This window comes from Molossus molossus, unplaced genomic scaffold (assembly GCF_014108415.1).
Source record: "Molossus molossus isolate mMolMol1 unplaced genomic scaffold, mMolMol1.p scaffold_m16_p_20, whole genome shotgun sequence".
Taxonomy (NCBI): Eukaryota; Metazoa; Chordata; class Mammalia; order Chiroptera; family Molossidae; genus Molossus; species Molossus molossus.
Window position 1 is genome coordinate 21,421,385 of NW_023425356.1, and position 248,009 is coordinate 21,669,393.

At 40.0% G+C, this 248,009-nt stretch overlaps 4 protein-coding genes, 2 long non-coding RNA genes, 1 other non-coding gene and 2 pseudogenes across 16 annotated transcripts; 6 read left to right on the top strand and 3 right to left on the bottom strand.

Annotated features, from left to right (window-relative positions):
- Nucleotides 1-7,655: 7,655 nt before the first annotated feature.
- Nucleotides 7,656-28,379, bottom strand: LOC118637996. Of its 2 annotated transcripts, XR_004960994.1 has the most exons (4): nucleotides 28,324-28,379; nucleotides 28,045-28,156; nucleotides 10,680-10,847; nucleotides 7,656-8,031 (listed from the first exon to the last, which is right to left on the bottom strand). It is a non-coding gene; the product is annotated as an uncharacterized LOC118637996 (long non-coding RNA). The 2 variants fall into 2 exon arrangements; XR_004960995.1 differs by lacking the exon at nucleotides 10,680-10,847.
- A 182-nt stretch (nucleotides 28,380-28,561) lies between these two features.
- On the top strand, nucleotides 28,562-101,523 carry ARNT (aryl hydrocarbon receptor nuclear translocator). Of its 9 annotated transcripts, none has more exons than XM_036272198.1 (22): nucleotides 28,562-28,716; nucleotides 58,714-58,825; nucleotides 62,443-62,487; nucleotides 66,379-66,423; nucleotides 69,483-69,527; nucleotides 72,105-72,318; nucleotides 75,517-75,730; nucleotides 77,168-77,270; nucleotides 79,695-79,760; nucleotides 80,144-80,229; nucleotides 83,306-83,382; nucleotides 84,298-84,432; nucleotides 87,418-87,492; nucleotides 91,326-91,477; nucleotides 94,366-94,476; nucleotides 94,633-94,705; nucleotides 94,854-94,977; nucleotides 95,169-95,271; nucleotides 95,655-95,802; nucleotides 97,786-97,948; nucleotides 98,353-98,519; nucleotides 99,407-101,522. In XM_036272198.1, exons 1-22 carry the CDS (start codon nucleotides 28,692-28,694, stop codon nucleotides 99,494-99,496), a joined length of 2,373 nt encoding a protein of 790 aa, XP_036128091.1. In that variant the 5' UTR covers nucleotides 28,562-28,691; the 3' UTR covers nucleotides 99,497-101,522. The 9 variants fall into 9 exon arrangements, with proteins under 9 accessions (XP_036128091.1, XP_036128092.1, XP_036128089.1 ...); XM_036272199.1 differs by lacking the exon at nucleotides 28,562-28,716 and adding an exon at nucleotides 53,176-53,217; XM_036272196.1 differs by lacking the exon at nucleotides 28,562-28,716 and adding an exon at nucleotides 53,868-53,892.
- Nucleotides 77,460-78,046, bottom strand: LOC118637587 (annotated as a pseudogene).
- Nucleotides 101,524-103,091: 1,568 nt separating the features above from the next.
- On the top strand, nucleotides 103,092-115,888 carry CTSK (cathepsin K). Its single transcript, XM_036272581.1, has 8 exons — nucleotides 103,092-103,192; nucleotides 104,649-104,772; nucleotides 105,256-105,378; nucleotides 105,464-105,619; nucleotides 106,899-107,117; nucleotides 111,574-111,739; nucleotides 112,147-112,252; nucleotides 115,206-115,888. The coding sequence occupies exons 2-8, from the start codon at nucleotides 104,650-104,652 to the stop codon at nucleotides 115,303-115,305; spliced, it is 993 nt and encodes a 330-aa protein (XP_036128474.1). The 5' UTR covers nucleotides 103,092-103,192; nucleotide 104,649; the 3' UTR covers nucleotides 115,306-115,888.
- On the top strand, nucleotides 111,753-111,859 carry LOC118638094. The gene has a single exon (XR_004961051.1). It is a non-coding gene; the product is annotated as a U6 spliceosomal RNA (small nuclear RNA).
- Nucleotides 115,889-129,854: 13,966 nt separating the features above from the next.
- LOC118636938 lies at nucleotides 129,855-134,245 on the top strand. The gene is made up of 4 exons (XR_004960858.1): nucleotides 129,855-129,941; nucleotides 130,949-131,201; nucleotides 133,380-133,471; nucleotides 134,168-134,245. It is a non-coding gene; the product is annotated as an uncharacterized LOC118636938 (long non-coding RNA).
- A 14,400-nt stretch (nucleotides 134,246-148,645) lies between these two features.
- On the top strand, nucleotides 148,646-173,847 carry LOC118637207 (cathepsin S-like). Its single transcript, XM_036272408.1, has 8 exons — nucleotides 148,646-148,768; nucleotides 150,135-150,255; nucleotides 153,164-153,286; nucleotides 154,477-154,626; nucleotides 157,255-157,482; nucleotides 158,487-158,652; nucleotides 160,431-160,533; nucleotides 173,418-173,847. The coding sequence occupies exons 1-8, from the start codon at nucleotides 148,743-148,745 to the stop codon at nucleotides 173,515-173,517; spliced, it is 1,017 nt and encodes a 338-aa protein (XP_036128301.1). The 5' UTR covers nucleotides 148,646-148,742; the 3' UTR covers nucleotides 173,518-173,847.
- A 43,432-nt stretch (nucleotides 173,848-217,279) lies between these two features.
- On the bottom strand, nucleotides 217,280-222,157 carry LOC118637691 (annotated as a pseudogene).
- A 1,052-nt stretch (nucleotides 222,158-223,209) lies between these two features.
- LOC118637209 (cathepsin S-like) lies at nucleotides 223,210-242,316 on the top strand. The gene is made up of 8 exons (XM_036272409.1): nucleotides 223,210-223,287; nucleotides 224,467-224,587; nucleotides 226,960-227,082; nucleotides 228,511-228,660; nucleotides 231,035-231,262; nucleotides 232,261-232,426; nucleotides 234,208-234,310; nucleotides 242,130-242,316. Exons 1-8 carry the CDS (start codon nucleotides 223,262-223,264, stop codon nucleotides 242,227-242,229), a joined length of 1,017 nt encoding a protein of 338 aa, XP_036128302.1. The 5' UTR covers nucleotides 223,210-223,261; the 3' UTR covers nucleotides 242,230-242,316.
- The last annotated feature ends 5,693 nt before the right edge of the window (nucleotides 242,317-248,009 follow it).

Below are 248,009 nucleotides of genomic sequence, written 5' to 3' on the forward strand. Positions count from 1 at the left end.
AACACAACCTCTCAGTTCATGGGATGACGCTCAATCTACTGAGCCACATCAGCTGGGTGGGTTCTGCCTTTATATGTTTATGATTTTTCTCAACCCCATCTTTCTGCTATGTTGATTTTATACATAGGCTGGCTTCCCTGTGGTAGCAAGAATGGTTCCAGTAAATCCAGACTTCACATATTCCCTCTTCATGTTATCTCCTCCTCCCCAATTCCAAAGGAAGAAAGAACACTTTTATATCAGTCAGGATTCCTATTTGCAAGCAACAGAAACAGTTTCCCTTACTTAAGCAGAAAAGGTATTTATTATAAAGAGATCAGGTAGTTTCCAGAATCAAGTAGAAGAACTGGTCTTACAAAACAGGCAGAAACCAAGAGGAGCGAGGCATTGGGAACCACAGCCAAGGGCAGCACAGAAAAGTCTGGTTAGGGCACCGCTGGCTTTGGACACTACCACCATCGCACACTGCTGTTGCTGAGCACTGCTGTTACTGTCATTGGATACCACTGCCTCTGCCATGCCCGAATTATAAATTGTGTCATCTTTGTGTCACTCAGTATTCTGGTTCCTGGCTGGAGCATCTGACTGGTCAAGGCTGAGTCACGCATCAGCACCTTAGCCACCATAGGATAAAAGAGGGAATATTTGGTTTCTCTAGACTTCTGTAGTGGAAATGATTCTGTCTCTTATAGACTCACATACAGGATGATTTCCCTTGAATAGTAAAGGATTTTGGATGTTGGGCAGACAAAAAATGACATCTATGTTTTGGTCTTGGCTGCAATATGCTGTTTATAAGAAACTCACCTAAAATTTAACGGCATGGAAAGATTGAAAGGAAAAGGTATTTAAAAAGTATACTAGGTCTGGCCAGTGTGGCTCAGTGGTTGAGCATCAACTGATGCACCAAGAAGTCACCAGTTAGATTCCCGGTCACAGTACATGCCCAGGTTGTGGGCCCAGTCCCCAGTGGGGGCATGCAGGAGGCAGCCAATTGATGTTCTCTCTCATCAATGTTTCTATTTCTCTCTCCCTCTCCCTTCCTTTCTCTCTAAAAATCAATAAAAAAGAAAGAAAAGTAAAAAAAAAAAAAAATAGAATAGGGTGGGGGGATTTCCCATAACAGTTATCAAGGTTTATTACAGAGCTATAGTATTTTTGACAGTGGGTTATATCTGCAGCATAGATAATAGACCATTTGAACAGACTAGCAAGCCCAGAAACAAATCGCACATTTTGGGAAACTTGAATTATAACAGAATGGGCATTACTGATCATAGGAAAATAATGGACTATTCAATAAGTGATGCTGGGAAATAGATACCCATTTAAAAATCTGCATCTATAGTTATATGCCAAAAGCAAACTAAAAAGTTTATATATGGAAATATAGAGTGTTTTTATGATCTCAGGATAAGAAAAGATCTCTTAAACAAGACACAAATGGTAAAACATATATTAAAAAGATTGCTAAATTTGACTTTCCAGTTAAGAACTTCTGAACACCACATAAACTATAAGTCAAATTACAAATAATATACTTGGAGAAGATATTTGCCATACATTATTTTTTTTATCCTCACCTGAGGACATTTTTCTATATTTTGTTCAGATAGTGTGGGAGGGAGAGAGAGAGAGAGAGAGAGAGAGAGAGAGAGAGAGAGAGAGAGAGAGAAGCATCGATGTGAAAGGGATGCATCGAGTGGTTGCCACCCCCACGACCCAACCAGGGCCGGGGACAAACTGCAACCGAGGTACGTGCCCTTAGTGGGAACTGAACCCAGGTCTCTCTTCTCTCTGAATCCCAGGCCGACGCTCTAACTACTGAGCAAACCCAACCAGGGCGCCATAGATTTTTAAACAAAGGATTAGTATCCAAATTATATTTAAAAAACCCCTAAAAAACAGAACAAAAAACAAACAAAAAAATCCTCATCCAACTTAATAAGAAATAGACAAATAACTCAATAGGAAAATTAGCAAAACACATGAACTGGCTGGCCCTGGCTGGGTAGTTCAGTTGGTTGGAGCATTGTTCCAATACACCAAGGTTGCAGGTTCAATCCCTGGTCAGGGTATACACAAAAATGAACCAATGAATGCATAAATAAGTGGAACAACAAATTAATGTTTCTCTCTTTCTCTCTCAAATCAAGAAATAAAATTTTTTTTTGCCCAGCTGTTGTGGCTCAGTCCCATGGACTGAAAGATCCTGGTTTGATATCCTGTCAGGGCACATGCCCGGGCTGTGGGCTCAATCCCCAGTAGGGGCTTGCAGGAGGCAGCTGATCGATGTATCTCACATCAATGTTTCTATCTTTCTCTCCCTTCTTCTCTAAAAAATTAATAAAAACATATTAAAATAAATAAATAATTTTAAAAGTCTGGTAAAAAGCTTTGGCAAAGATATAATTCATCTGAAGCTCCTATATACTGCCTTTCAGCAGTATCAAAGTATACTTTTGATAAAATCCCCTGTGGAAAACCATTTAGCATTACCTGGTAAAGGTAAAGGTGAATGTACATATATTCTCCATAGCCCAACAATTTCATTCCTGTATATATACAAAAGAATGCTATTGCAGCACTGTATGCAGTACAAGCAAAAACCAAACAACTCAAATGACCACTGCCTGGAGAATTTTTATATAAATTGTGACATAGTCCACAATCAAATATTGTAAGCACTAAAAAAAAAATGAATGAGTGAATTAGAGTTGCATCCAATAACATTGGTGAATCTTGGAAACTTTAAGTAAAAAAGCAAATTACAGAAGATTGCATACATTATTATTTTTATAAATCTCAAAACAGGCACATCTAAACAACATATTATTTAAAGGTGCACATATTTATTATAAATCTGTTTCTGAAAAAGTAAAGGAGTGAAAAAGAAAGTTACAGCATCCAGCCAGTGTGGCTCAGTGGATTAAGCATCATCCCATGGACTGAGAGATCCTGGTTCGATTCCCAGTCAGGGCACATGCCTGCGTCAATCCCCAGTGAAGGTATGCAGGTGGAAGCTGATCTTATGTTTCTATCTCTCTCTTCCTTCCTCTCCCTCTCTAAAAAAAAGTTAATAAAAAAAAAAAGGGAAAGTTTATGACAATGGTCACTTTGTGGGAGGGAGGCAAAAAGGTGATATAAAGGAGCCCTGGCCGGTTTGGCTCAGTGGTTAGAGCGTCGGCCTGCGGTCCAGAGAGACCCGGGTTCGGTTCCCGCTAAGGGCACGTACTTCGGTTGCAGTTTGTCCCCGGCCCTGGTTGGTCGTGCGGGTGGCAGCCACTCGATGTGTCCCTTCACGTCGATGTTTCTCTCTCTCTCTCCCTTCCTCTCTCTCCCTCCCACTCTATCTGTACAAAAAATGGAAAAGTATCCTCGGGTGAGGATAAAAAAAAAAAAAAAAAAAAAAGGTGATATAAAGGAAAGAGCACACAGATAGATGCAGTGTTAATGGTAGTGGTATAATTCTTTGTTTGTTTGTTTTGTTAATCCTCACCCAAGGATATCTTTCCATTTATCTTCAGATAGAGTGGAGGGAGATAGATTAGATAGATAGATAGATAAATAGATAGATAAACATAGATGTGTTCACAGCAGTTCATTTATTATGTTTCATAACTTACATATGTTACATATCTACTTTTGAATTATTAAATATTATACATTTAAAAAAATTAGGTTTAGCCTTGGCCAGTTTGGCTCAGCGGTTGGAGCATTGGCCTGCGGACCAGAGAGTCCTGGGTTCGGTTCCCTCTAGGGGCACATACCATTAAAAAAAAAAAAAATAGTTAATTAATTAATTTAAAAAATTAGGTTTGTGGGAGGCAGGGTAAAGAACAGTTTTTCTGCACTACAAACATATTATCAGGCATCAGAAAGTCCTTTGGGATACAGTATTCATTGGCTCCAGAGATCAGTTTGTGAAGGGGGGTGTCCTCTGAAGAGCTGAAGAGGGAAGAAGCTTAAGGAGAGCTCATTAGAGACTCCTGCTGCCCATGCATTAGAGTAGACAGCCCAAAAATAAATCTTCCCTTCCCCAGCCAATTAATCTACGACAATAGAGGCAAGACTATACAATGTGGTAAAGACAGTCTCTTCAATAAGTAGTGTTGATAAAACTGGAAAGATATATGCAAAATATGAAATTGAACCACATTTTTTATATAATATACATGAATAAACTCAAATGTTAGACCTGAAATCGTAAGACTCCTAAGAAAACATAGGCAGCAAACTCTAGACATTGCTCTTTTAAAAAATTTTTCTTTTTTATTGATTTTAGAGAGAGAAGAAGTGAGAGGGAGAGACAGAAACATCAATGAGAGAGAACATCGATTGGCCACCTCCTGCATGCCCCCACTGGGGACTGGGCCCACAACCTGGGCATGTGCCCTGACCAGAAATCAAACTGGCAACTTCTTTTTTTTTGGTATGTGCCCCTGGCGGGAACCGAACCCGGGACTCTCTAGTCTGCAGGCCGATACTCCAACCACTGAGTCAAACTGGACAGGCTGGACATTGCTCTTAATACTTTTTGTTGTTTTTTATCCCTCACCTGAGGACATTTTTGCATTTATCTTTAGATAGAGCGGGAGGGAGAGAGGGAAGAAGAGAGAGAAAGAAACATTGATGTGAGAGAGACACATCAAGTGTTTGCCACCCATACAACCCCAACCGGGGCCAGGGACAAACTGCAACCAAGGTACATGCCCTTAGCAGGAACTGAACCGGGGACTCTCTGGTCCACAGGTCAACACTCTAACTGCTGAGCCAAACCAACCAAGGCAATATCTTTTTGGATATAGCTCCTGGAGCAAAGGAAACAAACAAACAAATAAACAAATGGGACTACATCAAATTAAAAGTTTTTGCACAGTGAAAGAAACCATCAACAAAGCAAAAAGCCACCTACTGAATGGAAGATATTTGCAAATGATACATCTGATAAAGGGTTAATATCCAAAATATATAAAGAACTCATACAACTTAACACCAAAAACCCAAATAGTACAATTAAAAAATGGGCCCCAAGGAGAAACATCTGTAATAAAATAAAAAAAAATTTTTTTTAAATAAATAAATAAAATAAAAATCGGCCCTGGCCAGTTTGGCTCAGCGGTTGAGCGTCGGCCTGCGGACCAGAGAGTCCCAGGTTCGGTTCCTACTAGGAGCATGTACCACAAAAAAATAAATAAATAAAATAAAATATCAATAAAATATATATTAAAAAAAAAAAAAAAAAGGTCAGGCCCTGGCCAGTTTGGCTCAGCAGCTGAGCATTGGCCTGTGGACCAGAGAGTCTCAGGTTTGGTTGCTAGGGGCACATACCACAAAAAAAAAAAAAAAAAAAAAAAGGTCAGAAGACCTGATAGACATTTCTCCCAAGAGGACATACAGATGGTCAATAGACAAATGAAAAAACTCTCAAGGTGACTAATCATCAAGGAAGTGCTAATTAAAAAACCAATGAGATATCTCACACTTGTCAGAATGAATATCAATAAAGCAATGAATAACAAGTGTTGGTGAAGATGTAGAGAAAAGGGAACTGGCATACAATGTTAGAGGGATTATAAATTGGTGCAGCCACCATGGAAAACAGTATAGAGATTACTAAAAAAATAAAAAAATAGCCCAGCTGGTGTGGCTCAGTGGATTGAGCAACATCCCATGCACTGAGAGGTTGTCAATTTGACTTCTGGTCAGGGCACATGCCCATGTTAGAGGCTTGATGCCCAGTATCAGGTGTGCAGGAGGCAGCTGATCGATGTTTCTATTTCTCTTTCCCTTCCTCTCTATCTAAAATATCCATAAAAATATATTGAAAAATTAATAAATGAACTGTCATACAATCCAGCAATTCCACTTCTGGGTATTTATCTGAAGAAATCCAAAACACTAAATCGAAAAGGTATATGCACCCCAATGTTCATTGCACCATTATTAGCAATAGCCAAGATATGGAAGCAACCTAGATGTCCATCAGTAGATAAATAGTTAAAGCAGATGTGCCCTGGCCGGCTTGGCTCAATGTTTAGAGTGTCAGCCTGTGGACTAAAGAGTCTCCGGTTTAATTCTTGGTCAAGGGCACATACCTGGATTGCAGATTCAATCCCCAGTGTGGGAGGCAATCAATCGATGTGTCTCTCTCACATCAATGTTTCTTTCTTTTACCCCCTCCCTCCCTCCCTTTCACTCTCTCTAAAAATCAATGGATTAACAACAACAACACATATATATATATGTATATATATATGTGTGTGTGTGTGTGTGTATATATGTATATATATGTGTGTGTGTATATATATGTATATATATATATATATAAAATGGAATATAATTGAGCAATAAAAAAGAATAAAATCTTGCCATTTGTGACAGTATGGATGGATGAATGGATGGACCTAGAGGGTATTATACTAAGTAAAATAAGTCAGACAGAGAAAGAGTACCATATGATCTCACTTATATGTGGAATCTGAAAAAATAAAATAAATTAATAAACAAAACAGAAATAGACCCCTAGATATAAAGAACAAACCAATGGTTGCCAAAGGGCAGGGGTGGGAGAATGGGAATCAAAAAAACAAACAAAAACGGTAGGACACATAATCATATTTTTAAAAAGTTGGGACATATTTTCAGCTTTGCTTCCAAAATCCTTTTTGATGTATTTTATGGGCTTTTGGCCACAGCAATCTATTAGCCAAAGTCTTCACTAGAATAGTCCACTCTAACTCCCCCCAAACTGATATAATGGAGCTTATTATCCTATAATTATAATTTGTATTACAAAGCCAAGTTTCCCTAATTTACTAGCTTATACTCATCTACCCCCAAATGAGCTTTCAGAGCTATGCAAACCCTACACACATGAGGAATAGATGATGTATCACTTCTGAGGAATTCTGGGAGAGTACCTAAAATTTTTTTTAAAAACAATAACAACAGTTGTTGTAGTGAGTTGGACTTTAGGCTTTCCAATTATAATCTGCATTGATTTTTTGCCCCCATATGTGTGTGTCTAATTCATCTTCTCCAGGGCAGATCCCCACTAAGCTTCCTGCAGCTTTTTCCATCAGGCTAATATCCAGACTTCCAGGATATCCTACCTCATGATTGGTAGGGAGCTAGGCAGGGCTTATCTACATAAGAATAATTTAAGTTATTTTAAAACAGAGGTATTTGAAGATCAAACCAATACTGATAGCCATCAATTGTCCTGAGATGAGAAAAGTCCTTTCATTTCCTGGACAAAAGAAATGTTTTTTTTTTTTTTATTTTTATTTTTTAATCCTCATCCGAGGACATTTTTCCATTTTTTGTACTGACAGAGAGAGAGGGAGAGAGAGGAAGAGAGAGAGAGGAAAACATCGATGTGAAAGGGACACATCGAGTGGCTGCCACCCGCACGACCAACCAGGGCCGGGGACAAACTGCAACCAAGGTACATGCCCTTAGCGGGAACCGAACCCAGGTCTCTCCGGACCGCAGGCGGACGCTCTAACCGCTGAGCCAAACCGGCCAGGGCAAGAAATGTTTTTGATTGCTAAAACTCTTTGTGAGGAAAAATAATTCCTGCGAGAAATTAGAAAAATGAAATATTGTATCAAATTAAACTTTTTATTATTGCATAATCAGAAATTGGTAGCATCATTGCCATACACACACAAATGTTTTGTGGTCTACTAGCACTCACTCATTGGCCCCAGAGATTAGTGTGTGTGTGTGTGTGTGTGTGTGTGTGTGGAGGGGTCCTTTGAAGAGCCACAGAGCTTTAGGGAGAGCTCATTAGAAAATTCTGCTTGTCCGTGCAATTCTTGATTTTGGAAAGGTAAAGGGCATTATTTCCAGATAAATCAACCTCCAATAACAATGATTTAATGGCAAGAATGAAATTAACATATTAACATGGTGGTTAATAAAATGGATTCTGCAGCCAATTCCTCTGGATTTGGATCCTGGCTCTAACAAAGCTTGGTGATCCCGAGCAAGTTATTTATCCTTTCTGAGTCTTGGTTTCCTCATCTGTAAAATGAAGATAACATATAACAGTCCTATAAGGTAGATGTTGAGATTAAATAAATAAATGCGTGTAGAACACATAGAACAGTGCCTGGCACATACCATCTGCTATGCAAGTATTTTGCTCCTTAGGTTTACTATGTTCCTCATTTCTTTCACCTTTTCTCTTGCTATGGAGCATCTGAAAGTCAATGCTGCTCGAATTTTTCATTTAGTGAAGTTCTGGAGCACACTCTTTATATGTCACAGTTATGCAGTATTGAAAGTGTCTAACATCAACAGCAAAGGGAAACTAAGAAGACCTGGAGCCCATAATTCAAAGCACTGACAACTACTCTGGATTTCAATGTATTATATGACTTGAAGAAAGGGTTTCAATTTGAGCTTAGGCTGTGTGTTCTTCCAGCCATCTGTTTTACTTCTAACTAGAAATTTTCCTGGTGAAAAATTCACCCTAAGGCAGACAGTCTGGGTTCCTGGGTCTGGTTAGAGTCAGAGGAGATATAAGATATGAACAACACGTAGCCTGTGAGACAAAGTGTTCTTTGACTCACCTCCTCTGAGCTTACTCAGACCTGAGTACTAGGATATGGGACATCAAGAAATACTTCTTCTTTTTTTAAAAACAAATTTTCTTTATTAATTTTAGAGAGAGAGAGAATGAGAGAGAGACATCAATGAGAGAGGACATCGATTGGCCACCTCCTGCGTGCCCCTCACTGGGGATTTGGTCCACAACCTGGGCATGTGCCCTGACTGGGAATCGAACCAGCGACCTCTTGGTGTATGGGTTGATGCTCAACCACTGAGCCACAGCAGCTGGGCAAGAGAGATACTTCTTTATAATGGCTCTTGTCACTTTATTTTACCTACAGACTTGTGTGGTTTGAGAAATACAGATTACAAACAGGTCTCCCTCTATTACTATTTGAACTCTATCAACTTTAAATTTATTTTTAATGCGCCCTGGCCGGTTTGGTTCAGTGGTTAGAGCATTGGCCTGAGGTCCAGAGAGACCCGGGTTCGGCTCCTGCTAAGGGCATGTATTTCGGTTGCAGTTTGTCCCCGGCCCTGATTGGGTCGTGTGGGTGGCAGCCACTCGATGTGTCTCTTTCACGTTGATGTTTCTCTTTCTCTCTCTTCCTCCCACTCTATCTGAACAAAAAATGAAAAAAATGTCCTTGGGTGAGGATAAAAATAAATAAATAAATTAATTAATTAATTTATTTATTTTTAATGCATCATTTACCATTTAATAAGTGAGGCACAAAATCTAGGCCCTGGGGACAGAAGAAATAGTGATGGAGACAATAAAGCATGGGACCTTTCTGGGAAATTCTGCTTAATTCAGTATGGTGGAACTCACAATACATGAAAGGTATAAAATCACAGAATCTCATACTTGGAAGGAACCATTAAAAGTCATCTTGTTGTATCAGCCTTCTGATCATTTCTTTTTTTTTTTTTTTGATCATTTCTAAAAAGGCCCTGTTTGCCCTGGCTGGTTTGCCTCAGTGGTTAGAGCGTTGGCCTGCAAACCAGAAAGACCTGGGTTTGGTTCCCACTAAGGGCACGTACCTTGGTTGTGGTTCATCCCCAGCCCAACGTGTGGGTGACAGCTAGTCAATGGGTCTCTCTCACATTGATGCCCCCCCGCCCCTGCTCTATCTGAAGACAAATGCAAAAATGTCCTCGGGTGACAATAAAAAAAAGGTTCCGCTTTAACTTTTTCTCTTTTTTTTTATCCTCACCCGAGGACATTTTTTTCCATTTTTTGTTCAGATAGAGTGGGAGGGAGAGAGAGAGAGAGAAACATCGATGTGAAAGGGACACATCAAGTGGTTGCCACCCACATGACCCAACCAGGGCCAGGGACAAACTGCAACCGAGGTACATTCCCTTAGCGGAAACCGAACCCGGGTCTCTCTGGACTGCAGGCTGACGCTCTAACCACTGAGCAAAACCGGCCAGGGCAGCTTTAAGATTTTTTTGAGTGATTTTCTCAGTTGCCTTCATGGGCTAGGTAGTGGCTATTTCCTAAGGTCCATGTTTTAAAATATTCTTTATATTGAGCCAAATCTGCCTCCTTAGTACTGCTCTACTTTTAACTTAGGACCATATAGAGTAACACATTATCTTTCCATACACAGATTTTAAAGATCTGAATATAGCTATCAAGTATTTGTTGATTTATTTCTTTAATCATTTTATCATTTCTCAGAGGATATAGTCTTTCTATCACTCAAGTCTTTTTCCACTGAAGAGAGCCTAGTATGTCTACATCCTTTAAAAATAATTTTTGTATTGATTTTTAGAGAGAAAGGAAGGGCAAGGGAGAGAGATAGAGACATCAATGAGAAAGAACATCAATTGGCCACCTTCTGCATTCCTCTCATTGGGGTTTGGGCCCACAACTTGGGCACATGCCCTGACAGGGAATTGAACCAGTGACCTCTTGGTGCATGGGTTGACCTTTAACCAGTGAGCCACACCTGTCAGGCTGTCTATATCCTTTTTTAAATGTGGTGCCCAGCTCTCTTTTGTGGCACCTTGCAGGTGATTGGCTGCTTCAGGATGAAGTTGAATATCTCTTTCCCAGCCACTGGCTGCCAGAAACACATTGAAGTAGATGATGAATACAAATTTGGTACCTTTTATGAGAAGCGTATGGCCACAGAAATTGCTGCTGATGCTCTCGGTGAAGAATGGAAGATTTATGTGGTTTGAATTAGTGGTGAGAACAACAAACAAGGTTTTCCCAGGAAGCAGGGTGTCTTGACCCATGACCATGTTACTTGCTCCTTGTAGACCAAGAAGAACTAGAGAAAAAGCACAAATCTGTTTGGTAGTTGTACCGTTAATGCCAATCTCAATATTCTCAACTTGGTCATTGCAAAAAAAAAAGGAGGAAAAGATATTCCTGGTCTTACTGTGCCTTGTCAACTGGGACCCAAAGAGCTAGCAGAATTTGCAAACTTCAATCTCTTAAGAAGATGATGACAGCCAATATGTTGTGAGAAAGCCCCTAAACAAAGAAGGTAAGAAAGCGAGGACCAAAGATCCAAAATTCAGCGTCCTGTTACTCCATGTGTCCTATAATACAAATGTTAGCGGATTGCTCTGCAGCAGTTCTCAACCTGTGGGTCGCAACCCCTTTGGAGTCGAAGGACCCTTTCACAGGGGTCGCCTAAGACAACAGTAGTAAAATTACAGTTATGAAGTAGCCATGAGAATAATTTTATGGTTGGGGGGTCACCACAACATGAGGAGCTGTATTAAAGGGTTGCGGCATTAAGAAGGTCAAGAACCACTGCAAGTCTAAAGAAACAGTGTACTAAGAAAAATAAGAAAAAGTCAGCAGGATATGCTAAACTTTTGGCTAAGAAAATGAAGGAGGCCAAAGAAAAATGCCAGGAACAGCCTGGCTGGTTTGGCTCAGCGGTTAGAGTGTCGGCCTGCGGTCCAGAGAGACCCGGGTTCGGTTCCCGCTAAGGGCATGTACCTCGGTTGCAGTTTGTTTCCGGCCCTGGTTGGGGTCATGTGGGTGGCAACCACTCGATGTGTCCCTTTCACATGGATGTTTCTCTCTCTCTCTCTCCCACTCTATCTGAACAAAAAATGGAAACATGTCCTCGGGTGAGGATAAAAGAAAAAAGAAAAATGCCAGGAACAGACTGCCAAGAGACGTAGGCTGTTCTCTCTGAGAGCTTCTACCTCTCAGTCTGAGTTCAGTCAAAAATGAGATTTTCTAGGAGTAACAAATAAATAAGAACAGACTACAAAGAACATAAATAAACAAATAAAATGTGGTGCCCAATACAGAATATAAGATCCATGCAAACTCAAGATTATTCATCTTGATATACTTTTATTGCTTGAGATAAGCACATAATGAACCTAGAAAGTCAGGGTAAAGAATTTGAAATTTAGCCCAGCCGGTGTGGCTCAGTGGTTGAGCGTCAACTCATGCACAAAGAGGTCACTGATTCAATTCCCGGTTAGGGCACATGCTCTGGTTGTGGGCCTGATCCCCAGTGGGGGGCATGCAGGTGGCTGCTAATCTGTGTTCTCTCTTATCGATGTTTCTATCTCTGTCTCCCTCTCCCTTCCTCTCTCTCTAAAAATCAATAAAGGAAAAAATATTAAAAAACAAACAAACAGCCCTGGCCGGTTTGGCTCAGCGGTTAGAGCGTCGGCCTGCGGTACAGAGACCTGGGTTCAGTTCCCGCTAAGGGCACGTACCTCGGTTGCAGTTTGTCCCCGGCCCTGGTTGGTCGTGCGGGTGGCAACCACTCGATGTGTCCCTTCACATCGATGTTTCTCTCTCTCTCTTCCTCTCTCTCCCTCCTGGTCTGTCTGAACAAAAAATGCAAAAATGTCCTCGGGTGAGGATAAAAACAAACAAACAAACAAACAAACAAAAAAAGGAATTTGAATTTTATTCTTCTAGGACCAGGAGAACCACAGAAGAATTTTGAATAGACAAATGCCTTGAGAGCAGGGGCTGTATCTTACTATGTATCCCATTGACTTTAACTGGAATGTAAGCTCTAAGTGTTGTCTGTTACATTCATAGCATAGCTTCAGGGCCTAGGCAGGGCTGGTATACTTACATGAATGAATGAATTTATATCAGAGCCTGGCACATTATGCATACACAACTTATGCTTGTTGAATGAAAGAAGGTAAATAAATAAGGTAAGTAAGCCATACTTTAGGATGATAACTGATAACAGTATGTAAAAGGTTCTGGAGACAGGAAATAACAGATATCATAGGTTGGAAAATAATGAGAAGGGCTTGTAGCAGTGTCAACAAGAGCTAACAAGAGTGTAAACGAAGATAACTGAGTGTGTAACAAAAAGGAAGGAATGGATGTGAAGCTGCGAAAGAGGATTTGACAAGATTTATAAATTAAATGGACATATAGTGGGAGGAAGAAGGAAGTGATAAAGAAAATTCTGGGGCTAAGGCAAGAGAAGGGGGACAGAAAAGTAGTCTCCCTTAGCAATGTAAATACTGCAACAAAAAATTACATTCCTTTAACTCTAATCTCCCAACCTTGATACATACACAAGGTCAAGAGAAAGCTAAAGCCTAAAAAAAGGGAGAGATGAAATCCTAAGTTTCAAGAGGTGATCCTACTTGATTATATCCTAGAGAAAATACGTCTCTGTAGGACAAATATAAAAATAGTTTATTGTATTGATGATAAAATATCTATTACATATAGTAATTAAGTTATTTATGATAAATTATATATGGATGCATGAAGGGAGGAAAAAAGGAGAAAAAAAAAAGAAAATTCTGGGGCTTATATTTGGATGACTGAAAGAAAAATTCTGTCATTCATAGAGTTATTTATTTTAGGAAGAGCAGGTATTTAAAGGGACAATGATGACTTCAGTTTGGGGTAGGTTGAGTTTAAAGGTGTGGCTTGCTCAGAAGGTAGCAATATGGGACTGAAGGTTAAGAGTAAAGAAGAGCAAGGTTTTTAGCACTCAGAGTCACCCAAGGATAGGACATTTGAAATCATAGGGAGTAGCTGAGATGGCCAAAGGAGAATTAGAAACAAGGAAATGTCTGCATTTGTGGTGGAGGAAAGAGGTCAAAGAAATACAGATGGAATAGTTACGAGTAGGAAAACCTGAAGAGTGTAGAGTCATGAAATTGAAGAGATGAGAGTATTTCAAGGAGGGGGTTTGCCAACAGCCTCAAATACTACAGACTAATAGTATTTGACAAAACCTTCTATATCTGGAAATTGAAAACATCAAGTCATCTTGATTCTCCTACTCCTTTTACTTATTCAAACTTCTCACTCATAGATGCCAAATTCTAATAGACTAATTTTGCTCCTGTTAGGCTGATATCTTTCCTCCCTCCCCTTCAAAATGTAAAATACATTCTTTTAAAAATATAGATACATTTTTTTCTTTATTAATTTTAGAGAGAGAGGAAGGGAGAGTCAGAGAGAAATAGAAACATCGATGAGAGAGAACATCGATTGGTTACCTCCTGCATGCCCCCCGCTGGGGTCTGACCCACAACCTGGGCATATGCCCTGACTGGGAATCAAACTGGTGACCTCTTGGTGCATGGGTCGATGCTCAACCATTGAGCCACACCGGCCGGGCTAAAATACATTCTTATTGAAAGAAGAAAAAAAAAGAAAAAAGCTGATGTTGTTTTGGTTCCAAGTATGCCATGTATATTCTTGACTTTTATTTTCATATGTAGGAATCAGGTCTAGGTTTTACAAGACTTGAAGTTTATACAAGTTGAGGGGCTCTATTTAAGAAAAAGAGTGCTAGATTTTGAATACAAAACCAAATTAAAAGTTTTACCTTAGTATGGCAAAAAAAAAAAAAAAAAATCACAAAAATTATTGGAGCCTTAGATTGTTTCCTTTCTTCCAAGACCTCTTGGGCTTAATAGCCTTTCTTTTTTTTTTTTTTTTTTTTTTTATCCTCACCTGAGGACATTTTTCCGTTTTTTGTTCAGATGGAGTGGGAGGGAGAGAGAGAGAGAGAAACATCGATGTGAAAGGGACACATCGAGTGGTTGCCACCCACACGACCCAACCAGGGCCGGGGACAAACTGCAACCGAGGTACATGCCCTTAGTGGGAACCGAACCCGGGTCTCTCTGGACCGCAGGCTAACGCTCTAACCACTGAGCCAAACTGGCCAGGGCTTAATAGCCTTTCTTGACAGATACAAATGACAGATAAAATAGTAGATCCAAAATTTGTTTTCCAAAGAAAAGACCTCTGCTAGAATTTTTTTAGTAGCTCTGAAGGTTGCTGCTTTGTTTGAGATGAATAGTAGCCCTGCTCAGGACTAGAGTAGGGGAACGGAGGTTGGACATCAATCTATAAGTTTATGTAAAAATTTGTTCTGCTAAAGTAGGAAATGGAATAACAGCATTTACAAATCAGCAGCAAAGTCAGTTCCTCTTTTACGTAACCCTTCCCAGAAAGATTGATCACCCCTTCCTTTCCTTGTGTTCTCTTCCCAAATTACGTTTTTTCCATCTGCAGTGTTTTATGTTTCTTAAACAAAACAAAGAAACTTAAAAAAAAAAAAAAGACCCAACGTTTCTCTCCTGGCCATAAGTTTAGTTTGAAGGGAGAGGTGATGATGAAGAAATACAATAATAAAGCTCTCTTACTATATGTAATCTTCAAATCAAAGACATCCTATAGCTAATAGGACCAATAGAAGCCCCCTGCTGCCCCCTCCCCCAGCCACTTGCTTCAAGACAAGACTATGCCTAAGACATCCCCTCTCAGATGAAAGTTTCACTTTCCCCCTAACGAAAACGCTAAAAACAAAAAGTTCTTTATTTCTCTCAGGCATTTCCCTAGCATTTCCCAAGCTTGTAGAAATGTGCTATTAAACCTAGAAGAATTGTTGGAATTATTCTGGTAAAAACTTCACCAGGAAGGCAATATGGGTAATTATTTACCTTTTGAGAGAATGACATTCAAGGCTCGCTATCTGTAGAGCAGTCTCCTCCTACTCAAGTACATCTCTTGGCAGACTCTTCTCTTCTCCTCAACCCTCTCTTACAGAGTAGAGTGTTTGGTAGCTCTCTCCCTTCCCCACTCCCACACTGAGAGGCTTCATGAATAGTTCAACTAAAACAGGATCAAGTTTCAGACACTCCCATAGTGAGTGAGAAAATGATCCCACTAGATTAAATTGGAGCCTAGATCAGTAGAAGAATATTTCCACAACTCTGCCAGGGCTGGGGCAGCCAAGGTTAATAGCTCCAGTGATACCTTCTAAGTAGGATCACATGAGTGATACAAGATGGGTTAATAGCCAGCTTTGTGGTCTTTTCAGCTGTTCTTTGGATTGGCAGCATCACTTGGAAAATTGTTAGAAATGCACATTCTTGGAGCCTCATCCTAACTTTAATGAATCAGAAGATTGGACATGTTGGCATCAGTGTTTTAACTATTTCCTCCAGGTGACTGTGATATATGCTCAACTTTAAGAACTACTTGTCAACAAGATCAGTGAAGTTCTAAACTTTCTTTTTCCTCAAAAAGAATTTACTTAGGACATATGAATTAGAAAAGTCAAAACAATTTCATTTAGCTTTATATATTATGTATGTTCATATATACCTTGAATGCAAAATTTACTACTGTTTCTTCTAAGGTTGTATTTGGTTCATTAAAAATACTTCTGCCCTGGCTGGTTGCTCAGTGGTTAGAGCGCTGGTCTGCAGACTGAAGGGTCCTGGGTTTATTTCCGGTCAAGGGCACATGCCTGGGTTGCAGGTTTGATTCCTGGCCCCAGTCAGGGTCATATGGGAGGCAGCCAATTGATGTGTCTCTCTCACATCAATGTTTCTCTTTTCTCTCTCTTCCACCCCCTCCCTCCTTCCCTTCCACTCTCTCTAAAAATCAGTGGAAAAATATTCTTGGATGAGGATTAACAAAAAAGAAATAAATTTAGCCCTGGCCGGTTTGGCTCAGCGGTTAGAGCGTCAGCCTGCGGTCCAGAGAGACCCGGGTTCGGTTCCCGCTAAGGGCACGTACTTCGGTTGCAGTTTGTCCCCGGCCCTGGTTGGGTCGTGTGGGTGGCGGACAGTCGATGTGTCCCTTTCATGTCGATGTTTCTCTCTCTCTCTTCCTCTCTCTCCCTCCTGCTCTGTCTGAATTAAAAAAAATGGAAAAATGTCCTCGGTGAGGATAAAAAAAAAAAAAGAAATAAATTTAAAAAATAATAAAATAAAATCAATGGAAAATATTCTCGAGTGAGAACCAAAAACAAAAAACTTCTATAAGATGTGTTATGTGTGTGTGTAATTCATAAATATACAGAATATTTCTGGAGGGACAAACTCCAGACCTTCAAGATGAGAAATTGGGTGGCTTATATTGTACCACGTGCATATTATCTACTTAGAATTTCTTTTATCAAAGATAAAATATCAAAGTATCATACCTTAAAGAAGTAACCTTTCTTTCTTTCTTTCTTTCTTTTTTTCTTTCTTTCTTTCTTTCTTTCTTTCTTTCTTTCTTTCTTTCTTTCTTTCTTTCTTTCTTTCTTTCTTTCTTTCTTTCTTCTTTCTTTCTTCTTACTCCTCACCCGAGGATATTTTTTCATTGATTTTCGAATTCCAGAGTGGGGGGGCAGGGAGAAATATTGTATGAGAGAGACACATCAATTGGTTGCCTCCTGCATGACCCTGACCAGGACTGGGGATTGAACCACAACCGAGGCACATGGCCTTGACTGGAATTGAACCCGCAACCCTTATATCTGCAGTCCAACACTCTTTCTGAGACAAACCCACTAGGGTGGATGTGCTATATTTAATACATATTTACTGAATGCTTACTATGGGTCAATCACAATGCTAGATACAGGGGACAGATTAGAGAATAAGGTATAATCCCAGCCCTCAAACTTTTATTTTCTGAAATAACACTAAATATTGTAATTAAAAAATATTTTCAGTTTTCAAATTTATTTTGCTCTTGATCACATGAAATTGTGTGGAAGAGTTAAGGGAAGGTGAGGGTAGTATCTCTTTCTTTCTAGGGTAGGAAAAACTAAAGCCTGATACAAAACCAGGCTTTGGGCTCATTATAATAGTTACCATTTATTTAGTGATGGACCTTAATATAAAATTATATATTTTGTTTTTTATAATTATAAATGTAATATAAAGTCAGATCACATTCAAACATTACAGAAATACATGGCAACAGATAGAAATATTCTATTAATCCCACTCTCCAGAGATACACTATTAATAGTTTGATGGATTTCTCCAGCTTAAATTTTTTTTTTAATTTACTTATTTTTTTTTTTATCCTCACCCAAGGACTTTTTTGCATTTATCTTCAGATAAAGTGGGAGGGAGAGAGCGGGGGAAGAAAGAGAGAGAAACATTGATGTGAGAGAGACACACAGAGTGGTTGCCACCCACATGACCCCAACTAGGGCCAGAGACAAAATGCAACTGAGGTACATGCCCTTAGTGGGAACCGAACCCACGACTCTCCAGTCCGCAGGACGATGCTCTAACCGCTGAGCCAAACTGGCCAGGGCTCCAGCTTAAATTTTTAATTTAATTTTTATTTATTGATTGATTTGAGAAAGAGAGAGAAACATCAATTTGGTTGTTCCACTTATTTATGCATTCATTGGTTTCTTATATGTGCCCTGACCAGGGATCAAACCTGCAACCTTGGCGTATTGGGAGGATGCTCTAACCAACTGAACTACCTGACCAGAGCCATTATTTTTAATATTTATTATTATAATTATTATTTGTAAAATAATACTTATTGTATGTTTTTTTCATTTAACAGTACATTTTGGACATCTTTCCATTTTAATAGTATAGATCCACTTACTTTTTTAAAAAATGGCTGCTGAATACTCAGTACTTCATTATACAGATACCCCATGGTCCATTTTCTCTATTAGTGATTTGGGTTGTTTCAAATTTTTCTTATTGTACCAATGGATGTCATTGTATACATTTTCTGAGCACTTGTGGAAATGTTTTTGTGGGCTCAATTCCTCAAAATAGTAAAATATAAATGTTGGATTGTAGAATGTAAATATTTAGAATTTTAATAGGTATTGCCATCTTACACACTAAAAAAGTTAAAGATTTATACTCCTTTCAAATAGGTTTGAGAGTACCTGTTTTTTCACAGTGTCACCAATATAGGTTACTTTCAATCTCTGAAATATTTGTCCAGCTAATAGGCAAAAAATAATATCTCAGTTAAAAAATCCTGCATTTCCTTGATTACTATGGTTTTTGAATTATTTTTTTATTGTTTGTACATCTTTTGCAGATTTCCTGTACCTATTCTTTCCATTCTTTAATTGAGCTATTCCTCTTTTACTTATTGACATATATGTATACATGTAACTTTTTGTGATACATGTTGTTCCCAGTTCCTATCATCTGCCACTCCCACACTTTTGAATTGGCTGTCTGTCAACATCAGCCTTCCGAATTCAACCTGTCTTCTCAGCCCAATAACCTTCTTCTGGCCGGCCTTTTGTTTCTCTGACCAGTTTCATCCCCTTGCACACACTTTTATTTATTTATTTTTCTTTATTGATTTTTAGAGAAAGAGGAAGGGAGAGGGAGAGAGAGAGAGAAACATCCATGAGAGAGAACATCGATTGGCCGCCTCCTGCCTGACCCCCACTGGAGAACTGGTCCACAACCTGGGCATGTGCCCTGACTGGGAATTGAACTGGCAACCTCTTGGTGCATGGGTCGATGCTCAGCCACTGAGCCACACCGGCTGGGCTAACACACTTATAAATTGTGCTTCTTCTGCAGCTCTAGAATCTTCCATCACCAAGATACTGATCTCATTTGTCAATCAGGTCTCCAATTCTGGGTAAACTGCTCTGTTTACTCTCTTTCCTCAGGCTTCTCTGTCAGTATTGGCAGAGAAAGTAGTAACAACTCTCCATAGTTTCATGAAAATTTATGCCTTCTTACTTCGGGTTCTCAGAGCATTTGACAATCTTTTTATTCATGCTTTTTTATTCATACACTTCCCAACCAATTGCCTGAAGCTATAGGGCTACCCTCATCACCATCTCTACCTCTTACTTTCAGTGGAAGTTTCTCCTATTATTTCTCTTTGAGAATCAAAGCCATTGCACAAGAGTTGTCAACTTCTCTTCTTCCATTTTAAAATGTCTGTATTTATTCAGTAAAAGGGTGCCTTGGTTTTTCTGAGGGTAATACTTCCACACACAGCCCTATCCTATCTCCTTGTCTAACCTAGGACCACTTTTACTTCTTTTCTTGGGCACATATATTTTCTTGCATTTTTATTTTTATTTTCTTTTTTTCTTTATTGATTTTATAGAGAGAGGGAGAGTGAGAGTGAGATAGAAACATTGATGTTAGAGAATATCGACTGGCTGCTTCCTGCATGCCCCCCACTGGGGATCAGGCCCACAACCTGGGCATGTGCCCTGGCTGGGAATCACACCAGCGACCTCTTGGTGTATGGGTTGACACTCAACCACTGAGCCACACTGGCCGGGCTTATTTTTATTTTATTTTGTTATTAAAACTTTTTTGTTGTTGTTAATCCTCATCCAAGGATCTTTTTTTCCATTGAATTTTAGAGAGAGTGGAAGGGAATGAGGGGGAGAAAAAAGAGAGAGAGAGAGGAAAACACTGATGTGAGAGAGACACACTGCATGCTTCCCACATGCACCCCAACCAGGGCCAGGGTGCCCTTGACCATGAATCGAACTCAAAACCCTCTGGTCTGTGGGCTGACACTTAATCACTCAGCCATACTGGCCAGGGATTTCTTGCATTTTTAATTTGCCCTTTTCCACATGCTCAGTCCATAGACATATTTTTTTCTATTCCTATCTCCACCCTTACCCTCACCCTAGCTACCATTTTATTACTTTCTCTTCATTGCCATATTTCTTAAAGAACTGTGTATGCTAACTACGGGCTTCTAGTTACTCAATGTCCATTCACTTCTCACTCACTGGAACTATGGTTTCTACTCTCTTTACTCTCCTTAAATTTGCTTATTCTCTTCTCTGAACACATAGTGCTGTTGCCTCAACTCTTTTATCTTGAAACTCCTTTGGCTTATACTCTCCTGCTCTTTCCAGGTTGCCTCTTCCTTCTTCCATAATCTGAAACAAGTATTTTTTGAGGTGTCATTTTTCTTATTTCCTTTAACTTTGCTGCAGTCATTCTCTGCAACCACTAGTTTCTTCTCTCTTTTTAAATTTAATTTAATTTAAAAAATTTTGTTATAGTTGTTTCTCCTCCCCTCCCCCATTGACACCCTTCTCCCAATTCTACCACCCTGCCCAGCATTGTTGTCTATGTCCATGGTTACACATACATGCATATAAGTTCTGTGGTTTATCTCATCCCTCCCTCCTCCCCATCCCCCTCTTCTGAGGTTTGTCAGTCTGTAACCTACTTCTATGTCTCTGGGTTTATTTTGTTCATCAGCTTGTTTTGTTCATTATATTCAACAAATAAGTAAGATCTTGTGATATTTGTCTTTCTCTGATCGGCTTACTTTGCTTAGGATAATACTCTCTAGGTCCCTCCATGTCATCTCAAAGGATAAGAGATCTTTCTTTCTTACAGCTGCATAGTGTTCCATTGTGTATATGTACCAGAGCTTTTTATCCATTCATCTACTGATGGACATTTGGGCTGTTTCCAGATCTTAGTGATTGTAATTAGTGCTGCTATGAACATAGGGGTACATATATTCTTTCTGATTGGTGTTTCAGGTTTCTTAGAATATGGCCCTAGAAGTGGGATCACTGGGTCAAATGGCAATTTGATTTTTAATTTTTTGAGGTAACACTATATTGTTTTCCATAGTGGCTGCACCAGTCTGCATTCCCACCAGCAGTGTACTAGAGACCCCTTTTCTCCACACTCTTGTTTGATGATTTGCTAATGGCAGCCATTCTGGCAGGTATCTGGAGTGATACCTGCTAGTTGTTTTAATTTGCAGCTCATTGATGATTAGTGATGTTGAGCATTTTTTTCATATGTCTCTTGGCCATTTGTATGTCCTATTTGGATGGGTGTCTATTTAGGTCCTCTGCCCATTTTTAAATTGGATGCTTTGTCTTCCTTTCATTGAGTTGTATGGCTACTCTATATAATTTGGAAATTAACCCCTTATCTGATGTATTGTTGGCAATTAAGCTCTCCCATATAGTAGGTTCCCTTTCCATTTCGATGCTTGTTTCTTTTGCTGTGCAGAAGCTTTTTAGTTTGATGTAGTCCCATGTGTTCAGTTTTTCCTTTGTTTCTCTTGCCTTTGACATTGTATCAGTGAAAATTCTGCTGCGTGTGATGTTTGAAATTTTGTTGCCTACATTTTCTTCTATGATTTTTATGGATTTACAAGTCACATTTAAGTTTTTTATCCATTTTGAGTTTATTCTAGTGTATGGTGTAAGTTGGTAGTCTAGTTTCATTTTTTTGCAGGTAGCTGGCTAATTTTCCCAACACCATTTATCGAAGAGGCTGTCTTTTTTTTTTTAATCCTCACCCGAGGACATTTTTTCCATATTTTATTCAGATAGAGTGGGAGGAAGAGAGAAAGAGGAGAGAGAGAGAGAGAGAGAGAAAGAGAGAGAGAGAGAGAGAAACATCGACGTGAAAGGGACACATCGAGTGGTTGCCACCTGCATGACCCAACCAGAGCCGGAGACAAACTGCAACCAAGGTACGTGCCCTTAGCAGGAACCGAACTCGGGTCTCTCTGGACCACAGGTCAATGCTCTAACCGCTGAGCCAAACCGACCAGGGCTGAAGAGGCTGTCTTTACTCCACTGTATGATCTTGCCACCTTTGTCAAATATTAAAAAAAAATTTTTTTTCTTTATTGATTTTAGAGAGAGAGGAAGGGAGAGGGAGAGATAGAAACACCAGTGAGAGAGAACATCAATTGGCCACCTCCTACATGCCCCTCACTGGGAATTGAGCCCACAACCTGGGCATGTGTCCTGACCAGGGAATCACACTGGCGACCTCTTGGTGCATGGGTTGATGCTCAACCATTGAGCCATACCAGCCAGGCACCTTTGTTAAATATTAATTGAGCATAATGACTTGGGTAAATTTCTGGTTTCTCCAACCACTAGTCTCTTACAGTTGATGCACAGTTTAGGTCTAGGTCCCAACCTCTCTCTTGATTTTATATGCTTAATAAGCGTTTTTACTTGGCTGTCCCACCAACCAATCCATCAGCTGAACTTTGACTGAACAAGTTTGAACTTCCAGTTAGCACCCATCTTTGTTATTGATATCATCCAAAAGTCTTCTTTGATATCACAGCTTTCTTTTATTCCATATATAATTACATGGTAGGCGTTGCTGGTATTGTCACAATAGCATTTATAGCAGTCACTTCCCTTTCAGTTTCATTGACCTGTATCAAGTCCTTGAAATTCATCCACTGAATTTCTGCAGTAGCTGTTACTCAAGTGGTTTTCCTGCTTCTAGTCTTTCATCTCCCCCAAATAACCTGGATCAGTGTTCCTTAAAATTTTAACTGCCAGGAATAGGGTTTCCAGATGAAAGATGAATAATTTTTGTATAACTATGTCCTATAAAATATTTGGAACATACTTTTATGAAAAATTATTTGTTTGTCTGAAGTTCAAATTGATTGTCAACCTGTATTTTATTCATTGAATTGGGCAACTCTAGCTGGAGACACTTAATAAAACCGGTGTAGCCCTGGTCGGTTTGGCTCAGCGGTTAGAGCGTCAGCCTGCGGTCCAGAGAGACCCGGGTTCGGTTCCCGCTAAGGGCACGTACCTCGGTTGCAGTTTGTCCCGGGCCCTGGTTGGTTGTGTGGGTGGCGGCCACTAGATGTGTCCCTTTTACGTCAATGTTTCTCTCTCTCTCTCTCTCTCTCCTCCTCTCTCTCCCTCCCACTCTATCTGAACAAAAAATAGAAAAAAATGTCCTTGGGTGAGGATAAAAAAAATAAAACCGGTGTATCTGCAGACCACCATTTTAGGTAATTAAAAAACCTGGCTTACCACAATGATTAAGGTAACAGAAAAACTTGTAATAGTTTAAAAATTAATAGTAGTAATATTAATTGTTTAATACTGATAAGCTGAAAACGTGCACTAGGTCAGTTTTCACAACAACTTAATTTTTATTTCTACTAAAATTAGAAAATCTGAATTACAATGAGTCTGTCAGATACTGCAATGAGTGTTTGATGGCTATGTCGTACCTCTTTATCCCCAGGGAATACGTTCCAAGACCCCCAGTGATGCCTGAAACCATGGATAGTACCAAACTCTATATATACTATGCTTTTCCTATAACACATACCTATGATAAAGTTTAATTTATAAATTAGGTAAGTAAGAATTACGAACAATAACTAATAATAAAATAGAAAAATTATCACAAGACATTGTAATAAAAGTTATGTGAATGTGGTCTCTCTCAAGATATCTTATTGTACTATACTCACCCTTCTAGTGTTGATATGAGATACACAATGCCTATGTGATGGGATGGAGTGAGGTGGGATTTTTTCATTTCATATTTTTAGGTCGTTTGATTACTGGTAACTGAAACTGTGAAAAGTGAAACCGCAGGTAAGGGGAGACTACTGCATTTGGATCTGTCATGGATCTAGTATTGTGGAGAGATTCTAATAGAAGACAGCTTTCAGCAGCTTGTCAGACCCTAAGTAGAATAGTATGTAGCAAACTCCAAAGTTGAATGTTTCATTCAGCTTGGGAGAGAGTAGGAGTTGTATTCAGTTGTATGGGTTACATTCAGCTCTGAAAAGCATTTTTCCCCATTCAGTTTGGATGTGGTTTAAAATATATTTAATAATGTGTCATTCAGCCCTGGTCAGTTTGGTTCAGCGATTAGAGCATTGGCCCATGGACCGGAGAGTCCCGGGTTCGGTTCCCGCTAAGGGCATGTGCCTCAGTTGCAGTTTGTCCCCGGCTCTGTTTGGGGTTGTGTGGGTGGCAACCACTCAATGTGTCTCTCTCACATAGATGTTTCTCTCTCTCTCTCTTCCCCACTCTCTCCCTCTCACTCTGTCTGAAGATAAATGCAAAAATGTCCTCAGTGAGAATAAAAAAATAATGTCATTCATATTTTTCTGATGAAGAAAAAAATGATTATGTATTGGGAAATAGTAAGGCATTCCTATAACAGTCTGGTTTTCTTAGAAAATCCTGATACTTTGTTTTTAAGATTAAAAATCATGTCATTTAGAACTATGCCATAAGTTCAGGTTACTAAACATAATGAATATATTGCTTAGATAAGCCATTTGGCAAGTTTATTTGAAAACATAATTTTTAAGTATTATCTTCATAGTTAAGAAGGATTTTTACTCCAGCCCTTATTACAAAGTTGTGAGAGCATCTTCTCCATTACTGGCCTCTATACTTCATTGTGAAAAAAGTAGTCTTCTAACATTTGTTTATTTTTTCTCAAAGATTATGCTTATTGGCTGCTACTTTACATTTACAGTTTGTACTGTTTTGTTCTATGTTGAGTCAGAATCAGGAAAAATATTGTTTTTAAAAATTAAAAAAGTTTTTCTTTTTTATTAATTTTAGAGAGAGAGGAAGGGAGACGGAGAGAAAAATAGAAACATCAATGAGAGACAACATCTATTGGTTGCCTCTTGCATGGCCCCACACTGGGGATTTAGTCCACAACCTGAGCATGTACCCTGACCGGCGACCTCTTGGTGTATGGGTCGACACTCAACCACTGAGCCACACCGGCTGGGCAGGAAAAATATTTGTTTGACTACCAGCTGTTCTCTGTATAAAACAGAAAATGGACTGACATTTTATTGATTGTAGAAATAATGTGCTTTGTACAGCCAAAGTTACAACTCCATCAGCTTTGATTCCAAGATACCTTTTTCAGATTTTCTCATACCTCACAAAATAATTCTTTTTTTAAATGATTTTTTTTTCTAAATGAAACTGTCTTTTTCTGTAACTTGAATTTCTATTTTATGTAGTTTTATTTTTTGGCTAATTCTCACCCGAGGACATTTTTCCATTGATATTTATTTATTTATTTATCCTCGCCTGAGGACATTTTTCCATTTTTTGTTCATATAGAGTGGGAGGGAGAGAGAGGAAGAGAGAGAGAGAGAAACATCAACATGAAAGGGACACATTGAGTGGTTGCCACCTGCACGACCCATCCAGGGCCGGGGACAAACAGCAACCGAGATACGTGCCCTTAGAGAGAACCGAACCTGGGTCTCTCTGGACCGCAGGCTGATGCTCTAACTGCTGAGCCAAACCGGCCAGGGCTTCCAATTGATTTTTAGATAGAGTGGAAGTGAGGGAGGGAGAAAGAGAGAGAGAGGGGGAGAGAGAGAGCGAGAGAGAGGGAAAGAGAAGGAGGAAGAGAGAAACATTGATGTGAGAGAGACAAAAGACACATTGATTAATTGTCTCCTGCAGGGCCCCGAACCTGCAACCTAGGTACATGCCCTTGACTGGAAATCGACTTGTAACTTGAATTTTTAAATAATAAATCAAATAGGAAGTTTCTGGGCATTTTTTAAATTATGCATTACATATATGCTCTGAAATGATTCATAGTGTGTACACCAGTGGTATCCACTTGTAAGGTAAGTGCATGTGTTAGCAGGTACAGGGCTGATATTGCCTTTTCATATTGTATACTATGATTATTTCTGTGATACTTAATTAGGGATTTTTGCCAATAACTTGTTAGACTTTCTTTAAGCAAAACATTTGTTATTAACTTTGTAACTAATTGTACAAGTATTTCTGAAACAAAATAACTTTCACCAATTTTTTAATTGAGGGATGTAACTTGGATCTTTTCATCTACAAATTCATCCATTTTTTTTTTGTAATCCTCACCCGAGGACACTTTTTCATTTTTTGTTCAGATAGAGTGGGAGGAAGAGAGAGAGAGAAACATCGATGTGAAAGGGACACATAGAGTGGTTGCCACCCACACGACCCAACCAGGGCCGGTGACAAACTACAACCGAGGCACGTGCCCTTAGCGGGAACTGAACCCGGGTCTCTCTGGACCGCAGGCCGATGCTCTAACCGCTGAGCCAAACCAGCCAGGGCCAAATTCATCCATTTTGTATTGGAAAACATTATTTTGCATTTACTCTGGAAGAATACATTTTACTTGGCAGCAAGGTTATCACATGTGGTTCAAAAATTACTTGAAAGCTTTGATGGCTTTCCAACTAACTGTTTGAAAAAATATCCTAACAGTTACGGGTAATGGGTAAGAGACAAAAGGATTGGTGGCCCAATAAAATCCAATTTTTAGGTATTCATAGTTGTATTTCCTATTTATTTTGCTGCTTAGATGAACTCACCATATTTAAAGACACATAATAATTCACATCCTATATCTGCACTGCAGTCTTGTTTAATGGTTAGCTACCTTTACTACATAACTTTGAATTGAAGTACTTATTACTTTTTTCCCCTAGTTCTTTTGCTTCCATGTGCTTCTGAGTGGATAATTTTTCTCTTTTTGGTGAACTGGAAATACAACACAAGAAAATGGTAAAAAAGAAAATTTTATTTTTCACCCGGCCGGTGTGGCTCAGTGGATTGTGGTTCAGTGGATTGAGCATTCTCCCATGGACTGAGAGGTCCCAGTTAGATTCCTGGTCAGGAATGCCTGGGTTGCTGGCTCTACTTCCAATAGGGGGCATTCAGGGGGCAGCTGATCTATGTTTCTCTCTCTCTAAAAAAATCAATAAAACATATTTTAAAAAAACCCAGAAAATTTACCCTGGCTGGTTTGGCTCAGCCGTTAGAGTGTTGGCCCACGGACCAAAGAATCGGGGATTCAAGTTGAGTCAAGGGCCAGTACCTTGGTTGCGGTTTGGTCCCCTGACCTGGTCGGAGTCCTGCCGGAGGCAACCAATGAAGACACATTGATGTTTCTCTCTCTATCCCCCTTCCACTCTATCTGAAGATAAATGGAAAAATATCCTAAGGTGAGGATTAAAAAAAAAAAAAAAAGAATGCAGAGATGCTCAATAGCATAATGGGATTTTGTTAAAACTCTAATTAAATTTACATTAAACAGTTTATAAAAGATATGTGAGAAGGTACAACCTCGTAGTGCTAAAACACAGGGATGGGTGGGACGTGTTCCCAGAGTCACACTCCTTTGGTTCACCTCCCACACCTCTACTTCCTAGCTGGGTGTCTCTTGCTTAACTGCTTTGCTTCTGTTTCATTATCTGCAAAATGGATATAACAGTAATAGAATCTACCTCACAAAGTTTTGTTGTGAGGATTAAGTGAATAAATACATACAAGAAGTTTTAGACAGTGTCTGGCCCAAAGTGCTCAATGCTTACTATTATTAGAAAATAAATCTGTGCTGTCCTCACCTTACTAAAAACCTGTCACTATATCCCTATCTTTGACCAGAGGAAGTTACCCTACACAGCCAAAATACCTTCTTGCCTTCTGTTTTTGACTGTCGGTAGCCCAGATCCTCTTGCACTACGAGTTCCATAGCAGGCATTCGAAAATTAGTTATTGAAATTTTTCCCCCAGGGACAAAGGTCCTTAAAAGAGGAAAAAATATAAAAAGTATTACAAACCACTATGTGAAGTTTAGGCATTAGAGCACCTAAAGAGGATTTTAGAAAAACAATCGTTTGCAGAGTGGCTAACCCGGCCAAGCGAAGCTTTTTAGTAAAATTGTTTTCCACTGACGTCTCTCATCACTGACCTCTGAAGCTCAGGAGGTGGGATTAACGAGACAGCTGACTTCTTCCTTGCCCTCCCTCTTCCACTGGACCGGCTGGTTCAGTGCACAGCCCTGTCTGTGTTCGATTTGGCGTTTCCATTGGTCAGTTTCCCCAAGGAGGCTGACCGCGCGTATGACCCCGCCCCCATATAGGCGGGGTCTCTCAGCCTTGGGTCTGGAGACGGTGGGGGTTGTTGAGGCCGCCATCTTGGATTTCGCGGTAGCGGTGGCGGCTGTAGGGCGCCGCGTCTGGGGAGTGGCTCTCCCCTCCCGCTCCCCACCGCCCCGTTCGGTGGCGGCGGCTCCTCCCACTAGGGGGGGGTGGTGGGACGGCGGTGGCACCTACGGCTATGGCGGCAACAACTGCTAATCCCGGTGAGGAGACGGAGGACTGGGGCTCTTCTAAAGGAGGAGGGGCTGAAGGGGTTGGCAACTGAGGTGGACCCAGGGTTGACCGGCCGTAGTTGGAGATGAGGGCGCCGGGGCGCCGAGGGGGTCTAGGGGTGAGGGGACTGACCTAGGGAAGGGGCTCGACCCTGGGGACCTGGAGAGACCAGAGTTGGAGGGGGTGGCAGCGGGCGGGAGTTGGGGGTTCCGTGCCTAGGCTTCTTTTGGAGCTGGTGGCGTTCTGGTGTTCGATATGGTCCTCTTTCAGCCCTCTGCCCACTGGAGCTGCTTGACGCCGAATAACTGGGCAGAGTAGCTCGGTTTACTTTAAAAGTAGCTTGGACTCAAACTCTGGACCACGTTGCTGTTTATATGAGGTGGTAATTCCAAAAGTTTAAACGTTTAGATTTTAATTTAAATTAAAAAAATATTTGAATATATTCTCACAGTTTCTCTAGGCTGTATCTCCCCCCCCCCACCCCCCGAGCTGTCCTTTGAAATTTGCGTTTTTGTTTTAAGGGGTGCCTCTTAGTGTCTTTGACTGTTGAGGGCGGAGGTTTGTGAAATGGTTGAGATTCAGGGCAGATCTTAACAAACAGCAAGCATCCAGAAACCCACGTTTAAATACTGTTAGGTGTGGATCGAAGCATTTCCAGTATCTAAAGAAAAGTTTAGTGAAGTGCCATTTCTCAATGAACATCTATACAAAAGGGGGAGATTAGATATTAAAAAAAAAATCTAGCCAGTCATGTCTAAGAGACGGAGCGAGGTGTAGTGCATCAGGTGTAGACAGATAGGTCTCCAAATTTCTAGTCCTAGTTCTCTTTCCACTGTATTACAGTAATTTACCCATAGGAAGTATTTCATTTTAGGGGTCCTAGTTTACCTTGCTTACCTTGGCCATTCTCTTGCAAAATAAAATCCTTTAGAAATCCCTTTTAATGGACTTTTTTTCCCTAAGAGGTGGGGATGAATTTCTTGAAAATGTATGGGGGAAGGGATTCAGTGCTGTTCCCACGTTGCGATATAACTTGGATTTTTTTCGTGTCTCTAAAGTCAGTATTATTTTGCAATATCCAGGTTTTGCTATTACAGTTGAATCACTCTGAAATTTACTGTCTTTCTTACCATGTTTCTGGGAACAGAGCTATTTAAAGAAGTTAATTTGTCACATGTCAATATCATATTTTTAAATCTTTTAAGTTTTTTTTTTTTAGAGGAAAAGGAGATAAAATTCCATTGCAGGAAGTGCTGAGTGATGGAATCAAATAGGAGAGGTTCCATTATTATGGCCTTGTAGTAAAATAACCTAATTCCTAACTGGAGAGTAAATAACCAAGATATTAAACTGATAACACATTGCTAAATACTTATATAACCCTAGTCAAGTTGCAAAGCATTTCTGTTATTAAGAGGTGGCCTGGGTAAATAAACAAGGTTAGTGCATATGTCAGAAGCTTTTTTTCCAGTAGTGTGGGTGGGGTTGCTTTATTTTGTTGTGTGTGTGTGTGTGTGTGTGTGTATGTGTGTGTATTTTAAACAATAGTAACTAGAATGACAATCTCTTGACCACATTTTCATTAGCTGATTAATATCAGCTTAAGTCTGAAAATAGAAAATACTGTTTATTTGTGCTGAATCCTTGCTAACGAAACAGTTGATTTTGTTTCTTGTCCTTTGGCAATCTACTTCTGCAATTTAGATTTCTTTTTGATGTTGAAACATTCTTCCAACTCTTCCAAGTTACTGATTCCATGTTCAACACATTATAATTAAATTAGAAAATGTATTTTCTTTCTTAATTTCTTTTGCCACTTTATATCATAAGATCATAGATGCATTGTGGACTTTTAGTAGCTTGTTGCATTTTGGGAAATAAAGACCATGAATGGAGGGCCACAGGATGGAAATATACTGTGCTCAGTGAAAAAAAAAGTTGATGGTTTTCAGGTTAGACTTCTTTGTTACATGGTAAAACCTTTTCTAAGAGCCATTTTAGGGACTAGCCACATCACACCTATTTCTCTGAGTTTTTTCTACTTTGATTTTTTGTTGGTGGTTATTTCCCTACGGTTCATGTTAGTTTTATCTTTACATATTGTCTGCAGAGGGTTTTTGTAATAATTATCTAACTGTTCTCTCTAAGCTTCATTAAGTTAATCCTTAGCATTAATAACAGTGTTGATCATTTTAATTGTACTTAGAGTATGATTTAGGGACTGTTAGTAGCCCACAGGGGACCTGGTTTCTTTACATTTTTACTGTCTTAACTTGATGCTGGATCAAGAGAGAGTAAGAAATGTTTTATACTCTGCTCTCTGAGTTATGCTTAAGTAATAGTTCTAATATGATAATAGCTTAATTGATAGTTCATTATATTCTATTATTTTATTTTTTTTCCATTTTTTGTTCAGGTAGAGCGGGAGGGAGAGAGAGGAACAGAGAGAGAGAGAGAAACATCGATGTGAAAGGAACACATTGAGTGGCTGCCACCCGCATGACCGACCAGGGCCGGGGACAAACTGCAACCGAGGTACGCGCCCTTAGCGGGAACCGAACCTGGGTCTCTCAGGACCGCAGGCCGACGCTCTAACCGCTGAGCCAAACCGGCCAGGGCTATTCTATTATTTTTTACTAACTCTACTTGCCATTGGCAAATAGGAGTGAGTAGGTTGGTGGTCCATGAAGTCATAGGCTATATCTTTCTAGTCAGTAGAATTTTTGAGGAACACTTCTAAAATTGCATGTGTGATTTGTAATGCATTGGTTAAGGTGCTGTGCTGGTAGGGAAGAGAGTAGGTATTTAATTTACATTCAGTATTCAAACCGAAGATGTGAATGAGTTTGTAGGTTTTCCTCCCTTAATTCTGGTATTCTCTCTCTCTCTCTCTTTTAATCCTCACCCAAAGATATTTTTCCATTTATCTTCAGATAGAGTGGGAGGGATGGAGAAAGAGAGCGAGAGAGAGAAACATCGATGTGAATGAGACACATTGATTGGTTGCCACCTGCATGACCCCAACTGGGGCCAGGGACAAACCTCAACCGGACCTAGGACTCTTTGATCCATGGGCCTATGCTCTAACCACTTAGCAAACTGGCCAGGGCAATTCTGGTGTTCTCTTTAGCAGAGATCTCTTTTTGTGCTATTTAGGCACCATTTATTGTGAAAGGAAAATATAGTAGAAAGCAAAGGAAGGAATACTATTTGGGTTTGTAAAGCTGACATGTCCTTTCCACATAATTTTCGCCTATATAAATTATAGGTCTTTTTTTTTGTTAATCTTCATCTGAGGATATTTTTCTGTTTTTTAGAGAGAGAGGAAGGGAGGGAGGGAATTAGAGAACCATCGATGTGAGAGTCTTAAAAGCATCAATTAACAAAATTTTGCCCACTGCCTTTTTTCAGGTAGAGGAAAATAGAAATGTATGCAGTGTAAAATTAAGGTGCCAAGATACTTTTTTTTTTTTTATCCTCACCCGAGGATATTTTTCCATTTTTTGTACAGATAGAGTGGGAGGGAGAGAGAGAGAGAAACATCGACGTGAAGGGACACATCGAGTGGCTGCCACCCACACGACCAACCAGGGCCGGGGACAAACTGCAACCGAGGTACATGCCCTTAGCGGGAACCGAACCCGGGTCTCTCCGGACCGCAGGCCGACGCTCTAACCGCTGAGCCAAACAGGCCAGGGCCAAGATACTTTTTTATTCTATTGCTAAACACTTTTTAAAAAGTGTTTATATTTTACTAATTTAACAATTGACATATAATTAACATTTTTGAAAAAGAACCTTAATCTGCATACTTTTTATGCTATTAGAGTTGTGGCATCAACCTGTATCTTCTCCATTTTCTTGGAAATTAAGAATAAATACTTCTGCTTTCTTGGAACTCTGGTTTTCTTGTTTTGAAATAGTGGTCTCTCAGCCCAGTGTTTTGAATTCCAGTCCTACCCCTCTACTCAGTCCAACAGATGAGACTAATATGTTGTCTTATAGTCATTTTGTGAATGTTTTTTGTGATTCTCTGCTATAGATGACTGTCTTCTAAGGCAATAACAATAGGAATTTCCACAGTAGTTGATTTTCAAAAAACTAAATTGCAACACTCAAGGAAACAAAACACTTTTAAAAATTATTTTATTTAGGCCATGACATTTTGGAGGTTTTCATTCCAAAACTAGTAAAATTTGAACTAAGCTTTCTTATATCTCATCTCTGTAAAAGACATCTTTAGTTGAATAGTCTTTTTTTATTAATTTTTAAAAAATCCTCACCTGAGGATATTTTCTATTAATTATTATTATTATTTTTAGATAGAGTGGAAGGGAGGGCAGGGTAGAGAGAGAAACATCGACATGAGAGAGACACATCTATTGGTTGCCTCCCACACAACCCTGACTGGGAACCTGCAACCTAGGTACATGCCCTTGACCGGGGATTGAACCCGTGACCCTTCAGTCAGCTGGCCGATGCTCTAGCTGCTGAGCGAAACTGGCCAGGGCTGAATAATCTTTAACATACTATTTTTTTATGTGCTCACCAATATTTTCTTCATATCTGTTTCCCTTAACTTTTCTTTGTCTTTCTTGATGAGCAAAGTTTTGTATTCTATGTTTTTATCTGGTTATCACATCTATTTTGCATAAAAAAATATTTTTAATAAACTCTTTGTTAAAAATTTTTTTTTTCTTTATTGATTTTAGAGAGAGAGGAAGTGCGAGGGAGAGAGAGATAGAAACATCGATGAGAGAGATTGATTGGCTACCTCCTGCATGCCCACCACTAGGGATCGGGCCCACCACCTGGGCATGTGTCCTGACCGGGAATCGAAATGGCGACTTCTTGGGTCGATGCTCAACCACTAAGCCACACCAGCCGGACATAAAAAAGTATTTTTAAACATAAAAAATTTAAAACATATAAAATAAATATTTAAAATATATTTAAACGTTTAAATATCTATATGTTTAAAGTTATTTATTTATTTAGATAGAGTGGAAAGAAGGGAAGGGAGAGAGAAACATCGATGTGAGAGAGACACATCAGTTGGTTGCCTCTTGAAAGACTTTCACCTGGGCTGTGGACCAAACTTGCAACTGAGGTACATGCCCTTGACCAGAATTGAACCTGTGACCCTTCAGTCTGCTGGCCGATGCTCTAACCGCTGAACCAAACTGGCCAGGGCTGTTTAAAGCTATTTTATTTTTTTTAAATATGGTTTTATTGATTTTTTTTTTTTTTTTTAGTGAGAGAGGAAGGATGAGAGAGAGAAACATCCATGTGAGAGAGAAACATCGATCAGCTGCCTCCCGCACTCTCCCTACCGGGGATCGAGCTCGCAACCCAGGCATGTGCCTTGACCAGGAATTGAACTGGTCCATGGGGTGACGCTTAATCCACTGAGCACACTGGACTGGCTGTTTAAAGTTATTTTAATCATAATTATCCATGCATATAACTAATGACTTTATTTTACATGATTTGTTATAAAAACAGCAGTCCTCTACTCCCTTCTGTCAGTTCCTTCCCAAACTGGATACAACCATTTTTGTATCTTTTTAAAAAAATACATGTTTTTATTGATTTTAGAGAGAGAGGAAGGGAGAGAGAGATATATAAACATTGATGAGAAAGAAACATTGATCGACTGCTTCCTGCATGGCCCCTACTGGGGATTTGAGCTCGCAACCTGGCCATGTGCCCTGACAGGGAATCGAACCAGCAACCTCCTTTTGAATGGGATGACACTCAACCAACTGAGCCACACTGGCTGGGCCATTGTTTTATTTATATATATATATATATATATTTTCTTTATTGATTTAGAGAAAGGAAGGGAAGGGAGAGAGAGAGAGAAACATTGATGAGAGAGAACATAAATTGGCCACCTCCTGCATGCCCCCCCCCACTGGAGATTTTGCCCACAACCTGGGCATGTGCCCTGACTGGGAATCAAACCGGTGACCTTTTGGTGCATGGGTTGGTGCTCAACCACTGAGCCACACCGACTGGCTGTTACATCTTTTGACCAAACTTTTTGCTTAAATAAAAGGTCCCTGAAGTAAAAGACTTGAGTTTTCAAATTGAAAGGACCAGATCAGTGAATGAAAACAGCCACATCAGTGCACATAATCATGAAATTGCAGCATCAGATGCAAAGAGCATCCGACAAGCTCCAGAGAGAAAAAACAATTGATCAGCTCTAAAGAATCAAGAATCATCTTGGTTTTGCTTCTCAATGGTCACATGGGAAAGTAGAAGACAATGAAACAATGCCTTCAAGAAAGATACTTTCTTTTTTTTTTATCCTCCTGTGAGGACATTTTTCCATTTTTTGTTCAGATAGAGTAGGAGGGAGAGAGAGAGAGAGAAACATTGATGTGAAAGACACATCGAGTGGCTGCCACCTGCACAACCCAACCAGGGCCAGGGACAAACTGCAACTGAGGTACATGCCCTTAGCGGGAACCAAACCCGGGTCTCTCTGGACTGCAGGGCAACACTTTAACCGCTGAGCCAAACCGGCCAGGGCAAGAAAGATATTTTCATACATACATCCGAGGTCTCACTTACACTCTTTTTCAGGCACTCATTAGAAGATGTGCTTCACCAGTAGGAGAGAGTAAACCAAGAAAGAAGAAACAGTACAGGAAAGAGGCAGTACCTTAGGAGAAAACTGAAGCATCCATTTTGCATCCATTGTACTTAGTTTCCCAGTTTTCAGTTTGGACCCTGACTTTCAACTTTGCTTGGTGTTCTGCAGACTGGAGGACCTCTAGTTTACATTCTCCAAGAATAAATCAGTCTTTTGACAAGGTGGAGGAGGGTACTTTTTCTGCTAAAAGGAACCAGGGAGAGGATCTGGGAATCCACCTGCTGCTTAAACATGTTTAACCAATCCTTTTAATTTTGGCTTTTATTCATCCTGCTCACACCCTTACTCCCATCGTCAGTCACCAGTTTCTGAGACTTCGGGGCATTTCAACATGTAAATTAGGTTTGGTTTTCTGCTTTTTTTCCTTGTTGGCTTAGGAGTGAGTTCTTGTGGGACTACCAAGGCAGTGGTTCCCAGTTTGTTCTTTTCTTCCCCCCATTTTTCTATCCATGTGGTTTTATATCGTGTGTAAAATTGTTCTTTATGTATTTTTGGGGGAAGTAAAGGTAGATATATACATTTAACCCACCATTTTTATTTATAAATTGCATAGTTTATAATTTTAAAGGTCCTTTTCCTTTTTATCCTACTATCATGTTAATTTAGGCCATTAACACCTCATTTGATTAGTCTAATTCATTGCCCTGCATCTATCAGTTCAGATTTTAAATCTGTCAGATTAATCTTTTAAAAGACATTTTCTTCTTGTCACTCTGGCTTACTGGTATATTTTGTCTTTCAGTTATTGAATCAGATCTAAGATTTTATTTTGACATTCAAAGCCTTCTCACAGTTAGGTAGTACTTGACATCTTATTTTTTTCTCCCAAATATAGACTCTGTGCTCTGTATAGGCCTGTTTCCCTACTGCTCTTCATAGCTATTTTCATACCCTTTAGGATTTGCTCATATCTGTTTGTCTATGTGGAGTGCCTCCTTTACTTCTTTTAAGACTCTACTTGACCTACCTTTTTGAAACTTCCTGCCTGCCTTGTTTCCTTTGGGTTTTCCTTCTTATTGTGGACCTTTTCTGTGCTAGGGACTATGCCAGACCTTAATTTAAGCTATATCATAGTCCTCTTGTTTTCTAAATTCTTCTAAAGCTTAGATCCTATGTAAACCTATTACTAAAAGTGCGAACTTTATTTTTTATGGGAAAATTTTGCTTTTTCTTAGGAAAGTTATATTAGCTATTCAAAATTTACAGGATGAAATAGAAAAATATGCCTATAAAATTAGTACAAATTTGAAGGATTGCCAGAACCCAGTGCTGGTGGGGGTATGGACAGTGTGATACTGTCGAGGTTCTTAATTGGTATTACCTTCTTGGAGGATAATGAGCAAAGTTTTAGATGTGCTTCCTTAGACCCAGCCAGTCATTCAGAAGTTAGTTAGAATGGAAGTACTACTGGCCCTGTGCATAAAGATACAAGAGGATATTCATTGAAACATTTATGATGGTGATAGTTTAACTTTTCATCAATACTGTGGTGGGCAAAAGTAGGTTTACAGTTGTTTGTATGGAAAATATACAATAATTAATAAAAATACAAGAATAAACTGTTTTACATACAACTGTGAATCTAATTTTGCCCACCTTTTTATTTACGTGTGTACTGTGAAGTACTGTATAGCTATTAAAAAGAATGAATCGACTCTGTATTTACTGATGTGGTATACCTTTTAAGATATACTGTTATATGGAAAAAATAAAATGTTTGGAACAAATATAATATCTCTTCCCCTTTTAATGTAAAAATTACCAAAACCCTGTAATATATCATATATAGAAAAAGGATGGAAAGGACTAATATCAAATGTTAACAGCATCCCAGCCTGTATGGCTCAGTGGTTGAGTGTTGACCCATGCACCAAGAGGTTGTGGGTTCGATTCCCACTCAGGGCACATGCCCAGGTTGTGGGCCACATCCCCAGTGGGGGGCAGGCAGGAGGTGGCTAGTCAGTGTTCTTTCTCATTGATGTTTCTATCTATCTCTCCCACTCCCTTCTCTTTCTGAAATCAATAAAGAAAAAAAAATGTTGCCCTGGCTGGTTTGACCCAGCAGTTAGAGTGTTGGCCTGCGGTCCAGAGAGACCCGGGTTCGGTTCCTGCTAAGGCCATGTACCTCGGTTGCAGTTTGTCCCTGGCCCTGGTTGGTCATGCGAGTGGCAGCCATTCTATGTGTCCCTTTCACGTTGATGTTTCTTTCTCTCTCTCCCTCCCACTTTACCTGAACCAAAAATGGAAAAATGTCCTTGAGTGAGGATTAAAAAAAAAAAAAAAATGTTAACAGTAGTTAACCCATGGGGGAAAGTGGGATTTGGGTGTGTACGTGTAAAGGATTTTACTTTTGACTGTTAGCTTCTGTATTGTTTGAATATTTTTAGAAATTTCTACATTTGATTTTCTGTATATCCATATTACATTTTAATATTTTACGTTTGTAATTAAAAATTAATAATGGCAAGCCCTGGCTGATATGGCACAGTGGTTAGAGCATCGGCCCTCAGACCAAAGGGTCTCAGGTTTAATTCCCAGTCAAGAGCATTTACCTGGGTTGCAGGTTCAATCCCCAGCCCCAATTGGGGTCGTGTGGGTGGCAGCCAATCAGTGTGTCTCTCTCACATCCATGTTTCTCTCTCTCTCTCCCCCCCTCCCTTCCTTCTACTCTATCTTTACAAAAAAAGAACAAATCAATAGAAAAACATCCTTGGGTGAGGATTAACAAAAAATTTAATAATGGCAAAATCAGCATTTTGGTGGTTGATATATTTTTACTAAGCTACCGTTTAAGGAGTACTTACAGTATGTCAGGCACTATGCTAAGCACTTTTCACATACAGTATCTAATGTAATCTGCAAAGGTAGGTACCATTATTTCATCTTACAAATAAACTCAGAGTGACAAGTTATTTGCCCAAGGACATACAATTTCTAAGTGGTATAACCCTAGGATTGGAATCCTGATTTATCTAACTTTAGAGTTATCTGTGTTCTCTCAGATTTTCAGTGTGTGCCACACACATACATTTTCTTTCTTTTTTTAAAAATTGGGATCATGCCTTTTTCTGATTATAAAAGTAATATATGCTTAATGTAATATGGATATACAGAATATCAGATGTTGAAGTCTCTGAATGCCATTCCAGAGATAAATCACTGTTAATAGTTTATTGTGTAACATTTGCTCACTCCATTCTAGCCAGGATATCATCTATACTATTTCTAGAAATTAATAGGCTTGCTCACACCTTCTGACCTTTGTTCTTTTTCTAGAATGCATTTCCCCGAAATGCCTTCATGGTTTATTACCTTACCTCATTCTGATCTTTCCTTTATTAAGTGTTATCTTTTCAGTGAGGTCTTTCTTTACTATCTAAAATTGCTACCCTCCTACCAGTAAACCTTTATGTACTTCTTTTTTTAAAAATTTTTTCTTTATTGATTTTTAGAGAAGAAGGGAGGGGGAGAGAGAGATAGAAACATCAGTGAGAGAGAACATCAATTGGCTGCCTCCTGCATGCCCCCCACCGGGAATTTGGCCTACAACCTGGGCATGTGCCCTGACTGGGAATCGAACTGGCGACCTCTTGGTTCATGGGTCGACGTTCAGCCACTGAGCCACACTGGCTGGGCCCTTTATGCACTTCTGATTTAATTTCCTCTAGTTTATTTTTATCACTATATAACATATTATTAGGTTGAACCATATGAAATGACCAAATATGAATAATTTTTACCTATATAATATCAGTTTCATATTGTCAACCCAATTTATATTTTTTTTTTTATCCTCACCCGAGGACATTTTTCCATTTTTTGTACAGATAGAGTGGAAGGGAGAGAGAGGAAGAGAGAGAGAGAGAGAGAGAAACATCGAGGTGAAAGGGACACATCGAGTGGCTGCCACCCGCACGACCAACCAGGGCCGGGGACAAACTGCAACCGAAGTACATGCCCTTAGCGGGAACCGAACCTGGGTCTCTCCGGACCGCAGGCCGACGCTCTAACCACTGAGCCAAACCGGCCAGGGCCCAATTTATATTTTAATCATTTCTCTTGTTTATCTCTTTCCCAGTAACATGTAAAATTCATAAGCTTAAGTTTTTTATTTTTTTTTTATTTTTTATTCTCACCAGAGGACATTTTTTCATTTTTTGTTCAGATAGAGTGGGAGGGAGAGAGAGGTAGAGAGAGAGAAACATCGATGTGAAAGGGACACATCGAGTGGCTGCCTCCTGCACGACCCAACCAGGGCTGGGGACAAACTGCAACCGAGGTACATGCCCCTAGCAGGAACTGAGCCCAGGTCTCTCTGGACCGTAGGTTGACGCTCTAACGGCTAAGCCAAGCCGGTCAGGGCGATAAGCTTAAGCTTTTTATCTGTTCTGTTTATTGCTTTATTTCTAGGGCCTGAAACAGTGCCTGGCATATAGTAGTCATGCAATAAATATTAAATAAATTATTCTAGGCTTTTGTTATGCATATGGATTTTAAAAAGGATTAATTTAATATACTTTTTAATATCTTATTTTTTTATAATCATATGGTAGATAAATTTATAATTCAATGATACAGATGGACCTCAAAAGTATTATATATTAAAACATTTTTATTGTGGCGAAATACACACAACACAGAATTTGCCATTTTAACCTTTTGTTTTTGTTTTTGTTAATCCTCTCCCAACGATGTTTTTTCCATTGATTTTTAGAGAGAATGGAAGAGAGGGAGGGGAAGAGAGAGAGAGAGAGAAACATTGATGTGAGAGAGACACATTGATTGGTTGCCTCCCACATGTGCCTTGACTGGAGCTGATGATTGAACCTGCAACCCAGGTATGTGCCCTTGAGTGAGAATCAAATGTATGGCCCTTTGGTGCTTGGGTCGATGCTCAAATCACTGAACAACACTGCCCAGGGCAACCCTTTTTTTTTCCATTTTTAGTTCAGATAGAGTGGGAAGGACAGAGAGAGTGGGAGGGAGGGAGAGAGAGAGAGAGAGAGAAACATTGATGTGAAAGAGACACATCGCGTGGGCTGCTTCCCGAACGACCCAACCAGGGCTGGGGACAAACTGCAACTGTGGTACGTGCCCTTAGTAGGAACCGAACCCAGGTTTCTCTGGACTGCAGATCGGCTGAGCCAAACCAGCCAGGGCCAACCCTTTTTTTAAAATCCTCACCCGAGGACATGCTTATTGATCCTAGAGAGAGGGGAAGGGAGAGAAACATTGATTAGTTGCCTTCTGTACACACCCTGACCTGGGATCGAACCCAAAACCTAGGTATGTGCCCTGATTTGGAATTGAACTAGCATCCTTTTAGTGTATGGAACGATGCTCCAACCAAGTAAACCACACTGGCCAGGGCACTATTTTAACCATTTTTAAGTATACTGTTCATTGGCATTAGTATATTTACATTGTTGTGCTCTATCCCTCTCTGGAACTTTTTTCATATTGCAAAACTGAAACTCTGTACCCATTTAACAATAACTCCCTGTTCTTCAATCCCTTTAACCCCTAGCATCCACCATTCTATACTGTGTTTGAATTTGACTATTTAGGTACCTTATATAATTGGAATTATATAGTATTTGTCCATTTGTGACTGGCTTATTTAACTTAGCATAGAATCTCCTAAGTTAATTCATATTATAGCATATTGCAGAATTTCCTGCTTTTTAAAGGTTGAATAGAATAGTATTCCATTGGTTGTATGCCACACTTTTTTATCTGTTCATCTCAATGGGCACTTATGTTGCTTCCACCTCTTGAATATTGTGAATATGCTGCTGTGAACATGTACAAGTATCTCTTTGAGATCCTGCTTTTGTTTTTTAAAAATTACTGATTTTGTTTTTGTTTTTTGTTTTTTTGGAGAGGAAGGGAAATAGAAATAGAAACATTGATGTGAAAGGGGAACATCAATCGCCTGTCTCCTGCATGCCCCTACTGGGCATTGAGCCTGCAACCTGGGCACATACGTGCCTTGACTGGGAATTGAACCCATGGGACGACACTCAATCCACTGAACCATACCAGCTGGGCTAAAAATTATTGATTGATTTGAGAGAGAGAGAGAGATTTGTTGTTCCACTTATTTATGCATTCAATGTTTGATTCTTGTATGTGCCCTGACCAGGATCAAACCTGAAACCTTGGCATATTGGGAGGATGCTCTAACCAACTGAGCTACCCAGCCGGGGCTGATACCCTGCTGTGTAGAAACTTTTTAGTTTGATGTAGACCCATTTGTTTATTTTTGTCTTTACTTCTCTTGCCTTTGGGGTCAAATTCATAAAATGTTCTCTATGACCAAGGTCCATAAGTTTAGTACCTATGTTTTCTTCTATATAATTTATTTCAGAGCTTATATATAGGTCTTTGATCCATTTTGAATTAATTTTTGTACATGGGGACAAACTGTAATCTAGTTTCATTCTTTTGCACGTGGCTTCCCAGTTTTCCCAGCACCATTTATTTATTTATTTATTTATTTTTTCTTTTCTTTTCTTTTTAAAATGTTTTTATTGATTTTTTTTTAAAAAAAATCTTTATTGTTGAATGTAGAATATATTACAGATGTTCCACATTTTTCCCCCATTGGCCACCTCCTCCCCACTCCCGCCCCCCTCCCGCCTTTTCCCATACTATTGTGTATTACTTAACGAGCGGTATGGGGCTATCTGAGACTACATGCTGCTCGTTTGAAAAAAATTAGGAAAAACCTGAAGCAGGATCCAAGACAGGCTAATCCTATGGTTAAGCAAGTGGTAACAGCTTGGGTGGGCCTAAAAGTTGGGTGGGGTGGGGTGGGGTGGGGCGGGGCCTCAGGGAGTCACCAGGGCGGGGCTACCAGTGTGAGCCAGGTTGCTGGAGTCCCAGATATGGCGGCTATCTGCCACCCCAGGGAAGGGCAAAGGCCTCTGACAGCATGTTTGTCCCGGAGAAAGCCCCCCTCTAGCCCTCGCACCAATGCCAAACAGCTCAGTTCTCCCCTATATGTCTCAGGCACCTCTTGAGCTGCCTCCCCTCCAAGCTTAGAGGGAGTGAGTCCAATAAGTTCAGGCGCAGACCCTTTAAGAGGAGTTGCCTGGGGCTCCAGCCACCTCAGCTTCCCTGAGCCTCAGTTCCCGCTGGTTTTCCAGCCAGAAGTGATGGGGACTTCTCTTCCTGGCACTGCAACCCTGAGCAGGGTGCCTGGTATGGGACGGGGACCCCTCAGTCCTCAGGGAGGACCTTCCCAGCCGAGGTGTCCTCCTGATTTTTATTCACCACACGTGGGTGTGGGACCAGCCCGTCCGCCTCCACCCCTCCACCCCTCCACCCCTCCACCCCTCCACCCCTCCTACCAGTCTCGATGTGGCTGCTCCTTTAATTCCATAGTTGTAGGACTTCCATTCAGCTTGATTTCAGGCGGTTTTGAAGGATGGTTATTCTGTAGTTTATGTTTTAACTTTGATGTGGTTGTGGGAGGACGCGATACCGCGTTTACCTACGCCGCCATCTTGACCGGAAGTCTGATTTCCATTCTTCTTTGCAAATTCAGACTTTCATCTCCTCCCCTTTTATGTTTTTGTTGTCATAAATTATCCCTGTTTTTGCTGTTGGTTTGTTGGTGATCTTACTCATAGTTTTGTGACCTTTTGTTCTTTGTTTCCATAGAATAATCCCCTTCAGTATTTTCTGCAATGGTGTTCTTCTGGTGATAAATTCTCTCAACTTCTGTATGTCTGGAAAAGTCTTTATTTCTCCTTCATATTTAAAGGATAACTTTGCATCTTTCTGAGTATTTTCAGAACTGCAACTTTTTTTTAACTCATCTTTATTGTTAATGTATTACAGATGTCCCCCCATTTTTTCCCCATTGACCCCCTCTTTCCCAATCCTGTCCCCTTCCTGCCTTCCCCACACTATTGTCAGTGTCCATTGGTTATGCATATATGCATAGAAATTCTTTGGTTTATCTCATCCCCTCTACCTCCCCCTTTCCCTTTAAGGTTCATTAGTCTAATGAACAATTTGTACTTCTTAATTCTTTCATCTTTTCACCCATCCCCCCCAGCCCCTGCCAGTCTGGCAAGCAACAAAAAGTTCTCTGTATCTATGAGTCTGTTTCTGTTCTGCTTGCTCATTTTGTTTGTAGATTTAATTGTTGAAAGATATGTATTAATTGCCATTTTATTGTTTATATTTTTGTTTTTCTCCTTCAAGAAGACCCTTCAAGATTTCACATAATATTGGTTTGGTGGTGATGAACTTCTTTAGCTTTTTCTTGTCTGGGAAACTCCTGATATGCGCATCAATTCTAAATGACAGCTTTGCAGGATAGAGTAATCTAGGTTATAGGTACTTGCTTTTCATCATTTTGAATATCTCTTGCCACTCCTTTCTGGCCTGCAAAGTTTCTTTTGAGAAATCAGCTGATAGTCTTCTTTTTTTTTTTCCCTCACCCAAGGACATTTTCCCATTTTTTGTTCAGATAGAGTGGGAGGGAGAGAGAGAGAGAGAAACATTGATGTGAAAGGGACACATCGAGTGGTTGCCACCCGCACGACCCAACCACGGCCGGGGACAAACTGCAACCGAGGTATGTGCCCTTAGCGGGAACCGAACCCGGGACTCTCTGGACTGCAGGCCTACACTCTAACCACTGAGCCAAACTGGCCAGGCTCAGCTGACAATCTTATGGGAGCTCCTTTGAAGGTAACAAACTGCTTTTCTCTTGCTGCTTTTAAGATTCTTTGTTTGTCTTGAACCTTTTGCATTTTGATGATGTGTCTTGGTGTGGACCTCTTTGGGTTCATCTTATTTGGGGGTCTCTGTGCTTCCTGGACTTGTATGTCTGTTTCCTTCACCAAGTTAAGGAAGTTTACTGTCATTATTTTTTCAAATAGGTTTTCAATTTCGTGTTCCCTCTCTTCTTCTGGCATCCCCATGATGCTAATGTTGGCATGTTTGAAGTTGTCCCAGAGGCTCCTTACTATCCTCATTTCTTTGGATTCTTTTTTCTTTTTGCTGTTCTGATTGGGTGTGTTTTGCTTCCTTATATTCCAAATCGATGGTTTGCTTCTTGGCTTTACATACTCTACTATTGATTCTCTGTAAATTATTTTTTATTTCAGTTAGTGCATCCTTCATTTCTGACTGGTCCCTTTTTTATGTTGTTGAAGTTGTCATTAAGTTCCTTGAACATCCTTATGACCAGTGTTTTGAACTCTGCATCTGATTGATTGCTTATCTCCATTTTGTTGAGTTCTTTTCCTAGAGTTTTGTTCTGTTCTTTCATTTGGGACATGTTTCTCTGTCTCCTCATTTTAGCTGCTTCCCTGTGATTGTTTCTGTGTATTAGGTAGAGTTGCTATGTCTCCTAGGCTTCGTAGGGTGGCCTTTTGTTATAGGTGTCCTGAAGGATCCAGTGGCACAGCCTCCCTAATCACCTCTAGTGTGGACTGTACACCCTTCTGTGGTAATTGGAGTCTTTATTGCTGTTGGCACATCAGAGAGGGATTTACTCAGGCTGATCAGCTGCAAGGACTGGCTGTGCCCATGACCACTGGCCTGAGACTGCCTTGGAGAATTAGCTGTGTAGGGGCCTACCACACAGAGCAAGACTTATTTCACAAGGGTTCTGGTACCCACTGAGTTCATTCCTTGAGTGTGTCATTTGTGGAGGTGGTTGGGTGTTGGTGTTTCAGTGTGGTCTGAAGCTGTCCACTGGGTGTGCTGGCTCTGGGGCAAGGTCAGTCACTGCCTGTGTTCTACCTGCGGCTTCTCAGCATAAGCTACAAAGTGATCTGCTGATGGCTGCTGGTTGTGCTGGGCTTGGAGTGCCTCGGCAAAACCAAGTTGTGAACCAAGGCTGGCTGCTTCTAGTGCCAGGTATGGGGCCACTTAACAAGAAGTATGGGGCTGGCTGAGACCAGATGCTGCTTTTTTTTGAGAGATTTTAGGAAAATCTAAAGCAGGAGCCAAGACAGGCTAATCCTATGGTAAAGCCATTGAAAACAGTTTAGGTGGGCTCAAAAGTTGGGTGGGGCAGGGCCCTAGGGCATCATCAGGGCAGGACAAACAGTGTGAACCAGGTTGCTGGTGTCCCAGATACGGTAGCCCTCTGCCTCCTCTGGGAAGGGCTCACCAAAGGAACAACGGCCTCCCACAGCAGATCTGTCCAGGGGAAAGCTGCCCCTCCAGCTCTCGCCCCAGGGCCAAACAACTCAGTTCTCCCCCATGTGTCTCTGATGCCTTTCAAGCTGCCTCCCCCAGTTTGAAGCCTGGAGGGTATGAGTCTGAGTAAGTCTGTGCATGGACCCCTTAAGAGGAACTGCCTGGGGTTCCAGCAGTCTCAGCCTCAGCCTCAGCTCCAGCTGGTTTTTACAGCCAGAAGTTATGGAGATTCTCTTCCTGGTACTGGAACCCTGAGCTGGGCTACTGGTGTGGCATGGGGCCCCCTCACTCCTCAGAGAGCACCTACACAGCTGAGGTATCCCTCCTGATTGTTATCTGCCACACGTGGATGTGGGACCAGCCTATCAGTGCCTCCGCCCCTCCTACCAATCTTGATGTGGCTTCTTTAATTTCAGTTATAGGACTTCATTCAGCTCTGTGTCAGGTGGTTCTGAATGATGATTGTTCTGTAGTTTAGTTGTAATTTTGATGTGGCTGTGGGAGGAGGTCCTATGCCACCATCTTGACCGGAGGTCCCAAAACTTTTTATTTTCATGAAGTTCAATATATGATTTTGGTGCCAAGTCTAAGAACTGTTTGCCTTGTGCTAGATCCTGAAAGTTTTCTTTCTTTCTTTTTTTTTTTTTTAAGTCCTTACCCAAGGATAATTTTTCACTGATTTTTAGAGTGGGAGGGAGGAAGGGAGAGAGAGAGAAAGAGAGAGAGAGAAAGAGAAACATGATGTGAGAGACACATTAATTGGTTGCCTCCCACATGAACCTGACTGGGGCCAGGGATCAAATCTGCAACCAAGGTATGTGTTGTTGACCAAGAATCAAATCTGTGACTCCTCAGTCCATGAGTTGATGCTGTAATTGCTGAGACAAACTGGCCAGGACATCTCCTATGTTATATCTAAAAGTCACATACGTTTCTGTGGTTCATTTTTATTACTTTCTGCATAAGGGGTAAAGCTTGGGTTGATTAAATTCATTATTTTGTCTACAGAGGTCCAGTTGCTCTAATGCCTTTTGTTGAAAAGGCTATTCTTTCATTGAATTGCTTTTGCACTTCTGTCGTAAATTATTCTGGTGTATTTGTGTGGGTCTGTTTCTGGGTTTCAGCGATCTGTGTGTCTGTCCCTCTACCATGACCACACAGTCTTGATTACTGTAGCTATACAGCCTTGAAATTGGGAAAATTGATTCCTCCCATTTTTCCTTGTCAAAATTATTTTAACTATTATAGCCCCTTTACCTTTTCATATACCTTTTGAATAGTCTTGTTTATATCTACAAAAACATTTTGGTAGAATTTTGATAGGAATTGCATTAAACTTGTATATCAATTTGAAGAGAATAGACATTTTTACTACGTTGAGTAAACATTTACTTTCAATTAATGAACATGGTATGTCTTTCTTTCTTTCTGTTTTTTTGGTACATGCCCCTAGCGGGAACCAAACCCGGGATTCTCTGGTCCGCAGGCCGACGCGCCAACTGCTGAGCCAAACTGGCCAGGGCTGTCTTTCCATATATATAGATCTTCTTTGATTTCCTTCAAGAGTGTAGTGTAGTTTTCAGCATACAGGTCCTATGCATGTTTGTTAGATTTACACTTAGTTTTCTCTTTTTAATCATTATAAATAGTTTTCTACTTTAATTTTGGTGTCCATGTAGTAATTGCTAGTATATTTATCCTGTTTGTATTTTGATTTTTGTATATTTATCTTGTATCCTGCAGCTGTGCTGAATTATTCTAGGAGGGTTTTTTTTTGGTTTGTTTGTTTTTTTGTTTTGTAGATCCCTTAGGATTTTCTCCAAAGATACTCATGTCATCTGCAAATGGGGACATTTTAATTTCTTCCCTTTTGATCTATATGCCTTTTTCTTTTCTTTTGTTTTCTTTTCTTGCATTTTTGTACTGGGAGGGATATCTTGGCTGCTGAGGTCTCTCCTGAGGAGTGAGGGGGTCTCAGCCCCACACCAGACTTCCCAACCCAGGGTTCCAGTGCTAAGAAGAGAAGTCCACATAACTTCTAGCTGTAGAAATCAGCAGGGATTGTAGCTGAAGGAGAGGGAGGGCTGCTTGAGTCCCAGGCAGTTCCTCTTAAAGGGCCCATGCAAAGACTTACTCAGACTCACTCACTCAGAGCTTTGGCTCTGGGGCAGTAGCTTGGAAGGCACCAAGGACATATGGGAAGAACTGAACTGACTGAACTGTCTGGCATCAGGAAAAGGGCTGGGGGGGCGGGCATCTTTCTACCAGATAGACGTGCTGGCAGAGGCCGTTGTTCTTTTTCTTTCCTCTTTCAAAATATGTTTTTATTGATTTTTGAGAGAGACAGAGATAGATAGAAACACTGATGTGAGAGAGAAACATTGGTTGACTGCCCCCTGCATGCTCCTCACTGGGGACTGCGTCCACAACCTGGGCATGTGCACTGACTGGGAGTCCAGCTGGGACCTCTCAGTCCATGGAACAATCAATGCTCAATCCACTGAGCCACACCGGCTGGGCCATTGTTCCTTTTCTGAGCTCTTTCCCCACAGAGCTGGCTGGCCACTTCATATCTGAGACTCTGTCAACCTATCACTCATTGTTTGCCCCACCCTAGTAATTCCCTGAGATCCTGCCCCACCCATCTTTCAGACCCACTTAGCTGTTTCCAGTTTTTCAGTGGCTTTTCCATATGAATGGCATGTCTTGGTTCATGCTTCAGACTTTCCTAAAATCTCTCAAACAAGCATCTGGCTTCAGCGAGCCCCATACCTCTCTCTAAATTGCCCCAGGCCTGGCACTAGTGGTAGCCAGCCTTGGTTTATGGCTTGGCCTCTCCTAGGCTCCTCCAAGTCCATCCTAAGTAGCAGTCCTCTGCAGATCATTTTATAGCTCATGCCATAACATAACCCCAGCATAACACAGGCAGTGGCTGACCTTGGCCTGCACCTTCTAAGAGGCCCCAGAGCCAACACACCCAGTGGACAGCTTCAGTCCATATTGAAACAGCAACCAACCACCTCCACAAGTGATACACTCAAGGGGTGGACTCAGCAGGCACCAGAGCCTTGCTGAAGTAAGTCCTGAGCTGAGGGGTGGGCCTCTGCACAGCTGATTCTTTTTTTTTATCCTCACTTGAGGACATTTTTTCATTTTTTGTTCAGATAGAGTGGGAGGGGGGGAGAGAGAGAGAAACATTGATGTGAAAGGGACACATCGAGTGGCTGCCACCCACACAACCCAACCAGGGCCGGGGACAAACTAACCGAGGCACATACCCTTAGCAGGAACTGAACCCGGGTCTCTGGACTGCAGGCCGACGCTCTAACCGCTGAGCCAAACTGGACAGGGCTGATTCTTCATGGTGGTTACACCCAGTCCTTGCAGTTGATTGACCTGGTGGGAGTACATCTGTCTCATTGATGTGCCAACAGCAGTCAAGGCTCAACTACAATAGGAGGGTGTACACCTGGAGTGCCCAGCTCAGGTGAATGGGGAGGCTGTGCCATTGGACCCTACAGGACACCTACTACATTAGGCTACTCTACCAAGCCCAGGAGATGGCAGCAGCTCTAATATGTAGAAACAAATGCAGGGAGGCTGCCAAAATGAAGAGACAAAGAAACATGTGCCAAATGAAAGAACAGAACAAAACTCCAAAAAAAGAATTAAACAAAATGGAGACAAGCAGTCTATTAGAGGCAGAGTTCAAAACACTGGTTATAAGGATGATCAATGAACTTAGGGGAAGAATAGATGAACTTAAAATTTTAACAGCATAAAAAAAAGGACATGGAAACAATAAAAAAGAACCAGTCATAAATGAAGGCTATACTAACCAAATGGAAGAATAATTTACAGGGAATCAACAGCACAATAGATGAAGCTGAGAATCAAAACAGGGATTTGGAATATAAGGAAGCATAAAACACCCAATCAGAACAGCAAAAAGAAAAAGAATCCAGAAAAATAAGAATAGTATAAGGATCCTCTGGGACAGCTTGAAGCATACCAACATTAGCATCATGGGAGTGCTGGAAGAAGAAAAGAGTGAGCAAGAAATCTGAAAAAGTGATGATGGAAAATTATCTAGATTATCTAGCCTGGTGAAGGAGAAAGACATATAAGTCCAGGAAGTGCAAAGAATTCCAAACAAGATGAACCCACACCAAGACACATTATAATTAAAATGTAAAAGGTTAAATTCAAAGAATCATAAAAGCAGCAAGAGAAAAGCAGTTAGTTACAAGGGATCTCCCACAAGATTGTAAAAAACAAGTGTTGGTAAGAATGTGGAGAATAGGGAACCCTTGTGCAGTTTGGTGGGGCTGTAAGTTAATGTGGCCTATAAGTATGGAGGTGTGTCTCAAAATATTAAAAATAGAACTACCGTATTAGCCAGCAGTTTTATTTGTGTGTATTTATCCAGTGAAATCCAAAACTCTAATTTGAAAAAATACATGTACCTTTATGTTTATTGCAGCGTTATTTACAATAGTCAAGATGTGGAAGCAACCTAGGTGTCCACTGATAGACAAATGGATAGAGAAGATATGGTATATACATACAGTGGAATATTAGCCGTAAAAAATGAAACCTTGTCGTGTGCAACAACATGATGGACCTAGAGCAGCAATTTTCAACCAGTGTGCCACAAGGATTTTTAAAACATGCAATACTATTTATTTAGGGTCACTGACCTTTTTTCCCTTAGATTGTCAAATTAAAGAACGATAACAGTCAATATAACAATAGCTGTCTGATGTGAATGAACCAAAATTATACCTATATTTTTGTCAGATTGGCAAAAAATATATATATATATTTTTGGTGTGCTGCAGAATTGTAATAATTAGTTTTTGTGTGCCACGAAATGAAAAAGGTTGAAAATTGCTGAGCTAGAGGGTATTATGTCAAGTGAAATAAGTCAAGAGAGAGACAGATGTCATATTTCACAAATATCTGGAATAAAAAAAACAAAACAAACAAAACAGAAACAAACTAAAAGATACAGAGAACAAATTGATGGCCAGCCCCCAAATGGGAGAGAGCTTAGGGGGGGATGAGTGAAAAGGATTAAAATACAAATCGCCAGTTATAAAAACAGTCAAGAGGATGTGAAGTATAGCATAGGGAATATAGTTGATAAATTGTAATAACTATAGAGTATCAGATGGGTACTAGATTTATTGGGATGCTTACTTTGTAAGGTATATAAATGTGTAACCACTGTGTTGTACACCTGCAACTATTACATTGTATGTCAGTTATAATCGAAAAAATAAATAAAAAATAGAATGCCTTTAGGGGCAAGAGTGCAAAAAGGGAACCTATTAGGAAGGTACTGCAGTCTTTCCACTTGGCGTACTTTATAATTTTCTCTTTGGCCCTGTGGGGGACTTCCCTCACTGCTGCCCCGCCCACCCCCCCATAATTTTTGATATTAAAACTCAGACTATGTTAAATCTTCAAAAAAATAATTAGATGTAGTACTTTTTTTTTTGGCAGCTTCTTTTATCAAGTTGAAGACATGTCCCTTTCTCACTGTTTTTCTGAGTTTTTATTAGGAATGGGTGTTGAGTTTTATCAAATGCTTTTGTGCATAGGTTGATATGATTGTGTCATTTTACTTCTTTATCCTATTAATATGGTGAATTGTGTTGATTGATTTTAAAATATTGAATCAGTTTACTTCCCTAAAAGATATCACACTTGATTATATTATACAATTCTTTTGCATATAGCTAGGTTCTATTTGCTAATATTTGGTAAGAATTTTTGTATCTGTTTTCGTGAGGAATATTGATCTGTAGTTTTTTTCATTGTCTTTGTCTGGTTCTGGTATCAGGGTAATATTAGCTTCATAAGATGAATTGATAAGTATCCCCTTCCTTAAGAAGTTTCTGGAGGAGATTGTGTAGAATTGGTATTAATTATTCTTTAAATGTTTAGTGGAATTCTCCAGTGAAATTATCAGGGCCAAGAGATTTCTTTTTTGAGAGGTTTTAAGTTATGAATTTAATTTCCTAATAGTTATCTGTTTTGTATTGGGTTAGTTGTTTTAGTTTGTGTTTTTTCAAAGAACTGGTTCATTTTGTCTAAGGTGTTCAATTTATGTGTAAGTTATTCTTAGTATTTCCAGTTATCTCTGATTTTTTTAGGGTTTGTAGTAATTTTTCTGTTTTCATTCCTGGTATTGGTAGTTTGTCTTTTTTATTTTCTTGCTAAAAGTTCATCAGTTTTATTGATCTGTTTAAAGAACCAGTTCTTGCCCTGGCCGGTTTGGCTCGTCGGTTAGAGCGTCGGCCTGCAGTCCAGAGAGACCCGGGTTCGGTTTCCGCTAAGGGCACATACCTCAGTTGCAGTTTGTCCCCAGCCCTGGTTGGGTCATGCGGGTGGCAGCCACTTAATGTGTACCTTTTAGGTCGATGTTTCTCTCTCTCTCTCTCCCCCCCTCCCTCCCATTCTATCTGAACAAAAAATGAAAAAAAATGTCCTCAGGTGAGGATAAACAAACAAACAAAATAAATAAAGAACCAGTTCTGTATTGTTTTATATTTTCAAATTAATTGACTTAGGTTCTTTATTATTTCCTTCCTTTTGCTTGCTTTGTATTTATTTTGTGCTTTTTCTAGGTTCTTGAGGTGGAAGCTTAGATGATTGACTTGACTTTTCCTCTTTTCCAGTGTAAGCATTTTAGTGGTATAAAATTTCTCTGAGTACAGCTTTTGCTGTGTGCTACAAATTTTGCTAACTTGTATTTCCATTTTTATTTTAGTTGAGTATATTTTTACTTCCTTTGAGACTTCCTCTTCATTTGATTTTTTAGAAGTGTGTTGTTTAGTGTCCAGCTGTATGGAGATTTTCCTTTTATTTTTCTGTTACTGGTATCTAGTTTGATTCCATTGTAGTTGGAGAATACAGTCTTTTAAACTTGTTGATGTTTGTTTAATGGTTTAAAATATGGTCTATCTTGGTATATGTTCTGGGGACACTTGAAAAGAATGTGTATCTTGTTGGGTGGAGTGTTTCTATAAATGTTAATTATATATTGTTAATAATGTTGAGATCTTCTGTATCTTTGCTGATCATCTCTCTTGATTGTTCTGTCAATTTTTGAGAGGCTTGTTGAAATTTCCAACTAGAATTATTATTATTATTTTTTAATCCTCACCTGAGAATAGTTTTTCATTTCTCTTTAGATAGAGTAAGAGACAGAGAGACAGAGAGACAGAGAGAGAAACAGAAACATCAATGTGAGAAAGACATATCGACAGGCTGCCTCCCTAATGACCCTGACCAAGGCCAGGGACCGAACTGCAACTGAGGTACATGCCCTTGACCAGAATCAAATCCGAGACTCTTTGGTCCTCAGGCCAATGCTCTAACTGCTGAGCCAAACTGGCCAGGGCTCCAACTATAATTATTTTCTTCTTTCTGTTCTGTTAGTTTTTAAAAAAAATTTTTAATTAAAACAAATTTTTTGTTGTTGTTAATCCTCACCCAAGAATATTTTTTCATTGATTTTAGATGGAGTGGAAGAGAGGGAAGGAGGGAGGGAGGGAGAAAGAGAAAGAAAAACATTGATGTGAGACACATCGATTGGTTGTCTCCCACACAACCCAGACCAGCGCCAGGGATTGAACTTGCAACCCAGGTATGTGGCCTGTAACCCTTCAGTCCACAGGCGGATGCTCCAGCCGCTGAGCCAAATCAGCCAGGGCATGTTCTATCAGTTTTATATAACTATTTTTACAGTTCTTTGTGTTCGGTGCATATATGCCAGGTGTCTTATTGGTGGATTGACTCTTTATTATATAATGTCCTGCTTTGTCTCTGGCAATTTTATTTGCTCTGGATATTGGTTTATCTGGTTATTATTAATATAGCCACTTTTGCTTTCCTTTGATAAATGTTTACATGATATATCTTTTAAAAAATTTTTTTCTTTATTGATTTTAGAGAGAGAGGGGAAAGGAGAGGGAGAGAGATAGAGACATTGATGAGAGAGAACACTGTTTGGCCACCTCCTGCATGTCCCTCACTGGGGATCAGGCCTACAACCTGGACATATGCTTTGACCGGAAATCGAACTGGTGACCTTTTGGTGCATGGGTTGACGCTCAGTCACTGAGCCACACCAGCTGGGCTACATGATATATCTTTTTCCATTCTTTTTGTTTTGTTAATCATCATCTGAGGATATTTTTTCCATTGATTTTTTTTTTTTTTAAAGGAGGGAGGAGGAGGAGGAGGTGAGAGCAAGAGAGAACGAAACATCAATTGGTTGCCTCCGGTATGTGCCCCAACCAGAACCAGGGATCAAACCCAGGTATGTGCATTTGACCAGGAATCGAACCTTCAACCCTTCCATGTGCAGGCTGACGCTCTAACCACAGAGCATCACCAGCCAGGGCTTTTCCCCCATTCTTTTCCTTAAACTTGACTCTACTGTTATGTTTGAAGCAAGTTTCTTGTAGACAGCATATGGTTGGGTTATGTTTTTTAATTTGCTCTGCCTTTCTCTCTGTTGTAGATTGGCGTTTCAACCATATACATTTAATAAAATTATTTAGGTAATTAACATTTAATAAAATTACTGTTATGTTTGGGCTTAAGTTTTTGTTTTCTGTTTGTTTTGGTCTTTGTTTCTGTTTGTTTTTTAACCGTCAACCAAGGATATTTTTCCATTTTTTTGTTCAGATAGAGTGGGAGGGAGAGAGAGAAAGACATCGATGTGGAGACACATTCACTGGTTGCCTCCTGCACGACTTCAACAATGGCCTGGGTCGAACTGCAACCGAGGTACATGCCCTTGACTGGAATCTAACCTGCGACTCATTGGTCTGCAGGCTGACACTCTAACCACTCAGCCAAACCGACCAGGGCTCAGTTTTCTTTTTTCTGCATTCATCTAGATTATTTGAGCATTTTTCAGAATTTCATTTTGAATTATCTATAATATTTGTTAGGGTATCTCCTTGTATAGCTTTCTTTGTAATTGCTGTAGTGGCCATTGCACTATATATACATAACTTGTCACAGTCTGTTGGTGTTTTCATTTTACCAGTGTGAGTAAACTGTTGAAATCTTTCTACATCCATTTACCCTCCTCATTTATAATTTCATTGTCTTAAGTATTTTCTTTATATGCATTTAGAAAGATCAGCATTGTAGTTTTTGTTTCAACTATCAAACGTAATTGAGAAAACTCAAACGGGAAAGGAAATCCTATTGATTTTATCCATATTTTTGCATACTGTGTTCCTCTTTCTTTATGTTCCCAAATTCCTTCTTTTATAATTAATTTCCTTTCTGTTTAGAGAACTTGGTTTACCTATTCTTTTTAGTATAGGTCTGGTGACAAATTTTTCATAGTGTTTAATCACCAGAGAATGTGGATTTCCCTTTAATTCTGAAGGGAAATCAGAACTTTAGTTTCAGAACTTAAAAAATATTGGGCCATTCATTTTCTTTTGGCCTCCATACTTTCTGATGAAAAATCGGTTGCCATTTGAATTATTTTTCCTCTATAAGTAAGGTATCATTTTTCTGTAGCTATCTAAAAAGTTTTCTTTGTCTTTAGTTTTTAGAAGTTTAATTGTAATGTGTATTGGAATGGATTTCTTTTGCTTTATCCATTTGAGGTTTACTCAACTTCTTGAATCAGTAGATTACATCTGTTACCAAATTTGGGAAGTTTCAGATGTTATTTTTTCAGCCTTGCCTTTTTCCTCCTCTCTTTCCAGGACTCCAATGACATTCAAATATTAGATCTTTTGTTATAGTAACACAGATCCCTGATACTCTGTTAAATATCTTTCCCACTTATATTTTTTCCCATCTATTTTCTTTCTGTTCAGAATGGGTAATATTTAGTGTTCTGTCTTCCATTTCACTGATTGTTTCCTTTGTCCCTCAATTCTGCTGTTAAGCCCATCCACTTTTTTATTTTATTTTTTTAGTTCTAAAATTTCTATTTAATTCTTTATATTTCCTAATTTTTTGTTGAGACTGTTTCTTTGCTGAGGATTTCTATTTTTTCATTTGTTTCAATTGTGGTAGTTAGTGTTGAAGCTTTTTATGATGACTGCTTTTAAAATCTTTGTCAAAAAAATAAATAAATAAAAATAAAATCTTTGTCCAATACTTCTAACATCTGTGTCATGTTGTTGGCCTCTACTGGTTATTCTTTTTCATTCAATTTGCGATCATCCTGGTTCTTGGTATAATACGTGATTTAAAAAAAAATTGAATCCTGGATATTTTTGTGTTAATGTCATTTGATATTGGATCTCATTTAAACCTGTTTTAGCTGGCTTTCACTGACAACACATTGAGGGTGGGGGGGTGGGGAATGCTGCCTTGTTATCTCGAGGTGGAAATAGAATTCCAGGTTCCCCGCTAAATCTTTGTTGACACCTCAAGATGGAGGCTTCTTGTTACGGCTGGATGGGGATGGGAGTTAACATCTCCTCACATGGTCTCTACTGACACTGTGTAGGACAGGTTTTCATTTCTGACCAGTGGAAATGAAAGTTTCAAGACCCTGCTTGGCTTCTGACACCATCCCAGAAGGGGTTATGGGGTACCTTGTTACAGCCTCACAAGGATGGAGGTTTTACCTCTCCACTCAACCTTTGCTGGCAGGGTGCAACTGAGGTCACAATTTTCCTGTGGTGTTCAGCTGGGGTAGAGTAGTAGTTGTCTAAGAATTTTCTGTCTTGGTATGTTTCTGATTTCCTGGTCCTCTGGCCAGAAAGAGCAGGCTTTAAAGGGGGGTACGTTTAGTGTGTACCCCTTTATGTTGCCAGGTTGCTGACTTTTCGGCCCCACATCTGGGATAGATGAGGCAAAAAGAAAATCCAGGGGAATTCATCACCATAACATTCCTCAAGTCCCATGGCCCTTAGCTTATCTGCCTTCAGAGTATTCTTGTGTTTGTTTTATATATAATGTTCACACTTTTAGTTGTATTTAGCAAGATGAATAGTGAAAAGTATATCTATTCCATTGTCCCAGAAGCATAAATAAGTATGTGACATTTAATAAGAAAATTTTGTAAAATAAATTGAAGGGGAATGGAGGACTGTCCTATTTGTTAATTAAAAAGGCAATTTAAAGCTGTTGTAATAGAAAGTGCTGAGTATTGACAGAGGAGCAGGAAAACATTTGATACAGAATAAAAGTGTAGAAAGAGATCAATTATCCATAGACACTTAAAATGTAAAAGGAGTCATTTCAGAAAGGTGAGGAAAGGATGGACTTTTACGCAAATGATGTTAGAATAATTAGCTATCCATTTAGAAGAAAGAAGAGACCTATTTTATGCTAGGTAGGCATATGGTAATAAATTCCAGATGTATTAAAAATCTAGCCCTGGCCGGTTTGGCTCAGCGGTTAGAGCGTCGGCCTGCGGTCCAGAGAGACCCGGGTTCGGTTCCTCGGTTGCAGTTTGTCCCCAGCCCTGGTTGGTCATGTGGGTGGCAGCCACTTGATGTGTCCCTTTCACGTTGATGTTTCTCTCTCTCTCCCTCCCACTCTATCTGAACAAAAAATGGAAAAATGTTCTCGGGTGAGGATAAAAAAAAGAAATCTAAATGTGGCCCTGGCTGGTGTAGCTTAGTTGGTTGGAGTGTTGTTTCGTGCATCAGACGGTCGCAGGTTCAGTTCCCAGTCAGGACACGTACCTAGGTTGTGGGTTCGATCCCTGGTTAGGGCACATGTGGTTGATGCATGTGTCTCTCACATTGATGCTTCTCTGTCTCTCTTTGTCCCTTCTTCCCTCTCTAAAATTGATTTAAAAAATCTAAATGTGAAAAACAAAAGTGTAAGAAAATATATATGGAAATAATCTGGAGGTTGGGGAGCTTTCCTAAGCAAGACAACAATCCAGGAATTATTTAGGGAAACATTATAAATTTAACATAAAAATGCAAAAATTGTGCAGTTATTTGTAATATATAATAGACAAAGGACTCAATAACTTTTATAAACTGATAGGTCCTATACATTTATTAGAAAAAGTCCCTATTCAGCATAGAAGTATTAAAGATATGAAGAGTCAACGCACTGATTTCAGATGACTAATAAATTTAAAAACAACATAATGCAAATAAAAACAAATAATGTATTTTTTATTGACTTTATTAGGGTGACATTGGTTATTAAAACTATAGGTTTCAGATATAATAATGTACTATTTTTATTTGCCAGATTTGATAAAATTTAAAAGTATGATATCCGTGCTGATGAGGGAAGTAAGTATTCTTTTATCCTGTTAGTGGGAGCATAAATTGTAGCAGCCTTTTTGAAATGTAATTTAGCAGTATCCATCAAAAATTTAAATGCTTATATACTTGGACACAGTGAATTCCATCTCTAGGAGTATATTCTAAAATAGCAAAAGAAAATTTAAAGTTGTATACATAAATGTCCTTGGAACATTATTTATAATAGTTTAAAAAAGTAAAAAACTTATCATACTAAATAGAGTAACATAGTATATTTATATAATTGAAATAGTAAAAAAGGTATATATGTGTGTGAACAATCATGTATATGAATATCAGTGATGTATACAGAAATGACAAAAGCAAGTTGCAGATCAGGATTCCATTTTTTATTGAAAGATGCGCCTTTTAAAAATTTTTTAATCCTCACCCAAGAATATTTTTTTCCATTGATTTCTAGAGAGAGTGGAGGGGGAAGAGAGAGAGAAACATTGATGAGAGAGACACTTCAATTGGTTGCCTCCAGCATGTGCCCTGACCTGGGTTGGGGAGTGAACTTGCAACCTAGGTGTGTGCCCTTGACTGGGAATCAAACCTGCAACCCTTCAGTGTGAGGGCCGATGCGCTAACCACTGAGAACACCAGCCAGAGCCAAACTACTGTGATTTAAAAAGTATGTTTTATTGATTTTTTAGAGAGGAAGGGAGAGAAAGATAGAAACATTGATGTGAGGGAGAAACATCAATTGACTGCCTCCTGCATGCCCCACCTGGGGATCGAGCCTGCAACCTGGGCATGTACCGGGACTAGGAATCGAACCGGGACTTCTCAGTTCATGGGATGACACTCGATCCACTGAGCCACACAGATTGGGCAAGAACCATTTTTTTAAAATGTGTATTTCTGTTATTTACTGACAGAAATGACATCAGATGTATCATCACTGGGTCCAGCCATTGCCTCTGGAAACCCTGGGCCTGGGATTCAAGGTGGAGGAGCTGTTGTCCAGAGGCCTATTAAACGGCGACCAGGGTAAGTTTAGGATATATTGTGTCTGTCTCTCCTAATAACCAGCCTGACTGACTTAGTTACTGAACCCTCTTGGCAATTCCTAACCCTCTTTACTTCAACTGATTACGTACTACACTGCTCTCAAATAGTTCTTTTTAGTTCCTGGATATTTTATTTATTTATTTTTTCAATATAGGATTGATGCTTTTGTCTGAGTTTCTTATAAGCAGTTTTTTAAAACCAAAAATTTCTGCAACTTAAAGGACTATGACTAGTGCTGAAAATACATTGCTGTTTCATTAAGCTTTGTGTCTGCATTCTCAAAATCTTATTGGTAGGCTTTTTACTTTAATGAATTTAGAGAATGCTGAATCGTAGAATATTTCTTCAAGTTATTGATATGTTGTTTGATTTGGAATGCAGAGTCCATTCATTTCCAAAGTATTTATGAAATGCATGATCAGCATAAGGCATTGTGCTGATTGCTAGTAGGATATGAAGATAAATAAGACATAGCCCTTGTATTTAAGTTGCTTATGTTCTGAGAGGGATCATCATTACACACATAAGTATAATACAAGATAGAATATGCCAAGTTTGCTAAGAAAGAAACAAATAACAGTGCTGTGTGTTTCACAGTGTGGCAATACTATAACTGGTTGGTAAAGATTGGGAAAGACTTCAGAAAGGTTGCTTTAGAAAGGCCTAGAAGCATGGATAGTATTTTTATCCATTTTTTTGCATTAAAATTTTCCTTCTTTTTTTTTTATCCTCACCCGAGGACATTTTTCCATTTTTTATTTAGATAGAGTGGGAGGGAGAGAAAGGAAGAGAGAAAGAGAGAGAAACATCGACGTGAAAGGGACACATCGAGTGGCTGCCACCTGCGTGACCAACCAGGGCCGGGGACAACTGCAACTGAAGTACGCGCCCTTAGCGGGAACCGAACCTGGGTCTCTCTGGACCACAGGCCAATGCTCCAACCGCTGAACCAAACTGGCCAAGGCTCCGTTTTTCTTTTTAAAAATTATGTAGTTAATATTGTAGCTAGTTTTTAAGTTTTACCCCACCAATAGTAATGCAAGAGTGATCCCAGGATTAAGATGATACTGTGAGTAACATATTAAGACTTGCTATGTCTCCAAGGACTTTATATATTTTAACTTATTTACTGAGGCATAAGGTGAATAAATAAGTTACCCAAGATTCTAAAGTAAGTGGAAGATTTGTGATGTGAACCTTGGGAGGTTAGCTTTAGAGTCCACTTTCTTAAACACAGTATTATGGCTATATATAATCACAAGCAGAAACAATATAAATATCAAAATTAGGGGTCTGGTTAAGTTATAGTATATTTAAAAATGGAATACTGCACAACTGTTAGAAGTGACAAATATGTATCAGTGCAGAAAAGTGTTCACAGCGTATTGAGAGAAGAGGTTACAGTATATGTAATATACCTTGCTATCAGAAATATGTATAACGTGTGCATAGCCAAAATACTGAAAGAATACTCTCAATTATGGGTTTATGGGAGACTTGTTTTCTTTTGTTTTTCATTGTTTCCAAATATTTGAAATGAATGTGTGTATAATCAGAAAACTATATTAAAAAGAAGTAATACAGCTCTGGCCAGTTTTGCTAAGCGGTTAGAGCGTTGGCCTGCGGTCCAGAGAGACCCAGGTTTGGTTCCCGCTAAGGCATGTACCTCAGTTGCAGTTTGTCCCCGGCCCTGGTTGGGTCGTGTGGGTGGCAGCCACTCGATGTGTCGCTTTCACGTTGATGTTTCTCTCTCTTTCTCTCCCTCCCACTCTATCTGAACAAAAAATGGAAAAATGTCCTCGGGTGAGGATAAAAAAAATAAATAAATAAGAAAAAAAAAGGAGTAATACACATTCTTTTTAAGAAAGATCGGAAAGTACAGAAAGTTAGAATAATAAAATAGCAATAATACTACTGCCCAAAGTCATCTCTAATTAGTTTTGTAGTGTAATTCCTTTATTCTTTATATGTAGGTCTTTTTAATAGTTATGTAATTATATAGTTGTTTTTTAAATATGTTTTTATTGATTTTTTAGAGAGAGGAAGGGAGAGAGAGAGAGAAACATCAATGCGAGAGAGATACATGGATTTGCTATCTCCTGCATGCCCCCTACTGGGGATCGAGCCCAGGCATGTGCCCTGACTGGGAATCGAATTGAGACCTCTCATTTCATGGGATGATGTTCAATCCATTGAACCACACCAGCTAGGTGTAATTATATAGTTTTATATAGCCTGGTCTTTTCACCCAATTGTATATAGTAACCTCTTTTTTTCATATTGTTCCATGTTCTTTGTACACATATTTTTTAATAGTTACGTAAAGGAATGTACTTAGTTCCTATTTTGAGACGTAAGCAGTTTTGAAGATTGTGCTGTTAAATGCAATGTTCAATGAATATCTTTTTACATATATTTTTTCTCTACTTCAAGTTATTTCTTCAGGATAGATTTAGAAATGTAGTTATTGGGTAGATTTTGACAGGTATTTGGGGACTGCAGGGAGGAAGAGGAACAAATATTTTCAGGATTGAAGCTGCATACATATATACTCATCTAGAGGCCCATAATAAGTTTGTCACACTAGTATAGATGCCAAGAGATCACTGGGGGAAGGTGGTAATGTGAGTAATGCCTAAGTTGAATACAGTACAGAGATTAATAGGAGATTGAAAGTCACCTCTGCTTTTGGTGCTTTCATTGAACAACAGTAGCATATTGGTTATGTTCCTCACTCAGCACTTTCTCATTTTCCTTTGTTCGATATTTGTGTATACAAAGAGTCCCTTGAAGGCAAGTCTCTTTTTTTCACCTTATCTAGCATAGTGTCCTGAGTGTAGCATACATTACATGTGTATTAGAAAAATGAAGAGAAAAGAAGTATTGAACAACCTTCTGATGTCTTAAATTGCTTTCTTATGTCAATATCATTGCTTTGAAAGATGTTTCAGAAAGCTGGTAACACAGCTTAGAGTAGACTATAGAAATGAAAAGTGGACTTGAGTTATTCACATAAATTTCTTGTTTTTTTTTTTTTTTTTAATCCTCACCTGAGGATGTTTTTCCATTACATTTTAGTCAGAGTATAAAGTGAAAGAGAGGGAGGGAGGGAGGGAGGGAGAGAGAGAGAAACATTGATGTGAGAGAGATACATTGACTGTTTGCCTCCTGGGCTGGGGATCGAACCTGAAGTCCGGTAAGTGCCCTTGACCAGAATCAAACCTGCAACCGTTTGGTCTATGGGTCAACGCTCTAACCACTGAGTCAAACCAGTCAGGGCTGTTTGTTTTGTTTTTGAGTAGGTTTCTGTTCCTTTTGTAGAGGTTGTACTCTGATGTAAAATTTTGGCAAAGGTGGACTGCTACCCTGGGAAAATAATAAGGTAGTTGTAGGTAGCTTTTTTCGATTGCTCAGTTTCTTTGTTCAATATGGTACAATGAGGAAGAGGTGTCATAGCTGTGTTTGACTTCTGAGTACTTCCCCTTTCCTTCTTCCATTTGGGTGGGTGTTCAAGTAGCTTGTAGGTTGAGAATTTTTAATTTCTTATGTTCTATATTATCAGTAAGCTTACACTATTTATTATTGGCTTTCCCTAGGTTGGATTTTGATGATGACGGAGAAGGGAACAGTAAATTTTTGAGGTAAGATTTTGAAAAACTTTCTCTAGATTTCTGATATTAAAAATTACTTCAGCCCTGGCTGGTGTGGCTCAGAGGTTAGAATGTTGGCCTGATCACCGAAGGGTCACGGGTTTGATTCCCGGTCAAGGGCACGTACCTGGGTTGCAGGTTCTATCCCCGGCAGGCGCATAGGGGGGGGGGGGGGGAGCAACCAATCGATGTCTTTTACATCAATGTCTGTCTGTCTTTCTTTCTCCTTTCCCTCTCCCTCCCTCCCTCTCTTCTCCTCCCTCCCTCTCTCCTTACCTTCTTCCCTCCCTCCCTTCCACTCTCTCTAACATTAAAAAAAAAAAAATCAATGGAAAAAATATCGTCCTTGGGTGAAGATTAAAAAAAAATGTATTGATGGTTAAATAAAGAAATTTTGTGATACATCTCTCAGACATACTGACCTACTTAATAAGACTAATTGTGACAGTCTATTTTTATGATTGGCTGAAAGGACAAATGCACCTTTTAAATTATTTTTATTTTTAAAAAATTGTTTTTATTGATTAAAAAAAATTTTTTTCTTTATCTATTTTAGAGGGAGAGGGAGAGAGAGAAACATAGATGAGAGAACATCAATTGGCTGCCTCTTGCATGCCCCCCAATGGGGACCAGGCCCACAACCTGGGCATGTGCCCTGACTGGGAATCCAACCAGTGACCCCTTGGTACATGGGTCGACGTTCAACCACTGAGCCACACTGGTCAGGCTTTTATTAATTTTCTTTTCAAAGAGAAAGGAAGGGAGAGAGAGATAGAAACATCGATGTGAGAAACATTAATTGGCTGCCTTCTGAACACCCCCTACTGGGGATTGAACCCACAACCTGGGCATGTGCCCTGACTGGAAATTGAACCAGGACCCCTCAGTCCTTGGGGTGACACTCAATACACTGAGCCACACTAGCTGGGTCAAATGCATCTTTTTAGATTTGCATATACAGTTGATTTGAACAACATGGATTTAAGGGCACCAACTCCCATGCAGTCAAAAATCATGTATAACTTTTTTTTTAAATCCTTACCTGAGGATATTTCTCTATTTATATTCAGATAGAGTGGGAGGGAGGGAGAGAGAGGGAGAGAGAAACATCTATGAGAGAGAGACACATTGACTGACTGCATCCTGCGCAAACCCTACCAGGGCTGGGGATGAATCGCAACCCAGGTATGTGCCCTTGACCGGAATAGAATCCACGATTCATTGGTCCATGGGCTGATGCTCTAACTGCTGAACCAAACCAGTCAAGGCCATGTATAACTTTTGACTCCCCCAAAACTGAAGTCATTCCTTGGTATTCTTGGGTGATTGGTTCCAGGACTCCCCAAAGATACCAAAATTCATGGTTGCTCAAGTTCCTTACATAAAATGGTATAGAGCAAGGCATTCTGTCAGCCTTTTGCTGTGGATTCCAAACCAGGGAGCTAAAATGCTTTTTAATCTGTGGTTGGTTGAATCCGGTGATGTGAAACTCAGAGATATAAAGGGTCAACTCTTTATTCATTGAAAGAAATACACATATAAGTGGACCCACACAGTTCAAACCTGTAGTGTTCAAGTGTCAACTGTAGTGTTACAGGAGAAATCAGTGTGCCAGATTTCCCCATAGCTCAAGGGAGTGAGATTTTTGGGGTACCACTGAAATAAGCATTTCAGAAGCTCCCACAGGAGAATAAGATATGGTAAAAGACTTATTTGTGTGGAGTTACATTCTGGGTTGCAACGTCCTACCTTAGTCTAGTCTTGGAAAAGGGGCAGCTGTGGATTCAGCAGAGCTAGAAGCAGGGCCAGTGTCCAGAGTTTCCTTTCCATATTACAGCCAGGTCCAGTACATCATTAGTCCCTTAGTTCATTGTATGAAGTCCACATGGCTGTGGGCCATGTGGGCAAATGCAGGGGAATGTTCATCCTGTAACCAGAGAGCCAGGAGCTCAGGCAAGCAAGAGAGGGAACCAAGAGAGTGAACTTTCTTTGTTCAGAAGTTTAAATATTCTGGTTTTGTGCCCTTGGAGTAGCCACACCTATTCTGGCCACTGACTTTTTCCCAAATGTGACTGACAGGTAAGCATTTTCCCATGTCGCTCAGACCTTATTGGACATGTGTCTAAACTGCTTTTGTCTAGTCCCTGCCCCCATCAATTGCAGGGAATAGGCCTGCAGAGTGTTAACTTGAAGCTTTCTGGCAAAGCCACATAAATATTGTCTAAGGGGAAGGGTTCTGAAGGTCTGAAGTAAAAGGGAGATGTATTTTCACTACATACAACTTTGCACTGTTTAAAAATTTGCAACAAAATATATTACTTTGTGAACAAAACTAATAAATCAAATCTGGGCACTCACATAATAAAATAATTTTAAAAATAGGGCTCCTTTATTTATTTCTCAAATAGTTGTTACTCTGCAATGCAGACTCTAGTTATACTATATGAAGAACTCCTACAACACAATAACATCAACAATGCAAATAAATGATCAAAGAATGGGCAAAGGACTTGAATGGACATTTCTCCAAAGAAAATATGCAAATGGCCAACAAGCATACAAAAAGATGTTTAACACCACTAATCATTGGATAATTGCAAATTGAGACTACAATGAGGTAACACCTCATGCCCGTTAGGATGGCCACCATAAAAAAAATAATAATAATAACATGTTTTCTAGGACGTGGGGTAACTGAAACTCTTGTGCACTGGTGGTAAGAATGTAAAGTGGTGCAAAAGTTTTCCACTATGGAAAACAGTATGGAGGTTCCTAAAAAAATTAAAAACAGAATTACCATACGATTCAGCAGTCCCACTTCTGGTTTATAAATCCACAAGAATTTCCAAAGCAGGATCTTGGAGTGATATGTGCAAGTATCATGTTCATTGCCCTACTTTTCATAATAGCCAAGAGGTGGAACCAACCCATATATCCATTGACAGATTAATAGATAAAGAAAATGTGGTAGATACATCCAATGGACTATTCTGCCTTGAAAAAAGAAGGAAATTCTGTCACTACCACATGGATGAACATTGAGGATATTATATTAAGTGAAATAAGCAAAATAAGACAAAAAGACAAATACAGTTGACCCTTAAACAACTAACTCAGAGGTTGGGGTGCTGACCACTGGCACAAAAATTTTTTTTTGATATAAGTCAGCCCTTTTATATGTGGAATCCTAGCTGTGGTTTGAAAATAACAGTTGACCCGTGAGCAACACAGGTGTGAACTGCATGGATTCACTTAAACTGCATAAATGTGGATCCACACAGTTTACACCTGTGTTGCTCACGGGTCAGCAGTACTGTATGATTCTACTTATATGCGGCATCCAAAGTAGTCAACATCAGAAAAGCAGAAAGTAAAATGATGGTTGCCAGGAGCTGGAGGTGGTGTGGGGGATTGAAAGGAAAGACGGTGTTCAGTAGGTGTAGTTTCAGATTTGAAAGATGAAAAAGTTCTAGAGATCTTTTGTGCAACAGTGTAAATATAGTAAATACTGTACACTTAAAAATGTTTAAGATGGTAAGTTTTATTTTACGTGTTTCTTAACATAACTAAAAACAAAAAACCCGAAACTATCCCTAACCTTAGAGTGGTGTTGACAGTGTAGTCAGTTGTACCCTCATGATATTATCTTTTTTTTTTCTCAGTGCCTGGTACATAAGGGTAAAGGAGACATCAGAAACTTGAGCACTCGTAATGAGTTTTTAAAGTTCTATGGGATACTGTTATTATCTCTGTGGATTTATGGTGCTTTTTCTATTTTTTTTTTTTTCTCTGTTAAATATCTTTACTTCTATTTGTATTTCAGAGTGAAATGGATATAAGAAGTGTAATGCTTTGGACTAATCTTTTTTTTTTCTTCTTCAGGTGTGATGATGATCAGATGTCTAATGATAAGGAACGGTTTGCCAGGTAATGTAGTAGAACATCTTGGTCCATGTTGTAGGACTAGGCAATTCAAGCATACTGAGTTTTAATTTTATTTCAGTGAGAGATAATTTCTCTCTCCAATCTCTTTTCTGTTCTGAAAGCTGACTAACTTAGTATTATAATAATTATCATTTATGTTCAGGTAACATGACTTTAAACTAATGGTATATTTTACACTTTTTTTTTTAATGTATATGATAGTTATGCAGTGTGTTTGCTGGGTGTCCATAGGAACACAAACCGTATGGATTTCTTGATTGAAGTTATTATTAAATGGATCTACAAAATAAAATGGTTTTATTCTATTTTATTTTTTATCTTCACATGAAGGTATTTTTTCATTGATATTTAGAGAGAGGAAGGGGGAGAGAGGGAAACATGAGTGTGAGAGAGAAACATTGACTGGTTGCCTCCTAGGCGCCCCAGCAGATCAAACCCTCAAGCTAGTTATGTGCCCTGACTCAGAACTGACAACTTTTTGGTGTACGGGACAATGCTCCAACCAACTGAGCCATCTGGCCAGGGTGTTTTTGTTCTTTTAAAAATGGCCACAGAAACAATTTTTGTGGAGATAGGTTTTGATTGAAATAAATTTATTTAAATAATTCATCAAGATAAAAAACGCTTTGCTTTTTATTAAACAATAAATCCCTTTTTTAAAAAAAATCCTCACCTGAGGACATTTTTTCCTATTTATCTTCAGATAGAGTGGGAGAGAGGGGGAGAGAGAAGAGAGAGAGAAACATTGTTGTGAGAGAGACACATTGACCGGCTGCCTCCTGCACGACCCTGACCAGGGCCAGGGACTGAACCGAAATTGAGGTACGTGCCTTTGACTGGAATTGAACCCACAACTCTTTGGTCTGTGGACCGACGCTCTAACTGCTGAGCCAAACTGACCAGGGCTCTTCTCAACTCAGATATTGGTTTTATTTTTAGAAAGCTTATTCTTTATGTTATTAAGTAGTAAATTGTTTTTTAAAGATTGAGTTTATAGCTACCTCAGAAAAATGAATAATTCAAAATCTAGTGCTTAACTGCACACTTTTAGTTCTTAATTTATTGATGCTGCTGCTGCTCTGGGGACCATAGTTTGAGAACCACTGATGTAGAGAGCTAAGAAATATCAGTCAGAATAGTTTAAAACTTCTCTGAAGCAGTGCGATGCCATCATAGGCTTTGAGTGAGAGGATACTATATAAAATGCATACAGGATTTTTCTATAGAAGCAGTGTATAGGATTGATAGAAGAGAGACAGTGGTCAGGGAGGTAGCTAGGAGGTTGTTGAAATAATAAGTCAGCTATAAAATCAGGAGGACCAGGGATAGAGTGGTACCAATGGCAATAGGAGAGGAGCGAATTTAAGAGGATTTTGAATTTGTTTATCAGAATAGATACTTGTAAACACTTTAGGATTCAAACCATCTCTAAAATGAGAAGTTAATCATAGATATTTGGGAAATAGTTTTTTAAGCTGCATTAGAAAGTCAAGCCATCAAATAGTAGTAGTGGTGTAAGTTCACAGTCTCTTGACTGAAATTCCAAAGAGCTATGAAGACATGACCTGAACTATTTTAATCTTATATGCTCTGCTTAATGTGAATATTTATGCATTTATATATTTCATTCAGAAATATTAGAATGAATAAGGGATTATGGATTTGTAGTAGTAGGAAGCAGTAGGAATATTAGATAGTTTAATGTTCAAATAATACAACTTATTCCTCTAAGATATGATATGTTAATCTAGTTCACCTCACATATCGTTGGGAATTTAGTAGTCTTCAAAAGCTGACAATGTATGAATTTTCTAAATTAAAAAAAAAAAAAGATTTGTAGTTTAAAGAACTATAATAACCCAATGAACATGAAACTTGAAGCTACATAATATCACTCAGTTCTCTTTCTCTGCTCATTAGTATATATAAATGTTCACATACATAAAAGTTCTCATAGTAACTATGTATTTTGAGGTCTCTTTTTTCCTGCTGGCTCTTGTTTAGAAACTTTGTCATATATCAGTAAAATTGTGCTTGTCATTTTTAAAAGCTTGTTTATATGTTATACATTACTTAGATGTTTTATTTGAGGCTTCTTAATCTATTTGTGTGTGTTTTTAAAATGGAATTGATTACTGATATACTGGCCTACCAACACCTTGGTGTTTCTTCAGTTGCCACCAATCCTTACAGTATTTTCAGTTTTCCACACAAATTTAGTATAAATTCTTTGTAGCCCCCTCCAGGGAAGGGAGAGTTGGTGCTGGGGATCCAGCATTGTGTGGCTTTATTGCAGAGAAGCAGGGGAGTGACTGAACAGGAATTGACTACTTCAGGATCAAATCAGTGACAGGGGAAATGCCAGAAGCCTAGCTCTTAGTTTGACTTAAATAATCTTCCAATAAAACCTGGTTTGTGAGTATATGTGTGTGTGCCTGTGTGTTACAGAGAAATTGTATTTGTGATTGCTTATTTGACATTCTTACTATGATTTCCTCTTTGATTATTTCGATAGCATTTTCTTTCCAGATTGGGAGCAATGTGTGAAATAATATTCCCTTGTTTGGTTCTTTTTCAAGCTGTATATACTTGGTTTCTATAGAGATGAATTGGCAGAATGCTTTCTGTGTTTGGATTATGTTAATTTATAATAAATATTGGCCTTGCTTTTGTATTGACCTTTGTCCTGTAAGTTACTTTTTCTTTATTCTAATAGATGGCTTTGTAGAGTTACAGGCAAGGTTCCTATCCATATTTCCATTTTTTCCTCTGTTCTCTGAATCTATTTTGTTCTATTTCCTTTCCCCTCCCCTCCCCTTCCCTCCCGTCCCCTCCCCTTCCCTCCCGTCCCCTCCCCTTCCCTCCCGTCCCCTCCCTTTCCCTCCCCTCCCCTCCCCTCCCCTTCCCTCCTGTCCCCTCTCTTTCTCATAGTTACTATGTATTTTGAGGTCCCTTTCCTTTCTCCTCCTCCTTCCTTCTTCCATTCCTTTCTTCTTTCTTTTTATTCAAATTTTAGCTTAGCTCATTAATTCTATTTTTAGGTCTGATGATGAGCAGAGCTCTGCGGATAAAGAGAGACTCGCCAGGTAGGAGAAAAGTATCTTTTAGCATGATGATGCAGATAATGCTGCTTTTTCTATCCTTTTTCTTACTCTTCTCTTTTCTTCTCCTTTCTCTTTGTGTTTTTCCTTATCTGTGGCAGGAAGGAATAAGATTTTTTAGAAGTTTGTGTGTAATAGGAACTTTGGCTTTCCCTATCAGAAAGTGATTGGTGAGTTGAGGGAACTTTACTTAGGAATTTAAAAAATTGCTATTAGTTTTATAATTTTCTCTTTTCCTCTTTATCTCAGCATGAAGTTTCAGAACACAAAGCTTTTAGAAACAATGCAGCTGTACCAGTTGGTGCTTTAGTAGGAAAATACTCTTTTTTTTTTTAATCCTCACCCAAGGATATTTTTTAATTTATCTTCAGATAGAGCCAGAGGGAGAGAGGAAGGAAGAGAGAGAGAAACATCCATGTGAGAGAGACACATCGAGTGGTTGCCTCTTGCATGACCCCAACCAGGGCTGGGGACAAACCACAATCAAGGTATGTGCCCTTGAGTGGAATCGAACCCACGACTCACTGGTCCATGGGCCAATGCTCTAACTGCTGATCCAAACTGGCCAGAGCCAAATACTCTTTTATTAGAAAATTAATAAGTATGCCTGTGTTTGCAATTAGCTCGTGGCCTCTAGGCCTCAGCATTTATTTCACATCTCTCTGGAAAGCTCACCCTTATTTTCCTGTGTAGATTTACAACCTAGATTACTATGTCACAGCAGCACTGGTGTTGCTCTGGTGATTGAATCTTTTGTGGTTTCCCAGAAAAATTTCAGCAGACTTGATGTGGCTATTTAAAAGGTCAACCTTCTGGTCCTGGCCAGTTTTGTTCAGTGGTTAGAGTGTCGGCCTGTGGATAAGAGAGTCCTGGGTTCAGTTCCCACTAAGGGCATGTACCTCGGTTGCAGTTCATCCCTGGCCCCAGTTGGAGTCGTGTGGGTGGCAGCCAGTTGATGTGTCTCTCTCTCATTGATGTTTTTCTCCCTCTCTCCCTCCCTCCCGCTCTATCTGAAGATAAATGCAGAAATGTTCTCGGGTGAGGATTAAATAAATAAATAAATAAATAAAAAGTCAACCTTCTGGACTACAGTGTCAGAAATCTGTCAGATACTAGGAAGATATGTGCTTTAAGTTTGAGAGTAGAATTTTATGTTTCTCAGACAAAATAACTATATGTGGACCTCTGTGGTAAGACCTTTTCTCTATTTTTCTGTTTTCTGGTCTCTGCGATTTGGGATGATTCAGTAGGAGATAATCCATTGATCCCAACATCTTTTTTACTACTTTCCCCTCCTTTTATCTGTCATTACCTCTCTCAGCTGGGTCACAAGCTTATTTTGCTGCCGTTTCAATTCATGCCTCCTACTAACTCTTTCACCCTTCCAAAAACTGATTTGGCATGGTGTGGTGGGAAGAGCATTCATTGCATTTATTGGTATGAAGGCAGCTCTTGGAAAAGTCACCTACTTAAACTGCTTGACTTTAGTTTGCTCTTCTCATAAAAAAAGAGTTATGTTAGCTCTATTTTTTTTTTTTCTTTTTGCTTTGACAAAGAACTTTTGTTCAAACAGAATCCTTACATAGTAATAGAGGTAAATAAAATAGAAGTAAGCAAAGCTGCCCAGGTAGCAGAAATGCAGTATGTTGTTTGGTTCTCTCTGAGACATCTCCTGGAAGTACTAGGGAAATATTGGGCTTTTCAGAAATCCAATTTGAAAGTATTGGATTATTGTTTTTAACAATGATATCATTCTATCTTGATTTTGAGGATGTCAATATTAGAGATGTGTTCTCTTTACCCTGATGGAATACAAAATGTCTGTATACAGGCCTTTTCATCCTCCTCCCTACTCCACTCCTACTCTCTAATTCACTTTGTCCTAAATTGGGGACCCCATAAGGAACCTCTAGTAGATGGTGTCTTACAATCTCTTGAGCTCAGTGCACTAGCACCACCCCCAAGATAGAGAAGGGAGGACTTTGTGCATTAGTGGGACAAATAAAACTTCACAATCTTTTAATTCTGTCTTCTAGTGTTGAGAATAAGAGGGAAGCTTAGAACAAACATTTTATAGGCCAGCGGTATTTATACTATCAATTCCTTTATCAGCTTTTGAGCAACATACTTGTGTTAGAAAAAATTGGTCATTTTATGTTTTTAGTTTTTAAATAGTTGAATCAGTAAACACACAGTCAGCCAAGCTGAGATTATTTTTCTCTCCGGAACTTAAGTGACTAAAGTCAACATTTTTTTAAGACTGTCAGTTCTTAAAATGTTTTTTGTCCTGAGGGAGTGGTAATTTACATAGAAGATGAAGTTTTCAGGAAATAAAATTGCTGGTATCTGCTTATTCTCTGTCCCCTTGTTAGTTTCTATTCCATGCTTGCTTTGCATGAGGAGGTTGGCAAACCTTATTGTAACTTCTGAGACTTAAAGCATCCCTGACACTAAATAGCACATTTCGTCAGCAGCTCACTTGGTATCCATGTTACTTTCCCTGCTCCCAAATGTTCATATGTGACCACCTGGATGGGATTTCTCCTTTCTCTTTCTATGCAGGGAAAATCATAGTGAAATTGAACGACGGCGACGGAACAAGATGACAGCCTACATCACAGAACTGTCAGACATGGTACCCACCTGTAGTGCCCTGGCTCGAAAACCAGACAAGCTAACCATCTTACGCATGGCAGTTTCTCACATGAAATCCTTGCGAGGAACTGGCAACACATCCACCGATGGCACCTATAAACCATCTTTCCTCACTGATCAGGTCTCTGGGATGTACAACTATGAGAGAGTCTAGAGTCTCTAGTGTTGAAAGTTTTGATCTTTTTGGAGTAGATGACCATAATCCTGAATAGAGTGTGTCATAGCAGAGCTGAATTGGTAGATAGTTTAAAGGACAAGACTTCAGCTCTTAAGGAAGAATTGAGACCATGGGAAAGTTGAGTTTTGATTTCTGGCTATAACACTTATTAGCATTGGAAGTGAGAAATAGAGAAGACTTGTGAAAACTATTTAGCAAGCCTATAGGTATTTTAGAACTTCACTCATAAATACAGCCTATAAGGTAGAAAAAGAACAATGGAATCACTGGGAGAAGTGATGACTATGTCTATGTAACCAGTTCTCTTCCTTGGCTTTAGGGTTATAGAAAATGGAAGAAATTTCTTTCTTATTCCTGAAGCAGCTTCCAGTTTTAGTGATAAAAGAAGTCTAACAAGGAGTCGTCATTGCTTAGTGATTTGTTGTTACATTTGATGCGTTGTGAAAAGAATTGAGAAGGCGCCCTGGCCAGTTTGGCTCAGCGGTTAGAGCGTCCGCCTGCGGTCCGGAGAGACCCAGGTTCGGTTCCCGCTAAGGGCACGTACCTCGGTTGCAGTTTGTCCCCGGCCCTGGTTGGTCGTGCGGGTGGCAGCCACTCGATGTGTCCCTTTCACATCGATGTTTCCCCTCTCTCTCTTCTTCTCTCTCCCTCCCACTCTATCTGTACAAAAAATGGAAAAATGTCCTCAGGTGAGGATAAAAAAAAAGAATTGAGAAGGCAAAAACATTTCTAGCCTTTTGTGAACTCAGTCTGAATATGAATATGTGAGTGGCAGGATACATACATAAGTGAAAAAGATAAGAAAATGCATACAGAAAAGAAATGCATTTTAAAAAATATAATGATTTATATGGGACTAGATATAGTAGATATGTACTAGAGGGATTGCTGAAGTGAATAAAATGACCAGGCCTGCCCTGGCCGGTTTGGCTCAGCGGTTAGAGCGTCGGCCTGCGGTCCCGAGAGACCCGGGTTCGGTTCCCGCTAAGGGCACGTACCTCGGTTGCAGTTTGTCCCCGGCCCTGGTCGGTTGTGCGGGTGGCAGCCACTCGATGTGTCCCTTCACGTCGATGTTTCTCTCTCTCTCTCTTCCTCTCTCTCCCTCCCACTCTATCTGAACAAAAAATGTCCTCAGGTGAGGATAAAAAAAAAAAAATAAAAAAAATAAATAAATAAAATGACCAGGCCTGAGTGAAGATGGTCAGCAAAGACTTCTAAGAGTAAGGAAGCCATTTCTGCTTTGATTATTAAAAATAACACAGGCCTGCCCTGGCCGGTTTGGCTCAGCAATTGGAGCCTGCGGTCCAGAGAGACCTGGGTTCGGTTCCTGCTAAGGACATGTACCTCGTTTGCAGTTTGTCCCCGGCCCTGGTTGGGTCATGCGGGTGGCAACCACTCGATGTGTCCCTTTCACGTTGATGTTTCTTTCTCTATCTCTCTTCCTCTCTCTCCTTCCCACTCTGTCTGAACAAAAAACAAAAAAAATGTCCTCGGGTGAGGATAACAAAAAAATAACACAGGATTACTGCAGAAAATTTTGGAAAATCCAGGAAGTATAAGGAAGAAAAAAACTGACCTATAATGTCACTGTTATTCAAAGCATTTAAAGGAAGGAATATGATTTGGAAGAAAGCAATAAGAAGAATTCTTCAAAAAGGATAATCTATATGAAAGCACATATAGGACAGATTTTATATATATGTACATTGAAATAGTTAATCAGTTTGTTCTAACAGTATTCATACAAATATTGATTTACCATACTCCAGTTATGTACTTTTTGTGGGCTAACTAGGTGCTTTGTGCTGTGAGAGATATAAAGAATGATAACAGCCCTGACCGGTGTGGTTCCGTGGTTAGAATGTCAGCTCACACACTGAAGGGTCACAAGTTTGATTTCTGGTCATGGGCACATACCTGGGTTGCGGGTTCAATCGTTGGCCCCAGTAGGGATGCATGCAGGAGGCAACCAATTGATGTGTCTCTGTCTCTGTCTCTCTGTCCCCCCACCCCCTTCCACTCTGTCTAAAAATGAGTGGGAAAGAAATATCCTCAGGTGATGGTTAACAACAACAACAAAAAGAATGATAAGAGATTGTCCCTGATAGAGATACACATGTAAATAAATAAATCATAATATAAACAAGAAGCAGCTCTATGATACAGGTGCAGTAATAAGTCCTGTAGAAGTACAAATACGCAAAATAGAATAAGTAAATAGTGTTGTAAATTTTGGGAATAATGTAACTTGAGCAATGTGAAAACAAAGGCTAGTGAGAATGAATGGGTTATTAAAGGAAATCAAGTAGTTTATCATGCCTTGGGAGATGATAATAGAAAAGTAGCCTGGGATCTGGTGATGGAATATTTAGGTGTTACGTTAAATAATTTAAATTATAATTTTTAAGCAGTGGGGAGCCATCACTTAAGACTTGAACAAAGGAAAGGGAGCCTGAAGCAGAGAAGGAACATTTAGAAAGGAAACAAAGGTTGGAGTGTGATGGCATAGAAGCTAGGGGAAAATAAAATTTAAAGACCCAGGAAAAGGGACTTGAATTGGCAATTAGAAGGATTTGATTGGCAGTAAGTAATCTCCTGAAAACACACACACACGCACACGCTATGGTTTAGAGTGAAGATTACAGTGGGACTGAGGAATGAAAGATAAGAGGCTAGAGGCAGTGAATATACCATTATTCTTAGTATATAATCTTGGCACTGAAAAAGATGAGTTGGGCAAAGTTGAGGGAAGATTTGTGTAGAATTGAGAAAAGTTTATCCTATTTATAGACCTGAGGGGCAAGAGAGAGAAAACAGGAATATTTGTAAGAAAGATTCAAAAAGAGAGGGTGAGATAAAGAACTCAGTCAGTAATAAGCCTTTTTATTCCCCATCTTGAGTCCTGAGGTAGAGGGTGAGGTTGGATAGTGACATAGACACATTGAGGAAATACTATTGGGAAAGAATATCTTGTCAGTGTTATTACATTTAGGGTGCAAAGCTGTGGCTGTGGATCAGGCAGGAGCCAGCAGTTGCTTATGGAGAGATACTTATGGCCAGAAGTGTCTTACTTCTTCCCATGAATAATAATAATTGTTTTTTCAGAATTCAGTATTAACTTTATTTTTCTTCCTTGGACAGGAACTGAAACATTTGATCCTGGAGGCAGCAGATGGTTTTCTGTTTATTGTGTCATGTGAGACAGGACGGGTGGTATATGTCTCTGACTCAGTGACCCCTGTTTTGAACCAGCCGCAGTCTGAATGGTTTGGTAGCACACTCTATGATCAGGTGCATCCAGATGATGTGGATAAACTTCGTGAGCAGCTTTCCACTTCGGAAAATGCCCTGACAGGTATGAGATATGTAGATGGAAAATGAATGGAAGTCCTTTCTTTTTTTTTTTCTCAGACAAAATGTTTTAGCTCTTAAATTTGTATGTTGAATTTGGCAAGGCTTCTAGAATTTTCTCCTTTAATTAATATCATCAATTCTTTGTTGTTGTTTTTTAATTCCTCACCTGAGAATACTTTTTACAAATTTATCATCAGATAGAGTGGGATGGAGGGAGGGAGGGAGGGAGGGAGGGAGGGAGAAAGAGAGAGAGAGAGAGAGAGAAACATCAGTGTGATAGAGCCACATCGACTGGTTGCCTCCCACACGACCTGACCAGGGATGGGGATGAACCACAACTGAGGTACGTGCCCTTGACCAGAATTGAACCCGTGACTCATTGGTCTGTGGGCCATTGCTCTAACTGCTGAGCCAAACCTGCCCCAGCAATATCATCAATTCTTTTTATTCACATACAGAAACTATACTTTGTAGCTAACTCATCCTTAGAAACTGTTTCATTAGTGACAATGCTCATTAAAAGTTTATTTTAATCTTAATATATTGTAAAATAGAAAAACCAAACCTACAATACATTTTTTTTCCATTCTAAAAGAACTAAATTATCCATGTTTGTCTCATTTGTATGGGTAATTTACCTGGTATTTTTTCTATCCCCTTGTGCTTACTTTGTACTAGATTCCGTGATAATAGATTTTTACCTTAGAGGGTAGTTATCAGTCAGTGTATAAGGTCTTTTGTTTTTGTTTTTGTACTATTTTTCTGTCTTTTTTGGTTTGGTTACTGCCCCCCGCCCATTTTAATGCAATTCAGTCCTTTTGCCAGAATTTTGTTAAAGGAAACAAGTCACATCTGCTTCTAAGCAACTCTGGAAAAATTTTTAAAGTGGAAGCAGATCAAAACTGGTAATTAAAATAAGACCATTGTGGTTATAGTAATGTTGGTATTCAGTTATTCCCTCTTTTATGTTTTTAATGGATTTTATTTTTCTATTATTTTTTTCCCACCGTTGGTCTCTGTATGTTAAAGGAGGAAAAATTTTGGCTTGACACAGATACATGTTTCTATTACTAATAAAATTGTTTTTAAACTAATGACATTTACTCTGTGTGTGTGTGCGTGTGCATGCATACATATAAAAATAATTAGACCCAAGAATATAGCTTCACCTCTTGCTTGCCAACACTACTTTCCACTTCTACCTTCCCTTGCACAAGGTTATTTCCTGTGCTACTTTTGAACTTAAGAATAAGATTTAGTGATGGGAATTGAGGTATTTTAAGCCTGAAAAAAATCCATGCCCTCCTTGGCCTATTCTGTTATAAGCAAGAAGATTGGAGAGCATGAGTAGGTTACTTACTTGTTGCTTTCAGTGTCTCTCCCCCTCTTCTCCACATACAAGAATGTACTCCAGGCTGCTCTTCACATTCTTCTTCAGGGCGTATCCTTGATCTGAAGACTGGAACAGTGAAAAAGGAAGGTCAACAGTCTTCTATGAGGATGTGTATGGGCTCAAGGAGATCATTTATTTGTCGTATGAGGTGAGTGTCAAGCTGAAGATTGTGATTTGACATAGTAAAAATTAAGAGCTGAGGGTTTGATTTTGAGCCAGAAGAGTTAAATTCTTAAATGCAAGCTCCAGTTGGATTAAATTTAACTTGCTTTAAAAAAAAAATTTTTTTTTATTAATTAATTTTTTTTTCCTGCTTTTACTTTTATTAGTCTTTATTTTATGCTGAATTTATTTCCGGGCATAAGTTTTGTTTCTTCAGTTTCTTCTGGGATATCTTTTTTTTCTGTGCAACCTCCTCTTCTGGTTTAGGAACAATTAGCTCTTTCTCAGTAAGGATCATCTCAGTGAGGCAGGGAGAGCTCATGTATGGGTTAATCTGCCCATGAGCTCCTTAAGTTCTACAGCGCATTTTGGGAGCTTTGTTTACCTGGATGTGCTCAATGACCAGAGAATCTACATCTAAACCCTTAAGTTTAGCATCGCTTTCTGCGTTTTTAAGCATGTGCAGCAAAAACTCAGCACTCTTTTTGGGCCACTGACCATGTGTTCAGCCCCACTGTTTTGCCTGGGCACACCTACCAGCTCCACCATTGTAATGACGGAAAGGCACACTTTGCTTCTGTAAAGTGACATCCTTCAGATACTTGGTGGCTTTTCAAATATGCATACCTTTGATGGCCTGGGCAGTTTCCCGAGTGTTCTTAAAGTGAACATGAAGATTTGAACCTTTTGACTTGCATGATTTTGTGGGGTTTTCTGGGTCAAGTGAATAGCGAACCATTTTCAGAGGTTACCTCTGGCCGCTTTCGGGAAAAGGAATTATTAATTTATTTAATTTTGTTACAGATGTTTCTCCTTTTTTCTCACAGACACCCTTCTCCCTATCACCCCCGCCCCCAGGCATTGTTGTTTATGTCCATTGGTTTTGCATACGTGCATATAAGTTCTTTGGTTTATCTCATTCCTCCCCTGCCCACCTTCCTCCTCTGAGGTTTGTCAGTCTGAACATACTCCTTTCTATGTCTCTGGGTCTGTTTTGTTCATCAGCTAGATTAAATTTAACTTTCAAGACCCACATGGGTTGTAACATACAATAAAGTGTCTGATAAGGGAACTAACATTTACTAAATCCTTCCTATGCCAGACATTATGATAGGTGCATTATGTCTGTCATCTCATTTCCCACAACTGTCCTACAGGGCAGAATTCATGGTTACCATTTTGCTGAGAAAAAGCAGACTCAAAGAAATTAACTTCCCAGGATTGCATAGATAATGTCTGATACAGGATTTTATTTTACTCCATGGTAATTGGACTTCAAAACCTATATTTTCTTAGTACATCATGAGACAACATCCATGTATTCCCATCATTTCTGCTGTGTTTTTTTTGTTTTCTTTTTTTTTCTGGTAGAAATTTGAGACTTTCATATGTCTTTTAGTTAGTATTTAGTGTTTATAAATTTTATACTGTACATTTTAGGATTCTGAAGAAAAGGATGGTGGTACTTGCTATATAGGTAGAAAAGACCTCTTAAAGTCACAAAATAATTTCAGGTTGTATAATGGAAATTGACTACTTTGTACTGAGAATATGCTTATTAGAAGTGATGAGTAGGATATTAAGAAAGGTTTCCTAGGAAAGTGGCAAAATTGAATTGTGGCTCTGGTTTAAAGTAGCTTAGACCCAGACTACTGGATTTGCCACTTACTATCTTCTGAGACTCTGAGCAGGTTAAATGACTACTTTGTATTTTTATTTTATTATCTAATATTGGGAGTTATATGAATATCAACTTCATAAAGTTTTTATGAGGATTTGATGAATAAATATACATAAAGATGCTTAGAATAGTGCATGACACATACTCTATGTAAGTTTTATCTATTATTTGAAATAAGGGAAGGAAAGTAGAGAGGATGGGAGAGAGTGTCCTAATATGTGGATATAGCTAATGGAAAGACATAAGCAGGAGCAAGATAAATAATAACACAATGCAGCAAGTAGATTGGGTTGCGGCACAGAGTCGGCAAACCACAACTCTTTATTTATAGATAAAGCTTTATTGGAACAGTGCCATGCCATTTGTTTACATATTGTCTATGGTTGCTTTCATGCTATAATGGCAGAGTTGACTAGTTGCAACAGATTGTATGGCTCACAAAGCTGAAAATAATAACTATATGGTCCTTTACAAAAAAAGGTATACTGACCCCTAAAATAGAGAATCTCTGCATTTGAAGAACATGCAGAAAATTTCAAATTCAAATTCTAGGACAGTTACAGATTTTTAAATACCATACCTGACTTCTTTACACTTCCTTGATAGGAGCATTGTTAACAATTTTCTGTGTCTGGTTGTGTCTAGAACCTATTGTCCGGCTTTTAACGGCTGAAAAATTGTTTGATAATGCAGCTTAATTGTTTTTAACCTCTCTGTTCATTGAAACAGGTGTGGCAATAGCTCTGTGGACCCAGTTTCCATGAATAGACTGAGTTTTGTGAGGAACAGATGCAGGTGAGATTCTAAACTGAGAAACCAAAGGGTAGCCAATACCTGTAGAGATCATCACTTCTTCAACAGTGTTACCGTAGTACTTCCTTTAGCAGCCCTCACCCTCGTCCCTCACTTCCTGGCAATGTTTTCCTGAAATTTTAAAGCTTCTTTTAATTATCCTATTTAAGGAAATTGCCCTGCCACTTTATCTGCTTTCTGCTGCAGTACCTTAAGTTGCTTTACTTTGGCAAGGGTCAACACCAATATGAGGGTCACTTTTGGGAGGGAAAGAGCCCAATATAGTTATTCTTTTTTCTCAAGAACCTAAAGTTAAAGGTTCTAAATCAGCATTATCTTTAAATGTTATGAGTAGGGTTTTCTCCTCACACCTGTAATTCTTCCAGGAATGGGCTTGGCTCTGTGAAGGATGGGGAACCTCACTTCGTGGTGGTCCACTGCACAGGCTACATCAAAGCCTGGCCCCCAGCAGGTAGGAAAATTGGATAGTGATTTTTCTCTTGGTGCAGCAGTTTCCGCGGAGTCCAAGAAAGTTAGCTAACATTTACCATGTTCCTGGTAATGTGAAATGTACTTTGGTTTAGATTGTAAGAAAATAGGACAGAAGAACTTAACTCCTTTCCTTCCCTTATGGATTTATATTCCAGTTGTTGAAATGATTACTCAGACTTGAAAATGACTCATTGTTGGCAGTCTCACAGAATGTAGTTTTTAAATGTGCAAATTCATAATAATATATGCTGAATACATATGTTCTAAGTATTAGTGTGTAAAAAAAGTTGGCCTTGAATACAGTTAATTTGGGAAAGCTTTCTAAATTAGGAGCAATATTTTGCCCTGGCTGGGTGGCTCAGTTGGATGGAACATCATTTCATACACCAAAAGGCTGTGGGTTCGATTCCCAGTCAGAGCATGTACCTGCGTTTCAGGTTTAATTCCAGGTAGGGGTACATACAGGAGGCAACCAATCAGTGTTACTCACATTGATGTTACTGTCTCTCTCCTCTTTTCTCTTTAAAATCAATAAAAATATATCCTCAGGTAAGGATAAAAATAAATAAATAAATAAAGAGCAGGATTTTGAGGGAGAAGGGAGAAATGGCTTGATTGTAGTAACTTTTAAAAGGAATATTTTTTGCCAAGGCTTTAGATCAGGATGTGAGCAGATTAGCTTTACTAGAACTTGAAGTCATACAGGGACTGTGAGAAAGGTGGTTATGTAGGGACCGTCCTTTTAAACTGGCCTTTCAGAATATCCATATCTTAGCAACTTTGTTACTTCCCTGTTGGATGAATATGATTTGGAAGAGGGTGTTGTAGGGAGACAGAAATTAAGAAAAGAGAGGCAAGGTGGTATATTTTGGTAAGAGATTAAACTTCAGATTTGGAAAAACCTGGGTTTGATTCTGGCATTATTATTTACTAGCAGTATAACCTTGGGTAAATTGCTTGACCTTTGTAAAAACATTAGTTTTCTCATCTGTAATTTGGAGATAATATATCCAATATAGAGTTATTGTGCCAATTAGATTTAATTTAATGCCTGACATATGGTAGACATATAATAAATGGTAGTTAAATATAATTAATTTTAAATAGTAATGGCATTTGAACTTTAGGTATGTGCCCTGACCAGGAATTGAACCTGAAACCTTTTGGTGTATGAGATGATATTCTAACCAACTGAGCCACCTGGCCAGGGCCCTTTATTGTTTTTTTATTTATTTTTATTTTTTCTTTTATTGTTTTAAAAAAATTTTTTTTAGTCCTGGTTGGTGTGGTTCAATGGTTAGAGCACCAACCTAAGCACCAAAAGGTCGAGGGATCAATTCCCAGTCAGGGCACATACCTAGGTAATGGGGTTTTTTGTTTGTTTGTTTTTAATTTTTTTTTTTATCCTCACCTGAGGACATTTTTCCATTTTTTGTTCAGATAGCGTGGGAAGGAGAGAGAGAGAGAGAGTAACATCGACATGAAAAGGACACATTGAGTGGCTGCCTCCCGCACGACCCAACCAGGGCCGGGGACAAACTGCAACCGAGGTACGTGTCCTTAGCAGGAACCAAACCCGGATCTCTCTGGACTGCAGGCCGATGCTCTAACTGCTGAGCCAAACCGGCCAGGGCTAGGTTGTGGGTTTGATCCTCGGTTGGGGCAAGTGCAAGAAGCAACTGATCGATGTTTCTCACATCAGTGTTTCTCTCTCTCTTTCTCTTTCTCTCCCCTCCCCGCCTCCCTTGCACTCTCTCTAAAAATCAGTGGAAAAAATGTCCTCAGGTGAGGATTAATGAAATAAATAAATAAATAAATAAATAAATAAATAAATAAAATTTTTAATTTTTATTTATTCCAAGCACCTTAAAAAATTTTTGTTTATTTGTTTTTTATTGATTAATTTTTGTTACAGATGTTTCTCCTTTTCCCCCCACTGATTCCCCCTTCCCCCCCCCCTGCCCCTTCCCCAGATTGTTGTCCATGTCCACTGTTCATGCATACATGTGTATAAGTTCTGTGGTTCATCCCTCCCCCTCCTCCCCACTCCTTAGGGGATTGTCAGTCTGTACCCCGCTTCCGCGTCTCTGGGACTACCCCATTCCTCAAACTGTTATGTTCATTATATTCCACAAATAAGTGAGATCATATGAAACTTGTCTTTCTCTGTTTGGCTTGTTTCACTTAGGATGATACTTTCAAGGTCCCTCCATGTAGTCTCAAAGGATAAGAGATCTTTCTTTCTTACCGCTGCGTAGTACTCCATTGTGTATATGTACCACAGCTTTTTGATCCATTCGTCTAAGCACCTTTTTCCTTTAAATTTGTTAAATCTTTTATTTCCTTTTTAAAAAATGATAGTTGCCACACAGTATTATATTAGTTTCAGTGTATAACCTAAAGATGTGACATATACCTTACGAAGTGATCACCATGATAGGTCTAGTAACCATATGTCACTATATAAAGTTATTACAATATTATTGTCTATATTCCTTATGCTGTACATTATATCCCTATGACTTATTTATTTTATAACTGGGAATTTGTACCTCTTAATCCTTTCACCTTTTTTGTTTATCCCTATATCCCCCTTCCCTCTGGCAGCCATCAGTTTGTTTTCTCTATCTATGAGTACCTGTACCTTTATTCTTATCTTTTGGCATTCTTTTTTTTTTTTTAAATCCTCACCCAAGGCTGTTTTTTCATTTTTGTTCAGATAGAGTGGGAGGGAGAGAGAGAGAAAAACATCAACGTGAGAGGGCACACACAAGGGACACATTGACTGGTTGCCTCCTGCACGACTCCAACCAGAGCCAGGGATGAACCGCAATTGAGGTATGTGCCCTTGACTGGAATCGAACCCGCAACTCATTGATCCATGGGCCAATGCCCTAACCACTGAGCCAAACTGGCCAGGGCTCTTTTGGCATTCTTTATTGTTTTATACCTAGCCTCTTCATACCTAAATGCATTTTAAATCTTTACTTACCTGATTTTGAAGGCAGTTGAGTTTGAGATCCCCATTAAATCTTTTAACTTCCACCTTCCTAAAGGTGTCTCCCTCCCAGATGATGACCCAGAGGCTGGCCAGGGAAGCAAGTTTTGTCTAGTGGCCATTGGCAGACTGCAGGCAAGTATGAATTTTCCATGTCTATGTCATCCATTTTCAATGAGAAGTAATCTCCTTCAGGACTTGTTCATGTTATTTTTCTTTTACTCTCTGAATACAAATAAGCAATTCTATAAAAATTCACATATTTGGAGGAATATGGCATTAAAAGTTAATGTTGGCTCCCCTTGGATTTAACAGAAGCTGACGAGGATGAGAGAGGAAAGGAGATCTTTTCCTCTTATTTTTCATATATTCAGCTTTGCAATGCTGAATTTTCGATTTTCAACTAATTTCTTTTGCCTGTACACAAAAGAAGAGATTTTTTTCATTTATTATTACATAACTAACAAGAGAGAAGTGGAATTATTTCAATTCTTCTCATACAAATAGATAAGTTTTACCCAACCAGTGTGGCTCAGTGGATTGAGCATCATCCTGAGGATTGGGAGGTCCCAGTTCGATTCCCTGTCAGGGCACATGTCTGAGTTATGGGCTTGGTCCCCAGTGGGGGGTATGCAAGAGGCAGCCGGTCAGTGTTTTTCTCACATTGATGTTTCTCTCTCTCTGTCTAGAAAATCAATAAAAACATATTTTTTTAAAAAAAAATAGTTAAGTTTCTTAGTTACTTGGGCCTATAATTTTCCAATATGAATAATGAACACAGCCTAGCTAAGTGAAGGTAGGTGAGTTTTGGGTTGAATGAATTTTTGTCTTTTTTTACAAAGTTGGTAAAGTGTACATGTATGGGAGTGGGGCTAGGCCTTATGCCCTCTCTGATTGTGATTGTCATTTTTTCCTCCCTGGATAAGGTGTGAAAGTTTTGAAATTTCTAAAACTGGGAGCCTCATGTCTATGTAAATGACCATGAGCTGGTAAGAAATACATCTGTAAAGAATGGTGTAATTTTATCTTATTTTGTCTTTTTACTTTCAGGTAACTAGTTCTCCCAACTGTACAGACATGAGTAGTATTTGTCAGCCAACAGAGTTTATCTCTCGACACAACATTGAGGGAATCTTCACTTTTGTGGATCACCGCTGTGTGGCTACTGTTGGCTACCAACCACAGGTGAGGAGCTGGAGCTATTACACCCCTGACACTTTGGCCTCGTTGAGATTATTTTCCCTTGGTCTTGTTGAGATTATTCAATGATGTAATTCCAGAGATGGTCAGACATATTAGCCCCTAGCTCAGAGCTAAATTTATTCTGTCAGCTAAATTTATTCTCACTAGTCTGTTCTCATGTGGTCAACTAATTTTCAACAAAGGTGCTAAGAGAATTCAGTGGGGAAAAGAAATCTTTCAAACAAATTGTGATGGAACTATTGGATATCCATATGCCACAAACAATCCAACAAAAACCTTAGACTCTTATAAAACTTATAGAAATAGGAGAAAAATCTTTGGATCTTGAGTTAGACAAGATTTCTTACATGGCACTAAAATTATGATTTACAAAAGAAACATTGATAAATTGGATTTCATCAAATTTAAAATTTGCCCTCTTGAAGGGACATCATTAAGAAAATGAAGGCCCTTGCCAGGTAGTTCAGTTGGTTGGAGCTTTGTCCCAATATGCCAAGGTTGTGGATTTGATCCCCAGTCAGGGCACATACAAGAATCAACCAATGAATGCATAAATAAGTGGAAAAACAAATTTATGTTTTATCCACCCCCTTTTTTTCTACTTTCCTCTCACTTTCTACAATCAGTAAAAAAAGAAAATGAAAAGACCAACCACAAACTTAAAGAAAATTTTGGAAGTTATATGTCTGAAAAAGGATTTGTGTTCAGAATATGTAAAGGAATCTTACAACTCATTAAGACAGCCAGTAAAAAAAGGGCACAAGATTTGAATAGACATTTCCTTAATGGAGAAATATGACTGGCACATGAAAAGCTGTTTATCATTGTTAGTCATTAGGAAAGTGCAAATTAAAAACACAGAGAACCTGGCTGGTGTGGCTCAGTGGATTAAGCATTGTCCCATGGATCGAGAAGTCTTGGTTTGATTCTTGGTCAGGGCACATGCCCAGGTTTCTGGCTCAATCCCCAGTAGGGAGCATGTAGGAGGCAGCTGATTGATGTTTCTCTCTCTCATCCATGTTTCTATCACTTTCTTCTTCCCCCTCTCTCTAAAAAATTAATAAAAACATATTTAAAATAATTAAATAAATAAATGAAAATAAAAATAAAAACAGTGAGATACCACTGTATGCCAGCTAGAATAGCTATAATCAGGAAGTGCTACCTCAATTTTAAAAATTAAAATTTTTTTAATCCTCACCCGAGGATATTTTTCTATTTATCTTCAGATAGAATGGGAGGGAGAGAAAAGGAGAGGGTCATCAATGTGGTTGCCTCCCACATGACCCTGACCAGGGCCAGGGATGAACTGTAACCAAGGTACGTACCTTTCACTGGAATTGAACCCACGACTTGTTCCACGGGCCGACGCTCTATTGCTGAGCCAAACCGGCCAGGGCAAAAATTAAATTTAATTAAAAATATTTTTTTAGAATTATTGGCAAGAATGTGCGGAATCATCATACATTGTTGGCAGATATGTAAAATGGTATAACCACTTCAGAAAAACATTTTGGCAGTTTCTTAAAAAGTTAAACATAGATTTATCCCACAACCTAGCAATTCCACTCCTAGGTATTTACCCAAGAGAATTGAACACATGGTTTCACACAGATATTCATAGATGTATTATTCATAATAGCCAAAAAGTGAAACAATTTAAATATCTATTAACTAGTGAATGAATACTCAAAACTGTGGTATATTCATGTTAGAATACTGCTGAACAATAAAAAGGAATATACTGTTGATACATGCAATAACATAGACGAACTTCAAAAATACGTTTTAAAAAAGAAGCCAAGCCTTAGCTGGTTTTGCTCAGCAGTTGGAGCATCAGCCTGTGGATCAGAGAGTCCTGGGTTCGGTTCCTGCTAGGGGCACGTACCAAAAAAAAAAAGAAAAGAAAAGAAAAGAAAGAAACCAGGCTCTGGTGCTCAGTGGTTAGAGCGTTGGCCCATGGGTTCAATTCCAGCCAAGGGCACGTACCTCAGTTGCAGTTCGTCCCCAGCCCTGGTTGGGGTTGTGCAGGTGGCAACCAGTCAATGTGTGTCTCTCACATCGATGTTTCTCTCTCTCCCTCTCCTACTCTGTCTGAAAATAAATGTAAATATCCTTGGTGAGGACTGAAAATAAAAAGAAGAAGCCAGACATAAAAGACTACATACTGTATGATTTCATTTATATGAAATGTCTAGAAAAGGCAAAACTAAAGAAGCAGAAAGCATATTAGTGGTTGGCTAAGAAATTGGGAACAGGGGTTGACTAAATGGGCACAAGGGAACTTTTTTTTTACGTATTTTTTTCAACGTATTTTTGAAGTTTGTCTATGTTATTTCATGTATCAATAGTATATTCCTTTTTATTGTTCAGTATTCTAACATGGATATACCACAGTTTGAGTATTCATTCAATAGATCATCAGCCCTGGCCAGTTTGGCTCAGCGGTTAGAGCGTCGGCCTGTGGTCCGGAGAGACCCGGGTTCGGTTCCCGCTAAGGGTACGTACTTCGGTTGCAGTTTGTCCCCGGCCCTGGTCGGTCGTGCGGGTGGCAGTCACTCGATGTGTCCCTTCATGTCGATGTTTCTCTCTCACTTTCCCTTCCTCTCTCTCCCTCCCACTCTATCTGTACAAAAAATGGAAAAATATCCTCGGGTGAGGATAAAAAAAAAATAGATCATCAAATTGTACACTTAAAATGAGTGAGTTATATATATAAATCAACCTCAAATCTAAAAAATGCAGTTATAATAAACATACAGAGTTCTGGGAATAAAAATGTTCTTCTAGAGGCCAGTTATTTAGCAGGTTTCATCTTTTGTTTCTTTCATTTTTTTTCCCCCCTCTATACTTATCTATAATTCTAGGATGAAGACAGGAGAAATAAAATTCAAGTCCCCTGCTAATAGGCCAGGAAAATTAGATACTCATTAAAGTGTTGATATCACTCTTCTTTTCCCCTTGTAGGAACTCTTAGGAAAGAATATTGTAGAATTCTGTCATCCTGAAGACCAGCAGCTTCTAAGAGACAGCTTCCAACAGGTAACTTCTTTTTCTGGTTTGGGTCTGAGTAATATTTTTATCTGATATCTATTATCACATTCATTCCACAAATACTTATTGACTACTAGTTAATTAAGTATTGTAGGAGGCTACAATTTTACATTCTTTAGTACTTAACCTGTATTTTTTTTTTTTTTAATCCTCATCTAAGGATATTTTTTCTATGGATTTTTAGAGAGAGTGGAAGGGAAGGGAAGAGGGAGAAGCATTGATTGGTTGCCTCCTCAGCTTGCTGCCACCCTTTGGTGTGAGGGCTGAGCCACACCAGCAGGGCTTAACATATATATATTTTTTACATATATGTATATATTTAATTAATTAATTAATTAACATATATATATATATATCAATCAATGAGAGAGAACATTAATTGGCTACCTTCTGCATGTCCCCCACTGGGGATTTGACCCACAACCTCGTGCCCTGACCAGGAATTGAACCGGCAACCTCTTGGTGCATGGGTCAACGCTCAACCACTGAGCCACATCAGCCGGGCTTACTACTATATATATATATATATATATATATATATATATATAATTTTTTTTTATCCTCACCTGAGGACATTTTTCCATTTTTGTTCGGACAGAGTGGGAGGGAGAGAGAGGAAGAGAGAGAGAGAGAAACATCGATGTGAAAGGGACACATTGAGTGGCTTCCTCCCATAAGACCCCAACCAGGGCCGGGGATGAATTGCAACTGAGGTGCATGCCCTTGACTGGAATCGAACCCGTGACTCATGGGTTTGCGGGCCGACACTCTAACTGCTGAGCCAAACCAGCCAGGGCTTAACTTATATTTTTAAGGAACAAACTGTGAATAATATCCAAGGTATTTAATTTGTTTGGCTTTGGCTACTCATTGTCTTGAATCTAACTAGCATCAAAGGTTCTGTCCTTAAAGTATTTAAAATATTCTAGGCTTTACTGAACTGTGGATAGTGTTAGAAAAATTTATTTTACAGTTCTTTTATAGATAAATGAGAGTTGACTCTTAATTGTAACCTGACACTTTAATTATAATTTTCAGACCCTGTGTCCTGAAAATATCTGGTGAATTTGGTAGCAGTTCTTACTTTATATTAGACTAGTAGTTAATTTTCTTCTTTATGCCTCAATAGTATCCTCACTGATACAGTGAGTATAATAATAGTACGTAAATTCAGAGGGTTGTTGGGAAGAGTAAATAAGATAATTCAATAAAGCGCATAGCCCAACTTCTATAGGAAATCAGACAATGGCCAGTAAAAAGTATCTGTCTCCTGAGTCCTAAGCATTACCAGTTCCATTCACTCAGTTGCAGCTCACAGAAGGATCACATTTTATGTATGTGTAGTCTCAGAAAAACTAGTCTGACTTTTGTGGAAATCATTCAAAGCTAAGGATGAACTTACAGCAGTGTGGGACGTTATTGTACAGTGTATTTTAAATCCATGAAATTTGTAATTCTGATGCTTTTGGCCACAGAGTATCATTTTATCACTTCTGGAAAATGATTGTTTCAAAACAGCTTTAATGGCCCACATATCTATATACTCCATAATCTTAAGGTTATTATTCTGAGATCAGTTGTTGTTATGATTTTAGAGTACATAAGTAAAGGTGCCTTTTTGTCTGGTCTACAGCTGCTTGCTTAGTTGCTACTTTCCAGATTTTGATGTTTCTTAAGTCTAGATGGATTTATATTTCTTTTCAGTGCATTAATTTAGTTATTATTTTTAATGAAGCTTGCTCCCCCACCCCCATTTTGTTTACTTCACTGCTTTATTTCACACTTGATTTGTAAAAGTTTTAGATATTTATTTATTTATTTATTTATTTAATCTTACTCTTTACCTAAGGATATTTTTTCCACTGATTTTTTTTTTTTTTAGAGATAGTGGAAGGGAGGAAGGAAGGGGAAGAAAGAGAGGGAAAGAGAAACATTGATGTGAGAAATACTTCCGTTGGTTACCTCCTGCATGCGCCCTGACTAGGGCCAGGGATTGAACCTGTAACCTGGGTGTGTGCCCATGGCCAGGACCCTTCCATGCTTGGGATGACACTAGCCACTGAGTCATACTGGCCAGGGTAACATATATTTATTATTATTATTTTTGTTGTACAGATAGAGTGGGAGGGAGAGAGAGAGAGAGAGAGAGAGAGAGAGAGAGAGAGAGAGAGAGAGAGAGAAACATCGACGTGAAGGGACACATCGAGTGGCTGCCACCCGCATGACCAACCAGGGCCAGGGACAAACTGCAACCGAAGTACGTGCCCTTAGCGGGAACCGAACCTGGGTCTCTCCGGACCGCAGGCCGACGCTCTAACCGCTGAGCCAAACCGGCCAGGGCTATTTATTATTTTTTAAAAATAATTTTTCTTTATTGATTTTAGAGAGAGGAAGGGAGACGGAGAGAGATAGAGACATGGATAAGAGAGAACATCGATTGGCCGCCTCCTGCATGCCCCCCACCGGGGATCAGGCCCACAACCCGGGTATGTGCCCTGACCAGGAATTAAATCAGCAACCTGTTGGTGCATGGGTTGATGCTTAACCACAGAACCACACCAGCTGGGTGGTGACATATATTCAAAACATGCCATTTTATTATTGCTAAGTTAAATATGTCCCATTTTCTGTTATAATTATTTCTTAGTCAGTTTGTAACATCAGCAGTTACTGCTGTACTCATCAGCCTAAACATCTTATCACTTTTTCTTTTCTTTCTTTTTTTTTATTCTCACCCAACGATATTTTTCCATTTATCTTTAGACAGAGTAGGAGGGAGGGAGGGAGGGAGAGAGGGAGAGAGAGAGAAGCATTGACACGAGAGAGACACATTGACTGATTGCCTCCCACGCGACCCCAACCAGGGATGAACTGCAACTGAGGTACATGCCCTTGGCCGGAATTGAACCCAGGTCTCATTGGTCTGCGGGCAGACCAGCCAAGGCATCAGTTTTTCTTAAAAAAACAAAAGTGTAGATGTTTTGAAGTGCTGGCTTGTACATCATTGGAATGTGTACAGCAATAAGCTGGTTTTCAAACCCAGTACTTAGTTTGTGTACAAATGTAATTATGTCTGTTTTATATATATTATACAGTGAGTACATTTAAGTTTTAAAGGCTGCTTACTATTGTTAAATGCAAATATTTATATTTCTTTTTTTATCATGTTTAATAAATGTTGATGTTCTTGAAAGAAAAGCATAAAGCCCCAGTGATTGACATACAGAAATAAACATTAGCTACTATAATATTACCTTTTTTTTTGTTAGAGAAGGAGGGTCAAAAGATTATTGCTTATTAGACTAGAAATTTAAAAAATCTAAAATTAGTTTCTTTTGAAAAACTAAAGCAAAATAGACTAAAGGCAATTTAGTTTAATTTATCGAAACCTCCATGGGTGCTGTGAGAACAGAAATTCTTAGGTTTGGGGGGAAAGCTAGGATTAAGGAGCAACACTTATGTGTCATTAAACTTATAAATTTCTAGTATAAACTTGTAAAGCTAGATCATCATTATTTTTAAGGGGCTGTCCAAGGGAAGTTGGGTTAACAGTCTTATCTCTCTGGGAAATAATTGTTAATTTCTTTTAGACTTTGACTATAGAGGTCAGAAAGCTTGGGACTCGGGGAAGAAACATGATAAATATATCTCCTAAGTGTCACTTAGTTTTCATTCCTCGTTTTGTTAGTAAAATCGAAAGAGACTGATACTTTAAGGACAGTGACACAAGAATCTAAGGATTGTAGGGTGGAAATTTTATTTTTTAATTTTCTAAAGATAATTTTTTGTGGGTATCACTGATAGCATGAAAACTTTTTCAGGTGGTGAAATTAAAAGGCCAGGTGCTGTCTGTCATGTTCCGGTTCCGGTCTAAGAACCGAGAATGGCTCTGGATGAGAACCAGTTCCTTTACTTTCCAGAACCCTTACTCTGATGAAATTGAGTACATCATCTGTACCAACACCAATGTGAAGTATGTACCATAAAAGCCTTTTCCAATGTTGGTATTTCTCCTGGGCCAAGTCTACTTCCTTCCTTCTTTTCTAGTAGTAAATACTATTAGTTTGGAGTTCTTCATCTTCCAACATCTTAAAATTTGGGTAGTTCATCCATATAGAATATTTTAACAAATAGTTTAGAGACTAGGTTCTGAGATGTGAAGGGTTTGTATTTCAATTTTATGTTTCAATCCTCTAGAAAGGATTTTGTTTTATATACCAGTTTATTGCTCTAGTCTGGCAAAGTTTTTCTCTGTAGATGTCTGAAGATTCTTTCTATAAAAGGCCAGATAATAAATATTTTAAAGGCTTTGTGGAGTGTACAGTTGCTACTACTCACCTGTGCTGTTATAACATAAAAATAATCCTAGACAAATAAAGTGAACAAAGATATCTATGTTCCAACAAAGTTATATTTACAAAAACAGGCAATTGAATGGATTTGGCCAATGGACCGTAGTTTGCTTTAGAGTATGGCTCCATCTACTCTTTTGTTAGTCTCTGTTCCTCTCTGTATTCTTTGATTTCTTTCTTTTTCAGCTTTGTGAAAACAAAAAACAGTTTTATTGAGATAGATTTCATATGCCATACAGTTTACCCATTTAAAGTGTACATATTTTGAAAATGTGTCACAGGGTTGTGCAACTATTACAGTCTGTTTTCATTCCCCCTAAAAGAAATCCTGTACTCATTGCCACCACCCTCCAGGCCCCTATTCAACAACTAATCTGTCTATAAATTTACCTATTCTAGCTAGACATTTCATGTAAGTGGAATCATACAATATATGGTTCCTTTGTGGCCTCTTTCTTTTAGTATAATGCTTTAAGGGTCATTCATGTTATAGCATGTATCTGTGCTTCATTTCTTTTTATTGCCAAATAATACTCTTTTGTATTACTATACCACATTTTGTTTATTCATTCAGTAGTTGATAGACATTAAGGTGTTTCTACTTCTAGGCTATTAAGAATGCTGCTGTGAACATTTGTGTACTAGTTTATGTGGGGATATTTTTATTCTCTTGAGTATATACCTAGGAGTGGAATTGCTGGGTCTCATGGTAACTCTTGTGTTTAATCTTTTGAGGAACTGCCAACCGTTTTCCAAAGCTGCTTACCATTTTACATTCCTGTCAGCAATGTATGAGGATTCCAGTTTCTCCACATTCTTGCTGTTTTGTTTTTTTTTGTACCTATCCTAGCAGGTGTAAAATTACTTATTTTTTATTTAATCTCTGTGTAGAATTGACTTTGAATCCACCTCTTGAAAATCTGATTTTATAAATAATTAATAGTATAGATAACACCTGGTGATGACATTGAGTCTGTGTCCTCTAGTTCAATTTTTAGGGCTTGTCAAGTTTAATTCTCTGTTAATTAACTTAGTATAACAGAGTGGATTTAGAAATTTTTATTATCTTAGGACTCAGGTATATATGGTCATGGTCATTGTAGAGTTTTGTTTATTTTTTTCATCTTTATATAACAACAATTGTTTTGTGTTTTTATTTTGTTTAAATTTTGAAGTCTTTTAAAGAACTTTTTTCTGGAAATAATGGATTTTTTTTTTTTTTTTCTATCCTCACCTGAGGATATTTTTGCATTTATCTTCAGATAGAGTGGGAGGGAGAGAGAGGAAGAGAGAGAGAGAGAGAGAAACATCGATGCGAAAGAGACACATTGAGTGGCTGCCACCCGCACAACCAACCACGGCCGGGGACAAACTGCAACCGAGGTACATGCCCTTAGTGGGAACTGAACCCGGGTCTCTCTGGACCGCAGGCTGACGCTCTAACCGCTGAGCCAAACTGGCCAGGGCAATAATGGCTTTTTTACATAGAGTTTTTTTACATTTTTACATAGAGTTTTTTCCACCACAATTAATTTTAATTAATTATAAATATTTAAAATATATATATATATATTTTTTATCCTCACCCGAAGACATTTTTCCAATTTTTGTTCAGATTAGAGTGGGAAGAAGAGAGAGAGAGAAACATTGACGTGAGAGGGACATATCAAGTGGCTGCTTCCCACACAACCCAACCAGGGCTGGGCACAAACTGCAACCGAGGTACGTGCCCTTAGCGTGCCCTTAGCGGGAACTGAACCCGGGTCTCTCTGGATGGCAGGCCAACACTCTAACCGCTGAGCCAAACCGGCCAGGCCAAAATAAATATTTTTTATAGAAAATTTAGAAAGTATTGAAAACTATAAGAGAAAGAATAAAATTTCACTATCCAGAAATAGTCTTTTTTTGTTGTTGATCTTCACTCAAGGATGTTTTTTCCATTAATTTTTCTAGATAGAGTGGAAGGGAGGGAAGAGAGAGAGAGAAAGAAGCAGAGAAAACAATATGAGAGACATATTGATTGGTTGCCTCCTGCACGAACCCCAACCAGGGCCAGGGATTGAACTTGCAACCCTTCGGTCCGACGCTCCAACTGCTGAGCCAAACCAGCCAGGGCCAGAAATAGTCTTTTCAATGTTTCAGTAATTTCAGTTCTTTACTTAAGCTTTTTACAACCACAATGTGTGTGTGTGTGTGTATGTGTGTGTATATACACACATATATATATACATACACACATGCACAGCCACACAACTAGTTACTGAATGCCTAGGAAGAGTTAGAACCGAAACAGGATGAACCCTTATGCCATGGGACATAGTTTCTCTTTATACCTGTTGTCCATGATGTGAAGAATTTGTTGAATCTAAGGTCCTAGGTTACCTTTAGCACTGTACTTGAAAGAGGATTCTTTATTAGGGATCACCCCACCTACTGGTGAATATATAGACCTGTATGTACAAACAGATACATTTTTTTTCTTTATTTTACCTACTCTTCATTGTCCCAGGAACTCCAGCCAGGAACCACGGCCTACACTTTCCAACACAATCCAGAGGCCACAGCTAGGTCCCACAGCTAATTTATCCCTGGAGATGGGCTCAGGGCAGCTGGCATCCAGGTGAGAAATGGGAGAATCATTTATTGAGCAGTGACTAGCCCAGGGCTGTCTGCCATCCCATTATTTTTTATTTGTTTATTTTTAAAAGTCTTTTCCCCATATTCTTTTAAAAAATATATTTTTTCTATTTCTCTCCTTATTGGCCTTAACATATAGGCAGCAGCAACAGCAAACAGAATTGGATGTGGTACCAGGAAGAGATGGACTGGCCAGCTACAATCATTCCCAGGTAAGTGTGTCTTTGAAGAGGGATGGTGAGTATATTCTTAAAAAAATGTCTCCTAGTGCCAGTTAGACTATACATGTATATATGAATTTTAGGGTTAAGAATTGTCATGTTAACCTTTCATGGTTATTTTTATCATTGTATTCCACAGGTTTCTGTTCAGCCTGTGACAACCACAGGGCCAGACCACAACAAGCCCCTTGAGAAGTCAGATGGTCTGTTTGCCCAGGATAGAGATCCAAGATTTTCAGAAATCTATTCCAACATCAATGCAGGTGTGTTTCTTACTCATTCTCCTTTTAAATTTATATTTTGATCACTTAATGATGGGCCTGCTGCTGTCCAATCAGTAGTCCTCCAATATATTTCCACTTAATCGTAATACCTCATGAGTAAATAGGAACTTGCTGAACTAATATACTACAGCCCCTTGACTGGCCCTTCCCCCACTCCTTTTGGTCTGCAGATCAGAGTAAAGGCATCTCTTCCAGCACTGTCCCTGCCACCCAACAGCTATTCTCCCAGGGCAACACATTCCCTCCTACCCCCCGGCCGGCAGAGAATTTCAGGTGAGCCCCATATGTGTGTGCTGCTTGAAGGGCAACCGACCGATTCAGTTGCTGAATCCAAGTTTTATTCTTCCCTAGCTTTCTCTGGTTATTTCAGACCAAGCAGTGGAACTTGTAAGGCCTAGGATGAGGCGAGCTGCTTTTCTTCCTCCTGTTTCTTTGCACCTTGCCTGTTGCCATGTTCTAGGTTCCATCTCTTTGTGTCCTGGTTAGTGTATGACTGTCAGTCTCTCTGGTCTTTTCCATATTCTGTTACCAAGTTTTCCTTAACCCCATCAAAGTCAAGGGAATCTAAGGATAGCACTAGATTGTCCTGTGATTCCTAGATTCTGTGATAAACCCATTCTTTTAATTCTTTACCTTAATTATTTATTCACACCTAGAAATAGTGGTCTGGCCCCTCCTGTAACCATCGTCCAGCCATCAGCTTCTGCAGGGCAGATGTTGGCCCAGATTTCCCGCCACTCCAACCCCACCCAGGGAGCAGCCCCAACTTGGACCCCTAGTACCCGCCCAGGCTTCTCTGCCCAGGTAAAGTTTCTCATTTGTCTGTCCCCTGTGTATTGTTTTTTTGTTCGGTTAGTTGGGTTTTTTTCTATATGTAAAGTTAACTGTTGTTTATCTTATGCTCCTTTTCGTCAACTCCCACCACCTACCTTCCGATTTTTATCTTTGTTGAGCACAACTAGATAATTAACAACTATGGATAATCCAAAAATCTCAGAGCCTATGGTATTTACATATTCATTTTAAATCAGAATTGCTCCCATAAAACATCTTGAACAGATATGATTTTCTGATGTGTTTTGAAGTAAATTTTTTTTTTTTTTTTTTATCCTCACCCGAGGACATTTTTCCATTTTTTGTTCAGGTAGAGTGGGGGGGAGAGAGAGGAACAGAGAGAGAGAGAGAGAGAAACATCGACGTGAAAGGGACACATCGAATGGCTGCCACCCGCACAACCGACCAGGGCTGCGGACAAACTGCAACCGAGGTACGCGCCCCCAGCGGGAACCGAACCCGGGTCTCTCAGGACCGCAGGCCGACGCTCTAACCGCTGAGCCAAACTGGCCAGGGCTTTTTTTTTTTATCATCCTCACCTGAGGACATTTTTCCATTTTTTGTTCAGGTAGAGTGGGAGGGAGAGAGGAACAGAGAGAGAGAGAAACATTGATGTGAAAGGGACACATCGAGTGGCTGCCACCGCACAACCAACCAGGGCCGGGGACAAACTGCAACCGAGGTACGCGCCCTTAGCGGGAACTGAATCCGGGTCTCTCCGGACTGCAGGCTGATGCTCTAACTGCTGAGCCAAACCGGCCAGGGCTGAAGTAAATTCTTAAGGCTTTTCCACTTTGGTTAGGATTACAAAATATAGGAACAAAGGAGAAAATTAATTATGATGTCTATATACAAAAAAAGAACTGTTGGAAAGTCCTTATATATTATATGTGTATATATAATCTGTTAAGCGTAAAGCTAATATTTTTTCATACATTAATATATACTTATAACATAGTCATATATAATGTGCACTATATAACATGTGATATATATTAATAATAATAAATAATAATATTTTAAACTAAAAAAGTCAAAATCCAAAGTAGGCTCCAGAATTGTTATATGTATTGTAATCTCAATTGTATTAAAAAATGCATAGGAAAATAAAAACTAGAAAGAAATTATCCATCATGGGTCTTTGGTGGTAGAATTACAAATAATTTTTTTTTTTTTTTTTTAATTAATTAATTAATTTATTTTTTTAATCCTCACCCGAGGACAATTTTCCATTCTTTGTTCAGGTAGAGTGGGAGGGAGAGAGAGGAACAGAGAGAGAGAGAGAAACATCGATGTGAAAGGGACACATCGAGTGGCCGCCACCCGCACAACCGACCAGGGCCGGGGACAAACTGCAACCGAGGTACATGCCCTTAGCGGGAACCGAACCCGGGTCTCTCAGGACCGCAGGCCGACGCTCCAACCGCTGAGCCAAACCGGCCAGGGCGAATTACAAATAATTTTTAAAAAATGTTCCTTTACTTTGCAAATATTCCACAGTGCATTGCATTATTATTATGGTGAGAAAAATGCTACTTACTAAAAAAAAAATAGAAATCATTAGGAACAAATGAATGCAATATAGATTGAAAAATAAAATGATGCGAAGTGTTTTTTATATATGTATGCTATATTGTATTAATGCCTCAATTTTTATATAACTTTATAATTTATAAAATGCTTGTATTTAAATTATTTTCATTAAATTCTCACAACTCTAAATGTATACTTTTGTTAATTTCATAGTTCTTTTCTTTTTGCACTTTTTCACAACTGCCTAAATAGTATCAAGGGAGAATGGGGCTTAATTGGGAGGAATACACAGTAGGAAATTGCTGAGCTTGGCTCAAAAGAATCCAGTGATTGACAAGAGAGAGTTGACTCTCATAGGAATGATATGTGCAGTAATCTTAATGTTCCATTTATTGTCCTCAATTCCTTTCTCTCTTTTAGCAGGTGTCCACCCAGGCTTCAGCCAAGACTCGTTCTTCCCAATTTGGTGTGGTCAACTTTCAGACTCCATCGTCCTTTAGCCCCATGTCCCTCCCTGGAGCTTCCACTGCATCACCTGGTGCTGCTGCTTACCCTACTCTCGCCAGTCGTGGATCCAGCTTTGGTGAGTTCAGACCATGGGTTAAAGGAAAATCACAGCACTAAAGAGAAAGGATTTGGTAGTTAAAATGGTTTGCTGTGCACTGAACTAATTATGAGGAAATGCAAGGTATTTGGTATTTTGAACCTACCCACATGAAAAAGACTTTCATACATATAACAAAAAGCATATAAACTATTATGGAATTAATAATATGCAAATTTAATCTAAAATGAGCAAAGGACTCTTTGGAACAGCTTTCTAGAGAAGAAAAATAATTTGGGTTGGGCTTTGAAATAGAAGAGACCTTGATTGGAAGAGAGAAGGGCAGAAGGTTTCTAGGTAAAATTAATGACTTACATGTAGTTATGTGCTAGATTTTCCTCTCCAGTGGAATTAGTAGATTGAAGTTTATTCTTCCTCGCTAGCTCCTGAGACTGGACAGACTGCAGGACAATTCCAGACACGGACAGCAGAGGGTGTGGGAGTCTGGCCACAGTGGCAGGGCCAGCAGCCTCATCATCGTTCAAGTTCTAATGAGCAACATGTTCAACAGCCATCAGCACAGCAACCTGGCCAGCCTGAAGTCTTCCAGGTGAGAGACTAGAAAATCAGAAACTGGGAGAGAATGGGTCAGGGAGGAGAGATAGAGAAGGAAGCATGCATGTAGGGTCTCAGTGAGAGGAGACAGTAGGGACATGTAAAGATAATTGTCTTTAATAGGAAAGATTGTGAATTTAGTGTGATGTACAGCCTTTAAATACAACACCATGCAAAGATGTCAAAGAAAGTAATTATAGCCCTTTCAAGGAGAAGCACATCCCCACTTCACAGAGGTTGCGTATAAACATACTGATTATAGTTATAAAGGTCTGTTTACATAGTCCTGAGGGGACTGCAAGACTAAAGGAATAATCAGGACAAAGGAAGAGCTAGTTTACTTATTTATTTTAATATGTTTTTATTGATTTTTTAGAGAGAGATAGAAACATTGATTGGTTGCCTCCTGCGTGCCCCCTACTGGGGATCGAGCCAGCAACCTGGGCATGTGCCCTGACTGGGAATCAAACCAGCCATCCCAGTCCATGGGATGACGCCCAATCAACTGAGCCACATCAAACACAGGTTGAAAGAAGGCAAAACAGGTTTTGGTAGAAAACAAAGAAGATAAGAGCTACTTCATTATATACTAAAGAGGGTTATATGACATATAGCAAGCAGATTTTTTCCCCCCTTTTGAAAATACTGAGGACTAGAAAAGAGGGAAACATGTAACTGTAAGGGGAAGACAGAGAAAGGACTAGGAAAAATGGGTGTCATCTAATTTAGTCAGAGTTACTGGGACTAAGGAAGACTAAGAGAACTCAGCACAGCAGAAACTTTTTAGGGCCAGGAATGATGGTTCAGGGGAATGTTGGGAAGGGAGCTTGATAAATGTAAGGGATCAAGGTGTGTGACCCAAACTTATTTTTCTCTCATTAGGAGATGCTGTCCATGCTGGGAGACCAGAGCAACAGCTACAACAATGAAGAATTTCCTGACCTAACTATGTTTCCCTCCTTTTCAGAATAGAACTGTTGGGGTGAGGATAAAGGGGTGGGGGAGAAAAACTGCCATTTGTTTTAAAAAAACAAATCTTTTTATAAACAATAAAAATTCCTCTCCCCTCCCTTCCCTCACCCCTAATGTATACCCCCTTTCACTTCTGGTCTTTCCCTTGCCCTCCTCCTGCTTTTCTGACACAATTTATAGACAAGATGGAGAGAATCCTCAAGGCTTTGGGGACCCTTTGAAAAATTGAGGCTGGGTGAGGTTAAAAATGCCTTTCCTTATAGCTCCTGACCAGAAATTTGTACAGAGTGATTGTGATTTGTCATGGGGCAGGTTAGAGAACCTGACATCCACTATTTGCCTTGTACTATTACTTGTTTTGGAAAAGAAATTCTGAATAAGGTGTGGGAAAGGAGAAAGGGTCTTGTGTTAAAAATGCCTTTCCTTATAGCTCCTGACCAGAAATTTGTACAGAGTGATTGTGATTTGTCACGGGGCAGGTTAGAGAACCTGACATCCACTATTTGCCTTGTACTATTGCTTGTTTTTGGAAAGAAATTTTAAAGAAGATGTGGGAAAGGAGTAAGGTCCTCATGTTTGAGGACCATGAAACATGGTAGGTATATATGGGGCTTTAGTAAGTGAGAATGTGTTCTTTCTGCTGCCTGTGAACAGTTCCTCTGGAAAGAAACGTGAGTGAGGAAGTGAGAAAGGAGAGTGTGAGTGAGTGAGTGTGTGTTTCTGTATGTTTCTGTGTTTATTTTTTTCTCCCTATTAGGGAGTTATGCAAAATTTGTCCCAGATTTTATCTTTGTCTTTCTCTGTGTTTTTCAAAGAGTCCTAAGGCGTTAAATCTTCCAGGTATTTTCTACTTAGTATTGCAGCCAAAGAGTATTTAAATAAATGTCTTTGCTGTACTTACATCTGTGCCCAGCCAATATGCAGCTGTAAGCAAATATATAACATCTTCTGTTGATATGGTTGGTCTCTCATCAGACATTTAATGGTAAAGCGGGGTCATTCCTGCTTCTGGTGCTCTCACCTTATATGGAAGATCTGCAAACATTACAGAAATAGGCTGGCAGGATAAACACTTTCAGAAACCCCATACTTGGCCATAAGGATAATGCTGCATTTTTCTGTCAGAATTACATATCTGTGTTCTGTGGAGGTTATTTCTGCATGGAAACTCAACTTCTTGGATTAGCAGTCCCAGTGAAAACCCTCACTGGTGGAGTTTAAACCAAATGCCAAGCCTTGTTGCAAAGTAGCCTCTTTCATCCATTTTCAAAGAAACTGAGATTTAGGTCTCTCTAGGTCTATAGCTCTTTCCTCTTTGCTCCCTGTCCAGCCTTAAGATGGGATTTTGCTTTGTAGTGCAAAATGTAATCAATCCATGTGATAGATGGGACCTGGACTCCCATCCCAACAGGGTCACTTAGTAATTAACTATAGCCATATAAATGTGGATACAGGTTACTATCACTCTTTACCTTCCTCAGGTAACAGCCATGTGTACCAGCCTTTTTTTTTTTTTTCAATTGGCTCAGGCCAGTATTGTAAGTGCAAGACTGAATTAATAAGACATTTTAAATGTAGCCATAGGGGACTGAGGAACACAGATGGCCTTGGAGTGGCTGAAAGAATGTCATTACGGGGTTTCCCTCCCTTTTGTCTCCAGTCTAGTGCCAGATAGTGGAGTGGAAAAGGAGACAGTTTATTTTTTTATTCTATGTGCACACATACAGTATACATATATATTTATATCACAATTTAAGAAACCAAAAAGTTGAGTTTCCAATGAAATCGTTTTTTAATAATCGCCTGTTTTTTAATGTGATCAGGACTATAATATTGTATAGTTATTATAGGGTTTTTGTGGAGGGGAGGGAGAAGATACTCTGGGGGTTTTGTTTCTGCTTTTCCTTCAGGGTTTTATTTTTGATTGTTTTGTTTTTTCTTGTTGGCCATTTCTGTACTGCTGGCGTCTGTGCTGAGCCTTACGGTGGCATAAATAATGACATGTAGCAGGTATTTTAAAACAAAATATTTTTCCTTTTGTAAACTTTGTGTTGTGTCATCTTGATTGCGGCTTCATCATTCCTTCACAGCTCATAAACTACAACCCTCCACAACTGAATCCATAGCTTTAGCTCCAAATATACAAACACAAAGCACAACATATCTGTAATTTCAGAAATGGGAAATCATAGGGCTCTGATCACTCAGCATTCCTTGGTTGTCCTCCTGATCCTGAATCATTCCAAGTGAACTCAACAGGGACATCTGACCATGGTGTGGGGTTGGGGATTGCCCAAGTCCTTTTGAGAGGGGAGAATTGGGACTGGAGACAGTTGGACACATCTGGATTCCTTTCCCCAGTATGTCCCCCTCTTCTGGATGGAAAGGAATTAGGGATGGGAAATTTAAACTATTCAGGCCTGGACCTGGTTTTCCTCTAGGTTCACCTGCAAATCTGAAAATGCATAGGCATAAACCTTGAGAGTCTATGTATGTAATCTAGCCAGAATCTGAATCTATATCCCATGTATTATTCTTTCTGTTTCAAGGACCCTCTTTTCCTCTTCCTCCACATCTGTTTATGGAAGAATATGGAGTTCAGGAGTGTGGCTTAGGGACTAAACTAGACTCATGATCTGTCACATGCTTGGATATTGGGGGAAGTATGTGGAGCAGCTCATATGACTGGCCCTGGGTTGGGGATTTTAGTAATTGAGACAGATAGTGTTCATCAGGCGGGATGAGACAGTGTTCATCCCACCATCAGAGTTTTAGCAACAAAGAAGTCACATGTGAGTTTGTCAGTGCCTTGGCATTGATTCATGTGCTGTCATAAATTAACAAGAATACTGTTTTTTGGGGGTTTTTTTGGGACATTTTTTCATTTTTTGTTCAGATAGAGTAGAGAGAAAGAAACATCGACGTGAAAGGGACACAACAAGTGGTTGCCACCCGACCCAACCAGGGCTGGGGACAAACTGCAATCGAGGCACATGCCCTTAGCAGGAACCGAACCTGGGTCTCTGGACCGCAGGCCGACGCTCTACCACTGAGCCAAACCAGCCAGGGCTGTTTTTGGTTATTTTTAGAACTAGTTTCATCTGGACTTTCTGGGCATACCCTTCTTCAGCAAAACTATGTTAGGCTGGGAGAGATTCCTGTGCAGGGAAGCAGTGACAACGGTTAGCCAACAAGCTTATAAAAAATACACTCTCTTCCAGCCTCTTGTGTTTAGTCCCTCATCTCTGATGTATCAGACACAAATTCAAAAACAAGATTTAAAGTTGGAGAGATGGGTAACAGGAAAATATATAATTCTCCAATGTGATAAGTAATAAGGGTGAGAGAGATCAGGACTGTGTGCCTATGTCCACCAAAGAAGGTAAGTCCCATCTTGAGTAATGTGTATTGAGGTCTATTTTCACTCTCAAAGACAGTGAAAAAGCAGCTCTCCACCCTGGCTCACACACTCCACATGCATACAGAGACTGCAGATTCGCTGCCTCCTTCCCTCCTCCCTAATCCCCCTTCTTAGCATTTCTCTCCCCACCTCCCTCCCATATCCAAATTTTCCAGCCAACAGCTGGAGCTGACTTCCGCAGTTCTGATGGAATAAATCCAGCACTCCCAGTCATCCGCCCACACTAGCCACACTTCCCCTGCGGAAACAAGCCCAGAGAACAGAACCATCGGCAGGTAACATTTTCAACTTCCTAGCTCTTTTGGCTTTTCATTCCTGCCAATTCTACATTTCAGGGGTATTAGGGATGTAGTGACTTGAGGATCAAAATGAACTTTGTAGGTCATGTGCATGAAAACAATATGGCCTTTTTAGGTCATTTCCTGATCAAAATCTGTCTGGAAATCTTTAGGATTACTTCTATGATTTGTATGTATACATGGTTGTCAGTAAAAAGAAAAATAGGAATCCTTTGCCCATGTCTCACTTAAAAAGTGGCCTCTGGGTATTTTTCTGATTTGGCCAAAGGTACCAAAAGAGTTAACTTATAGTGGGAGGTGGAGTGATGCAGGGAGGTGGTAGTACTTCCTGATCTGAGACATCTGAAAGCCCTTAACACCCCACACATTAAATGTCCTACTGTATATTTGCCAGTTTGCAAAGATTACATAAAAAATAGACTATAAATTCAAAAATTATGCAACCAGTGTGACTTGCTACAGACTGAAAATTGTTCTTAAAATGGAGGACACGTAATTATGCCACTGCAAGGAGTGAAGCTAGAGCAAACCCCTGAAAAGCAAAAGCTGTGTATTTAATGATCATGGAACATTGCTTTTCTGTCTTACACTCTTTTAGCAAACTTTGGTTCTGAGGCTTTTTGTCCTGTGAGGCAGTCACAGAGGTTTTTGTTGTTAGTAAAATAAGCATATCTTCCAGCCCACCGCAGCTGGGGAGGGAGCAGGAAGAGAAAGTAAACAATGAAATATTTTCTCATACTTAGAAAAGAGGAAATACTGTCAACTTTTTCCTTGTCCTCTCCTGGCAAGGTCTGGAAATATATCAGAATTTAGGCATGGAAAAGATGAATGCCTTGAAGAAATGATCAGGAAGCAAAATGTAGCAGGAAGCCTTTCCTCTTGTGTGTTCTCCAACCACCATGTTCCACCCTGCACTTACCTGTTAACCTTGCCCATCCCTTCCAAGTCTGCTGGAGACAGTGGAGGAGACAAGTGCTGAGCACATGCTGATTATCCATTTTCTACCGTTTCTGGTTGTCAGTGCAAAGTGTGTGTGTGTGTTGAATCTCCCTATGTGAAAATACTTGGAAGCAGAAGTATCTGAACAGATGCCTCCTGACCAACACTGTTTGGTTTATCATGTGGACATCACCTTCGGTTGTGGGTCTACCTTCTTCACAAAGCCTAGTTTTCCTTTGCCTCATAATCCATAGGAAGGGGTTCTTAACTTCATATTCATGAACTCCCCAGAATTATTGTGTGTGCATGCTTTTTTCTGGTGAGAGCGATTATATAGTGGCTTGCAAATTATTAGTAGCTTCTCAAAGGAGTCTATGACCCCTAAAGGTTAAGAACCACCTGTCTGGGAATATGGCTCCAGGGGTTTCCTCCTCCTAAGCCAGGCTGGTTCTTGGCAAATAGAAGAGTCTCCCCTAATTATTCCCTTCCTCAGCATGTGGTGGCTCAAGGTTCTACTGTTGCTGCCCACGGTGAGCTTTGCGCTCTACCCTGAGGAGCTACTGGACACCCAATGGGAGCTATGGAAGAAGACCTACAGGAAGCAGTATAACAGCAAGGTGCCTGGTGGCCTGGAGGGGAGCATGGTGGGGGGCCTGAAACCTGAGCCCTCCGGTTATAGCTTCCAGACTCCCTTGTATCCAAGTACTTGAACCACTCCAACCAAGCAACCCTGCCCTGTTCCCTAACTGTTAACAGAGTTTTAATTTCTACTCCTCAAGTCACCCTCCATCAAGTCCCATCCTTACTTTCCTGTTTATCTGTCTTATATTTTTCTGTTGGAAGACTTCTCAGATTAATGCTATTAATCCACAAGCAACTTTCCTGTATGTCCCTCCAGATCTTTGCATCATATTATTTGAATTTGTTTTTATATATTTCTTTTTGCATGCTGTTAATAATCCCATGGTCATTCCCCAAACTAGATTGTATACCCTCTATTATTGTAAGTCTTATTTCTTCTCCTAAAAACCTCCACAATATCGTATATGTAACTTTGCACACAGGACAGCCTGTGCCAGTACTGACTGTGCTCTATTTAGGTGGATGAAATCTCTCGGCGTTTAATTTGGGAAAAAAACCTGAAGCATATTTCCATCCATAATCTTGAGGCCTCTCTTGGTGTCCACACATATGAACTGGCAATGAACCACTTGGGGGACATGGTGAGTTGAGCCTCAGCTCCTGGCCCACCTGCCCTGTTTGCCTTAGTTCCCTGCTAATGCTTGGCCTCTTTCTTCTTTGTCCCAGACCAGTGAAGAGGTGATTCAGAAGATGACTGGACTCAAAGTACCCTCATCCCATTCCCGCAGTAATGATACCCTTTATATCCCAGACTGGGAAGGCAAAACCCCGAACTCCATTGATTATCGAAAGAAGGGATATGTTACTCCTGTCAAAAATCAGGTACCTCCTGTCTCCTGGGAATGGATGTAAGATAGCATGACTGTTTCCTTTTGCTGTTTCTTTGTTTGTAAGATAGGAAGGCACTAGGAAGAAGGGGCAAGGAATTAAAGTTCCCTCTCCCCATGCGAATAGCCTATTCCATCATTTAACTCATCTCCCATTTTTGTACAGTTAGGTTGTTTCTGAGATTTCCTTTTTATAAATAGTGTTGTTGTAAGCACCCATGCACATATATTTTTGTATCCACGTACAAATACTTATGCAAAATAAATTCTGAAATTAAAATTGATAAGTCCTTTTCAAAAAAGTTTTTACTATCTTACGTTCTTATCAGCACGAGAAGGTCCGTTTTCCCACAACCTTAACAATGTTGATTGTATCAACCAGATGAACAACTGATTTAACATTGATTAGAGATTCAAGATGACTAAGACCTGTGTCCCAAGAAATCCTTAATCTTAAGAAATAGAAAGAAAGCCCTGGCCAGTGTGGCTCAGTTGGTGGAGCGTTGTCCCATGCACCAAAAGGTCACAGTCAGGGCTCATGCCCAGGTTGCAGGTTTGATTCCCTGTTGGGGCATTTGGGAGGCAACCAATTGATGTTTCTCTCTCTCTCTCCTTTTCTCCTGTCCTCTCTCTCTAGAATCAATGAAAAACATCCCCAAATGAGGATTACAAATAATAATAACAAGAAATTAAAAATAGAAAAGTCAGGCCCAGCTGGTGTGGCTCGGTGGTTGAGCATCAACCCATGCACCAAGCAGTCGCTGGTTCAATTCCTGGTCAGGGCACATGCCCAGGTTGTGAGCCCAATCCCTAGTGGGGGGCATGCAGGAAGCCAGTCGATGTTCTCTCTCATGGATGTTTCTGTCTCTCTCTCCCTCTCCCTTCCTCTCTCTAAAATAAAAACTAAAAAAAATTACCGCCTATCTTATCAAATACTATTAATAGCTACCATTTTTTATTATCCATATTTTACAGATAAGGAAATGGAGGCACAGAGAGGCTTAGTAACTTACTCATGGTCACATATTGAAGGGGTTGCAAAGCCTGTAATCTGCTATACTATAACCAATGAAACAGTAGTAACAAAATTTATTAATAGCAACAGTAGCAATAGAAGAATGCAACAAATGTTAAATGAAGGGAAATAGGAAGACTTCACAGCAAAGAGGACATGTGTGATTTATAAAATTTATGGAATCTCATCAGACAGGTAGAGGTAAAACCCAAAAAGTGTGCATAGCAATGACTGATAGTTTGTCTGTTATGACTCTCAGGGTCAATGTGGTTCCTGTTGGGCCTTTAGCTCTGTGGGTGCCCTGGAGGGCCAGCTTAAGAAGAAAACTGGTAAACTCTTAAATCTGAGTCCCCAGAACCTGGTGGATTGTGTGTCTGAGAATGATGGCTGCGGAGGGGGCTACATGACCAATGCCTTCCAGTATGTGCAGAAGAACAGGGGCATTGACTCTGAAGATGCCTACCCATATGTGGGCCAGGTGAGGCTGCCCCACACAGGTGTACAGCTCTGTAATGGAGCCTCCCGCCCCAGCATGATATTTTGTACTGGAAACAATTCCAGAAATCTTGTTTCCTGTTACTTTATTCTGCTTCATTGATGGGATAATTGCCAACAGAAGGCCAAGAAGATTCCCACAATCTGGGGGAATTTGGGGAGCTTAGGCTACTACAGATCTTGTCTGCTTCTCTTCCTGGGGGGATAAACAAACAAACAGAGGATAAGTTATTCCATAGATCTCTGAGAAGGTTCTATAACCCTCTGCTCAACTCCCACTCACATCACAAATCTAATTTCATGGATTATGTGGCTTTATTTTGTATGATCTTGGTGTGTGTTTGGGGAATGTTTAAGCAAATTATGTAACATGCTAACATGTATAAAATGAGAGAAAAGCGAAGTTGCTTCATATTTGTTGTACTTTTAGAGGTCAACTCACTTCCTCCTAAAAGATTGTTTAGCAATAGAAAGCAGATCTTTCTTATCTAAAATGAAGAAGATCTGAGGGCTTTATGTATATGTGGAGTTGATAGATAATATAATATGGGGTCTTTGCAACAGGAGCCTTTGAAGAAGGGATAGTGATGGCTACTATGTGCTAAGTCATGTGCTTAGTGCATTTTCTCACTTAATCCTCTTACCAGCCCTGTAAGGTAGATGTAGCCTCACGTTGTGAGTAAGGAAATTAACACTTGAGGTAAAACAGCATACTTTCTAGCCTGTGTGGCTCAGTGGTTGAGCATTGACCCATGCACCCAGAGATCGCTGGTTTGGTTCCCAGTCAGAGTGCATGCCTGGGGTTGCCAGCTTGATCCCCTAGGGAGGCACGTAGGAGGCAGCCAATCAGTGTTGATGTTTCTCTCTCATCAATGTTTCTCCCTTTTTCTCTCTCTAAAATCCATTTTAAAAAACCCCAACATTTAAAACAGCATACTCAAATTCATACCACTAGTCACGTAGCAGAGCCAACACTTATCTACCAGATCTGTTTATCTGCTGCAAACATTGCCAGGCAGGCATATCTGCTATGCTCTTGTGCAACAACTGTCTAAGTCTTAGGTTATGTGCATCTTCAACTTTACTAGATAGATAATATCAAATATTTTACCAAAGTATTTGGAAAAAATTATACTCCCACATTCAGTATACAAGAGATCCCAGTGCCCAGCTGGTATGGCTCAGTGGACTGAGCATCGTCTCGTGGACTGAACATCGTCTTGTGCACTGAGAGGTCACCATTTCGATTCCCGGTCAGGGCACATGCCCGGGTTACAGGCTTGATCCCCAGTAGGGAATATGCAGGAGGCAGCCAATCGATGTTTCTTTCTCACTGTTGTTTCTATCTCTTTCTTTCTTCCTTTCTATATAAAAATCAATACATAAATATTTTTTTATAAAGAAAGAAATCTCATTGACTCACATCTTTTTTAAAAATTTAATTATTTTTCGCCCTGGCCGGTTTGGCTCAGCGGTTGGAGCTTCGGCCTGCGGTACAGAGAGACCCGGGTTTGGTTCCCGCTAAGGGCATGTACCTCGGTTGCAGTTTGTCCCTGGTCCTGGTTGGTCGTGCGGGTGGCAGCCACTCGATGTGTCCCTTTCACATCAATGTTTCTTTCTCTCTTTCTCTTCCTCTCTCTCCCTTCTGCTCTATCTGAACAAAAAATGGAAAAATGTCCTCAAGTGAGGATAAAAAAAAAAAAAAATTAATTATTTTTCAATTACAGTTGACATTCAGTCTTGATGTGGCTGCTTCTTTATATCCTTAGTTATAGGAGTTCTGTTTATCTAGTTAGTCTTCAGGTGGTTCTCAAGGGTGGTGGTTCTATAATTTAGTTGTCATCTTGATGTGGTAGTGGGAAGAGGTGAGCAGTGTTTACCTACTTCACCATCTAGACTGGAAGTGTCACATCTTCATCAATGTGTTATGTGGCCATCTGCATTTCCTCTTCAATGAATTGACTGTTTATTTCTCTTGCCCATTTTAATTAGGTTAGTATCTTTTTCTTACTGATATTTAGGGATTTCAAAAAGATATTTGGATCCTAATACTCTGTGTTGTAGGTTGATGTTTGTCTTTTCACTGTCTTTATATCTTTCAATCCAGAAAAGTTCTTAATTTCGATGTAGTATAGTTATTAAGTTTTCCTTTGCAGTTTTTTTCTTAAACAAAAAAAATCCAATAGCAATGAATTTTATTCATTCATGTTTAGTCATCTGAAATTATGTCTGCTGCAATAAAATGCTCATTAATGTAAAGGACTTAAATCAATTTCACTCAACAACCTACATAGTAGTCATTCCAAAACATCCTCACAACACTGGCCAGATCAAAACAGTATTTATTTTATGAATGCCACCCCATTATTATTCTATTTTATGGGTTTTTAGCTGTCAGGTATGCACAGCAGAGAAATTGAATGTGGTACTTGGAAAAATACAATTTTTAGAACTGCTGGTTCCCAAGTTCATTGGGGGCTGCTTCTGTAGTAGAGCTGCCTAACAATTAGCTTTTTAACTCTGAATACATCTGACCAATTAGTGAGATGACCTTAATTTAGTAAAATATTCTTTTTTAAGTTGTCAAATACCCCTTTGACAATTTTTGTTGTCAGGTATTATAAAAAAATTAAACAAACCACCCTGGCCAGTTTGGCTCAGTGGTTAGAGTGTCAGCCTGCAGTCCAGAGAGAACCGGGTTTGGTTACTGCCAAGGGCGTGTACCTCGGTTGCAGTTTGTCCCCGGCCTTGATTGGGTCGTGCAGGTGGCAGCCACTCGATGTGTCCCTTTCACGTTGATGTTTCTCTCTCTCTCTCTCTTCCTCTCTCTCCCTCCCACTCTATCTGTACAAAATATGGAAAAATGTCCTCGGGTGAGGATTAAAAACAAAATTTAAATAAACCCCAATAGTATGTGCAAAAAAAAAACCAGATTTATGTTTATGATTTTTTAAATATTAATTAATCCAGGAAGCCAATTTAAAGGTTTATGTAACTTAACTATATTAAAGACAAATAAATTCAATACTATCAGAACTAACAGTTGATCACTCATCCATGAACAGCTTGCATCATTTATTCAATACTTTCTTAACCACTTTGTTGAGAGACAGTTGAACTATCAGCTCAGAGACACTGAATCATTTCAATGAAAGTTACATACAGGATGGGGCAAAAGTAAATTTACAGTTGTTTGTAGACAAAAATTAATAAATGGTAATACAAGAATAAACTGTATCACATACTCAAAAGTGTAAACCTATGTTTGTCATAACCTGTAATATTCAAACCCTGTTTTGCACTAGAAGGAGCATTTGACTTCTAATTTCTCTTCTTCCACCCCCTTCAAATGATCCCTTCAGCATTTTAGAGGAATGTGGAATGATTTTGGTTTTATAATCAATTATAATGAGAATTAGCTATATAAAACACCTGTTCCATTTGTAACATTCTGAATCTTGGTCAACTATTATTTTGTATCTTATTTACAGTTTTTAAAAGCAGTTGTTGTCTAAAATGGAAGTAACTTCTCATATGTGAACATATAGATAAAAAGGAAGAGATTTTATAGGACAGCCACCAGATAGCACAGTAATTCGAGTTCATTCCAGCCATAATGCAGGTTATTCTGACTTTAAAGTATCATTGCATGACATCTTTTCAAATCCATTCCCAAGATATATTATTTTACTTATAGATTTGTGCAATTTTTGATACTAGGAGGCAGCAAGGGTTTGGAGCATATGTCAGAGAACAAAGGAATCTTGAGAAGTTATAATGACAGGATATCATGTAATCTTAAAAAATCGTGTCAGATGCCACAATTATGGACTATAATGGCCACCCAAGTCAAGATGGTGTACTCTTTTTGGCAATTCATTTATCCTACAGATGACCCCTTCAAAACCCAAAAGTTATAACTACAGGAAAAGAGTATCTAAATATTAACCCTAATGCCAGCCTTCCTAGGCTCACACATACTACAGGGCCAGAAGATAGGTGCTTTAAAAAAAATTCTTATTGCCCTGGCTGGCTTGGCTCAGCGGTTGGAGCGTAGGCCTGCGGACCAGAGAGTCCTGGGTTCGGTTCCCGCTAGGGGCACGTACCAAAAAAAAAAAAAAAAAAAATTATTATTTCAGAAATCTTTCTCTATACTGAGGTAATAAAAATATTCTTTCTTTCCCCCTTTTGTAAGTTTTACAGTGTTTGCTTTCACATTTAAAACCACCTGAAACTGATTGTATGGTGTGAGGTAGTCACTTTTCATGTTCTTTTTTACAGCCGTCCAAAACGGTGAGGAGAGAACAGACTTCTCTAGAGACCAGTCACTGCCCCTGTTAGTTCACTGACATCGTTAACAACATTGGTAGAGTTTCTCACTCACCAAATCATTGCCTGTTGCTTTGTCCTAATCCTATTTCAACCTTTCTCACCCCCAGGATGAAAGTTGTATGTACAACCCAACAGGCAAGGCAGCTAAGTGCAGAGGATACAAAGAGATCCCCGAGGGGAATGAGAAAGCCCTGAAGCGGGCAGTGGCCCGAGTGGGCCCCATCTCCGTGGCCATCGATGCAAGCCTGACCTCCTTTCAGTTTTACAGCAAAGGTACGGAGCTGTTGTGCTCGCTTGGGCAGTACATACACTAAAATTGGAACGATACAGAGAACATTAGTATGGCCCCTGCGCAAGGATGACACGCAAATTCGTGAAGTGTTCCACTTTTTTTTTTTTTTTTTTTTAAAAGGTAAGGAGCTGTTCCTATAGAGCACAATCACCTGACTCTTATGATGTGGGCTTGGCGGCTTCCCAAAGGGCACTGCGCGTTTTCAGTACTTCATTTCCATGTTCAGACCATCTGCTAGAGAGAAAGGAACTGCTGCCGCAGCACAGAGCGTCTCTGCGGTGGGCCCTGCTGACTGGGACAGGATGCTGCAGAGGGCTGCCTGGCGTGGGAGACCCCACAGGGTGCCCCTGCATTACAGAAAGCTTTACCTTGATTGAATGTTTCCTAGGTGTGTATTACGATGAAAACTGCAATAGTGATAATCTGAACCATGCGGTTTTGGCAGTGGGATATGGGAACCAGAAGGGAAAAAAGCACTGGATAATTAAAAACAGGTAATGATGGGAACGCTAAGTTCGTAAGTCATCACCCTCTTAACACTCACATTGAACTCCATCTTCCTTTCTCTCTCTCAAATCAAGAGACAGTTGTCTCAGACTTTCAGTTCTATGTTCCAGAGGCTATTAATTCTAATATTTAGTGGCCAGACACTAGTGCCCAGTATGTATGGGGCAGCTGCTCCCTGTGTAAGGTGCTTAGTCACAAATGAGCGGGATGTCCGCCTCCAGTGACTTCACCGCCCCCCAAAGACACCTAGCTAACCAGAACATAAAGCAGCACCAAGAACCAGCAAGACTTTTGGAATTATATATTTTTTCTTTCTTTTTCCTATAATGTGAACAGTTTCTTAGAGAAGTTTCCATCACTGGTCTGTCTATAAGCAGTAGGGAACAATGTAAACGTTCAATACCCCTGAGTGCAGCTTTTTGACCTTCTAGACACACTTAGGGCAGACGTATATGAGAACTGGCCAAAGATTTTGAAGTCTGTGAAGAGAAATGCTTTTCAAAAAGTAGATATGCATAACAACAATAATTAATGTCTCCTTCCCTGTTATTGGGAACAAATAAAACTACAGGGTAACATGGCTCCCTTGAGACTTTGGGGTAAACAGATTTATGAGAATTATTACTTTTCAATTCCTCATTGGTCAACACCAGCCTGGCAACAGCACTGGTTAAATTTTCTTTCTTTTTTCAATTTATTTATTTATTTATTTTAATCCTCACCTGAGGACAGTTTTTTTCCATTTTTGTTCAGATAGAGTGGGAGAGAGGGATGGAGGGAGGGGGAGACAGAGAGAGAGAGAGAGAGAAACATCGACGTGAAAGGGGCACATCGAGTGGCTGCCACCCGCACGACCAACCAGGGCCGGGGACAAACTGCAACTGAGGTACTGCCCTTAGCGGGAACCAAATGCGGGTCTCTCTGGACAACAGGCTGACGCTCTAACCGCTGAGCCAAACTGGCCAGGGCCTTTCCTATTTTTAAGTCTAATCCTCATAGGAGGACATTTTTCCATTTTTGTTCAAATAGAGTGAGAGGGAGACAGAGAGAAACATCAATGTCACATCAACTGGTTGCCTCCCACATGACCCAACCAGGGCCGGGGATGAATTGCAACCAAAGTACATGCTCTTGACTGGAACCGAACCCATGCCTCATTGGTCCAAGGGCCAACGCTCTAACCGCTGAGACAAACCGGCCAGGGCAAATTTTCTGTCCTTGGTGCATTCCACGGAGCAAGAGTCTCTGTTAAGTTCACAGGCCAAGGTAATAGTGTAACCAAGTTGGTCTGCTTGCTGGAGGGCTGTCAGGATAGAATGTGAAGTTGGGAGTTGCTTCAAACATGAAGCAGCTTTTTATGTCACAGTCCAACCGAGCACCTTCCTAAGGAGGTGTTTCTTTTTCCAATGATCCTATTCTGTGTTTTCCCCTTCTTTTTTTTTATCCTCACCTGAGGACATTTTTCCATTTTTTGTTCAGGTAGAGTGGGAGGGAGAGAGAAGAACAGAGAGAGAGAGAGAGAGAGAAACATCGATGTGAAAGGGACACATCGAGTGGCTGCCACCCGCACAACGGACCAGGGCCGGGGACAAACTGCAACCGAGGTACGCGCCCTTAGCGGGAACCGAACCCGGGTCTCTCAGGACCGCAGGTCGATGCTCCAACCGCTGAACCAAACCGGCCAGGGCTGTTTTCCCCTTCTTAACTCCCAGCCCAGTACTTACTAAGTCCTTTCTTGATCAAGTGCATCCAAGAGAGCTGGAGGGAAATAATGGACACATCCAGGCAGGGTCAGGATCACTGGAGAGCTTTGCAGAAAGGAACACGGATAGGGTACAGGTCCTAAGTAAAATGTATTGGATAATTGAAGAATTTACCGGTTGGGGAAAAAGGACAGAAAACTCATGAAAACAATTTAGGAAGATACCTAGACCAATATATTCTCCCCTCCCCCTCCCCTCCCCTCCCCCTTTTCCTTCTCCCTCTCTTCTTCCCTCCGTTTAGTCTTCCATTCTCTCCACTTGTTTCCTCAGCAATCTCGTTCATTCTCATAGGTTCATTCATTTCTCCTACAGTTTTTATTCCCAAACCCAAAACACCAACTTCAGCCTCTCTTCCTTTTTTCTTATGCTCTAGACTCACATTTTCAAGGTTACTCTTCCTAAAACACAAATCGGATTACATCCCTCTCCCAATCAGAAACCTTCAGTGTCTCCTCCACTGTGACGGATCACAGAGTCCAAATCTTTAGCCTGGCAGTAAAAATAACTCAGCCTGACCTCCATCTCCCTTGCCAGACATACTTTTCATTACACCCTACTTTTCGGCCACAAGATCTTTTTATTTATTTTTTATCCTCACCTGAGAACATTTTTGCATTTATCTTCAGATAGAGTAGGAGGGAGAGAGGGAGAAAGAGAGAGAGAAATATCGATATGAGAGAGACACATTGAGTGGTTGCCACCCACACAAACCCAGCCAGGGATGGCGACAAACTGCAACCGAAGTATGTGCCTTTAGCGGCAACTGAACCCGGGACTCTCTGGTCCACAGGCCAACGATATAACCGTTGAGCCACACCGGCCAGGGCTTGGCCACAAGATCTTAACACATGTCTTATGCTTTCCTGCCTCTGTTACTCATTTCACACTCCTCTACTGGCATCTCATCTCCAAAGATCCCAGTACTATTCAGTCTTTGGGCTCAGCTCAAATGCTAACTCTTACGTAAAGTCTTTTTTGTTCCTCTTAATCAGAAGCAATCTCTCCTACCTTTGAGACCTGTAGTATTATGCCTTCCATTTCTCTACTTTAAACTCTTTAAAGGTAAAAACTGTGTTATACATTTTGTATGCCATTAGTTTCCGGCACAATACTTAGTAAGAGTTTTGATGAATAAATAACTGAGGGTACTAAGTATTTTTCTTGATTGGTCCTACAGCTGGGGAGAAAACTGGGGAAACAAAGGCTATATCCTCATGGCTCGGAATAAGAACAACGCTTGTGGCATTGCCAACCTGGCCAGCTTCCCCAAGATGTGACTTCAGCCAGCCAACCCTATCCTGCTCTTCCATTCCTTCCGTGGTGGCGCAACGATGAGTACTGTGGAAGGGAGTTGGTGTGCCTTTCTTGAAGCAGATGTAGTGATACAGAGATTGTGTGTTCAGTCTCCCCATTCGTTTGTACTTCAGGCAACACTGCTACTACTTTCCTTCTCTCCACCCATGGCCTTTATTTTTCACTGTGGCCACAGTAGGAGTGTCCCTAACAGGTGTGCATTCTTAGGCTAAGAGATGTGACCACAGCCTAGCCTGACCAGGTTGTTTGGGGCTGATGCTGTGCAAATAATTACAAGCTTGAACTCTTCAGATAGGCTCAATTCTCATTCATAGGGCCTGGTTAGCTTTGACCACTCTAGGGGATTAAGGAAATCTGACTTGTCCATCTCCAAGTTCACTTCTGTATCCCAAGGTAGAAATATCAATGTTTTATACCCCAATTCATAAATCTTTTCATCAGTTTTTGGTACAAGTGAACATGATACAAGAAATGTATTTCCTTTTTTCTCCTTTGCATTTTATAAGTAAATCTAGTATTTATCTTTGGTCTATAACGTAATAAATAGCTATTTAGTAACGCCTCATTTTGTGTTGGATACTGTGCTAGGTGCTGGAGACAAAACGGTAATTAGCCCTGGTCAGTTTTCTCAGCAGTTAGAGTGTCAGCCCATGGACTAAAGGGTTGCGGGTTCGATTGCCGGTCAAAGGCACAGACCTGGCTTGCAGGTTCAATCCCTGACCCCTGTCAGGGTCATGTGGGAAGTGACCGATTGATGTGTTTCTGTCATATTGATGTTTCTCTCTCTCTCTCTCTCCCTCCTACTCTATCTAAAAAACAATAGAAAAATATCCTCAGGTGAGAATTAACAACAATGAAAAAGTGAATACAACAAATTCCTTATACTTGATGTGCTCCTAGTTTGTTTGGAGAGACCGTCACACAAACAGTTCACCTAATTTCAGTTTTTGGCTCATTCCTTCTCCCAACTTCTATTAAGTGCTTACTCTGTACTAAGAACTATACTAAATTTCAGGGATTAAATGGATATAAGAGGATTTCAATATTTAATTTCATTTTAGCGGACTGGATTAAGTGACACATGAACTTGGGTCTTGAAAAACTTGGGTCTCTGAAGTTCTAGCATCTAAACTGTTGCTGTCACCAAAAGAATAAATTGAAACTTTTTATAATGGCTTCCAAGCAGTATTAATTCTAAAAGAATTTAACAGGCTAACAATAAATCTGCATAACTGGCTTTACCATTTTTCACAAAATCCTCATTATTACCACTAGAAAGAATTCACATTTATAAAAGCTAACCATGTGTCAAGCAGTATTTAATTTTATTCTATGCAAAATTATTAGTACGACATGACCTGGACTTCAAGAATGTTATAGATAGACATACAAACACCTAATAATACCAACCATAATGAGATAAATAGTAATTATGCAAGTTCAGGAAGGAGTCATTAATTCTTAACGGGATTTTAGATGAGGCTTCCTTGAGGATAGAGCTTTGAAAGATCTGAATGGGCAGAGAAGACAGATGGGAAGTGGAGTAGGAGGAGAGGAGGCAGATCAGGCCGAAGGTTCTCAGGCACAAAGGCTCGGAGAGAGCTGTGTGTGAATGGGGAGGGCTGGGTGGCTCAAGTATAGGTGCAAAGACTACATGGTAGAACTAGGTGAGAAAAGTAGGTTGGAGGAGAATAGCAGAAGGCCTTGAATGCCTCCCATGTCCCAGGAAGTATAACTTTATTTTATAGACACACAGGCATTTAGAAGGCATCAGGTATTTTTTTTTAATCCTCACCTGAGGACATTTTTCTTTTTCTTGTTCAGGTAGAGTGGGAGGGAGAGAGAGGAAGAGAGAGAGAGAGAGAAACATCGATGTGAAAGGGACACATCAAGTGGCTGCCACCCGTACAACCAACCAGGGCCGGGGACAAACTGTAAGCAAGGTACACGCCCTTAGCGGGAACCGAACCCGGGTCTCCTGGACCGCAGACCGACGCTCTAACCGCTGAGCCAAACTGGCCAGGGCAGCATCAGGTGTTTTTGAGCAGGAGAGAGACATGATCAGATCTATATTTTAGCAATATTCCTCTGGCCGTGGTGTAAAGAACAAATAACTGACGGAGCACAAAATGAAGATGCAGGAAAGTGGAGGAAAGTCAGTGCAGCCAACACTGCTCGTGCTCTATTTTCTCTCAAAGGATACTTCACCGAAGAGTGACTCCTGAACTTTTCTGAAGCTTGAGTATGAATTTGGCAGATGGCAAGTTAGGCAAAGGCATTTCAGACCCAAGTGATAGCATATTTAAATGTTAGTCAGGAGAGAGCATGTTCAGTCATCTGCAAATAGTCTTTCTTGAGCTTTGAAAGGACCAAAGATAAACTTGAGAGATATCAGACTCCCCAACAGGCAAATCTACACAGTTCTGTTAGTTTGATCTGGAAATTTTCCCCTTCTGCCTAAAGAACATCCTTTAGAATTTCCTTTTGTATGGCAACAAATTTACTCCATTTCTATATGTATTGGGATTTATTTCTAGATTTTCTATTCTGGTACATTAATATGTATATCTATTCTTGACCAGAATCACACATTTATAATATATTTTAATATCTAATAGAGTTAGTCTTTCCCTTTCGTATGTCTATTGGCCATCTGTATGTCCTCTACGGAGACGTGTCTATCCAGGACCTCTGCCCACTTTTTAAATTGGATTGTTTGTTTTTTTGGTGTTGAGTCGTATAAGTTCTTTATATATTTTATTTACCAGATGTATCATTGGCAATATGTTCTCCCATACAGTGGGTTTTCTTTTCATTTTGTTGATGGCTTCTCTTGCTGTTCAGAAGCTTTTTAACTTGATGTAGTCCCATTTGTTCATTTTTGTTTGTTTCCCTTGCCCCAGAAGATGTAGTGGTAAAAATATTGCTACTTAAGATATCTGAGATTTTACTGCCTATGGTTTCCTCTATGATTTTTATGATTTCATGAGTTACATTTAAATCTTTTGAGTTTATTCTTGGGTATGGTGTAAATTGGTGGTCTAGTTTGTTTGTTTGTTTGTTTGTTTTTGCATGAACCTGTCCAGTTGTCCAACACCATTTATTGAAGAGACTGTCTTTATTCAGTGAATGCCCTTGCCTCCTTTGTCAAATATTAATTGGCCATAAAAGCGTGGGTTGATTTTTGAGCTCTCTGTTCTGTTCCATTGATTTATATGCCCGTTCTTGTGCCAGTACCATTGCTGTTTTGATTAAAATGGCTTTATAGCCCTGACTGGCTTGGTTCAGCAGTTAGAACGTCAGCATGCAGACCAAAGGATCAAGGTTCGAATCCCAGTCAAGAGCACGGTCCTGGGTTGCGGGTTCAATACCAGCCTCGGTTGGGGTCATGCAGGAGGGAACCAATCGATTGTCTCTCTCACATTGATGTTTCTCTCTGTCCCTCTCCCTGCCTCTTCCATCCACTCTGTCTAAAAAAAAATCAATGGAAAAATATCCCTGGGTAAGGATGAACAAACAAACAAACAAACAAACAAACAAACAAACAAACAAACAAACGGCTTTACAGTATAGTTTGATATCCGGTATTGTAATTCCTCCAACTTTGTTCTTCCGTCTCAAGATTGCTGAGGCTACAGTCGGTGTGGCTCAGTGGTTCAGCGTTGACCCATGCACCAAGAGGTTGCTGGTTTAATTCCCGATCAGGGCACAAGCCCAGGTTGTGAGCCAAATCCCCAGGGAGAAGGAGCATGCAGGAGGCAGCCAGTCAATGTTCTTTCTCATCAATGTTTCTCTCTTTCTCTCTCCCTTTTCTTTCCCCTCTCTCTAAAAACCAATAAAGAAAAAAAAAAATATTTAAAAAGATTTCTTGGGCTATTCAGATACTTTTTAGTGCCATATAAATTTTTAGAATATTTGTTCTAGATCTGTGAAATATGCCAATGGTAGTTTAACAGGAATTGCATTGAATCTATAGATTTCTTTGGGTGGTATGGACATTTTAATGATGTTAATTCTTCCAATCTATGAACATGTTATATGCTTCACTTGTTTGCATCATCCTCTATTTCTTTTTTCAATGTCCTATAGCTTTCCAAGCACAGGTCTTTTCCCTCCTTGGTTAAGTTTATATCTAGGTACCTTATTTTTTTCTGTTGCAATGGTAAATGGGAATGTTTTCTTTGTTTCTCTTTCTTAGAGTTTATTATTGTTGTATAAAAATGCCACTGAACCCTGTCTGTTTTGGCTTAGCAGTAGAGCATCAGCCCATGGACCAATGAGTCGCAGGTTTGATTCTGGCCAATAACACGTACCTCGGTTGCAGTTCGTCCCCGGCCCTGGTTGGGGTCATGAGAGAGGCAACTAGTTGGTGTGTCCCTCTCTCTTTCCCTTTCTCTCCCTCTCTCTCCTTCCCACTCCATCTGAAGATAAATAGAAAAATATCCTCAGGTGAGTATTAAAAAAACACTACCACTAATTTCTGGATATTAATTTTGTGTCCTGCTACTTTGCCAAATTTATTTATTAAATCCAGTAGTTTTTTGGTGGAGTTTTTTGGGATTTCTATGTACAATACCATGTCATCTGTGAATACAGTTTTACTTCCTCCTATCCAATATGGATGACTTTTTAAAAAAAATCCTCACCCGAGAATATGTTTCTATGGATTTTAGAGAGAGAGAGGAAGAAAGAGGGATAGAGAGAAATATCGCTATGAGAGAGAAACATTGATTGGTTGCCTCCCACATGTGCCCCGACTGGGGATTGAACCCACAACCTGGCATGTGCCCTGACCTGGAATCAAACTCATGACCCTTTGGTGCATGGAATGACACTCCAACCAACTGAGCCACACTGGCCAGGGCCAATTTGGATGCCTTTTATTTTTTATTTTAAACAAATTTTTTCTTTATTGATTTTAGAGAGAGGAAGGGAGAGGGAGAGAGAGATAAAAATGTCAATGAGAGAGAACAGCGACTTGCTCCCCTGCATGCACCCCACTGGGGATTTGGCCCACAGCCTGGGCGTGTGCCCTGACCAGGAATCGAACAAACGACTTCTTGGTGCATGGGTTGGATGCTCAACCAGTGAGCCACACCAGCCGGGGGGATGCCTTTCATTTATTCCTCTTGTCTGATAGCTGTGGCTAGGACTTTCAATACTATGTTGAATAAGAATGGTAAAAATAAACCCTGGCTGGTGTGGTTCAGTGGTTAGAGTGACAGCCCACAGACCAAAGGGTCATGGGTTTGATATCAAGTCAAGAGCACATACCTGGGTTGCACGTTTGATCCCTGGCCCTGGTCAGAGCATGTGCAGAAGGCAACCAATTCATGTCCCTTTCACATAATTTTTTCTTTCACTCTTTCTCTCTCTCCCCCCCTCCCTTTTTTCCACTCTCTCTAAAGATCAATGGAAAAATATCCTCTGCTGAGGATTAACAAGCAAAAAATAAAATACTAAGAAACAAATTTAACTCAAGAAGTTAAATTTGTACTCTGAAACTTGTACTCTGAAAACTACAAAACACTGTTGAAAGAAATTTAAATGATCCAAATAAATGGAAGGCATCCCATGTTCATGGGTTGGAAGATAATGTTACCAGACAGGGAACCTGGCACTGAGTGGGTCCACCTAGGGCCAGCTGGTAGCATGTGGGTTCTTGACTTCATATAGGAAAGATATCACAGCACAAGTCCAGGTGGTTGTGAGAATACATTTATTACATCTGGGGACAGTGAAACAGCCAAGGGCTTACCACAGAGGAAGCCACAGAAGAGAACCCAGGCTGGGCTGCTGTAGGTCACTGTGAAGTCAGAGAAAAGGGAGCCTTGGAGACAGGTTCAGGGAGTTATCCTGGGACAAGCTTCCTAGTTGCAAGTCTCGCAGGGACTCTTAGAGTTTAGAAGATGCGTGCAGGAAGAAGAGGAGAAAGGGAATGGTGCGAGTGTGCTCCCCAGAGGGAGACTGTGCATTCAGTCCTTTGTCTTGAGGCTTTTTCTCTCTTCCAGGTGGGAATCTTAAGTGTAAGTCTCAGAGGAGGATTTCAGCAGAATATTCATCAGTTTTCTAGGTGTGCTACTTCAGGGTTCATGGTCCTCACTGATTGGTCAGTGTCAGGGCAGGGAGCCGTTAGTCATTGCAGCTGGTCCTGGTGTCACCCACCTGGTTTTGCTGCTTTTCTGGGTCTGGGGCTGAAATCCAACTAGATGTTGTCTCTAGGAAGGTGACCTTCTGTATCTGCTGTAAATGGCTCTGTCAGTTTGTTCAGCTGTCTGTCTCAGTTTCCCTGTTCCACTTGTCCTGGCTCACTGGCCTGTCTCAATAATATTAAGATGGCAATACTCCCCAAATTGATCTATAGATTGAAAACAATCTCTATCTAAATCCCAGCTGGCTTTTTGTAAACATTGACAAGCTGACCCTAAAATCCATGTGGGCATGTAAGGGACCAAGAATACCCAAAACAGCCTTGAAAAAATAAGTTGGAGGACTTGGCCTTCCAGTCAAGATGGCGGCCTAGGTCAATGTGGTATCGCCTCCTCCCACAGCCACATCAAAATTACAACTAAACTACAGAACAACCATCATTCAGAACCACATGAAATTAAGCTGAATGGAAATCCTACAACTAGGGAAGTAGAGAAGAAGCCGCATCAGACTGGTAAGCAGTTAGATAGACATGAACAGAGCAAGGATGATGGGCCAGGTAGCAAAGATCACCAGGGTGAAAAGCTCTGGACATCTAGCAATGGACAATGGTAGGATGGGACCTTGCCCCCAGGGTGACCATATCACTGGACCCCCTGACCTTTCCTCCCTAGAGATAAGATCTAGGCCTCAGTTGTATTTCAGCTCCAGCCCCAGAAAAGTAGCAAAACTAGACAAGTGACACCATGACTGACCTCAAGGCCAGCTGTATTGAATAATGACCCCCTGCTCTGGTGCTGATCAATCAATTACTGAAGACCTAGATCCTGAAAGGACACACCTGGAAAGATGCTGAATATTCTATTGAGATTTTCCCCTGGGACCTCCCCTAAACACTCCATCCTTGAAACCCTTAGAAGGAGGACCCAGCACTCTCCTTCCCTGGAGCATGCCCATGCCTTCCCCTCACCATCCCTTTCCCTTCCCCTTCCCCTTCCTCTTTCCCCTTCCCCTTCCCCTTCCCCTTCCTCTTTCCCCTTCCCCTTCCCGTTCCACTTCCTCTTTCCCCTTTACCTTGCCCTTCCCCTTCCCCTTGCCCTTTCCCTTCCCTTTCCCCCAGGCAGGTCACCGTTGCCTTCCTCACTTCCAAGTTCCTAGGGACCTTCCTTTGCCTCTTTAACTTCTTTCCTTAGCCCATTTCTTCAACAAATTACTTCTTCTACCTCTTTGATTTTCTAAATAAGTGTTCTCTTATACTTTGAGTCTTGGCTCTGACTTTTTTTCTGCCAGAACTCAAGTACCAAGCTTGCTGAACCTGTTAGATCACCAAGAGAGGAACGCACAAGGCCAAAGTGATGCAGGAATAGAATTTTATTTAGGGCATCTATAAAGCTGAGTCCAAAATGGCATCAGCCCTGAACTGGCTGGGGGTTGCTGCTTATAAAGAGCTTAGGGTGGACTTTCTTTTGGCAGGTGCTTCAGGCATGTACATAACAAAGAACCGGCAAACAAGATGGTAGTTGCCTGACTGAAACTGCCAAGAGTCAGGTCCTCGTACCAGTGTGGGATGAGTGGTGAACAATGAAAGGCCATGCCTACAGACATTCCTATGACAGGGTGCTTCCTGGCCTAACAGAACCCAGGTCCAGTCTGACCCCACTGGTTTAACACCTGGTGCTATTCCCAGCTCACCCAACAAGATTGGTAGAAAGGGTGGAGATGCGGAACAGGCTGGCCCCACATCATGTGTGGCAGAAAAAATTAGGAGAGATATCTTGCTGCAGAGGTCCCTCCTGAAAAGTGAGGGGTCCTAGCCCCATACCAGGCAGCCCAGCTCAGAGTTCTTGTGCCAGGAAGAGAAGTCCTCATAAATTCTGGCTGTACAAACCAGCAGGGATTGAGGCTGAGGAAGACAGAGGAATTCTTGAGTCCCAGGCAGTTCCTCTTAAGGGGTCCATGCACAGACTTAGCTGAACTTACTCCCTCCGAGTTCCAGTGTTGGGGCAGCAGCTTGAAAGAAACTAGGGACACATGGAGAGGAACTGAAGTATCTGGCATCAGGGCAAGAGGTGTGCGATGGAGGGATAGCTTTCTCCCAGACAGAAATGCTAGTAGAGGCCATTATTCCTTTTCTGAGACTCCCCAACCCCCACAGAGCCAGCAGGCGGTGCTCCATATCTGAGACTCCATCAACCTGGCTATCACTATTTCCTCCAGTTTTAAAGGCTGAGCATTTAGGGGAGGTTTTGAAGAGGATTTCAATAGAATATTCATCAGTTTAATGCCAGTATTTCAAAGTGATATTTATTCCCTTAGATTCACCTGTCCTTGATGTGGTCAGCAAATGCCATTGATTGGATTTCTACTATCTATCTCCTTGGGAAGGTTGATTTAAGTTATATGCCCTCTGGTTGGGGAGGAGAAGTGCAAGCCATTTATTCTTAAGTGTCCTTGGATTAGGGAAGATAGGATTTACTAGATGGCTGCAAATTGCTTGGCCATTTAACTACCAGAGTCAGTTTTCCTATTCCACTTGTCCTGGCTTACTAGCCTGTCTCAGTGTGTGATTGCAGCTGATCAACCTGGGGGTAAATCCCTCCCACTGATGTGCCAACAGCAATCAAGGTTCAACTACAAGAGGAAGGTGTACACAGCCCACATGGAGGGTGTACCTCAATTTCCCAGCTTGGATGAATGGGGAGGCTGTGCCACTGGACCCTATAGGATATCTACTACATTAGGCCACTCTTCCAAGCCTAGGAGATGTAGTAGCTCTACCTAATACATAGAGACAAACACAGGAAAGCTGCTAAAATGAGGAGACAAAGAAACAGACTCTATATAGAAGAACAAAACAAAACTCCAGGAAACAAATTAAACAAAATGGAGACAGCAAAGCTCAAAATATTGGTTATAAGGATGCTCAATCCACTGAATAAGAACTTCAACAGCATAAAAAGGGACACAGAAACCATAAAAAATAACCAGTCAGAAATGAAGGATTACACTAACTGAAATGAAAAATAATTTACAGGGATTCAATAGTAGAGTAGATGAAGCTGAGAATCAAATCAGTGATTTGGAATATAAGGAAGCAAAAAAGACACATTCAGAACAACAAGAAGAAAGAAGAATAAAATAAAACAATGAAGATAGTGTAAGGCGCCTCTGGGAGAACTTAAAGCATACCAGCGTGCACATCATGGGGGTGCCAGAAGGAGAAGAGAGAGAGCAAGACATTGAAAACCTATTTGAAAAAATAATGACAGAAAAATTTCCTAACTTGGTGAAGGAAATAGACATACAAGTCCAGGAAGTACAGAAAGTCCCAAACAAAGTGAACCGAAAGAGTCCCTCACCAAGACATCATAATTAAAATACAAAAGGTTAAAGACAAAGAGAGAATTCTAAAAGTAGCAAAAGAAAAGCAGTTAGTTACCTACAAGGGAGCTTTTATAAAACTGTCAGCTGATTTCTGAACAGAATCTTTGCTGGCCAGAAGGAATTGGCAAGAAATATTCAAAGTGATGAAAAGTAAGGACCTACAACCAAGATTTCTCTATTCTGCAAACCTGTTATTTAGAATCAAAGGACAGATAAAGAGCTTCCCAGACCAAAAACCAAACAAACAAAATCCCCCAAAAAACAAAGGGAGTTAATGATCACCAAACCAGTATTATATGATTATATAAAATGATAAAGTCTTTTTTTTTTTTTTAATCCTCACCCAAGGATCCTTTCCATTCATCTTCAGATGGTGATGGGGGTTGGGGGGGGGGAGGGAGAAACATCAATGTGAGAGAGACACATTCTGCCCCTATTCCATTTTTATAATCATTATAAGATGGGAATGAAAGGGTTAGTAATGTTTCAAAGGTAAAATGTAAAAGCTGGGAAAAGGCGGAAACTGTGAAAAAATGTGTTGCTTGCATGACCTTTGCTCAGCCTTCTGTAGACTACAGATTATCAGATTATGGGCAAAACAATGAATCACCCAGCAGGTGCAGGATGTGAAACCAGACTAATCCAACTGCAAAATGGACAATGGGCCAGGCAGAGTATGTCAGCAGGAACTGCCGGAAGCTAGAAGTAGAGTATATGACCTACACCCCAACTGCTATTCGAGGCTGACACCTTTTTGGCTCAGCCCACCTGCACCCAGATGCATGCAATACAATTGTTTTGCTCTAAACAAAAGAGAGAGAGAGACATTGATTGCCTCCCGCACAACACCAACCAGGGCTGGGGACCAAACTGCAAGTGAGTTAAGTGCCCTTGACCAGAATTGAACCCACAATTATTTGGTCCACAGGCTGATGTTCTAACTGCTGAGCCAAAACGGCCAGGGCATTAAAGAGTCTTCTTGAAGAAGAAGAAGAAAAATTAAAGATAAAAAATATGAACATAACCCTGAGCCCGTTTCGCTTAGTGGTTAGAGCATGGACCGGGAGTCCTGGGTTCGGTTCCCACTAAGGGCATGTACCTCGGTTGCAGTTATTCCCACCCTGGTTGGGGTCGTGTGGGTGGTAACCACTTGATATGTTTCTCTCACATTAATGATTCTTTCTCTCTCTCCCTCCCTGTGTTCCTCCTCCTCTATCTGAAGATACATGCAGAAGTGTCCTAAGGTGAGGATTGAAAAATATATATATATATGAACAATAAAATGTCAATAAATACATCTATCAACAATTGAATCTAGAAAAACAAAAACAAAATAAATGAACAAGCAGAAAAATAAATAAAGTTGGAGAACTCACATTTCCCAATTTCAAAACTTACTAGAGCCCTGGCCGGTTTGGCTCAGCGGTTGGAGCGTCGGCCTGCGGTACAGTGAGACCCGGGTTCGGTTCCCGCTAAGGGCGTGTACCTCGGTTGCAGTTTGTCCCCGGCCCTGGTTGGTCGTGCGGGTGGCAGCCACTCGATGTGTCCCTTCACGTCGATGTTTCTCTCTCTCTCTCTCTCTTCCTCTCTCTCCCTCCCACTCTATCTGAACAAAAAATGGAAAAATGTCCTCGGGTGAGGATAAAAAACACAAAAACAAAAACAAAAAAAAACTTACTAGAAACCAACGTAAACATCACAGTGTATTGCTGGCATAAGAATAGGCATATAGACCAATGGAACGGAATTAAGAATAAGGAAATAAACACTTTCATCTATGTTAAATCAAGTTTATTGGGTTCCGAGACAATTCAATGGGGAAAAAATAGTCTTTTCAATAAATGGTGCTGGGACAACTGGATAACCAGATGTAAAGAAATGAAGTTGGCATGCCACCTCACACAATATATAAACATTTATTCAAATACTTTAAAAATCTAAATGTAAAAGCTAAAATGATAAAATTCTTAGAAAAATACCTAAGGATAAAGTTTGGCTTTCTCTTAGACATGACACAACAAGTAATCAATGTACAGGATTTTTAAATTTCTTTCAAGTTCTAGAAATAGCCTGGCTGGTGTGGCTCAGTGGATTGAGCATCGTCCCATGGACTGAGAGGTCCTGATTCCATTCCCAGTCAGGGCACATGCCTAGGTTGTGGGCTTAATCCCCAGTGGGGCTCATGCAAGAGGCACCCAACCGGTGTTTCTCCTTCACCTTGATGTTTCTATCTCTCCATTCCCATCTCTCTAAAAAGAATCAATCAAAGCATATCCTCAGATGAGGATAAAGAGAGAAACTCTAGAGACTATTTTAAGCTTTACAGTTAAGCCATGTGATTTTGAGTTAAACATTGCTCAATCACTGTTTCGTTTCTTCTGTCTTCTCTCAGGGTTTATATGAGCAAATTCTGTCCTTCTGTCTTCCAAATGCAATACAGGTCTGGCCATCCTTGACCTCCACCATCAACCCTCCAGTTTAAATTTCCATCATTTCTTTTGTGTTAGCACTGACTTCCCTACTTCTAGGCTATACTCTGCTCTTTTGTAGCCCACACTATAGTATATTCCTTGTACAGCAGATCACATTACTCCCATAACTTTTTATGAATTTGCCAAGCTAGGCACTGTTTTGGCATTCAGCAGTGACAAAAATCCATAATCTCATGGAGCTTGTATTTTAGTGAATTTAGAATATAATACAAAAGTCTTAAGGAGCCCACAACTATGACCTGCTCCTAGGCCACCTCTCTGACTTCATTTCAGCGCATTGTCCTGTGGAGAGTGCTTCTCTAAGCAACATTAGAATTTCTTTGGGAAGTAAGTAAGGGGTGAACGGTTGTGTTTTAAAATGTTCATACTGCCCGGCCAAAGTGGCTCAGTGAACTGAGTGTCATCCCATGAATTGAGAGGTCTCGGTTTGACTCCTGGTGGGGACACATGCCCGGGTTGTGGGCTCACCCCAGTGTGGGGGAGTGTGTTTGTCTCTCACATCAATGTTTCTATCTCTCTCTCTAAAAAATCAATAAAGCCCTGGCCAGTTTGGCTCAGTGGTTGGAGCATTGGCCTGCGGACCGGAGAGTCCTAGGTTCGGTTCCCGCTAGGGGCACATACCAAAAGAATAAAAAATAAAAAAATAAAAAACAATAAAAACATATAATAAATAAATAAAAATGCTCATACCAATATAAAAGAGTGCTTATCAACATCCCCTCCCTAGTGAGACAACCCAGAACCTTAGCTGGTTATTGTGTTCATTTCTAAGACCAGGATTTTTGGCTGAGGCATATAATATGTCCCCTTGAGCCCTGACAACCTAAAACTTAAGTTATTTATATCTAATATATCTTTTAAAATGATGGAAAAACATAAACGATGTACCTACACAAAAAACCTAATTCTGGAAAGGAGAGATTGGATGGAAAATAGTACACCATTGCCATTGGCCCACAGTATCCACGATATCTTGCTAGGCAGGAGCATGGAAGACTTCTTCCCTGGCAGTGGGGTGACTTTTTTGGACAATCAACTGTCAACCTCCAGGTTTATTCTCTGTGGGGATCTTATTGTCCATCATGGCCTCTGGTTCTTCCTGCTAGATGGTCTGGCTTGTCCCTTGTTCTCCATGGCTGTGCCAGAGGTGGGCATGGGGTAAATGCCCTTTCTGAAGACTGACTACTTAGCTTTAGCTGTGGTGCAAGTTGGCAGCCTAGAAGGGCGATGGACTGCTAGGCTTGGGGTTTCTTGGACAATACAGGTCCCATAAAATCTCAGTAGCCTTGGTTCAATTCCTTCTGCTCATTACCTCAGCCCCAAATTTTTTCTCGTCACTCTAGCCAGACGATGCAAAGCTTTGATGCACTAGCCTTAGGACTTACACCCACCCCTGGAGCGAGGCATAAACTTGCTTCTATCTTAAGCCCAGGAGTCGGTAGGTGTATGAGGTCCCCATTTTAAAATTAGGATGCTGTTGCCACAAGAAGAAGCTATGGAAGCTGGGTGACAAAACAAATAATGTACAGTTTCAGACATCCATTAGCTCAGATATTCTCTACTTTTCTCCACCACTGAGGAGAAGACAGCTACTGTTTACATTTGTGACACATGTCTACTGGAACACTCACAACATAATGTCAGTCTCGGGTAGCTCTCCATTAACTCCTCCTTCCTCTCCCAGAAAGCGTGTTGGAATGCACACATAGCAAAGTGACTTTGTTACAGAGAGAACCTGATTCTGCTCAAATCAATGTTTAAATATATCAATGGCCAATTTGGGTACTTTATTATTACTACCAAATTTCTTGTCGCTCACCTTGAAAATCCATTGTAACACATCAAGTGGGTCACATGTATTGTTATTCACTTGTTGGAGTGAATCTTTGGCACCCCAAGTACTCCTTAGTTATGTCTTGTTTTGATTTCTTGGTAAAATTAACCTTCCTTCTTAGAGCATGCATTGCCAGGGGACAGAGAGAAGCACCTGGGATAATGGGGGATGTCTCCTGGGATCAGATATTTCTAGTGAATAATACACCAAGCAGCTCTGGCTGGGTAGCTCAGTTGGTTAGAGCATTGTCCTGATATGTCAAGGTTGTGGTTTGATCCCCAGTCAGGGCACATGCAGAAGCAACCAATGAATGTGTGAATAAGTGCAACAACACACTGATGTTTCTGTCCTCTCTCTCTCTCTCTTTTCTCTCTCTCTGTCCTTTCCTCTTTCTGAAACCAATAAATAAGAAAAAATTTTAAAAAAAGAATAATGCACCAAGCAGATAATCTATACAGAAATAATGTACATTTTCAATTTAGAACATTATTTCTTCCAGTGATTCAAGAATCATATTTTCTTTCTACAAAGTGTAAACTTGATAATTTTAACAGTTAATTAAGTTTCTAGTCTCCTATACCTTATTAATTATACAGTCGTCCCCCTTTATCCACAGTTTTACTTTCTTCTGTTTCAGTTACTTGTGGCCGACTGCAGTCCAAAAATGTTAAATGGGAAATTCTACCTTACTGTCTCATCACATGAGCATGGTATCATCTCACATTATCACAAGAAGAGGGTGAGTACAATACAAAAATATATTTTGAAAGAGATATCACATTCACATAACTTTTATTGTTATAATTGTTCTATTTTATTATTATCATTAATTTCTTATTATACCTAATTATAAATTAAACTTTATCATAGGTATGTCTGTATAGGAAAAGAACATAGTATATGTAGGGTGCAGTAGTCTCTGTGGTTTCAGTCATCCACTCTGGGTCTTGGGCCGTGTCCCTCATGAATAAGGGGGAATTACTGTATTCTTCAGCTCACTTTGGTGTATTTCTTGTCCAGAAGAGTCAGTAACAAGTGAGCTATTTTAATAAAAATAATGTCTATTATTAAATTTCTGGTACAACGTTAATCACTTGGGTAAATTAACAGAATAAAACTAGCATCAGTATCGTCCTAAAATTCAGTCCTTTTCTTTAAAACGAAATAAGAGAGTTCCTTGGAGAGACTTAAAGCAGCTAACTTTTAAGGTGCATGAAGCTAACAGATTATGCCTTCAAAACCACGAGAAGGCCTTGGCTTCTTGTTCAGCTTTCATTTCCCCTCTTATTTCATTCAGATGTTTCCTAATCTGTGATGGAAGGGAGTGGTGTGGGAGGCCCATGGCACCAGCTTGACTACAGCAGATGTTGAAAGTGAAAAATCTGTTCTAGCTGAGTACAGTGGTCAAAGATGAGTAATTTATGGGGCAATGCCACAGGCAACAGAAAGTATTTGTAGTAAAATGGCATGATAATAATACATTCTAATTGTACAGTTTGGCAGTGGTATATAGGATAAGATTGTAAAGAAGACTGGATTGAAGGCTGTTGAAATGATTTAAACCATGTCAGAAAATATTGATTGAGTGTCTAATACATCACTGCAATATATACCGTAGAGGATAAAAGATGAGTAAGATACACATAACTCCAGTATTTCGGGAGCTAACAAGTAGACTTGAGTGGCAAGGAAATAAATAATTGTAATATTAAGTAGGAAATTAAGGACATGATTTCTCTCTTTCAGAATCTCTGAGTATGCCACAAGGGAGCCTTTTATAGGGGCTGAAGAAAAGACATCCGGTTGGAGATTTTAAAACGGTTTTTTGAAAAAAGTGTCTTCTGAGGTGGTGAATAAAGGAGGAACAGAATTTCAGGAAGCAGAGATGAGGGAAGGAAGTTCCAGTCAGTGGGAAACAAAATGATACTGTTGGGAAAACACTACTTTTAAAACTGGGTTCAATCCCAAATCAGCAACCAGTTCTGTCCTCTTGAACAAGGTATATAATCTCTCAGAACTTTAATTTCCTCTCTATCAAATGAGGATAAGAATTGTACCCACCTCCTAGTGTTATAAAAATCAAATAATAATACACATTTATTGGCATATAATCAGTGCTCAACAATTGTTAGCTGGGACTGGTATAATCATAAAGTGAGTAAAAAGTGCAGAGAAAAGTGTGGTTGTTCTGGAAACATGAAAACTAGTTGCTTTGAGTATAAGTTTTATGTGTGAGGATAGATGTCTTAGCCTGTTTGAGCTACTATAACAAAATAACATAAAGTGGGTGGTTTATAAACAACAGAAATTTATTTGTCACAGTTCTGGAAGCTGGAGAGTCTAAGATCAAGACTCTGCAGATTCAGTTCCTGGCGAGAACCCATTCCTGGTTCATAGATGGCCGTCTTTCGCTGTGTCCTCACGTGGTAGAAGAACCAAGGGAGCTCTCTGGTGTCTGTTTCTTAAGGGCAATGATCCCATTCATGAGGACTCTGCCTTGGAACCTAATCTCCTACCAAAGGCCCCACATTCATATACCATCACACTGAGGATTAGGTTTCAACATCTGGATTAGGGGTTGGGGGGAATCAAACCTTCAGTCTATAGCAATAGTGAATATGAAGCTGTAAAGTGTAGAGTGATACTTTTTTAAAAAATGGATTTTATTTCTTTAGAACAATTTTAAGTGGACAGCAAAATTGAGTAGAAGGTACGGAGATTTCCCATATACCCTCCACCCCCACATAAGTATAACCTGCCCCATCAGAGTGGCACATTTGTTACAACTGATGAACCTACAATGACATAGAACCACCACCCAGAGACCATAGATTACACTATCGTTCACTCTGGTATTGCACACTCCAAGGGTTTGGACAGATGTTAATGATATGTATGTACCATTATGTTATCATACAAAGTAGTTTCACTGCCCTAAAAATCCTCTGTGCTTGCCCAGCCGGTGTGGCTCAGTGGATACTTTTTTTAAAAAACGGATTTTATTTTTATTGAACAGTTTTAGGTTGACAGCAAAATTGAGTAGAAGGTACAGAGATTTCCCATATACCCTCCACCCCCACACATGTATAGCCTGCCCCATCAGTTGACCCATGCACCAAGAAGTCTCCAGTTCGATTCCCAGTCAGGGCACATGCGCAAGTTGTGGGCCCAGTTCCAGTGGGGGCATGCAGGAGGCGGCCGATCGATGTTCTCTCTTATCAATGTTTCTCTCTCTCTCTCTCTCTCTCTCTCTCTCTCTCTCTCTCCCCTTTCATCTCTCTAAAAAATCAATAAAGAAAAATAAAATAAAATAATCCTCTGTGCTCTGCCTATTCATCCCTCCTTCCCTTAACTCCTGCCAACGATTCATCTTTTTACTTTCTACATAGTTTTGCCTTGGTTTGGACTTGTACCGTATGTAGCCTTTTCAGATTGGCTTCTTTCACTTAATATGTGAATTTAAAGTTCCTCCATGTCATTTCACAGTTTGATAGCTCATTTCTTTTATGTGCCAAATAATATGCCATTGTCTGGGTGTACCATTCACCCACTGAAGGACATCTTTGTTGGTTCTAAATTTTGGCAAATATGAATAAAGCTACTAAAAATCTGTGTGCAGAATTTTTTTTTGGTTAATCTTTACCTGAGGATATTTTTTCCACTGACTTTTAGAGAGAGTGGAAGGGAGGAAAGGAAGGGGAGAGAGAAAGAGAGAGAATGAGTGTGAGAGAGACACATTGATTGGTCGCCTCCTGCACACTCCCCAACCTGGACTGGGAATTGAACCTACAAGCCTAGTACATGCCCTTGACTGGGAATCGAACCCATGACCCTTTGGTCTGCGGGCTGACACTCTAACCACTGAGAAACACTGGCCAGCGCTATGTGCAGATTTTTGTGTGGACATAAGTTTTTAACCTTTGGGAATACATATTAAGGAGTTTGATTGCTGGATTATATGGCGAAGTATGTTTAGTTTTGTGAGAAACAGACAACCCATTTTCCAAAGTGGCTTTATTATTTTGCAGTCCACCAGCAATAAATGAGGGGTAAATTATGATGGTCTGTATTCACCAGTCAGTCTCCAATTTTGAGAGCAGTTTTTGATCTGTGACCTCACTTATGGATCTAATAATTGTTGATTTTTTCAATTCATTCAGCTTTTTTGTACTTGTAGGATGGAGTAGTGACTTCATAACTTCTTACGTGCTGGACTGGAAACTGGAAGTCCTAGGTAACGCTCCTTTTGTACAGACCTGGAATACTAGGGTAAGAACTTGTTCTTAAATTAGTAGGCAATATGGGGTCATTGAAGATTTTTTTTTTTTATCCTCACCCGAGGACATTTTTTTCGATATTTTGTTCAGATAGAGTGGGAGGGAGAGAGAGAGAGAGAGAGAGAAACATCGACGTGAAAGGGACATATCGAGTGGCTGCCACCTGCATGAACAACCAGGGCCGGAGACAAACTGCAACCGAGGTACGTGCCCTTAGCAGGAACTGAACCCGGGTCTCTCTGGACCGTGGGCCGACGCTCCAACCGCTGAGCCAAACCGGCCAGTGTGTGAAGATTTTTGAGACAAGAAATATTTTGATAAGATCTCTGTTTTAGAAGAAGTGATGTGGGTTTAGACCTGTGTGGTCCAATATGGTTAGCTGCTAATCCAAAGAGGCTACCGAACACTTGAAATGTGGCTAGTCCCAAGTGAAGTCTGCTAAAAGTGTAAAATATACAACTAGATTTTGAAGACAGTACAAAAAAAACTCAATGATTTCTTGATTATGTATTGAAATGATAATAGTTTGAATATACTGAGTTACATGAAGGAATTTTAAATTAATGCTGTTTTATTATTGTTGTTTTCTAACTTTTAAAACATGGCCACTAGAGAATTAAACATTACTATGTGGCTTGCATAATATTTCTCTTGTTTTTATATATTTTTTTGTTTTTGATTTTTACAGGCACACTTCCCTTTATTTCACTTCACAGAGACTGGTTTTTACAAGACCTTCTACCAGCAAAAAGGTTATGACTCGCTGATGGTGAGCAATTTTTAGCAATAAAATATTTTTTTTCTTTTTTTTTGGTATTTTTAAATTTATTTTTCTTAATTAATTAATGAATTTTTGTTACAGATGTTTCTCCTTTCCCCCCAACTGATTCTCCCCTTCTCCTCCCTCCCCGCTCTGTCCCCAGCTTTGTTGTCCATGTCCATTGTTCATGCACACATGCATATAAGTTCTGTGGTTTATCTCTCCCCCACCACCCCTTCTTCTGGGGATTGTCTATACCCCACCTCCACGCCTCTGGTACTACCCCATTACTCAGACTGTTACGTTCATTAGTTCATTATATTCCACAAATAAGTGAGATCATGTGATATTTGTCTTTCTCTGTTTGGCTTGTTTCGCTTAGGATGACACTTTCCAGGTCCCTCCATGTCGTCTCAAAGGATAAGAGATCTTTCTTTCTTACAGCTGCATAGTACTCCATTGTGTACATGTACCACAGCTTTTTTTGCATGATATTTCTTTTGGAAAGCGCTGTTCTAGACGTGGTGGAGGAGTGATAAAATAGTGAGCCAGGGACTTTTCCTTCCAGTGGTGAACGAGGTGATTCAGACCAACCCGCCACTGAAGACAAATAGAAAAACTGGAAAAATATAAAAAGCATCTATTCAAAGCTCTCAAAGACCTAACAAGGAAGTGAAAACGTACTGGGGCAGATTACGATCTTGAGTAATATTGCAGTTTAAAGTGTGATGATAACATTTAGCTGGGGAAGGTCAGTGCTTCCCCAGGCGCAATAGAGAGTTTCATCTGGATCTTCTGTATAATAATTCATCACTCCGGATCTCATAAACTTATAAAAATGAATCCCAAAGATGCCCACCACCCAAGATAATAATAATTTATTACTTTAACTCAATCAAAAAATATTTTCTGAGCACCTACTTTGTGCTAAGTTCTGTCATAGTTTAAGAAGTGTACTGTCGCCTGCCACACCAATACCCTCCTGAATCAGTTATTTTCCCTCTCCTCTCTATTGAAACAAAGATTGATATGATAAAAGCCAATTATATTTTACTAAACTCAACATATTATAGTGGTTAAGAGCACAAACCCTGGTACCAGACTGCCTGGATTCTAATTCTACCTCCCTCCATTTACTAGCCAAGGAAACTCGAGCTAGACTAGGGATTTTTAAAATAAGGAAAATAATAATACCTACCTTACAGGATTATTGTGCTGATTAAATGAGTTTCTATATGTCAAGTGCTTAGAACGGTGCCTGGCCAGAGCATCTGCAATGTAAGCATTTTACCACTCTTATTAATGAGAATGAAATTCAGATCTAGGGCTCAGTCTATGGAGGTGCAGTCTTAGGAGCTGCTGAAACAAGTATAACTGAAGCCACCCATTATATTTACAGCGGTATTTCTTTTATAAGCACAGCTTTCAGTGACATTATGGACTAGATAGGCTTTTGTAGGCTTGTCTAAGAAACTAATCACTATTTTATGATACTTCTTTACGAGAGTGTATTCTTGGTTCTAAACAGCCTCCTTACAAGCCATTTATTTATTTAATCCCCACCCGTGGATTTTTTTTTTTTTTTCTATTTATCTTCAGACACAGTTGGAGGGGGAGGGAGGGAGACAGAGGGAGATAAAGGGAGAGAGAGAGAAACATCGACCTGAGAGGGACATATCAACTGGTTGTCTCATGCACGACCCTGACCAGGGCCAGGTATGAACTGCAAACAAGGTTCGTGCCCTTGACTGGAATGGAACCTGCAACTCATTGGTCCGTGGGCCGACGCTCTACCACTGAGCCAAACCGGCCAGGGCAGAAGTCTTTTAGAACACAACTTTTCGCAGGTTGGAACCTATGTATAAGCTCAAAAACACATTAAATTGAAGAACAATATTACTGGGCTTATACTTGAACTTTACAAATAAAATGAGGCAACTGTCATTCATCTTGAACCTTTACACCGCCGTAGGTGTTTTCATTTCTTCTATCTTTTCTCATACTGTTGGTTACAAGGACCTACAACCTCACCCAAAGGGCTATGCTTATTTACCATATCTGGCAGGATGTGAAAAGGAGAAATGGTGTAAGGAAAGTTGATTGCTCATTGGGACTCTGCTCATTTCCCTGTTTCTAATGTTTGTAACTCAATGTCCACACTTCCACCTCTTACCTCCACAATGATTCTGGATGAGCCTCTCCTGGTCCCAGTGTCCTCATCTGAAGAAGAGGATTACGACTGCTCCCACCACCTCATAGGTGCAGCTGCAAATGATGTTCCCAATGACCCTGACAATAGAATTACAGTAAATGGGAGCTTCAGATCCTACCCCTTCCATCAAATCTTTGCAAGCTTTCAATCTCGGTGTGCTCCTGATTCCAAGGGAAGAGTAGTGACCCATGCAAAGGCTCTCCAACTTCTAGCAAAGACATTTCTAATACCTTAAATAAAGGTACTATACAGTTTTCTTAAAATATTGCAGCATCCAATTTGATATTAAGTCATCTTTAGGCATGTATCTCCTTCTTTTCATATCTCCTTAAATGCTTCAACTATGTTATCTAACTATAAAAGAGACCAGCTTGGGTAGCGTATACCAGGGTTGGCCAAACTTTGGTCCTCAGATTAGTACAAGTCCTTCGTTCTTTTGTTTAATATTAGCTGAGTGCCAACTATGTGCCAGATAGTGTTGTAGGTGCTTGAGATACATATCTGCAAAGAGGAAAAAAATCCCTGCCTTGTGGGATCATTATCCTTGGCAATATTTTCATTAGTCTTCAGTTAAATGATTAAAATATGGACAATAGAATGAATTTTTCACAAAACTAAATATTTTCAACTTCTAAATTCTGAGATTATATCCTTCCTCCCCCTTTTTGTTATTAAAATGTTCCTTCAATTTTGAAACGATGATGAAGGTTGAAACTGGTGTCTCCCCCCCCCCCATCGGGGGAGGGGGGCAGCAGAGCCACTAGACTGGGGGTCACCATGGAGACTAGCATCCAACCAAGAGAATTTAAAGAAAACTTTAAAAATAGATATTTTTTCTAGACAAGAACTTATGGACTAAGTTACAGATATGTGACACTAGTCTTATACAACTTTACACTTCATATAGTTACATTGATAGATTGGATTTTTTAGAAACTAACTTTTAAATGTCCTAAAGCTAAAAACATAGCAACCCTTCTAATATTTTCTTCAAATTTTATGACTCTGAAATCTAAAAAGAACTGTACTGCCCTGGCCAGTTTGGCTCAGCGGTTAGAGCGTCGGCCTGCGGTCCGGAGAGACCCGGGTTCGGTTCCCGCAAAGGGCACGTACTTCGGTAGCAGTTTGTCCCCGGCCCTGGTTGGTCGTGCGGGTGGCAGCCACTCGATGTGTCCCTTCATGTCGATGTTTCTCACTCTCTCTCCCTTCCTCTCTCTCCCTCCCACTCTATCTGTACAAAAAATGGAAAAATATCCTCGGGTGAGGATTAAAAAAAATAATAATAAAAATAAAAAGAACTGTACTAATTCAAGTCAATATCACAACTTCTTATAATGCAAATCTTGAACAAAATAAGAAAGATTCAAAGAGAAAGGAACTCAAAATAAGCCCATTCAAAGTCTTCTGATCCAGTCACGTTAGCCCAGTTGTGTGCTGGCATCTAACTGGCTCTCCAGAAAAAGGGGAGCAGGGAAAAGCCCTGATTTGTAGGTTTGCCTGTTTTTCCTATAGTGGCCCATTTCAAGCTAACAATGTAATGCCACTGAAGGCAGAATTAGGAATAAATGGGCAGAAGTGGTTCTCATGAGCTGATTCGAGTAGCTCCAGAACACCACTGCTCAGCCTAGTGTGAAATACAACATCTAGTCCAGGCAGTAAGGGGTGTTGAAAAGAGTGAACTTGGAGTTTCTGTCCTACTACTTACTTCCACATTGATTTTGGAGACGCCTCTCTAAGTCCCATTTAGGCAATATCCAGGAATGAAGGCAGAAAATGCTTATCTGTTTCCCAGTTGCCATTTTCATGATCTGTACTGAGTGCAGACATATAGACCTCGTCAGGCAGAGAAATTATGACTGAAAAAAAAAAAACATGGACTGTTCTCAAAACAGTTGTGTACATGTTTCACGTTGTTGAAAGAGATTTGTTTTATGCACATTTCCTCATGAAGGCAATTGAACTACATATATCTGGGGATACAAACACATGAAAAGCACCGAGGCTGAAAGCAACAAGTCAGATATGATATCAGCTGTGTAAAAGAAGGACAGAGGAAAAGACAATCTGAAGTAGCTGACAGTCTCACAATAGCTTTCTTCTTGAGTATCTTCTGGTCACAGTCTGGGAAAACACCTTTCCGACCTACCTTGTTTCTCCAAACTCTCCACCCCTGTGGATGTCATTATTAGGTCCATCTAGGTGGGCCCTGCAATTTACTTTAAAATTGTAGGAAGCTCATAAAATCTCTGGGAAAGCTGGAAAGTCAGTCAGGCTTGGAGATCATGTAACCAGGAACATGACTTAAACCACACAGAGAGAGATGCCCAACATACTTGATGTGAACACAACTCGTAAGGTGTCACTGGGGACCAGACGCCAGAAGATCTGCTGCTGCTGCTCTTTTCTACCATCCTCTATTTTTAAAAATTTCTTTCTTTTTTTTTTTTTTTTATCCTCATTCGAGGACATTTTCCCATTTTTTGTACAGACAGAGTGGGAGGGAGAGAGAGGAAGAGAGAGAGAGGGAAATATCGATGTGAAAGGGACACATCGAGTGGCTGCCACCCGCACGACCAACCAGGGCTGGGGACAAACTGCAACCGAGGTACATGCCCTTAGCGGGAACCGAACCCGGGTCTCTCCGGACCGCAGGTGGACGCTCTCACTGCTGAGCCAAACCGGCCAGGACTAAAATTTTTTAAAATTGATTTTTTAGAGAGAGAGGAAAGGAGAGACAGAAAGAGAAACATCAGTGTGAGAGTGAAACATCGATCAACCACCTCCTGCACACCCCCTACTGGGGATCGAGCCAGAAGCCTGGTCATGTTCCTCAACCAGGAATCCAGTCTGCAACCCTTCAGTGCTCAGGACGATGCACAACCAACTGCGCCACATTAACCAGGGCTCCACCATCCTTGTGAAAGAGTGGATTCTACGTGGGCCTGGTTCCTCACATACCCATCCTCAGTTATGTCTTATATGGGTGTGTCTGGTTGGCAAGGCTTGGTCACATTCTTTTTTTTTTTTTTTAATCCTCACCTGAGAACATTTTTCTTATCTTTAAAAAATTTTTTTTCTTGCCCTGGCTGGTTTGACTCAGCGGTTAGAGCATCATCCCACGGATCAGAGGCCCGTGTTCGGTTCCCGCTAAGGACATGTACTTGGGTGCAGTTTGTTCCCAGCCCGGGTAAGGTCGTGTGGGTGGCGACCAGTCAATGTGTCTCTCTCACATCGATGTGTCTCTCTTTTCCTCCTACTCTATCTGAAGATAAATGCAAAAATGTACTTGGGTGAGGATAAATTCAAAATAAAATAATAATAAAAATACATTTTTGTTTTTGGCCTTGGCCAGTTTGGCTCAGTGGTTAGCATCATCAGCCTGCAGATCAGAGAGTCCCGGGTTCAGTTCCCGTAGGGGCACATACCAAAAAAACAACCAAAATTTTATTTTCTTTATTGATTTTAGAGAGGAAGGGAGAGGGAGAGAGAGAGAGAGAAACAATTGATGAGAGAACATCGATTGGCCACCTCCTGCATGCTCCACACTGGGATTTGGTCAACAACCTGGGCATGGGACCTGACCGGGAATCAAACCGGTGACCTCTTGGTGTATGGGTCAACGCTCAACCACAGAGCCACACCAGCTGGGCTCGAGGACATTTTTCCATTTATCTTCAGTTAGAGTGGGAGGGAGAGGGGTAGAGAGAGGGAAACATTAACATGAGAGACACATCAACTGGTTGCCTCCTGCACAACCCCGACCAGGGCCGGGTACGAACCACAACCAAGGTATGTGCCCTTGACCGGAATGGATCTGGGATTCCTTGGTCCTTGGCTCAGTGCTCTAATCGCTGAGCCAAACGGGCCAGGGCTGGGTCACATTTTGATGCCTTAATGGCAATGGAGGTAGAAGCAAAATTATAATGTGGGAAGTTCTCTAATCGTAGGAAGATTGTCAAAAGATGCTAGATAGCCAAAAAGATAAATGAGGACTAATATACTACTATGGAGTTGTTATCAGGACTTAATTGCTAAAATATAATTTACAAAAAGTTGAGAAACAGATTCTTGTACCAATGAAAATTAACATGTGTCAAAGATTTTATTCAACTCGTTAATTAATAACTGATCAGTAAGATGTTAAAACTTGTTCAAGTAAGAATTACAGTGACAGTTATTTACATTCTCTTTTCAGTGGAGTCTACTAGAGAAACTTCATTTGATTTGCCATGTATAGGAATAATTTGCATAGTTATTAGTTGTTTTTTTTTTTTTTTTTTACAAATTAACTCTACCCCTACACAGCTGTCAAGTAGCTTCATCAGTAGAAAGTCAGTCAAAGTTTCACACCTTTATAGAACTAGGAAACCCTACCCACCCCTGGGTTTATTAAACAATGTCCACACTCCACTGAAAGGGCACCTGATACTCTCTTTTGACTGTTTTGAAGTATTGAGATGTTGTTCTTAACACAATGTTACATGGGAAAAAAAATAAGATAGAGAAAAGTATGTATAATATCTTTGACTTAAGAAAGGAGGAATAGCCTGGCTGGTGTGGCTCAGTGGATTAAGCATCAGCCCATGGACTGAATGGTCCCGGTTCGATTTCTGGTCAGGGCACATGCCTGGGTTTCAGGCTCCATCCCGTGTGGGGGACGAGCAGGAGGCAGCGGATTGATGTATCTCTTTCATTGATGTTTCTATCTCTCTTTCCCTTCCTCACTCTCTAAAAAAAAAATCAATAAAAAATATACACTTTTTAAATAAAGGATGGATACCAATATATATTTTCTTATTTTTTGAAATGAAACAAAAAAGCATAAATTGTTTAAATGATTACCTACCAGCAAGAAAGAAAGAGAATAGTATCTAGAAGACAGAACTATTGGCTAGCTTTTTTTTTTTTTTTTTTTTTAGAATAGTTTTATTGATTTTTAGAGAGAGAGAGAGGAAGGGAAAAGAGAGAAACATCAATGTGATAGTGCAACATGGATCAGTTGCCTCCTGCACACTCCCTACTGGGGATCGAGCCCACAACCCAGGCATGTGCCCTGACCATGAACCAAACCAGCAACCTCTCAGTGCAGGGGAGAAAACCCAAATAACGGAGCCACACTGGCCAGTCATAGGCTTCTTGAATATACTTAATTTTGTTAATTTGGCTTTGGATCCATATAAATGTTTTACATAATTATAAAACAAAACTACATACATTTAAAAAGCATCCCTAAAAATCAGAAGTAAAATGAAACAAATGAATCTAACTGTGTACATAGGTAGTGGCATAATGATAGAGGCAATTATTCTAGGTGACTTTAAAACACAGTGATTGACTTACATCTTTAGTGGGATATGGCTAAAAGTTTGGAGGGGAGGATTGTTTCCCCTTAAAATATTTATTTATTTATTTATATCCTCACCTGAGGACATTTTTCCATTTTTTGTTCAGATAGAGTGGGAGGTAGAGAGAGAAACATCGATGTGAAAGGGACATATTGAGTGGTTTCCACCTGCATGACCCATCCAGGGCTGGGGACAAACTGCATCCAAGGTATGTCCCCTTAGCGGGAACCGAACCTGGGTCTCTCTGGACCGCGAGCCAATGCTCTCGCCACTGAGCCAAACTGGCCTGGGCTCCTCGTAAAATCTTAAAATTGTTCTCAGTAATAATCTGATTGGTGGTAGGCGTGGTATTGTTATTCTGAAATATTATGGGATAAATTAAATGAATACTTAAGTTAGTATTTTAGAAAACTAAATCCTTAGTATGTTTGAAAAGAGGTACAGATATATAACTGATGAAGTTAGGTTAAAAACTCCATAGTCTTGAATTTGCTTGTTGAAGGCTTATAAATAATGGTCAATCTGGCATTAATGACACCTGGATTATGTTATTTAAACGTTTCCACTAAAAAGAATGAGAGCTCCTTGGAGAAATGGCTGATTCCAGATCTGGGAATTGTTCAAAATGAATTTGCAATGGCTTGTCATACTAGAAAGAAAAGAAGCTATTAAAGAGTACTAATATCACCCTGGCCAGTTTGGCTCAGTGGTTAGAGCGTCGGCCTGTGGTCCGGAGAGACCCGGGTTCAGTTCCCGCTAAGGGCACGTACTTCGGTTGCAGTTTGTCCCCGGCCCTGGTTGGTCGTGCGGGTGGCAGCCACTCGATGTATCCCTTCACGTCGATGTTTCTCTCTCTCTCTCCCTTCCTCTCTCTCCCTCCCACTCTATCTGTACAAAAAAATGGAAAAATGTCCTCGGGTGAGGATAAAAAAACCCAAAAAACAAAAACAAAAAAAAAAAATAAAGAGTACTAATATCATGCCAAATATAGGAACTAAGGACTCAGAAGTAAATTAGTACCCATTGACCAAAGATGGGACAATATAAATTTCAATAAAGATAAAACTGCAGCCCTGGCCAGTTTGGCTCAGCGGTTAAAGCGTCGGCCTGCGGTCCGGAGAGACCCGGGTTCGGTTCCCGCTAAGGGCACGTACTTCAGTTGCAGTTTGTCCCTGGCCCTGGTTGGTCGTGCGGGTGGCAGCCACTCGATGTGTCCCTTCACGTCGATGTTTCTCTCTCTCTCTCCCTTCCTCTCTTTCCCTCCCACTCTAGCTGTACAAAAAATGGGAAAAATATCCTCGGGTGAGGATAAAAAGAAAACAAAAAAAAAACAAACAAACTGCAGCCTGGCCGGTGTGGCTCAGTGGTTTTGTGTTGACCCATGCACCAAGAAGTCGCTGGTTCAATTCCTGGGTTGTGGGTTAGATCCCCAGTGGCAGGTGAGGGAGGCATGCAGGGGGGTGCCAGTCGGTGGATGTGCTCTCTCATCAATGTTTCTATCTCTCTTTCCCTCTCCCTTCCTCTCTCTCTAAAATCAATAAAGAGAGAGAGAGAGAAAAAAAAAAGATAAAACTGCAATGAATTGGAACACATAAAATATAGTTAAAGCCGTGAATTCAAAATGATACAAAAATAGCTCAGTGGTTTAGCAATGTGTGGACCATATTTGGATTTCAATTCAAACTATTTTTTAAAAATATATGAGATGAGGGAAAAAGATGGCGGTGGGCAGGACCCGAGGGAGGGTGAGTGTGTGAGAAAGTTAGTGAGTTTGTGAGAGAGTGTGAGTGGACGTGAAGGTGGACAACCAAACCCCTGCAGTGCAGAGACGTGGAGCAGAAGGTTCCTGTGCTGTGGACGGAGCAGCCGGTTACCACGGTAAGCAGCCCTTCAGGGTGCTTCTCCCTGCACCGTGGGGAAGTCCCACCATTTTGGAAGATCCCTGGTCTTCCCTGGGAGAAGGCAGTGGGAGCGGCTAGGGCCCAGCAACCTGAGCCCACCAGCACACCTGGCACCATCGGACCAGTGGACACCCTGTGTCAACACAGACCAGTGCACAGTAGTGGAGCTGCCAAGGTGCTGGTCGCAGAAGCCACAGACAGCCCAGAACCCAGCACCATCCCCCATAGTAGCAGCCCGATCAGAGTCAAGATATACCCCCAGCAACAGAGGCTGGGAGTAGACATCCATCCCCAGGCAACAGAAGCACAGACCAGCCGATGAAACCTATTCCCAAAAACTATAGCAAAAGGTAAGCAGGAGTTGAACCCCATGGGGCAGCAGCACTCCCCAGCCACCAGCGGCGGGACCTGGGGCTCCACAGAGGCCTGTGTGGTCCAGTAGTTCACAAGTGCAGTGGGAAGCCTGAGCCTGAGAGAGACTAGTGTAATCCAGCTGCCCACCTGTGGGAACTGCAGGGTGCAGGGGCACCAGAGAGGCCTGTGCGACCCAGCAGGGACTGTGCCATCCAGTTACCCGCAGGACCTGCAGGGTGCTGAAGCACCAGAGAGGCCTGCATGACCCAGCAGGGACTGCACGATCTAGTTACCCACGGGGTCTGTGGGGTACTGAAGCACTAGAGAGGACTGTGCAACCCAGCAGGGATTGCGCAATCTAGTTATCCATGGGCCTGTGGGGTGCTGAAGCACCAGAGAGGCCTGTGTGACCCAGCAGGGACTGTGCAATCTAGTAACCCATGGGCCTGTAGAGTGCTTCAGCACCAGAGAGGCCTGCGTGACCCAGCAGGGACTGTGCCATCCAGTTTCTCGCGGGACCTGCATGGTGTTGAAACACCAGAGTGGCCTGTGCCACCCAGCAGGGACTTCGCGATCTAGTTACACAGGGCCTGTGGGGTGCTGAAGCACCAGAGAGGTCTGTGCAACCCAGCAGCACATAACATAGGCAGAGAGCCAGGTCCCCAGAGGGACTGTGTGATCCAGTTACCCATGAGGCCTGCAGGGTGTGGGGGCACCAGAAAGGCCTGTGCAACCCAGCTACACACAAGATAGGCTTAGAGGATATGAAAAAGGAGGTGGAGTTAATAGAAGCCACGCGGATGATCTCCCAGGACCAAATGGGAATTACAACTAAAATAAAGAGAAATCCTCAGAAAAAAGCAACAGAAGAGCAGCAGGACAGGACCATATAACCAGGGACACTGGTAGGATCTGCAGAGGTGCGAGAGGGTGGCGGGCTGGGAGCCCACAGACAGCAGCAGTCTTAGCTGTGAGCAGTGCCCTTGGGAAATAAAGACCAAGCCTGCTCCACAGCCCAGAGAGCCAGGACAGAGCACTAAAATAGCTACAACCACTCACCCGAGGGCTATGGCAGAGGGAGGGCAGACTGGGCTGGAACTCTCTGGGGACACCCAGGATTTGGAGGGCACTCAGAGTTTATGCTGAGTTGTGGCCACAAAGGACGGTGGCCAGTGTGCAACTTCCTTGAGCTGTGGGGAAAAGCAGCAGACCCACCCCCCATGTACCCCCATGTTTGTAGCAGCACTATTTAAAATAGCTAAGATCTGGAAACAGCCCAAGTGTCCATCAATAGACGAATGGATAAAAAAGCAGTGGTACATATACACAATGGAGTACTATGCAGCTGTAAGAAAGAAAGATCTCTTATCCTTTAAGACGACATGGAGGGACCTGGAAAGTATTATCCTAAGTGAAACAAACCAAGCAGAGAAAGACAAATATCACATGATCTCACTTATTTGTGGAATATAATGAACTAATGAATGTAACAGTCTGAGGAACAGGGTAGTCCCAGAGACGTGTAAGTGGGGTACAGACTGACAATCCCCTGAAGAGGGGGTAGGGGGAGAGATAAACCACAGAACTTATATGCATGTATGTATGAACAATGGACATGGACAACAAAGGTGGGGACAGGATGGGGAGGGAGGAGGAGGGGGGAATCAGTGGGTGAAAAAGGGGAAACATCTGTAACAAAAATAAATAAATTAAAAATATATATATGAGATGAGAAAATAAATATTGACATGATGTTTGATGAACTTAAGACATTATTGTTAATTTATTTTAGATGTGCTAATAGTATTGTGGTTATATTTGTTTAAGAGTCTTTTTTTTTTATCCTCACCTGAGGACACTTTTCGATATTTTGTTCAGATAGAGTGGGAAGGAGAGTGAGAGAGAGAAACATTGACATGAAAGGGACACACTGAGTGGTTGCCACCCACACAGCCCAACCAGGGCCTGGGACAAACAGCAACTGAAGGTACGTACCCTTAATGGGAACCGAACCCTGATTTCTGGTCAGCACTACCTGAGTCCCAGGGTCTCTCTGGACCGCAGGCTGATGCTTTAACCGCTGAGCCAAACCGGCCAGGGCTGTTTAAGAGTCGTTATCTTTTAGAGATACTTACTGGAATATTTACATATAAAATAATCCAATTTCTAGGATTACTTCAAAATAATCTGGGTAGTGGGAGTATAAATAAAATAAAGTTCGCCCTGTATTGATAACTGTGGAAGTAGGATAATGGTTTCATGGGGGCTCATTTTACTATTATCTCTATTTTGATATATGTTTAAAATTTTCCATAACAAAAAATCTTTTCTTAAGAAAACATAAATGTCCACAAACATGAAAATGTCTACTACAGCTCTGGCCGGTTTGGTTCAGTGGTCAAAGCATCAGCCCACACACCAAAGGGTCATGGGTTGGATTTCTGGTCAGGGGCACTACCTGGGTCCCAGGTTTGATCTCAGCCCCAGTCGGAGTTATGCGGGAAACAACCAGCCTATGTGTCTCTTTCACATTGATGTTTAGTTCTTTTTCTCTCTCTTGCTCTCCCTCCCTCTCTCCCTTCCACTCTCTCTAAAGATCAATGGAAAAATATCCTTGGGTGAGGATCAACAACAACAACAAAAAAGTCAACATGCAAAAAATGCTAAGACAAACATAGAAATGGCAGAGATAACTCCCCCTACTAGACATCAAGACATACACAACACTATTTTAAATAAAACCATGTGGTATTGAAGGAGCAATAGATAAATGGAACATATCAGTGAGCTCAGAAACTGACCCAAGCATATATGGGAATTTTGGATATGATAGAGGTTTCCAATCAAAATGGGAAAACAAATACCATACACAAAATTAAATTCCAGATGGAATAAAGGCCTAACAACAACAATTCTAGAAAAGAAAAGATATTACACACTCTAAAACTATGAGAATTGAATGAATTTTTATGACATTGGGATGAAGAAAACTTTCTTAAAGAAGACACAAAAAGCATAGGTCATAAGGTAAAAGCTGAATAAAATTTCCTACATCAACATTTTAAGATTTTATATAGGAAAAGTCAACATAAGCAAGGGTAAAAGACAGGAGAGAAATAGAGAGAAGATATTTTTAGTATATATAACTATCAAAAATTTTAAAACTCCAAGTCACTAAGAAAAAGCTACAATATAATGGAAAAATAAAAGATATGAATTGCCATTTCACAGAAAATGAAAATGGTCAATAAATGGATAAAAAGATGTTAAATCTCATTAGTAATTAAAAAAATGCAAATTGTAAAAAATGATAGTTCATCGTGCCCCCACCTCCACCCAGCTAACAATGCAGCAGTTAGATATATACAAGTGTCTTTTTTCCCCCATGAATATACTAACAGATATTACTATCAATAAAGATATTTCAAATTGCCCTGGCCGGTTTGGCTCAGCAGTTGGAGCGTGGGCCTGCGGTCCAGAGAGACCCGAGTTCGGTTTCCGCTAAGGGCACATACCTCGGTTGCAGTTTGTCCCCGGCCCTGGTTGGGTCGTGTGGGTGGCAGCCACTCGTGTCCCTTTCATGTCGATGTTTCTTTCTCTCTCTTTCTTGCTCTCCCTCCCACACTATCTGAACAAAAAATGGAAAAAGTGTCCTCGGGTGAGGATTTAATAAAAAAAAGATATTTCAAATTGATAAACCAAGGAATAGCTGAAGAGAATTAGACAATAGTAGATCATGGATGAGTTGTGTTAAAAGAAATAAGTTTTCCTAGGAAATCATGGAGAAAGCTGGGATTTCAGGAGCTTAATCCTAATTTCTTCATAACTAAATTTTTCCATCTGAAAAATTGGTGATTTTAGCCCTAGCCGGTTTGGCTCAGCTGTTAAGAGCGTAGGCCTGTGAACCAAAGAGTCCCGAGTTTGATTCTGGCCAAGGGCACGTACCTTGGTTGGGGTTGGTCCCCAGCCCCTCTTGGGGCCATGTGGGTGGCAACCAATTGATGTGTCTCTCTCATATCGATGTTTTTCTCTCTCTCTCCCACTCTGTCTGAAGATAAATGTAAAAAATATCCTCAGATGAAGATTAAAAAAAAAATTGGTGATTTTAACAAAAGTAAATTATCAAAATGATGAAGGATTCAAAGAATAAACGTGTACTGCTCTTATTTTGCTAAGTAGGTTCTACTGATCTCCTGTACTGGGGACCCTTTTTTTTCTTTTCTTCACCTGAGGACATTTTTGCATTTATCTTCAGATAGAGTGGGAGGGAGAAACGGAGGGAGAGAGAGAGAGAGAAACATTGATGTGAGAGAGACACATGGAGTGGTTGCCACCACACAACCCCAACCGGGGCTGGGGACAAACTGCAACCGAGGTACATGCCTTTAGCAGGACTGAACCCGGGACTCTCTAGTCTGTAGGCCGATGCTCTAACCGCTGAGCCAAACCAGCCAGGGCACTAGGGCCTCTTTTTGATAATTAGTGTATCCACTTTGTCTCCAAAACTATAGGGACAGGGATAGAGACAGCTGATGTATCAGATTTTAAACGAAACTGAAATAAAAGTTCACTTCCTCTTCGTGGATACCTCACATGACAAGTTCCAATTTCTTTTTAAAGTCACAGTTAGCTGAAGTCTCTTTGCTGTCTTTGGAATCTTTGGAGAGAGCCCACCTTCAAGCATTCTTAGTATGGGAGCAACTGCTGGTTCCATTATGTATGTACTGTGGTCTTTTTTCTTCCATTTGGTCTTTAAACTCTTTGTGTTTTTAGTTTGCTCTGCCTGCCAGGTTTTAAATCTTTGGTTTCAGGAAGTAAACTAAAAAAATCATATCGCTCAATTTACCTCCTATTTTTGACGAAAAAGAATTTATTTTTGAAAAGTTAATGTGTGCTTGGATATCTAAACCTGAGGCTGAAATGTAGCTTCTTTGAAATATAATTTGAAGGTTACATGGTTATAATTCTAGTTATTGTGAGTTAAAAAGAAACAGAAGAGAAAGTAGAATCCAGTTTGAGAAAGAGCTGAATTTCTGTTAAAGTCTTTTTGTATTAAATATATAAGTCGTGTTTTTAAAAGTAGTTAATTGTTTCCTTTTAAAAAGATATTTTGATTGTTGGGGGAAAACATTTTAAAAAGTAAAATAAATGAAATGACCCTTGGATGTGAAAATGATACATGAGAGTTGTCTTTTAACCACCTTTAAATAGGCCAGTTAAGCCCAGGGGTTCTATTCCTGGTCAGGCCGGGTGGACCTGATCCCGTGGGCGCGTGGGAGAGGCAGCGATTGATATTGTCTCTCGTTGATGTGTGTGTCTCTCTCTCCCTCTCCCTTCTCCTCTCTCTCAAATCAGTAAAGAAAAATTATTTAAAAATAAATAAATAGGCCGGTTAAGAAGAACTTACATATTAAAAAATTATGAAGATAAGTGATTTTTCAAATGTTTGTCTTCGTCTTAATGAGAAAAGAGGATTTCCACTGATTAGATTTGTTGGCAAATCCTGAAAAGTCCCTGCTTTGCTGCAACACCACCAACCTTGAATGTGGTTTACCAAATATCAGGAAATTTCTGAAAACCACTTTTTAGAGTACTTCTAAGCATGAATCTGCAGTTATTCCCTGAGACTATACAGGGTGGGGCAAAAGTGGGTTACACTCGGTTACAGTTTGTCCCCGGTTCTGGTTGGTCGTGTGGGTGGCAGCCACTCGATGTGTCCCTTTCACGTGGATGTTTCTCTCTCTCTCTCTTCCTCTCTCTCCCTCCCACTCTACCTGAACAAAAAATGAAAAAATGTCATCGGGTGAGGATAAAAAAAAAAAAGTGGGTTTACAGTTGTGAATACATGAAACAGTTTATTCTTGTATTATTATGTATTAATTATTGTATTATTTTCCACACAAAGAACCATAAGCCTACTTTTGCTCCACCCTGTACATTCCCCCCAAATTTCCCGTATAAGTCTGATTTGTAATATTTTGTCCCTCTGACAAACTTTGCATTGCTATTTTTTGTTATGAAAGATATGGTCACAATATATGCAGTTAATAGCTACTCTTCCTTCATGATTTTTCCTTGAACAGAATGAAATGGCTGCTTTGGGTTCTCCTGGGGTGCTCAATGGCACAACTGCACAAAGACCCCACGTTGGATCATCACTGGGATCTCTGGAAGAAAACCTATGGCAAGGAATACAAGGACAAGGTAGAGGACATTGCCACTTGAGTGATTCGCTTTTACTCTAGTACTCTGTGCTTTCTCCCTCTCAAATTATATTCTTACAAGCTGTGTTTTCAATAAATGGTACGTTCACATTTCTTCCCTGATTATGTTCTTGGTACTAGAGACACAGCCGGAAACAAAACAAAGTTCCTGTTTTGATGGAGCTTATATCCTAGTAGGGGAGACAAGAAATAAGTCAATAAATAAGCAGGTATGTAGTATGTTGGATGGTAGTAGAGAAAAATAAAGCAAGACATGGAGGGTAGAAAGGACCCTGTATGATGACTGGAAGAGGCTGGGAGTGATTATTCTACAGAATGGTCAGGAAAGGCCTCACATGAAAGGAGGTATTTGAGCAGAGGACTGAGAGACGCCAGGGAGCAAGCAAAGCAGATAACGGGAATGAAGGTCCCAGGCCAAGGGGAAGAGAGTACATGTTTAGGAAATAAAAGACCCATGTTTCCGTCCCTGGCACCTGGAAGTGCTATCAGATGTTGTTTCTTGAGTCTCACTTCCCACTTTGTCCTTGTTTTGTCATTTCAAAGCATAGTTACTGATTGATTTTAAGACCTTAACCCTAGTGCTCCAAATAACTAAGTTCTATAACTATAATATTTTTGACTTTGTAGGCAAACATTATGTATTTACTACTTGATTATGCATTTACTTGTTTTTGTATAAAAAAGATGCTTCGAGTAGAATGTGCACTCTGAGTTGTTTTCTTGGTGGTGATAAACTTCACCCTCACCCACTCCCTTTGAATTTAGGCCTCTAATTTCAAAGTCAACTAGAGTTAGATGTGCAGGTAGCGCCACTATCTGGTTGAATAAAAACTATCTTTCTCTTTTTTTTCTTTTCCTTTTTTTTAATCCTCACCCGAGGACATTTTTCCATTTTTTGTTCAGATAGAGCAGGAGGGAGAGAGAGAGAGAGAAACATCGATGTGCACATCGAGTGGCTGCCACCCACACAACCAACCAGGGACAGGGACAAACTGCAACCGAGGTACGTGCCCTTAGCGGGAACCGAACCTGGGTCTCTCCGGACCGCAGGCCGACGCTCTAACCCCTGAGCCAAACCGGCCAGGGCAAAACTATCTCTCTTGTTAATGATTTCAGTCACTAAGGAGAAATAAAAATGACTTTCCATTAATATTCTTTTTTTTTTTTTTATCCTCACCCGAGGACATTTTTCCATTTTTTGTTCAGATAGAGTGGGAGGGAGAGAGAGGAAGAGAGAGAGAGAAACATCGGCGTGAAAGGGACACATCGAGTGGCCGCCACCCGCACAACCCAACCAGGGCTGGGACAAACTGCAACTGAGGTACATGCCCTTAGCGGGAACCGGACCCGGGTCTCTCCGGACCGCAGGCTGACGCTCCAACCGCTGAGCCAAACCGGCCAGGGCTTTCCATTAATATTCTAATTTAATTTGTTCTATTTTATTTATCTCAAAGTTCATTTCTTTTTTCCTTTCATATACTTCATTATATTTATTTTTCTTTATTCCAGCTGTCCCCTCTAGTGGTTTGGAAGTATGTCTGTACATGTCCACTCCTGGGGTAACAGTAGCATCTTGCTCTAAGGGAGAGGGGGCTGCATCTAGACTTGCTACCTGGAACCAAGGTCTGGGCCTGGGCTCTAGCATTCAACGAAGTGAGGCAGAAAAGAGCTGTTGCTGGCTGCTCATTGGGTTATTACTTATTGGAAACTATAGCTTTGGGGGTGGGGATGAGGGTCAGTCATTTTAGGAGGCACCATGCACATTGTATTCCACGTACATCAGTCCTACGTAAATGAAGCTCCCCAAGGGCAGCAGGTTCAACAGTCAAAATATGGATTCACTGTGGATAAAATTAAAATAATAGAATCAAAAAAGATTTTAAGATTATATATATATGTGTGTGTGTGTGAATATAAAAATATATATACATATAATAAAATAACATCAATACAAATAAAAATTGTAAAATAAATTATATATTTAATTAGAAATCTTGAAAATAAAAAAATACAGTAATTGACCTAAGAACTCAATAAAAAGGATATGAACTCTGGACTGGAAAGCGTTGGATAGAATCAGCAATCTGGATGATAGTAGTGAAACATTCACCCACAAGGCAGCACATGAAAATAAGAAGAAGAAGCTATGAAAATGCAGGTAAAAGAGATGAAAAAGAGTTTAAGGCTCTAAACTACATCTGATAGAAGTTTCTGAAGAAGATAGTTAGATGGAAAGGTTGAGAAGCAGTATTTGAAGAGAGAGTGGTTGAGAATTTTCTAGATTAAAAAAAAAAAGCCCTGCATTTTTCAATCGATAGTATCCAAGAGAGGACATAAAGAAACCCAGACCCAGATACATGTAATGAAGCAGCAAAATATCAAAGCGGAAGAGAATCACAAAAGTTACCCAAGTTAAAAACGGAAGTATAGCGATTAGACTTACATTTGCAATAATAATTACCAGAAGACTATGGAGAAATATCTTTAAATCACTAAAGAAAAATACCTAGAAATATATACTCAGTTAAACTATTTTTCAGGAGTGAGGGTAAAAAAATAAACATTTTTTTAAAAGCCTGTAAAGATTAAGTGAGTTTTCCACCTACAAAGGATATATTTCAGCCAAAAGCAGTTTGTAAAAAAACCTTTCTAGCAGATGAAGGAAATTCATTATATATGTCATAAAATAATATTAATCGTGCTCAAGTAACTAAGAGCGAGAATAAGATTAATATGCAGTCTTACCAATTACATTGAACATATTTTTTTATTTGCATGCTTCCTGACAGATGCACATTTGGTAGAATGCTTCGTAATGTTTATTTTCATTATTGAACACTTATTTGTGCAGGACTCAGTATAACTATGTTCTTTTCCTTATATTTTAGAATGAGGAAGAAGCACGACGTCTCATCTGGGAAAAGAATCTAAAATTTGTGATGCTTCACAACCTGGAACATTCGATGGGAATGCATTCATACGATCTAGGCATGAACCACCTGGCAGACATGGTAGGTAAACTACAAAGAATCCTATTTTTATCTCTTGGTAAGCATGATTTCTGTCTCTCCAAAAGCAATTTGAAAGTACATGACAAAGGCAAATTATCTACATATGTACAACATTAGAAAAATGTAGAATTTAAAAACAAGAATTTGTATAAATTCCTTAGTCCTACTGTGACCACTTTCCTTGACAAATCCCTTCTTTATTTTAAAATCACAGACTAGTATTGCTTTTATTTTTAATTACTTTTATAAAGCATTATCCAAAGACTACTCATACTCTTTTAGAGTAGTTACCACACTTATGAAAGTCTAAACTGACCATTTAATATGGTCCACCTGCTTTCGTAATTGGGGAATGTGGGCATTTACTATCACAAATAATCTTCCATTTTAGATTCTGTTCTGTGCAAAACTGTACCACTGTGACCAAAATTAAGACTCATAGGAGCATTTGTGATCTTGCTCCCTGGCATAAACATATTTGGCTAAATAAAATCTTACTGAAAAAAAAAAAAAAATCATGGTACCCCTTAGAAGGGAACACCCGAATTAAATTAAATTCCAACTTAAATGTGGGACTCTTTGTAATTCTTTCTCACAAGGAAAATCAGTTCAGTCCACTTTTTAGACAGCTCTTTTTTTTTTTAATCCTCACCTGAGGATAGAGTAGGAGGGAGGGAGAGCAGAAGAGAGAGAGAGAGAGAGAGAGAGAGAGAGAGAGAGAGAGAGAAACATTAATGTGAGAGAGACACATCAACTGGCTGCCCCTCACACAACCCACCAGGGCCCTGGACCAAACCCCAACTGAGGTATGTGCCCTTTACAAGGAATCAAACCCTTGACTCTCTGGTCCAAGGGCTGACACTCTAACCCCTGAGCCAAACCGGCCAGGGCATAGACAGCTCTGTAATAAAAATTAGGCCTTGCTCTGAACCAAAAATCTGTCTCCCTGTAACTTCTAACTTTTTACAGTTTTCTTTTTCTCCTTCCCTATGTCCAGCTGGGATACTAATGCAAAATGTAAGAGTAAAGAAGAGACCCAAATAAGTCACCTACGAGGTAGTTAGCAGTATCTATGTTGGTCACAACTACCACTAGTTTTTCTCGGTTGTTAAATATGTTCACAGTTACAGTTATTGGGATATTGAAAAGCAGGATATAAGTGAAAGGAGATATTTATATTTACCTTGTAGACCAGTGAAGAAGTGATGTCTTTAATGAGTTCCCTGAGAGTTCCCAGCCAATGGCAGAGAAATGTCACCTATAAGTTGAACTCTAATCAGAAATTACCTGATTCTGTGGACTGGAGAGACAAGGGGTGTGTTACCGAAGTGAAAAACCAGGTGAGTATTATCATCTCAGGCCCCTGTGCCCCAGGTAGAGTTCTCTCTTCCTTAAATACTTAGTCTAGCTACATAATTTGGCAGTGAATCTCCCTTATGTTACTTTCTAATTCTTTTTGTTATTTCATCTTCCCAACTAAATCGTAAGCTTCCTGAGGGCCAGGACCACACATCGTACTTTACTCGTGTTCCCCACAGTGCTTAGAACACCCGTGGTTAGAACCACATATACAAAAGCTGCGACATAAGCAAACGGGTCAAGACAAACTTTCTTTTTTTTTTTTTTTATCATCCTCACCCGAGGACATTTTTCCATTTTTTGTTCAGGTAGAGTGGGAGGGAGAGAGAGAGAGAGAGAGAAACATCGATGTGAAAGGGACACATCGAGTGGTCGCCACCCGCACAACCAACCAGGGCCGGGGACAAACTGCAACCGAGGCACGTGCCCTTAGCGGGAACCGAACCCGGGTCTCTCCGGACCGCAGGCCGACGCTCTAACCGCTGAGCCAAACCGGCCAGGGCAAGACAAACTTTCAGTGCTCATGCTATCCATCGTCTGCACTGGACCCTCCATCAAGCTAATTGCTTGAGAACAGTGTTGTGTTGAGACAGTATCTAACAGGCGGTTTATTCCCGCATCTCACTAACGAAATTCTGGTTTGAAGAAGAGGAAGGAGCTAGAGCTCAGAGTGCTTTACAAATTGTACCTGCCAAATTAACTCGTGACTAGGCTTGCATTATTGGAATAAGAAAGAGGGGTTTTAAATTTTTTTATTCTATGTTTTCATATTGCCTTTAGTTTACTTGTTTAAAAAAAAAGCCACAAAAATTGTCAATTAGTTAGGGATAACTAAGAGTAAAACAAATGTATCACCTTAGAGGTCTGGGTAAGGAAGGATCCGAGAATTCTGAGCAGCTGCCCCAGCTTGTGACCCCTGCAGAATATACAACTTCAGAAGTGAATGGTACTGCTGATCTCTTTTTCCACCTAGTTATTTTTCTTTCAACTAGTTTTGGGTTTCCTACTGAAGCTTTTCTAAAATAAAAGTTTGGGAAGATCTGATAAACTACATATTTAGGTGTTGACTATAAATAATTTAATGAACTTCTTTCCCTGGGTGTTTGCATTTTAATAGGTGATTTATTTATTTATTTTGGTACGTGCCCCTAGCAATAACCAAACCCAGGACTCCCTGGTCCTCAGGCCAACCCTCCAACCGCTGAGCCAAACTGGCCAGGGCTAATAGGGGATTTTGCTTTAACCAAAAGCAAATTCAGTTTGATTCTTCTGGGTAGAGACCAGGGTGGAATGAGAAAAGAAGACAGTGAGACACTTACTATAGGGCTCTGGACCCTCTGCACCTTTTCTGTTTGTAAAATATCATTTGATTTAAAATCTGAAGCTAAAAGAAATTTTGAACTTATGTTTCAGGCAACATTTGTCAGGAGGAAAGGTATTTTAGGTCAAGGGAATCACTCTAGCTCCTCTCAAAATCATTTTACTGTGTAGGCAACTGTCTCCTTTATTTATGGGTGAAGATAGCTTGGATTTAGTATGTAATTAATAAGTACTACTTCTTAATATGTTTGAATATGGCAATTATGCTCTGAGCTCAGCCTTTGCAAATTTCTATCAAGGATGAACCTTGCCCAGAGAATGAGCAAGTATTTAGTCTTCATTCCCATTGTCTAAAACAGCAATTTTCAATTTTTTTCATCTCATGGCACACATAAACTAATTATAAAAATTCTGTGGCACACCAAAAAAAAAAAATTATCTTTGGTGATCTGACACACAAAAAAATAGGTATAATATTTTTGTTACTCCTCACCTGAGGATATTTTTCTATTTTTATGTATTTATTTATTTTTTTAGATAGAGAGGAAGGAAGGGAGGGGGAGAGAGAGAGAGGTTGGCTATCTTCTGCATAACCCCTGACCAGGGCCATGATCAAACCTGCAGCCTAGGTAAGTGCTCTTGTTGGGAATAACACCCATGACCCTTGGGTCCAAGAGCTGATGTTATAACTGCTGAACCAAACCAGCCAGGGCTAAATAGGTATAATTTCAATTAATTCACTCCAGACAGCTATTATTAGGTTGGTTGTTGTCATTTTTCTTTTTTTTTCAAATCCTCACCCGAGTATATTATTTCAAGTATTTTTAGATAGAGTGGGAGAGAGAGAAAGAGAGAGAAATACTCATGTGAGAGAGACACACTGACTGGTTGCCTCCCACACGACTCCGATCAGGGCCAGGGACGATCTGCAAATGGGTACGTGACCTTCACCAGAATTGAACCCAAGACTCTGGTCCTCAGACCAACACTCTAACCGCTGAGCCAAACCGGCCAAGGCTGTTGTCATTTTTAATTTGACAACCTAAGGATAAGTGATCCGAGCCCCTTATTAGTGAGGTATTGCATGTTTTAAACATTCTTTAGGCACACGGGTGTGCTGGGGCATATCAGTTGAAATCACTGGTCTAAGGGGAAAGGAAATTGTGGTGGGAGAAGCTCTTCCAGTAATTACTGATAGGGCTAACATATTAGGTGTTGCTAAATTTGTGTTATGATATCATCCTTACTGACTTTCTAATATTGCCTGCATGACTTTATCTCTGTTTTAGGGTTCCTGTGGTTCTTGTTGGGCTTTCAGTGCTGTGGGGGCCCTGGAAGCACAGCTGAAGCTGAAGACAGGAAAGCTGATATCTCTGAGTCCACAGAACCTGGTGGATTGCGCAACTGAAAAGTACCTCAATAAAGGCTGCAAAGGTGGATACATAACACAGGCTTTCCAATATATCATTGACAACAATGGCATCCAATCAGAAGCTTCCTATCCCTACAAAGCCATGGTATGTGGCAAGCAAACGTTTTGGGCTGTCCCTGTCCCACGATCTTATATCCGTTGACTGACTGTACTAAACTCACCACCAAGCAAATTGCTTGAGAAACAGTGTCATGTGTGCGAGAACCCCGATTAGAGATTCTGAATTCTCAGATGTTCTCTCTCTTATGCAGGAGCCTTCTTAATTATCAGTGGCATATTGATTTTAAAGAAGCAAATAGAATTCATACCTAAAAAGGCATTTTCAGCAAACCTTCCTTAAAATTCTTCCTATATTTCTGTCTGGTATTTAAACTTTTTGTCCTGTAGCCTCCTACACTCACTCTTATTCTCAGATCATCAACCACATCATTCCTCTACCTACTAAAAAGCTAAGTAATGCTTTGTTCCTCCTCCTTAAAAGTTCATTATACATTTAATTAAATAATATAAGTAATATACCCATATTGCAGAAAATTTAGAAAAGATAAAAAACACCATTCGAAAACCTTCTACTTTATCCATTATTACTTTGGTTTATTTCCTTCAAGTTATTTTTCCTACTAAGCAGTTTAAAAGTATAGTTGTATAAACAAACGTGAATTGGTAACCTTCTCTTTCCCACATGAAACATACTCTAATGTAGTCTTTATAAACCATCATTAAACTGCAGATCGTCTTGCAGACATATCACCAAAAAGATTTTAAAGTTCTAGTCTAGAGTTTATGATCTTTATGTAGTATACCCCTACAATCCATCTTAGAGTCTGAGGGACATTATCCTGGCAACTTCTGCATATATGAAGATATCCAGAATTAAAACAATAGGAGAGTTCTGTATTTCCTGTGCTATTGATGAAACATTGAACTGTTAGGCTTTGGAAGATTTTATTTTTCTTTCGTCAAAAACAGGAAGGTAACTTAAGACACTTGAAAAGGCTAAATGACAAAAGAACACATGATTTGTAAAAAAAAGTTGAAGTATATTTCTTTATCATATTTATACTTTTTTTTTTTTTTTTTTTTTTTCAGGATGGAAAGTGCCAATATGACTCAAAATATAGAGCTGCCACATGTTCAAAGTATACTGACCTTCCTTCCGGCCGTGAAGATGCCTTGAAAGAAGCTGTGGCCAATAAAGGACCCGTGTCTGTTGCTATAGATGCGAGCCATCCTTCTTTCTTCCTCTACAAAAGTGGTAAAAACTCAGATATAGTATCCTCTAGTTCTATTCTGTCCTTGCACTGGAAGGAGGAATATTATCTTTCCCCATCACTCCACCTGAATGCTTTGAGTAGGATAAACAGAATCCTCCAGTTCATACACACATTTTATACCCAGTTCTAATTAGAAAAAGTGATAACAAAGTTTACTAACACTATATGTCAAGTACTATGATGAATTCTGTCCATGCATTATCTCATTTAGTCCTCACAGTACCCCCATTTTACAGATGAAAAAACCAAGTCTTAGACAGGTTAACTTGCCTGAAGTCACACTGTCTGAAAATGGTCATCTGGGATGGTCAACTGTACAACTTGACTCCAGTGCCTGTGCTCCTAACCACTGTACCACTGTGTACTGTAGGTACAGCACAGCAGTGTACAGGAGGGCACCCACTAATGGGATGGCATTGTATTAGACGAAGGGAAGGCTACAATTTTTTTCTAAACCTCACCTTAAAAATCACTTAATCTAGTAAAGGATGAAAATGTATGGAAGAAACAATTTAGGAATATCTACAAAGAAATACAGTAGGCCTTGGCTGGCTAGCTCAGTTGGTTAGAGTGTTGTTGGGATACACCAAGGTTGTGGGTTCGATCCCTGGTCGGGGCACATATAATAAGCAACCAAAGCCCTGGCCGGTTTGGCTCAGCGGTTAGAGCATCGGCCTGCGGTCTGGAGAGACCCGGGTTCAGTTCCCATTAGGGGCACGTACCTCGGTTGCAGTTTGTCCCTGGCCCGGGTTGGGTCGTGTGGGTGGTAGCCCCTCGATATGTCCCTTTCACGTCGATGTTTCTCTTTCTGTCTCTTCCTCTCTCTCCCTCCCACTCTATCTGAACAAAAAATGAAAAAAATGTCCTCAGGTGAGGATAAAAACAAAACAAAACAAAAACAAGAAGCAACCAAAGAATGCATAAGTAGGTGGAACAACAAATCAATGTCACTCTTTCATAGATTTAAAAAAAAATAACTGTCAGTTTAAAATGAGAATAAAAGGGTGGCAGTTTCTCAAAGAAAATTTCTGAGGGAACTATGTTGGATTGCTGCCAAACTTGGCAAAGAAATAACAAATACAGCATTGATGGCAAAGAATTATGAAATCTAAAGTTATTTTTTTGATTTTATTGATTTTAGAGAGAGACGAAGGGAGAAGGAGAGAGAGATAGAAACATTGATGAGAGAGAACATCATTGGCCACCTCCTGTATGCCCCTCACTGGGAATCGGGCCCACATCCTGGGCATGTGTCCTGACCAGGAATCAAACCGGTGACCTTATGGTGCAAGGGTTGATGCTCAACCACTGAGCCACACTGGCTGGACTGAAATCTAAATAGTTTAAACATTAGAGTATATGTTCCTAAAATTTTTGTTGTTGTTAATCTTCATCCAAGGATATTTTTTCCATTGATTTTTAAGAGAGAGTGGAAGGGAGGGATGGAGGAGGAGTGAGAGAGAAACATCAATGTGAGAGAAACACATGGATTGGTTGCCTCCCACATGCACCCTGACTGGGGCGAAGATTGAACCTGCAACCCAGATAGGTGCCTTTGACTGAGAATTGAACCCTCAACCCTTTGGTGCATGGGCTGATGCTCTAAGCACTGAACCACACCAGCCAGGGCTATGTTCCTAATATTTTAATTAACCTAGCCCTATATGCAAAACAGTCTAATAAAACTAATAGCATTTTCAAATGTCCTTTATTTTCACATACTCTTCCCTTTTTGTCTCCACCCATATTTTATTCTCAGGTGTCTACTATGACCAAGCCTGCACTCTCAATGTGAATCATGCTGTATTGGTGGTTGGCTATGGTAACCTTAATGGGAAAGACTACTGGCTTGTGAAAAACAGGTAATGTATTTGTACTTTAATGTATATTTAATTAAAGTCAGGAATTAGAGGGAGCCTCAACAAATGATTTCTTGTAATTACGATGATGATCATGATATTGACAATGATAACATCTTATAAAGTGACATTCTAAATTACTCAATGCCCCCGTTTCTTCACTTCCTATTGTGCCCTGTAGCACTTCTACAATACTTCCCTGATCTTTCCTTCTTGATGTCCTTTATGAATACCTACTCCTCCACTTAGTTCGCAGATGTTGGTCTTTCCTCCAGGGCTCTATCCTTTGACATTACTCTTCTTATTCTACATTTTTCTTGGGTATCATCTTTCCATTCTTAGGATTTTAGCTATATACTATATACTTTCAAATCTCTGCCTCTAGCTCTGACCTCTGCCCTGAACTTCAGACTTAAATATCTGGACATGCCCATTCTGTGTATCTCAGTTTTTCCAAACTCAATATGTCCAAGGAATTCAGCACCGTCTCCATGAGATTGTCCCTCCACAGAATTTCCCATCTCGCCAAATGGCAAAACCACACAACACAGTCACCCAATTCGAGATTCTATGGCTTTGCCTTAGACCCTTCAGATCCAATCAAGCAACAAGTCAAATTAATTTTACCTCATCTCTGTCCTTGCTTCTGTTCCCTCTCCATTTCTTCTATTACTGCTCCAGTTTAGACATCTCCTGCCTCAACTATTCCTGTAGCCTTCTAACTTTAATCTCAAATCCATCTTTCATTCTGTTTCCAAACTGGTTTGTCTAAAATATGAACCTGGGCTTACAACTATTCTATTTGGTACCATTCAGTGCAGAATTAATGTTCCCTAGTAGAGAAGACAAATTGTCTATGCTGAGGTCCCTACCTGCCTTGCCAGCCGCAGCTCCTTCTCACACTTCTGATTCTCATTATACTCAACGATACACAGTTACAGTTCCCATTCATATAATTCTATCTTTAATATTTTCATATTTTCGTTATGCTGTTCCCTCAGCCTGGAACATCATTTCTCCTCACCTGGTTTATTCCTGCTTTTCCTTCAAAACCAGCTCAGGCATTATTTAGACCAGAAAGTTCCCTCTAAATCCTTGAGCTGAGTAAAATGTCTTTTTATGCTCCCCAAATGTCCTATGCTTACTGGAATACTTTATACAATCCAATTAAATTGTATCTTTATCTATCATTCCAATATTCTCCATGTGCCTTTAGGGTAGAGATTCTGTGTTGTCGTTATATCCTTAGCACAGTACATGGCACCTAACAGTAGCTCAGTATGTGGATTAGTTGACACTTATATAATCCACAAATAAAAGGAATGTAGCTTCTAGATTTAGAGTGAAAAAAGAGAGGTATGAAGAGTTACGACTTAAGCATTTTAAAGTTTCTCCTTGTGTTAGTTTTCCAGGGCTTCCACAACACAGCACCACAAACTGAGTGACTTAAACAACAAAAATTAGCCCTGGCCGGTTTGGTTCATCGGTTAGAGCGTTGGCCTGAGGTCCAGAGAGACCCGGGTTCGGTTCCCGCTAAGGGCACGTACCTCGGTGGCAGTTTGTCCCCGGCCCTGGTTGGGTTGTTCGGGTGGCAACCACTCAATGTGTCCCTTTCACGTCGATGTTTCTCTCTCCGTCCTTCTCCTCCCACTCTATCTGAACAAAAAATGGAAAAATATCCTCGGGTGAGGATAAAAAACAAAACAAAACAAAACAAAATTATTGTCTTCACATTCTAGAGGCTGGAGGTCAAGGCGTAGGCAGGGTGGGTTTCTTCTGAGGGCTGTGAGAAAAAAATTTTCAATGCCTTTCCTCACGCTTCTGAAGGTTTGCTGGCAATCTTTGGCTTTTCTTGGCTTGTCTAAGCATCAGCCCAATCTCTGACTTCATTCCCACACTGTGTGCATGTCTGTCTCTGTAAAATTTACCCTTTTTATAAAACATCAGCCCTGGCTGGTTTGGCTCAGCGGTTAGAGCATCGAACTGTGGTGCAGAGACCCGGGTTTGGTTCCCGCTAAGGGCACGTACCTCGGTTGCAGTTGGTCCCTGGCCCCGGTTCGGCCGTGTGGGTGGCGACCACTCAATGTGTTCCTTTCACGTCAGTGTTTCTCTCTCTTTCTTTCCCACTCTATCTGAATAAAAATGGAAAAATGTCCTCAGGTAAGGATAAAAAAAAATTAAAAATAAAATATAAGACATCAGTCATATTGGATTAGGGCTCACCCTAATGACCTCATTTTAACTTAATTATATCTGCAATGACCCTATTTTCAAATAAAGTTACAATAAGATACTGGGGGTCAGGATTCCAACGTATGAATTTTGGAGACAATTCAACCCATAACACCCCCCAAGTCTTTACTGGAAGTAAATATTTCATAAACCGTAAAGAAAAAAAGGTGCTTCCCCCCCTTTTCATCTCGCCTCACACATAGAAAACGGTAGTATCTGTATGGCCCACTGGGAAAATAGATGGTTCACTTGTAATCCATTCACAATACTGATCAGCTTAGGTCTTTCTAGCTCAATGAAAGCAATTTATTTATTTATTTATTTATTTATTTATTTATTTATTTATTTATTTAATGTTTTTACTGATTTTTTTAGAGAGAGAGGAAGGGAGAGAGAGAGAGAAACATCAATGTGACAGAGAAACATCAATCGGTTGCCTCCTGCACACCCCACCAGGGATAGAGCCTGCAACCAGATCATGTGCCCTGACCAGGAATCCAACTGGCAACCCTCTCATGCACTGAGGACATCCGACCAACTGAGCTACACTGACCAGGGCAAATGATAACCCTTTAAAATTAAGCAATATTTTCACTTATATCTTGTTGACCCCTTACAGTATTTCTCTTTAATACTAAGTATTCTAAATTCCCTTCTCTATTGAAACAGTTCTTCTTGAAGATTATCTATTTGTTTTAGTGTTTAAATCTAAAAATCTCTTTTCAGTACTTATTTATTCAACAAGCATTTACTAGGCATCTATAAGATGACAAGCATTATCTAGGCCATGGAGATAAAAAATTAATAAGAAACTATCTTTTCCTGAAGGAGCCCACAGTCCAGTGGAGAATTAGATATATTTTTTAAGAATAAAACACAAGCCCTGGCCAGTTTGGCTCAGCGGTTAGAGCGTCGGCCTGTGGTCCGGAGAGACCCGGGTTCGGTTCCCGCTAAGGGCACGTACCTCGGTTGCAGTTTGTCCCCGGCCCTGGTTGGTCGTGCGGGTGGCAGCCACTCGATGTGTCCCTTCACGTCGATGTTTCTTCCTCTCTCTCCCTCCCACTCTATCTGTACAAAAAAATGGAAAAATATCCTCGGGTGAGGATAAAAAAAAAAAAAAAGAATAAAACACAACACATCATGGTATAAGGATATACGTCTTTATGACTTTGGGACCATACAGGAGGAGATGCCTAACTGCCTCCACAGAGGATTCACTACTTGTATTAAGTTTTCAGATGAGTGGACTGCTCCTGTGTTGGAGGAGGTAAATACATTGCCCAATGACCCAAAAAGCATATGCTAAAGCACAGAAATGTGAAACACTTGTCTGCTTTATAAACTCTCTGCTGCATTTCTTTCTTCTTCTTTTTCTTTAATCTTTATCCAGGGACATGCTTTCTATTGAATTTTAGAGAGAGAGGAAGGGAGAAGGAGATAGAGAGAAACATTGATGCGAGAGAGAAACATCAATCGGTAGCCTCCCATATTTACCCTGACCAGTAATTGAACCAACAACCTGGGTATCGAACCTGCAACCTTTCAGTATACGACACAACATACCAACCAACTGAGTCACAATGGCCAGGGCTGCTATATTTATTTCTATGACAGAGCACTATCCCGACTCATTTTTATTGTTATTTTGAAATATATATCATTTAATCCTCACCCGAGGATATTTTTTCCATTGATTTTCAGAGAGTGGAAGTGAGAGAGGGAGGGAAAGAGAGAAAGAGAGAGAAACATTGATGGGGAGTGACACATCGATTGGTTGCTTCCTGCAAGACCCCAACAGGGCCAGGGATCAAACAGCAACTGAGGTATGTGACCTTGACCAGAATCGAACCCAAGACTCTTTGGTCCTCGGGCCAATGCTCCAACCACTGAGCCAAACCAGCCAGGGCGAGGGCATTCTACTATATAATCTTTAGCCTCCTTTCTTAGATTATTTTCTTCCACCGATACTTCATGATCTAGCTGTAGGTATATTAAAGCAAACTCATCTGCTCCTTGAGTTTCAACTATTGCCATAATGTGCATATATCCTGTCTATAAAAAGGACCTTTATATTAAGCAACTGACTTCGTGTCCAACTGCCAACATGACAGCTCTGCTTGAAAAATCCAAATTCTCTACCTGCCTACCCTACTACCACTCAATACACACACTCTCTCTCTCTCTTTCACTCAACAAGTCTAAAATCAAATTCCCTTTCTCCCGCATCCCTGAAAATTATTTTAGAATAAGCTCCAGAAAAAAAAAAAATCCCTATTTTGAATAATACATCACTATCTTCAGATTCAAAGCCTTGGTATCATCTTGGGCTCTCCTTTCTCTCCCTCAGTCCACATAGCCCTGTCCATTCAGCCTCTGAAACATATTTTATGTGTATTTTCTCTCTTCTGTTCCCAATGGCTCTTCTCTAATTCAGATTCCATTCTCACCCAACTATAGATCATGTAAACTCATGGTAAATTTTTAAAAATAGTTAACATTATTGTCATACTAAAGTCCAAATTCCTGGCCAGGCATTCAAGGTTCTTCATGATCTATCTTCTAACATAGTTTTCTATACTTTTCTTCCACTATATTCTCATGTACCCATACTCATATTCTGGCCACAGTGAATTACTTACTCAGCATTCACCAAGGTTACATACACTTAGCTATTTCTAGCTATTTACTTATGCTGTATCATCTTTCTGAAATGCCCTTAACACCACTGATGCCTACAGAAATACCACCTGTCTATGGTGAAATGGGCACTCTCATACATTCTGGTAAAAGAGTAAATTGTTACAATCCTTCTTGAAAGTGATTTGATAATATGAATCAAGAACTTTTTAAATGTTACATTCTTTGTCCAATTACTTCCATTCCTTGGAATCTATATGAGGAAAATAACTAAATATAGGGGAAACTTCATAACCAATTTATGTAAATTGTAGCATTATTCTTTTTTAATAATGAAAACTAGTAAGCAACCAAAAATGCCTAACAATAGAGATAATATACATTATTAAGTAATCAAGTCCATGTATTAGAAATTATCTTTATTCAGACAGACTATTGTTAATAACCTAATAAAATACCTGGAATATATGTTGAAATGGAAAAATACATATAAATACAAAAGTTATATACATCATAAGTATTAAGTTAAAATATTATGCCCATTTCTCTGCTATATGTTATACTAAAGGACCAGAAGCAATAATACCAAATGTTAATAATAGTTATCTTTGTCTATCTATCTTCATGTATTCTCAAAATTGTCTTTTACAAGCACTTATTACTTTTAAAATAAAAAAGTCATTAAAAATCCTATTCATTCTTCAAAACCTACCTCCAGTGCTATCTACTCTATATCCCATTCATTTATCTAGATTTTTCCTCTAACTTCCAAGCTTTAGCAATGCTTTATAATTCTATTATGGTAGTTTATACATTAGGTTTTGTCTTATAGCTATTTCTGTAAATAGCTATTCACTAGAATATAAATTTATTTCTTCTTTTAGAAGACTTTGTATTGATTTGTTTTAGAGAAGAAGAGAGGGAGAGAGAGAAACATCAGTGTGAGAGTGAGACATCTATCAGCGGCCTCTTGCATACCCCCTATCAGGAATGGAGCCCGCAACCTGGGCATGTGTTCTGACTGGGAATTGAACTGGCAACCTTTCAGTGTATAAGACAATGCCCAACCAACTGAGCCACACCAGGCAGGGCTAGAATATAAATTTCTTAAAGGTAACACAATAGTCTCTGTTCCTTTTTGCATCTCCAAACAATGATACAAAAAACATAATATTGATTACATATCATGTCAAACACAGACTAGGTACTGAGGATTTGCCAATGAAAAATACAGCCTTTCTATCCTCCTTCAAGATACTCATAGTCTAATGGAGTCAAGGAAACAGGTAGGTCCATGAACAGACCACAGTAACAGAATATGATAAATGCTAAGATGGAGGTATGCATAGGTTGCAGTGGAAGCACAGAAGAGGACTGGGCCCTGGGGAGTCAGAGAAGGCCTGTTAGCTTGGTCATTGAACTGCTTTGAAGGTCAAGAAGGAATTCACCAGGTGAAAAGGGCAATCAGAGCAGAGGAAGCTAAATGTGCATAGAGACATGAGATAGAATGGACCAAATTATGAGACCACAGTGATTGCTGGCACTAAGTCCTAACAAGGAGAGATTGGACGTGGACATAAATTCCAGGCTCCACAGAGGTTGACTCAAACAAAATCCTCTTACATCATCAACCTTGTTCTATTCAGCTCTTAAAAGATTAAGTGATATGTCATTTCCAGTGCTACCAGTTGACCTCATATAAAGAATGTAGAGTCTTCCTCTATTTGACTTCTTTTTTTATAGCTTCCTTTTGTTTATACTTAATGTTTCTGGCAGGGGTATATATCATTGATCCATGTCCCTAAATTCTTCTCCCCTTTATGGACATGGGTGTTCAACTTCTTTATATAATACAGTATAGCACAGTGAGTAAAAGCAGTAACTTTAAAGCCAGATAGACCTTGGTTAGAATCCCAGCTCCCTTTACTGTCTATGCAACCTTAAGCAGGTTATTTAACATCTTTAACTTTCAATTTTTCATCTGTAAAATGAAAATAATAGCCTCAAGATTATTATAAGGATTAAACAAATAATGTATATAAAACACTTAGTACATTGTGCCTGGCACATAATGTGTCTAATAAATCATAGTTATTGTCCTTATTAGTCCTTTGAATCTCTATGTAAAGAGAAAATTATGCCCTCAATAATGTCCCAGCTGTAATTATAGTTATAAGTTTTACAGAATGCTTTCACTATGTCCAATAATATAGGCCAATTTTTTTTTTTTTATCCTCACCCGAGGACATTTTTCCATTTTTTGTTCAGATAGAGTGGGAGGGAGAGAGAGAGAGAGAAACATCGACGTGAAAGGGACACATCGAGTGGCTGCCACCCACACAACCCAACCAGGGCCGGGGACAAACTGCAACCAAGGCACATGCCCTTAGCGGGAACCGAACCCAGGTCTCTCTGGACCGCAGGCCAACGCTCTAACCGCTGAGCCAAACTGGCCAGGGCTAGGCCAATGTTTTAATACCAAAGCATAATTGAGTGAAAAATATATCATGGGACCAGTATAATGCAAAATACTTTATTGTACAGCCCTCTGATGGTTTGCCTTAATTCAAAAATAAAATTTAGAGCATCTAAGTGAGATACAATAAACTACATATTCTTCAGAGACATATCCCTATATGTTAGGCAGTAGAGATTTTTAGGTTATACAATCTGATAAGATCCTGAAGTGTTTATATAATGTGTGTGTTGCCAGTTATGGGGAAATCTGTAAATTTAGAAAGCTTGCTGAGCTAGAGATACAATTGCTATCTGCTTAGAAAAGTCTAGGAGCCTAACGAGGATCCAAAGTTGGCTAGAAGGCCAACCCAACCTAAAAGAATGCCCACCAGATGGGCCAAGATTGTCTTTAGGAAAAAAAAGGAAGAGTTTAATCTAATATACAGATCAATTAAGAATGGGGACCTCAAAGTTATTCTCATTAGAACCTTAAGTGTGTGCGCGCGCACACACACCCCCCAAAAATTTAAGAAAGCACCCAGGACACCTTTAAGCAGTTATCTGGTGAACTCTCTAAAATAAACAGTTTCCAGGTAGATGGGCGACTAGATAATGAGTTAAGTTGATGGAGTTGGTGAGTGGGGTATAGAAATGCCTCATCTTGCCCTGTCCCCGTGGGTCTCACACTGGTCTGTGGTGGGCGCACCTCCTCCAGCCTTTGAGCCCAGGGCGGGAGGCTTCCAGTGAGCCGCGGTTGGCTGATTGCCTGACACTCTGGCTGTGGCTGTGTGTGGGGCCTGAGAAACTCCAGGGAGCGCCCCGAGTGGGCTCACAGCAGTTCTAACACTTGCAACTTCCAGTGAAGAATGCGCTGCTTCTTTAGGCACACTGAGCCATGCTGCAGAGAGATCCTGTTTGACTGTTTTTGGTTCACAGTGTCTCTTGGCCCAAATTTCTCTAACTGGAAGGAGACACCACCCAACAGTATTTGTGAAGTACTTGAAACTCCGTGGATGGAAGGAACTGGATAAATCAATATAACAGCATTAATAGGCAGGATTGTGGAAAGAAAAACTATCCATAAGAATAGGCTTTTTGAAAAGCTCCTTTGAACATTTTATGGAGATTAAATCATCATATTAGTAGACAAAGGTTTACCTCAAGACTAATTAGAGGCCTGTTTGGGACTTCTCTGAACTGTTCTTATTTCTCCTTTCCTTTCTCCCATCACTTTAAAGCTGAGGAACAAACGAGAGGTGGTTTGTAGAAGTGAATTTAGGTATATATTTAGATATGTGCTAAAACCAATGAGATACATTCAGAGTTTGGTTTACAGATCAGAGTTCCTTCTATCTTGTGATGCCACTGTCTCAAGTGCAATTTGCCTCGAAGGAGAAGTAACATGTTTACTGTGTCAAATCTACTTTCAGGAACATGCTAATCTAAAAGTAAATGAGGAACTTAGAAAAAAACTGCCACCCTGGATGGTTTGGCTTCGTGGTTAGAGCATCAGCCTGTGGTCCAGAGACCTGGGTTCGGTTCCCCCAAAGGCACGTACCTCGGTTGCAGTTTGTCCCCGGCCCTGGTTGGTCGTGCGGGTGGCAGCCACTTGATGTGTCCCTTTCATGTCGATGTTTCTCTCTCTCTCTCTTTCCTCTCTCTCCCTCCCACTCTATCTGAACAAAAAATGGAAAAAAAAAAATGTCCTCCGGTGAGGATAAAAAAACAACAACAAAAAAACAAAAACTGCCAACTCCAGATTAACATATTTAGAGAAAACTCGAAAAGGAGAAGCTTACTACAGCTTTATTTGAAGACTTTTTAAAGAATGCAGAGTTCTAGCTGTGAGCTTCAAATTTTGGAGCAAAAACCAGAGACATTGCCAGAGCAAACGAGAACAGAAGTACAAATGGAGGGCTGGTCAAAAAGTAGTTTGGAAAATGTAAAGCTGAGGTTCGTAGGTAGGATGGATGAAGACATCTACAAAACATGTCCAGGTTTCTTTAGAAAAACAAACCTGAATGAATGAAATTTTCAGCTGATAGAAGCAATATATGAGGGAAGAAATGTGTGTAGCCAGGTGAGCATTAGTAACATCTTCTGGCTTCTTAAGAAGTAAATGGTGTTTTGCCCTTTCATGAAAACTTTTTCAAGATGCTTTTTTCCTGCATCTTAAGAAATAAAGAAAAAAGAAAGAAAGGTCATAATCAAAGTATATATGTAAATTCAGCCTTCATGAAGAATAATTTGTTATGTGATTGGTTGTTTAGTCCTTTTTAGTATTTACTTATTACTTATTTAACTGCATAAGAAAAGGGTATCACAAATCTTCTATGAGTAATTAACTGGAATAATATAAAAAATTTCTGGATATTTTTAATATAAAAAAGAAAAAATGCCTCATCCTCATCCCTCAATAGATTAAGTTATTGAAATATAACTTGAGCCCTGGCCGGTTTCGCTGAGTGGTTAGAGCGTCGGCCTGCGGACCAGAGAGTCCTGGGTTTGGTTCCCGCTAAGGGCACGTACCTCAGTTACAGTTTGTCCCCGGCCCCGGTTGGGGTTGTGTGGGTGGCAGCCAGTCGATGTGTCTCTTTCACACTGATGTTTCTCTCTCTCTCCTTCCCTTCTGTCCCTCCCACTCTGAGGATAAATGCAAAAATGTTCTCAGGTGAGGATAAGGAAAAATGAAATATAACTTGAAAAAAACAACCTATTCCATTTTCCCTAACTGAAACTGTCTGATCTTTTAAGAAATCCTGACTCTTAAAGTAGAGTTAGGGTATATGTTCTATATTCGACTTCATAGGCATCTATATTAAATTCATACACACTTCCTCCTCTTCATGGAATCAGTCTGAAAAATGGTTAAAAAGGAAAAAGTTATAATCAAATAATTTTTCTTAGAAATTTTTCCAGAAAGATATGCATATTACATTATAACTCAAATCGTGTATTTATTCTCACTATTCCACTGTAATACTCTTGTCAAGATTAGCAATTACCTCCATCCTGCCTCATTAACCAGTTTTCAGGTCTCATCTTACTTGCCCTGTTAACATTTGACATACAATTACTTTCTCCTTTCTGAAACACTTTGACTTTCAGGGAACCTCATTCTCCTGGTTTCCTTCCTACTTTACTTCTCAGTCTCCTGAGTTCCTTAGTTCCTCTTATTCTCCCGCACTTCTAAGTTTTAGAATGCCCCAGTCCTCAGTTTCCCTCTCTCTCTAGGCCCACTCCTTAGATAATCTCATTCAGTCTCATGGTTTTAAACACTATCTGTGTGCTGACTCTCAACTTTCTATCTTCAGCTCTCCCCTCTCCCCTGAGCTGAAGACTTCACGTCCCACATCTTATCACTTGACCTTTCCGCCTACATATCTATAGGCCTCTTTAACTTAACATGTCCAAAACAGAACTCTTGACTCTCTGCTACTACCCCAATTTTCCCCATCTCAGTAAATGCCAACAGCATCTACCCCAGGCCAAGACATCAGAGCCACCCTTTCTTTGTTCAGTGGATACCCCACATCAAGCCACCAGCAAATCTTGTCATTTCCACCATCATTAAATTATTCCAAATCTTACTACTTTTCAATACCTCTGTTGTTACTCTAGTTCAAGCCACCATCTGTCTCTACTGCAAGAATTTCCCAACTAGTAAGCACTTCCCCTCTTATTTGCTTACAGTCAATCCTGTTACTCAGTAGCCAGAATGGTCTTTTTAAAGTATAATAAAGCAGGTAATGTTGCTCTCCTACTCCAAACCCTCTTATGGCTTTCCTTCATACTCAGAATAAAACCCACGACATATAAAAGCATGACTTTATCTAGCCACAGCCTATCTTTCCAGTGACTTTCCCCTCTCTCACTCAGCGCTAATGCACTAGCCTTGTTGCTGTTTCTGAGACACACCAAGTTTTCCCCAGGTCTCTGCATCACTCGCACTGTCACTGTACTGAGGTCTTTGCTCAAACATTTCCTCAGAGAAGCATTCCCTTACTATTCCATCTAAAATGTAACCCTGACTCCCAACACTGCGTCCTGTCCCCTTACCCTGCTTTACTTTTCTTTATGATACTTATATCATATTATGTACTTCTTTGTTATGTATGTTTCCCAACAGAATGTAGGCTTTAAAAAGACTAGTTTGTTAACCTCCATAATCCCAATGACTTGAACAGTGTTTGGCACAGCCTAAGAAGTGTAGGACTGCAATTTATTACCAAGGAAACTGCATATATTTCAGAAGGAATGTCTAATGAGTTTGTAGACTATACTAGACAGAGAGAAGGAAAGGTTATCAACCACCCCTTTTTTAAGTTTAAGGGATTTCCTGGTCCATAGAACTTTATTTTTAAAACCAGGACAATCCTGGGAAAACTGGGACTGTTGGTCATCCAAAAAAAAAAAAGCTATATTTTTTAAAAGGAGGATGAATTCTACTTGAGTCCAACCAGACAGACTCATACTTGGATAATAATAAAAACCTTCACTTATTGAGCATTTACTATGAACAGACACATCAGTACTTTAAATAGATTTCTTGTTTAATTTTAAAGGCAATCTATGAGATAGGTATTTTATTCCCATAATAAAGAGTAAGAAATGCCTGCCCTGGCTGGTTTGGCTCAGTGGTTAGAGTGTCAGCAGAGGACCAAAGGGTTTTGGGTTTGATTCCCAGTCAAGGGCACGTACTAGATTGCAGGTTCAATCCAGGGCCTGGTTGAGGTTATGCGGGAGGCAACCAATTGATGATGTTGCTACAAATATTTTTCTTTTTTGCTTTTTTTTATCCTCACCCGAGGACACCTCTACATTTTTTGTTCAGATAGAGTGGGAGGGAAAGAGAGAGAGAAACAGTGACGTGAAAGGGACATATCGAGTGGCTGCCTCCTGCACCACCCAACCAGGGCCAGGGACAAACTGCAACCAAGGTACTTGCCCTTGGCAGAAACCGAACCCAGGTCTCCCTAGACCACATGCTGAAGCTCTAACCGCTGAGCAAAACTGGCCAGGGCCTAAAAATATTTCTTAATTGACCTTCTCTAAAGGAATTTAAGTTGGATTGAAAATCATCACCTATGATCCTATTATACAAAAGCATTTAGAGGTGGGGCCTTGGACAGAATAATAACACTCTTTCTCTATATAAGGCATATTTACAAAGTAGGAGAATTAAAATTTAGAATGGACCTTACATTGTTTCTTTATATATTAAGCCTGTTCATCAATACAGGTTGAGGCAGAAGTAGGTTTATAGTTGGTCATATGGAATATAATACAATAATTAATAGATAATAATACAAGAATAAACTCTGTGTTTCATGTATTCACAACTGTAACCTACTTTTGCCACACCCTGTATAGCTCTAAAGCTTTCCAAACTTCCTTGGAAAATTGCCGAAAAGCCCTTGGGAAATTATTATATTATTCTGTTCTAATTTTTTTTTTATAGCTTTTTATCTATAGTTGCTTTATGAGAAAAACAATCTAAGAGATAAAAAGTTGATAATGTGGTATTCATTTGTAATTTTCTGTTATTTGTTTTTCTAAAGCTGGGGCCTCTATTTTGGTGACCAAGGATATGTTCGGATGGCAAGAAACAGTGGAAATCATTGTGGGATTGCTAGTTATGCCTCTTACCCAGAAATCTAGAGGATCTCTCCATTATATAACAAGTCAAGAAAGATAAAACACTTTCTCTTCACTTAATTTTACCTGCTGTAACCAGTGGAAATAAATGTGTCACGAACAATATAAATATATAATTTGTCTCTTCTACTTTTTTAACTTTACAGATCTTGAAAAAATTTGCTAAGTGAAACTTAATAATGTACTGTAGATATAACTGTATGAGAATTAGTCCACCTAATACAATTTGTCATTATCTTATTTCGCCTCTTTGTCTTTTTATGTACACCTGATATCATTTTGTACATTGATGGTGTTAGCTCTTAACTTCCATATTACTGCCCCAAGCCTCTCATTCCGGAAAACCAAAACCCATCACTCCAGTCAAGCAGAATGGAATGATGGAACCACCCTAACCCACCCCAAACTGCAAACGGTCACTCCGTCACTCGACAAGAAAAACAAGTTTCAGGAGACCCCAGCCCCCGACCAATCAAGAACTTGGGAGACCCCAGGCCCGACCAATCAAAGACGACCACATCTCCTCTACTGAACGACCCCCCCACCAAGCCTTGAGTTTAAAAATCCGTAGTCTGTACAAGCCAGTTGCTACTCTCTCCTTAGAGGTAGCCCGGCAGGCTAATTCCCAATAAACCTGCACTTCTGGAGACCCTGCACCACCTCGTTCCGCCTCGTTTACAGATGGTATATAAATGCTTAATAATTATCTGTCTTTTCAACTTTGTATCATTACCACATACCATTCTTTTCTTATTCTTAGGTAATATTATAGTCTATCATGAGAATGTGTAAAGGACAAATACATGACCTTACCCCCTGGATTTTAAGGGAATGGCAAGAACAAGCTGCTAATAGATAACCACTGCATTGTATAGATAACCACTGCATTGTATAGATAACCACTGCATTGTATAGATAACCACTGCATTGTACAGATAACCACTGCATTGTATAGATAACCACTGCATTGTATAGAAAACCATTGCTTTGTGTACACCAAAACTGATTGTTCCCTCAGGCATAACAGCTAACTGCAAATATCTGCTTCTGTACGTGCTTGCTTGCTCGGATGCATACCTTTTACCCAAATTCCTTAACAGGAGCTAAGACAACTATATAAGCAACCCTCCCCCTGAGCTCGGGCTGCTCTCTCCTCTGCATAGGATGGGACAGTCGCCGCAGGGCTAATAAAGCTCTCTTAATTTAAACCCAGTACAGAGTCTGAGTCTGGTCTTTCTTGTTGGTCTACAACAAATGTAAATTGTGGGATGCTGATGATGGGCTATGGCAAGTTCAGTAGAAGAAACTATTAAATTATTAATGTGGTTCAGATTGTATCTATGCACATAAAAGGACTAAATACATTTTTTAAATGAATGAAGTAGAAAAATGCTTAAGAGAAAATCTGTCACACACTTTGTAAGAATTATTGTAATGGCCAACAATTAATATACTAATTCAATTATTTTCACTTACTCATTAGCAATTTGGCCAGGGCCTTTTTGGGGCAAATAATTAAGTCAACCTGAATTAAATAACCAAACTGAATTTCTTTTAATATTTAATATTCCATTACTTATTTTTATCTAATTCAGATTTATCTTCCTCACAACTGCTATGGATTTGTAGATGGCTTCTGAAAAGGCAGCAAGAATTTTAAGTTTTATAAGTTCTTGCCTATGACATAAAATGTGTGTGGGATGATGTTATTAGTATATCTTAAACTGAACTTAAGCTAATTTCACTATCTCTTATTCCCTCTCCATAAAGCACATTTTAAAGAACAAGAATTGCTAACTATAAAAACATGGTTATACTATATAATTATCATCAAAAGTATAAAGAAACACTATGGTTAAAAAGTATTTAGTTGATTATTCTTTAGTTTTTATTTTGCCCACAATTTTTCAAGCACAACAAATGGAACAAAAATATGGGTTCTTTACCTTTGTCAGTCTGATGAAGCCTGTTCTCCGCAGAATAATGTTCTTAAGTGCATAAAATAAAATACATAGGATTACAAAGGAAACTAATCATATTGAAATACAGTTATTAAAACGTTAAAATTTACATTTGTGCTATAGTAATATATTGTACATGCTTCTTTACAAATGAACTAAATAACGAGTTAATAACTATCATAAATTTGAAGTAGTGATGAGTATAAATGATATTTGAAGATATCTGCAAAAACTGTTATGTGAAATGAAAATACCTGAGTTTTCTTTTGGTTATAAAATATTGCTAATATTATTGTGGTTTATGGGCTACATTAAAAAAAAAATGCTAACTTTCAGTTAGAGGTTAGTGAAAATAAAGATGTAATTTTTTCCCCATATAAATTCACAAATTCTCTGAATTCTATCCATGGATCCTTTAGGAATTAAATACTTAAAAAAAAATTTATTGTGTAGCATAAGGGGAAATTTTAGCAATAAGTAATCTCAAATTTATAGAAACAAAAAAATTTAGCCTTGGCTGGTTTGGCTCAGCGGTTAGATGGTGGGCCTGAGGTCCAGAGAGACCTGGGTTTGGTTCCCACTAAGGGCATGTACCTCGGTTGCAGTTTGACCCCGGCTCTGGTTGGGTCGTGCGGGTGGCAGCCACTCCATGTTTCTCTCTCTCTCCTTTTCTTCCTCTCTCTCCCTCCTGCTCTGAACAAAAAATGGAAAAATGTCCTCAGGTGAGGATATAAATAAATAAATAAATAAATAAAGATTTTAGTGGGGAACAGATACTCCCCCCAAATTTTAGGCGATATCCCACTAAAGATGTAAGTCAATCACTGTTTTAAAGTCACCTGGAATAATTGCCTCTATCATTATGCCACCACCTATGTACACAGTTAGATTCATTTGTTTCATTTTACTTCTGATTTTAGGGATGCTTTTTAAATGTATGTAGTTTTGTTTTTATAATTATGTAAAACATTTATATGGATCCAAAGCCAAATTAACAAAATTAAGTATATTCAAGAAGCCTAGCACTGGCCAGTGCGGCTCAGTTATTTGGGTGTTCTCCCCTGCACTGAGAGGTTGCTGGTTTGGTTGATGGTCAGGGCACATGCCTGGGTTGTGGGCTCGATCCCCAGTAGGGAGTGTGCAGGAGGCAACTGATCCATGTTGCGCTATCACATTGATGTTTCTCTCTTTTCCCTTCCTTTCTCTCTCTCTAAAAAATCAATAAGCCCTGGCTGGTTTGGCTCAGCTGTTAGAGCATCGGCCTGCGGTCCAGAGTGACCCAGGTTCGGTTCCCGCTAAGGAACCCCTAAGGTTCCCGCTAAGGTTCTGTTGCAGTTTGTCCCAGCCCTGGTTGGGTCATGTGGGTGGCAACCACTCGATGTGTCCCTTTCACGACGATGTTTCTCTCTCTCTCTCTTCCTCTCCCTTCCTCCCACTCTATCTGAACAAAAACAAAAAAATGTCCTCGGGTGAGGATAAAAAAAAAAAAAAAAAATCAATAAAACCGCCCTGGCCGGTTAGGTTCAGCGGTTAGAGCCTCGACCTATGGTCCACAGAGACCCAGGTTCGGTTCCCACTAAGGGCATGTACCTTGATTGCAGTTTGTCCCCGGCCCTGGTTGGGTTGTGTGGGTGGCCCTGGTTGGGTTGTGTGGGTGGCAGCCACTCGATGTGTCCCTTTCACATCGATGTTTCTCTCTCTCTTTCCCTCTTACTCTATCTGAACAAAAAAATGGAAAAATGTCCTCGGGTGAGGATTTAAAAAAAAAAAAAAATCAATAAAACCATTCTAAAAAAAAAAAAAAAGCCTAACCAATAGTTCTGTCTTCTCTATACTATTCTCTTTCTTTCTTGCTGGTAGGTAATCATTTAAACAATTTATGCTTTTTTGTTTCACTTAAAAAAATAAGAAAATATATATTGGTATCCCTTCTTTATTTAAAAAGTATATATTTTTTATTGATTTTTTTTTAGAGAGTGAGGAAGGGAAAGAGAGATAGAAACATCAATGAGAGAGATACATCAATCCGCTGCCTCCTGCACGCCCCCCACACGGGATGGAGCCTGAAACCCAGGCTTGTGCCCTGACCAGAAATCGAACCAGGACCATTCAGTCCATGGGCTGATGCTCAATCCACTGAGCCACACCAGCCAGGCTATTTCTCCTTTCTTAAGTCAAAGGTATTATACATACTTTTCTCCATTTTATTTTTTTTCCACGTAACATTGTGTTAAGAACAACATCTCAATACTTCAAAACAGGCAAAAGAGAGTATCAGGTGCCCTTTCAGTGGAGTGTGGACATTGTTTAATAAACCCAGGGGTGGGTAGGGTTTCCTAGTTCTATAAAGGTGTGCAACTTTGACTGACTTTCTACTGATGAAGCTACTTGACAACTGTGTAGGGGTAGAGTTAATTTGCAAAAAAAACAAAACAACAACAAAAATAACTATGCTAATTATTCCTTGTACATGGCAAATCAAATGAAGTTTCTCTAGTAGACTCCACTGAAAAGAGAATGTAAATAACTGTCACTGTAATTCTTACTTGAACAAGTTTTAACATCTTACTGATCGGTTATTAATTAACGAGTTGAATAAAATCTTTGACACATGTTAATTTTCATTGGTACAAGAATCCGTTTCTCAACTTTTTGTAAATTATATTTTAGCAATTAAGTCCAGATAACAACTCCATAGTAGTATATATAGTCCTCATTTATCTTTTTGGCTATCTAGCATCTTTTGACAATCTTCCTACGATTAGAGAACTTCCCACATTATAAATTTTGCTTCTACCTCCATTGCCATTAAGGCATCAAAATGTGACCCAGCCCTGGCCCGTTTGGCTCAGCGATTAGAGCACTGAGCCGAGGACCAAGGAATCCCAGATCCATTCCGGTCAAGGGCACATACCTGGTCGGGGTTGTGCAGGAGGCAACCAGTTGATGTGTCTCTCTCATGTTAATGTTTCCCTCTCTCTCTCCCTCCCACTCTAACTGAAGATAAATGGAAAAATGTCCTCGAGCCCAGCTGGTATGGCTCTGTGGTTGAGCGTTGACCCATGCACCAAGAGGTCACCGGTTTGATTCCCGGTCAGGTCCCATGCCCAGGTTGTTGACCAAATCCCCAGTGTGGAGCATGCAGGAGGTGGCCAATCGATGTTCTCTCATCAATTGTTTCTCTCTCTCTCTTCCTCTCCCTTCCTCTCTCTCTAAAATCAATAAAGAAAAAAATTTTTTTCTTTTTTGGTATGTGCCCCTACGGGAACCGAACTTGGGACTCTCTGGTCCACAGGCTGACGATGCTCAAACCGCTAAGCATAACCAGCCAGGGCAAAAAAAAAAAATGTATTTTGGCATTTTTGCATTTATCGTTAGATAGAGCAGGAGGGAGAGAGGGAGGAAGAGAGAGAGAGAAACATTGATGTGAGTGAGACTTGTCGGCACCCAAACGACCTTAACCGGGGCTGGGAACAAACTGCACCCAAGTACATGTCCTTAGCGGGAACCGAACACGGGCCTCTGATACGTGGGCTGATGCGCTAACCACTGAGTCAAACTAGCCAGGGCAAGAAAAAAAATTTTTTTAAAGATAAGGAAAATGTTCTCAGGTGACGATTAAAAAAAAAAAAAAAGAATGTGACCAAGCCTTGCCAACCAGACACACCCATATAAGACATAACTGAGAATGGGTATGTGAGGAACCAGGCCCACGTAGAATCCACTCTTTCACAAGGATGGTGGAGCCCTGGTTAATGTGGCGCAGTTGGTTGTGCATCGTCCTGAGCACTGAAGGGTTGCAGACTGGATTCCTGGTTGAGGAACATGACCAGGCTCTGGCTCGATCCCCAGTAGGGGGTGTGCAGGAGGTAGCTGATCAATGTTTTGCTCTCACATTGATGTTTCTCTTTCTGTCTCCCTTTTCCTCTATCTCTAAAAAATCAATTTTAAGAAATTTAAAAAAATAGAGGATGGTAGAAAAGAGCAGCAGCAGCAGATCTTCTGGCGTCTGGTCCCCAGTGACACCTTACGAGTTGTGTTCACATCAAGTATGTTGGGCATCTCTCTCTGTGTGGTTTAAGTCATGTTCCTGGTTACATGATCTCTAAGCCTGACTGACTTTCTAGCTTTCCCAGAGATTTTGTGAGCTTCCTACAATTTTAAAGTAAATTGCAGGGCCCACCTAGATGGACCTAATAATGACATCCACAGGGGTGGAGAGTTTGGAGAAACAAGGTAGGTCGGAAAGGTGTTTTCCCAGACTGTGACCAGAAGATACTCAAGAAGAAAGCTATTGTGAGACTGTCAGCTACTTCAGATTGTCTTTTCCTCTGTCCTTCTTTTACACAGCTGATACCATATCTGACTTGTTGCTTTCAGCCTCGGTGCTTTTCATGTGTTTGTACCCCCAGACATATGTAGTTCAATTGCCTTCATGAGGAAATGTGCATAAAACAAATCTCTTTCAACAACGTGAAAAATGTACACAGCTGTTTTGAGAACAGTCTATGTTTTTTTTTTGTTTTTTTTTTCAGTCATAATTTCTCTGCCTGACGAGGTCTATACGCCTACACTCAGTACAGATCATGAAAATGGCAACTGGGAGACAGATAAGCATTTTCTGCCTTCATTCCTGGATATTGCCTAAATGGGACTTAGGGAGGCGTCTCCAAAATCACTGTGGAAGTAAGTAGTAGAACAGAAACTCCAAGTTCACTCTTTTCAACACCCCTTACTGCCTGGACTAGATGTTGTATTTCACACTAGGCTGAGCAGTGGTGTTCTGGAGCTACCCGAATCAGCTCATGAGAACCACTTCTGCCCATTTATTCCTAATTCTGCCTTCAGTGGCATTACATTGTTAGCTTGAAATGGGTCACTATAGGAAAAACAGGCAAACCTACAAATCAGGGCTTTTCCCTGCTCCCCTTTTTCTGGAGAGCCAGTTAGATGCCAGCATACAACTGGGCTAACGTGACTGGCTCAGAAGACATTGAATGTGCTTATTTTGAGTTCCTTTCTCTTTGAATCTTTCTTATTTTGTTCAAGACTTGCATTATAAGAAGTTGTGATATTGACCTGAATTAGTATAGTTCTGTTTTAGATTTCAGAGTCATAAAATTTGAAAAAAATATTAGAAGGGTTGTTATGTTTTTAGCTTATCAAATTAGGACATTTAAAAGTTAGTTTCTAAAAAATCCAATCTATCAGTGTAACTATATGAAGTATAAAGTTGTATAAATACTAGTGTCACATGTCTGTAACTTAGTCCATAAATTCTTGTCTAGAAAAAATATCTATTTTTAAAGTTTTTAAATTCTCTTGGTTGGATGCTAGTCTCCATGGTAACCCCCAGTCTAGTGGCTCTGCTGCCCCATGGGGGGAGAGGAGAGACACTAGTTTCAACCCTCATCATCGTTTCAAAATTCAAGGAACATTTTTTTTTTTTTAATGAATTTTTTATTTATTTTTTTGTTACAGATATTTTACCTTTTTACCCCATTGGCACCCCTGACTCCACCCCACCTCCGCCCCGTCCCCAGCTTAGTTGTCCATGTCCATTGGTCATGCATACATGCATATAAGTTCTGTGGTTTATCTCTTCCCACCTCCCCACCCCCCCAACCCCTCTTCTGAGGGATGTCAGTCTGTGCCCTACTTCCATGTTTCTGGGTCTACTGTATTCCTCAGACTGTTATGTTCATTATATTCCGTATATAAGTGAGATCATGTGGTATATGTCTTTTTCTGCTTGGCTTCTTTCACTTAGGATAATACTTTCCAGGTCCCTCCATGTCGTCTCAAAGGATAAGAGATCTTTCTTTCTTACCGCTGCATAGTACTCCATTGTGTATATGTACCACTGCTTTTTTATCCATTCGTCTACTGGTGGACACTTGGGCTGTTTCCAGATCTTAGCTATTGTAAATAGTGCTGCTATGAACATGGGGGTACATATATTCTTCCTGATTGGTGTTTCAGGCTTCTTAGGGTATATTCCCAGCAGTGGGATCACTGGGTCAAATGGAAGTTCAATTTTTAATTCTTTGAGGTAGCACCATATTGTTTTCCATAGTGGCTGCACCAGTCTGCATTCCCACCAGCAGTGTACTAGAGTCCCCTTTTCTCCACACCCTCGCCAACACTTGTTGTTTGATGATTTGTTGATGGCGGCCATTCTGACAGGTGTGAGGTGATACCTCATTGTTGTTTTAATTTGCATCTCTCTGATGATTAGTGATGTTGAGCATTTCTTCATATGTCTCTTGGCCATTTGTATGTCCTGTTTGGAGAGGTGTCTATTCAGCTCCTCTGCCCATTTTGTAATTGGGTTCTTTGTCTTCCTTTTGTGGAGTTGTAGGAGCACTCACTCTATATATATTGGAAATTAACCCCTTATCTGATTGGCAATGATGTTCTCCCATACAGTGGGTTGCCTTTCCATTTTGATGATTGTTTCTTTTGCTGTGCAGAAGCTTTTTAGTTTAATGTAGTCCCATGTGTTCATTTTCTCCTTTATTTTTGTTGCCTTAGGTGATGTATCAGTGAAAATTCTGCTCCGTATGATGTCCGAAATTTTGTTGCCTACATTTTCTTCTAAAATTTTTATGGATTCACAGGTCACATTTAAGTCTTTTATCCATTTTGAGTTTATTTTTGTGTATGGTATAAGTTGATGGTCTAGTTTCATTTTTTTGCATGTAGCTGTCCAATTTTCCCAACACCATTTATTGAAGAGGCTGTCTTTACTCCACTGTATGCTCTTGCTACCTTTGTCAAATATTAATTGAGCGTATTGCCTTGGGTCCATTTCTGGGTTTTCAGTTCTGTTCCACTGGTCTATATGCCTGTTCTTGTGCCAGTACCAGGCTGTTTTGGTTACAGTCGCTTTGTAGTATAACCTGATATCTGGTATTGTGATCCCACCTACTTTGTTCTTCTTTTTCAAGATTGCTGTGGCTATTCGGGGTCTTTTTTGGTTCCATATGAACTTTTGAAGTATTTGTTCTAGTTCTATGAAATATGTCGTTGGTATTTTGATGGGGATTGCATTTAATCTATAGATTGCTTTGGGTAGTATGGACATTTTAATTATGTTAATTCTTCCAATCCATGAACAGGGTATGTGCTTCCACTTTTTTATATCTTCCTCTATTTCTTTTTTCAATGACCTGTAGTTTTCTGCAAATAGGTCCTTTACTTCTTTGGTTAAGTTTATTCCTAGGTATCGTAATTTTTTTGGTGCGATGGTAAATGGGATTGTTTTTTCAGTTTCTCTTTCTGTGAGTTCATCATTGGTGTACAAGAATGCCGTCGATTTCTTGACGTTAATTTTGTATCCTGCTACTTTGCCAAATTCATTTATTAAGTCTAATAGATTTTTGATGGAGTCTTTAGGGTTTTCTATGTATAATATCATGTCATCTGCAAATAATGACAGTTTCACTTCCTCCTTTCCAATTTGGATCTCTTTTATTTTTTCTTCATGTCTGATTACTGTGGCTAAGACTTCCAGTACAATGTTAAATAAGAGTGGCGAAAGTGGACATCCCTGTCTTGTTCCTGTTCTTAATGGAAATGTTTTTAGTTTCTGTCCATTGAGTATGATGTTGGCTGTAGGTCTTTCATATATGGCCTTTATTATGTCGAGATATGATCCCTCTATTCCTACATTGCTGAGCGTTTTTATCAGAAATGGATGCTGGATTTTGTTGAATGCTTTTTCAGCAACTATTGATATGATCATGTGGTTTTTATTCTTTATTTTGTTTATGTGGTGTGTCACGTTTATTGATTTGCGAATATTGTACCAGCCTTGCATCCCTGGAATGAATCCCACTTGGTCATGGTGAATAATTTTTTTGATGTATTTCTGGATCCGATTTGCTAATATTTTGTTCAGGATTTTGGCGTCTATGTTCATCAGGGATATTGGCCTGTAGTTTTCTTTCTTTGTAGTGTCTTTTTCTGGTTTTGGAATTAGAATTATGCTGGCCTCATAGAACGTGTTTGGAAGTCTTCCTTCTTCTTGAATTTTTTGAAATAGTTTCAGGAGAATGGGTGTTAGTTCTTTTTTGAATGTTCGGTAAAACTCTCCCGTGAAGCCATCTGGGCCTGGGCTTTTGTTTGCTGGGAGAGTCTTGATTACCTCTTCAATTTCCTTAGTTGATATTGGTCTGTTCAAGTTTTCTATCTCTTCCGGGAATAGTTTTGGGAGACTGTGTGTTTCTAGAAATTTGTCCATTTCGCTGAGATTGTCGAATTTGTTGCCATATAGTTGTTCATAGTAGTTGTTAATGATCTTTTGTATTTTCGTGGTGTTGGTTGTTACTTCTCCTCTTTCATTTCTGATTTTGTGTATTTGGGTTCTCTCTCTTTGTTTCTTGGTGAGTCTAGCTAAGGGTCCATCAATCTTGTTTATCTTTTCGAAAAACCAGCTCTTTGTTTCATTGATCCTTTGAATTGTTTTTTTAGACTCTATGTCATTTATTTCTGCTCTGATCTTTACTACTTCCTTCCTTGTACTTGCTCTGGGGTTTTCTTTTTGTTTGCTTTCTAATTCTTTAAGTTGTGAGGTTAGACAGTCAATTAGAAATTTTTCTTGTTTTTTGAGGTAGGCCTGTAGTGCTATGAACTTCCCTCTCAGAACTGCTTTCGCTGCATCCCATAGATTTTGTGTTGTTGTGTGTTCATTTTCATTGGTTTCCAGGAAGTTTTTAATTTCTTCCTTGATCTCCTCGGTGACCCATTCATTGTTTAATAACATGCTATTTAGCCTCCATGTGTTGAAATGTCTTTGCATGTTCTTGTTGCAATTGATTTCTAGTTTCATGCCATTGTGATCTGAGAAGATGCTTGATATGATTTCAATCTTCTTGAACTTGTAGAGATTTAGTTTGTGTCCTATCATGTGGTCTATCTTTGAGAAGGTCCCATGTGCACTTGAGAAGAATGTGTATTCTGTAGTTTTGGGGTGTAATTCTCTGTATATATCTATTAAATCCATTTGGTCTAGTGCTTCATTTAGAGTCTCTGTTTCCTTGCTAATTTTTTGCCTAGAGGATCTATCCAGTGCTGTCAACGGGGTGTTGAAGTCCCCTGCTATGATTGTATTGTTGTCGATTTCTCCTTGGAAGTCCTCCAGAAGATTTTTAATATATTTTGGTGCTCCTATATTGGGTGCATGTATGTTTATCAAGGTTATATCTTCCTGTTGGATAGATCCTTTCAATATTATGTAGTGGCCGTCTTTCTCTAGTTATGGTCTTCATTTTGAAATCTATTTTATCAGATATGAGAATTGCTACCCCAGCTTTTTTTTGCTTTCCATTTGCTTGGAAAATTTTTTTCCATCCCTTCACTTTCAACCTATGTGTATCTTTTGTTGAGAGGAGGGTCTCTTATAAACAGCATATAGATGAGTCATGCTTTCTAATCCAATCATCTACTCTGTGTCTTTTTATGGGAGCATTCAATCCATTTACGTTTAAGGTGATTATTGATATGTACTTATTTATTGCCATTTTTTGTTTAGTGTGGTTCTATTTTTCTCCCCATTTCTACTGCTAATTACAGCAGTCCTTTTAACATTTCTTGCAGTGCTGGTTTGGTGCTAATGTATTCCCTTAGCCTTTTTTTGTCTGGGAAGCTCTTTATTTGATCTTCTATTTTGAATGATAGCCTTGCTGGGTAGAGTAGTCTTGGATTCAGATTCTTGTTTTTCTTGACTTTGATTACTTCATGCCATTCTCTTCTGGCCTGTAGTGTTTCTTGTGAGAAGTCAGCTGAGAGCCTTATGGGGTTCCCTTTGTAGGTAACCTGTTGCTTATCTCTTGCTGCTTTTAGGATTCTCTCTGTCTTTAATTTGTGGCATTTTAATTACTATGTGTCTTGGTGTCGGCCTGTTTGGGTTCTTCTTACCTGGGACTCTCTGTGCTTCTTGAACTTGAATGCCTTCTTCCTTCACCAAATTAGGGAAGTTTTCTCTCACTATTTTTTTGAATATATTCTCTATCCCTTGCTCATTTTCTTCTTCTTCGGGGACTCCTATGATGCGAATATTATTACATTGAAGGAACATTTTAATACCAAAAAAGGGTAGGAAGGATATAATCTCAGAATTTAGAAGTTGAAAATATTTAGTTTTGTGAAAAATTCATTCTATTGTCCATATTTTAATCATTTAACTGAAGACTAATGAAAATATTGCCAAGAATAATGATCCCACAAGGCAGGGATTTTTTTCCTCTTTGCAGATATGTATCTCAAGCACCTACAACACTATCTGGCACATAGTTGGCACTCAGCTAATATTAAACGAAAGAACAAAGGACTTGTACTAATCTGAGGACCAAAGTTTGGCCACCACTGGTATACGCTACCCAAGCTGGTCTCCTTTATAGTTAGTTAACATCGTTGAAGCATTTAAGGAGATATGAAAAGAAGGAGATACATGCCTAAAGATGACTTAATATCAAATTGGATGCTGCAGTATTTTAAGAAAACTGTATAGTACCTTTATTTAAGGTATTAGAAATGTCTTTGCTAGAAGTTGGAGAGCCTTTGCATGGGTCACTACTCTTCCCTTGGAATCAGGAGCACACCGAGATTGAAAGCTTGCAAAGATTTGATGGAAGGGGTAGGATCTGAAGCTCCCATTTACTGTAATTCTATTGTCAGGGTCATTGGGAACATCATTTGCTGCTGCACCTATGAGGTTGTGGGAGCAGTCGTAATCCTTTTCTTCAGATGAGGACACTGGGACCAGGAGAGGCTCATCCAGAATCATTGCGGAGGTAAGAGGTGGAAGTGTGGACATTGTGCTACAAACATTAGAAACAGGGAAATGAGCAGAGTCCCAATGAGCAATCAACTTTCCTTACACCATTTCTCCTTTTCACATCCTGCCAGATTTGATAAATAAGCATAGCCCTTTGGGTGAGGTTGTAAGTCCTTGTAACCAACAGTATGAGAAAAGATAGAAAAAAATGAAAACACCTACGCCGGTGTTAAGGTACAAGATGAATGACAGTTGCTTCATCTTATTTGTAAAGTTCAAGTATAAGCCCAGTAATATTGTTCTTCAATTTAATGTGTTTTTGAGCTTATACATAGGTTCCAACCTGCGAAAAGTTGTGTTCTAAAAGACTTCTGCCCTGGCCGGTTTGGCTCAGTGGTAGAGCGTCGGCCCACGGACCAATGAGTTGTAGGTGCAATTTCAGTCAAGGGCACGAACCTTGTTTGCAGTTCATTCCTGGCCCTGGTCGGGGTTGTGCATGAGGCAACCAGTTGATATGTCCCTCTCAGGTCGATGTTTCTTTCTCTCCCTTTCTCTCCCTCTGTCTCCCTCCCTCCCCCTCCAACTGTGTCTGAAGATAGATAGAAAAGAAAAAAAAAACCATCTGCAGGTGAGGATTAAATAAATAAATGGCTTGTAAGGAGGCTGTTTAGAACCAAGAATAAACTCTCGTAGAGAAGTATCATAAAATAGTGATTAGTTTCTTAGACAAGCCTACAAAAGCCTATCTAGTCCATAATGTCACTGAAAGCTGTACTTATAAAAGAAATACCGCTGTAAATATAATGGGTGGCTTCAGTTATACTTGTTTCAGCAGTTCCTAAGACTGCACCTCCATAGACTGAGCCCTAGATCTGAATTTCATTCTCATTAATAAGTGGTAAAATGCTTATATTGTAGATGCTCTGGCCAGGCACTGTTCTAAGCACTTGACATATAGAAACTCATTTAATCAGCATAATAATCCTGTAAGGTAGGTATTATTATTTTCCTTATTTTAAAAATCCCTAGTCTAGCCCGAGTTTACTTGGCTAGTAAATGGAGGGAATTAGAATTATAATCCAGGCAGTCTGGTACCAGGGTTTGTGCTCTTAACCACTATAATATGTTGAGTTTAGTAAAATATAATTGGCTTTTATCATATCAATCTTTGTTTCAATAGAGAGCAGAGGGAAAATAACTGATTCAGGAGGGTATTGGTACACTTCTTAAACTATGACAGAACTTAGCACAAAGTAGGTGCTCAGAAAATATTTTTTGATTGAGCTAAAGTAATAAATTATTATTATCTTGGGTGGTGGGGAGCTTTGGGATTCATTTTTATAAGTTTATGAGATCCGGAGTGATGAATTATTATACAGAAGATCCAGATGAAACTTTCTATTGCGCCTGGGGAGGCACTGACCTTCCCCAGCTAAATGTTATCATCACACTTTAAACTGCAATATTACTCAAGATCGTAATCTGCCCCAGTACGTTTTCACTTCCTTGTTAGGTCTTTGAGAGCTTTGAATAGATGCTTTTTATATTTTTCCAGTTTTTCTATTTGTCTTCAGTGGCGGGTTGGTCTGAATCACCTCGTTCACCACTGGAAGGAAAAGTCCCTGGCTCACTATTTTATCACTCCTCCACCACATCCAGAACAGCGCTTTCCAAAAGAAATATCATGCAAAAAAAGCCGTGGTACATGTACACAATGGAGTACCATGCAGCTGTAAGAAAGAAAGATCTCTTATCCTTTGAGACTACATGGAGGGACCTGGAAAGTGTCATCCTAAGCGAAACAAGCCAAACAGAGAAAGACAAATATCACATGATCTCACTTATTTGTGGAATATAATGAACTAATGAACATAACAGTCTCAGTAATGGGTAGTCCCAGAGACGTGGAAGTGGGGTACAGACGGACAATCCCCAGAAGAGGGGGCGTTGGGGGAGAGATAAACCACAGAACTTATATGCATGTATGCATGAACAATGGACATGGACAACAAATCTGGGGACAGGACGGGGAGGGGAGGGAGAGGATAATCAGTGGGGAGAAAAGGAGAAAAATCTGTAACAAAAATTAATTAAAATTAAGAAAAATAAGTTTAAAAATACCAAAAAAAATTTTATTGCTAAAAATTGCTAACCATCAGCGAGTCATAACCTTTTTGCTGGTGGAAAGTCTTGTAAAAACCAGTCTCTGTGAAGTGAAATAAAGGGAGGTGTGCCTGTAAAAAAAACAAAAACAAGAGAAATATCATGCAAGCCACATAGTAATGTTTAATTCTCTGGTAGCCATGTTTTAAAAGTTAGAAAACAACAACAATACAACAGCATTAATTGAAAATTTCTTCATGTAACTCAATATTTTCAAACTATTATCATTTCAATACTTAATTAAGAAATGATTGAGATTCTTTTTTGTACTGTCTTCAAAATCCAGTTGTATATTTTACACTTTTAGCAGACTTCACTTGGGACTAGCCACATTTCAAGTGTTCGGTAGCCTCTTTGAATTAGCAGCTAACCATATTGGACCACACAGGTCTAAACCCGCATCACTTCTCCTAAAACAGAGATCTTATCAAAATATTTCCTGTCTCAAAAATCTTCAATGACCCCATATTGCCTACTAATTTACAAATAAGTTCTTACCCTAGTATTCCAGATCTGTACAAAAGGAGCGTTACCTAGGACTTCCAGTTTCCAGTCCAGCACGTAAGAAGTTATGAAGTCACTCCATCCTACAAGTACAAAAAAGCTGAATGAATTGAAAAAATCAACAATTATTAGATCCATAAGTGAGGTCACAGATCAAAAACTGCTCTTAAAAGTTGGAAACTGCCCTGGCTGGTTTGGTTCAGCGGTTAGAGCGTCGGCCTGTGGTCCTGAGAGACCCGGGTTCGGTTCCCACTAGGGGCGCATACCTCGGTTGCAGTTTGTCTCCGGCCCTGGTCGGTTGTGTGGGTGGCAGCCACTCGATGTGTTCCTTTCACATCGATGTTTCTCTCTCTCTCTCTGTTCCTCTCTCTCCCTCCCACTCTACCTGAACAAAAAATGGAAAAATGTCCTCGGTGAGGATAAAAAAAAAAAAAAAAAGGTGGAAACTGACTGGTGAATACAGACCATCATAATTTACCCCTCATTCATCGCTGGTGGACTGCAAAATAATAAAGCCACTTTGGAAAATGAGTTGTCTGTTTCTCACAAAACTAAACATACTTCGCCATATAATCCAGCAATCAAACTCCTTAATATGTATTCCCAAAGGTTAAAAACTTATGTCCACACAAAAATCTGCACATAGCCCATAGCCCTGGCCAGTGTTTCTCAGTGGTTAGAGTGTCAGCCCGCAGACCAAAGGGTCATGGGTTCGATTCCCAGTCAAGGGCATGTACTAGGTTTGTAGGTTCAATCCCCAGTCCAGGTTGGGGAGTGTGCAGGAGGTGACCAATCAATGTGTCCTTCTCACACTCATTCTCTCTTTCTCTCTTTCTCGCTCTCTCTCTTTCTCTCTCCCCTTCCCTTCCTCCCTTCCACTCTCTCTAAAAGTCAGTGGAAAAATATCCTCAGGTGAAGATTAACCAAAAAAAATGCACACAGATTTTTAGTAGCTTTATTCATATTTGCCCAAACTTGGAACTAATGAAGATGTCCTTCAGTGGGTGAATGTACATCCAGACAATGGCATATTATTTGGCACTTAAAAGAAATGAGCTATCAAACTGTGAAATGACATGGAGGAACTTTAAATTCACATATTAAGTGAAAGAAGCCAATCTGAAAAGGCTACATACGGTACAAGTCCAAACCAAGGCAAAACTATGTAGAAAGTAAAAAGATGAATCGTTGGCAGGAGTTAAGGGAAGGAGGGATGAATAGGCAGAGCACAGAGGATTATTTTATTTTATTTTTCTTTATTGATTTTTTAGAGAGATGAAGGGAGAGAGAGAGAGAGAAAGAGAGAAACATTGATAAGAGAGAACATTGATTGGCCGCCTCATGCAGGTCCCCACTGGGAACTGAGCCCACAACCTGGGCATGTGCCCTGACTGGGAATTGAACTGGTGACTTCTTGGTGCATGGGTCAATGCTCAACCACTGAGTCACACCGGCTGGGCAAGCACAGAGGATTTTTAGGGCAGTGAAACTACTTTGTATGATAACATAATGGTACATACATATCATTAACATCTGTCCAAACCCTTGGAGTGTACAACACCAAGAGTGAACGCTAATGTAATCTATGGTCTCTGGGTGGTGGTTCTGTGTCATTGTAGGTTCATCAGTTGTAACAAATGTGCCACTCTGATGGGGCAGGTTATACTTATGTGGGGGTGGAGGGTATATGGGAAATCTCCGTACCTTCTACTCAATTTTGCTATCCACTTAAAACTAAAAAAATAAAATCCATTTTTTAAAAAAAGTATCACTCTACACTTTACAGCTTCATATTCACTATTGCTATAGACTGAAGGTTTGATTCCCCCCAACCCCTAATCCAGATGTTGAAACCTAATCCTCAATGTGATGGTATATGAATGTGGGGCCTTTGGTAGGAGATTAGGTTCCAAGGGCAGAGTCCTCATGAATGGGATCATTGCCCTTAAGAAACAGACACCAGAGAGCTCCCTTGGTTCTTCTACCACGTGAGGACACAGCGAAAGACGGCCATCTATGAACCAGGAATGGGTTCTCGCCAGGAACTGAATCTGCAGAGTCTTGATCTTAGACTCCCCAGCCTCCAGAACTGTGACAAATAAATTTCTGTTGTTTATAAACCACCCACTTTATGTTATTTTGTTATAGTAGCTCAAACAGGCTAAGACATCTATCCTCACACATAAAACTTATACCCAAAGCAACTAGTTTTCATGTTTCCAGAACAACCACACTTTTCTCTGCACTTTTTACTCACTTTATGATTATACCAGTCCCAGCTAACAATTGTTGAGCACTGATTATATGCCAATAAATGTGTATTATTATTTGACTTTTATAACACTAGGAGGTGGGTACAATTCTTATCCTCATTTGATAGAGAGGAAATTAAAGTTCTGAGAGATTATATACCTTGTTCAAGAGGACAGAACTGGTTGCTGATTTGGGATTGAACCCAGTTTTAAAAGTAGTGTTTTCCCAACAGTATCATTTTGTTTCCCACTGACTGGAACTTCCTTCCCTCATCTCTGCTTCTTGAAATTCTGTTCCTCCTTTATTCACCACCTCAGAAGACACTTTTTTAAAAAAACCGTTTTAAAATCTCCAACCGGATGTCTTTTCTTCAGCCCCTATAAAAGGCTCCCTTGTGGCATACTCAGAGATTCTGAAAGAGAGAAATCATGTCCTTAAATTTCCTACCTAATATTATAATTATTTATTTCCTTGCCACTCAAGTCTACCTGTTAGCTCCCGAAATACTGGAGTTATGTGCATCTTACTCATCTTTTATCCTCTACGGTATATAATGCAGTGCTGTATTAGACACTCAATCAGTATTTTCTGACATGGTTTAAATCATTTCAACAGCCTTCAATCCAGTCTACTTTACAATCTTATTCTATATACCACCGCCAAACTGTACAATTAAGATGTATTATTATCATGCCATTTTTCTACATATGCTTTCTGTTGCCTGTTGCATTGCCCCATAAATTACTCATCTTTGACCACTGTACTCAACTTAGAACTGATTTTTTTTTCCACCCATTACGATGGTTTTCTTTATTTATTTACTTTTAAAAAAATCTTTACTGTAGAAAAATTACAGATGTTCTTCATTTTTCCCCCACTGACTCCCTCCTCCCCACTCCTGCCCCGCTCCTGCCTTTTCCCACATGGTTGTCTGTGTCCATTGGTTATGCATATAAGTTCTTTGGTTTATTTCTTCTCACTCCCCAACCCCCCTTCCCTTTGAGATTTGTCAGTCTAGCAACCAATTTCTATTTCTTAATCCCTTCACCTTTTTCACCCATTCATTCTCCCAACCCCCCTCCCATCTGGCAATCAACAAAATGTTCTCTGTATCTAAGAGAATGTTTCTTTTCTGCTTGTTCATTTTGTTTGTACATTCAATTGTCGATAGATATGTATTTATTGCCATTTTGTTTGTTCATATTTTTTATCTTTTTCTTCAAAAAGACCCTTCAAAATTTCATATAATAATGGTTTGGTGGTGATGAACTTTTTTAGCTTTTCCTTGTCTGGGAAACTCTTTATATGACCATCAATTCTAAATGACAGCTTTGCAGGATAGAATAATCTTCGTTGTAGGTTCTTGCTTTTCATCACTCTGAATATTTCTTGGCACTCCCTTCTAGCCTGCAAAGTTTCTTTTGAGAAATCAGCTGACAGTCTTATGGGAACTACCTTGTAGATAACTAACTGCTTTTCTCTTGCTCCTGTTAAGATTCTCTCTTTGTCTTGAACCTTTTGCATTTTGATGACGATGTGTTTTGGTGTAGGCCTCTTGGGGTTCATCTTGTTTGGGACTCTCTGTGCTTCCTGGACTTGTAGGTCTGTTTCCTTCACCAAGTTAGAGAAGTTTTCTGCCATTATTGATTCAAATAGGTTTCGATTTCTTGTTCTCTCTCTTCTCTTTCTGGCACCCCCTCAAGATGTGAATGTTGGTACGGTTGAAGTTGTCCCAGAAGCTCCTTACACTATCCACATTTTTTTGGATTCTTATTTGTTTTTGCTATTCTTATTGGGTGTGTTTTGCTTTATATTCCAAATCAATGGTTTGCTTCTTGGCTTTACCTACTCTATTATTGAATCTGTGTAAATTATTCTTTATTTCAGTTAGTGCCTCCTTCATTTCTGACTGTGCATCCTTTATTTCTGACTGTTCCTTTTTATGCTCTTGAGGCCCTCACTAAGTTTGCTGAGGTTCTCACTAAGTTCATTGAGCATCCTTATAGGCAGTATTTTGAACTCAGCATCTGTTAGGTTGCTTATCTCCATTTCGCTTAGTGCTTTTCCTGGGGTTTTGTTCTGTTCTTTCATTTGGGATCTGTTTCTTTGTCTCCTTATTTTGGCTGCCTCCTTGTGTTTGTTTTTTATGTATTACTTAACGAGAGGTATGAAGCTAGCTGAGGTCTGATGCTGCTTGTTTGAAAGAATTTAGGAAACCTGAAATAGGATCCAAGACAGGCCAATCCTATGGGTAAGCAACTGGCAACAGCTTGGGTGGGCCTGAAAGTTGAGTGGGGCGGGGCGGGGCCTCAGGGAGTCAGCAGGGCGGGGCTACCAGGGTGAGCCAGGTTGCTGGAGTCTCAGATATGGCGGCTGTCTGCTGCCCCAGGGAAGGGCTCACCAAAGGAACAAAGGCCTCTGACAGCGTTTGTCCTGGAGAAAGCCCCCTCTCCAACCCTCGATCCAGTGCCAAACAGCTCAGTTCTTCCTTGTATGTCTGTGGTGCACCTCGAGCTGCCTCCCCTCCAAGCTTAGAGGGAGAGAGTTCGATAAGTCCGAGCGCGGGCCGTTTAAGGAGCTGCCTGGGGCTCCAGCCGCCTCAGCCTCCCTGAGCCTCAGTTCCCGCTGGTTTTTCCAGCCAGAAGTGATGGGGATTCTCTTCCTGGCACTGGAACCCTGAGTGGGGCGTCTGGTGTGGGACGGGGACCCCTCAGTCCTCAGGAAGGACCTTCCCAGCCGAGATATCCTCCTGATTTTTATCCGCCACACGTGGGTGTGGGACCAGCCCATCTGCCTCCGCCCCTCCTACCAGTCTCGATGTGGCTGCTGCTTTAATTCCGTAGTTGTCAGACTTCCATTCAGCTTGATTTCAGGTGGTTTTGAATGATGGTTATTCTGTAGTTTATGTTTTGTTTTGTTTTATTTATCCTCACCCGAGGTAATTTTTTGTTTAGGTAGAGTGGGAGGGAGAGAGAGGAAGAGAGAGAGAGAGAGAAACATCGACGTGAAAGGGACACATCGAGTGGCTGCCACCCGCACGACCGACCAGGGCTGGGGACAAACTGCAACCAAGGTACATGCCCTTAGCAGGAACCGAACCCGGGTCACTCAGGACCGCAGGCTGATGCTCTAACCGCTGAGCCAAACCGGCCAGTGCTGTAGTTTAGTTGTAAGTTTGATGTGGTTGTGGGAGGACGCGATACCGCGCTCACCTACGCCACCATCTTGACCGGAAGTCCTAGAACAGATTTTTCACTTTCAACATCTGCTGTAGTCAAGCTGGTGTCATGGGCCTCCCACACGACTCTCTTCCATTACAGATTAGGAAACATCTGAATGAAGTTGGAAGGGAAATGAAAGCTGAACAAGAAGCCAAGGCCTTCTCGTGGTTTTGAAGGCATAATCGGTTAGCTTCATGCACCTTAAAAGTTAGCTGCTTCAGTATTTACAATAGCTAAGATCTGGAAACAGCCCAAGTGTCCATCAGTAGACGAATGGATGAAAAAGCAGTGGAACATATACACAATGGAATACTATGCAGCGGTAAGAAAGAAAGATCTCTTATCCTTTGAGATGACATGGAGGGACCTGGAAAGTATTATCCTAAGTGAAATAAGCCAAGCAGAAAAAGACAAATACCACATGATCTCACTTATATACGGAATATAATGAACATATTAGTCTGAGGAATACGGTAGACCCAGAAACATGGAAGTAGGGCACAGACTGACATCCCTCAGAAGAGGGGGTGGGGGGTGGGAAGAAATAAACCACAGAACTTATATGCATGTATGCATGACCAATGAACATGGACAACTAAGCCAGGGATGGGGCGGGGGTGGGGTGGGGAGGGGGGTGCCAATGGGGTAAAAAAGGTAAAATATCTGTAACAAAAAAATAGATAAATAATTAAAAAAAAAAAAAAAAAAGTTAGCTGCTTCAAGTCTCTCCAAGGAACGCTCTTACTTAATTTTAAAGAAAAGGACTGAATTTTAGGATGATACTGATGCTACTTTTATTCTCTGTTAGTTTACCCAAGTAATTAACTTGGTACCAGACATTTAATAATGCACATTATTTTTATAGTTAAAATAGCTCACTTGTTACTGACACTTCTCGCCAAGAAATACATCAAAGTGAGCTGAAAAATACAGGAATTCCCCCTTATTCATGAGGGACAGGTCCCAAAACCCACAGTGGATGACTGAAACCACGGAAAGTACTGCACCCTATATATACTATGTTCTTTCCCTATGCATAAAATTTAATTTATAATTAGGAACAATAAGAAATTAATAACAATAACTAATAAAATAGATCAATTATAACAATAAAAGTTATGTGAATGTGATATCTCTTTCAAAATATCTTTTTGTATTGTACTCAACCTCTTCTTGTGATAATGTGAGATGATACCATGCTCATGTGATGAGACAGTAAGGTAGAATTTCCCATTTAATATTTTTGGACTGCAGTTGGCCACAAGTAACTGAAACAGCAGAAAGGAAAACTGTGGATAAAGGGGGACAACTGTACAATTAATAAGGTATAGGAGACTAGACAGTTAATTAACTGTTAAAATCATCAAGTTTACACTTTGTAGAAAGAAATTATGATTCTTGAATCACTGGAAGAAATAATGTTCTAAATTGAAAATGTACATTATTTCCGTATAGATTATCTGCTTGGTGCATTATTCTTTTTTTAAAATTTTTTCTTATTTATTGATTTCAGAAAGAGGAAAGGAGAGAGAAAAAGGGAGAGAGAGAGAGAGAGAAAGAGAGAGAGGACAGAAACATCAATGTGTTGTTGCACTTATTTACACATTCATTGGTTGCTTCTGCATGTGCCCTGACTGGGGATCAAACCACAACCTTGACATATCAGGACAATGCTCTAACCAACTGAGCTACCCAGCCAGAGCTGCTTGGTGTATTATTCACTAAAAATATCTGATCCCAGGAGACATCCCCCATTATCCCGGGTGCTTCTCTCTGTCCCCTGGCAATGTGTGCTCTAAGAAGGAAGGTTAATTTTACCAAGAAATCAAAACAAGACATAACTAAGGAGTACTTGGGTTGCCAAAGATTCACTCCAAGTGAATAACAATACATGTGACCCACTTGATGTGTTACAATGGATTTTCAAGGTGAGCCACAAGAAATTTGGTAGTAATAATAAAGTACCCAAATTGGCCAGTGATATATTTAAACATTGATTTGAGCAGAATCAGGTTCTCTCTGTAACAAAGTCACTTTGCTATGTGTGCATTCCAACACGCTTTCTGGGAGAGGAAGGAGGAGTTTATGGAGAGCTACCCGAGACTGACATTATGTTGTGAGTGTTCCAGTAGACATGTGTCACAAATGTAAACAGTAGTTGTCTTCTCCTTAGTGGTGAAGAAAAGTAGAGAATATCTGAGCTAATGGATGTCTGAAACTGTACATTATTTGTTTTGTCACCCAGCTTCCATAGCTTCTTCTTGTGGCAACAGCATCCTAATTTTAAAATGGGGACCTCATACACCTACAGACTCCTGGGCTTAAGAGAGAAGCAAGTTTATGCCTCGCTCCAGGGGTGGGTGTAAGTCCTAAGGCTAGTGCATCAAAGCTTTGCATCGTCTGGCTAGAGTGACGAGAAAAAATTTGGGGCTGAGGTAATGAGCAGAAGGAATTGAACCAATCCTCACCTGAGGACATTTCTGCATGTATCTTCAGATAGAGCAGGAGGGACACAGAGAGGAAGATAGAGAAAGAATTGTTAATGTGAGAGAAACATATCAAGTGGTTACCATCCACATGACCCCAACGAGGGCAATGACTAACTTCTACCGAGGTAGTACCCTTAGTGGGAACCAAACCCGGGACTCCCGGTCCGTGGGCCGATGCTCTAACCGTTGAGCCAAACTGGCCAGGGCTATTGTTCATATTTTTTATTTTTATTTTTTCTTCTCTTTCTTCAAGAAGACTCTTTAATACCCTGTCTTGTTTGGCTAAGCAGTTAGAGCATCGGCCTGTGGACCAAAGAATTGTGGGTTCAATTCTGGTCAAGGGCACTTACCTCACTTGTGGTTTGGTTCCCAGCCCTGGTTGGTGTTGTGCGGGAGACAATCAATGTCTCTCTCTCTCTTTTTTTAGAGCAAAACAATTGTATTGCATGCACCTGGGTGCAGGTGGGCTGAGCCAAAAAGGGGTCAGACTCAAATAGCAGTTGGGGTGTAGGTTATATACTCTACTTCTAGCTTCCGGCAGTTCCTGCTGACATATTCTGCCTGGCCCATTGTCCACTTTGCAGTTGGACTAGTCTGGTATCTCATCCTGCACCTGCTGGGTGATTCATTGTCTTGCCCATAATCTGATAATCTGTAGTCTACAGAAGGCTGAGCAAAGGTCATGCAAGCAACACATTTTTTTTACAGTTTCGCCTTTTGCAAGATTTTACCTTGTACCATTAAGAAATTACTAACCCTTTCATTCCCATCTTATAATGATTATTGTAAGGTAGTCAGGCGTCGCCGGTGAGAGGTGGAAAGAAACTGAAGAGCCAAACAGCCAAATAAGCAGAATTCAGGCTTTATTGGGTACACTCTGGGCGGGTTCACAGACTATGGGGGTCGAGTCTATAGAAGCCGCGCCTGATGCTGGGGTTTGTGATTTTTATATCTGCCTGTTGCAGCTGGAATTTGTTCGTTAGGGTTAGGCCCTGCGGGGCTACGCATGGGAGCCTCTGGAATGTAAGTCTATTATCCCGGGGCAAATAGTTCCTGGAATATGGCAGGAGCTGATCTGTAAGTCCGGGGCAAACAGTTCCTGAAACAGGGTGGGAGTTTAGGTTGGGTAAGCGAGGTAATGGTTGAATAGTTTGCCTGGCACCAGTCTCCAGGCTATTGGACAATTATAAAAATGGAAAAGGGGCTTGTGTCTCTCTCACATTGATGTTTCTCCCCCCCACCTCCATCTGAAGATAAATGGAAAAAGGTCCTTGGGTGAGTATTAAAAATAAAAAGACTTGCCCTGGCCAGTTTGGCTCAGCGGTTGAGCATCGGCCTGCGGGCCAGAGAGTCCCGGGTTCAGTTCCCGCTAGGGGCCTGTACCACCAAAACAACAACAACAACAACAACAAAAAAAAACAATAATAAAAAAAAGACTTTACCATTTTATATAATCATATAATACTGGTTCAGTGATCATTAACTCGTTTAGTTTTTTGGGGTTTTTTTTTTTGTATGTTTTTTGGTCTGGAAAGCTCTTTATCTGTCCTTTGATTCTAAATAACAGCTTTGCAGAATAGAGTAATCTTGGTTGTAGGTCCTTACTTTTCATCACTTTGAATATTTCTTGCCAATTCCTTCTGGCCTGCAAAGTTTCTGTTGAGAAATCAGCTGACAGTTTTATAAAAGCTCCCTTGTAGGTAACTAACTGCTTTTCTTTTGCTACTTTTAAAATTCTCTCTTTGTCTTTAACCTTTTGTATTTTAATTATGATGTCTTGGTGAGGGACTCTTTTGGTTCATTTTGTTTGGGACTTTCTGTACTTCCTGGACTTGTATGTCTCTTTCCTTCACCAAGTTAGGGAGTTTTTCTGTCATTGTTTTTTCAAATAGGTTTTCAACGTCTGGCTCTCTCTCTTCTCCTTCTGGCACCCCCATGATGTGCACGCTGGTATGCTTTAAGTTGTCCTAGAGGCGCCTTACACTATCTTCATTTTTTTTTCTTTCCATTTTTATGTACAGACAGAGTGGGAGGGAGAGAGAGGAAGAGAGAAAGAGGGAAACATCGATGTGAAAGGGACACATCGAGTGGCTGCCACCCGCACAACCAACCAGGGCCGGGGACAAACTGCAACCGAGGTACATGCCCTTAGCGGGAACCGAACCTGGGCCTCTCCGGACCGCAGGCGGACGCTCTAACCGCTGAGCCAAACCGGCCAGGGCTATCTTCATTTTTTTTTATTCTTCTTTCTTCTTGTTGTTCTGAATGGGTCTTTTTTGCTTCCTTATATTCCAAATCACTGATTTGATTCTCAGCTTCACCTACTGTACTATTGATTCCCTGTAAATTATTTTTCATTTCTGTTAGTGTAATCTTTCATTTCTGACTGGTTCTTTTTTATGGTTTCTGTGTCCCTTTTTATGCGGTTGAAGTTCTTATTCAGTTGTTTGAGCATTCTTATAACCAATATTTTGAGCTTTGCTGTCTCCATTTTGTTTAATTCTTTTCCTGGAATTTTGTTTTGTTTTTCTATTTAGAGCCTGTTTCATTGTCTCCTCATTTTAGCAGCTTTTCTGTGTTTGTCTCTGTGTATTAGGTAGAGCTACCCCATCTCCCAGGCATGGAAGAGTGGCCTAATGTAGTAGATGTCTTATAGGGTCCAGTGGCACAGCCTCCCCATTCATCCAAGCTGGGAAATCGAGGTACACCATCCATGTGGGCTGTGTACACCCTCCTTTTGTAGTTGAGCCTTGATTTCTGTTAGCACATCAGTGGGAGGGATTTACCCCCAGGTTGATCAGCTGCAATCACACACTGAGACAGGCTAGTAAGCCAGGTCAAGTGGAATAGGAAAACTGACTCTGGTAGTTAAATGGCCAAGCAATTTGCAGCCATCTAGTAAATCCTATCTTCCCTAATCCAAGGACACTTAAGAATAAATGGCTTGCACTTCTCCTCCCCAACCAGAGGGCATATAGCTTAAATCATCCTACCCAAGGAGATAGCAGAAATCCAATTAATGGCATTTCCCCAACACACCAAGTACACATGAATCTAAGGGAATAAATATCACTTTGAAATACTGACATTAAACTGATCAAAATTCTATTGATATCCTCTCCAAAACCTCCCCTAAATGCTCAGCCTTTAAAACTGGAGGAAATAGTGATAGCCAGGTTGATGGAGTCTCAGATATGGAGCACCGCCTGCTGGCTCTGTGGGGGTTGGCCAGCTCTTGCCCTGATTCCAGACACTTCAGTTCCTCCCCATGTGTCCCTAGTTCCTTTCAAGCTGCTGCCCCAACACTGGAACTCGGAGGGAGTAAGTTCAGCTAAGTCTGTGCATGGACCCCTTAAGAGGCGCTGCCTGGGACTGCATAATCCTCTGTCTTCCTCAGCCTCAATCCCTGCTGGTTTGTACAGCCAGAATTTATGAGGACTTCTCTTCCTGGCACAAGAACCCTGAGTTGGGCTGCCTGGTGTGGGGATAGGACCCCTCACTCTTCAGGAGGGACCTCTGCAGCAAGATATCTCTCCCAATTTTTATCTGCCACACATGATGTGGGGCCAGCCTGTTCCGCATCTCCACCCTTTCTACCAATCTAGTTGCGTGAGCTGGGAATAGCACCAGGTGTTAGATCAGTGGGGTCAGACTGGACCTGGGTTCTGTTAGGCCAGGAAGCACCCTGTCATAGGAATGTCTGTAGGCATGGCCTTTCATTGTTCACCACTCATCCCACACTGGTATGAGGACCTGACTCTTGGCAGTGTCAGTCAAGCAACTACCATCTTGTTTGCCTGTTCTCTGCTATGTACATGCCTGAAGCGCCTGCCAAATGAAATCCACCCTAAGCTCTTTATAAGCAGCAACCCCTAGCCAGTTCAGGGCTGATGCCATTTTGGACTCAGCTTTATAGATGCCCTAAATAAAATTCTATTCCTGCATCACTTTGGCCTTGTGCGTTCCTCTCTTGGTGATCTAACAGGTTCAGCAAGCTTGGTACTTGAGTTCTGGCGGAAAAAAAGTCAGAGCCAAGACTCAAACTATAAGAGAACACTTATTTAGAAAATCACAGAGGTAGAAGTAATTTGTTGAAGAAATGGGCTAAGGAAAGAAGTTAAAGAGGCAAAGGAAGGGCTCTTGGAGCTTAGAAGTGAGGAAGGCAAAGGTGACCTGCCTGGGGGAAAGGGAAGGGGAAGGGGAAGGGGAAGGGGAAGGGGAAGGGGAAGGGGAAGGGGAAGGGGAAGGGATGGTGAGGGGAAGTCATGGGCATGCTCCAGGGAAGGAGAGTGCTGGGTCCTCCTTCTAAGGGTTTCAAGGATGGAGTGTTTAGGGGAGGTCCCAGGGGAAAATGTCAATAGAATATTCAGCATCTTTCCAGGTGTGTCCTTTCAGGATCTAGGTCTTCAGTAATTGATTGGTCAGCACCAGAGCAGGGGGTCATTATTCAATGCAGCTGGTCTTGAGGTCAGTCATGGTGTCACTTGTCTAGTTTTGCTGCTTTTCTGGGGCTGGAGCTGAAATACAACTGAGGCCTAGATCTTATCTCTAGGGAGGAAAGGTCAGGGGGTCCAAACCACCTGACCAGTGATATGCTAGGGGAGGAAAGGTCACCCTGGGGGCAAGGTCCCATCCTACCATTGTCCATTGCTAGGTGTCCAGAGCTTTTCACCCTGGTGATCTTTGCTACCTGGCCCATCGTCCTTGCTCTGTTCATGTCTATCTAACTGCTTACCACAGTCGGATGCGGCTCTTTCTCTACTTCCCTAGTTGTAGGATTTCCATTCAGCTTAATTTCATGTGGTTCTGAATGATGGTTGTTCTGTAGTTTAGTTGTAATTTTGATGTGGCTGTGGGAGGAGGCGATACCACATTGACCCACGCCGCCATCTTGACTGGAAGGCCAAGTCCTCCAACTTATTTTTTCAAGGCTGTTTTGGGTATTCTTGGTCCCTCATATGCCCACATGGATTTTAGGGTCAGCTTGTCAATGTTTACAAAAAGGCCAGCTGGAATTTAGATAGAGATTGTTTTGAATCTATAGATCAATTTGGGGAGTATTGCCATCTTAATATTATTGAGACAGGCCAGTGAGCCAGGACAAGGAACAGGGAAACTGAGACAGACAGCTGAACAAACTGACAGAGCCATTTACAGCAGATACAGAAGGTCACCTTCCTAGAGACAACATCTAGGCCTTAGTTGGATTTCAGACCCAGACCCAGAAAAGCAGCAAAACCAGGTGGGTGAGACCAGGACCAGCTGCAGTGACTAACGACTCCCTGCCCTGACACTGACCAATCAGTGAGGACCACGACCCTGAAGAAGCACACCTAGAAAACTGATGAATATTCTGCTGAAATCCTCCTCTGAGACCTCCCCTTAAGATTCCCACCTGGAAAAGAGAAAAAGCCTCAAGACAAAGGACTGAATTCACAGTCTCCCTCTGGGGAGCACACTCGCACCATTCCCTTTCTCCTCTTCTTCCTGCACGCATCTTCTAAACTCTAAGGGTCCCTGTGAGACTTGCAACTAGGAAGCAATGGGCAGCAGCAGCTTGTCCCAGGATAACTCCGTGAACCTGTCTCCAAGGCTCCCTTTTCTCTGACTTCAGTGACCTACAGCAGCCCAGCCTGGGTTCTTTTCTGTGGCTTCCTCTGTGGTAAGCCCTTGGCTGTTTCACTGTCCCCAGATGTAATAAATGTATTCTCACAACCACCTGGACTTGTGCTGTGATATCTTTTCTGTATGAAGTCAAGAACCCACACGCTACCAGCTGGCCCTAGGTGGACCCACTCAGTGCCAGGTTCCCTGTCTGGTAACATTATCTTCGAACCCACGAACATGGGATGTCTTCCATTTACTTGGATCATCTAAATTTCTTTCAACAGTGTTTTGTAGTTTTCAGAGTGCAGATTTTGCACTTCTTGAGTTAAATTTGTTTCTTAGTATTTTATTTTTTGTTTGTTAATCCTCACCCAAGGATATTGTTTCCATTAATCTTTAGAGAAAATGGAAAGAGGAAAGGAAGGAAGAGAGAGAGAGAGAGAGGGAGAGAGAGAGAGAGAGAGAGAGAGAGAGAGAGAGAAACATTGATGTGAGAGAGACGTGAATTGGTTGCCTTCTGCACATGCTCTGACTAGGGCCGGGGATCAAACGTGCAACCCAGGTATGTGCTCTTGACTTGGTATCAAACCCATGATCCTTTGGTCTGTGGGCTGTCGCTCTAACCACTGAACCACACCAACCAGGGCTTTACTTTTACCACTCTTATGATTCTTTTTTTTTTTTTTTTTATCCTCACCCGAGGACATTTTTCCATTTTTTGCTCAGGTAGAGTGGGAGGGAGAGAGAGGAACAGAGAGAGAGAGAGAAACATCGATGTGAAAGGGACATATTGAGTGGCTGCCACCCACACAACCGACCAAGGCCGGGGACAAACTGCAACCGAGGTACGCGCCCTTAGCGGGAACCGAACCCGGGTCTCTCAGGACCACAGGCCGACGCTCTAACCGCTGAGCCAAACCAGCCAGGGCTACTTTTACCACTCTTACTCAACATAGTTTTGAAAGTCAGAGCCACAGCTATCAGAGAAGAGGAATAAATGAAAGGCATCCACCCTGGCTGGTGTGGCTCACTGGTTTGAGCATGCAACCCATGCACCAAGAAGTCGTTTGTTCGATTCCTGGTCAGGGCACACGCCCAGGTTGTAGGCCAAATCCCCATTGGGGAACATGCAGGAGGTGGCCAATCAATGTTCTCTCTCATCGACATTTTTATCTCTTTCTCCCTCTCCCTTCCTCTCTCTAAAATCAATAAAGGAAAAATTTGTTTAAAATAAAAAATAAAAGGCATCCAAATTGGCCCTGGCCAGTGTGGCTCAGTTGGTTGGAGTGTCATTCCATGCACCAAAGGGTCATGAGTTTGATTTCAGGTCAGGGCACATACCCAGGTTGTGGGTTCAATCCCCAGTCGTGGCACGTGTGGGAGGCAACCAATTAATGTTTCTCTCTCATAGCCATATTTTTCTCTATCCCTCTTCCTTCCTCTCTCTCTAAAATCCATAGAAACATATCCTCGGGTGAGGATTTTTTTCAAAAAGTCATCCATATTGGAAAGGAGGAAGTAAAACGGTATTCACAGATGACATGGTATTGTACATAGAAATCCCAAAAGACTCCACCAAAAAATTACTAGATTTAATAAATAAATTTGGCAAAGTAGCAGGATACAAAATTAATATCCAGAAATCAATGGTATTGTTTTTTAATACTCACCTGAGGATAGTTTTCTATTTATCTTCAGATAGAGTGAGAGGGAGAGAAAGGGAAAGAGAGAGGGACACACCAACTAGTTGCCTCTCTCAGGGCCGTGGACGAACTGCAACCGAGTTACGTGTTCTTGGCCAGAATCGAACCCGCGACTCATTGGTCCACGGGCTGATGCTCTACTATTAAATCAAAATAGCCAGGGTTCAGTGGCATTTTTTAACAACAATAATAAACTTTCAGAAAGAGAAACAAAGAAAACATTCCCATTTACCATTGCAACAGAAAAAAATAAGGTAATGTACCTAGGAATAAACTTAACCAAGGAGGTAAAAGACCTGTGCCTGGAAAACTACAGGGCATTGAAAAAAGAAATAGAGGATGATGCAAACAATTGAAGCATATAACATGTTCATAGATTGGAAGAATTAACATCATTAAAATGTCCATACCACCCAAAGAAATCTATAGATTCAATGCAATTCCTGTTAAACTATCATTGGCATATTTCACAGATCTAGAACAAATATTCCAAAAATTTATATGGAACTAAAAAGATCCCAAATATCCTTAGAAATCTTTTTAAATATATTTTTTTCTTTATTGGTTTTTAGAGAGAGAGGAAAGAAAAGGAAGAGAGAAAGAAACATTGATGAGGGAACCGAAAAATGGCGGCGGAGTGAACGGAGCTACACAGACCGTCTCCCAGAACCAAACTGGAATTACAACTATAACACAGACAAATCGACGGGAAAAACCAACAGAAAAGCAGCTTGCGAGGACCATACAACGAGGGACACTGACTCCATCCCGGTAGGCTTGCGAAGGCGCGAGACGGGGCTGGGAGCCCACGGTCGGCAGCTCGGCAGCGGCCTTAGCTGTAAGCGGCGCCCTCGGGTCACACTCCCAGGCGGCTCCACAGCACAGCCTGGACAGAGGCTGAAACAGCCACAGCCACTCACCTTGGGCTCCGGCGGAGGGAGGGCAGAGAGGACTGGAACTGTGTCGGGACACTCGGGGTTTGGAGGGTGCTCAGAGCTTTGGCTGAGTACAGCCACACAGGACTGTGGCCACATTGTTCCTTCCCAGAGCTCTGAGGAAAGGCAGCAGCCCCTCCCTCAGAGATCCAACCCCACCCTGTGGGCCACTGAAGTGCTAATTGAGGCTCACTAACAACCAGCATCTGCCCCACCCTCGTGAAAGCCCCTTGGCTGAGCACCAGAGGGAGTTTTTCAATCAACTGACAACCCAAAACTCATCAATTAACCTAGACTGCTAGCCTCCAGGCAAAAAGCTAGAGGATAACAGTACGTTTCCTGAGCTGGCAACTTTAACCAGGAAAGTAAGACTTGACAGTGGTGTTCAACGTGGGTCCTCCCTCGCTCATCTAAACACAGGAGAGGGAGCCACAAACAGCAGAACACCAACAGCCACAGGGAGAACTTGACAGGCTCCAAAGCCCACAGTGATAGCCAAAATGGTGAAACACAGAAACAGAAGCCAAATGAAAGAGCAAGAGACTTCCACCGAAGATGAGATCAATGTGGAGCAATTAGGTATGTTAACAGAGCTAGAATTCAGAGCCATGATCTTGAGGAAGCTGAACAGCATGAGTAAGGACATAGAGACACTGAAAATAAGCCAAATGGAAATTAAAAACCAACAAGAAGAGATAAAAAATGACATATCCGAAATGAAAAACACATTGGAAGGTTTAAAAAGCAGAGTAGGGGAAGCTGAGGACCGGATCAGTGAATTAGAAGACAGGGTAGAAAAAATCAACCAATCAGAAAAACAAAAGGAAAAAACTATTAAAAAACAGGAAGACAGCTTAAGAGAACTATGGGACAACTGGAAACGTAATAATATTTGCATCATAGGAGTCCCCGAAGAAGAAGAAAAGGAGCAAGGGATAGAGAATATATTCAAAAAAATAGTGAGAGAAAACTTCCCTAATTTGGTGAAGGAAGAAGGCATTCAAGTTCAAGAAGCACAGAGAGTCCCAAGTAAGAAGAACCCAAACAGGCCCACACCAAGACACATAGTAATTAAAATGCCACAAATTAAAGACAAAGAGAGAATCCTAAAAGCAGCAAGAGATAAGCAACAGGTTACCTACAAAGGGAACCCCATAAGGCTCTCAGCTGACTTCTCACAAGAAACACTACAGGCCAGAAGAGAATGGCATGAAGTAATCAAAGTCATGAAAAACAAGAATCTGAATCCAAGACTACTCTACCCAGCAAGGCTATCATTCAAAATAGAAGATCAAATAAAGAGCTTCCCAGACAAAAAAAAGCTAAGGGAATACATTAGCACCAAACCAGCACTGCAAGAAATGTTAAAAGGACTGCTGTAATTAGCAGTAGAAATGGGAAGAAAAATAGAACCACACTAAACAAAAATGGCAATAAATAAGTACATATCAATAATCACCTTAAATGTAAATGGATTGAATGCTCCCATAAAGAGACACAGAGTAGCTGATTGGATAAGAAAGCATGACTCATCTATATGTTGTTTACAAGAGACCCACCTCTCAACAAAAGACTCACATAGGTTGAAAGTGAAGGGATGGAAAAAAATTTTCCAAGCAAATGGAAAGCAAAAAAAGCTGCGGTAGCAATTCTCATATCTGATAAAATAGATTTCAAAATGAAGACCATAACTAGAGACAAAGACGGCCACTACATAATATTGAAAGGATCTATCCAACAGGAAGATATAACCTTGATAAACATACATGCACCCAATATAGGAGCACCAAAATATATTAAAAATCTTCTGGAGGACTTCCAAGGAGAAATCGACAACAATACAATCATAGCAGGGGACTTCAACACCCCGTTGACAGCACTGGATAGATCCTCTAGGCAAAAAATTAGCAAGGAAACAGAGACTCTAAATGAAGGACTAGACCAAATGGATTTAATAGATATCTACAGAGAATTACACCCCAAAACTACAGAATACACATTCTTCTCAAGTGCACATGGGACCTTCTCAAAGATAGACCACATGATAGGACACAAACTAAATCTCTACAAGTTCAAGAAGATTGAAATCATATCAAGCATCTTCTCAGATCACAATGGCATGAAACTAGAAATCAATTGCAACAAGAACATGCAAAGACATTTCAACACATGGAGGCTAAATAGCATGTTATTAAACAATGAATGGGTCACCGAGGAGATCAAGGAAGAAATTAAAAACTTCCTGGAAACCAATGAAAATGAACACACAACAACACAAAATCTATGGGATGCAGCGAAAGCAGTTCTGAGAGGGAAGTTCATAGCACTACAGGCCTACCTCAAAAAACAAGAAAAATTTCTAATTGACTGTCTAACCTCACAACTTAAAGAATTAGAAAGCAAACAAAAAGAAAACCCCAGAGCAAGTACAAGGAAGGAAATAGTAAAGATCAGAGCAGAAATAAATGACATAGAGACCAAAAAAACAATTCAAAGGATCAATGAAACAAAGAGCTGGTTTTTTTAAAAGATAAACAAGATTGATGGACCCTTAGCTAGACTCACCAAGAAACAAAGTGAGAGAACCCAAAACACAAAATCAGAAATGAAAGAGGAGAAGTAACAACCAATACCACGGAAATACAAAAGATCATTAACAACTACTATGAACAACTATATGGCAACAAATTCTACAATCTAAGCGAAATGGACAAATTTCTAGAAACACACAGTCTCCCAAAACTATTCCCGGAAGAGATAGAAAACTTGAACAGACCAATAACAACTAAGGAAATTGAAGAGGTAATCAAGACTCTCCCAGCAAACAAAAGCCCAGTCCCAGATGGTTTCACAGGGGAATTTTACCGAACATTCAAAAAAGAACTAACACCCATTCTCCTCAAACTATTTCAAAAAATTCAAGAAGAAGGAAGACTTCCAAACACGTTCTATGAGGCCAGCATAATTCTAATTCCAAAACCAGAAAAAGACACTACAAAGAAAGAAAACTACAGGCCAATATCCCTGATGAACATAGACGCCAAAATCCTGAACAAAATATTAGCAAATCGGATCCAGAAATACATCAAAAAAATTATTCACCATGACCAAGTGGGATTCATTCCAGGGATGCAAGGCTGGTACAATATTCGCAAATCAATAAACGTGACACACCACATAAACAAAATAAAGAATAAAAACCACATGATCATATCAATAGATGCTGAAAAAGCATTCGACAAAATCCAGCATCCATTTCTGATAAAAACGCTCAGTAATGTGGGAATAGAGGGATCATATCTCGACATAATAAAGGCCATATATGAAAGACCTACAGCCAACATCATACTCAGTGGACAGAAACTAAAAACATTTCCATTAAGAACAGGAACAAGACAGGGATGTCCACTTTCACCACTCTTATTTAACATTGTACTGGAAGTCTTAGCCACAGCAATCAGACATGAAGAAAAAATAAAAGGGATCCAAATTGGAAAGGAGGAAGTGAAACTGTCATTATTTGCAGATGACATGATATTATACATAGAAAACCCTAAAGACTCCATCAAAAATCTATTAGACTTACTAAATGAATTTGACAAAGTAGCAGGATACAAAATTAACGTCAAGAAATCGACGGCATTGTTGTACACCAATGATGAACTCACAGAAAGAGAAACTGAAAAAACAATCCCATTTACCATCGCACCAAAAAAATTACGATACCTAGGAATAACCTTAACCAAAGAAGTAAAGGACCTATTTGCAGAAAACTACAGGTCATTGAAAAAAGAAATAGAGGAAGATATAAAAAAGTGCAAGCACATACCCTCTTCATGGATTGGAAGAATTAACATCATTAAAATGTCCATACTACCCAAAGCAATCTATAGATTCAATGCAATCCCCATCAAAATACCAACGACATATTTCATAGAACTAGAACAAATACTTCAAAAGTTCATATGGAACCAAAAAAGACCCCGAATAGCCACAGCAATCTTGAAAAAGAAGAACAAAGTAGGTGGGATCACAATACCAGATATCAGGTTATACTACAAAGCGACTGTAACCAAAACAGCCTGGTACTGGCACAAGAACAGGCATATAGACCAGTGGAACAGAACTGAAAACCCAGAAATGGACCCAAGGCAATACGCTCAATTAATATTTGACAAAGGTGGCAAGAGCATACAGTGGAGTAAAAACAGCCTCTTCAATAAATGGTGTTGGGAAAATTGGACAGCTACATGCAAAAAAATGAAACTAGACCATCAACTTACACCATACACAAAAATAAACTCAAAATGGATAAAAGACTTAAATGTGACCCGTGAATCCATAAAAATTCTAGAAGAAAATGTAGGCAACAAAATTTCGGACATCATACGGAGCAGAATTTTCACTGATACATCACCTAAGGCAACAGAAATAAAGGAGAAAATGAACACATAGGACTACATCAAACTAAAAAGCTTCTGCACAGCAAAAGAAACAATCATCAAAATGGAAAGGCAACCCACTGTATGGGAGAACATCATTGCCAATGATGTATCAGATAACGGGTTAATTTTCAATATATATAGAGTGCTCATACAACTCCACAAAAGGAAGACAAAGAACCCAATTACAAAATGGGCAGAGGAGCTGAATAGACACCTCTCCAAACAGGACATACAAATGGAAAGAGACATATGAAGAAATGCTCAACATCACTAATCATCAGAGAGATGCAAATTAAAACAACAATGAGGTATCACCTCACACCTGTCAGAATGGCCGCCATCAACAAATCATCAAACAACAAGTGTTGGCGAGGGTGTGGAGAAAAGGGGACTCTAATACACTGCTGGTGGGAATGCAGACTGGTGCAGCCACTATGGAAAACAATATGGTGCTACCTCAAAAAATTAAAAATTGAACTTCCATTTGACCCAGTGATCCCACTGCTGGGAGTATACCCTAAGAAGCCTGAAACACCAATCAGGAAGTATATATGTACCCCCATGTTCATAGCAGCACTATTTACAATAGCTAAGATCTGGAAACAGCCCAAGTGTCCACCAGTAGACGAATGGATAAAAAAGCAGTGGTACATATACACCATGGAGTACTATGCAGCGGTAAGAAAGAAAGATCTCTTATCCTTTGAGACGACATGGAGGGACCTGGAAAGTATTATCCTAAGTGAAAGAAGCCAAGCAGAAAAAGACAAATACCACATGATCTCACTTATATACGGAATATAATGAACATAACAGTCTGAGGAACACAGTAGACCCAGACACATGGAAGTAGGGCACAGACTGACATCCCTCAGAAGAGGGGATGGGGGATGGGGGGGGGTGGGAAGAGATAAACCACAGAACTTATATGCATGTATGCATGACCAATGGACATGGACAACTAAGCCGGGGAAAGGGTAGAGGGGGGGGTGGGGGGGGGGTGCCAATGGGGTAAAAAGGTAAAATATCTCTAACAAATAAATAAATGAAAATTTCATTTAAAAAAAAAAACAAAAGAAAGAAACATTGATGACAGAGAACATTGATTGGCTGCCTCCTGCATGCCCCTTACTGGGGATTTGGCCCACAACTTGGGCTTGTGCCTGACCAGGAATCAAACCAGCAACCTCTTGGTGCATGGGTCAACGCTCAACCACTGAGCCACACCGGCTGTACTCTCAGCAATCTTGAGAAAAAAGAACAAAGTTGGAGGAATCACAATACCAAATATCAAACTATACTATAAAGCCTTTGTTTGTTTGTTTGTTTGTTTGTTTGTTTGTTAATCCCTATCCAGGGATATTTTTTCATTGATTTTTTTTAGACAGAGTGGATGGAAGAGACAGGGAGAGAGACAGAGAGAAACATCAATGTGAGAGAGACAATCGATTGGTTCCCTCCCACATGACCCCAACTGGCTGGTATTGAACCTTCAATCCAGAAGGGTGCCCTTGACTGGGAATCGAACCTCAATCCTTTGGTCTGCATGCTGAGGTTCTAACTGCTGAGCCAAACCAGCCAGGGCTATAAAGCCATTTTTTTTTTTTTAATCCTCACCCGAGGACATTTTTCCATTTTTTATTCAGATAGAGTGGGAGGGAGAGAGAGGAAAAGAGAGAGAGAGAGAAATATCGATGTGAAAGGGACACATTGAGTGGCTGCGACCCACACGACCAACCAGGTCCGGGGACAAACTGCAACTGAAGTACATGCTCTTAGCAGGAACCGAACTCATGTCTCCCTGGACCACAGGCCGACGCTCTAACCGCTGAGCCAAACCGGCCAGGGCTAAAGCCATTTTAATGAAAACAGCAGTGGTACTGGCACAAGAACGGGCATATAAATCAATGGAACAGAACAGAGAGCTCAAAAATCAACCCACACTTTTATGGCCAATTAATATTGGATAAAGCAGTCAAGTGCATTTAATTGAATAAAGACACTCTTCAATAAATGGTGTTGGAACAACTGGACAGGTACATACATGCAAAAAAAAAAAACGAAACTAGACCACCAATTTACACCATATACAAGAATGAACTCAAAGTAGATAAAAGATTTAAATGTAATTCATGAAACCGTAACCATAGGGGAAACCATAGGCAGTAAAATCTCAGATATCTAAAGTAGCAGTATTTTTGCCACTACATCCTCTGGGGCAATGGAAACAAAGAAAAAAATGAACAAATGGGACTACATCAAGTTAAAAAGTTTCTGAACAACAGAAGAAACCATCCACAAAATGAAAAGGAAACCCACTGTATGGGAGAACATATTTGCCAATGATACATCTGGTAAATAAAATATATAAAGAATTTATACGACTCAACACAAGGAAGACAAACAATCCAACTAAAAAAACGGGCACAGGACCTGAATAGACACTTCTCTGTAGAGGACATACAGATGGCCAATAGACTTACGAAAGGAAAAGACTAACTCTATTAGGTTTTAAAATATATTATAAATGTGTTGATTCTGGTCAAGAATAGATACACATATTAATGTACCAGAATAGAAAATCTAGAAATAAATCCCAATACATATAGAAATGGAGTAAATTTGTTGCCATACAAAAGGAAATTCTAAAGGATGTTCTTTAGGCAGAAGGGGAAAATTTCCAGATCAAACTAACAGAAGAACTGTGTAGATTTGCCTGTTGGGGAGTCTGATATTTCTCAAGTTTATCTTTGGTCCTTTCAAAGCTCAAGAAAAACTACTTGCAGATGACTGAACATGCTCTCTCCTGACTAACATTTAAATTTGCTATCACTTGGGTCTGAAATGCCTTTGCCTAACTTGCCATCTGCCAAATTCATACTCAAGCTTCAGAAAAGTTCAGGAGTCACTCTTCGGTGGAGTATCCTTTGAGAGAAAATAGAGCACGGGCAGTGTTGGCTGCACTGACTTTCCTCCACTTTCCTGCATCTTCATTTTGTGCTCCGTCAGTTATTTGTTCTTTACACCACGGCCAGAGGAATATTGCTAAAATATAGATCTGATCATGTCTCTCTCCTGCTCAAAAACACCTAATGCTGCCCTGGCCAGTTTGGCTCAGCGGTTAGAGCATCGGTCTGCGGTCCAGGAGACCCGGGTTCGGTTCCCGCTAAGGGCGTGTACCTTGGTTGCAGTTTGTCCCCGGCCCTGGTTGGTCGTGCGGGTGGCAGCCACTCGAAGTGTCCATTTCACGTCGACGTTTCTCTCTCTCTCTCTCTCTCTCTCTCTCTCTCTCCCTCCCACTCAAACTGATCAAAAAATGTAAAAATGTCCTCGAGTGAAAATTCAAAAAAAATACCTGATGCCTTCTAAATGCCTGTGTGTGTATAAAATAAAGTATATACTTCCTGGGACATGGGAGGCATTCAAGGCCTTCTGCTATTCTCCTCCAACCTACTTTTCTCACCTCAGTTCTACCATGTAGTCTTTGCACCTATACTTGAGCCACCCAGCCCTCCCCATTCACACACAGCTCTCTCCGAGCCTTTGTGCCTGAGAACCTTCGGCCTGATCTGCCTCCTCTCCTCCTACTCCACTTCCCATCTGTCTTCTCTGCCCATTCAGATCTTTCAAAGCTCTATTCTCAATGAAGCCTCATCTAAAATCCCGTTAAGAATTAATGACTCCTTCCTGAACTTGCATAATTACTATTTATCTCATTATGGTTGGTATTATTAGGTGTTTGTATGTCTGTCACTCATCTATAACATTCTTGAAGTCCGGGTCATGTCCTACTAATAATTTTGCATAGAATAAAACTAAATACTGCTTGACACATGGTTAGCTTTTATAAATGTGAATTCTTTCTAGTGGTAATAATGAGGATTTTGTGAAAAATGGTAAAGCCAGTTATGCAGATTTATTGTTAGCCTGTTAAATTCTTTTAGAATTAATACTGCTTGGAAGCCATTAAAAAGTTTCCATTTATCCTTTTGGCGACAGCAGCAGTTTAGATGCTAGGACTTCAGAGTCCCCTAAGATATTTTTCAAGACCCAAGTTCATGTGTCACTTAATCCGGTACTGCTAAAATGAAATTAAATGTTGAAATCCTCTTATATCCATTTATCCCTGAAATTTGGTATATTTTTAGTACAGAGTAAGCACTTAATAGAAGTTGGGAGAAGGAATGAACCAATAACTGAAAGTAGGTGAACTGTTTGTGTGACGGTCTCTCCAAACAAACTAGGAGCACATCAAGTATAAGCAATTTGTTTTATTCACTTTTTGGTTGTTGTTCATTCTCACCCAAGGATATTTTTCCATTGATTTTTAGATAGAGTGGGAGGGAGAGAGAGAGAAACATCAATATGAGAGAAACACATCAATAGGTCACTTCCCACATGACCCTGACAGGGTTTGGGGATTGAACCTGCAACCCAGGTATGTGCCCTTGACTGGGAATCAAACCCGCAACCCTTTAGTCCATGGGCCGACACTCTGAACTGCTGAGAAAACTGACCAGGGCTAATTCACCTTTTGGTCTCCAGCACCTAGCACAGTATCCAACACAAAATGAGTTGTTACTAAATAGCTATTTATTACATTATAGACAAAAGATAAATACTAGATTTACTTATAAAATGCAAGGGAGAAAAAAGGAAATACATTTATTGCATCATGTTCACTTGTCCCAAAAACTGATGAATAGATTTATGAATAGGGGTATTAAACATTGATATTTCTACCTTGGGATACAGAAGTGAACTTGGAGATGGACAAGTCAGATTTCCTCAGTCCCCTAGAGTGGTCAAAGCTAACCAGGCCGTATGAATGAGAATCGAGCCTATCTGAAGATTCCTAGCTTATAATTATTTGTACAGCATCAGCCCCAGACAACCTGGTCAGGGCAGGCTGTGGTCACATCTCTTAGCCGAAGAATGCACACCTGTTAGGGAAATTCCTACTGTGGCCACAGTGAAAAATAAAGGCCGTGGGTGGAGAGAAGGAAAGTAGTAGGAGTGTTGCCTGAAGTACAAACGAATGAGGAGACTGAACGCACAATCTCTGTATCACTACATCTGCTTCAAGAAAGGCACACCAACTCCCTTCCACAGTACATCATCATTGCGCCACCACGGAAGGAATGGAAGGGCAGGATAGGGTTGGCTGGCTGAAGTCACATCTTGGGGAAGCTGGCCAGGTTGGCAATGCCACAAGCGTTGTTCTTATTCCGAGCCATGAGGATATAGCCTTTGTTTCCCCAGTTTTCTCCCCAGCTGTAGGACCAATCAAGAAAAATACTTAGTACCCTCAGTTATTTATTCATCAAAACTTACTTACTAAGTATTGTGCCGGAAACTAATGGCATACAAAATGAATAACACAGTTTTTACCTTTAAACAGTTTAAAGTAGAGAAATGGAAGGCATAATACTACAGGTCTCAAAGGTAAGAGAGATTGCTTCTGCTCAAGAGGAACAAAAAAGACTTTACGTAAGAGTTAGCATGTGAGCTGAGCCCAGAGACTGGATAGAACTGGGACCTGTGAAGATGAGATGCCAGTGGGGGAATGTGAAATGAGTAACAGAGGGAGGAAAGCATGAGACATGTGTTAAGATCTTGTGGCCAAGCACTGGCTGGTGTGGCTCAACGGTTAGAGCGTCGGCCTGTGGACCAGAGAGTCCCGGGTTCAGTTGCCACTAAAGGCACATACCTCGGTTGCAGTTTGTCGCCATCCCTGGCTGGGTTTGTGTGGGTGGCAACCACTCAATGTGTCTCTCTCACATCGATGTTTCCCTCTCTCTTTCTCCCTCTCTCCCTCCCACTCTATCTGAAGATAAATGCAAAAAATGTTCTCAGGTGACGATAAAAAAAAAAAAAAGATCTTGTGGCTGAAAAGTAGGGTGTAATGAGAAGTATGTCTGGCAAGGGAGATGGAGGTCTGGCTGAGTTATTTTTACTGCCAGGCTAAAGATTTGGACTCTGTGATCCGTCACAGTGGAGGAGACACTGAAGGTTTCTGATTGGGAGAGGGATGTAATCCGATTTGTATTTTAGGAAGAGTAACCTTGAAAATGTGAGTCTAGAGCATAAGAAAAAGGGAAGAGAGGCTGATGTTGGTGCTTTGGGTTTGGGAATAAAAACTGTAGGAGAAATGAATGAAGCTATGAGAATGAACGAGATTGCTGAGGAAACAAGTGGAGAGATGGAAGACTAAACAGAGGGAAGAAGAGAGGGAAAGGAAGAGGAGGGGGAAGGAAGAGGGAGGAGGACGAAGAGGAGGAGGGGGAGATATTGGTCTAGATATCTTCTTAAATTGTTTTCATGAGTTTTCTGTCCTTTTTCCCCAATCAGTAAATTCTCCAATCATCCAATACATTTTACTTAGGACCTGTACCCTATCCCTGTTCCCTTCTCCAAAGTTTCCCAGTGATCCTGTCCCTGCCTGGATGTGTCCATTATTTCTCCCAGCTCTCTTGGATGCAGCTGATCAAGAGAGGACATAATAAGTACTGGGCTGGGAGTTAAGAAAGGGAATACACAGAATAGGATAATTGGAAAAAGAACACCTTCTTAGGAAGATGCTCGGTTGGACCGTGATATAAAAAGTTGCTTCATGGTTACACTATTACCTTTGCCTGTGAACTCAACAGAGACTCTTGCTCCTTGGAGTGCACCAAGGACAGAAAATTTGCTTTGGCCGGTTTGGTTCAGTGGTTAGAGCGTTGGCCCTTGGACCAATGAGCCACGGGTTCGGTTCCAGTCAAGGGCATGTACTTTGTTTGCAGTTCATCCCAGGCTCTGGTTCGCTCATATGGGTTGATGTGACTCTTTCACATAGATGCTTCTCTCTGTCTCCCTCTCACACTATCTGAACAAAAATGGAAAAAATGCCCTCCTGTGAGGATTACATTTGCTTTTATTTATTTATTTATTTTTATCCTCACCCGAGGACATTTTTCCATTTTTTGTTCAGATAGAGTGTGAGGGGGAGAGAGAGAGAGAGAGAGAGAGAGAGAGAGAGAGAGAAACATCAATGTGAAAGGGACACATCGAGTGGCTTCCACCTGAACAACCAACCAGGGCTGGGGACAAACTGTAACTGAGGTTCGTGCCCTTTGCCGGAACCGAACCCAGGTCTCTCTGGACCACAGGCCGATGTTCTAACCACTGTGCTAAACCGACCAGGGTGGTTTGTTTAATTTTTTTATAATACCTGACAACAAAAATTGTCAAAGGGGTATTTGACAACTTAAAAAAGAATATTTTACTAAATTAAGGTCATCTCACTAATTGGTCAGATGTATTCAGAGTTAAAAAGCTAATTGTTAGGCAGCTCTAGTACAGTAGCATCCCCCAAAGTTTGAACATGAACTTGGGAACCAGCAGTTCTGAAAATTGTATTTTTCCAAGTGAACCAGCAGTTCTGAAAATTGTATTTTTCCAAGTACAACCGCCAAATTCTCTGCTGTGTATACCTGACAGCTAAAAACCCATAAAATGGAAGAATAATGGGGTGGCACTCATAAAATAAATACTGTCTTGATGTGGCCAGTATCATGAGGATGTATTGGAATGACTTTACTATGTAGTTTGTTGAGTGAAATTGATTTAAGTCCTTTACATTAATGAGCATTTTATTGCAGCAGACATCATTTCCGATGACTAAACATGAATGAATAAAATTTATTGCTATTACATGTTTTTTTAAGAATCAAACTGCAAAGAAACAATTAATAATTTTACTACATCAAAATTAAGAAATGTTCTGGATTGAAAGATATAAAGAGAGAAAAGACAAACATCAACCTACAACACAGAGTATTAGGATCCAAATATCTTTTTGAAATCTCTAAAAATCAGTAAGAAAGAGATACTAACCTAATTAAAATGGGCAAGAGAAATAAACAGTCATTTCATTGAAGAAGAAATGCAGATGGCCACATAACACATTGAAGATGTGAGACTTCCAGTCTAGATGGTGGAGCAGGTAAACACTGCTCACCTCTTCCCACTACCACATCAAGATGACAACTAAATTATAGAACCACCACCCTTGAGAACCACCTGAAGACTAACTAGATAAACAGAACTCCTATAACTAAGGATATAAAGAAGCAGCCACATCAAGATTGAATGTCAACTGTAATTGGAAAATAATTAAATTTTTTAAACAATGTGAATCAATGGAATTTCTTTCTTATAAAAAGATATTTTTGGCCCTGGCCGGTTTGGCTCAGCGGTTAGAGCGTTGGCCTGCGGTCTGGAGAGACCCGGGTTCGGTTCCCGCTAAGGGCACGTACCTTGGTTGCAGTTTGTCCCCGGCCCTGGTTGGGTCGTGTGGGTGGCAACCACTCGATGTGTCGCTTTCACGTCGATGTTTCTCTCTCTCTCTCTCTCCCTCTCACTCTATCTGAACAAAATATCGAAAAATGTCCTCGGGTGAGGATAAAAAAAAAAAAAGATATTTTTGTATTGATTTTTAGATAGAAAGGAAGGAAGAAAGAGATAGAAACAACTGTAAGAAAGAAACATCGATTGGCTGCCTCCTACACCTTCCCTACTGGGGATGAAGCCTGTAACCCGGGCATGTGCCCTGACCGGGAATCGAAATGGTGACCTCCCAGTGCACGAGACGATGTTCAGTCCACGAGACGATGCTCAGTCCACTGAGCCACACCAGCTGGACACTGGGATCTCTTGTATACTGAATGTGAGAGTATAATTTTTTCCAAATACTTTGGTAAAATATTTGATATTATCAATCTAGTGAAGTTGAAGATGCACATAACCTAAGACTTAGACAGTTGTTGCACAAGAGCATAGCATATATGCCTGCCTGGCAATGTTTGCAGCAGATAAACAGATCTGGTAGATAAGTGTTGGCTCTGCTACGTGACTAGTGGTATGAATTTGGGTATGCTGTTTTAAATGTTGGGTTTGTTTTTTTTTTTATCCTCACCCGAGGACATTTTTCGATTTTTGCACAGATAGAGTGGGAGGGAGAGAGAGAAAGAGAGAGAGAGAGAGAGAAACATCGACGTGAAAGAGGCACATCGAGTGGCTGCCACCCACACGACCAATCAGGGCCGGGGACAAACTGCAACAGAGGTACATGCCCTTAGCGGGAACCGAACCCGGGTCTCTCCGGACCGCAGGCCGATGCTCTAACCGCTGAGCCAAACCGGCCAGGGCAAATGTTGGGGTTTTTTAAAATGGATTTTAGAGAGAGAAAAAGGGAGAAACATTGATGAGAGAGAAACATCAACACTGATTGGCTGCCTCCTACGTGCCTCCCTAGGAGATCGAGCTGGCAACCCCAGGCATGCACTCTGACTGGGAACCAAACCAGCGATCTCTGGGTGCATGGGTCAATGCTCAACCACTGAGCCACACAGGCTGGAAAGTATGCTGTTTTACCTCAAGTGTTAATTTCCTTACTCACAACGTGAGGCTACATCTACCTTACAGGGCTGGTAAGAGGATTAAGTGAGAAAATGCACTAAGCACATGACTTAGCACATAGTAGACATCATTTTCATTATTATTAATAGCAAGTTTCATAACTTGCTATCCCTTCTTCAAAAGGTCCTGTTGCAAAGACCTCATATTATATTGTCTATCAACTCCACATATACAAAAAACCCTCAGATCTTCTTCATTTTAGATAAGAAAGATCTGCTTTCTATTGCTAAATGATCTACAACAAATATGAAGCATTTCGCTTTTCTCTCTCATTTTATACATGCTAGCATGTTAATTTATATAATTTGCTTAAACATTCCCCAAACACACACTAAGTTCATACAAAATAAAGCCACATGATCCATGAAATTAGATTTGTGATGTGAGTGGGAGTTGAACAGAGGGTTATAGAACCTTCTCAGAGATCTATGGAATAGCTTATCCTCTGTTTGTTTATTTATACCCCCAGGAAGAGAAGCAGACAAGAAATGTAGTAGCCTAAGCTCCCCAAATTCCCCCAGATGTGGGAATCTTCTTGGCCTTCTGTTGGCAATTATCCCATCAATGAAGCAGTATAAGGTAACAGAAAACAAGATTTCTGGAATTGTTTCCAGTACAAAATATCATGCTGGGGCGGGAGGCTCCATTACAGAGCTGTACACCTGTGTGGGGCAGCCTCACCTGGCCCACATATGGGTAGGCATCTTCAGAGTCAATGCCCCTGTTCTTCTGCACATACTGGAAGGCATTGGTCATGTAGCCCCCTCCGCAGCCATCATGCTCAGACACACAATCCACCAGGTTCTGGGGACTCAGATTTAAGAGTTTACCAGTTTTCTTCTTAAGCTGGCCCTCCAGGGCACCCACAGAGCTAAAGGCCCAACAGGAACCACATTGACCCTGAGAGACATAACAGACAAACTATCAGTCATTGCTGTGCACACTTTTTGTTTTTTTACCTCTACCTGTCTGATGAGATTCCATAAATTTTATAAATCACACATGTCCTCTTTGCTGTGAAGTCTTCCTATTTCCCTTCATTTAACATTTGTTGCATTCTTCTATTGCTATTGTTGCTATTAATAAATTTTGTTACTACTGTTTCATTGGCTGTAGTATAGCAGAGTAAAGGCTTCGCAACCCCTTTGATATGTGACCTTGAGTAAGTTATAAAGTCTCTCTGTGCCTCCCTTTCCTTATCTGTAAAATGTGGATAATAAAATGTGGTAGCTATTAGTAGTATTTGATAAGATAGGTGTTAAATTTTTCTTTTTTTATTTTAGAGAGAGGAAGGGAGAGGGAGAGAGAAACAGAAACATCAATTAGAGAGAACATTGACTTGCCTTCTGCATGCCCCTCACCGGGGATTGGGCTCACAACCTTGGCATGTGCCCTGACTAGGAATTGAATCGGTGACCTCCTGGTGCATTGGTTGATGGTCAACCACCGAACCACACCAGCTGGGCCTGAGTTTTCTATTTTTAATTTCTTGTTATTATTATTTGTAATTCTCAGTTGGGAATGTTTTTCAATGATTCTGGAGAGAGAGGACAGGAGAAAAGGAGAGAGAGAGAGAGAAACATCAATTGGTTGCCTCCCAAATGCCCCAACAGGGAATCAAACCTGCAACCTGGGCATGTGCCCTGACTGTGACCTTTTGGTGCATGGGACAACGCTCCACCAACTGAGCCACACTGGCCAGGGCTTTCTTTCTATTTCTTAAGATTAAGGATTTCTTGGGACACAGGTCTTAGTCATCTTGAATCTCTAATCTATGTTAAATCAGTTGTTCATCTGGTTGATACAATCAACATTGTTAAGGTTGTGAAAAAACGAACCTTCTCATGCTGATTAGAACGTAAGATAGTAAAAACTTTTTTGAAAAGGACCTATCAATTTTAATTTTAGAATTTATTTTGCAGAAATATTTGTACGTGGGTACAAAAATATATGTACATGGGTGCTTACAGCAACACTATTTATAAAAAGGAAAACTCAGAAACAACCTAAATATACAAAAATGGGAGATGAGTTAAATGATGGAATAGGCTATTAGCATGGGGAGAGGGAACTTTAATTCCTTGTCTCTTCTTCCAAGGGCCTTCCAATCTTTAGAACAAAGGAACAGCAAAAGGAAACGGTCATGCTATCTTACATCCATTCCCAGGAGACAGGAGGTACCTGATTTTTGAGAGGAGTAACATATCCCTTCTTTCGATAATCAGTGGAGTTCGGGGTTTTGCCTTCCCAGTCTGGGATATAAAGGGTATCATTACTGCGGGGATGGGATGAGGGTACTTTGAGTCCAGTCATCTTCTGAATCATCTCTTCACTGGACTGGGACAAAGAAGAAAGAGGCCAAGCATTAGCAGGGAACTAAGGCAAACAGGGCAGGTGGGCCAAGTGGTTCATTGCCAGTTCATATGTGTGGACACCAAGAGAGGCCTCAAGATTATGGATGGAAATATGCTTCAGGTTTTTCCCCCAAATTAAACGCCGAGAGATCCACCTAAATAGAGCATAGTCAGTACTGGCACAGACTGTCCTGTGTGCAAAGTTACATATACGATATTGTGGAGGTTTTTAGGAGAAGAGGTAAGACTTACAATAATAGAGGGTATACAATCTAGTTTGGGGAATGACCATGGGATTATTAACAGCATGCAAAAAGAAATATATAAAAACAAATTCAAATAATATGATGCAATGATCTGGAGGGACATACAGGAAAGTTGCTTATGGATTAATAGCATTAATCTGAGAAGTCTTCCAACAGAAAAATACAAGACAGATAAACAGGAAAGTAAGGATGGGACTTGATGGAGGGTGACTTGAGGAGTAGAAATTAAAACTCTGTTAACAGTTAGGGAACAGGGCAGGGTTGCTTGGTTGGGGTGGTTCAAGTACTTGGATACAAGGGAGTCTGGAAGCTATAACTGGAGGGCTCAGGTTTCAGGCCCCCCAACATGCTCCCCTCCAGGTCACCAGGCACCTTGCTGTTATACTGCTTCCTGTAGGTCTTCTTCCATAGCTCCCATTGGGTGTCCAGTAGCTCCTCAGGGTAGAGCGCAAAGCTCACCGTGGGCAGCAACAGTAGAACCTTGAGCCACCACATGCTGAGGAAGGGAATAATTAGGGGAGACTCTTCTATTTGCCAAGAACCAGCCTGGCTTAGGAGGAGGAAACCCCTGGAGCCATATTCCCAGACAGGTGGTTCTTAACCTTTAGGGGTCATAGACTCCTTTGAGAAGCTACTAATAATTTGCAAGCCACTATATAATCGCTCTCACCAGAAAAAAGCATGCACACACAATAATTCTGAGGAGTTCATGAACATGAAGTTAAGAAACTCTTCCTATGGATTATGAGGCAAAGGAAAACTAGGCTTTGTGAAGAAGGTAGACCCACAACCGAAGGTGATGTCCACATGATAAACCAAACAGTGTTGGTCAGGAGGCGACAGTGCAGATACTTCTGGTTCCAAGTATTTTCACTTAGGGAGATTCAACACACACAAACACACACATTTGTACTGACAACCAGAAACGGTAGAAAATGGATAATCAGCATGTGCTCAGCACTTGTCTCCTCCACTATCTCCAGCAGACTTGGAAGGGATGGACAAGGTTAACAGGTAAGTGCAGGGTGGAACATGGTGGTTGGAGAACACACAAGAGGAAGGAATTCCTGCTACATTTTGCTTCCTGATCATTTCTTCAAGGCATTCTTCTTTTCCATGCCTAAATTCTGATATATTTCCAGACCTTGCCAGGAGAGGACAAGAAAAAAGTTGACAGTATTTCCTCTTTTCTAACTATGAGAGAATATTTCTTTTTTTTTTTTTTAATCCTCAGCCGAGGACATTTTTCCATATTTTCTTCAGATAGACTGGGAAGGAGAGAGAGAGAGAGAGAAACATCGACGTGAAAGGGACACATCAAGTGGCTGCCAACTGCATGACCCAACCAGGGCCGGGGACAAACTGCAACTGAAGTACGTGCCCTTAGTGGGAACAGAACGTGGGTCTCTCTGGACCGCAGGCCGACCGTCTAATCACTAACCAAGCCAGCCAGGGCGATGTATCAGATTTTAAATGAAAGTTCACTTCCTCTTTGTGGATACCTCACGTGACAAGTTCCAATTTCTTTTTAAAGTACAGTTAGCTGAAGTCTCTTTGCTGTCTTTGGAATCTTTGGAGAGAGCCCACCTTCAAGCATTCTTAGTATGGGAGCACTTGCTGGTTCCATTAAGTATGTACTGTCTATTGTCTTTTTTCTCCCATTTGGTCTTTAAACTCTTTGTGTTTTTAGCTTGCTCTGCCTGCCAGGGTTTAAATCTTTGGTTTCAGATAGGAAACTAAAAAAATCATATCGCTCAATTTACCTCCTATTTTTGACTAAAAAGAATTTATTTTTGAAAAGTTAATGTGTGCTTGGATATCTAAACCTGAGGCTGAAACGTAGCTTCTTTGGAATATAGTTTGAAGGTTTACATGGTTACAATTCTAGTTATTGTGAGTTAAAAAGAAACAAAAGAGAAAATAGCATCCAGTTTGAGAAAGAGCTGAATTTTGGTTAAAGTCTTTTTGTATTAAATATATAAGTTGTGTTTTCAAAAGTAGTTAATTGCTTCCTTTAAAATAGATATATTGATTGTTGGGGAAAAATCTTTAAAAAGTAAAATAAATGAAATGACCCTTGGATGTGAAAATGATACATGAGAGTTGTCTTTTAACCACCTTTAAATAGGCCAGTTAAGCCCAGGGGTTCTATTCCTGGTCAGGCCGGGTGGACCCCATCCTGTGGGGGACGTGGGAGAGGCAGCGATTGATATTGTGTCTTGTTGATGTGTCTCCCTCTCCCCCTCTCCTTTCCTCTCTCTCCCAAATCAGTAAAGAAAAATTATTTTTAAATTATTTAAAAAGTTAAGAAGAACTTACACATTAAAAAATTATGAAGATAAGTGATTTTTCAAATGTTTGTCTTCGTCTTAATGAGAAAAGAAGATTTCCACTGCTTAGATTTGTTGGCAAATCTTGGAAAGTCCCTGCTTTCCTGCAACACCTCCAAACTTGAATGTGATTTACCAAATTTCAGGAAATTTCTGAAAACCACTTTTTAAAGTACTTCTAAGCATGAATCTGCAGTTATTCCATGTGACTTTACAGGGTGGGGCAAAAGTAGGTTTACAGTTGTGACTACATGAAACAGTTTATTCTCGTATTAATTATTGTATTATTTTCCATACAAAATACCATAAACCTACTTTTGCTCCACCCTGTACATTCCCCCCAAATTTCCCGTATAAGTCTGATTTGTAATATTTTGTCCCTCTGACAAACTTTGCATTGCTATTTTTTGTTATGAAAGATATGGTCACAATATATGCAGTTAATAGCTACTCTTCCTCCGTGATCTTTCCTTGAACAGAATGAAATGGCTGCTTTGGGTTCTCCTGGGGTGCTCAATGGCACAACTGCACAAAGACCCCACGTTGGATCATCACTGGGATCTCTGGAAGAAAACCTATGGCAAGGAATACAAGGACAAGGTAGAGGATATTGCCACTTGAGTGATTCGCTTTTACTCTAGTACTCTGTGCTTTCTCCCTCTCAAATTATATTCTTACAAGCTGTGTTTTCAATAAATGTTACGTTCACATTTCTTCCCTGATTATGTTCTTGGTACTAGAGATACAGCCGGAAACAAAACAATGTTCCTGTTTTGATGGAGCTTATATCCTAGTAGGGGAGACAAGAAATAAGTCAATAAATAAGCAGGTATGTAGTATGTTGGATGGTAGTAGAGAAAAATAAAGCAAGACATGGAGGGTTGAAAGGACCCTGCATGATGACTGGAAGAGGCTGGGAGTGATTATTCTACAGAATGGTCAGGAAAGGCCTCACATGAAAGGAGATATTTGAGCAGAGAACTGAGAGACGCCAGGGAGCAAGCAAAGCAGATAACGGGAATGAAGGTCCCAGGCCAAGGGGAAGAGAGTACATGTTTAGGAAATAAAAGACCCATGTTTCCGTCCCTGGCACCTGGAAGTGCTATCAGATGTTGTTTCTTGAGTCTCACTTCCCACTTTGTCCTTGTTTTGTCATTTCAAAGCATAGTTACTGATTGATTTTAAGACCTTAACCCTAGTGCTCCAAATAACTAAGTTCTATAACTATACTATTTCTGACTTTGTAGGCAAACATTATGTATTTACTACTTGATTATGCATTTACTTGTTTTTGTATAAAAAAGATGCTTCGAGTAGAATGTGCACTCTGAGTTGTTTTCTTGGTGGTGATAAACTTCACCCTCACCCACTCCCCTTTGAATTTAGGCCTCTAATTTTAAAGTCAACTAGAGTTAGATGTGCAGGTAGCGCCACTATCTGGTTGAATAAAAACTATCTCTCTTGTTAATGATTTCACTCACTAAGGAGAAATGGAAATGACTTTCTATTAATATTCTAATTTACTTTATTCTACTTTATATATCTCAAAGTTCATTTCTTTTTTCCTTTCAAATACTTCATTACATTTATTTTTCTTTATTCCAGTTTTCCCCTCTAGTGGTTTGGAAGTATGTCTGTACATGTCCACTCCTGGGGTAACAGTAGCATCTTGCTCTAAGGGAGAGGGGGCTGCATCTAGACTTGCTACCTGGAACCAAGGTCTGGGCCTGGGCTCTAGCACTCAATGAAGTGAGGCAGAAAAGAGCTGTTGCTGGCTGCTCATTGGGTTATTACTTATTGGAAACTATAGCTTTGGGGGTGGGGATGAGGGTCAGTCATTTTAGGAGGCACCATGCACATTGTATTCCATGTACATCAGTCCTACGTAAATGAAGCTCCCCAAGGGCAGCATGTTCAACAGTCAAAATATGGATTCACTCTGGATAAAATTAAAATAATAGAATCAAAAAAGATTTTAAGATTATATATGTGTGTGTGTGTGTGTGTATAACAAAATAACATCAATACAAATAAAAAAGTGTAAAATAAATTATACATTCAATTAGGAATCTTGAAAATAAAAAATACAGTAATTGAACTAAGAACTCAATAAAAAGGATATGAACTCTGGACTGGAAAGCGTTGGATAGAATCAGCAATCTGAATGATAGTAGTGAAACATTCACCCACAAGGCAGCACATGAAAATAAGAAGAAAAAGCTATGAAAATGCAGGTAAAAGGGATGAAAAAGAGTTTAAGGCTCTAAACTACATCTGATAGACGTGTCTAAAGAAGATAGTTAGATGGAATGGTAGAGAAGCAGTATTTGAAGAGATACTGGTTGAGAATTTTCTAGATATGAAAAAAGAAAAAAAAAAGCCCTGTATCCTTCAATCAAAAGTACCCAAGAGAGGACATAAAGAAACCCAGACCCAGATACATGTAATGAAGCAGCAAAATATCAAAGCGGAAGAGAATCACCAAAGTTACCCAAGTTAAAAATGGAAGTATAGCGATTAGACTTACATTTGCAATAATAATTACCAGAAGACTATGGAGAAATATCTTTAAATCACTAAAGAAAAATAGCTAGAAATATATCCTCAATTAAACTATTTTTCAGGAGTGAGGGTAAAAAATAAACATTTTTTTAAAAGCCTGTAAAGATTAAGTGAGTTTTCCACCTACAAAGGATATATTTCAGCCAAAAGCAGTTTGTAAAAAAAACCTTTTTAGCAGATGAAGGAAGTTCATTATATATGTCATAAAATAATATTAATCGTGCTCAAGTAACTAAGAGCGAGAATAAGATTACTGTGCAGTCTTACCAATTACATTGAACATATTTTTTTATTTGCATGCTTCCTGACAGATGCACATTTGGTAGAATGCTTTGTAATGTTTATTTTCATTATTGAACACTTATTTGTGCAGGACTCAGTATAACTATGTTTTTTTCCTTATATTTTAGAATGAGGAAGAAGCACGACGTCTCATCTGGGAAAAGAATCTAAAATTTGTGATGCTTCACAACCTGGAACATTCGATGGGAATGCATTCATACGATCTAGGCATGAACCACCTGGCAGACATGGTAGGTAAACTACAAAGAATCCTATTTTTATCTCTTGGAAAGCATGATTTCTGTCTCTCCAAAAGCAATTTGAAAGTACATGACAAAAGCAAATTATCTACATATGTACAACATTAGAAAAGTGTAGAATTTAAAAACAAGAATTTGTATAAATTCCTTAGCCCTACTGTGACCACTTTCCTAAACAAATCCCTTCTTTATTTTAAAATCACAGACTTCTATTGCTTTTTATTTAATTACTTTTTTATTTTTTTATTTTATTTTTTATCCTCACCCGAGGATATTTTTCCATTTTTTGTACAGATAGAGTGGGAGGGAGAGAGAGAGAGAAACATCGACGCAAAGGGACACATCGAGTGGCTGCCACCCACACGACCAACCAGGGCCGGGGACAAACTGCAACCGAAGTACGTGCCCTTAACGGGAACCGAACCCAGGTCTCTCCGGACCGCAGGCCGACGCTCTAACCGCTGAGCCAAACAGGCCAGGGCTTAATTACTTTTTTAAAGCATTATCCAAAGACTACTCATACTCTTTTAGAGTAGTTACCATACTTATGAAAGTCTAAACTGACCATTTAATATGGTCCACCTGCTTTCGTAATTGGGGAATGTGGGCATTTACTATCACAAATAATCTTCCATTTTAGATTCTGTTCTTTTGTGCAAAACTGTACCACTGTGGCCAAAATTAAGACTCGTAGGAGCATTTGCAATCTTGCTCCCTGGCATATGTTGTCAATTTGGCTTAATAAACTCTTATTGAAAAAAAAAAGAATCATGGTACCCCTTAGAAGGGAACACCTGAGGTAGATTAAATTCCCACTTAAATGTGGGACTCTCCTTTGTAATTCTTTCTCACAAGGAAAATCAGTTCAGTCCACGTTTTAGACAGCTCTTTTTTTTTTTTTTCATCCTCACCTGAGGATAGAGTGGGAGGGGGAGAGAGAGAGAGAGAGAGAGAAACATTAATGTGAGAGAGACACATCGACTGGCTGCCCCACACACAACCCATCCAGGGCGCCTGGGACCAAACCCCAACTGAGGTATGTGCCCTTTACGGGGAATCAAACCCTTGACTCTTTGGTCTGAGGGCTGACGCTCTAACCCCTGAGCCAAACCGGCCAGGGCATAGACAGCTCTGTAATAAAAATTAGGCCTTGCTTTGAACCAAAAATCTGTCTCCCTGTAACTTCTACTTTTTACAGTTTTCTTTTTCTCCTTCCCTATGTCCAGCTGGGATACTAATGCAAAATGTAAGTGTAAAGAAGAGACCCAAATAAGTCACCTACGAGGTAGTTAGCAGTATCTATGTTGGTCACAACTACCACTAGTTTTTCTCAGTTGTTAAATATGTTCACAGTTACAGTTATTGGGATATTGAAAAGCAGGATATAAGTGAAAAGAGATATTTATATTTACCTTGTAGACCAGTGAAGAAGTGATGTCTTTGATGAGTTCCCTGAGAGTTCCCAGCCAATGGCAGGGAAATGCCACCTATAAGTCAAACCCTAATCAGAAATTACCTGATTCTGTGGACTGGAGAAACAAGGGGTGTGTTACCGAAGTGAAAAACCAGGTGAGTCTTATCATCTCAGGCCCCTGTGCCCCAGGTAGAGTTCTCTCTTCCTTAAATACTTAGTCTAGCTACATAATTTGGCAGTGAATCTCCCTTATGTTACTTTCTAATTCGTTTTGTTATTTCATCTTCCCAACTAAATCGTAAGCTTCCTGAGGGCCAGGACCACACATCGTACTTTACTCGTGTTCCCCACAATGCTTAGAACACCCGTGGTTAGAACCACATATACAAAAGCTGCGACATAAGCAAACGGGTCAAGACAAACTTTCAGTGCTCATGCTATCCATCGACTGCACTGGACCCTCCATCAAGCTAATTGCTTGAGAACAGTGTTGTGTTGAGACAGTATCTAACAGGCGGTTTATTCCCGCATCTCACTAACGAAATTCTGGTTTGAAGAAGAGGAAGGAGCTAGAGCTCAGAGTGCTCTACAAATTGTACCAGCCAAATTAACTCGTGACTAGGCTTGCATTATTGGAATAAGAAATAGGGGTTTTAAATTTTTTTATTCTATATTTTCATATTTCCTTTAGTTTACTTGTTTAAAAAAAAAAAAAAAAGCTACAAAAATCCTCAATTAGTTAGGGATAACTAAGAGTAAAACAAATGTATCGCCTTAGAGGTCTGGGTAAGGAAGGATCCGAGAATTCTGAGCAGCTGCCCCAACTTGTGACCCCTGCAGAATATACAACTTAAGAAGTGAATGGTACTGCTGATCTCTTTTTCCACCTAGTTATTTTTCTTTCAACTAGTTTTGGGTTTCCTACTGAAGCTTTTCTAAAATAAAAGTTTGGGAAGATCTGATAAACGACATATTTAGGTGTTGACTATAAATAATTTAATGAACTTCTTTCCCTGGGTGTTTGCATTTTAATAGGTGATTTATTTATTTATTTTGGTACGTGCCCCTAGCAATAACCAAACCCAGGACTCCCTGGTCCGCAGGCCAACACTCCAACCACTGAGCCAAACTGGCCAGGGCTAATAGGTGATTTTTCTTTAACCAAAAGCAAATTCAGTTTGATTCTTCTGGGTAGAGACCAGGGTGGAATGAGAAAAGAAGACAGTGAGACACTTACTATAGGGCTCTGGACCCTCTGCACCTTTTCTGTTTGTAAAATATCTTTTGATTTAAAATCTGAAGCTAAAAGAAATTTTGAACTTATGTTTCAGTTAACATTTGTCAGGAGGAAAGGTATTTTAGGTCAAGGGAATCACTCTAGCTCCTCTCAAAATCATTTTACTGTAGGCAACTATCTCCTTTACTTATGGGTGAAGATAGCTTGGATTTAGTATGTAATTAATAAGTACTACTTCTTAATATGTTTGAATATGGCAATTATGCTCTGAGCTCAGCCTTTGCAAATTTCTATCAAGGATGAACCTTGCCCAGAGAATGAGCAAGTATTTAGTCTTCATTCCCATTGCCTAAAACAGCAATTTTCAATTTTTCTCATCTCATAGCAACTATAAACTAATTACAAAAACTCTGTGGCACACCAAAAAAAAAATATCTTTGGTGTCTGACACACAAAAAAAATAGGTATAATCTTTTTATCAATCCTCATCCGAGGATATTTTTATTTTTATTTTTATGTATTTATTTATTTTTTTAGATAGAGAGAAAGGGAGGGAGGGAGAGAGAGAGATTGGCTACCTTTTGCATAACCCCTGACCGGGGCTAGGATCAAACCTGCAACCTAGGTAAGTGCCCTTGTTGGGAATCACACCTGTGACCCTTGGGTAAAAGGGCTCATGGTGTAACTACTGAACCAAACCAGCCAGGGCTATATAGGTATAATTTCAATTCATTCACACCAGACAGCTATTATTGTGTTGGTTGTTGTCATTTTTTTTTTTTTTTTGAATCCTCACCCGAGGATATTATTTCAAATATTTTTAGATAAAGTGGGGGAGAGAGAGAGAGAGAAAGAGAGAGAAATACTGATGTAAGAGAGATATATCGACTGGTTGCCTCCTGCACGACTCCGACCAGGGCCAGGGACAATCTGCAAACGGGTACGTGCCCTTGACCAGGATGAACCCATGATTCCGGTCCTCAGACTGACACTCTAACCCCTGAGCCAAACCGGCCAAGGCTGCTGTCATTTTTTTATTTGACAATCTAATGAAAGGGATGCGAGCCCCTTATTAGTGAGGTATTGCATGTTTTAAACATTCTTTAGGCACACGGGTGTGCTGGGGCATATTAGTTGAAATCACTGGTCTAAGAGGAGAGGAAATTGTGGTGGGAGAAGCTCTTCCAGTAATTACTGATAGGGCTAACATATTTGGTGTTGCTCAGGTTGTGTTATGAAATCATCCTTACTGACTTTCTACGATTGCCTGCATGACTTTATCTCTGTTTTAGGGTCGCTGTGGTTCGTGTTGGGCTTTCAGTGCTGTGGGGGCCCTGGAAGCACAGCTGAAGCTGAAGACAGGAAAGCTGGTATCTCTGAGTCCACAGAACCTGGTGGATTGCGCAACTCAAAAGTACCGCAATAAAGGCTGCAGAGGTGGATACCCAACACAGGCTTTCCAATATATCATTGACAACAATGGCATCCAATCAGAAGCTTCCTATCCCTACAAAGGCGTGGTATGTCACAAGCCAACGTTTTGGACTGTCCCTGTCCCATGATCTGATATCCCTTGACTGACTGTACTAAACTCACCACCAAGCAAATTGCTTGAGAAACAGTGTCATGTGTGCGAGAACCCCGATTAGAGATTCTGGATTCTCAGGTGTTCTCTCTCTTATGCAGGAGCCTTCTTAATTACCAGTGGCATATTGGTTTTAAAGAAGCAAATAGAATTCATACCTAAAAAGGAATTGCCAGCAAACCTTCCTTAAAATTCTTCCTATATTTCTGCCTGGTATTTAAACTTTTTGTCCTGTAGCCTCCTACACTCACTCTTATTCTCAGATCATCAACCACATCATTCCTCTACCTACTAAAAAGCTAAGTAATGCTTTGTTCCTCCTCCTTAAAAGTTCATTATACATTTAATTAAATAATATAAGTAATATACCCATATTGCAGAAAATTTAGAAAAGATAAAAAACACCATTCGAAAACCTTCTACATTATCCACTATTACTTTGGTTTATTTCCTTCAAGTTATTTTTCCTACTAAGCAGTTTAAAAGTATAGTTGTATAAACAAACGTGAATTGGTAACCTTCTCTTTCCCACATGAAATATACTCTAATGTAGTCTTTATAAACCATCATTAAACTGCACATCATCTTGCATACATATCACCAAAAAGATTTTAAAGTTCTAGTCTAGAGTTTATGATCTTGATGTAGTATACCCCTACAATCCATCTTAGAGTCTGTGGGACATTATCCCGGCAACTTCTGCATATTTGAAGATATCCAGAATTTAAAACAATAGGAGAGTTCTGTATTTCCTGTGCTATTAATGAAACTTTGAACTGTTAGGCTTTGGAAGATTTTATTTTTCTTTCTTCAAAAACAGGAAGGTAACTTAAGACACTTGAAAAGGCTAAATGACAAAAGAAAACATGATTTGTAAAAGAAGTTGAAGTATATTTCTTTATCTTATTTATACTTTTTTTTTTTTTTTGGCAGGATGGAAAGTGCCAGTATAACTCAAATTATCGAGCTGCCACATGTTCAAAGTATACTAAACTTCCTTCCGGCCGTGAAGATGCCTTGAAAGAAGCTGTGGCCAATAAAGGACCCGTGTCTGTTTGTATAGATGCGAGGCGTCCTTCTTTCTTCCTCTACAAAAGTGGTAAAAACTCAGATATAGTATCCTCTAGTTCTATTCTGTCCTTGCACTGGAAGGAGGAATATTATCTTTCCCCATCACTCCACCTGAATGCTTTGAGTAGGATAAACAGAATCCTCCGGTTCATACACACATTTTATACCCAGTTCTAATTAGAAAAAGTGATACCAAAGTTTACTAACACTATATGCCAAGTACTATGATGAATTCTTTCCATGCATTATCTCATTTAATCCTCACAGTAACCCCATATTACAGATGAAAAAACCAAGTTTTAGACAGGTTAACTTGCCTGAAGTCACACTGTCTGAAAATGGTCATCTGGGATGGTCAACTGTACAACTTGACTACAGTGCCTGTGCTTCTAACCACTGTACCACTGTGTACTGTAGGTACAGCACAGCAGTGTACAGGAGAGCACCCACTAATGGGATGGCATTGTATCAGACAAAGGGAAGGCTATATTTTTTTTCTAAACCTCACCTTAAAAATCACTTAATCTAGTAAAGGATGAAAATGTATGGAAGAAACAATTTAGGGCCCTGGCCGGTTAGTCCCAGCAGTTAGAGCACCAACCTGCGGTCCAGAGAGACCCGGGTGCGGTTCCCGCTAAGGGCACCTACTTCCGTTGCAGTTTGTCCCCGGCCCTGGTTGGTTGTGTGGGTGGCAGCCACTCGATGTGTCCCTTTTACGTCGATATTTCTCTCTCTCTCTTCCTCTTTCTCCCTCCCGCTCTGCCTGAATAAAGAATGGAAAAAGTCCTCCGGTGAGGATAAAAAAATTGTAAAAAAGAAAAAAAAAACAATTTAGGGATATCTACAAAGAAATACAGTAGGTCCTAACTGGCTAGCTCAGTTGGTTAGAGTGTTGTTGGGATGCGCCAAGGTTGTGGGTTCGAGCCCCCGTCAGGAGACATATAAGAAGCAACCAAAGAATGCATAAGGAGGTAGAAGGCAAATCATTGTCTCTCTTTCATAAATTAAAAAAATAGAACTGTATATAAGTTTTAAAATGATAATAAAAGGGTGGCAGTTTATCAAAGAAAATTTCTGAGGGAACTCTGTTGGATTGATGCCAAACATGGCAAAGAAAATGACAAATACAGCATTGATGGCAAAGAATTATGAAATCTAAAGTTGTTTTTTTCCTTTTATTGATTTTAGAGAGAGACGAAGGGAGAGGGAGAGAGAGAGATAGAAACATTGATGAGAGAGAACATCATTGGCCACCTCCTGTATGCCCTTCCCTGAGGATCGGGCCCACATCCTGGGCATGTATGCTGACCAGGAATCAAACCAGCGACCTTTTGGTGCAAGGGTTGATGCTCAACCACTGAGCCACACTGGCTGGACTGAAATCTAAATAGTTTAAACATTAGAGTATAGGTCCCTAAAATTTTTGTCGTTGTTAATCCTCATCCAAAGATATTTTTTCCATTGCTTTTTTTAAGAGAGAGTGAAAGAAAGGGATGGAGGAGGAGTGAGAGAGAAACATCAATGTGAGAGAAACACATGGATTGGTTGCCTCCCGCACGCACCCTGACTGGGGCAAAGATTGAACCTGCAACCCAGATAGGTGCTTTTGACTGAGAATTGAACCCTCCACCCTTTGATGCACGGGCTGATGCTCTAACCACTGAACCACCCGGCCAGGGCTATGTTCCTAAAATTATAATTAACCTAGCCCTATATGCAAAACAGTCTAATAAAACTAATAGCATTTTCAAATGTCCTTCATTGTCACATACTCTTCCCTTTTTGTCTCCACCCATATTTTATTCTCAGGTGTCTACTATGACCGAACCTGCACTCTAAGGGTGAATCATGCTGTATTGGTGGTTGGCTATGGTAACCTTAATGGGAAAGACTACTGGCTTGTGAAAAACAGGTAATATATTTGTACTCGAATGTATATTTAATTAAAATCAGGAATTAGAGGGAGCCTCAACAAATGATTTCTTGTAATTACGATGATGATCATGATATTGACAATGATAACATCTTATAAAGTGACATTCTAAATTACTCAATGCCCCCATTTCTTCACTTCCTATTGTGCCCTGTAGCACTTCTAAAATACTTCTCTGATCTTTCCTTCTTGATGTCCTTTATGAATACCTACTCCTCCACTTAGTTCGCAGATGTTGGTCTTTCCTCCAGGGCTCTATCCTTTGATCATTACTGTTCTTATTCTACATTTTTCTTGGGTATCATCTTTCCATTCTTAAGATTTTAGCTATATACTATATACTTTCAAATCTCTGGCTCTAGCTCTGACCTCTGCCCCTAACTTCAGACTTAAATATCTGGACAAGCCCATTTTGTGTATCTTAGTTTTTCCAAACTCAATATGTCCAAGGAATTCAGCACCGTCTCCATGAGATTGTCCCTCCACAGAACTTCCCATCTCACTAAATGGCAAAACCACACAACACAGTCACCCAATTCGAGATTCTATGGCTTTGCCTTAGACCCTTCCAGATCCAATCAAGCAACAAGTCAAATTAATTTTACCTCATCTCTGTCCTTGCTTCTGTTCCCTCTCCATTTCTTCTATTACTGCTCCAGTTTAGACATCTCCTGCCTCAACTATTCCTGCAGCCTTCTAACTTTAATCTCAAATCCATCTTTCATTCTGTTTCCAAACTGGTTTGTCTAAAATATGAGCCTGGGCTTACAACTACTCTATTTGGTACCATTCAGTGCAGAATTAATGTTCCCTAGTAGAGAAGACAAATTGTCTATGCTGAGGTCCCTACCTGCCTTGCCAGCCGCATCTCCTTCTCACACTTCTGATTCTCGTTATACTCAACGATACACAGTTACAGTTCCCATTCATATAATTCTATCTTTAATATTTTCATATTTTGGTTATGCTGTTCCCTCAGCCTGGAACATCATTTCTCCTCACTTGGTTTATTCCTGCTTTTCCTTCAAAACCAGCTCAGGCATCATTTAGACCAGAAAGTTCTCTCTAAATCCTTGAGCTGAGTAAAATGTCTTTTTATGCTCCCCAAATGTCCTATGCTTACTGGAATACTTTATACAATCCAATTAAATTGTCTGTTTATCCATCAATCCAATATTTTCCATGTGCCTTTAGGGTAGAGATTCTGTGTTGTCGTTATATCCTTAGCACAGTACATGGCACCTAACAGCCGCTCAGTATGTGGATTAGTTGACACTTATATAATCCACAAATACAGGAATGTAGCTTCTAGATTTAGAGTGAAAAAAGAGAGGTATGAAGAGTTACAACGTAAGCATTTTGAAGTTTCTCCTTGAGTTAGTTTTCCAGGGCTTCCTCAACACAGCACCACAAACTGAGTAACTTAAACAACAAAAATTAGCCCTGGCCGGTTTGGCTCAGCGGTTAGAGCGTTGGCCTGAGGTCCAGAGAGACCTGAGTTCGGTTCCCGCCAAGGGCACGTACCTCGGTTGCAGTTTGTCCGTGGTCGTGGATGGGTCGTGTAGGTGGCAGCCATTCGATGTGTCCCTTTCACGTCGATGTTTCTCTCTCTCTCTCTCCTCCCACTCTATTTGAACAAAATATCAAACAATGTCCTCCCATGAGGATAAAAAACCAAAACAAAACAAAATTATTGTCTTCACATTCTAGAGGCTGGAGGTCAAGGCATAGGCAGGGTAGGTTCCTTCTGAGGGATGTGAGGAAAAAAAAATTTTTAATGCCTTTCCTCACACTTCTGAAGGTTTGCTGTCAATCTTTGGCTTTTCTTGGCTTGTGTAAGCATCAACCCAATCTCTGACTTCATTCCCATACTGTACAATTTACCCTTTTTATAAGACATCAGTCATATTGGATTAGGGCTCACCCTAATGACCTCATTTTAACTTAATTATATCTGCAATGACCCTATTTCCAAATAAAGTTACAATAAGATACCAGGGGTCAGGATTCCAACATATGAATTTTGGAGAGACAAATCAACCCATAACACCCCCCAAGTCTTTACTGGAAGTAAATATTTCATAAACCGTGACGAAAAAACGGTGCTTCCCTCCCTTTTCATCTCGCCTCACACATAGAAAACGGTAGTATCTGTATGGCCCACTGGGAAAATAGATGAAGGGACCAATATCTTGGTTCACTTGTAATCCATTCACAATACTGATCAGCTTAGGTCTTTCTAGCCCAATGAAAGCACTTTTTATTTATTTATTTAATGTTTTTATTGATTTTTTTAGAGAGAGAGGAAGGGAGAGAGAGAGAGAAACATCAATGTGACAGAGAAACATCAATCGTTTGCCTCCTGCACACCCCACCGGGGATAGAGCCTGCAACCGGATCATGTGCCCTGACCAGGAATCCAACTGGCAACCCTCTCATGCACTGAGGACATCCGACCAATTGAGCTACACTGACCAGGGCAAATGATAGCTCTTTTAAAATAAGCAATATTTTCACTTATATCTTGTTGACTCCTTACAGTATTTCTCTTTAATACTAAGTATTCTAAATTCCCTTCTCTATTGAAACAGTTCTTCTTCTTCTTCTTTTTTTTTAAATCCTCACCCGAGGACATTTTTTTCGATATTTTGTTCAGATAGAGCAGGAGGGAGAGAGAGCGGGAGAGAGAAACATCGACGTGAAAAGGACACATCGAGTGGTTGCCACCCACACAACCCAACCAGGGCCGGGGACAAAGTGCAACCGAGGTACGTGTCCTTAGCGGGAACCGAACCCGGGTCTCTTCATACTGCAGGCTGACGCTCTAACTGCTGAGCCAAACCGGCCAGGGCAAAACAGTTCTTCTTGAAGATTTTCTATTTCTTTTAGTGTTTAAATCTAAAATCTCTTTTCAGTACTTATTTATTCAACAAGCATTTACTAGGCATCTATAACATGACAAGCATTATCTAGGCCATGGAGATAAAAAATTAATAAGAAACTATCTTTTCCTGAAGGAGCTCACAGTCCAATGGGGAATTAGATATATTTTTTAAGAATAAAACACAACACATCATGGTATAAGGATATATGTCTAAATGACTTTGGGACCATACAGGAGGAGATGCCTAACTGCCTCCACAGAGGATTCACTACTTGTACTAAGTTTTCAGATGAGTGGACTGCTCCTGTGTTGGAGGAGGTAAATACATTGCCCAATGACCCAAAAAGCATATGCTAAAGCACAGAAATGTGAAACACTTGTCTGCTTTATAAACTCTCTGCTGCATTTCTTTCTTCTTCTTTTTCTTTAATCTTTATCCAGGGACATGCTTTCTATTGAATTTTAGAGAGAGAGGAAGGGAGAAGGAGATAGAGAGAAACATTGATGCGAGAGAGAAACATCAATCGGTAGCCTCCCATATTTGCCCTGACCAATAATTGAACCAACAACCTGGGTATCGAACCTGTGACCTTTCAGTATACCGCACAACACTCTAACGGCATGTACCTCAGTTGCAGTTTGTCCCTGGCCCTGGTTGGGTTGTGCGGGTGGCAGCCACTCGATGTGTCCCTTTCATGTCGATGTTTCTCTCTCTCTCTCTCCCTCCCACTCTATCTGAACAAAAAATGTCCTCAGGTGAGGATAAAAACAAAAACAAAAACAAAAACTGCCAACTCCAGATTAACATATTTAGAGAAAACTGGAAAAGGAGAAGCTTACTACAGCTTTATTTGAGGACTTTTTAAAGAATGCAGAGTTCTAGCAGTGAGCTTCAAATTTTGGAGCAAAAACCAGAGACATAGCCAGAGCAAACGAGAACAGAAGTACAAATGGAGGGCTGGTCAAAAAGTAGTTTGGAAAATGTAAAGCTGAGGTTCATAGGTAGGATGGATGAAGACATCTACAAAACATGTCCAGGTTTCTTTAGAAAAACAAACCTAAATGAATGAAATGTTCAGCTGATAGAAGCAATATATGAGGGAAGAAATGTGTGTAGCCAGGTGAGCATTAGTAACATCTTCTGGCTTCTTAAAAAGTAAATGGTGTTTTGCCCTTTCATGAAAACTTTTTCAAGATGCTTTTTTCCTGCATCTTAAGAAATAAAGAAAAAAGAAAGAAAGGTCATAATCAAAGTATATATGTAAATTCAGCCTTCATAAAGAATAATTTGTTATGTGATTGGTTGTTTAGTTCTTTTTAGTATTTGCTTATTACTTATTTAACTGCATAAGTAAAGGGTGTCAAAAATCTCCTATGAGTAATTATAATATAAAATTTATATTATGGAATAATATAAAAAATTTCTGGATATTTTTAATATTTAAAAAAATGCCTCATCCTCATCCCTAAATAGGTTAAGTTATTGAAATATAACTTGAGCCCTGGCCGGTTTTGCTGAGTGGTTAGAGCGTCGGCCTGCGGACCAGAGAGTCCTGGGTTCGGTTCCTGCTAAGGACATGTACCTCAGTTGCAGTTTGTCCCCGGCCGCGGTTGGGGTTGTGTGGGTGGCAGCCAGTCGATGTGTCCCTTTCACATTGATGTTTCTGTCTTTCTCTTCCCCCTTCTGTCCCTCCCACTCTGAGGTTAAATGCAAAAATGTCCTCAGGTGAGGATAAGGAAAAATGAAATATAACTTGAAAAACAGAACCTATTCCATTTCCCTAACTGAAAACTATGGTCTGATCTTTCAAGAAATCCTGACTCTTAAAGTAGAGTAGGGTATAGGCATCTATACCCTACTTCATAGGCATCTATATTAAATTCATACACACTGCCTCCTCTTCATGGAATCAGTCTGAAAAATGGTTAAAAAGGAAAAAGTTATAATCAAATAATTTTTCTTAGAAATTAGTCTACAGCCCTGGCCAGTTTGGCTCAGTGGATAGAGCATTGGCCTGCAGTCTGGAGAGACCTGGGTTCGGTCCCATTAAGGGCACGTATGTCAGTTGCAGTTTGTCCCCGGCCATGGTTGGGTAGTGTGGGTGGCAACCACTCGATGTGTCCCTTTCACGTTGATATTTCTCTCTCGCTCTCTCTCTCTCCCTCCCACTCTACATGAAGAAAATATCAGAAAATGTCCTCAGGTGAGGATTAAGAAAAAAAAAAAATGAAGGTAGAAATTTGTCTACAAAGATATTAAGAATATGCATATCAGATTATAACTCAAATCATGTATTTATTCCCACTATTCCACTGTAATCACTCTTGTCAAAATTACCAATTACCTCCATCCTGTCTCATTAACCAGTTTTCAGGTCTCATCTTACTTGCCCTGTTAACATTTGACGTACAATTACTTTCTCCTTTCTGAAACACTTTGACTTTCAGGGAACCTCATTCTCCTGGTTTCCTTCCTACTTTACTTCTCAGTCTCCTGAGTTCCTTAGCTCCTCTTATTCTCCCGCACTTCTAAGTATTAGAATGCCCCAGTCCTCAGTTTCCCTCTCTCTCTAGGCCCACTCCTTAGATAATCTCATTCAGTCTCATGGTATTAAACACTATCTGTGTGCTGACTCTCAGCTTTCTATCTTCAGCTCTCCCCTCTCTCCTGAGCTGAAGACTTCACGCCCCACATCTTATCACTTGACCTTTCCGCCTACATATCTATAGGCCTCTTTAACTTAACATGTCCAAAACAGAACTCTTGACTCTCTGCTAGTACCCCAGTTTTCCCCATCTCAGTAAATGCCAACAGCATCTACCCCAGGCCAAGACATCAGAGCCACCCTTTCTTTGTTCAGTGGATACCCCACATCAAGCCACCAGCAAATCTTGTCATTTCCACCATCATTAAATTATTCCAAATCTAACTACTTTCAATACCTCTGTTGTTACTCTAGTTCAAGCCACCATCTGTCTCTACTGCAATAATTTCCCAACTGGTAAGCACTTCCCCTCTTATTTGCTTACAGTCAATCCTGTTACTCAGTAGCCAGAATGATCTTTTTAAAGTATAATAAAGCAGGTAATGTGGCTCTCCTACTCCAAACCCTCTTATGGCTTTCCTTCATACTCAGAATACAACCCACGACATATAAAAGCATGACTTTATCAAGCCACAGCCTATCTTTCCAGTGACTTTCCCCTCTCTCACTCAGCTCTAATGCACTAGCCTTGTTGCTGTTTCTGAGACACACCAAGTTTTCCCCAGGTCTCTGCATCACTCGCACTGTCACTGTACTGAGGTCTTTGCTCAAACATTTCCTCAGAGAAGCATTCCCTTACTATTCCATCTAAAATGTAACCCTGACTCCCAACACTGCATCCTGTCCCCTTACCCTGCTTTACTTTTCTTTATGATACTTATATCATATTATGTACTTCTTTGTTATGTGTTTCCCAACAGAATGTAGGCTTTAAAAAGACTAGCTTGTTAACCTCCATAATCCCAATGACTTGAACAGTGTTTGGCACAGCCTAAGAAGTGTAGGACTGCAATTTATTACCAAGGAAACTGCATATATTTTAGAAGGAATGTCTAATGAGTTTGTAGACTATACTAGACAGGGAGAAGGAAAGGTTATCAACCACTCCTTTCTGTTAAGTTTAAGAGATTTCCTGGGCCATAGAACCTTATTTTTAAAACCAGGACAATCCTGGGAAAACTGGGACTATTGGTCATCAAAAAAAAAAAAAAAGCTATATTTTTTAAAAGGAGGATGAATTCTACTTGAGTCCAACCAGACAGACTCATACTTGGATAATAATAAAAACCTTCACTTATTGAGCATTTACTATGAACAGACACATCAGTACTTTAAATAGATTTCTTGTTTAATTTTAAAGGCAATCTATGAGATAGGTATTTTATTCCCATAATAAAGAGTAAGAAATGCCTGCCCTGGCTGGTTTGGCTCAGTGATTAGAGTGTCGGCAGAGGACCAAAGAGTTTTGAGTTTGTTTCCCGGTCAAGGGCACGTACTAGATTGCAGGTTCAATCCAGGGCCTGGTTGAGGTTATGTGGGAGGCAACCAATTGATGATGTTGCTAAAAATATTTCTTAATTGACCTTCTCTAAAGGAATTTAAGTTGGATTGATAATCGCCACCTATGATCCTATTATACAAAAGCATTTAGAGGTGGGACCTTGGACAGAATAAAAACACTCTTTCTCTGCATAAGGCATATTTACAAAGTAGGAGGATTACAATTTAGAATGGACCTTACATTGTTTTCTTTACATATTAAGCCTATTCATCAATACAGGTTGAGGCAGAAGTAGGTTTATAGTTGGTCATATGGAAAATAATACAATAATTAATAAATAATAATACAAGAATAAATTCTTTGTTTCATGTATTCACAACTGTAAACCTACTTTTGCCACACCCTGTATAGCTCTAAAGCTTTCCAAACTTCCTTGAAAAATATCCGAAAAGCCCTTGGAAAATTAATATATTATTCTGTTCTAATTTTTTTTTTTACGGCTTTTTTTTTTTTTTTTTTTATCCTCACCCGAGGATATTTTTCCATTTTTTGTACAGATAGAGTGGGAGGGAGAGAGAGGAAGAGAGAGAGAGGGAAACATCGACGTGAAGGGACACATCGAGTGGCTGCCACCCGCACGACCAACCAGGGCTGGGGACAAACTGCAACCGAGGTACGTGCCCCTTTAGCGGGAACCGAACCCGGGTCTCTCCGGACCGCAGGCCGATGCTCTAACCGCTGAGCCAAACCGGCCAGGGCTTTTACGGCTTTTTATATATAGTTGCTTTATGAGAAAAATAATCTGAGAGATAAAAAGTTGATAATGTGGTGTTCATTTGTAATTTTCTGTTATTTGTTTTTCTAAAGCTGGGGCCTCCATTTTGGTGACCGAGGATATATTCGGATGGCAAGAAACAGTAGAAATCATTGTGGGATTGCTAGTTATGCCTCTTACCCAGAAATCTAGAGGATCTCTTCATTATATAACAAGTCAAGAAAGATAAAACACTTTCTCTTCACTTAATTTTACCTGCTGTAACCAGTGGAAATAAATGTGTTGTGAACAATATAAATATATAATTTGTCTCTTCTATTTTTTTAACTTTACAGATCTTGAAAAAATTTGCTAAGTGAAACTTAATAATGTACTGTAGATATAACTGTATGAGAATTAGTCCACCTAATACAATTTGTCATTGTCTTATTTCACCTCTTTGTCTTTTTATGTACACCTGATATCATTTTGTAAGTTGATGGTGTTAGCTCTTAACTTCCATATTACTGCCCCAAGCCTTTCATTCCAAGAAACCAAAACCATCACTCTTATAGTTTAACCTTTCCCTAAGCCTCTCATTCCAGAAAACCAAAACCCATCACACCAGTCAGGGGGAATGGAATGATGGAACCACCCTAACCCACCCAAACTGCAAAAGGTCACTGGACAAGAAAAACAAGTTTCAGGAGACCCCAGCCCCCGACCAATCAAGAACTCGGGAGACCCCAGGCCCAAACAATCAAAGATGACCACATCTCCTCGACTGAATGACACCCCCCTCCCCAAGCCATGAGTTTAAAAATCCGTAGTCTGTACAAGCCCGTTGCGACTCTCTCCTTAGAGGTATTCCGGCAGGCTAATTCCCAATAAACCTGCACTTCTGGAGACCCTGCACCACCTCGTTCCGCCTCGTTTACAGATGGTATATAAATGCTTAATAATTATCTGTCTTTTCAACTTTGTATCATTACCACATACCATTCTTTTCTTATTCTTAGGTAATATTATAGTCTATCATGAGAATGTAAATTGTGGGATGCTGATGATGGGCTATGGCAAGTTCAGTAGAAGAAACTATTAAATTATTAATGTGGTTCAGATTGTATCTTTGCACATAAAAGGACTAAATAAATTTTTTAAATGAATGAAGTAGAAAAATGCTTAAGAGAAAATCTGTCACACACTTTGTAAGAATTATTGTAATGGCCAACAATTAATATGCTAATTCAATTATTTTTACTTACTCATTAGCAATTTGGCCAGGGCCTTTTTGGGGCAAATAATTAAGTCAACCTGAATTAAATAACCAAACTGAATTTCTTTTAATATTTAATATTCCATTACTTATTTTTATCTAATTCAGATTTATCTTCCTCACAACTGCTATGGATTTGTAGATGGCTTCTGAAAAGGCAGCAAGAATTTTAAGTTTTATAAGTTCTTGCCTATGACATAAAATATGTCTGGGATGAGGTTATTAGTATATCTTAAACTGAACTTAACTAATTTCACTATCTCTTATTCCCTCTCCATAAAGCACATTTTAAAGAACAAGAATTGCTAACTATAAAAACATGGTTATACTATATAATTATCATCAAAAGTATATAGAAACACTATAGTTAATAAGTATTTAGTTGATTATTCTTTAGTTTTTGTTTTGCCCACAATTTTTCAAGCACAATAAATAGAAGAAAAATATGGGTTCTTTACCTGTGTCATTCTGATGAAGCCTATTCTCCGCAGAATAATGTTCTTAAGTGCATAAAATAAAATACATAGGATTACAAAGGAAACTGATCATATTGAAATAGTTATTAAAATGTTAAAATTTACATTTGTGCTATAGTAATATATTGTACATGCTTCTTTACAAATGAACTAAATAACGAGTTAATAACTATCACAAATTTGAAGTAGTGATGAGTATAAATGATATTTGAAGATATCTGCAAAAACTGTTATGTGAAATGAAAATACCTGAGTTTTCTTTTGGTTATAAAATATTGCTAATATTATTGTGGTTTATGGACTATACAAAAAAATGCTAACTTTCAGTTAGAGGTTAGTGAAAATAAAGATGTATTTTTTTTCCCCATATAAATTCACAAATTCTCTGAATTCTATCCATGGATCCTTTAGGAATTAAGTACTTTAAAAAAATTTATTGTGTAGCATAAGGGGAAATTTTAGCAATAATAAGTAATCTCAAACTTATAGAAACAAAAAAATTTAGCCCTGGCTGGTTTGGCTCAGCGGTTAAATGGTCTGCCTGAGGTTCAGAGAGACCTGGGTTTGTTTCCCACTAAGGGCATGTACCTCGGTTGCAGTTTGACCCCGGCCCTGGTTGGGTCGTGCGGGTGGCAGCCACTCCATGTTTCTCTCTCTCTCTCTCTCTCTCTCTCTCTCTCTCAGCCACTCCATATTCTCTCTCTCTCTCTCTCTCTCTCTCTCTCTCCCTCCTGCTCTGTCTGAACAAAAAATGGAAAAATGTCCTCGGGTGAGGAAATAAATAAATAAATAAATAAATAAATAAATAAATAAATAAATAAATATTTTAAGGGGGAACAGATACTCCCCCAAATTTTGGCGATATCCCACTAAAGATGTTAGTCAATCACTGTGTTTTATTTATTTTTTTTTTTTTTTATCCTCACCCGAGGATATTTTTCCATTTTTTGTACAGATAGAGTGGGAGGTAGAGAGAGGAAGGGAGAGAGAGAGAAACATCAATGTGAAGGGACACATCGAGTGGCTGCCACCCGCACGACCAACCAGGGCCGGGGACAAACTGCAACCGAAGTATGTGCCCTTAGCGGGAACCGAATCCGGGTCTCTCCGGACCGCAGGCCGACGCTCTAACCACTGAGGCAAACTGGCCAGGGCCAATCACTGTGTTTTAAACTCACCTGGAATAATTGCCTCTATCATTATGCCACTACCTATGTACACAGTTAGATGCATTTGTTTCATTTTACTTCTGATTTTTAGGGATGCTTTTTAAATGTATGTAGTTTTGTTTTACAATTATGTAAAACATTTATATGGATCCAAAGCCAAATTAACAAAATTAAGTATATTCAAGAAGCCTAGGACTGGCCAGTGTGGCTCAGTTATTTGGGCGTTCTCCCCTGCACTGAGAGGTTGCTGGTTTGGTTGATGGTCAGGGCACATGCCTGGGTTGTGGGCTCGATCCCCAGTAGGGAGCGTGCAGGAGGCAACTGATCCATGTTGCGCTCTCACATTGATATTTCTCTTTTCCCTTCCTTTCACTCTCTAAAAAATCAATAAAACTATTCTGAAAAAACAAAAAACAAAACAAAAAAAAGTCTAGCCAGTAGTTCTGCCTTCTCCATACTATTCTCTTTCTTTCTTGCTGGTAGGTAATGATTTAAACAATTTATGCTTTTTTGTTTCAATTCAAAAAATAAGAAAATATATATTGATATCCTCCTTTATTTAAAAAGTGTAGCCCTGCCGGTTTGGCTCAGCGATTAGAGCGTCGGCCTGCGGTACAGAGAGACCTGGGTTCGGTTCCCGCTAAGGGCACGTACCTCGGTTGCAGTTTGTCCCCAGCCCTGGTTGGTCGAGTGGGTGGCAGCCACTCGATGTGTCCCTTTCACATCGCTGTTTCTCTCTCTCCTTCTCTTCCTCTCTCTCCCTCCCACTCTATCTGAACAAAAAATAGAAAAACGTCCTCGGGTAAGGATTAAAAAAAAACAAAAATTAAAAAAAAAAAGGTGTATATTTTTTTTCTTTTTTTTTTAATTAATTAATTTATTTTTGTTACAGATGTTTCTCCTTTTTCCCCCACTGATTCCTCCCTCCCTGCCCTGTCCCCAGCTTTTTTGTCCATGTCCATTGTTCAAGCATACATGCATATAAGTTCTGTGGTTTATCTCTTCCCCACCACCCCCTCTTCTGGGGATTGTCACTCTGTACCCCACTTCCACATCTCTGGGACAACCCCATTTTTCAGACTGTTATGTTCATTATATTCCACAAACAAGTGAGATCATATGATACTTGTCTTTCTCTGTTTGGCTTGTTTCGCTTAGGATAATACTCTCCAGGTCCCTCCATGTAGTCTCAAAGGATAAGAGATCTTTCTTTCTTACAGCTGCATAGTACTCCATTGTGTATATGTACCACTGCTTTTTTATCCATTCTTCTACTGATGGACACTTGGGCTGTTTCCAGATCTTAGCTATTATAAATAGTGCTGCTATGAACATGGGGGTACATATATTCTTTTTGATTGGTGTTTCAGGCTTCTTAGGGTATATTCTTAGAAGTGGGATCACTGGATCAAATGGCAATTCAATTTTTAATTTTTTGAGGTAACACCATATTGTTTTCCATAGTGGCTGCACCAGTCTGCATTCCCACCAGCAGTGTACTAGAGTCCCCTTTTCTCCACACCCTCACCATAACTTGTGATACCTCATTGTTGTTTTAATTTGCATCTCTCTGATGATTAGTGATGTTGAGCATTTCTTCATATGTCTCTTAGCCATCTGAATGTCCTGTTTGGAGAGGTGTCTATTTAGTTCCTCTGCCCATTTTTTTTATTTTTTATTATTTATTTATTTATTTATTTTTTTATCCTAACCTGAGGACATTTTTCCACTTTTTGTTCAGGTAGACTGGGAGAGAGAGAGAGGAACAGAGAGAGAGAGAAACATCGATGTGAAAGGAACACATCGAGTGGCTGCCACCCGCATGACCAACCACGGCCAGGGACAAACTGCAACCGAGGTACGTGCCCTTAGCGGGAACCGAACCCAGGTCTCTCTGGACGCAGGCCAACGCTTTAACCGCTGAGCCAAACCGGCCAGGGCCTCTGCCCATTTTTTAATTGGGTTCTTTGTCTTTCTTTTGTTGAGTTGTATGAGCACTCTCTCTATATATATATATATAGGAAATTAACCCCTTATCTGATATATCATTGGCAATTATGCTCTCCCATATAGTGGGTAGCCTTTCCGTTTTGATGATTGTATCTTTCCCTGTGCAAAAGCTTTTGAGTTTGATGTAGTCCCATGTGTTCATTTTCTCCTTTGTTTCTATTGCCTTAGGTGATGTATCAGTAAAAATTCTGCTGCGTATGATGTCTGAAATTTTGTTGCCTACAGTTTCTTCTAGGATTTTTATGGATTCATGAGTCACATTTAAGTCTTTTATCCATTTTGAGTTTATTCTTGTGTAGGGTGTAAGTTGATGGTCTAGTTTCATTTTTCTGCATGTAGCTGTCCAATTTTCCCAACATCATTTATTAAAGAGGCTGTCTTGACTCCACTGTATGCTCTTGCCGCCTTTGTCAAATATTAATTGAGCATATTGCCTTGGGTCCATTTCTGGGTTCTCTGTTCTGTTCCACTGGTCTATATGCCTGTTCTTGTGCTAGTACCAGGCTGTTTTGGTTACAGTCGCTTTGTAGTATAACCTGATATCTGGTATTGTGATCCCACCTACTTTTTTCTTTTTTTTCAAGATTGCTGTGGCTATTCGGGGTCTTTTTTGGTTCCATATGAACTTTTGAAGTATTTGTTCTAGTTCTATGAAATATGTCGTTGGTATTTTGATGGGGATTACATTGAATCTATAGATTGCTTTGGGTAGTATGGACATTTTAGTGATGTTAATTCTTCCAATCCATGAACAGGGTATGTGCTTCCACTTTTTTATATCTCCCTCTATTTCTTTTTTCAATGACCTGTAGTTTTCTGCGACTAGGTCCTTTATTTCTTTGATTAAGTTTATTCCTAGGTATCTTAATTTTTTTGCTGCAATGGTAAATGGGATTGTTTGCTTAGTTTCTTTTTCTGTGAGTTCATTATTGGTGTATGAGAATGCCATCGATTTCTTGACGTTAATTTTGTATCCTGCTACTTTGCCAAATTCATTTATTAAGTCTAATAGATTTTTGATGGAGTCTTTAGGGTTTTCTAGGTATAGTATCATGTCATCTG

Coding starts and splice junctions, on each gene's coding strand:
- ARNT (XM_036272198.1), top strand. CDS start 28,692: ATGGCGGCAACAACTGCTAATCCCG. Junction 28,717..58,713: donor GGCAACAACTGCTAATCCCG/GTGAGGAGACGG, acceptor ATTTACTGACAG/AAATGACATCAGATGTATCA. Junction 69,528..72,104: donor GATAAAGAGAGACTCGCCAG/GTAGGAGAAAAG, acceptor CTTTCTATGCAG/GGAAAATCATAGTGAAATTG.
- CTSK (XM_036272581.1), top strand. CDS start 104,650: ATGTGGTGGCTCAAGGTTCTACTGTTGCTGCCCACGGTGAGCTTTGCG. Junction 107,118..111,573: donor CCTACCCATATGTGGGCCAG/GTGAGGCTGCCC, acceptor TCTCACCCCCAG/GATGAAAGTTGTATGTACAA. Junction 112,253..115,205: donor CACTGGATAATTAAAAACAG/GTAATGATGGGA, acceptor TTGGTCCTACAG/CTGGGGAGAAAACTGGGGAA.
- LOC118637207 (XM_036272408.1), top strand. CDS start 148,743: ATGGGAGCAACTGCTGGTTCCATTAT. Junction 150,256..153,163: donor GCAAGGAATACAAGGACAAG/GTAGAGGACATT, acceptor CTTATATTTTAG/AATGAGGAAGAAGCACGACG. Junction 153,287..154,476: donor TGAACCACCTGGCAGACATG/GTAGGTAAACTA, acceptor TTTACCTTGTAG/ACCAGTGAAGAAGTGATGTC.
- LOC118637209 (XM_036272409.1), top strand. CDS start 223,262: ATGGGAGCACTTGCTGGTTCCATTAA. Junction 228,661..231,034: donor TTACCGAAGTGAAAAACCAG/GTGAGTCTTATC, acceptor TCTCTGTTTTAG/GGTCGCTGTGGTTCGTGTTG. Junction 234,311..242,129: donor TACTGGCTTGTGAAAAACAG/GTAATATATTTG, acceptor GTTTTTCTAAAG/CTGGGGCCTCCATTTTGGTG.